The 288358-nt window shown below is 41.3% G+C and overlaps 3 protein-coding genes, 1 long non-coding RNA gene and 1 pseudogene across 11 annotated transcripts; 1 reads left to right on the top strand and 4 right to left on the bottom strand.

The window, feature by feature from the left end:
* Nucleotides 1–32718: 32718 nt before the first annotated feature.
* Nucleotides 32719–62992, bottom strand: ARMC1 (armadillo repeat containing 1). The gene is made up of 7 exons (XM_059673024.1): nt 62800–62992; nt 55276–55496; nt 53488–53579; nt 41621–41810; nt 36963–37079; nt 36803–36877; nt 32719–34846 (listed from the first exon to the last, which is right to left on the bottom strand). The coding sequence occupies exons 2-7, from the start codon at nt 55456–55458 to the stop codon at nt 34655–34657; spliced, it is 849 nt and encodes a 282-aa protein (XP_059529007.1). The 5' UTR covers nt 55459–55496; nt 62800–62992; the 3' UTR covers nt 32719–34654.
* An 8982-nt stretch (nt 62993–71974) lies between these two features.
* MTFR1 (mitochondrial fission regulator 1) lies at nt 71975–138352 on the top strand. Of its 5 annotated transcripts, none has more exons than XM_059673031.1 (9): nt 71984–72074; nt 96556–96668; nt 104418–104560; nt 111935–112033; nt 120828–120943; nt 133396–133628; nt 135182–135422; nt 135925–136093; nt 136906–138352. In XM_059673031.1, the coding sequence occupies exons 3-9, from the start codon at nt 104495–104497 to the stop codon at nt 136972–136974; spliced, it is 993 nt and encodes a 330-aa protein (XP_059529014.1). In that variant the 5' UTR covers nt 71984–72074; nt 96556–96668; nt 104418–104494; the 3' UTR covers nt 136975–138352. The 5 variants fall into 5 exon arrangements, with proteins under 5 accessions (XP_059529013.1, XP_059529014.1, XP_059529012.1 ...); XM_059673029.1 differs by having other exon boundaries at nt 71994–72074; nt 96553–96668; XM_059673030.1 differs by lacking the exon at nt 96556–96668 and having other exon boundaries at nt 71975–72074.
* On the bottom strand, nt 93560–94138 carry LOC132220122 (galectin-10-like; annotated as a pseudogene).
* Nucleotides 137385–140491, bottom strand: LOC132220069 (uncharacterized). Its single transcript, XR_009449683.1, has 2 exons — nt 139170–140491; nt 137385–139083 (listed from the first exon to the last, which is right to left on the bottom strand). It is a non-coding gene; the product is annotated as an uncharacterized LOC132220069 (long non-coding RNA).
* A 5260-nt stretch (nt 140492–145751) lies between these two features.
* Nucleotides 145752–242281, bottom strand: PDE7A (phosphodiesterase 7A). 4 transcript variants are annotated; one of them, XM_059673025.1, is made up of 13 exons: nt 241477–242278; nt 192635–192695; nt 189318–189401; nt 172169–172320; nt 170291–170354; nt 162450–162545; nt 160075–160175; nt 156932–157063; nt 156639–156730; nt 153276–153420; nt 152648–152744; nt 151964–152044; nt 145752–147503 (listed from the first exon to the last, which is right to left on the bottom strand). In XM_059673025.1, the coding sequence occupies exons 1-13, from the start codon at nt 241612–241614 to the stop codon at nt 147325–147327; spliced, it is 1422 nt and encodes a 473-aa protein (XP_059529008.1). In that variant the 5' UTR covers nt 241615–242278; the 3' UTR covers nt 145752–147324. The 4 variants fall into 4 exon arrangements, with proteins under 4 accessions (XP_059529008.1, XP_059529009.1, XP_059529010.1 ...); XM_059673026.1 differs by lacking the exon at nt 241477–242278 and adding an exon at nt 201998–202194; XM_059673027.1 differs by lacking the exon at nt 189318–189401 and having other exon boundaries at nt 241477–242281.
* Nucleotides 242282–288358: the final 46077 nt, after the last annotated feature.

The raw sequence follows: 288358 nt of genomic DNA, 5'->3' as shown, positions 1-288358 counted from the left end.
ATACACTTTGAAGTATTTTAAGAGGCAAACCAGAATTGCAATATGTAAACCAGAGATTTTTTATTGCTCTTTATGTGGTCTGAGTCGAATCACAGACTTATCAAAGTAGGAAATCATGTTATTACAAAGAATGACTCAGATTCTTTCAGGATGTGATTCTTCCTGAATATTAGTTCCTATAATATTGGGTCTTTAAAGGAGAGAGAGAGAGAGAGAGAGAGAGAGAGAGAGAGAGAGAGAGAGAGAGAGAGAGAGAGAACATTGATTTGTTGTTCCACTTACTTATGCATTCATTGGTTGCTTCCTGTATGTGCCCTGATTGGGATCAAACCTGCAACCTTAGTGTACTTGGACAACACTCTAACCAACTGAGCTACCTGTCCAGGACCATGATCAGTTTTAAACAGGAATGTTCCTCAGAATGGATATATGATCAGGAAGTTCCAAGGTCATGAGTACAAAGTATGGCCAAAGTCCAAGTATCAATTTCTCTTTGAGTCAAAATGTCTCCATTACCAAATTGGCATGGTGAGTTCTAGTGACCAAACCCAGCACAGCCTTGACATCCTGAAGAGATGTGTCCTGTGACCTTCCAGACCTTAAGAACATTCAGGAACAGTTAAACAGAACTGGCAATGGACTGTGTTTTGAAGGATACTTTCACAAAGAAATAACACTCATCACTCCAAGAGATTTATTCCTTGGGAAATGAGGCCAATTCATTCACATAGCAAATATTTGTTGAGGTATTTTCTTTCATAGCTCATTCACCTTCAAATTACAGTTTCATATTGTCCTTGACGCTCATTCACACTTCAGCAAATGTACAAGTTGAGTTGGCCACATAATTCACATAAAAATGTTAAATCTGACAATGTAAATAGTATACTTTATCTTATACACACACATCTATAGAAGATTTTTTTAAAGAGGTGATGATATACTCTAAACTTTCCTGAATCTATTTTCTTATCTGGGAAAATATGACAAATATATTGCCCTGGGGTCAATCAAGACCTAGTTTCAGACAGTGTACCTGACCTTAAACAACTCCTTTTCTTACCAGGACAGCTCCTTTATTACTTTGTTAAAATAAATAACCTTTGTTTCTCCTCTTTATGTAGACGTGCTTATCCTTGTGTCTTGGGGGCCCAATAATAAATTTGTTCTCACACAGAAACCTTATTGTTTTTAATCTGGCCTTTTATTTTTATTTTTCCCTTTGACTCAAATTGGCCCAACCTAGTGCCATGATTTGCCCACCTCCCTCTCCCTTGGTCAATCATCAATCCCTCAGGACAATGAGATTCTGGTCATCATCCAGCAGTCTTAGAAACAAGGTCCTGAGTTTACTGACTATTGAGACAGTTTTCAATCAAACTAAGCACAATACCTTGGCCTTAGTTGTGTTTTAGCTCCAGACCTAGGAAAGCAGAACACTCCCACAGAACAAATCCTTGTGAAATTGGACAGAACAACTCCATGGCTGACATCAGGACCAAATGCAATGATCAAGTATCCCCTACCTATCAATCAAGCACCAATCAATCAGTAGCAACCACAACTCTAACTCTATTAGTCACCATAATTAATAATTTTTCCCTGTATAACCCATCCTCTAGAAGACAGTTAGGAAGATGAAGGTGGTCATAGTGGAGGTATAAAGAGGTAAAAGTGAAGGTACCTGAAAACAGGGCTCCTGAATGGACTGAATATGGGGGTAAGAATAATGGTGGAATCATGGATAACTGCTATTTTTCCCACTTAAGTAATCAGGGGCATGTGATTCCTTTTACTCTGATATGGATGTTTAAAAAGAAAACAAAGCTATTAAGGAAACCTTCTCATAAAGGTATTATTGACAGGATATGTAAATAAGAAAAGGTATGTCAAGTGTCAAATATTAGAGCTGCACCAGTCTCCAGATGGATGCATATAAACATTTGGGGCTTAATCTATTGGCTTTTTGAGCATTCAAGTGCAAGTATTAGGGGTTTAATGGGCAGGGAGAGAGTGAAGCTCACAGATTGAAGCTGAGTAGATTCTTTGATATGCAAGACAGAAAAAAAATTTGCAAAATATTTACCTATCACCACGTAGCTTATTAGCACTGACACACCACATACCTCTGACAGTGAAGAGTCTAGGCAGGGATGTTCTTTACCATCTTAGTGCCACAGGCAAGACTCAAAGGCAAATAGAAATGGGGGACGGAATTGAATGACTTCCTGTAATAAGTGAGGCTGAATGGCAGTCAAATCTTGTTCCACAAACTCATTAAACAGAAAATCTTTATTTACAATAACGGTCTCTGTTATTATTGCATGAATTGCAATAATATACCTTAATCCTTACTTAGAAACATTCAGTTGTGAACTATATTGATGGTGCCCAGAAGCAGCTAATCTACAGTGCAGGGATTCTTTCTGACGTGGAAAATCAGAACTTGGCAGATAAATGGACTTTCTGTCTTGGCTCTCAAATCAATAGGTCAATTGGTTCTAGCTCCAAGTATTCAATATCTATTTAACCTAAAAATAACAGATTCCTTTTACCCTGATCTATAAATCTCTCTCTATTAGGAAGCTATCTATAAGTTATTAGGAAAAGACTAAAAACTAATTGACAGGATAATTCAAGAGTGAAAAGGCAGGGAATCACTTTCATACAGAATCTAGAGACATCTCTGTTCATTTTTTTCTGTAAGTCTTAGGGATTCTGCCCCTTTAATAGCTCTGATATCTTTCCCCTTCTCTCTTACCCATACCCACTGTCATTCTCTGACCCTTTAATGTAACAGTCCCAAACTTCCAATGCTCTTTCATTAATTCATTTACCACGTATTAATTGAACAGATATTTATGCAGCAGACACTATTCCAGGTACTTGGGAACTAAACACAGAAGCCTCTGTCCTTAAGGAGGTTACATTCTACTGGGAAACTATACAAACAAAAAACACAATTAAGTCAACTATATAGTATGGTAGCAGATGATAAGTTACACATACACACACACAGGGGAAAAAAAAACAGAAAGAAAAACTAAAGTAAGTTAAGGAGGATGGATACGGTACAGTGGAAAGGTATGTCACAGTATTGGATAACCTGGTCAGGAATCCTCATGGAGAAGGTAAAATCCGAACAGAGACTTGGTGGATGGAAAGGAGTTGACAGAGCAGATACCTGTGGGGAAAGCATTCCAGGTAGAAGAAACAGCCAGAGCAAGAACCCAATGCCAGGAATGCAAGGATGACCTTGGTGGCTAAATGAGTGAGTGAGGGGTAGAGTAGAAATGAGGTCAGTTCTTGTCCTTGTCCCACAACAGGACTGAAGTCAGAAATGAAGGAGTGACCACAGACTTCTCCCACCACCACCCATTCTATCTGTATATCCTGTTGACGTTCCCTCATCAATACCCTGCTAACATCTTTTCTGACTTATTTCATACTCTGATCATTTCTTATAGAGATTGCTGAAGTAGATCTTATCTAGACCCCAATCCATTGGTTTTCAAACTGTGTTCCTATGAATTTCTGGAATTCTTCAGAAGTGACCCAGGAGTTAGTGACCATGAGAATTGAGGAAGACCCATTTATCACACTGATGATAAATATATATCAAAGAGCCCTGACCGGTTTGGCTCAGTGGATAGAGCGTCGGCCTGCGGACTGAAGGGTCCCAGGTTCGATTCCGGTCAAGGGCATGTACCTTGGTTGCAGGCACAACCCCAGTGGGAGGTGTGCAGAGGCAGCTGATCGATGTTTCTCTCTCATCGATGTTTCTAACTCTCTATCCCTCTCCCTTCCTCTCTGTAAAAAAATTAATAAAATATATTTTAAAAAAATATATATATATCTCAAAGAATGTTTTTCAAAATGCTAATTGGGGTTGTCTATGAGTGACAGGATTTCACATGATCTTTTCTTCCTTTCAGAACTTCTTGCTTACTTTTGCTTCGGAAAAGTGTATGTTACATTTATAATAAATAATATGATAATTTTATAATAAAAAGTTAATAATGAGCTCTTTCATTTGCAAGGGGAGCCTTCTACTACTTAGTTATTGACATTGGGGAATACATTGTTGAGTAAAAATCGATCTATAAAATGATACCGTGTCTCTGTCTTTACAGAAGAGAGACTACAAGATACACACCAACATGTTAGTGATGGTTTTCTCTGGACACAGTGATATGTGAATTTCCCTTTGTGTGTCTCTATACTGTCACATGTTTTATGCATTGAATAAATATATACACATATATTATTTTTATAATAAATATATACACATATATTACTTCTATAATAAATATATACATATATTACTTTTATAATAAATGTATACATATATTACTTTTATAATAAATATATACATATATATTACTTTGATAATTTTTTAAGGAGAGCAATGTTGTTTTTATATGTCCCATTCATTTTAGAAAAACTAGTACTAAAAAACTTAAAAGTATTACATATTTACATAAACTGCTTTCGTTAATACTAATTAAATCTCCCATTCTCACCTCTTGATATTTACTAATACTGACTTACTGGCCACATCCGGAAAACCCAGGAAAAGAAAACATTCCTGCAATCGTTTATTTTTGTGCAGCCCTTCAAATTAGCAAAAGTGACTGACAAAACGTCATTGGAGAGACTGCACAGGAAGAGCCTGCCATTCTTCCACATATAACCTTCTGTGGAGAAGGACTATAAACATCCAGTTGAAATTCTCATCGCATTTTTGTTCAGATTCCCAGTAACAATAATATTGTCTATTTGTCTCAGCCATTTAATACTTGCCCTTTAATTTCTATTTCTCAGACCGGTAAGCCTGTTACATTGAAATACCTGCATTAGCATTTCATTCTCTCCCCTTCGGAGCTGCATTCCCTTGCTCACATCCTAATCCTAAAGGGTTAAACCGTGAACCTTACCTTCCACTGTTCCTAGAAATCCTGACTAGAAAAGCTCTCCTCAGTGAGCCCTTGGTGTCTTTATTTTAAATCTAAGCCATCTTCCCAGTCAATGAACCTCCCTAAAAGATTAATGTAGTTTGAACTTTTATAGAGGAATATCATTTGTGCGCTGTCATATTTAGCACAAATGGTGTTTCAGTCACAGCTCAGTAATATTCCAGCATATTATTTCCAAGGCATTTGAGAGTTTAAAGAATTATTGAAGGGCACGCTGTACTCATTTGGTAATAAGGCAGAGAGCACTGCCGTCTACATATGATTTCAACAAATGGAATCACCACTAATTTCATTGCACGTAGCAAAATAGTTGTGATAATAACCCAGGTAAAATATCCCACTGGAGGAAATAGATGACAAAGAGTCTTTTATAAGACCTCCAGGAAGTATTGAAGAGGAAGTCCTAGAAGCTGAGGGCAAGATGCTGAGAAATCATCTTCCCGCATTGAATACATACCCTTGACACCGTGATTTTGCCAGCTCTGTGTGTAAGACCACAGCCCTCACTTGGCCATTATTTTTCTACAGAAGCTGCCAAGCTGCACAGGCAACATGTAGCATGAGGGGCATGTGAAAGCCACTGAAGAGGAGTGACGGAGTTAATGGCATTTAGGGGGAAACTGAGGCCACACCAAAACTCAGGTATTTGGTGAGAAGATCCCAGACTATCACAGCTTTGTAGAGCATAGATGAGACTAATTTGACCTTTTTTAAAAAAAAAAAAAATTTTTGAGTTGACAAATATTTTAGAGCACTGGTTCTCAACCTTGGCTGCACATTAGAATCATCTGGGAATCTTTTTTTTTTTTTTCTGGGAATCTTTTTAAAATCCTGATTTCTGGGCCTCATCCTCCGGAAATTCTGTTTCTTTGTTACTAATGTTGTGGCCTCACCCCATAACAAAGAAACAGAATTTCTGGAGGATGAGGCCCAGAAATCAGGATTTTAAAAAGATTCCCAGGTGATTCTAATGTGCAGCCAAGGTTGAGAACCACTGTTTTAGAGGAAGGAAAGGTCTTGCTCATTGTCAGGTGTCACCAAACAGTAGTTAAAAGTTTCTGGATATAGGCTAATCAGAAAGACAGAGAGACACCTGCTGTCATGACCAGTCCTTTTCAAGTATATGGCTCCCACTCTATTTCAGATATTGACTTTTTTTATTGAATTATCCATTCTCAGCAATGATAGTATTTAAGCTTCAAGTTAGGAGAATCCTGAAAGCAGAGATGGGTCTCATCTTTTGTTTCTAGATTAAGAAAGGCATGATTTTCCCACTTGGGGAACTAGCTTATTCAAAACACATGACAGTTTCTTCTGGCTGCTCACAGTTATTCTCTGCTATTGAACTGACTTAGGGAGAGATTTTGGGAATACGGCTATTTGTATTAGTTGGAAAAAACCCAACCCTTAATTTAGACAAAAATGGCTCCACCTCCAGTTTTCTCCCATTTCTTCCCAACACTCTACCTGCTATATTTCTGTTTATAGTGACGAGAGGAGTTCCAGCCTTTTAGGAGAATGCTCCTGGAGTACGCTGTGGGCAGTGTTTACGTGTTGCCTATGAAGGAAATGTAAAATTATTTCAGCAATATTTGGTACTTCTCCACTCAGAAAAAAATAGTCAAAGTATAGGTAGCACATAATACTCCTTAAAATTTTAGACTAGATATAAAGTTGATAAAAACCATGAAAAGTATACAAATGTCAATAAATGGTTCATTCAAATACAGCTAAAGAGATTATATGCCAAAATCCTTAAAAGTACAAAAAGATTCTCTTATAGCTTTTCTTTTTTATTGATTTCAGAAAGTAAGGAACAGGGAGACATAGAAACATCAATGATGAGGGAGAATCAGTGATAGGCTGCCTCCTGCATGCCCCACACTGGGGATAGAGCCCGCAACCCAGGCATGTGCCCTGCCCAGGAATCAAACCGTGATCTGCAGGTTCATAGGTCGATGCTCAACCATTGAGCCATGCCAGCCAGGCTATAGGCTTTCTTAAAATACAAAAATTGTATCGTATGGTACTTGGTATCTTGTATACACGTAATACCAAGATTTATTTTCTGATATTGCTCCTTCCCAGGTATCCCACATTGACTTCAACCCACTAACACATTGTTTCCCAGGCTACAATATTGTTCATGTGTGGCCATGGTCCTTAACAACATCCAGTAAACACGAAATTCAGAATATTGGTCTAGGCATGTTCTTTCTCCCACTAAATATAAATGATCACCCCACAGGGCACTGAGAATTATTGGAAGTCACCTTGGAACCACGAAGGGGAGTCAAACTTGGGATAAAGTTGACACCTTAGAAGGCAAAGTGGGGGGAGAGGGAAACAAAATGAACAAAATAGGGCCCTTAACAGCATAATTGAGCTCTAAATCAAGCCCCAAAGCTTGGCTTAGCTTTGTGTTTTTCAGTGACATAAAAAATGTAAGTACCGCTTTTAATTTGAAGTCAGTTTGACATAGGTTTTCGGTTATTTGCAACAGTACAAAAGTACTGTTAGATGAGGGAGGGAGGATTGAATTATATCTATTTTTAAATCTAAATCAAGAAGGACCATGTCAAAGACTAAATAAGCACTTCTAACATACACTTGTATACAATGCTCAGCAGCAGGCCACCGGGTGCTGCGACCAATGAGCAGGTGTGATGTTAGAACAGGATGCTATACCACTCCTCAGGTTCTGCCTGCCAAAGACCTTTGCTGTTTTTTATGCTTTTTTATTTTTTGTCTCTGAACAAAACTGGAACTGAGGATTAGATACCATTTTCTTTTTCATTCAAGGTCCAGATGGCAGGCGGCAAAAAGTTAATTTCTGGTCTCTCGGTAGAAACTGGAGGACTGTCAGCTCTTAAGATTTTAAGTAATTCAGTCGAGTGACTATAGGCTCTGTAGATTTGGGAATTGTCTGTCTTCAGTTTTGTTGTTGTTTTGTTTTGTCCTCAATAATTGTAACATCTTAATATTCATCGTCAGACTCAGAGAAAATCAGCAGGGTGTCCCCCTGCGTCTGACAACATGGATTGTTTACAGGCCAAGGATCCCCAAGGATTGAGCTCTGAGCAGCTGGAGCTTCTGAGGACTGGTGTGATGGAACTCAGTCAGCATTTGGGCATGTTTGGGATTACTCCATGAGATGCTGCCTTGGGGGAAGGTTGACAATTGGAGAACAATGACACGTGAGAGGCAGGCTGGGATGAAAAGGAATCTGGGTTGTCCACGGTATTCTACAAAAGGCGTTTAAAGCTCACAAATTTGACTCATTCTACAGTTTCAGGGAGGGGTGCAATGTAGGCAGGACTCTAAGATGGTCCCCAATATGTCCCACCTCCTCCCCTCACTCCCACACGCGCCCAGCATAGTCCTCCCTACTGTGAATCTGCTGGTTTTTCTCCCCTGATTAGATTGTTACATGGCAAGGTGACTTTCAGAAAGAAAGATTACTGAGATGTAGGTACATCCGCTAATGGCCTGACACCGTTCGAAGCTGGCAGTTATCTCTGGCTGGTGGCAAATGAGGAAACCAGAGACTGGAGTAGGAGAAGATTCAACTCACCGTCGCTGGCCTGAGGTTGGAGAGGCCCCGTGGCAGGGCACGCGGGGGGCATCTAGTTGCTGAGAGCAGGCCCAGGTGACAAGCAGTAAGGAGGCGCAAATCTTGGTCCTGCGGCTGCAAATACAGTCACGCTGCATATAACAATGTTTCGGTAGCCAACCGCATGTACCACGGTGGCCCCATAAGATTACAGTGGATTAAAAGCAGAAAGTTTGTCTGCGATGTTGAAAGAAAAGGCTGGGCCTGACTACGAGGTCAAATGCACAGCAAGCTCCAGGGAGTTTAAATATTAGGTGCGGAGGCTCAGCACTCGGTCTACCTGCTGCGGGGCTGGGGCCTCCATTGGTGAGCAGAGGAGCAGGCTGGCGCCAGGGGAGCCTGCCCACGCCCTGCACGCACACGCGCACGCACACATCACACGCGCACGCACACATGCACACGCGCACGCACACATCACACGCACACGGGCGCGCGCACACACATTCATGCACACACACTTCCCTCCCTCTTCCCTCTTCCCTCTCCCTCCTCCTCCCCTCTCCTTCTTTCCTCCCCCTTTCTCTTTTCCTTCCCTTCTTTCTCTCTCTTCCTTCTTCCCTCCTGACATCTGTGCTTCCTCCCAGGGCACTTCCCTCCACGGCCCTCCCCCTGCTCCTGCAATGCACATGCCCGCACACATCCACTTTATCTTTTATACCATATTTTTTTAATATATATATATTTTAGAGAGAGAGAGGAAGGGAGAGGAATAGAGAAATAGAAACATCAATGATGAAAGAAAAACATTATCAATCAGCTGCCTCCTGCACACCCCCTACTGGGGATGGACCCTGCAATCCGGGCATGTGCCTTGAGCAGGAATGGACCCAGGGACATCTTGGTTCATGAGTCAACGCTCAACTGCTGAGCCACACCGGCTGGGCTAAAATGGTGATGATAATATGTGGAGTAGCTCTAAAATGGAAGATAAAGACAGCCTGCAGAGTATGTGGGAAGCAGTGAGCACTCAGTGAATGAACACCCATCCTCCCACCCATGATCAATATGGAGATGACCATCTGGATAGAAGTTTTGTGATTCTGTCGCTCTTAAAGCATACACTTTTAATGGGCATACACTCTCTGGGTTATAAAATACTGTAACCTTTGTTTTTCCTGTGAATTTATGATAATTGCAGAGCTCTCCACTCTTCATCTGGTACCTTCTAAATAAGGCAAATACCATCACTACCTCCATTTTTCCAGTTCCGTGTTTTCTCAGTGTGCCCTGGGGAGCCCTCATTGCACTGCATATTTAATTAGTGTTACATGAGGAGGCAGTTCAATGATCAAAAACGTTTGGAGACTATGGGTTAAGCAGTAATAAACAGACTCTTTTAATCTAGAATACCTCCGAGCTTTTAACGTGTAAATGGGCATCATCAACCTCCAAAAATGTACTAGGGATTGTTTTCCAAAGTTCGTGCAACTGATGTTGGCGTGTTACCCTAGGTTCTAAAGAATGCATGCTTGGAAATGCTGTTCACAGTATGAACACTAGCAAACCGTGTTATCAGTTTAGGACAAAGTAGTCTTAATTACCAACAGGTAGCAGGTTTGACACTTTGGGACACCATAGGTCCAAGACTCTTTCAAACATAGTATTCTGTCTGACTGGTGTGGCTCAGTGGTTGAGCGTCAACCTGTGAACCAGGAGGTCATGGTTCGATTCTGTGGCCAGGGCATATGCCCAGGTTGCAGGCTCAATCCCCAGTGTGGGGTGTGCAGGAGGCAGCCGATCAATTATTCTCGTTCATCATTGATGTTTCTATCTCTCTCCCCCTCTCCCTTCTTCTCTGAAATCAATACCATATATATATATATATATATATATATATATATATATATATCACATAGATTCCCAGGCCCTATCCCAGACAAACCAAGTCAAAATCTTCAAGGGTGAGGCACTAGCATCGGTATTTTCAAAAAACTCCATGAAAGGGTTTGAGGCCAAGCCAAAATTGAGAACAGTTGTGTAGAAAGTTCACATGGATCCTGAAGACACATGGTTTGACATACCAACTCCCACTTCACAGTAAATCAAGCCACATTCAGTCCCCATGAGGCCCTACACACTTACTAGTTCATAGATGACTATAAGATCCAGTTCCCTCTAAGCAACAGGAAATCGCCATTGAGACCCATGAGGTCTGCCATGGGGGCTGAATGACCCAGCATCTGGCATACTGCCTAGCATTTATTTGACAGTCAATGTAAGTCTTTTGAATGAATGGCATTTTTAAACTTAGTGGATTAGTAGACAACTCCAATCCATCGTATATATTACTGGAATTCTGACAGCAAGGACATTATAATTAACAAGATAATCTCTATGCTTCCTTCCCACTTAATCATTTTGTACTACTAGAAGTAGTATTGTCTGGAATCTAACTGATAAATACCTCTGATTAGATAAGCACTTAACAACTCCACTGGATGGTCTTTGAAACTTATTAAAAAGGGGCTACCCAACTCCATTAGTTTTCTATTGCTATCGTAGCAAATGACCGAAAACTAAGCTGCTTAAAACAACACCAATTTATTATTCTCTTTCGGTTTTGGAGGTCAGGAGCCTAAAATCAAGGTGGAGCCCTAACCGGTTTGGCTCAATGGATAGAGTGTCAGCCTGCAGACTGGAAGGTCCCAGGTTCGATTCCGGTCAAGGGCATGTACCTTGGTTGCAGGCACATCCCCAGTAGGAGGTGTGCAGGAGGCAGCTGATTGATGTTTCTCTCTCATCGATGTTTCTAACTCTCTATCTCTCCCCCTTCCTCTCTGTAAAAAATCAACAAAATATATTTTAAAAAATAAATAAAATAAAATCAAGGTGGAGACAGAGCTGCATTCCTTCAGGGAAATTTTTATTGACTTTTACAACTTCTGGAAACTCCTAAATTCCTTGGCTTGTGGCCCCTTCTTCATGTCACTCCAACATCTTTCTTCCATCATCATATCTCCTACTACTGGCTCTGATCCTCTTGCCTCCCTCTTACAAAACACCTCTAGATGACATCAGCCCACCCAGGCAATGCAGGGTAAGCTCCCTCTCTCAAAATCCCGAATTTAACCACTTCTGCAAAGTCCCCTTTACTATCTGAGCCAAATGCAGGAAATTAAGTAGGACACTAAATTATTCAGAAAGTGCCAAAACTTAAGGTTGTCATGGTAACATGAATGCAGCAACCTAACAAAACCTGTTCCTCAAAAGGATACACTAACCAGCTTTGCACAGTTACGATCTGCTGAAAGAACAGCTTCCATTCAATGATCCAGAGCCCTTTACAACTACAGATTACCCCTTGTTCTGTGCCTATAAGACAAGAAATGGCTTGCCTAACCAAATTCAACTTCACAAGTACTTTTTGTATATATTTCATTGATTTTGTTACAGAGAGGAAGGGAGAGGGATAGAGAGCTAGAAACATCGATGAGAGAGAAACATTGATCAGCTGCCTCCTGCACGCCCCCCACTGGGGATGTGCCCACAACCAAGGTACATGCCCTTGACCAGAATTGAACCTGGGACCTGTCAGTCCTCAGGCCAACGCTCCATCCACTGAGCCAAACCGGTCAGGGCAACTTCACAAATATTAAGGTGTCATCTACTACATGTAAGATGTGTAAGATGTGGAGCTAAGTTCTCAGAGAATACAAATATGAATAAGAGCTAAGTCCTGATCCCAAAGAACTTTTCTTCGAGAGCTAAGCCTGCAAATGGTGAGAAAGAAACTTCACGAAGCAGAAAGAGTGCTAAGGGAAGTCAAAGAGATGAGAAGGTTCAGACTTCTGGAAGTGACAAAAGTCTCCTGGTTCAGGTGGCATTTGAAATGGATGTGATATTTGCAAGAAGGTGGGAACACCCCAATAACGTTCAAAGCAAGAAAGAGCTGAGTGTCAGTGTGACTGATATAAAGATTACATGAGCCCTGGTCGGTTTGGCTCAGTGGATAGAGCGTTGGCCTGTTAAGTAAGGGGTTTCAGGTTCGATTCCCATCAAGGGCACATGCCCAGGTTGCGGCTCCATCCCCAGTAGAGGGTGTGCAGGAGACGGCCAATCAATGATTCTCTCTCATCATTGATGTTTCTATCTCTTTCTCCCTCTCTCTTCCTCTCTGAAATCGTTAAGGATATATTTTTTTAAAAAAGATTACATGAGCCCTAACCAGTTTGGCTCAGTGGATAGAGCGCCTGCGGATTCAAGGGTCCCAGGTTCGATTCCGGTCAAGGGCATGTACCTTGGTTGCGGGCACATCCCCAGTAGGGAGTGTGCAGGAGGCAGCTGATCGATGTTTCTCTCTCATCGATGTTTCTAACTCTCTATCCCTCTCCCTTCCTCTCTGTAAAAAATCAATAAAATATTAAAAAAAATAAAATAAAATAAAAAAATAAAAAGATTACATGAAAGGGTCTTATAAAGTCAGAACCCAAAATCATAGGCAATAATGTAATTAGCAGATGTCAGTGTTTTACATAAGGATATTATACAAATTTAAAAGGTCAAAGGTCTCTTCCTATCTCTACCTTACCTGACTCTCCTACTGTAAAAATGTCCTTTCAGAAAAGCCCTTATCTGATTTTTTCAAATTCATTAGGTGAGCTCATTAGGAAGTCTCCCCCTCCCTAATGAGCTCACCCATTCTGCACTTTAAGCCTCTCTTCTGCTTCTCCATTTATTTATTTAGTTATTTAGTTATTTAGTTAGTTAGTTAATCCTCATCCGAGGATATTTTTCCGTTGATTTTTAGAGACCGTGAGAGGGAGGGATGGAGAGGAGGAGAGGGGGGAGAGAGAGAGACTGAGACAGAGAGAGAGAGAGAGAGAGAGAGAGAGAGAGATCAATTGGTTGCCTCCCACACGTGCCCCAATAGGGGCCATAGATCAAACCCAGGTACATGCCCTTGACCAGGAATCAGACCTGGAACCCTTCAGTGCATGGGCCGGTGCTCTAACCACTGAACAACACAGGCCAGGGCAGCTTCTCCATTTAAATCATTCAGAAATCCTCTCCTTCCATGGAGTCTTATTAATTAGGTAGATCCCATACTATCTGGAAACCCTGTCAGCATGACCCTCAAAATGCATGCAGCATCTCCATGCCCACTGCTTCTGCCCGGGTGGGCCACCATCCCAAGGTTGCAGCAACCACCTCTGCAAGTCTCCGTGCCTGCCACACTCCATCTGTTCTCAACACAGCAGCTCCATCGGTCCTTTAAAAATCTAACCAACTCACTTCCCTTCTCTGCTTAAAATCCTAAATGGCTCCCAATTACTCCTACAAAGGCCCATGAAGTCCCACCTCTGTCCTCTCCGGCCTCCCATCACTCTCTCCCTCGCCCAGTGCTCTCCAACCACACCCTGGCAAGGAAATGTGCTCTCTCGGGGTCCTGGCATTTGCTATCCCTCCCACTTGGAGGGATAAATCTCCCCATTTATCTACTCCTTCAAGTCACTGTTCAAAGGTCATCTTATTCACCTTAGGGGCATGGCCTACCCCGAGTGCCCCACTTAGAAATGCAACACATTCCCTTTCTCGGCTCTTCTTGCTTGGCATTGATCCCCATCTAAAGGGCTAAGATTGATTTATTTTTTGCTTATTATTTGTCTCTACCCAGTGAAAATCCAATATCCCGAGGTCAAGAATTTGTGTCTATGTTCCCTCCCCCCTCCCCCCCCCCCCCCCCCCCCCGCACAAAACAGTGACAAGAAGAGTGCCTGGCACAATGCAAATTGGTAGAATGAATAAAAAACCAAGGTATGAATGGACTGCAAGTTTATATTTTGCTCTTGTTACTATTAAAACTTCATTGAGCCTGGCGGGTGTGGCTTAGTGGTTGAGGTCAACCCATGAACCAAGAGGTCACCGGTTTGATTCCTGGCCAGGGCAAATGCCCGGGTTATGGGCTCACTCCCCAGTAGTGGTTGTACAGGAGGCAGCCAACAGATGGTCCTCTCTCATCAATGTTTCTACCTCTCTATCCCTCTCCCTTCCTCTCTCTCTAAAATCAATAAAAACATTTTCTAAAAAACTTCATAGAGATACAGAACACATAAAATGCAGTTTGTACTGTATAGAAGTACACATTCGATAGTTTTACCTTTTGATATGTTTTATTCATAAGCGATTCATATTCTGCTTGTAAAGTCACAAATAACAAAGCATTCAGTGCTTTCAGAACCCAAAAGGGGCCTCTGAGACACAAGGCATGCAGCTAGGAGTCCCAACTAGGACATAAGACACAGCTCAAAGGTGGAACAAGAAGGTAAGTTACTGTGTAAGAATAATGAAAAGATACATACAGTACTCAGAAAAGGTTGTTTCTAATGGTCTCACTTACAAATCTTAGGACTTTATAAGGTGTCAGATCTTTTTCTCCAGTTCATACAATGTGTGTGTGGCAGGAGTGGCGGGGGGGGGGGGGGGGGGGGGGGAGGAATCGGAGGTGGGAGGCACCAGATTCTCAGCTTATATAACCAGTGAGATGTAAGATTCAATAAATAACAAAATAATCATGGGCTTGAAAAAGATTTCTTTTTTTTTTTTCCTTAAATATATTTTTTTTCTGATTTTTTTTTTATTGCTTAAAGTATTACAAAGAGTATTACATATGTATCCATTTTATCCCCCCGCCCTAGACAGTCCCCTAGCCTCCCCTATCCCCCAGTGTCTTATGTCCATTGGTTATGCTTATATGCATGCTTATATGCATGCATACAAGTCCTTTAGTTGATCTCTTACCCCCCTACCTCCTGCCCCCCAACCCTCCCCGGCCTTCCCGCTGCAGTTTGACAATCTGTTTGATGAAAAAGATTTCTGAAACACTTTGCTGTCTTGGATTTTAATTTCTGCCATTTGTATAAAATGTTTATCATCCGTCACAAGGAATAAATAAGAGCCTGAGTCCTTTGGCTGGCGAGCCCTATTATAAAACCAGTCTTTGCCAGCATCAGCCCCTCCGTGTGAAGCGGCAAAGATGCTAAGAGGATGCTGCTGCTACCCCGGCTCAGGCTCGTGGGTGAGGGGAGCCGCCATAAGGCGGCCACTCAGAAACATGCTCCAGTAAACAGATGGGTCTGCACAGCGCCCTGAAGGCAAACAGGGCTCCGCAGGACCACGGGAGGGAGCGCATTCCAGGGCCCCGTGTCCCTCCTTGAGAAGACCCTGCCCCTGAGTTCCCAGACTTCAAACCTCCAGCGCCCTGATCTGCCCCCCACCGTGGAAGTAAAGGCCGGCACCGGAACCCGCTGGGCCAGGTGCGCCTGAGCCTGCGCTGCCAGCGCCACCCAGGTGTCAAGACGCGGCCAGGAAAGAGGGGGGCTTTTCCATCACCGCTCTGCTATTCTGTGCCCCACTTGAGAAAGCATGTCTCCTGCCCTTTGCTGCCGTGGTTCAAGGTCAGGCTTCCCCCTAATACTTTAAAAAGAGGCTGTGTCAATATGTTCTTATGCTTAATGTACAGGCTCTGCTTACTCTGGCTACCAGGCAATTGTAGGACTTTATTACTAATTTCAACGGTAGGCGTTCCAGTTTTGAAATGTTCTTCGGTGGAAAGTTTGGATTTTAAGTACACAGGGATAAACAAACGAAATTGTTTGGAGCCGCGTTGTTGTTATAGCAACAAAAATTAACCTGGAAAACAGCATCCATCAATAGAAGTAGTTAAAGAAATTGTGGCACATATAGAGGAATAACACACAGCTTATAAAAATTAGACAGGGGAAGATGTCCATGATAGAGTAAATGTAAGCCTTATGTATGATCTCATTTCATTAAAAACGTAAACGTTTGTCTTGACATAGAGAAATAGTTAGCTGGATATTAACAAACTGCTTCAGGGAAGTATGGGGGACTTCTTTATTATTTCATATATTCCTGTAAGATTTAAAAGGTTGTGATAAGCATCTACAATTCCTATAAACAAAAACCATGTCCATATGTGTGTGTGCAAGCATCCATTCTCCAGCTTAGGGCAAAATGCAATCTAAAATAATAAATGGCACAGAGTAACAATAATTAATTTTTCATTAATTATATCTATAGAACAAACTTATGCCTTTTATCACTTCATAAGGAATATGGAATCCTAAAATTAGAAAACTGAGGTGGTTCACAGAAACACAATTTCTTTTCTTTTGACTCAAAAGCACCTGCAGCCCTGGCTGGAGTGGGGCAGCTGGTCGGAGCTTCATACTGTGCACCAAAGGGTATCAGGTTCAGTACATGGTCAGGGCACATGCCGGGGGTTGTGGCTTTGATCCCCGGTCACAGTGCGTATGGAAGGCAATCAACCCATGTCTTTCTCTCTCTGTCTTCCTTCTCTTCCTCTCTCTCTTCCTCTCTCTCTCTCTCCTCTCTCTCTCTCTCTCTCTCTCTCTCTCTCTCTCTCTCTCTCTCCCTTTCTCTTTCCTTTCTTCTCTCTCTACAATCAATAAAAAATATATCCTCCAGTGAGGGTTTACTAGTAAAAAAATAAAAGCAGCATCTGCAACTATCTATTGTTAAATCTAATAACAAATAAGTGAACACGAAGCCAATACTTTTAATATGATACAAGTTTAAGTGAAAACTGCAGTCTCCATGGAAATATCCTTCTTGCCCTGCATCCCCTCTCTTCTGACCCTACCCACCGTCACTCCCCCAGATAAGCTCTGGCCTCCAGACCTGAGGACACTTTCACTTTCTTGCTTATTCCTAGTGATGGCAAATCACCACACAGAACACACTCAGTAAGATTCCAAAGTGTATTGTTCCCAGATTTGCTAAGATCACTTACGAGAATGCTGACTGTGACAGAAACACATAGACTGGCCTGCACATTGCATCACAGTTAGTCCTGACTCTCATTGCAAAATGTGGTCAGCAAGGAAAACAACTTGAAGATGGATAAAGACAATAAAATCCTCACTACCTCTCTCATAAAAGAACCGAGAAATCATTTGAAAGCTCTCGCTGACTACTCGATGCTTATAAAGGACCAAATTACAAAGATGATACTATTTTTTGTTAAAGTGTGCTTCTAACAACCTCTCTGTGGATGATAAATTTAAATGAACATTTCTCTGCTGCCATCTCGTGGATTATTTAGGTAACGTAGTCAAAGCTCGGGAGCAGGCAAATCTAGACCTCCCCCCAAAATTAAGCAGGATATGAAAAGACCAGTGGATTCCTTAAAGCCATTTATTTGACAAAACAAAATATAGCTTAATGTATATGACATTCTACTTCTAACATTAAACCTCTTACTAAGAATCAGGTTTATTTTTAAGTTTAAGGTCTTAACTTTTAACTATTACCTTGATAAAATACTTTTGCCACTGCTTAGGCAATAATTACATAAAAGATGTTATAAAATCCTATATTAAAGCAATGGTAACTTACACAAAAAACCTAGCTTTTCATGCACACTGTTGGCGTTATCTCTGCCACCAAATACTAACATTTAGAAAAGACAATTAAAATGCCCTACCTAAACGATAATATATATGGCATTTCAACCTAACTCCAGGCCCAGTCCCTCCAAACCCACATCCCTCTGGGAAATGACTCCAAAATACATAGCAAGAATTAATTTGTGGTCTTAGACAAGAGGAGGTCAGGGGGAAGATGGGCACCACCACCCCCTCCATAGCCTGGGCTCTGCCCAAGCACCCTTCCCCAACATCTGTGAACACCAGTCATCCCCAAAGCATGACCCCCTGGGGAGGACATGTGAACTCACCTGGTGATATGGCTGCAGTTGGGATCGGAACACCCACCAAAAGTATCGTGGGCAGCCTGGTTTCTGCTGGGTGAACTAAAAGTGTGATATCTTCAGACCCGTCCCCCTCCGTAAAGATTGGGAAGGGTGGGGGCAGGGAAAGGGGAGCCAGTATTGTGATGGTGTGATTTATAAAAGGCACTATCTATTTAAATCCTTGGAGTTTCCTAATGGAGAGAGCATAAAGCTGTCTTTTGTTATATTAATGAGGCGATTTTTTTGGAAAACACCTAGGGCGGTGGGGTAGTTGCTGAAGCGGCCAATTGTGGAATTGAAGGGTTGGAACTCTCTGTGAGAGGGGCTGGCGGTTGAATCAATCTCCAACAACCAATGATTGAATCAGTCATGCCTAGGTAATGAAGCCTCCTTAAAACCCCAAAAGGACAGGGGTCAGAGAGCTCCCGGGTGGGTCAATGAGTGGAGGTGCTGGGAGAATGGGGGTCCTGGCGAGGGTTGGAACCTCTGCACCCTCCCCGCCATGTTGTCCTGGGCATCTCTTCCCCCTGACTCTTCCTGAGTTACATATCCTTTTATAGAAAACGGGTAAGCTAGGAAGTAAACTGTTTCTCTGAGCTCTGTGAGCAGCTCTACCAAATTAATCAGACCCAATAAAGTGGTCCTTAAAACCGCCAGGCTATAGCTGGCTAGTAGTCAGAAGCGCAAGTGACAACCTGGCTTGCACTGGCATCTGAAGGCGGGGTGGGCAGTCTTTTGGGACTGAATCCTTAACCTGTGGAGCCTGATGCTAGCTCCAGATGGTATTGGAATTGAGTTGAATTGTAGGACAGCCAGCTGGTGTCAGAGAATTGCTTGGTGGTGTTGGAAAACACATCGGAATTGGTGTCAGAATCCTAAGTATCCTCATCCCTGCTCAGATGCTGAATGTGGTCCTAGTAGGCGAATGCTACTGTGAAATGCGGGGATCTGTTTAATATATGGCTGCCAAACCCACTGTCAAGTGCAATGACTAACTCATCCTCACTTCCTATACCATTTCTGGACTTACAGGCATTCTGTGCAATACCCAAGTTTTAGGGTCAGTAATAAACTCAGAAAGGGACGCAGGGGAAAAAAATAGAAATTCTTATTAGTCATAATGTATGTATTGGAGAACTGAAGAAGAAACTGGGGGGAGGGGGGTCTGCTTCCTACTCCCCTCCTTATGTCCCCAGTAAATATGAGAAAGTAGAGAGTTTTCCCACTTGAGAAGGACTTCAAAGGATGGATTAGGAGAATCTTTATGAGACCCTATATTTGTTCTTCAGAATCCCATGAACAAGACTCGCATTTCCACAGTCATGGCCAGACCGGCATCTTTCAGCAGCTCGTATTCTATACAGTTAATCAGTTTTAAAGAAAGGTGGGGAAGCAGGCTACTAATACGTGATCTCAGTTGGATATATTTTGGCCTCTGGTTGTAATTTAGTTGGTTCTATGGGAAGAGAGGGGCACTGACCTCATAGATCATATCTTCTGAGTCAGATCCTGGCCTGGAAAATGCCACCTCTCCATTAGGTTCTGTAGAACCTAAGTTTGGGGCTTTTGAGATAGATTGACCAGGAGGCAGGGAAGAAAGGTGGGAGTCATCTTTTATATTAGAAAATTGACTAATATTGTCTAAATTTGATACATCAAGAAACAGATAAATAAGAATATTATTTGGTCTGGAGGTAGCCACCTTTAGAATTAAAACTAAAATAGTCAAGAAGTGACTAACCGTGGAGAGGTACTAAGGATAGAGTGGGAGATTTTTACTTTTTATTTAAAACCATCTTATATCAGTTCATTTTTAACAAAGTGTAAATATTACTTTAATAATAACTTTAAAAGTATAATTTTATCTTCAGGACAAGCATGGTTTCTAAATGACATATGCTGGGATTAACCCAAGAAGCAATATACCGAAGTCCAAAAAGCTGTTATTATACTCACACTGCCCCATAGCTAAGTGGTCATCTAGTAACACTCAGAGGTGCTTAACACAGCTTGAATTGTTCAAAACAAACCATTGTTCCAACAGCAAACTTGCCTGGACTTCTTTATGTTCTAACTAGGGGCCCGGTGCACGAAATTCGTGCACTGGGTGTGGGGGGGGGGGGGAGTGTCCCTCAGCCCAGCCTGCCCCCTCTCACATACTGGGAGCCCTCAGGCGTTGACCCCCATCACCCTCCAATCGCAGGATCAGCCCCTTGCCCAGGCCTGACGCCTCTGCCAGAGGTGTCAGGATTGGACAGGGGGCCCCCATCCCCCCCTGATCACTGGCTCTGGCCCCCACCCAGGCCTGAGGCCTCTGGCCCAGGAATCATGCCTGGGCAGGGGACCCCCATCTCCCTCTGATTGCTTGCTCCACCCCCTGCCCAAGCCTGACGCCTCTGACCCAGGCTTCAGGCCTGGGCAAGGGGACCATCATATCCCCCCAATCCCCGGCTCCGCCCCCCGCCCAGGCCTGATGCCTCGGCCAGAGGAGTTGACCCTCATCACCCTCCGATCACCAATCACCGGATTGGCCCCTTCACCAGGCCTGAGGCCTCTGGCAGAGGTGTCAGGCCTGGGCAGGGGACCCCCAGCTCCCCGTGGTTGCAGGCTCCGCCCCTTCCCCTGCAGGGCGCCTCTGGTTGAGGCGTCCGGCCCAGGCAGTGGGGACCCTCAGCTGCAGCGGCCCCACGATCGTGGGCTTCGCTTTAGGCCCAGGCAAGGGACCCCTAGCTCCCGGGACTGCCAGCTTCGACCGTGTCCAGCTTCCATCGCTGGCTCCACCCCTACTTCCTGCTATCACTGGCCAGGGCGGCAAAGGCGCCTGATTCTCCGATCATGGCTGGGGGGCAGGGCAAAGGCGGCCCCAGGGCCGCCTTTGCCCTGCCCCCCAGCTCTTAGCTCCCCCCTGGGTTTCTGATCACAGTCAGTGGCAGGGGGCTTCTTCCTGCTTTCCCTTTCGCCTCCCTGCATTGTGCCTACATATGCAAATTAACCGCCATCTTATTGGTAGTTAACTGCCAATCTTAGTTGGCAGTTAACTGCCAATCTTAGTTGGCAGTTAATTTGCATATAGCCCTGATTAGCCAATGAAAAGGGTATCGTCGTACGCCAATTACCATTTTTCTCTTTTATTAGATAGGATAATACAACTCTTACAATAAGGATTTATTTCAGAAGTTAAGAATTTCCTTAACTTCCTACAAATTCACACTCCCTTTCTTTGAAGAATTGTTTTTTGTGTTTCACAAGCATCATCAAATGCAATTGAAAATAAAAACTTTACGCCGAAACCGGTTTGGCTCGGTGGATAGAGCGTCGGCCTGCGGACTGAAAGGTCCCAGGTTCGATTCCGGTCAAGGGCATGTACCTGGGTTGCGGGCACATCCCCGGTGGGAGATGTGCAGGAGGCAGCTGATCGATATTTCTCTCTCATCGATGTTTCTAACTTTCTATCTCTCTCCCTTCCTCTCTGTGAAAAATCAATAAAATATATTAAAAAAAAAAAAAAAAGAAAATAAAAACTTTTAGGGAAAGATTATATTCTTAAATTTGTGGAGCTAGGGGCTATTGACCATTTTAGGACCCTAATAAGAAGCTTCCAGAAATAGAAACTAGTTTCTTGCAGAAAACCAATGAAAGTGTATCACCCCACAGACATTTCCTTGTCTGATGTGTCTTTAAAATTCACCTGGAGGGAAGATGACTGGGTGGGAGTAGACAGGATCCTTACATAGAGCAGCCTGCTTGCTGGGCCTTGTCCTGAGAGAACCGAATTAGCGCCAACAAGAAAGCAGAAGCCAGAGCAACAAGAATGCTTTCTAATAATCAGAGCTGTCTGAAAACCAAAAAGGCTGCCTCAAAAGGGCTAAGGTGATGGCCATTATAGCAATCGGGTGACAAAGCAGAACTGAATTACTACCATTCCTTTCAACTCCATTTTTATAAATGTTTCCCATTGAGTGGCTGTTGCCTCCAAGATTTATGCTGGAAAAGTAAACACTTGGGAAATATTTTTGATACAATATTTGAGCCTTGATGAATGGTAGAAATTACCCACATACTGTCAGACAAAGCAGAGGAGAACCGAGTTTCCTAGCAAGTGCTTTAGGACCCTGGGTTCAAGCCGCCATTAAGTCCCAAGTAGATTTAACCATCTAGAGCAGTGGTTCTCAACCTTCCTAATGCCGCGACCCTTTAATAACAGTTCCTCATGTTGTGGTGACCCCCAATTTCATTGTTACAAATTGAACATAATTAAAGCATAGTGATTAATCACAAAAACAATATGTAATTATATATGTGTGTTTTCCGATGGTCTTAGGCGACCCCTGTGAAAGGGTCGTTCGACCCCCAAAGGGGCCGCGACCCACAGGTTGAGAACCGCTGCTCTAGAGAATAGTTGCTTTTACTTGGGCTTTTATGGATTGTGAGCCTGTCACATGTCACTTGTAGATGAGCATCATCTACAAGGCACACTAAAAATTAATTAGCAAGACGGAAGCATTCCTGTGATTACAGGACACAGAGAGTTGAGAATCAGGAATGCAATGCTTGCCACAGGACTACCTGGCTAGGCCAGAAAGACAGGAGCGCCTGACCATCGGGAGGATTCATGAAAGTTCCCCAGCCACTCTTCTGTGGTCAGCCCACAGTACAGGAAGTATCACACCTTAAAGCGCAGCTCCAAACAACCCGATAAAATTGTAGAAACGTGGGTAGGGAGGCCAATCTGATACATCCATCAGAAAGAGAGCAGCTAATTTGAAACCCATGACGATTTTATAGGCTAAGGAGCTTCATCTGCAGACATGGACAGGACCTAAAAATCCCAGGTGATTCCCAACTAAAGGACACTGGGGTAGCTTTTCCAGCTCAGGCCCTGCATAATGGCTCCCATAAAGAAGGGTAGTGAGAAGAGAGGCTGGTCTGCCATCAACGAGGTAGTGACCAGAGAATACACTATCAACAATCACTAGGGCATCCATGGAGTGGGTTTCAAGAAGGGTGCCCCCCAAGCACTCAGAGACCCGGAAATTTGCCAGGAAGAAGATGGGAACTCCAGATGTGTGCACTGACACCAGGCTCGACAAACCTGTCTGGGTCAAAGGAATAAGGAATGTCCCATACCGTCCCCAGTGTGGCTGTCCCGAAGACATAATGAGGATGAAGGTTCACCAAACAAGCTCTATGTGTTGGTCACCCATGTGCCTGTCACCACTTTCAAAAATCTGTAAGCAGTCCATGTGGATGAGGACAGGCTGCTGATTGTCAAGTAGTTATGAAAGTGCCAAAAGAGAAAGAAAGAAAAAGGAGACCAAGGTAGACACAACAGGGCAGCTGCCAATGATCACCCAAGGTCTTGGTTGTACTACTTGCTTTTCACTGCGTTAGGGTAACAGATCTTGCCTCTTCCTGGGCCCAGAGATGGCACATCGCTGGGTAAATCAGATGAATATCTGCCTAAGTATTTCTCTATGCACCTCTTTCACTAAATATACCATTTGGCAAAAATTTACAATAGCCCTGACTTTGTATGGGTTATTTATAAATATACGTGAACTTTTAAAATATTTGCTCAAAACCTTGCTTTATATTCAGATCATTATTTTAACTCCTTTAATGAAAAGGTTAAAAAAAAAAAAGATCTCCATACACCTTGGGAGATAAAGAACTGTTGCAGACATCTATGTTATCTGGTAACAAAAGAAAATTGGAAGGATATAGCATTTATTTCAGTGGAGTTGCATTTCATACAGAGATGTATACACAAGAAAAAAAACACCTCATAGAGTCAAAATTATGCTTGGAAATCTAAGTCACCTTTAAAATACAGTATACAACATTTACAGACCATGTTGGAAGCAGACTCTCAATACGCCCAACACAGCCAATTTTTCCTGAGTGTTCAAACAGATGGCTCATTCTTTGGGTGAGCACCAGATGAAGTAGTTGGCTTGCATTTGAGGCCATCTTGTATATATATATATTTAAAAGTACTTATCTTTAAACACTAGAATCACACTCCGCACAGTGAGAAGCTCACACTACACGGCACAAAGAATCTAGGATAAGTTGAAGGATTAATGTCTCCCATTTAACACCTCATCGGGGGAATACTCAAGAGAAATGGTAGGCAGACTTAAGTTCTCTCTCTCTCCCCCAGCGCACAGTGTTGGAGTCATAAAAGAATGTGCCTCTGATGGGACTTCCCTATGTTCATGAAGATACTGACATTGAAATAAAGGTCCTAAAATAGTGGTCCTATCTCATTCCTGGTACCAATTTCTGTTATTGCTCTGCTCAGGTTACAAATAAAAAGCATGTCCAGGTAAACAAACGTAGAGGAAAAAGATTTAAAGATACATCAGATTCACTAATGGCACTAGTACTTTGACATTATCTCTGTTTATGCCATGGTTTTCTTTTTAAAAATATTTTTTATTGATTTCAGAGAGAAAGGGAGAGGAGGAGAGATAGAAACATCAATGATGAGAGAGTATCATTGATCAGCTGTCTCCCGCATGCCCCTACTGGGGATTGAGCCCGCAGCCTGGGCATGTACCCTGACCAGGAATCAAACCATGACCTCCTGATTCAGAGGCCCACACTCAACCACTGAGCAGCACTGGCCAGGCTTTCGGGGCTTTTTAACTCCAAATAATCCAAGCTGAAAGCTGGCTGGGTCATTTCATCACCACCTGCCTCTGATCCCTGAAGTTATGGCCATGGCTGAGTCCACACCAGGGCAAAATGCAAACACTCCTATTCCACACAGACAACGTTGCAGTGGGCTACTTTCCTCTGACAAAGGCAACTTCATGGGATCATCCTTATTTAGTACAGACACCTTCCAAATAATCACAAGGACAAGGTAAAACAGTCTGTGATCTGAGTAGCAGCCAGAATATACACATTTTACACCTTTAGCAACAGGCATTATAGGGTTAGTGAAAACTGGGAATGCCATCTATCCCTATCCTGCTAAAGGAAGATGGTGAAGCTTAAAGGGTTTTGTTCCTAGTAAAACTGACTTTCCCTTAGCATATTACTTCTCTAACTAAAGCAAAAAGGTCAAGTAAACAATCTGAATTTTACTTTTCCTATTCGTGCATTTAAAAAAATCAGAACCATAAGGAAGGAAACTTAAGGTTATTAAAAGAGCCCTAGTTGGTTTGGCTCAGTGGATAGAGTGTCAGCCTGCAGAATGGAGGGTCCTAGGTTTGATTCCAGTCAAGGGCACATGCCTGGCCTGTGGTCGTGCAGGAGGCAGCTGATCAATGATTCTCTCTCATCAGTGATGTTTCTATCTCTCTCTCCCTCTACCTTCCTCTCTGAAATCAATAAAAATATTTTTTTAAAAAAAAATTGTTGAGAGAAATGGATAGTTTAAAATTTTCAAAATTTAAGGAATTGGTTATATTTACTCAAATCATTATTTTTTAACTCAGTTTAATAAAATGTAATTGTTCCTTACATTTAGTGCTTGTGGGGATTTTTAGACTGACCAAGCCACCTTGCATTAGAGCATCTGCAATGATTCAAGAAGCATCTCCCCATTAGTGATTTAGGACTTCATGGTTTCCTAATGACTACCATTCTTTTCCTTTGAGATTTAATGAATATATAACACAAATACCTTCTGTCCCAATTTGTTTAAAACCTGAGCCCAGCCCTAGCCAGTTTGGCTCAGTGGATAGTGTCAGCCTGAGGACTGAAGGGTCCCAGGTTTGATTCTGGTCAAAGGGAATGTACCTCGGTTGCAGGCAAACAATCAATGTGTCTCTCTCACATCAATGTTTCTCTCTGTCTCTCCCTCTCCCTTGCACTCTCTCTAAAAAAAAAAAAAAAAAAAATCAATGGGAAAATATCCTCATGTGAAGATTAAGAAAAAAAAAAAAATCTGAGCCAAATTCAGCTCCAGACCATGGTTTTGCCCAAAGAACTTCTAGATAATTCTTCCATAGTCTCTGAGGGCTGTGGCAACCTAGAACAGGTGGCAGTTACCAAACCCTCTATCTAGGCATTCCACGCCAAGGTCCCTTCAAACTCTGCAGGCACAGGCTACTCTGTAGATTTATCACCTTTATTCATTTAAATAAGGGTTCTGACGCTAGCTGGTTTGGCTCAGTGGATAGAGTATTGGCCTACGGACTGAAGGGTCCCAGGTATGATTCCGAATTGCAGGCTCAATCCCCGGTGTGTAGGAGGCAGCCAATCAATGATTCTCTCTCATCATTGTTGTTTCTTTCTCTCCCTCTCCCTTTCTCTCTTAAATTAATAAAAATACGTTTAAAAAGAAACCACAAATGTGAATCTGAAATTTAAAGTGTACAGAATCACTCTCCTTTAATACTTTTTCTTCAATGGTTCATTTGCCAGAAAAAGGGGGGGAGGTAGTTTCATAAAAACAACAACTTTCAAATCTTCCGTTGAAATCAAAATGACTCCTTAGAGAGCACACAGGTACAGAATCTGCTTTATAGTGTCTATTGAAAATAAACCAAATATTCATTACATTTGTGTATTTTATAGTTACAAATTGTAATATACACGATAGATCCCTGCATCTGCATATACACATAAACTGGCAATATTTAGCTTAATAATGAGATTGCCTCTGTAAACGGTACAATAAATGTTCAGCTATTTTGAATGGCTTCTATTTCTATTTTATGGTCAGTGATATGTCTTCATTGTTTTGAAAATGTAGACAACTGAAATTAAATAGTCAATACCATTCCTCTACAACAAGCACTAATAGGTATGTTAGACATAAACATAAACACTTATAAAATATCCTAGGCATTCCTTTGAAACAGGTGAATAAAAATAACAGTCATAGCGACAAAGTTGTGTAAAATAGTGCTTTTCTACCGATGGCATTTTGACTTCTAGACTTTTGGATTAATATTTTTAATTTGGAGAATTTATTAATATACAGGAAATGTGTGACATCCATTAAACAAGACCCAGAGACCAACATAATTCCATGTTTATGTAATTGCAGAAGCTGTAATTTATAAGACACCCAATAGAAGTGCAAGCTTATTACAGCTATCAAAGGCTGCTTCATTCTAAAACATTTATGCTTACATAGGGTTTAGCTCTAAAATTTTTATAATAATTTTAATTATTCAATTGCTTACATTTAAGCTTTCTGCCCACAGTGCCTTCAGAAAGTTTTGAACTATATTCTTGCCCTTTTGGTATCTTTTTCCTTTGATCATGGTCTATAATCTTTTTTAAAATTTTGATTGATTTTGAGAGAAACATAGATTTGTTGTTCCACTTATTTATGCAATCATTGGTGGATTCTTGTATGTGCTGTGATGGAGGATCAAACCCACAGCCTTGGCATATCGGGACAATGTTCTAACCAAATGAACTACCCGACTAAGGAGATCATGGTCTATATTCTTGATACCTGGAGAATCCAAACATTCTGGGGTATACATGTTATCAAAGTATTTTAGAATAGGTATACAGTGGGGCCTTGACTTACGAGTTTAATTCGTTCTGAGACCGAGCTCATTAAGGAGCTCATTAACTCAAATTACTCTATCAACTTAATGCAAAAAATCGGCCGAGAGACAGCTGGTATCTCAAAAAACTCGTTAGTCGGGACACTCGTAAGTCAAGGCCCCACTGTATTATTGGGAGCTAAAATAAAGGAGAATTTCAAGGTTAATAAAGAATATTGGCCATCAAATAGGTGGCACCATGCTCAATGGTATTTAGTTGAGACCCACTGAATTAGATGCCAAGGATCACATGAAAAATTAGAGAAAGTAGAGGGTAATCTTGGAATCTGATAGTCACTCATGAAAATAAACTCATCTGTGGGGAAGCACAGGACTTGGTTGGAAAGTCTGTAAGGAGGATTCTCTGAAAGTTTGGGGGCCTCTGAGGGGACCTTGCCGAAGGTGGCAGCCCTTACTTTGACTTTTCCAAACAAGTCTGATCCCCGTGGTGTTTTGCTAGAATCTCTGTTTAGTCTTTAAAGACTCAACCTTGTAGAACAGGGGTCCTCAAACTATGGCCCGCGGGCAACATGCAAATACAAATATTGTGTTTGTTCCCGTTTTGGTTTTTTACTTCAAAATAAGGTATGTGCAGTGTGCATAGGAATTTGTTCATAGTTTTTTTTTTAAACTATAGTCCGGCCCTCCAATGGTCTGAGGGACAGTGAACTGGCCCCCTGTTTAAAAAGTTTGAGGACCCCTGTTGTAGAAGCATATACTTTCTCAAGGACACTTACTCTCCTGATTGTATCTAGAGGTTAATTTTAGTTCAAGCTGTTGTAAGAATAAAAGCCTATGAAGGCAGGCAAACAGGACTGCTTTTTATTTCTAAAGTAAAACAGTCCCTTAGCCCTCTCTTTCACAGAAACGTGTATCAGAGCAATCTGTTCATCTGTCACTCAGGGTCTGCCGGCCAGCCCTGGCACTCATCCATGCTAATATAAAAAATGTGAGTGGATAACTAATTAAGACTGTGCAAAAAAAAAAAAAAGACTGCACATTCTCTGTTTAATTTTAAATAGCCTTAACATAAAACTTATTCAACTTGCCTTCTTAATCCACTAGACTTAAAGAACAGTAATATAAGAAATTCTGTAACTGGTCAATCTAGCAAGTCTTCATTCAGCCTTAAGGAAGGACCCAGAATAATTCATCTATCAAAGGTTAGTCCTTCCAACCCTATTCTGGATTCCACTTACTTCTGAACCTCATTCTATATTAAATGTTTGTTATCTCTCACCTGGATCCATCTACTAACATTAAAACATTTCTGTCTCCTCGATCTTTTTTTTTTTTTTGGCATTAATTTGCATTTATTGGCTCTCTAGCCAGGATACACATTTTCTGTGTTACAAAAGACTCTTACTAGATATTTGTTATGTGCCGGCACCTGTGCTAGGTGCTGCAGGGGCTATATGACAAACTCCCTGTCCTCAGGAAGCTCATAGTCCATATGCTGGGCTCCAACCCCAGCAGGTCCAGGGGTCCCCAAAGGTGTGGACGGAGTCGGCAAAGAAGGAATGACACGTAGATAGCGTTCAGTTGATCAGCAGCCTAGCCAGGATCTCTAGCCAAGTTCTGGTTAGGATCTCCAGCCAAGTTCTGTCTAGGATCTCCAGCAAAGTTCTGGTTAGGATCTCCAGCCAGGTTCTGTGTCCATGTTCTCTTGCTAAGTTCTCCAGCCAGGTTCTCCAGCTAGGTTCTCCAGCCAGGTTCTGTCCAGGTTCTCCAGCCAGGTTCAGTCACCAGGTTCTAGTCAGGTTCTCTTGCCATATTCTATCCAGGTTCTGTAGCGAGGTTCTGTCTCTAGGTTCTGTGGCCAGTTTCTGTCCAAGATCTTTTGCCATGTTCTCTCACTAGGCTCTGTCTCTAGGTTCTGTCTCCAATTTCTGTCCAGGATCTTTTGCCATGTTCTCTCCAGCGAAGTTCTTCTGTCTCTAGGTTCTGTGTCTAGGTTCTCTCCTCCATCTTAAAACACCCATCTATGGACCCCACATCAACATCCTTGCCCACAATCCTATTTTCCAATGTCCCCTAGCTCAGTGTCCAACAAGCCCTTCAGTGCAGCTGCTAAGAATCCTGGGAGTCTCCCCACAGAACGAATCACCAAGTTCTTCTGTGATACTGCCTAAAAAACTGTCTCTAACATGTCACCTCTCTCCATGCCTAATGCTACTTACCCAAGTCCAAGCCACACTGCCCCTGTATTACAAGCATGGTTAAGAGCCTAGCACAGTGATGGTGAACCTTTTGAGCTCGGCGTGTCAGCATTTTGAAAAACCCTAACTTAACTCTGGTGCCGTGTCACATATAGTAATTTTTTGATCTTTGCAACCATAGTAAAACAAAGATTTATATTTTTGATATTTATTTTATATATTTAAATGCCATTTAACAAAGAAAAATCAACCAAAAAAATGAGTTCGCGTGTCACCTCTGACACGCGTGTCATAGGTTCGCCATCACTGGCCTAGCATGTAACCTGGCATCCTCAGATCCACTTTCCTCCTCTCAAGTCCACTCTTCACATTGTAGCCTATATAATAGCACCTTAAGCAAATTACTAAACCCATGCTTCAGTTTTTTATATGTAAAGTCTGCTTTTTCTTTACATATTGTTGTAAAAAATGAATACTTGACAAAAGTAATTAGCAGCTGCGAAGCATAACAAATGGTTGCTATCATCAGTTTATTAATGTACAGGTACTTAATAGCAATTGAACTACTTACATTAGGAGAGGAAATACGATTCAGGGACTAAATCAATGGACCTAGAGCAGGGGTGGGCAAACTTTTTGACTAGAGGGCCACAATGGGTTCTTAAACTGGACGGAGGGCCGGAACAAAAGCATGGATGGAGTGTTTGTGTGAACTAATATAAATTCAAAGTAAACATCATTACATAAAAGGGTACGGTCTTTTTTTTTTTTAGTTTTATTCATTTCAAACGGGCCGTATCCGGCCCGCGGGCCATAGTTTGCCCACGGCTGACCTAGAGTTTTATCTGGCCTCCGCCAACTTTCCAGTCTTCTCTTAGACTCAACACACCAGCCTCACTCTTACATGAGTTTGTCCCCCTTGAGTTTCATCAGAAATGGTATAACATAAAGAGTAAGGAAAGCCCTAACCGGTTAGGCTCAGTGGATAGAGGTCGGCCTACAGACTGAACGGTCCCGGGTTTGATTCCGGTCAAGGGCATGTAACTAGGTTGCGGGCACATCCCCAGTTGGGGGTGTGCAGGAAGCAGCTGATTGATGTTTCTGACTCTCTATCCCTCTTCCTTCCTCTCTGTAAAAAATCAATAAAAAAATATTTTTAAAAGAGAGTAAGGAAAATATCTTCATTTTTTAAATTTCTAATATAACTTTTCTAATATAAAAGTCCTATGCCTAGCATAACTTTTGTGCAGGTGACAAAATATCTGCCTGGTGTAGTGTGCTGCTATATCACTAAATCATATACTGAAGGAAGGAGGATGCTCTGCTTTCCCATCCTGGATTATAACCAACTAGAGGACCGATGCACAAAATTCATGCAAGAGCAGGCCCTTGCAGCCCCAGCTTTGTCCAGAAGGTTGTCTGGACGATCGTTCTGTTGTTCAGTCAATTTGCATATTACGCTTTCATTATTATAGATAGCTCAGTGACTGGGACCTTAATTTTCCCCCCATAGCTCCCCTCCACCCAGCTCCCACCCCACCCTTTCCCTTTACCGCCCCCCTCCCTCCCCACTGTCCCCATCCATAGGTGTACGCTTTTTGTTGCCGGGTCATACACATGGAAAATGTAGCTATTTCCATCCGTGACGTGTCCCTGTGTTCGGCCACACAGAGACTGTCTCAGCCTCACAGGGGCCGTCTCAGCCTCACAGGGACCGTCACAGCCTCACAGGGACAGTCTCAGCTTCACAGGGACCGTCTCAGCAGAAGTGTCTTTATACATTGTTCATCATCCTTATGCTAGTTTTTTACTGAATTTAATTATTTAAACTAATCTCCCCATTTCAGTAGGTCCAAAAACACTTCGTTTTGTTCCCATTGGGTTCGTCTTGCTTTACTTCCTTAAGCATCATGTGACTCTAATTTAAAAAAAAAAAAAACAGACCTTATATTGCATGGAAGAACTTGATCCATTAAAAAAAAAAAAATATCAAAGCTAAAAGTATAAATGCCAATGTAAATAAAGCTTGTTTTACAAAGCTTTATTTATAAATATAAATTGTCTTAAAGCAGGATACTTTTTCTCTGAATTTCTGCCTTGAAGTAATGATTCCCTATATATATACTATTTTATCACAATTCTATTATAAAAATCAGGATAGTGTAAGTTAATCTTAACTTCATCCAATAGAGCAAGTATTATAACTCTGCCACTTTAAAAAAAAATAAAAACCAAATGACAAAATAAATGAAAAGGCAATAAACTGAATAAATCAGAAATAAACACTCCTGGAAAAAATATTACAATCTGGCATTTTCTCCATGTGCCTGTTTTAATAATTAGTACCTTCTACTTATTTTCAGTAATTAAAAACAAATTCTTCACTCATTCTCCTAAAAATATATCTGAGTGCTTGCTACTAGCCAGGCACAGTTACAGACTCTCTCGGTTCTCAAAGAGCTAAGAAGGGGAGAGACACTGGAAAATATAAATTCAATCTAATGTGATAAATGCTATGATGAATATAGGTAAAGAGGCAACTGATCCAAAGCCAGGGGAAGGCAGGTGTGGTGCTGGGAAGAAGACAAATAGAAGATGCATGGGGATTAGTCGGGTAATGCACCTGCAGGGAGCTAGGAGAAGGTGCCAGGCAGTGTGGATACAAACAAGCTAAAGAGTAATAAATAATGCTTATATCACAAAAATGCAATATCCATTCAATTTTAATTGTTACCTTTTATTATTTTACAATATATTTCAAAAAAATGCTGTTACAGTTGCCTTAACTGCTCTATAAGACCTGGAAACAAAAGAACACTTAGAATTAGAACACGGGAACACCAAGCTATCACCACTGTATTGAACCATTGCTACCAAAGGGATGTAGTTTTTTAAATAAGTGGATGTGTGGCAATGCAAAATAAAACACAAGCTTGTTAAAACAGAACAGTAAACTTTGTTTTAATGGCTATTGAAAGGAGGTGATTTTTTCAACACGTCTGGTTCTGGCAGCAAGTTGTATTATGCATTTAAAGCAATGCATGTCCTGAAAGCTTATATTTTCATTTGTGCGTGTCACCTGACTCAGAGCCCAGACATCTGAAAACTATCTTTCTCAGCACCCTCAATACCCCTCCCTCCAGAAGGTCACAATGTTCAAGATTCTTGTTGGTGAATCATTTTACAATAATTTTTCTCTAATGACACTGGATGCTTTTAATTTTCTCTAAAAGAGAAGCGATGAAAATGCAAGAAACCCCTCCAGGGTCCAATTTTCACTTCACATTCTCCACGCAATAAAATAGCAGCTCTACATGTAGATGAAGAAGAATTTCACTTTCTCCCTATTAGTTTTTAATCGTATTGGCATTAAAATTTATCTGGATTTAGTTAGATTTCCAAAAGGAAAATTTTAGTTGCCAAATATTTCAGAAATGCAATAAAGCATTACATATATGTAATTAGCTCTTATCTAGAAAAAATATATATGTATACATATTTATATTTATTTTTCTTACCTTCACTTAAGTTCTTTTTTTCTGGCTGGACATAAGAAACAAAATCAAGTGGACCAATGCTGGCTTTATTTCTTTATAAGCATTAATTTTTGAGGTTTTTTTTCATTCAATATGACTGCAAGTTCATAATAAATTCACAAAAGGCAATACAAGGAAATACCTACTGAATAGGCACCTACCAAGCATCTCACGTGTTAAGGTTAGACCCTACCAAATGGCACTGCGGCATTATAGGCATCCAATTTTTGTTTTCTTTTTCAAGTTGTCAGTTCTTTACTATTTTATTTTTCTAGCAGGAAATAGTGTGTAATCACAAAATAAGGCCCAGAGACCATTGACAGTTGCTCCCAATATTATGATGGATGTTAACTCTCAAGAGCTGATATAAACCAAACAGAATAGCAGTCAAACGACATTTGGTCACTTTCAATCTCAATAGCACTTTGCTGATATACACGTTTCCCTCTTCTTGAATGATTGTATATTAATCATATTAAAATGATAACAAGATTGCAAAGTTTTTGTAGAATTGTATTTTTAGGGGACTGCTACATTCAAATGAATACATTTTAATTCACAAAATGTCATTAGTAATGACCTTTCTATAAACATGGTTGGCAAAATTTTAAAAAGGCACAAAAGGGGGGCAATGAGAAACATTTTCAACTCTTATAGAGTACCAAAACAAGTACCTTTCATGAAGAAAAACAGAGGGAAATGTTCAGTAATTCATGCACAACTTGAGCTTAATAATTTCTCTTCAGATAGGTCCTGAGACCTGAGGAGAAAATGAGTTTTCCTAATCAGGTGTTTCGTGTAAAATAAAATGTAAAGCTGCACATATAATATGTTGGTTTAATTGTGGACCCATGTTTTTTAAAATGTGAGGCAATTAAACAAAGGAAAACAAAACCAAAATACCTTCATAAACAAAGCAACTCCCCTTGTAGCCTCTGTCCTTTTTACCACTTAGTGGGGCAAAATGTCCAATAAAATGTAAAACGCAGCATACGCAATTATGTAATCTAAAAATTTTCCATGATAACTTACTGCAAATTGCACTTGAAAGTTCACCACAACAATGGAAAACTGGCCCCTTGTTCATTCACACAGTCCTTGCACCCCAAATTGAAGTCACCAGTAAAATGATCTGGATAGAAAGTTTGCAGCTGTGCTCAGCCAGCTAGCCCCACCCTCCGGGTGGGAGCCGACCCGGGACACTGCTTTGTCCTGCTCCTTCGTGGGGCTCTCATCCTCGGGCAGGTAGTCGGGCAGTTCTGTGTTCTGTTCTACTTCCACAACCATATCCTGGAATGGGACCAGCATCTGACACAGAGAACATGTGAAGTTATTGCAAAATCAACTTAATGGATAGACATGTATCAGAAGTGAAAGGTCAACTTTCTCCTCATTCTAATCACCACAGTATTTATTTTCAGGGGCTACAGTCCTTTGAAAGTGTTCCTCTTACATGAAGGTAGACCCATTTGCTGAGCACTGTGTAAAAACAGAAAGGCTTATTCCTACACAGGAATAAATGTGTAACCTTTGTCTACTTCAAGATGACAGGGCCAGGAGGAAAAGGGGAAGGGAAAGAAGTATAAACTTCCAGTTACAAAATAAGTCACTGGGAGATAATGCATAGCATAGGGAATAGGGTCAATAATTTCATAATAACTATGTATGGTAACAGTTATAAGACTTATTGTGAGGATCACTTTGTAAAGTATATAAATGTGTTGTTTTTTTTTAAGTATATAAATGTTGAATCACTGTGCTATACATCTAACACTAATATAATATTGTATGTCAACTATAATTTTAAAAAATTTAAAAATAAATAAACAAGACAAAAGCAGACTGGCAGATGTGGCTCAGTGGTTGAGCATCGACCTATGAACCGGAAGATCACAGTTCAATTCCCAGGGCACATGCTCTGGTTGTGGGCTTGATCCCCAGCAGGAGGTGTGCAGGAGGCAGCTGAACAATAATTCTCTCTCATCATTGATGTTTCTATCTCTCTCTCCCTCTCCCTTCTTCTCTGAAATCAATAATAATATATTTTTAAAAAAGACAAAAGCAAGCAGCTGGCCCCTTCCAGTTTTGCTCAGTGGTTAAGAGCGTTGGCCCACAGACTAAAGGATCTCAGGTTCAATTTCTGGTCAAGGGCATGTAACTGGGTTGCAGCTTTGATCCACGCCCCGGTCAGGGCTCGTGCAGGAGGCAACCACTTGATGTGTCTCTCTCTCACATAGATGTTTCTCTTTCTCTCCCCCCCTCACCCCTCTTCCTCTAAAAATCAATGAAAAATATCCTTAGTTGGGGATTAACAACAACAACAAAAAGCAAGCCATCTGGGTACTGTGTGGGCCTCTGGAGAGCCACGGAACCTCCTTTCTATGGCACTTCAAATGAGCTGAAGCCATATAGATTCATTTCCCTACCACACAGCTAGCGGAAAGTGCAAGAGGCAAAGCTTTTCACTATGTATATTTGCCTAAGGATGGAACTGGAGTTTTATTTTTGGGACTGTCAAAACTAATTAAGGTTAGAAAGGTATTTAAAAACCAATGCCTATCAGCATAACCAATGGACACAGACACTGGAGCGGTGGGGGCTCGCCCAGGGTGGGAATGGCTGGGAGGGGGCGGGGAGGGGGGTAGGGGGTCTACTGGGGAAAAAGAAGACACATGCAAAACTTTAGACAATAAACACACACACACACACACACACAAAACAGACCAATGCAGCCCCTAGCCAGTTTGGCTCAGTGGATAGATCGTCGGCCTGCAAACTGAAGGGTCCCGGGTTGATTCTGGTCAGGAGCACATGCCCGGGTTACAGGCTCGATCCCCAGTAGGGGGTGTGCAGGAGGCAGCCAATCAGTGATTCTCTCTCTTCATTGATGTTTCTATCTCTCTCCCTTTCTCTTCCTCTCTGAAATCAATAAAAATATATTTTTAAAAAAATAATAAATAAAATAAATAAAGACCAATGCAAGGAAACCACATCTCCTTTATTTCCATATAATATCAGCAAGGCATCTCTACTGAAATAAAGAAGAGTCTGAAACTCACAAAATATAAGATATAAAAACAGGCTGAAATCCACAAAAGATCTTTCTATACCTCTAAAAGAGTTGTTAACCAAGAAACACTGAGATAGTCTGGCCCAATCACATTGCTATAGCCTTGGCAACTATTAGTTTGAAAACCACCTGCTAGCCATGGAGAGCAAGCGGGCGTCAGAGTTAGGTATAAAGAAAGCCTGTAAAGCCTTTACCTCTTCTCCACTTTCACTTTTCACCACTTGCTGAGCCTTCATAACCTTGGTTGATGCTATCGCTGATGCCAAAGCCTAGGCCAAGATAAAAAAAGGGACAAATTTGAACACTGATTTGTTTCCTAGGATCTTGAGCATATTCAGCATTTAAAATACTAACCTCTGCTTTCAAATCTGACCGGATTCGCACCACACATCTTTGAACAGCCATTTGAAAAGTAAAGCTAATGACACCTTTAATTTTTAACAAAGCTTCTTCACATAGATTTCTCCGAGACTGAAAAAGCAAAAGCAAATTGTTATCAAAATTGGCAAAATAATAAATGGGAATAAATCAACTGAAACCACACTAAACTAGTCATTAGATTTGGGGCGGGGGGGGGGGGGGGGAAGGAGTAGCACCATGGGGAACAAATGTCCTTATTTCAGTTCCACCATCTCCTATGTGAGGGCATGGGGAGATTGGTGCTTAGTCAAGTTTATTACATATTATAAGATCAACAGAATAGTATTCTCTGCTAGATTTTTTCAAGCTCATTACTAATATTTAGTTTTGATAACTTTAACAAGAAATCAGCCAATGTCAATTTAAATCTTAAAGCAAAAAGAAAAAGTGCTGAAAAGTAGACATACCTTTTGCTCAAGGATGGGCAAACTCTAGTCCACCAGTTGTTTTTGTAAATAAAGGTTCAGCCCTAGCCGGTTTGGCTCAGTGAATAGAGCATTGGCCTGCGGACTGAAGGGGCCCCAGTTTGATTCTAGTCAAGGGCACATGCCTGGGTTGTGGGCTCAGTCCCCACTGGGGGGCATGCAGGAGGCAGCTGATCAATCATTGATGTTTCTATCTCTCTCTCCCTTCCCCTTTCTCTCTGAAATCAATAAAAAATTTTTAAAATAAATAAAGTTTTACTGGAACACACCTGCACCTATGTGTTTACAGAATGCCTGAAGCTAGTTTCATTCTACAACATAGTTAGTACTTGGAGAACATATGCCCTGAAAAACCTTAAATATTTACTATGTGGCCCTTTAAAGAAAAGGTTTGCTGACCTCTGCTGTAGCTTAAATATCTCTAGGGATAAATTATAATAAAGTTGCCGAAACCGGTTTGGCTCAGTGGATAGAGCGTCGGCCTGCGGACTGAAAGGTCCCAGGTTCGATTCCGGTCAAGGGCATGTACCTGGGTTGCGGGCATATCCCCAGTAGGAGATGTGCAGGAGGCAGCTGATCGATGTTTCTCTCTCATCGATGTTTCTAACTCTCTATCTCTCTCCCTTCCTCTCTGTAAAAAATCAATAAAATATATTTTAAAAAAAAATTATAATAAAGTTAGAATTAGTGAGCATTCATTGTTTGACTATTTTTTAAAGCACTTGTTATTTATAGCCATCACTACATCCTTCATAAATGGCATTCTCAATAGATACCCATTTCATTTTCCAGGGTTATCAATACCCTCTTTTTGGTTCTCATTTTGCTCTTAAAGTACAGTATCACCTCTCAATGCTTCTTCAACTTCTAATACACTACCCTGGTCTTCCACTTACACCACAATTATTCCATCTCTGTGTCACCTTATCTCCAAGGTCCAGTGTCTAAAACTAAGGGATTTTCTTTTTACTTCACCCCTCAGTAGACTATTATCATTTCCATGTAAAAACACATATTCCAGTATTTTATTTTCATTTGCCTTCAGATATATCCACTTGATATCAAGTAAGTAGTTATCTCAATCACAAGATCCAAAGAGAAAATGAATTAAAAAGTAGTTTCTCCTCATCCCATCTTCGCCCCCAAGCCCATACATCTAAATTTTCCCGTTTCTGTACTGACTGTGCTGAGACTCGGTTCTAATTCCATACTTTTTTTTTTAAGGTAGGATTTCCACCACTGCCTTATTTTTTTTATATATTTTTATCGGAGTAGGGGCACGTGCTGGGGGGTGGGAGTGGGCGGGGAGAGGTCAATGGTGGAAAAAGGAAGTATGTAAAACTTTCAACAGTAAAGAATTTTAAAAATATACATATCTATATCTATCTATCTATCTATCTATCTACCTAGATATAGATATATATTTATTGATTTCAGAGAGAGGGAGAGAGAAATAAAATATCAATGATGAGAGAGAATCATTGATCAGCTATCTCCTGCCCACCTCTTACCGGGGATTGAGCCCACAACCCAGGCATGTGCCCTTGACTGGAATCGAACCTGGGACCCTTCAGTCTGCAGGCTAATGCTCTATCCACTGAGCCAAACCGGCTAGGGCTGATTTGGTACTTCTGAGGGGACAGGAATCTGCAACTGACTCCAAGTCTCTGGATCACACCCTGAGAAGCACTGCCTTCAAATTACCCAATTCATTCTTCTCTTCTATGAAATAAAATCAGCCTTCACATTTATTCCCACATCCTTCCAAACAACTCACATTCTTGCTATCTCCCTATTTAAACCAATTTTTCACTACTCCCTACTCCCGATTACATTTCAATACTCCCCAGGCAAGGATCTGGGATAGTGGGCGTGGCGGTGCAGACCCACAGGGGCTCATCGAGTGCACTGCCTGTGGACTCTGCTCTGCTGAGTCCTGAGTTCTGTCAGTCTCATTAGAAGAGACTAACTTTTTAAAAATCATAGATACAGAAAATAGAGTAGTGGTGGGCTGCAGGGAAGGAAGACAAGGAAGTTATTGTTTAATGGGTACAGAATTCCAGTTTTACAAGATAAAAAATTGTACATACATAGATGTATGGTGGGGATGATGGCACAACATTATGAATGTATTTAATACCACTGAAAGCTACACTGAAAAATGGTAAAAGTGGTAAATTTTATGCTATATATATTTCACAATAAAAAACTGAAGAGAATTTTGCCCAGGAAGCTTAGTTGGTTAGAGCATAGTCCCAACATGCTAAGGTTACAGGTTCAATCTCTAGTCAGGGCACATGCAAAGATCAACCAGTGAATGCATAAGTACATGGAACAACAAATCAATGTTTTTTTCTCTCTCTCAAATCACTAAATTTAAAAAAATTTTGAAAATTTTTAAAAAAATATTTAATGCCGAAACTGGTTTGGCTCAGTGGATAGAGCGTCGGCCTGCGGACTGAAGGTTCCCAGGTTCGATTCCGGTCAAGGGCATGTGCCTGGGTTGCGGGCATATCCCCAGTGGGAGATGTGCAGGAGGCAGCTGATCGATGTTTCTCTCTCATTGATGTTTCTAACTCTCTATCTCTCTCCCTTCCTCTCTATAAAAAATCAATAAAATATATTTTTAAAAAAATATTTACTGTAATAGCAATGTATTTGGGGGCTTATAACATATGCAGAAATAAAACATATGATAACAATAGCACAAAGGCAGAGATAAAGGAAATGGAAGCACAGTGTTATGTCTTACACTGCATAAAGTGACAGAGTAGCCCCCACTTTTCCACAATTTTGCTTTCTGTGGTTTCAGTTACCTGCAGTCAACTGTAGTCCAAAAATATTAAATGGAAAACCCCAGAAATAAACAATCCGTAAGTTTTAAATTGCACACCATTCTGGGTAATGTGATGCAATTTCATGCAATCCCTCTTCCACACTCACAAATAATTCATCCCTTTGTCCAGCGTTTCCATGCTGTAAACACTACCTGCCTCTTAGTTCCTTAGCAGTCCTCCTGGTTATCAGATCAACTGTTATGGTATCATAGCGCTTGTGTTCAAGTAACTCAATAATGGCCCAAAGCACAAGAGCAACAAGGCTGGCAAAATATGCCAACAATAAGCCATAAAGTGCTTCCTTCCTTTAAGTGAAAAGGCATGTATGTACAGGAAAAAACACAGCATATATAGAACTGGGTATTATCTGTGGTTTCAGACATCCACTGGGGTTCTTGGAACTTATACCCGTGGATAAGGAAGAACTACTGTAATAGTAAGTGAAGCTACACTGTGACAGTTAAAGATATATAAAATAAACCCTAGCCGGGAGGAGGGCGGGCCAATAGGGGGATAAGGACACATATGTAATACCTTAATCAATAAAGAAGAAAATTAAATAAATAAAAAATAAAAATAAATAGCCGAAACCGGTTTGGCTCAGTGGATAGAGCGTCGGCCTGCGGACTGAAGGGTCCCAGGTTCGATTCCGGTCAAGGGCATGTACCTGGGTTGCAGGCACATCCCCTGTGGGGGATGTGCAGGAGGCAGCTGATCTATGTTTCTCTCTCATCGATGTTTCTGACTCTCTACCTCTCTCCCTTCCTCTCTGTAAAAAATCAATAAAAATATATTTAAAAAAAAAATAAAAATTAAAAAAATAAATAAATAAATAAAATAAAAATAAATAAACCCTAAATCAACAAATAAGAAGGAAGGAAAAAGGGAGGTGATCTTGGCAAATGTTCCACGTGCACTTGAAAAGAATAAATATTATCTTGCTGTTGGGTGGGGTATTCCATAACTATCAATTAGGTTAAGTTGGTTATTAGAGTTGAGTCTTCCATACCCTTACTGATTTTCTGTAGAGTTGTTCTATTAACTAAGAAAGTGGTATTCAAACCTCTAGCTCTAACTGTCGATTTATCTATTTCTCTTTGCATCTGTCAGTTTTTGCTTCATGTATTTTGAAGTTCTAGTATTAGGGTATAAATGCTTACAACTGTGATGTCCTGTGATTAACTAGCTTCTTGGGCACAAAATGCTCCCCTTTATCAGTATAAAATAATAACATTGGGACTTACTCTTCAAGACTGACACTGAGGAAACTATTTAGTTAACGTGATTTCTCTTTCCCATCTTATGAACCAAGTGTTTATAAAAGACTTACCGTATCATCAAGACCATCTATATGTAAAACCACTGTTTTGGCACGTTTGTTTGTAGTTCCCAAAAAAAATTGCGCTTTCCTTCGACGTGAATTCATTTCATTGAAACTATCACCATCTGCCATATTGGAAGATTGAAGAATGTCATAGATTTCAGAGGCCAGCAGTTTTGTTTCTCCCGGAGTTGTAGTCCTTGAAAAGAAATATATAAATTAGTATTGTCACTTCTATTTATTCTATAATTTTATTCCTCAAGTTTGCAAAGTCTTGCTTTCTTCATTCTGGTTTGTTCAATTTAAAATACCGCCGAAACCGGTTTGGCTCAGTGAATAGAGCGTCGGCCTGCGGACTGAGGGGTCCCAGGTTCGATTCCGGTCAAGGGCATGTACGTGGGTTGCAGGCACATCCCCAGTAGGGGATGTACAGGAGGCGGCTGATCGATGTTTCTCTCCCATCGATGTTTCTAACTCTCTCTCTCCCTTCCTCTCTGTAAAAAATCAATAAAATATATAAAAAAATAAAAATAAATAAAAATAAAATATCAGTGAATCCTAAAATAATCAGTAATGTAGAAAAAGCATCTAGTCCTGTGGTCGGCAAACTGCGGCTCGCGAGCCACATGCGGCTCTTTGGCCCCTTGAGTGTGGCTCTTCCTAAGCCTTAGGAGTACCCTAATTAAGTTAATAATAATGTGACTACCTATATAGTTTAAGTTTAAAAAATTTGGCTCTCAAAAGAAATTTCAATCGTTGTACTATTGATATTTGGCTCTGTTGACTAATGAATTTGCTGACCACTGATCTAGTCTATAATAAAGTCTTTGTATTTCATTTTAAGCCCATGGTTCATTGAGATTCAAAACTCATCATCACTACAATGCTATAAAAGCACATTTAATTGAAATCATTAATTAAGTAGGACATCAACTAAAAAGATCAGGATATAACAAGTCCCTGGATTAACACTAACATTCAGCTCCCAATTTGAAAGTAACCTGACCTTCAAGAAAATACAACATAAAAATCCAAAAGGAGAAAATACATTAGAAGATCATTCATATTAGAGTTATTTCAAAAGAAATTTCTTAGTAAATTCAAACTAATTTTGTTTCTTAATTTGCATTTTACATATTTTTCACAAAGCATGTATCATAAAACCACAATTCAGACAAAAGTTTTCATTCTTACACTTTAAATCCTGCTATAGCTCCCCACATAAACATCTGTGCCATTCTACCCAACAAACTTTCTACACTGAAGAAATGTTCTATACCTGATCTGTCCACTCACATGTGGCTATTGAGCACTTGATATGTGTCTGTCTGTCAAGTGCAACTAAAGAAATGAATTTTGTTTACTTATAATTAAATGTAAATAGGCACATGTGTCCAGCCTGTGTGGCTCAGTAGTTGAGCATCGACCCATACACCAAGAGGTCCCAGGTTCCATTCCTGGTCCAGGCACATACCCAGGTTGCAGGCTTGATCCCCAGTAGGGCGATGCAAGAGGTAGGCACATTTCACCTCTAAAGTCCAAATCCTTTAACATACATTCAAGGTCTTTAAAATCTAATCTCTACCAACTGAACTCTACCAAAACCAGCTCATTGTGACCTTTTATAAATGCCTTTCCCTCAGCTTTCAAACTCTTATTTCTCCCTTGAAGGCTCAGCTCAACCGCCATTCAAAGTACTATGCTTGTACTTTTACTATTGATTTTAATTTTCTATTTCTATCTCTTCAAGAATAGGGGTGTATTCTCTCTGTGCCTTCCACAAAGCCTAATACATATTTTTGCAATCCATTTGCTTATTGAATGAGCAGGAATACTACAATGTCTAATATTCAGGCTGTATATTCTAGCCACAAAGACCTTCAATTCCAAACAACTTTCAAGAAGGGCCCTCAATTTATTATACCAAGTGCTTTTTTGAGTCACTGTTGACCACAGAGGTCAATTACTTCAAATGACTTTGGCTCTGTATTGCACAAGGCTATGAAAAAGACTACTTTTTAGGCGATGTCTCAGCACTTTTCTGATAGCTGTTTTAGTTTATTGAAAAGGCCACTGTAGTTATGAGATATTTTAAATACTACCAATCATAAGTTGTAAAGAGTACGAGGATACTGGCATATTGCTGACCAACAAATCAATTAAAAACAATTATTTCCTTCTTTTAAAAATATGCTTTAGAAGAAGAAAAAAATCCAAGAGCATTTACAGAATAAAAAAGCTTAGTCTTTACTTTTAATAAACCAAAATTATTGTTCAAATACTATGATACAAAACATTCAAGTAGAAAAAGTCTACAGTTATATAGTACATTTGGCCATAAATGTTATAGAGAATGATTAATTAAACAAGTATTAATTGCCCTAATTTTCCTAGGCAGTTGAAAATGGAGAGCTGATTAATGTCCTGGATTTAGTTCAGTCTTTAAAATCTGACATCAGAAAATAAAGACTACCTTGAAAGGCTCCTTCACAGAGTAATTGGAATTTTTCTTTCAGTAATTTAGTATTCCATAATGAAGTATACTGACTCCTCGCCACTTTTTCTAATTACTTATCTATATTGAAAAGGTTCAAAACATTATTCATAAAACGCAACTAAAACGTGAACTATGATCTTTATTATACAGCAAAAATAATTTTCATTCTGAATCCAAGTATAATATTTCCTCATTGGTCATATACAGCAAGTCACTCTAATTCTAGATGCTGCTAATAACATTTTATATTGCCCATAAAGGCCAGTTAAGAATTCCATATATTTTATTGTGAAGCAGGATAGTAAGAAGCTAGGAAAATTCCTTGACAAGTGGAATGTGGAAACTGAGACAGGTAGCTGAACAAACTGGGCAAGCAATTTACAGCCAGATACAGGTCACCAGGATGGGAAGTCATGGGTGCCTAGCAGCAGGCAAAACTGGTGCCACCTCACCCCCAGGGTGGCCTTTCCTCCCCTAGCACATTGCTGGTCATAGGACCCTTCCCTGACCTTTCCTCCCTAGAGATAACATCTATGCCTCAGTTGTATTCCAGGCCCAGAAAAGCAGTAAAACTAGACAGGCAAGACCAGGACCAGCTGCAATGACTAATGACCCCTACCCTGGTTCTGACCAATCAGTGGAGACCACGACCCTAAAAGGATGCTCTACTGAGATCTCCCCTGAGGACACCCCTAAGATCCCCACCTTTGGAAAGTAAATAAAACTCAAGACAAAGAAGCCAGTGTGTGCCCACCTTGGGGCACCCCCACTCGAATCTCCTTCAAATAAAAATATGTTTTTATTGCCCTAGCCAGATGCTCAGTGGATAGAGCATCAGCCCACTGACTGAAGGGTCCCGGGTTTGATTCTGGTCAAAGGCTCAATCCCGAGCTCTGGTCAGGGCGCCTGCAGGAGACAACCAATGGATGTGTTTCTCTCACATCAATGTTTCTGTCTCTCCCCCTGCCTCCCACCCTCTCTTAAAAAAAAAACAAACCAATGGGAAAATGTCCTTGGGTGAAGATTAACAAAAATAAAAATAAGTAAATATGTTTTGTTTCTTTTAAAACATATTTTTATTGATTTCAGAGAGGAAGGGACAGGGAGAGATAGAAACATCAATAATGAGAGAGAATTATTGATTGGCTGCCTCCTGCACACCCCCCATTGGGGATCAAGCCCACAACCCACGCATGTGCCCCTGGCTGGAAATGAACCCAGGACCTTTCAATCCGCAGGCTGACGCTCTATCCACTGTGCCAAATCAGTCAGGGCAATAAATATGTTTTTATTGACTTGAGAGAGAGAGAGAGAGAGAGAGAGAGAGAGAGAGAGAGAGAGAGAGGCGCGCAAAGGGAGAGAAAGATAGAAACATCAATGAGAAAATTCGTCCTGCACGCTCCCTATTTTATCAAGTATTACTCTCTGCTTTCCATGTGAAGAATAACCTCCATTTCCTCTCCATACCTCTGCTTTTTGGCTTCCCCTTCAATTACTGTTAAATGGAAAGTTTCTCTTCAAAGTAGCAACCCTTCACAACAGATTTTCTTGGTTCTGTGGCTCTTTCTGGGATATGGGAAGAATTCTCGAATAAACCCAGGGGTGGAGAACCAAGATGGCGGCATAGGTTAACGCCGGAGTTTGCTGCTTTGAACAACTACTTCAAAAGTGAAACCAAAAAACGGAAGGGACATCACCCAGAACCACAGGAACGCTGGCTGAGTGGAAGTCCTACAACTAGGAGGAAAGAGAAACGCATACGGACACTCAGAGGAGGCGCAGTGCTGAAGTCAAATTCTGAGGTGCGGAGTGCGCAGAGCGGGCTGGCGGCGGAGGGCGCGGTTGTTGTTTTCAATCGGGAGGGAGTCGCAGACTCTGAGCACCAGATCCGGGCGAGTCTTTAGGGACCCAGACTCAAACAGGAGAAGCGGGACTGTCTGGCTTCGGTCAGAGCGAGTGCAGCTTTCTCTCCGAGCTTTGCAGCGGGTGCTGGGACTCAGAGAGGCAGAGCCCCTTGGGACAGGACTGAGAGCCGCCATAACTGCTCTCTCCGGCCCACCCTGTTGATCCTGTGCGACCCGCCCCGCCCAAGCCCTGCACAGAGCCATTTGCCGCATAGCCTCAGGCAAAGGCTAGATTAGCACCTCCCTAGAGGACAGAAGTTCTCTCACTGCTGACACAGCTAATTCTCATAGCCACTTGGCCTGGAGGTCAAACCCTCCCTGGAATTAGCTACAACAATCAAGATTTAACTATAAGACTGCGAACAAAGACCACTAGGGGGTGCACCAAGGAAGCATAACAAAATGCGGAGACAAAGAAACAGGACAAAACTGTCAATGGAGGATACTGAGTTCAGAACCACACTTTTAAGGTCTCTCAAGAACTGTTTAGAAGCTGCCGATAAATTTAATGAGATCTACACGAAAACTAATAAGACCCTCGATCTTATATTGGGGAACCAACTAGAAATTAAGCATACACGGACTGAAATAACGAATATTATACAGACGCCCGACAGCAGACCAGAGGAGCGCAAGAATCAAGTCAATGATTTGAAATGCGAGGAAGCAAAAAACATCCAACCGGAAAAGCAAAATGAAAAAAGAATCCAAAAATGCGAGGATAGTGTAGGGGGCCTCTGGGACAGCTTCAAGCGTACCAACATCAGAATTATAGGGGTGCCAGAAGATGAGAGAGAGCAAGATATTGAAAACCTATTTGAAGAAATAATGACAGAAAACTTCCCCCACCTGGTGAAAGAAATAGACTTACAGGTCCAAGAAGCGCAGAGAACCCCAAACAAAAGGAATCCAAAGAGGACCACACCAAGACACATCATAATTAAAATGCCAAGAGCAAAAGATAAAGAGAGAATCTTAAAAACAGCAAGAGAAAGAAACTCAGTTACCTACAAGGGAATACCCATACGACTGTCAGCTGATTTCTCAACAGAAACTTTGCAGGCCAGAAGGGAGTGGCAAGAAATATTCAAAGTGATGAATACCAAGAACCTACAACCAAGATTACTTTATCCAGCAAAGCTATCATTCAGAATTGAAGGTCAGATAAAGAGCTTCACAGATAAGGAAAAGCTAAAGGAGTTCATCACCACCAAACCAGGATTATATGAAATGCTGAAAGGTATCCTTTAAGAAGAGGAAGAGGAAGAAAAAGGTAAAGATACAAATTATGAACAACAAATATGCATCTATCAACAAGTGAATCTAAGAATCTAGTGAATAAATAATCTGATGAACAGAATGAACTGGTGATTATAATAGAATCAGGGACATAGAAAGGGAATGGACTGACTATCCTTGGGGGGGAAAGGGGGGTGGGAGATGTGGGAAGAGACTGGACAAAAATCGTGCACCTATGGATGAGGACAGTGGGTGGGGAGTGAGGGCGGAGGGTGGGGTGGGAACTGGGAGGAGGGGAGTTATGGGGGGAAAAAAAAGGAACAAATGTAATAATCTGAACAATAAAGATTTAATTAAAAAAAAAAAAAGAATTCTCTTTTACTTCCTTAGTTGCATAAGTCCATGGAATCACAGCTAAATCTGCCCTAATTCAGTATGCTTACAGAGATACTATAGGAATCCCATCCTGATTGGCTAGACATCAAGAAAAAAAAAAGTATAGAACATAGATCTCTTGGCTACAGCTTGTTATATGAAAACTAGAGGCCCAGTGAACGAATTCATGCATCGGTGGGGTCCCTCAGCCTGGCCTCAGGGATTGGGCTGAAATCAGCTCTCCGACATCCCCTGAGGGATCCCAGGTTGTGAGAGGGTTGTTCTCGAGTAACATACCCCGGAATCGCGCTCCCCCCTATCTGGTTCCTGGTGCATCACCCAAGAACCACAGCTGCCAAGCCACTGCAGTTCGGCAGCTCCTGCATTCAGCATCTGCCCCCTAGAGGTCATCATAACTACAGGTCTGACGGTCGCTTAGGCTTTTATATATATCAGCGGTTCTCAACCTGTGAGTCGCGACCCCTTTGGGGGTCGAACGACCCTTTCACAGGGGTCGCCTAAGACCATCGGAAAACATATATATAATTACATATTGTTTTTGTGATGAATCACTATACTTTAATTATGTTCAATTTGTAACAATGAAAATACATCCTGCATATCAGATATTTACATTATGATTCATAACAGTAGCAAAATTACAGTTATGAGTAGCAACAAAAATAATTTTATGGTTGGGGGTCACCACAACATGAGAAACTGTATTAAAGGGTCCCAGTATTAGGAAGTTTGAGAACCACTGATATATGTAGATGGGATGCCAAAGCCCGATTCTAATACAAAGTCTTAATGTTTACAAGCCCAGCCAGCACAAGCAAAAACACATACTTTTAACATTCAAACATACAAACTTCTAAGATGGTTACTATGGTAAACAGGTGATGTCTTAAAAGTTTGAAAGGCAACCTTCAAATCTGAGATCTCCAACAGCCAAATGAGTTGCAAAATGTATATAAGAATCATTACATCACATCTTCTCTTTTGAGAGGGCTATAGGACCAAATTAAAATGATGGAGTATGCAACAGATGTACATCTGTTTTACTACTGGAGGAGCCAGCAACAATTGTTCAAAAAAAAATACTGTATTTATTTATTTTTAAAAAATATATTTTATTGATTTTTTACAGAGAGGAAGGGAGAGAGATAGAGAGTTAGAAACATCGATGAGAGAGAAACATCCATCAGCTGCCTCCTGCACATCTCCTACTGGGGATATGCCCGCAACCCAGGTACATGCCCTTGACCGGAATCGAACCTGGGACCTTTCAGTCCGCAGGCCGACACTCTATCCACTGAGCCAAACCGGTTTCGGCAAATACTGTATTTAAATTAAAAAGACAGGCCACTGTGGCAGCCATGGAGATACAATGCTTGGATCTTCCCTTAACAAAGACATAAGCCTTTCAGCTGCAGGAAGTCTAGAAATAGAGCCACCAACAGCGGTGGCTTTGAGATTCATCATATGCACCTTTCATTCATTCATTCCAAGGCCTGGCTCTTCCAGGGCAGGCCCCAGCCAATGACTGAATAGTGGGGGCCTGGCCATTCCTGCCTAATGAAAACTCATCTACAGGGTAATCCTTGCTTTGGAGCTCCCCGCTGTTTTGGCTGTCCAACTTGTAGTGCAACCTGAGACTCTCCTTGTCCATTTAGTTTCCTCTCCACCTTCCTTATACAGATGTGAATCTGTGTTGTAGTCTAGTCTGTAGTCCAAAATTGCTTCATTCTCCATTATCCTATAGACCTTACCCCACAACAAACCTCTTCCATTTCTTACTCCGTATCAGCATCTCCTTCCCACATAATATGCTGAGATAATGTCCTGAACTAATACACCACTTCTCTTACAAATATACAAGTAGTTTCCCTATTTTATAGATATACTTCTCACGTACATATACACACACTCACACATACACACATACCACAACCATAGCCAAACAAGCTAAGAAATTATTTTTTAAAAAATATTTGTGATTTTAGAGAGGAAGGGAGAGGGAGAGATAGAAACATCAATGATGAGAGAGAATCATTGATTGGCTACCTCCTGCATGCCCCATACTGGGGATCAAGCCCTGAGCATGTATCAACCGTGACCTCCTGGTTCATAGGTCAATGCTCAACCACTGAACCACACCAGCTGGGCAAGCTAAGAAATTATTTTATAGGCTAAATCTTTAAAGTTCAAATATGAAGTATATTTTAATATATCAACATTAATTTTTCACCTAATTTCTTAACATTTTAAAAATTTTACCACATATTTTCAACTTCAATAACTATACCTATTAAAGCAGTGGTTCTCAACCTTCCTCATGCCGCCACCCTTTAATACAGTTCCTCATATTGTGGTGACCCTCAACCATAAAATTATTTTTGTTGCTACTTCATAACTGTAATTTTGCTACTGTTAGGAATCGTAACGTAAATATCTGATATGCAGGATGTATTTTCATTGTTAGCGACCCACAGGTTGAGAACCGCTGTAAAGGAATCCATAATCGTCCAAGTTCATCATATGAATAAAATAGGCCTACAGAAGCATCCTTATTATGCTTAAACCTTTCACTGTATCCAATAGCACTAAATATGTCAGTTAAAAATTGTTAACTATAGTGCCCTGGCCAGTGTGGGTCATTTGGTTGGAGCGTAGTCCCGTATACCAAAAGGTGGCAGGTTCAATTCCCAATCAGGGAACATACCCAGTTTGTGGGTTCAATCCCCAGTTGGGGCACATGCAGAAGGCAACCAATTGATGTCTCTCTCTCACATCAATGTTTCTCTCTCTATCTCTCCCTTTCTCTCATTAAAATCAATGTAAAAAAATAGTTAACTATAAGGCACTAAAACATACTAGGAACAAAAATAAGATTACCTTGTATTTTACACACTTTAGAATTTATAAAGCATTTCTACAGATATTATCTTGTTGGATTATCAATTACTTTGCAGGGATTACTTCAGATTTACAGATAAAGAAACTGATGGGCAAATAAATTATTTGTCTCAAGTCAGAACTAGATTTCCAAATTTTTTACTAATGGAATTGAACTCAAACCACAGGCAATAGTTAATACAATTGATGGCAGTCCATATTTTGTTACTAATTCCTAGCTGAACACCTGAATAAAAATAAGAAAACTTCAGTCTCTATCTTGTCATTATCAAAGATCTAAGCACAAAGAACTAGTCTGTCAGGTAGCTGACCCCATGAAAACAAAATATTTAAGTAATGTCTAAAAAACGAGATTAATAGCCCAGACTGGTTTGGCTCAGTGGATAGAGCATTGGCCTGCGGACTGGAGGGCCCCGGGTTCGATTCTGGTCAGGGGCACGTGCCGGGGTTGCCGGCTTGATCCCCAGTCAGGGGCTTGCAGGAGGCAGCCTATCAATGATTCTCTCCCATCATTGATGTTTCAATCTCTCTCTCTCCCTTCCTCTTTATAAAAAAAAATGTATTTAAAAAAATGAGATTAATAAAATTTATCCAGGAGCCAAGAACACTAATCAAAAAAACACTGTCTTATAGGTGAGTTTAGATGATTCTGCACTGATATAATTTAACTTGTAGTATTTGACAATTACAAAAGAACTTTTGTGACCACTCAAACCAAAGAAACCACAATATAAGTTTTAAAAAGTCAAATTAAATTAAGTGATTATTTATTAGTTTTAAAGGCAGTCATCTCCTATCTACACTAATAAAAGAGAAACATGGTAATTGGCGTATGACCGCTACCATTGGCTAATCAGCGAGATATGCAAATTAACTGTCAGCCAAGATGGCAGCCGGCAGCCAGGCAGCTTGAAACTAACATGAGGCTTGCTTGCCTCAGTGACGGAGGAAACCAACGTTCCCCGCCTGCCGCTGCAGGCCTCTGAGCGGGCAGTTTAAGAAACATTGTAACGAATACCGCCGGACTTCAGCCAGCAGATTCGCAACATTGTAAGCAAAGGCCAGAAACCTACTTTCAGCCGTGGAGGCCTAAGAGCTGGAGCCAAGCCTCAAAGCTAAAGCTGGCCCAGAAAAAAGAAAAAAAAAAGAAGAAAAGGAGCAGTTGGGAGCTTCAGTCACCCCCAGCCTGAAAACAGCCCTCAGCCCCTCACCCAGACTGGCCAGGCACCCCAGTGGGGACCCCCACCCTGATCCAGGACACCCTTTAGGGCAAACCAGCCGGCCCCACCCATGCACCAGGCCTCTATGCTATATAGTAAAAGGGTAATATGCCTCCCAGCACCAGGATCAGCGGAGCCGAGAGGCCTCCCAGCACCGGGATCAGCGTGACAGGGGCAGGCGCCCCAACCCCCTGATCAGCCCTGCTCTGTGCCTGATAGGGGGGAGCTCCCCAACCCCTCCCCCCCCCGGGCCCTGCTCTGTGTGTGACAGGGGCAGCACCCCAACCCCCTGATTGGCCCTGCTCTGTGTGTGACAGGGTACAGAGCCCCAACCCCCCTGATGGGCCCTGCTCTGTGCATGACAGGGGGTGGCGCCGCAACCTCCCCATCAACCCTGCCTTGAGTGTGACAGGGGGTGGTGCCCCTACCGCCCAATCAGCCCTACCCTGAGCGTGACTGAGGGTGGCATCGCAACCTCCCAATCCGCCCTGCTCTGTGCATGACAGGGGAAGGCGCCCCAACTCCCCAACTGGCCCTGCTCTGAGCCCGACCAGGGGCTGCACCTAGGGATTGGGCCTGCCTTCTGCCACCCGGGAGCAGGCCTAAGCCAGCAGGGTGTTATCTCCCGAGGGGTCCCAGACTGCGAGAGGGCACAGGCCGGGCTGAGGGACCTCCCCCCCGAGTGCACAAATTTTTGTGCACCAGGCCCCTAGTATAAGATAAAAAATGAACTAAGATAAAGCCTCAGAAAGCTTACCTTTTCCTTCCAGACACAGTAGAAATATCAAAACACTGAATCTTCAATTTCTAGCCTCTACAAAGATAACAGCAAGGCCTAAGAAAGGAGCAAACCAGACATCCCCAGAGGCAACACAGCTGAAGGACCAGAGATAAATTAACAGCCTCAGTATTTTCCTCACCCACAAAACTGTTATCTATCAAACCTACTTCAAAATGTTGTAAGTAACAAGATGAACCGTACAATTACAAACCACCCATTAGCTAAAATGCTAATTAAATAGCACTAGTCCCTGAAAGCCTTCTCAATGATACTCAGGAAAATATCACCAAAAGCCCTTTTTGTCATAATACTGATTAAGGTTCTTTTCAGTTAAGACTAGGATGAAGTAACAAAAGAATTTTGTGCTGTACTGTAACATTGCATATTTTCAAATGTGATTAGTCACCTGTATTGCTCTGCTAGCAATTCAATTTACTTTACAAAACTTCACACAAGGCAAGATTTTCTTTTTAAAAAATATCCATAAACATGTTTATGAACATTTTAAAATAAAATTTGAACGTTTACATAAGGACTAGTATTAAAAACAAATATTTAAGTCCTAGTCGGGTTGGCTCAGTAGATAGAGTGTTGGCCTATGGACTGAAGGGTCCCGGGTTCAATTCCAGTCAAGGGCACATGCCTAGGTTGCGGGCTCGATCCCCAATGGGGCGTGTGCAGGAGGCAGCTGATCAATGATTCTCTCATCATTGATGTTTCTATCTCTCTCTCCCTCTCCCTTCCTCTGAAATCAATAAAAAATTTAAAAATATATATATGTACATATATAAGAAACATAAGAATATTGACCATCAGAACTTTTTTGTACATATAACCCATATTAGAATTAAAATTTCAGTAAAATGATATATTAACAATGAGTACACATATAACAAGAAGATCCACGTTTCTACTGCATTGGGAGACACTATTGTACTTACTTCTGTATAACGTTTTGCAAGCTTAACATCATACCCAGTTCTCCCTTCATCTTTTCTCGGTTAGCGCGGCATTCTGCCAAGTATCGAAGAGCCTACAGGAGAAACAGTAATACATTAATTCATGTGTCCAGACTATTCAAAATTAAACCCACTACTAACTTACTGCAAGAGGAAAACAGCTTTTTGTTTTTACAATCAATTGGTTTTGAAGTGTTTAGAAACCCTTCTTTAAATGTGATCATCAGAGCAGTCCCCTTGGCGTAAAATGATCCTCTGAGCTAAAGTAGCTGATTCTGCTCTTTGAAATGAAGGCTCCTAACTTATTTGCAAGGTCAAAATTAGATTGTTCCCGGTTTTATTTTCATCACTTCATCTTGTCAAGGATACAAGAAACTATATTCCATTTATTAATTTCAGGGAGTAGTCCCTAGAGCCATCATTTTCCTAGATGCTTTTCACTTAAGAATCAAAATAAACTGCTGAGGGGGCAAAACATACAACCACCTTCATGGAATCAACTGCTTCTAGTTTTACAATTCACCTTCAATATGTCTTTTTGTACTGAGAAGCAAAAGATGAGCTCACCTCACCAATTTCTACTTTCTGAGTTCATTTTTTCTAGGGTGCTTTTTTCTTAAAATTTAAAGTACATTTTGTAAGTATATCCTTCATATTCCAATTCTCTAGAGATCTCATTAGCTGTTTTACAGACCCCATAATCTCTCATCATTCACCAGACTTTGGTACATGATTCTCAGGAGAATACCTCTGTGAACCACCCATCCAAAACTCTGCCATCTCAGTCCAGTGACGTTCACATTTTCTACTGGTCCTCTACACCATTTTCAAAGGGCCTGATCTTTACCAAAAACAATGCCATCTATGTAACCCCAAATTCAACCTCTCTCTGTCTACAATCTCCTATTCTTTCTGCAACTTGACTTTCATTTCAGTCCATAAAGGATTAACAGCCATGGGTACTGCCATCCTTCCATAAAAAAATAATAACCAGGACAAGAGGCAGCATAGCATTGTAATCCCTGAGAAGAGAAATGACAAAGTGGGCCCTACAATTGCCCCATCTTACAGTGTTGGAAGCAGTTTCCAGACTGTAGCACAGTGAGGAGGAGCCCAGATGGAGCTCACTGTTCTTGCTGAGTTAGGGGATCAGAGATCAGAGTTGGGGAGGTTGGGGTGGTGCAGTATAATAAATATTTGATCTCTGGTTCCTGGCACAAAGCTCTTAAAACCCTTGGAACTTTCTGGGTGGCGAGATTGAGCTCTACAAAAACTCTTGGACAAGGAGATTCAGAATTTCTCAGTTGTGAGTACGTCCCCCGCCAGGAGGGAGGTGCACTCCAACTCCACAGGAATAGAAGTTCCTGTGCTCAGGACCCTTCCAGACCTTGCCCTATGTACCTGTTCACACGCTTCCTTTATAATAAACTAGGAAACGTAAATAAAAAGTGGCTTCCTGAGTTATGTGAGCCATTCTAGTAAATTATCAAACCTGAGGAGGGGGTCAGTGTAACCCCCAATTTATAGCTGCTCAGTTAGAAATATAGGTGACCTGATATTTGCAACTGGCTTTTGAAGAGAGGGCAGTCTTGTGGGACTTGGAGTTTAATAGCTCCAGCTGGTTAGTGTCAGAATTGAACTGGACTGTTGAACACACAGCTGGTACCCACAGAGGATCAGAGAATTGATTGGTGTCAGAAAACACTTTTTCAAATTCTCCTTAATCGTAAAATTACAACACGGAGACTGAAACTACTAAAGGCAACTTACGAGCAAAGCTGAGTGGACAACTGGGGGGTTGGGATGGTCCATAAATAAAATAAGGCCAGGCAGACATCCCTGATCCTGGACAATGGCTCTTCTATTTAATGGATCTGCCGCCAGATCGCGCAGCTGGTTCACTACCGATAGAGCATCGGGTTCTTCATTCATGGTGGAGGAGGAAGAATTCATCTTCTATGCCATACACATGAACAAAATCTTCTTCAGTTCTGTAGAAATAGTTTGCAAAATTAGTTCTAGGCTGCTGAAGGACATATATGCATTTGTTAAACAATCAGGATTACAACACCTTTAGAAAGAAACAGAGGAGTCTAAATCACGAAAAAGAATTGGCAATTCCACAGTTTAGGTAAAATGAACATAGGCAGCTGACTAAAAATATTAAAAAAAAAAACAAGTTATTTATGTGTATACAATGTTCAAAGAATATACGTCATCTTCAATATTACAATAAATTCCTTTTAGTAACACATATTTTAACACTAAAGTACCACAAGGAACAAGATCTTTACAGTTCAAGATTGTAACACACAAAGGATTGTAACCCTCACTACACTTCTCAAACTGTAACATTACCAGTGCTTTTTTCTCTAGAACATTTCTGGAGCCTAAGTCCCATCTCGGGGAAAATGGCTAGCTGACAGCTTTTTTCTTATTCATCTATGAACAAAACCCAGCAAACTGAGTCTACAAAAGATAAAATCCATCAGGAAAAAGGGAGGAGTCAAAGAAGGATGTGAACAAAGAAACCAAGAAGAGTACCTCACCCTGGGCCTGAGGCCAGTGGAGTTTGGGAGGTCACAGTGAATCTGATCTAAATCTAGGCACACCTGTCCATCTCTGAGTGTGCCACATTCAGAAGAATGAAACAGAATTTGGTTGATTCATTTGACAGATAAGTCAACAGTCATAGAGAAGTTAAATTCCCCCCGGGGGAAAAAAGTTAGTATGGTATAGAACTTGGCTAAAATCTTATTTACTAGCTCCTAAACGGTCAGCAGTCTTTCCACTTCCCATACAATTCTTTTACATTCCTATACAATTCCATAAAAGTGAACATATTTTTTAAAAAAATGTAACATGGTAAACATACAAAAGCCAAGATTATACAAAATAATCTTCATATAAACAGAAAGTTAAAAATATAACTTCAAATCAAGTTACACAATGTACTGGTATACTCCTTACACCTAGAATATAAAGGTACAAATACTTTCCACAAATTACTAAGTTTAATGTTAATTTCAATAACACTGCCAACTGGGGAAAGATGTTGGAGACAAAATTATAACTATAGAAAAGCTATTACAGTTATTTTGGCCCGGCTGGTGTGGCTCAGTGGTTCATGGCTGACTACGAACCAGGTCACGGGTTATGGGCTCGATCCCCAATAGGAAACGTGCAGGAGGCAGCTAATCAATGATTCTCAATGATGTTTCTATCTCTCCTTTCCTCTCTGAAATCAATAAAATAAAAATATAAATTTATTTTTTTATTTTTTTGAACTTGGACTAAGACTGTTGGCAATAAATTTGGGACTTGTTGGGCCCACATCCCCAGGGGTCTGCCCACCAGGGAAAGCACCAAAGCCTATACCCCTGGAGATCCACCGACACAGGGCAGTCCCAGAGAAGTAAAGCAGCGGGGCTGGGAGGACATAACCTTTACTGGGTAGGACAATCTCCTTCAGTCACTTCCTTGTAGCTTATCAGTAGAGCAGCGACCTTGGAATAGCCCTTATAATGGAACACAGAGATTAACCCAGACAAGAGTAAAATCAACAGAACTAGATAGAGACAGGATTTTTGGTAAAGGTCAGATAAGAAACTATGGAAATGAAACAAGGAACTGTAGGTTACCCAAAACATACCATGATGTGATTATAGAGGCATACTTATAGGATCAAATGGTATAAATACAGATGTAACAGGACAATAAAAAAAGAACCTGGCTATGCTGATCAACTGAATGCAGTCTCCATGTCATTCCTTCTTCCCCGACTCTGTCCACACCTTTGGGAACCCCTGGACCTGCTGGGGTTGGACCCCAACACAACCCTGGAGTCTTTGACAACCGGTCCTCTACCAAACTGTGGCCACCCTGGATGCTGGAGACAGGCGAGTGGTCAGAACAGCTGCCTCCAAGACCCCTATATTCAAGTCTGCCTTCCCAACTATATCCAAGCACCAAGCACTAACTGCCACCGTGTCAGGGGCTAGCCCAGCTCTGGGAGACTGCCTTGGAGAATCCCCAAGCGCTCCTGCCAGCGGCGCCCGGCCCGGCCCTGGCCCCCCCTCGGAGCCAGGATGCAGCCTCCTGCCGCTGCCTCCTTAATTAATCCTGGAGAATGGGGCCGCGGCGGGGGTTCTCGGCCGGCTGGGGGACTGGCGCTCTGCGGCCCCCACGGCCCCCACCCCCCGCGCGGGGGTGCGGCGGAGGGTGGGGCGCGGAGCCCTATAAACTTATTTTGTTGCCAGTGTGGCTCGGTTGGTTGATGTTCACCTGCATGCACCCGAGGGGTTGCCAGTTCAAACTCTTGTCAGGGCACATGCTTGGGTTTCAGGATTCACTCCTAGTAGGGGGCGTGCAGGAGGCAGCCAATTTATGTATCACTCTCACAGATGTTTCTGCTTCTCTCTCTCTCCCTCTCTCTCTGAAAATCAATAACAAAAATTTTTAAGTTATTGGAGGGGGGGCGGTAAAAAAGTAGAACTGGCTCTACCATATATTTAAATTTACAAAGTTATTAAGAGTAAAGCAGCAGGACTGGGGTGGAGGTAGAAAGAGATAAAAATATTACTCCCAGTAAAGCTGTTTATATACTCAATAAAGTGAGTCAGACTCAGGGCCCACTACTTGGTAACCATGATTTTAGGCAAATCACTTATACCCTTTATCTGTTTCTTAATCTGTAAAATGGGGTTAGTTGTAGCAGCTACCAAATGGTGCAATGTCCAAATTAAAGAACATGTTAGATTGGTGCCTAGCACATAGCAAATGCTCAATAAATAATAGTTAAAAATTACAAGGAGTCAAAAATCAATGAAAAATTATTCAATAAATTGGAATAACTTCTAAGCCATTTTTAAAACCACTGCTAAGGATCTTTAACTCATACCACGTACCAAAAAAAATCATATTCTGGATAAAATACATACAATGTATAAAGGTTTTAAGTCTGCATGCAAATGAAAAGTAAAGGATTCAGCGAAAACAAGGCTTTATCAAGATAGTATTTGGGAGGCAATTTTCTGAAAATGGAAAAAATTACAGTTACTGGAGCAATTTTAAAAAAAGACTTAAAGAAAAGAAGTAGACTGAATACACAGGCATAAGGCGGGGTTTGGGGGCATGGTGTATCTTAAGTGCTTCTATTATCAACAGCCTGAATATCCCTGCTTATAAACCAGCTTACCCATGAGCTTTATGTGCTGTCACCAACACAGACCCTAATCCACAATGGAATCAGCAGAACCAATTACTGGCTCAGAGGCCCAAGTAGGCAAGTCACAGTTAAGAACCAAATACTCAGGGTGATAGCATTTTACATAAAACATTGGCCTTGAAACGGAAGAGCTCTATTCTCACCGAGGGAGTCCTTGGAGAACTAACTACTCAGTGGGAAGGATTCTGGAAAGTGTACAGCCTTCTTGTTCCTTTGAAATGAACCAAAGTCAAAACAGTTAAAACTTCCAATCCTCAAAGCTCAGTGATGGGGAGAGGGCTCAAATAAGGATCTGCATAGGAAAAGCAACAAATACCCAAACATAAGAAGCAGAGGCTGAAGCTGTGGTCAAGTACTGCATTTCCTATGGACTTAAACAAAGGCAAAGAAAGGCAGGCAGAAGCTGTGATTTGCCCCCCTAAATTAGATGAGTTTTTTTAAGATATATTTTTATATTTCAGAAAGGAAAGGAGAGGGAGAGAGAGATAGAAACATCAATGATGAAAGAATCATTGATGGTCTGCCTCCTGCATGCCCCCTACTGGGGATGGAGCCCCAAACCCGGGCATGTACCCTGACCAGGAATCCAACAGTAACCTCTTGGTTCATAGGTCCAGTCTCAACCACTGAGCAACACCAGCTGGGCCTGTTTTTCTACTTTTTTTAAGATATATTTTTATCAATTTCAGAGAGGAAGGGAGAGGAAGAGAGAGCGAGAAACATCAATGATGAGAGAGAATCATTGATCGGATGCCTCCTGCACGCCCCCAACGGGGGATCAAGCTCACAACCTGGGCATGTGCCCTTGACCATGTGCCCTTGCCGAAATCGAACCTGGGACCCTTCAGTTCACAGTCTGACAAACCAGCCAGGGCTGCTTTTTTACTTTTAAGACCAGCACCTGATGTCTTACAAATTAGTTTTGAGACCACCCTAGAGATCCAGCACAGAAGCTCTCCCACTGCAGACACAGCGGACTCTCATAGCCAGTTAGCCTGGAGGTCAAATCACCCCCACTATTGCCGACAACAATCAAGGCTTAACTACAACAAGACTGCGCACAAAGACCACTAGGGGGTGCACCAAGAAAGCATAAAAAATGCGGAGACAAAGAAACAGGACAAAACTGTCAATGGAGGATACTGAGTTCAGAACCACACTTTTAAGGTCTCTTAAGAACTGTCTAGAAGCCGCTGATAAATGTAGTGAGATCCTCAAGAAAACTAATGAGACCCTCGGTGTTATGATAAAGAACCAACTAGAAATTAAGCATACGCGGACTGAAATAACGAATACTATACAGACTCCCAACAGCAGACCAGAGGAGCTCAAGAATCAAGGCAAAGATTTGAAATGCGAAGAAGCAAAAAACACCCAACCAGAAAAGCAAAATGAAAAAAGAATCCGATGCCAAAACCGGTTTGGCTCAGTGGATAGAGCGTCGGCCTGCGGACTGAAAGGTCCCAGGTTCGATTCCGGTCAAGGGCATGTACCTGGGTTGCGGGCACATCCCCAGTGGGAGATGTGCAGGAGGCAGCTGATCGATGTTTCTCGCTCATAGATGTTTCTAACTCTCTATCTCTCTCCCTTCCTCTCTGTAAAAAATCAATAAAATATATTTAAAAAAAAAAAAAAAAGAATCCGAAAATACAAAGATAGTGTAAGGAGCCTCTGGGACAGCTTCAAGTGTACCAACATCTGAATTATAGGGGTGCCAGAAGATGAGAGAGAGCAAGATATTGAAAACCTATTTGAAGAAATAATGACAGAAAACTTCCCCCACCTGGTGAAAGAAATAGACTTACAGGTCCAAGAAGCGCAGAGAACCCCAAACAAAAGGAATCCAAAGAGGACCACACCAAGACACATCATAATTAAAATGCCAAGAGCAAAAGACAAAGAGAGAATCTTAAAAGCAGCAAGAGAAAGAAACTCAGTTACCTACAAGGGAATACCCATACGACTGTCAGCTGATTTCTCAACAGAAACTTTGCAGGCCAGAAGGGAATGGCAAGAAATATTCAAAGTGATGAATTCCAAGAACCTACAACCAAGATTACTTTATCCAGCAAAGCTATCATTCAGAACTGAAGGTCAGATAAAGAGCTTCACAGATAAGGAAAAGCTAAAGGAGTTCATCACCACCAAACCAGTATTATATGAAATGCTGAAAGGTATCCTTTAAGAAGAGGAAGAAGAAGAAAAAGGTAAAGATACAAATTATGAACAACAAACATACATCTATCAACAAGTGAATCTAAGAATCAAGTGAACAAATAATCTGGTGATCATAATAGAATCAGGGACATAGAATGGGAATGGACTGACTATTCTTGGGGGGGAAGGGGTGTGGGAGATGCGGGAAGGTACTGGACAAAAATCGTGCACCTATGGATGAGGACAGTGGGTGGGGAGTGAGGGCGGAGGGTGGGGCGGGAACTGGGAGGAGGGGGGTTATGGGGGGAAAAAAGAGGAACAAATGTAATAATCTGAACAATAAAGATTTAATTAAAAAAAAACAAATTAGTTTTGAATTACTATTTAAATATTCATGTATATTTTAAGATTTTGGATGCATAGCTAAAATTGCCAAAACATAGTTAATATTTTTTAAAAAATATCCTCACCAGCAAATGAGAAAAATGTATAAACAAACAAAACAAAAAAAACTTTCTGTCTTTATAATTCGTCTTATTGCAACACGTACGTACATACTGCATACCTTTTATTTTCTCTCTTTTTTGGGGGGGGGGGGGGAAGGCGGGGTTCAATTTGGACAAATCAGTACAAGACAGTGGATACTCCCCAAACGTGAACAAGCACTCTGGTCACCTACGAGATCTTGTTAAAAAGCAGATTCTGATTTATTAGGTAGGGTGAGGACTGAAATTCTGCATTTCCAACAAACTTCCAGGGGAAGGCTATGGTGGTCAGGGCAACCACACTTACAAGGAACTAGGAGTGAGGTGATTGATGTGAGACACCTATAAGGGTAGATGTCTGAAAGATTTTTCTTTCAGCCAAGATTTATGATTCGACTAAAAGAATTATTAAGCTCGCAAATACTAAGAGCAACAGCGGGCGCACACACCTGATCAGTGAGGAGAGTTTCATTTATTTATTTTTAAAATATATTTCTTTATTGATTTCAGAGAGGAAGGGAGAGGGGGGAGAGAGAGAAACATCAATGATGAGAGAGAATCATTGATCGGCTGCCTCCTGCACGCCCCCCACGGGGGATCGATCCCACAACCCGGGCATGTGCCCTTGGCCAGAATCGAACCCAGGACCCTTCAGTCCGCAGGGCGACGCTCCATCCACTGAGCCAAACCAGCTAGGGCGAGGCGAGTTTTTAAAAGACAACCGTAAGTATTGAGATCACACCTGGCTTTCCCCTTACTAGCAACTCACAGCAACTCTTTGAAAAGTTGGTTCACCCCCTTCGAGCCTCAATTTCCTCACATCATACTCCTGAGTAGCTGTCCAGATCAAACAAAATGAAAACTTTAGATGATAGAGTACCGGCAGCTACCAAACAAGAACCATCCTTGATCCTGTGGGGACTCACTTCTATTCCCCCAGATTTGGGGGGGGCATGTCCTGCACCGCCCTAACATATCAGCACGCCACCTCGAAAGGGGCTGCTAACAGCCCCAATGCATCCCAAGAAGGGTTTTTAAAATACAAGGATGTGAAGACTGGTCCCTCCTGAATGAAGTCAAACACAACCATGTGATTGTGCGCTTAGTGCAGACATGAAGGTGCAGAAAAACTAATAGAAAGTTACCGAAGAAGCGCCCGGAGAGATGAAGCGAGATGACACCCATTAGTAAATACTAGGGTTCCTACAAATCGGGCGTGCGGGGCACGGAGAGGCAGCGGATAAACCTGACATTTGCACAGGGCACATGGGAGCAGGGCGCCTTCACGAGCCCGGCGGGGTCCTGATAAGAAGGCGGGCGGAGCGAGCGCCCTGCCCAGGCCGATCCGCCGACTCGGAGCAGGGTCCGCTCTCCGCGGCCTTCCCGTCCCCGCCGCTCGGGCTCCCGCCCCCGGACCCTACGTACCGCTCCCGGGGGTTCAGGAGTCCGGGGCCTGCTGCACCATCGGGGCCGCACCAACGGAGGAGGCAGAGGGCCCCGGAGGCGTGGAGCGGGCCCCCCCGTCCGCAGCCGCGGCCTCGGAGACGGCGGACCGACTCCCAAAGCCAAACAGCGAGGGCGCCAGCGGAAAAAGGTTCTACAGACTCTCCCCCATGACCCTGAACCTGCCGGCGGTGCTGCCCTCTGATTGGCTGATGCCATTGCAACGTGAAGAGAAGACACCCAATCCGCGAAGGCGTTCTTGCACGGAAGCGTTCATTGGTGACCCGGGGAAATGCACTGAGTGTTGAACGGAAGGGGCCAATGAGAACCCAAGAACCCGGGTTGGACTGAACGCCGCTCCGTCCGCTGAACGGGATTCCGGCTGAGAAATCTTCGCCCTTTTCCGGCTCCGAGTCCCTGCGCCCCAGCGGCGAGGGGATTCCCCCGCTCCTGCGTTCAGAAATTCAAACGGACCGTGTGTGTGTGTGTGTGTGTGTGTGTGTGTGTGTGTGTGTGTGTGTTTTCTCTAGAAACTCTTGTAGTTCTAATAACGCAGTTTCATTCGCTTCTGTGAGTCTTATTTGAATTTTTCCAAGAACACTGGCACCATCTGAGGCTTTCTATTTCGTTCATTCCTTGCTAATGTAGAGTCTTCCTAGCAGCTCGAAGTTCGAGTACTTTGATTCGTCCGTGAGTTGAAAAGCCAAACGTTTACTTTTGCCCAAATTTACTTACCTCCCCTGATTCTTGATTACCCTCCTCCTCCTCCTAATAAACTCAAACAGCAAATAGGAGCAAAGTGGAGTAGAAAAGGTCTCTTTTGCACTATTTGACCTATTGCAAAAAAGGTTGGGCATGGTTTCTGTTTCCCCAAGTCACAAGAGGGAGTGGTTATAAGTGAACACAGAGTCTAAAATACAAAGAAAAAAGAGATGATACATGCCTAGGGCTGGAAACACCAGCCTCACTTGTTAACAATCAACCACACCAATCAATTTCTGGAATTGGGGGGAGGAAGGGAGAGAGGAGGAAATTGTAGTGTAGAAAACGATATAAAATCTAAGTGCAGCCCAGCTGATGTGTCTCAGTAATTGAACTTGGTCAGGGTTCGATTCCTGGCCAGGGCACATGCCCGGGTTTCGGGCTCGATCCCCAGTGAGGGGCATGCGGGAGGCAACCTATCCATGATTCTCCCTCATCACTGATGTTTCTATCTCTCCCACTCACTTCCTCTGAAATAAATAAAAATATATTTTTTAAAATTAAATGTAATCACCTGACATTAAAGTATAGACACATTTTTCCTAGTAAATTGCCATATAGAGGGTAGATGACTGGCATTAAAAAGCAGGGGCTGTATTTGCAAAAAAAATAATTACCAGTTTCATAAGCATCTATGAATTATTAGTCATAGGGAAGTCTTTAAGGCTTTAAGAATTTATATTCTTGCCCTAGCCAGTTTGGCTCAATGAATAAAGTGAGCGTTGGCCTGCAGACTGAAGGGTCCCGGCTTCGATTCTGGTCAAGGGCATATACCTAGGTTGCAGGCTCAATCCCTGGCCCTGGTCAGGGCTTGTGCCTGCAGGAGGCAACCAATCTCACATAGATGTTTCTCTCTCTCTCCTCCCTCCCTTCCACACTTTCTAAAAATCAATGGGAAAATATCTTTGGGTGAGGAATGAATGAATGAATGAATGAATGGATGAATAGTTTATATTCTCATATTGAAAGTATATGAACTTGACACGAGTGAAGTTATACTATTTGCCATTATGAGTCATTGCTTGTTCTTAGCCTCAGAGAGCTTGCCACAAGACACAGCTGGAATATCCAGTTTCTCAATGGCTGTGTTGCTTAAGACACATGAATAAGACAATGGCAGTCTCATTCACTCATTTTTTTTAAACAACCATTTATGAAACACATATAAGAGACAGTCTTAGCAATGAATTAAAAGATAAGGAAAACCATAATTACTGCCCTCAAGGAGCTCATGGCCTAGTTACAGCTGTGGGCAAACTACGGCCCGCGGGCCGGATCCGCCCGTTTGAAATGAATAAAACTAAAAAAAAAAAAAGACCATACCCTTTTATGTAATGATGTTTACTTTGAATTTATATTAGTTCACACAAACACTCCATCCATGCTTTTGTTCCGGCCCTCCGGTCCAGTTTAAGAACCCATTGTGGCCCTCGAGTCAAAAAGTTTGCCCACCCCTGGTAGTACAATGGTTTCCAAAAGATTTTTTGCTTAAAACATTTTTTGAGCCTATAGCTTTGATATATGTATTTATTTATTCATAAATTCTATACATAGACTATCATGTTAATACTTAAAAACATGTCAAGATAGAAATTTTTAAAGGATGAGAAAAAATGTTAAGTAGAAGCCCTGACTATCCACCTGGATGAAAATAAAATTGTATCCATATCCATCATTTAGCAAAATAAATAAATTCCAGATGGATTAAAAACTCAATTGTAGCCGAAACCGGTTTGGCTCAGTGGATAGAGCGTCGGCCTGTGGACTGAAAGGTCCCGGGTTCGATTCCGGTTAAGGGCATGTACCTGGGTTGCGGGCACATCCCCAGTAGGAGATGTGCAGGAGGCAGCTGATCGATGTTTCTCTCTCATCGATGTTTCTAACTCTCTATCTCTCTCCCTTCCTCTCTGTAAAAAATCAATAAAATATATTAAAAAAAAATAAAAATAAAAACTCAATTGTAAAAAAAATATTTTAAAAATCCTTTCAGAAAAATCTTGGTTACTACATGCAACAAGAAGTAGGGGAGACCTTAAATAAGACTGGAAACCCAGAAGTTAAAAAAGAAAGAAATGCACATATTTGACTTGTTTTAAAGAAAATTTTTTTGTATGGCAAAAAGATGTATAAGCAATGTCAATAGAAAGTAGGTTTGAGGTAAATCTGCAACTCATTGGGCAGATAGAAGGTCAGGAAAAGAGTGAGGAATACAATGGAGTCACTATGGTTAACCTGCTAAATTACTAAAACCAAGTTAGCTGAGGCATGAGGAAATTATTCTAATTGAAGATTATATAGGGTGTCCCAAAATTCACGCAAGAAGTAATTTTGATAGAAAACACAGGTTTATAATTAAAAATTGTAAATTCTTTATTGATTCATAAAGTATACAGTATAGGGTTATGTATGGAATAGCACATTGGGTAAATGGCCTCCATGGTTTTGCTGGCACATATGCAAAGCCATGGTCTTCATTGTCCCTGCTCCTGGGCCATAATTGGTACTTGGTAGTGCTTATCAAATTGAAGGGATTGAAATCAAAGGGCAACAGATATTAGAATCTGATTCAATAAACCAAGGAAAATTAGGCTTTTATTTGTTGTTGTTGTTAATGCTCACACAAAATTCAAATCTTGCGTGAATTTTGGGACACCCTATATATACATCTCCTTTAGATAACTCTCTGAAGAATATAGGAAAGAATGTTTACACATCTAGAGCACCTGATATCCATTCTCCAGACCACTGGTCTTCTGGAAGGTTATCATCTCAGGACAATCCAGAGGCTAAGGATGCAGGACTGTCTTCTCAAGAATGTACTTTTTACTATAAGAACTCTCAGCTTTTCTTTCTTCTTCACAACATTCTGGGTATTGCCTAGTTGTGTTTATGATTTGAAAATCCTAAGACACTTGACTAAATCTTTATCATTTAGTTCTAGCCAAAGTCTCCTTATTCTTTGTGCTCTGTTGAAAAGTGTAACATTCAAAAATCAATTACAAATTGTCAAGAAGGGGATAAATAACCCCATAGAAATTGGGTAAAGAATATAAATTGGGCCCAGCTAGTGTGGCTCAATGTTTTTTTGTGTTGATGTATGAACATGGAGGTCACGTTTTGATTCCCGATCAGGACACATGCCTGGATTGCAGGCCTGATCCCCAGTGTGGGGTGTGCAGGATGCATCTGATCAGTGATTCTCTCTTATCATTGATGTTTCTATCTCTCCCTCTCCCATTCTCTCTGAAATCAATAAAAAAATATTTTTAAAAAACAGAGACCAAGATACCTGCCTTCCAAGACTGCTATGGGAATTAAATAACATAGTGTGAGAGCACATAGCTCAGTGCTAGAAAAGATGCCTAGAAGATATTCCATAAATGTACATTAAGCCCCACCTCTCTCTGTATAAGAATCTGCTATCCAGAAAAGACCTGATAAAAGCTAATTTATAATGATAAAATTCATAAGTGCTTACTGATCCTGGGGGTGGGGGATAAAGAAAAGAAACATCTTTAGAGAATTTGAAGGAACCAACTCATTTCCCTGAAAATTGGTAAATAAAGAGAATCAAACCAAGCATTATACTTATCTTTCTTATCTGTAATATACTTCAGAGTAACAAAATAGGTGATGTGGGATAATTATTCTTATTCTGAAATGGAAAATATTAAGAAACAAGCATTCAAAATGCTTTTCTTTACATTCCTCAAGGTAACCAAATAACTCAGGGGTCCTCAAACTTTTTAAACAGGGGGCCAGTTCACTGTCCTCAGACCGTTGGAAGGCCAGACTATAGTTTAAAAACAAACTATGAACAAATTCCTATGCATACTGCACATATCTTATTTTGAAGTAAAAAAACAAAACGGAAACAAATACAATATTTGTATTTGCATGTGGCCCGCGGGCCATAGTTTGAGGACCCCTGAAATAACTAATAGGAACGATAGAATATCACCATTTTGCAAACGCTTAATGAGATCATGGATGTAGGCAATGATCACTAATAGCCATTAATGTTACAAAAAGAGAAACACATGAACATTATGTAGCTTTTGATGGAAGTATACACCACTACCTATGAAAGTATTCTAGCAAAAAATTTAACCTGGATCAAATCAAGCCTTTATAGCTAACTACCAGTTTACAGAAAATAAGAGATGAAGGAATTTGTTAAATGGCACCATAGGAATGTAATCAGCAAAATCCTGAATGTGGGAAATTTCTGTAGGACAAAAATCTGTTTCTTTTTCAAAACAAAACAAAAAAGGGTGGAGAAGGGGGTTATGTAAATAAAATATATTTCAGAGATATTCACCAAATGTGATGTGTAGCTCTTTTTAATATTCTGATTCAAAGAAACCAAGCGTAAAAAAAGTAAAATATAAAAGGAGAAGGAGTGGGGACATCAGTAATAGTGTCAACAATAAAAATAAAGCAAAAAAATAAATGAGACACCCAAGTAAATTTGAATACTGAATTGATATTAAGGAACATTATGATCAATGTTTTAGGCCTGATAATAGCACTATAGTTATGTTTTTAAAAAAGACTCCTTAAAAAAAAAAACACCTCCTTAACTTCAAGTGATACATACTGAAATATTTATGGTTGAAATGACATGCCTGAGATTCACTTCAAAAGAATCAAAAGGTTTGACTGTATGAGGCCCCTGGGGTTTATTCTCCAGCATCTCCAAAGCAAACAAACAAAATGAATGAGAGAGGCCTGGAAAGGGTATGGATAGAACCAGTAGCTATGTGTTGCTGATTGTTGAAGCTGTGTGATGGACACATAAGGATTCATTGCATAGGCTTTTTACTTTTGTGTATGTTTGACATTTCCCGTAATTATAATTTCAAAAAATAAAACCTAATTTAAAAACATTAAAACGAAAGAGTTCTGCAGGTCAGGGTATATCCCAAGAACTGGTTTATAGAAAGAAATGTCACAGTCTCTGGAAGGCAGAGATCTTTTCACCTATTTGCATATACATATTTTTGGATATACATCAGATCACTTTGTACACTGATCTGAGAAGAAAAAAAAATAGTTTCAAGGCTTAGAACAACCAGGCATACTCAGCACTGCATGATTAAATCAAGTAGCTCAACAATGTTTCGCTGGGCACCATGGTAAACACATTCATCTGCACTGAGATTTACATGACTTAAGTGGATTTAAAAGTTCTCTCTCACGGAACTGGTTTGGTTCAGTGGATAGAGCGTCGGCCTGCGGACTCAAGGGTCCCAGGTTCGATTCCGGTTGGGGGCATGTTCCTTGGTTGCAGGCACATCCTCACTGGGGGGCGTGCAGGGGGTGGCTGATCGGTGTTTCTCTCTCTTCGATGTTTCTGACTCTCTGTCCCTCTCCCTTCTTCTCTGTGAAAAATCAGTAAATATATTTTTTTAAAAAAAGTTCTCTCTCTCTCTCTCTCTCTCTCTCTCTCTCTCTCTCTAATATCTGCCTTTAATAGTGATCAGAGCTTGAAGCCAATAGACTGAACTATTAGGCATTTAGCTGCATGTTTGAACTTTCACCTCATGTGAGATGATATTGGCCCATCAATTAGTCCTGTAGCTGAAATCCTCTCCCAGACACATCCAGCCCCACCTTGTCTTAAAGCACCCCTCACATGGGCACTTGACTGCTCTCCCCAATGGTCTTTTACTAGCTAGGTTTTCCTGAATTTTAACTCAGGACCATTTGAGGCCCATTCCAGTGTGTTATCTTTTCTACAGACAGGCAATCAGAGCTGGAGAAAAAGCAGAACTAGAGAGAAAGGGTCTGGATTTCTAAGGAAGACACTGTGTACGATTCGCAGATTATTACCTACCTCACCAAGTGGGATTGTCATTAAACCTAATATGAGAAGCAGGCTCATGGACACAGGTGGGCATTTGTCTGTCCTCTACTTTACCACTGGATCACAGTGACGTGAGCTGATTGTATGTCCTTCACAGCTATTATTTATAGGACTCCTGTGCTAAATCAGGCATTGCCTTTAGTTCTGTACATCAGTCCTCAGGGCCACCTTTGAGGTGGCTATTTTCCCCACTGAGCACATCAGAAAATTGAGACCAAGGAAGGCTGATTGGTTTGCCCAAGGCCACACAGCTGGTATGTGGCAGAGGCATAACTGAACATGGGTCTGACTTGGAAACAGAATTTCTACAATAGAATTAAGCTTCACTGTCTACCAACATGAACAAATGGGAACCTGACCTTTTGTTAAATCTCTACAAGGAAGCTGGCCCACAATGGGCCTTGATCACCTAATATACTAGCCTAATGTACACTTACTAATGGATAAATCTCTTGCTTAAATAATGGCATTATAATCCTTTAATTTCCAGTTAGCAATCTGGAAGCATAGAAAGGTCAAGGGACTTTTTCAAGGCCACAAAGTGAATGAAAGCTCTGATTCTTTTCCTCTATTCAATAAATACTCCAGCTAGCAGATGAAGTTACAGTCATTCTGGATTCTGCCAAGAAAGCTGAGCCATTAATTTGGGTAAAGAACTTCAGGATCAGATACACTAAAAAGCATAATAAAGTCTATTTTTTTCTAAAATCTGCAAATGGGTTGCTTTTAATCTTCTATATTTGTTTCCAAAAGTTAGCTATGCATAACAATCACCTTAGAAGATTCTAGGAAGAGGCCTGGATTTATGTATTTTTTCAAACATTTTTATTGATTTTTAGAGTGAGAGGGAGATGCGGAGAGAGAAATATCCATGTGAGAGCGAAGCATCCATCATCTGCCTCCTGCACACCGTTCACCCGGGACTGAGCCTGCAACCCGGGCATGTGCCCCAATCAGGAATCAAACCAACAACCAACTGGGCCACACCAGGCAGGGCTGGGCTTATGTATTTTCCAACAAGCTTCAAAGTATATTTAAGAACCACGGATCTTGTGTCAGAGACGGAAATCATATCAGCTGTCCTTTGTTTCCTAAAAAATTACTAAAAAAAGGTAGCAGCTTGCCACAACAGTCATTTATTATCTCAAATCTCCTGTGTATGAGGAATCCACGTGCAGCTTAGCTGGATATCTCTGGCTCAGGGTCGTCCACAAGGCTGCAATCAAGGTGTCAGTTGGGCTGCAGTCCTCTGAAGACACACGTGGGGGAGGATCTTTGTCCAAATTCACTCACATGGCTGTGAGCAGGATTCAGTTTCTCACAGGCTGCTGGACATGGGATCTTGTGAATACCAGAAGGAAGCGGCCATTGGTGGCCCTCTCAGATGCTGCCTATCACAGGAATATAAACAGAGAATGGAAACACAAACTGGTAATATATTTCCCAGCTCTGCGTACTGACAGGCTAGCTTCAACAAGCACACCCCATGCCTGGACCTCCCACTCACCCCTTTCTGATGTGTTCCCCGAGCCCCTGGGCAGGCAGGGTTAGCTTCCAGGCTCCCTCTCGGCATACCTTCATGATAACGTTTGGTTATATACGTTAAATTTGTATTTCTATCTCCCTGTTAGCCTGTAGGTTCACGGAGGGTGTGGTTCACGGCTTTAAAAAAAAAAAAATCTTTGTACTGTCATAGTGGGCCCCCCCAAAGCCCTTGTTGAGTAAATGAATCGGTGTTTTTGCTGAAAGAGGAAAGCCCTCGCCAGGGGGAGACTTGGGAGCCAGTATCAGAAGGAGAGCGCGGATGCTTGCCCGGTGACCTCTGGTATCAGTTACAATGGGAGGGTGAGTGACACAGCCAATCAGCAACAGCTTTTGAAGGGCCTTACCTAGGGCTGGTCGGTTTCTGCCTCTACACAGGGCTCTTTTATCAGGCCTTCACACACCTTACTATATGTTCAGGACAAAATATTTTAAATCCAGCGTGTCCTAGACGATTATTAAAAAGCAGGTGTCCCAATGAGTCAGCGTAAGCAGATGCTGGAACTGAAGATGGTCAACTGAAATCCTCACCCACCAGGCACTTTGTAGGACCCCGCACCCTCACGCTCCCTAAACACAAACGCACCGCAGACGCGAGGTCCCTAGAGGCCAAAGATCTCCCGCGTGCACGCCAGTCTACAGCGGGGGACGAAAGGGCTCAACATACGTTAGGACAACAAGGGCGTACATCTCACAGCTTCTTTCAAGGCATGCCACGCTCTTGGCTGCATTCAGAATGTGGGTCGCCCCGCACACCTGGAGCCTGAGGTTTACAAACAAAGTACTTCCCGGGGCGGAGCAGGGAGGCCACAAAGCGAGGTCCAAGAGAGAGAAAAGCGCCCCCACGCCGCCGAACCACGCGCGCATGCGTAAAATGGCCACGAGCGGCGGCCGCCGGCGCGTGGGGCGGCACCCAAGCCTTCCGCTCTGAGCCCAGGGCCCGCCTCCGGGCCGGGGAAGCCGCTGATTGGTCAGTCCGGCCGTGGCTTGGGGAGGAGATTGGGTGATTGGCAGCAACGTCCCGGGACCGCCAAGCTGGGAGCCGGAGGAGCAGAGGAAGACGCCTGGCTGCCTCGCGGCCGAGGTAAGGGGGACTGGGGACTTGGGGGGGACGGTTAGCGTCGGGGCGAGGAGGCGCCCCCGGGCCTCGCGGCGGTGGGAAGCCCTGGTAACAGTCAGGGCAGCAGCGGAAGGCGCGGGGTTCGGGTTGGCGGGGAGGCTGGCGGGCTTCGGGGGCCGGTTGGGTGGCTGCGCGGCGGCTGAAGGAAAGCGGAGAGGTTGCCGGCAGCCGGGGCAGCGGAGGGCCGGGAGGGGTTGGAGCTTTGGCGGGGCGGAGGGAAGTCAGCAGACTCGCCCCGAAGGCTGGGACTCGCCCACCCGTGTACCCCATGTCTGCCCCCTCCCCCGGCCTCGGAGCCCGTCGTTCGCTCGCTCACCGCCAGGCGGCGGTCCTGTCGGGGGTCGCGCCCTTTTCCCGGGACCGGTCGGGGCGGGCGGCGTCGGCGGCTGCAGCGCCGGGCGGGCCTCGGGATCCCGGGAGGAGGAGCGCGCCGGAGCGCTGGTCCCGGCAGGCGTCGGCGGCCTCACCTGGCGGGGGCGGTGGTTTGACGTGTCTCCGCCCAGAACTTCCCCGCGAATCTTCCTGTGACCGGGACTTCCATTAAACCGGAAAGAAAGGGCCGACCTTTGGGCGCGTCAAAACACATTTTCTGATGGGCATCTTCCCACGAAGCCGAGAGGATGGTGTGAAGCGCTGGGCGTGCCCGTCACCCCGCTCCATCCGTGGCCCGTCGGCGGCCGGACTTGGCCCTCCTCCCCGGGTTAAGTGGAAGCGTGTCCCCCCAGACAAATCATTCCATCTCCGTTACATCTTCCCACGGCTTCGCGGGGGTCCGGGATGACGCCTCCCGAGGGTTGTGCGAAACCGGGCACACGTGAAGGTGCGGACAGCGCCAGTTTAGTTGGTGCGACAGGAATGTGGGCGAGTTCTCCCACTGGGCAGACTTGAACTGTCCTCTGCTCAGATTTTGCAAAATCACGGAAAACAAAGGTACCCAATAATCTAGTCTCGACAGTCGCATTATTGGTTTTGGGCGCCATAACCGTACTAATAGCCCTAACCCGTTTGGCTCAGTGGCTAGAGCGTCGCCTGCGGGCTGAAGGGTCCCAGGTTCAATTCCAGTCAAGGGCATGTACCTTGATGGCGGGCACATCCCCAGTGGGGAGTGTGCAGGAGGCAGCTGATTGATGTTTCTCTCTCATCGATGTTTTTAACTCTCTATCCCTCTCCCTTCCTCTCTGTAAAAAATCAATAAGATACATATTTTAAAAAAAGAATAGTACTAATAATTTGCATTTAAGGAGCTCTTGATAGGTATGAAGCACTCTGAAATGGTTTCCACCTGTTGGTTTAATTTTTACCACAGCCGCGTGAAGTACGCATTTCATTTTACAGAGAAGGGGAAAGAAAAGGCTTAGAGTGGTGAAGTAGTTTGCTTAAGGTCATTCCTGATGTAAGGGGGTGGGGCACACACCTGGGATGTAGGATGCTAAGCCTGGTCACGGCAACGTCCTTGCTCTTTTAACCATAATTGAATGACTTAAGAATTGTGGAGCAATGTAACTGTGGAAAATTATTTTCATTGAGTTACAAATCCATAATGGGGGATGTGTGTGTGGGGGGGAAACCCTGGATATTTACATGAGTACAATAGCAGTACAGTGGGGCCTTGACTTACGAGTTTAATTTGTTCTGAGACCGAGCTCGTTAAGGAGCTCGTTAACTCAAATTACTCTATCAACTCAATGCAAAAAATCGGCCGAGAGACAGCTGGTATCTCAAAACACTCGTTAGTCGGGACACTCGTAAGTCAAGGCCCCACTGCATAGGCATTTTGGTTTCTTTGAAACTGTAAAATGTTAATACAATTGAATTTAAAGTTATGAGCAACATATATAGGTGTAGTTCAGCTAGTACAAGTGTTTGTTTTTCCCCCTTTATTGTATATGCCAGGAAAAGGGGCATGGGAAAGGGGTAAAAATATGTACATCAGTGAATAGTCTCTACTTTCTTTTGGCACTTAGCATGTATTGGCTATTTATCCTGAATACTTTCATCTGTATGCCTCATCTTTCCAATCTTCTAAGACAGAATCTTCACCCAAACGGTGTTAGAGGAGTAAGGAATTAGATACAGCTGGCCTTATTCAGAGGGCGGCAGAGAAGACCTGTGGAATTGGAATTTAGGGTTCCTACTGTAGGGGAGTAATTCAGAAGTCTAGAAGTCAGATTAGGAACTTGAGCAAAGAAGTGACCCGATAACAGCAATCTCCCCTGAGAAGTGAGTTTGACCTGGTGCATATAAAAGAAATTGATGTGGGTAACTGGTGAACTTATGGATATAAGCAAAGGAATGGAGGGGGGAAAAAAACCAGTATGAAAAAGAGAAGAAAAGACAGCAATGATACTGTGCAGGAATTTCTGAAATACTGGTAAACTTTATTTTCCATAGGTTTGCTTTCTTGGGCAGTCTTGGTGATGACTATTATTACCGTATCACTGCTCTTTGAAATGCTAACTACTGCTTTGCTATTTAAGTATTCTTTTATATGTTTATTGTGTGCTATTGATACAAAAATGATACTTTAATCCAATCCCATCATTTAAGGATAAACCACTAACCATGCTCCCCGCAGGCCAGATCCAGCCCGTTTGAAATGAATAAAACTAATAAAAAACAAACCGTACCCTTTTATGTAATGATGTTTACTTTGAATTTATATTAGTTCACACAAACACTCCATCCATGCTTTTGTTCCGGCCCTCCGGTCCAGTTTAAGAACCCATTGTGGCCCTCGAGTCAAAAAGTTTGCCCACCCTGCTCTAGTCACTAGGCTAGTGTATGCTCTAGACTAGGGTTTGGCAAACTGATCTGAGGCCTAAACTGACCAGAGGCCTGTTTTTGTATGAACTGTGAGGTGAGAGTGGGTTTTACATTTGTAAGGGGTGGAGAAAAAATTTTAAAGACTGTTTTGTGACATGTGAAAATTATATGAAATCAAATTTTAGTATCCATAAATGATTTTTAAAAATACAGCCACACTCATTTATATATGGCCTTTGGCTACTTTTTTTAGGAGGGCAGAGTTGAGTAGGTTGTGATAGAGACCCAAAAACCTAAAATGTTTATTATTTGGCCCTTTACAGAAAATGTGCCAGCTCCTGTTCTGGACCTTTTTAATGAATGTGCCTATATACTTTTTTTTTTTTTTTAAAGAATAAAAAAGATTATAATCTGGATTATATATTGACTTTTTTTTAGACTTAAAACTTAGGTTTTTAAGTTTGCTAAGTCTTTCATTTGCATCCCTCATCTTTCCAATTTTATGCTACTTATAAGACAGAAACTTCATCCAACAGTGTTAGATTAAAAAATATAATCAGCTGGGTTTATTCAGAGGGCAGTAGAGAAGACCTGTTAAATTGGGATTTAGGATTTCTAGTGTAGAAGAATGATTCAAAAGCCTAGAAGTAACGTTAGATTCATTGGTATGCATGAGGTGTATTTAAACAATCCTCTTTTGTTAGATATTTTTGTTTCTTTTCTAATTTGAAATAATTATTCATAATATTTGAGAGGACAGCTTTTTTTCTTTTTTAAAAATATATTTGTATTGATTTCAGAGAGGAAGGGAGAGGGAGAGATAAAATGAAACATCAATGATGAGAGAGAATCATTGATTGGCTGCCTCCTGCAGGCCCCACACTGAGGATCGAGCCCACAACCTGAGCATGTGCCCTTGACTCGACTCGAACATGGGACCTCTCACTCTGTCCGCTGAGCCAAACCAGCTAGGGCAAGAGGACAGGTTTTTCTATTTAGATTTTTGTGTGTCAGGTTATTTACGACAAATTTCTAGAAGTGAAATTGCTTTTATGTACATACTAGAGTCCTGGTGCACGAAATTCTTGCATGGGTGGGGTACCTAGGCCTGGCCGGAGGGCCTTCCGGCTGCTGGCTGGAGCCTTCCTTTGTTTTGTGCCACCCCCTGGTGGTTACATGTCATAGCGAGCGATTGAACTCCCAGTTTCCCAGTCAGACTCTCGAGGGGACACTTTGCATATTAGCCTTTTATATATACAGTAGGTCCTCAGGTTACGTCGGAGATCCGTTCCTACAGCGCGATGTAACGTGATTTTCACTGTAAGTTGGAACCCAACTACATAAGCACCTACGTCACTCACATGGAACATATACACAGCAGTAATGAAGTGAAACAGTAAAAAAATTTTAAAAGAAAGATAACAATTCCTGACCTTCACTTGTGGTAAATAAATGATAAAAACATAAAGCACATATGTACATACGTCAAAATGTCGGAAAATTTTGGAGATGGCAACGTAACCACGAAATGAACGTACATCGAGTCCGACGTAACCCGAGGACTGTCTTTATAGATTGTTAGGTTGCCCACCAGAAAGGTTGTACTTTGCCCATGCCTTTACCAATATTGAGGTGTCTCCCTTATCATCTTTGCCAATTTGATGGGGAAAAAAGAGATACATTTTAATTAACATTTCTTTGGTTAGTAGTGAGATCACTAAACATATTTATTGTCTATTTGTGTTTCCACTTATAAAACGCCTGCTCATGTCTTTTTCCTTTTCCCATTGGGTTTCTGGTCTTTTATTTTTTGAGTTGCAAGTACTTTATAAACATTAGGGTTAATAATTATTTGTTATGTGGAAGTGGCAAGTGGGTTTCTCCATTGCTCACCTATTTTCTCTTAAGTGCTGCATAATGGCTAATAAAATTTGTGTATCAGCTAGGAGAGCACTCAGGGCTGCAGTTTTTGGGACCAGCATATGCCATCTCTGAAACAGTTCCTTCATTTATGATACTGAAGTTGTTGCCATGCAGTCAATCTGCTAGTCACTATTACCAAACAAGTTGTATTATATAAATTGACATTGTTTAATTAATTTCTACAACTGGATGTGACTATTATAAGTTGGTTGTACATTAAGATATTAGAAGTCAGACAACTTAAATAGGAAGTTATATCAAATTAAATCTCCATTACTGCAAAAAATAAAAATTGTAAATCTTTAATATATATCTATACTAATAAAGGGGTAATATGCTAATTAGATCGGACATCTTCTGGACGTCCTTCCGGTCAAAGCCATGGTGGTGGGGGCTGAGGCAGAGGCAGTTAGGGGCGATCAGGCTGGCTGGGGAGGTCAGTTAGGGGCAATCAGGCCGGCAGGGGAAGGCAGTTAGGTGGCGATCAGGCCAGCAGGCAGAGGTGGTTAGGAGTGATCAGGCCGGCAGGGGAGCAGTTAGGGGCATCAGGCCAGGCAGGCAGAGGATGTTAGGGCGATAGGCAGGCGAGTAGTTAGGAGCCAGAGGCCCCAGATTGTGAGAGGGATGTCACTGAAGGGTCCCAAATTGGAGAGGGTGAAGGCCTGGCTGAGACACCCCCCCCCTCTGGTGCACGAATTTTGTGCACTGGGCTCTAGTCTCTCTTTGTTTCCTCTCTCTCTCTCTCTCTCTCTCTCTCTCTCTCTCTATATATATATATATATATATATAAACAGGGAATATGCTAATTAGCCGAGCATCAGGACTGCTCAGGAGAAGCTGCGTACACAGATGGGCGGGAGGGGACTGCGTGCCACCCCCACCCCAGTGGCTGTGGGGAGGCTGGGGCTGGGGGCGGACCAGAGTGGAGACACAACACGTAGGAGTGCCTGCCCCCACCCCACGACACAGCGCGGCGGCTGGGGGAGTGCTCAGAGCACGCCCCTACCCTAGCAGATACAACGCTGGGGCTGGCCGGCGCTAAGCGGGTCAGGCGCCGGTCCTGATCCCCCACAGGGTGCCTCCTCCCACGGCAGGAGGCGGGGCGCCTCCTTGCGTGATTTCAATCGCGTGCTGGGCCTCTAGTTAATATATAAAACACTATAACAATTTTTTTCTTTAAGAAATTTTATTAATGACTTTTTGAAATAGAATTATTGTATATGAGATATAATGTGTACTTTCAATAGAGTGGGCTAGTATCCTAGACTAGAGAGATGATTTTACATGGAATGGGAATCATTTTGTGTTTGTGTTAGCCAAGATATCTCTTTTTATCCTAATCTGTTTGGGCTTAGGTAGATAGGGAGTGCAACCTATAATTAAATTTTTTAAAAAAGTATATTGAGAAAAATATCCTGAAATAGCAAGATTTGATTACATAGATATTATTGCTTTGGTGTGAGGTTAAATTTATTTAACTTTTTTAGAAAATTAGTTAATCTAACTAAACTAAAGCATTAAGATATGACAAAAATCATAAATCATAAAAAATCATAACTCATGATGTCTGAAGTTGGGAAATAATGTCTCCCCAAAGTTTATATATGTTTATATATCGTTAATTTTGTTATTTACTTCTATGGTCCAAAGTTTGAAAAAAAAAAAATATATATATATATATATATATATATATATATATATATATATTATATATTATTTTTTTCTTTTTTTTTTCTCACCTGAGGATATTTTTTCCATTGATTTTTATTTTTTTAATTTTTTAATTTTTATTTTTTAAATATATTTTTTATTGATTTTTTTACAGAGAGGAAGGGAGAGAGATAGAGAGTCAGAAACATCGATGAGAGAGAAACATCGATCAGCTGCCTCCTGCACATCTCCCGCTGGGGATGTGCCCACAACCCAGGTACATGCCCCTGACCGGAATCGAACCTGGGACCCTTCAGTCTGCAGGCCGACGCTCTATCCACTGAACCAAACCGGTTTCGGCTCCATTGATTTTTAGAGAGAGTGGAAGGGATGGGGAGAGATAGTAATATTGGTATGAGAGAGATATATCGATTGGTTGCCTCCTGCACATGGCTCGGCGAGTTGGGGATCTAGCCTCCAACTGAGGTACATGCCCCTAGACCAGAATCGAACCAGGGACCCTTCAGTCCGAGGGCCAACACTCTATCCACTGAGCCAAACTGGCTAGGGCTGAATAATTTTTAGGTCTCCACTGTATAGATTTCACTTACTTTGTTAAAAAAATGTAATTGGTTTCTTTTTTTTTTTTTTAATATATTTTATTGATTTTTTACAGAGAGGAAGGGAGAGAGCTAGAGAGTTAGAAACATCGATGAGAGAGAAACATCCATCAGTTGCCTCCTGCACACTCCCCACTGGGGATGTGCCCGCAACCCAGGTACATGCCCCTGACCGGAATCGAACCTGGGACCCTTCAGTCTGCAGGCCGACGCTCTATCCACTGAACCAAACCGGTTTCGGCTCCATTGATTTTTAGAGAGAGTGGAAGGGATGGGGAGAGATAGTAATATTGGTATGAGAGAGATATATCGATTGGTTGCCTCCTGCACATGGCTCGGCGAGTTGGGGATCTAGCCTCCAACTGAGGTACATGCCCCTAGACCAGAATCGAACCAGGGACCCTTCAGTCCGAGGGCCAACACTCTATCCACTGAGCCAAACTGGCTAGGGCTGAATAATTTTTAGGTCTCCACTGTATAGATTTCACTTACTTTGTTAAAAAAATGTAATTGGTTTCTTTTTTTTTTTTTTAATATATTTTATTGATTTTTTACAGAGAGGAAGGGAGAGAGCTAGAGAGTTAGAAACATCGATGAGAGAGAAACATCCATCAGTTGCCTCCTGCACACTCCCCACTGGGGATGTGCCCGCAACCCAGGTACATGCCCTTGACCGGAATCGAACCTGGGACCTTTCAGTCCGCAAGCCGACGCTCTATTCACTGAGCCAAACCGGTTTCGGCGAAAAAATGTAATTGGTTTCTAAATATTACGTAAGTAGTATATTATTTTTTTAAAAACATATAAACAGCCGAAACCAGTTTGGCTCAGTGGATAGAGCGTCGGCCTGCGGACTGAAAGGTCCCAGGTTCGATTCCGGTCAAGGGCATATACCTGGGTTGCAGGCATATCCCCAGTAGGAGATGTGCAGGAGGCAGCTGATCGATGTTTCTCTCTCATCGATGTTTCTAACTCTCTATTTCTCTCCCTTCCTCTCTGTAAAAATCAATAAAATATATTTAAAAAAACAAAAAAACATATAAACAATACAGAAGTGCATAAGTGTAAAAAAAGAAAAAGGGGAGGATTTCATTATCAATCCTCAGAGCTAATGTTAAGCTTTAGTGTCTTCGCATCTTTTTGTATATGTATACATAAAATGTCTATTTTACCATTCTTTCTATGCTTTGTGGGTTTTTTTTTGAAAAAATAGAATCACATGTATGTTAGCTCTCAACATTTTCATTTAGCATTTTATTATTTATAGCTCTTTTTGTTTTAATAGCCATAAACTTGAATGGGTAGGTATATTGAATTTAACTATTTTCTTATTGATGGACAGTTTGCCTCTAGATTTTGTTTTACAACTAATGCTTTAGTAATGATAAATACCTTTATCAGCTTTTAAAAACTAAACATCTTGCCCTGGCTGGTGTGGCTCAGTTGGTTGAGTGTTGTCCCATGCACCGAGAGGTCACCAGTTTGATTCCCAATCAGGGCACATGTCCAAGTATGACTTCATCCCTAGTGTTCAGGAAGGAAGCAGCTGATTGATGTTTCTTTCTCTCTCTCTCTCTCTCTCTCTCTCTCTCTCTCTCTCTCTCTCTCTTTTTCTTGTTCTCTCCTTCTCCCCCCCCTCTAAAATTAATAAAACATATTACAAAAAACTAACATCTTAATTTACAAAGGTATAATTTAGTGAGTCTTGCCAGTAAGCAGTTTTACACATTGAATATTCAAGGAACAGTAATTGTTACGTAATTTATCAAAATCATGTTTGAGGTGAATTTTCATTACTTTGCTGGGGCCAAGGACAGCACTCTTATTTTTATTTATTTTTATTTTTAAATTCTTTATTGTTTAAAGTATTACATATGTCTCCTTTTTCTCCCATTGATATCTCCCTGGCCACGCCCACCCCCCCAGCACATGCCCTCACCCTCATACTGTCTGTGTCCATTGTTTATGCTTATATGCATGCATACAAGTCCTTTGGTTGATCTTTTAACCCCCACCCTTGCCCCCAGCCTTCCCACTGAGGTTTGATGGTCTGTTTGATGTTTCTGTGTCTCTGGATCTATTTTTTTTTTAGATATATATTTTATTGATTTTTTACAGAGAGGAAGGGAGAGGGATAGAGAGTTTGAAATATCGATGAGAGAGAAACATCAATCAGCTGCCTCATGCACACCCCAAACTAGGGATGTGCCCACAACCAAGGTACATGCCCTTGACTGGAATTGAACCTGGGACCTTTCAGTCCGCAGGCCAATGCTCTATCCACTGAGCCAAACCGGTCAGGGCTGGATCTATTTTTGTTCATCAGTTTATATTGTTCATTGTATTCCACAAATGAGTGAGATCATGTGATATTTATCTTTCTCAGGCTTATTTTGCTTAGCATAATGCTCTCCAGGTCCATCCATGCTGTTGTGAATGGTAAGAGTTCCTTCTTTTTTACAGCAACGTAGCATTCCATTGTGTAGTTGTACCACAGTTTTATAGATGTATGGCAGTTTTTTAATCCACTCATCTGCTGATGGGCACTTAGGCTGTTTCCAAATGCTAGCTATTATAAATTGTGCTACTGTGAACATAGGGGTGCATATATCCTTTTTGATTGGTGTTTCTGATTTCTTGGCATATAGTCCTAGAAGTAGAATTACTGGGTCAAATGAGAGTTCCATTTTAATTTTTTGAGGAAAATCCATACTGCTTTCCACAGTGGCTGCATCAGTCTGCATTCCCACCAGTAGTGCGCAAGGGTTCCATTTTCTCCACATCCTCGCCAGCACTTGTTTGTTGGTTTGTTGATGATAGCCATTTTGATAGGCATGAGATGATACCACATTGTCGTTTTTGATTTGCATCTCTCGGATGATTAATGACTTTGAGCATGTTTTCATATGTCTCTTGGCCTTCCGTATGTCCTCTTTCGAAAAGTGTCTACTTAGGTCCTTTGCCCATTTTGATTGGATTGTTTATCTTCCTTTTGTTACGTTGTATGAGTTCCCTATAAATTTTGGAGATTAGACCCTTATCGGATATAACATTGGCAAATATGTTCTCCCATGCAGTGGGCTCGTCTTGTTGTTTTGTTGGTGGTTTCTTTTGCTGTGCAGAAGCTTTTTATTTTGATGTAGTCCCATTTGTTTATTTTCTCCGTAGTTTCCATTGTCCTAGAGATGTATCTGTAAAGGTATTGCTTCAAGAGATGTCTGAGATTTTGCTGCCTGTGGTTTCTGCTAGGATGTTTATGGTTTCCCGTCTTATGTTTAAGTCCTTTATCTATTTAAAGAAAAATATATATTTTTATTGATTTCAGAGAGGAAGGGAGAGGGAGAGAGAGAAACATCCATGATGAGAGAGAATCATGGATTGGCTGCCTCCTGCATGCCCCCCACCGGGGATACAGCCCACAAACTGGGCATGTACTCTTTTTTTTTTTTAATATATATTTTATTGATTTTTTGCAGAGAGGAAGGGAGAGAGATAGAGAGTCAGAAACATCGATGAGAGAGAAACATCGATCAGCTGCCTCTTGCACATCTCCTACTGGGGATGTGCCCGCAACCCAAGTACATGCCCTTGACCGGAATCGAACCCGGGACCCTTCAGTCCGCAGGCCGACGCTCTATCCACTGAGCCAAACCGGTTTCGGCCGGGCATGTACTCTTGACTAGAATCGAACCCACGATCCTTCAGTCCATAGGCCTACACTCTACCCACTGAGCCAAATCAGCTAGGGCCCGTTATTCATTTTGAGTTTATTTTGTATATGGTGTAAGTTGGTGGTCTAATTTAATTTTTTTGCATGTTTCTGTCCAATTTTCCCAACACCATTTATTGAAGAGACTGTCTTGACTCCATTGTATGCTCTTGCCTCCTTTGTCAAATATTATAATGATTGGGTGGATTTCTGGGTTCTCTGTTCTGTTCCATTGGTCTATATGTCTGTTCTTGTGCCAGTACCAGGCAGTTTTGAGAACAGTGCTTTGTAATATAGCTTGATATCTGGTATTGTGAACCCTCCAACTTTGTTATTCTTTCCCATGATTGCTGTGGCTATTAGTGACTTTGAGCATGTTTTCATGTCTCTTGGCCTTCTGTATGTCCACTTTTGAAAAGTGTCTATTTAGAGACACAAGTGTCTTTTTTTTATTCCGTATGAATTTTTGGAGAGAGTGTTCTAGGTCTGTAAAATATGCCATTGGCATTTTAATGGGGATTGCATTGAATCTATAGATTGCTTTTGGTAGTAAGGACATTTTAATGATTTTCATTCTACCAATCCTTGAACATGGCATATTCTTCCATTTGTTTATGTCTTCCTCTATCTCTTTTTTCAATGTCCTTTAGCAGGGGTGGGCAACCTTTTTGTGAGTGCGTGCCAAAACCAGCAAAATCTCTGACTCAAAATTCTTCTGTGTGCCAACCCTAATTTTTTGAGAACATGTTATGCCTACTTGATATCTCTTAAGGTGTATGTATGTGAAGAACCTTGAAGGAATAATAAAATTCATTCAAGCGACAAAAACACAGTATATGATGATGAAAAATACATTTATTTTTTAATGTATACATGTACACTGATAGTCCTACAGAAAACTTTATGACTCCGTTTGATATTATCAGTGGTACTTTTGCTGCCGAGAGAAACAGAAATTTATTCCCCTTTCGTTAGTACCGGTGGGCAAAGCAAGAGAGAAGGTTTCATTTTTATAGAGTGAAATTTTGAATAGGTAGGTGAGGTGGTTGTCTTGTCAACGAAAACCCGTTGTGTCTGAGGCTGAAACCAAAACACTGGTCGGATCTAGGAAGGCAGGGAGAGTTAAGTCAGAGGCATAGAAATTGCTCTTCCCCTCTCTCGTCAATCCATGTCTATGGTCTTTAAGATAACTTGTTATGTAAAATTATTTATTTATCTAAGATGCACCTACACTGAATTTATCTGAAAAATTAAAAAGTCGATATTAAGAAAAAAATTGTAAATGGAAGATTATAAGAGGGTTTCGCGTGCCAGCAAAAGTTACTGGTGTGCCATGTTTGGCACGCGTGCCAGGGGTTGCCCAACCCTGTCCTATAATTTTCTGAGTACAGGTCTTTTACATCCTTAGTTAAGTTTATGCCTAGGTATCTTAATTGTTTTGTTGCAATGGTAAATGGGATTTTTTAAAGTTTCTCTTTCTCTGAGTTCATTATAGGTGTGTAAAAAAGCCATAGATTTCTGAATGTTAATTTTGTATCCTGCTATATTGCCAAATTATTAAGTCTAGTAGTTTTTTGATGGAGTCTTTAGGGTTTCTATGTACAGTGTCATGTCATTTGCGAAGAATGACAGTTTTACTTTTCCAATTTGGATGCCTTTTATTTCTTCTTCTTGTCTGATCACTATGGTAAGCACTTCCAGTGCTGTGTCAAACAGGAATGGCGAAAATGGACATCCCTGTCTTGTTCCTGTTCTTAGGGGAAATGAGTTTAGTTTTTGCCCATTGAGTATGATGTTGGCTGTAGGTTTGTCATATAAGGCTTTTATTATGTTGAAGTATACTCGCTCTATTCCCACTTTGCTGAGAGTTTTTATGAAGAAGGGGTGTTGGATTTAGTCAAAAGCTTTTTCTGCATCAATTGATATGATTATGTGATTTTTGTGTCTAATTTGTTTATGTAATGTGTCATGTTTATTGATTTGACAATATTATACCACCCTTTCATCCCTGAAATAAATCCCACTTGGCCGTGGTGTATGATCTTTTTAATATATTCCTGGATCCGATTTGCTAATATTTTGTTGAGAATTTTAGCATCTATGTTCGTCAGGGATATTGGCCTATAATTCTCTTTCTTTGTAGTGTGTTTATCTGGTTTTGTGGTTGGGGTAATGCTGGCTTCATAGAAAGAGCTTGGAAGTGTTCCATCCTCTTCAGTTTTTTGGAATAGTCTGAGGAGGGTAAGTTTTAGTTTTTCTTTGAATGTTGGGTAAAACTGCCGTGAAGCTGTCTTGCCCAGGACTTTAGTTTGCTGGAAGTTTTTTTTTTTTTTTTTTTTTTTTTTTTTTTTTTTTTTATAAGCCATTTTTTTTTTTTATTGCTTAAAGTATTACAAAGGGTATTACATATGTATCCATTTTATCCCCCCGCCCTAGACAGTCCCCTAGCCTCCCCTATCACCCAGTGTCTTATGTCCATTGGTTATGCTTATATGCGTGCATACAAGTCCTTTAGTTGATCTCTTACCCCCCTACCTCCTGCCCCCCAACCCTCCCCGGCCTTCCCGCTGCAGCTCGACAATCTGTTTGAGGCAGCTCTGCCTCTGTATCTATTATTGTTCAAAAGTTTATAATGGTCTCTATTGTCCACGAATGAGTGAGATCATGTGGTATTTTTCCTTTATTGACTGGCTTATTTCACTTAGCATAATGCTCTCCAGTTCCATCCATGACGTTGCAAATGGTAAGAGTTACTTCCTTTTTACAGCAGCATAGTATTCCATCGTGTAGATGTACCACAGTTTTCTAATCCATTCATCTACTGATGGGCACTTAGGCTGTTTCCAGATCTTAGCTATGGTGAATTGTGCTGCTATGAACATAGGGGTGCATATATCCTTTCTGATTGGTGTTTCTGGTTTCTTGGGATATATTCCTAGAAGTGGGATCACAGGGTCAAATGGGAGTTCCATTTTCAGTTTTTTAAGGAAACTCCATACTGTCTTCCATAGTGGCTGCACCAGTCTGCATTCCCACCAGCAGTGCACAAGTGTTCCTTTTTCTCCACATCCTCTCCAGCACTTGTCGTTTGTTGATTTGTTGATGATAGCCAGTCTGACAGGTGTGAGATGGTACCTCATTGCTGTTTTGATTTGCATCTCTCGGATGATTAGTGACTTTGAGCATGTTTTCATATGTCTCTTGGCTTTCTGGATGTCCTCTTTTGAAAGGTGTCTATTTAGGTCCTTTGCCCATTTTTTGATTGGATTGTTTATCTTTCTTTTGTTAAGTTGTATGAGTTCCCTATAAATTTTGGAGATTAGGCCCTTATCAGATATGTCATTGGCAAATATGTTTTCCCACACAGTGGGTTTTCTCGTTGTTTTGTTGATGGTTTCTTTTGCTGTGCAGAAGCTTTTTATTTTGATGTAGTCCCATTTGTTCATTTTTTCTTTAGTTTCAAGTGCCCTAGGAGCTGTATCAGTGAAGAAATTGCTTCGGCATATGTCTGAGATTTTCTTGCCTTTGGATTCTTCTAGAATTTTTATGGTATCCTGTCGTACATTTAAGTCCTTTATCCATTTTGAGTTTATTTTTGTGTATGGTGTAAGTTGGTGGTCTAGTTTCATTTTCTTGCATATATCTGTCCAATTTTCCCAACACCATTTATTGAAGAGACTATCTTGGCTCCATTGTATGTTCTTGCCTCCTTTGTCAAATATTAATTGAGCATATTGGTTCGGGCCGATTTCTGGGCTCTCTATTCTATTCCATTGATCTATATGCCTATTCTTGTGCCAGTACCAGGCAGTTTTGAGAACAGTGGCTTTGTAATACAACTTGATATCTGGTATTGAGATCCCACCTACTTTGTTCTTTTTCAGGATTGCTGCAGCTATTCGGGGTCTTTTTTTATTCCAGATGAATTTTTGGAAAGTTCGTTCTAGATCTCTGAAGTATGCTGTTGGTACTTTAATGGGAAGTGCGTTGAATTTATAGATTGTTTTGGGTAGTATGGACATTTTGATGATGTTGATTCTACCAATCCATGAACACGGTATGTTCTTCCATCTGTTTATGTCTTCCTCTATGTCTTTTTTCAACGTCCTGTAGTTTTCTGAGTAGAGGTCTTTTACCTCTTTAGTTAAGTTTATTCCTAGGTAGCTTAGTTTTTTCGGTGCAATGGTAAACGGGATTGTTTTTATAATCTCTCTTTCTGAAAGTTCACTATTGGTGTATAGAAATGCCTCAGATTTCTTGGGGTTAATTTTGTATCCTGCTACATTGCCAAATTCATGTATTAAGTCTAGTAGCTTTTTGATGGAATCTCTAGGGTTTTGTATGTATAATATCATGTCGTCTGCAAATAAGGACAGTTTTACTTCCTCTTTTCCAATTTGGATGCCTTTTATTTCTTCTTCTTGCCGAATTGCAATGGCTAACACTTCCAGTACTATGTTGAACAGGAGTGGTGAGAGGGGGCATCCCTGTCTTGTTCCTGTTCTTAGGGGAAATGGTGTTAGTTTTTGTCCATTGAGTATGATGTTGGCTGTGGGCCTGTCATATATGGCTTTTATTATGTTGAGGTATGATCCTTCTACTCCCACCTTGCTGAGAGCTTTTATCAAAAATGGGTGTTGAATTTTGTCAAATGCTTTCTCTGCATCAATTGATATGACCATGTGGTTTTTTTCTTTCAATTTGTTTATGTGATGTATCACGTTTATTGATTTGCGGATATTGTACCATCCTTGCATCCCTGGGATAAATCCTACTTGGTCATGGTGTATGATCTTTCTGATGTACTGCTGGATCCGATTTGCTAAGATTTTGTTGAGGATTTTGGCATCTATGTTCATGAGGGATATTGGCCTGTAATTCTCTTTCATTGTGTTGTCTTTACCTGGTTTTGGTATTAGGGTGATGCTGGCTTCATAGAATGAGCTTGGAAGTGTTCCTTCCTCTTGAATTTTTTGTAGTAGTCTGAGGAGGATAGGTTTTAGTTCTTCCTTGAATGTTTGGTAAAACTCCCCTGTGAAGCCGTCTGGTCCTGGGCTTTTGTTTGATGGAAGCTTTTTGATGACTGCTTCAATTTCTTCCATAGTTATTGGCCTGTTGAGATTTTTAGATTCTTCCTGATTGAGTTTTGGAATGCTGTATTTTTCTAGGAATTTGTCCATTTCCTCCAGGTTGTCTAGTTTGTTGGAGTAAAGCTGTCCATAGTATTTTTTAACAATCATTTGTATTTCTGTGGGGTCTGTTGTTATTTCGCCTCTATCGTTTCTGATTTTATTTATTTGGGTCCTCTCTCTCTGCTTCTTGGTGAGTCTGGCTAGAGGTTTATCAATCTTGTTTATTCTTTCAAAGAACCAGCTCTTGGTTTCATTGATTTTCTGTATTGTTTTTTTGGTCTCTATGTCATTTATTTCTGCTCTAATCTTTATTATCTCCTTCCTTCTGCTCACTCTGGGGTTTTCTTGTTGCTCTCTTTCTAATTCTTTGAGTTGTAGAGTTAGATGATTTACTACCATTTTTTCTTGTTTTTTGAGATAGGCCTGTAGAGCTATAAACTTCCCTCTCAGGACTGCTTTCAATGTGTCCCATAGGTTTTGGATTGTTGTGTTTTCATTGTCATTAGTTTCCAGGATGTTTTTAATTTCTTCTTTGATCTCATTGGTAACCCAATCAATATTTAGTAGCATGCTATTCAGCTTCCAGGTGTTTGAGTATTTTGGGTTGTTTTTATTGTAGTTTATTTCTAATATTATGCCATCGTGGTCTGCGAAGACGCTTTTTATGATTTCAATCTTCTTGAATTTGGGGATACTTTGCTTGTGACCCAATATGTGGTCTATTTTTGAATATGTCCCATGAGCACCTGAGAAGAACGTATATTCTCTGGCTTTGGGGTGAAGTGTTCTGAAGATGTCTATTAAGTCCATCTGATCTAGTGAGTCATTTAGGATTGCTGTATCTTTGCTGATTGTTTGTCTATAGGACTTATCCAGTGCTGTCAATGGTGTATTAAAGTCCCCTACTATGATTGTATTGTTGTCGATCTCTCCTTTGATATCTTCCAGGAGTTTTTTTATGAATTTGGGTGCTCCTACATTGGGTGCATATATGTTTACCAGGGTTATATCTTCTTGTTGTATTGATCCCTTTAGTATTATGAAGTGGCCTTCCTTATCTCTTGTTAAGGCCTTCACTTTGAGGTCTATTTTGTCCGATATAAGTATTGCTACCCCAGCTTTCTTTTCCTTTCCATTTGCCTGAAAGATATTTTTCCATCCTTTCACTTTCAGTCTGTGTGAGTCCCTTCTAATGAGGTGGGTTTCTTGTAGACAGCAGATGTATGGGTCATGTTTTTTTATCCATTCAGCCACTCGATGTCTTTTGGTTGGAGCATTTAGTCCGTTTACGTTTAAAGTTATTATTGAAAGGTACTTGTTTGTAGCCATTTCTTTTTTTGTGTGTGTGTGGCTGTTTTCTTTCTGAGCTTTTTATTTCTTCTTTTTATACCAGTCCCTTTAGCATTCCTTGCATTGCTGGCTTGGTGGTGACAAACTCCCTTAGTCTTTTTTTGTCTGTGAAGCTTCTTATTTCCCCTTCAAGTTTGAATGATAGCCTTGCTGGATAGAGTATTCTTGGATTCAGTCCTTTGCTTTGCATCACTTTGTAAATTTCAGTCCATTCTTTTCTGGCCTGATGTGTTTCTGTTGAGAAGTCATTTGACAATCTAATGGGAGATCCCTTGTATGTAACTTTCCGTCTCTCTCTTGCAGCCTGTAAGATTCTCTCTTTGTCCTGAACATTTGCCATGGTGATTATGATGTGTCTTGGTGTGGGTCTTTTCGGGTTCACCTTGTTTGGGACTCTCTGGGCTTGTGTGACTTTTTTCTTCCCCACCTCAGGAAAGTTTTCTGATATTATTTCTTCGAGTAGGTTTTCTAATCCTTGTTCATCTTTCTGTTGTTCTGGTACTCCTATTATTCGTATGTTGTTTCGTTTCATGTTGTCCCAAAGCTCCCTTAGGCTCTCCTCCTGTCTTTTAATTTTTTTCTCCAATTGCAGTACATTTTGGGTGTGTTTTGCTTCCTTGTCTTCTAATTCACTTATTCGGTCCTCCGCTTCTCCTAGTCTACTGTTGATACTTTCAATGGAGTTTTTCATTGCAGCTATATCACTCTTCATTTCTTCTTGGGTCTTACTTAGGTTGTTGATTTTTTCATCTGTTTCTTCTAGCTTCTTCCATATGTTATCGATTTTTTCATCTGTTTCTTCTAGCTTCTTCCATATGTTATCGATTTTTTCATCTGTTTCTTCTTGCTTCTTGCAGAGGTTGTCGATTTTTTCCTCCATCCGGTTTATGCACTCTAGGATCCTTATTCTGAATTCTTTATCTGTCATGTTGCATGCCTCTGTATTACTTAGCTGCTTTTCTGGAGAGTCCTCCTTCTCTTTCCTTTGGGGGTTTCTTTGTCTACCCATGTTTGATCTCACTGACATATCTAGACGTTGAGTTGTTCAGTGGTTGCTCCCTTGGTGGCAGTGACTCCTTGGTCTGTGGTTGCTCTTCGGGCGGTTGCGGTAGCAGCTGCTCTTCAGTTGGCAGCAGCTCCTCTGGTGGGTGCTGTTCACAGCTGTGGTGGCTCTTCCGGCTGGTGGGGCGAGGTTTCACGTACAGCTGCTGTTCCTCAGCAGAGGATGAGGTGCTCAGGAGGTTGCTGTTGCTTGGATCTGCTGCGTTGATTTAAAGGCACAAAATACAACACAACAAGGCACCACGTACCAGGCACTATACACAAATATATTCACGATATTAATAACCCCAATTAAAGGTGACCACCTGAATTAAGAGAATTAGGGGATAAGGAAGAAGGAAGAGAAAAAGATCAAAGAGAAAAAGGAAAAGAAAAGTAGGGACCAAAAAAAGGGAGTGCAAAAATGAAATTGGGAAAAAGGAAGGGGGAAAATAAAAGCGAGAAAAGAAAAGAAAAAAAAAAAAAAAAAGAGAGAGAATGAAGTGGAAGAGGGAAGAGACTTTTTATATGAGGAGAATACTCCTATAGAACAGCCATTAATCCCAACAAATTCCAGCAACAGCTCCCTGGATATGAATGCAAACTAGAAACAACCAATAATATAACGATGAAAATAGAATGGTGAACACTAATCCCAAAATAAAATAAAGAGAAAATAAAATGGCACTTTAAAAAATGGTAAAATGGTAGCAGTAATAATACTGGTTAAAAATAAGAAGGTAGTAATTAAAAGGGTAAAATCAGGTGATGGAAAAAGAAGAAAAGAAAGAAAAAAAAGAAAAAAAAAAAGAACAGAAAAAAAAAGAATGAAAAAAAAAATTGGTTTCTTAGTTAAAAAGTGAAAAAAGAAAAAAAATTGCAGTAGTGAAGGTCCTTCGTTTCTTCTATTCTTCAGTGTGGCTCGCCTTAGACCTTCCAGGTATTCAGGAGAGTGTTGAGTTTCCCTGCGATATACTGTTCCTCTGTGTTGTAAACCACAGTCCTTATTTTAAAGCATGCCGCATTTATTTCCCAGACTGCCTTATTTTGTGTTTAGCAAAGAGTCAGTTTGTGGGTCAGCCTCTGGGTGGCAGTGTTCTGGGGTTGGCCTCTGAGGCTATAGGGCCTCTCTGTCCAGTGGAAGTTCACTGCCCAGAGCTGACTGCGTAATAGTTAGTTACCGGTGCTATGTTGTTGCTGGGATTGAAAATCCCCCTATAGGCCAGACCCTGTTAACTCCCAGGGACTGATCAGGTTATCTTAATCCTTGATCTCGTACAGGGTGGAATCTGGGTGTGGCTGTGCTCCTTGCCTGGGGGCTGGGGGGAGGAGACTCCCTCTCAGGAGCGGGCAGCTGCCCCAGTCCGGGGCTCTGGGGTGTCTCAGCACTCAATTCACTACCACCTCTCCCAGCTCCCGCTCTTTCCCCAGTCTCTCCCCAGATTCCACTCCCCAGCACACTCTCCCTCTCTTCAGCACAGGTGAGTGTCTGTATCCGAAATGTCCCATGAACAGGATTCAGTGAAAACAAACAAACAAATGCCGGCCGCGGAAACGGGGAAGGCTTGGTTTCTGTAAGCTTCTTCTCTTACCGGGACTGCATGGTCAGGTCAGCTCTTCAGGCTGCCCCCTTTAGGCTCAGTCCTCCGTGATCACAGAACCCAGCTCTCAATTTCCCTGGCGGCGCCAGGAATCCCGCGGTTCTCCTTTCCCCCGTCAGGGGCTGTGCCTGTCCCAAGGGACGCGGCTGTCTGCCACGCGGTCTCCCTCCGACTCTCTGGGCTCAGAGGTCTGGCAAACTTTCCTGCCCAAATCCCTGGTTTTTTTTTTTACCTTACCAGGGGAGTTCTGCTCTTCCCGGCTGTAAACCCTCTCACCAGCTGAGCAATTTCGCCAATTCGGTGTGAGTGTTACTAGCTTCAGCTGCTCGTTCCATTTGCTCCGGGACACGACCTGGGACACGTCTGCCTATATCGCCGCCATCTTGGTTCTCTCTGCTGGAAGTTTTTTGATTGCTGTTTCAATTTCCTCCATAGTTATTGGCCTATTCAGATTTTTTTATTCTTCCTGATTGGGTTTTGGAAGATTCTATTTTTCTAAGAACATGTCCATGTTGTCTAGGTTGTCCAGTTTGTTGGAATAGAGTTGTTCATAGTATTTTTTTTTTTTTTTTTTTTTACAATCCTTTGTATTTCTGTGGGGTCAGTTGTTACTTCACCTCTTTCATTTCTGGTTTTGTTTATATTGGATCCTCTCGCTTTGCTTCTTGATGAGGTTGGCTACAGGTTCATCAATCTTGTTCATCCTTTCAAAGAACTTGGTTTTATTGATCTTTTGTATTGTGGTTTTTTTGGTTTTTTTTTTTCGGTCTCTATGAAAGGCAGCACTTTTAGTCAGTGAAAAATATTATTGACTTCCAAGTTGTGTGTCCTTGTTTCTACTGATATTCAGGTTCACTTAAGGTATTTGAATAGTCTTTTCAAAAGATTATTTTAAAATTGATGCCAGAGTACTGAATTTATTTGCATGGGAATGCTTAAATAAAAATAAGAAGAAGATACTGATGTCATTTACTGTAAGATTATATTTCAGAGATCCTTACATGAAAATGGCAGATCTTTAGTTCAAGTGGAAGTATAGCTACCTCTGACCTCTTTTATGTCACGATGAGAAAGCTGACCTCTAAAAATGTTACAGAAAATGTTCTTCAGTTTAGTTTCATATCTAAAACACATTAACTTGAAAGATTTTTCATCAAATTTTAATTAGCTTGTGTTGTTAGACTTATCTAAACAGATTTTTGTTGAGAGATGTAGCATAGGTCATGACATTTATTAATTTGTGTACTGAAAAAAAGAAAAAGGACACATTATATGTCAGATTCTATGCTAGGTGGCAGGAGACTACTCCAGTGTACTTAATTGTTGCCAGTAAATTTTATTCATAGGTTCGATATTGTTTCGTAGTATGGTAAAGTGTTCTGACTTAAAGTCTCAACTAGACTGATGTAAAGTGTAGCAGTGGCCACTAGATTTAAACTTCAAGATTAATTTCCAGAAAGTAGCTTAGGTTATTTACATATATTTGATAACTTTTCATTATATCAAGTAAGGACTTCTTAAAAAAAAAATTAGGAATTTTAATGACCAAGTGTAAGGGAAGGGTGAGGAGAACCCATGCTATTATAGTTAGCTCTGGGAATCACTTGGTCACTTAGATGGGGGATCTCTTTGACAATGGGGAGTCTGGTCACATCCTTCTCTAGCAGACACACATTGAGTTCAGGGAGACATCTCTCCACACCTGGGTCATCTTCACAGATCCTGGCTGGAGCCGATGGGGAAAAGTGTAACAGTGGCAGCCTTTGACCATTACCTGGTACTTATTTTGCAGCACTAAGAAATGAAGATCGAATGGTTGGCCAACCCAGTCAGTGTGGCTCAGTGGTTGAGCGTTGACCTGTGAGCCAGGATGATACAGTTCCATTCCTGGTCCGGGCACATTCGCGGGTTGTGGACTCGATCCCCAATATGGTGCACGCAGGAGGCAGCCTATCAATCATTCTCTCTTGTAATTAATGTTACTCTCTTCTTTTCCCTTCCTCTCTGAAAGCAATAAAAATGTATTTTTAAAAAATGGTAGGCCATTCACAAAGGGCATATCAGAGTATTTCACCTCTGATTTCTAGTTCCCAACCTGATGGCTGTTCACCACATAGCTGCCAAAGTACACTTAGAAATGGAAGGCACTGTCTGAGTTATCTTCAGTTCCAGTGTGGAAATCCATCTGCAGTTCTGAGTTTTTGCTGAAAAACAGGGCAGGTTCCCCTTTGATTGCCATTAAGGAACAGGACAAGTTTTTGTTTTGTTTTGTTTTGTTTTTGTATGGACAAGGACAAGTAAAGGACAAATGTGTTTTTTGTGGGGGTTTTTTTGGTACGGGACCTTTACTTTACCTCTGCCATTGTTGTGTCTTCTACTGGGCAGCTCTTTCAAATTGTGTCTAGTTGTGTGTGATCTTTACAAGTGGCAGATTATCAGTCAGGACTTTTTTTAAAAAAAAATCAAGTAACACTAATTTGCTGTTCCCATATCCTAAAAGGAAAGGCATTTTTACATCAAAAAAGTAGGAAGGACATATTCTCAAATTAAACAGTAACTTTAAATTGAATAAATTTTTGTTTTTTACTTCATGGTCCTTATTTTTCTTTTTTGTTGTTTGACACCAGACTGTATACTGTCATTTGGGATGCACTGATAACAGTGTACCTAATCTTTTACTATTCTGAGAAGAGGAAACTTTATTCTAATAATTTAGCCAACTGAATAAGAATGTTATATTAATCTTCTTGGACTCTCCTATATAATGGTCATATTTCTCTCTCATTGTGAAGATAATTAGATGACCATTTCCTTGAATAGTTCCCAAATACCTCCTAAAAATAAGCTCCAATGTAGTGTAGATTTCAAAGGTTTTGGCACTCTTACTTTATTGATTTTAGAGAGAGTGAGAGAGAGAAACATCGATCTGTTGCCTCCTATACACATGTCTTGACTGGGGATCGAACCCACAACCTGGGTATATACCCTGACTGGGAATGGAACCTGTGACCCTTTGGTGTATGGAATGACACTTAACCAACTGAGCCACACCAGCCAGGGCAAATTTTTTGGCATTTTAAATTTAAGGACAATTGTATTACTGCTAACAGAGTTATTGTGAAACTATACTGATTTAAATTATAATTACCTCAAAAAATGTTGCTTTACATGTAAGTAGTATTGCAACTTAACCCCTTACCCTTATCTAGAATAATCTTAATATATAAAAATCCTGGGTCTTAACTACTGGTCACCACCGAGGCTCAATGAACTGGGAGTCAGTCCTGCAGGAGTGAACTGCTCTGCTGGAGGCACCGTACCCCAGCACTGACTGCTGAGGGGTCTGGGAATCAAGGGCCAGAGAGAGGTCTGAAGAGAGAAGCAGGGACTGATCTGTTGCCTTTGTGGCAGCTTTTGATCAGCACTTGCCTCTTTCTCTCCCAGTCGGGCCAGCAGCTGTACCTCCATTTTTCTCCAGGCCTCCACCAGGGCTGCTGATCAGCCCTGCCTTTCTGATCAGGCCCCATTGATAGGCCCAGAGACGCTGACTGGCATAGGAACTGACCAATCAGAACCAAATTGGCCAGCAGAGTAGGGCAGTTGGGGGTGAGATCAGGCCTGTAGGAGAGGGCAGTTGGGGGTGAGATCAGGCCGGCAGGGGAGGGCAATTGGGGGCAGCCAGGCTGGGAGGGGAGGGCAGTTCGGGGTGAGATCAGGTTGGCAGAGGAGAACCATTGGGGGCGAGATCAGGTTGGTAGGGGAGGGTAGTTGGGGGTGATCAGGCTGGCAGGCAGGTGAGCAGTTAGGAGCCAGCGGTCCCAGATTGTGAGAGGGATGTCCAACTGCCGGTTTAGGCTCCATCCCACAGGAACGAGCCTAAACCAGCAGTTGGACACCCCCCAAGGGGTCCCCAATTGGAGATGGTGCAGGCTGGGCTGAGGGAACCCCCCTCCATGCATGAATTTCATGCACCAGGCCTCTAGTAAAAGCATAATATGCTAATTAGATCAGACAGCCGAAAGACCTTCTGAATGAAGCCGGGTCTGCAAGGGCTGAGCTCCTTGCACGAATTTTGTGCATCGGGCCTCTAGTTTTCTTATACTGCTTTGTATTTCTGTGGTGCCAGTGTTACTTCTCTTTCATTTCTGATTTTATTTGACTCCTCTCTTTTGTCCTGTATGAGTCAATCTTGTTTATCTTTTTAAAGAGTCAGCTCTTGGTTGCATTGATCTTTTGTATTTTTTTTTTTTTTTTTAGATTCTGTTTTGTTTATTTCTGTTCTGATCTTTATTATTTCATTTCTTCTCACTTTGGACTTTGTTGTTCTTTTTCTAGTCCTTTAAGTTTATGGTTAGATGGTTTGAGATTTTATTTTGTTTCTTGAGGTAGGCCTGTAATGCTATGAATTTCCTTCTCATGATTGCTTTCACTGAGTCCCACAGATTTTGGGTTGTGTTTTCATTTTCATTTTTGTCAAGTTACCTTAAATTTTTTTTTAACTTTTGTTATTTTTTGTTAATCCTCACCCAAGGATATTTTTCCACTGATTTTTAGAGAGAGTAGGAGGGACAGTGGTAAGGGGGGGAAGAGAGACACACACAGATAGGCTTGAAAGAGACACATCAATTGATTGCCTTCTGCATGCGCTCTCAGCAGGCTGCGGATTGAACCTGCAACCAAGGCACATGCCCTTGACCTGGAATCAAACCCGCTATCCTTTGGTGAGTGGGCTGATGCTGTAACCACTGAGCTACCGGCCAGGGCGCAAGGTATCTTTTGATTTCTTCCTTGATCTTATTGTTAACCCATTCATTGTTTAGTGACGTGTTATTTAGCCTCCATGTGGCCTTAATGACACACTAGATCATTATGTGTTTGTGTCTTTTTTAGTTTTTTTCTTGTAGTTGATTTCTAGTTTCATGCCATGTGGTCAGAGAAGATGCTTGATATGATTTCAGTCTTCTTAAATTTATTGAGACTTGTTTTGTGTCCTAACCATGTGGTCTACGCTAGAAAATGTTTCATGTGAACTTGAAAAGAATGTATGTTCTGTTGCTTTGGGGTAAAATGGTCTGAAAATAATAAGTTAAAGCCATCTGATCGAGTGTGTCATTTAAGGCCATGTTTTCCTTGTTGATTTTCTGTCTGGAAGATCTATCCATTGATGTTGATGGCTGTTAAAATCCCTTACGACTGTATTACTGTTGATCTCTCCCTTTCTGTCAGTGAAGATTTGCTTTCTATATTTAGGTGCTCCTATGTTGGGTGCATAAATGTTTACAAGGGTTATATCCTTTTGTTGGGTTACTCCTTTTATCATTTTACTAGAGGCCTGGTGCACGAAATTCCTGCACCAGTAGGGTCCCTAGGCCTTCCTGGAGATCAGGGCCAATCTGTGGGGTGATTGGGGCTCCCGCTTGCACCCACCTTGGCCGGGCACCGCCCGTCCGCCAATTGCCCCACTGGTCACCCCACGATGGTTAGCACACGTCTAACTCCCAGTTGGTCGAACTCCCGCCCGTGGGGACAATTTGCATATTAGCCTTTTATTATATAGGATAGTATCTTTGTCTCTTATTGTAGCTGTTGTTTTAAAGTCTATTTTTCCAATATAAGTATTGCTACCCCAACTTTTTTTCATTTCCATTTGCATGAAATATCTTTTTCCATCCCTTTACTTTTAGTCTGTGGTTGTCCTTCATTCTGAGGTGATCTCTTATAGACAGCCTATGTAGAGGTCTTGTTTTCTTATCTATTCAGTTACCCTATGTCTTTTGATTAGAGATTTTATTTATATACTTATCATTTATTTTTCAATTACATTCACCTTTTTCACCCATTTTCCTCCAACTTCCTTCTCATCTGGCAGCCATCAAAATGTTCTCTATATCTATGGGCCCGTTTCTGTTCTGCTTGTTTTTTAGATTCAATTGTTGATATGTATTGCCATTTTATTCGTATTTTTTTATAAATGTCTTTTTGTTTTATTGATTTTTGAGAGAGCAAGGGAGAGGGGGAGAGAGAGAAACATTAATAATGAAAGAGAATCATCAATTGGCTGCCTCCTGCATGCCCCCTACTGGGGATTGAACTGTGGCCTTCTGGTTCATGGGTTGACGCTCAACCACTGAGCCATACCAGTCAGGCTATTACTCATAATTTTGATAGTTTTTTCTTATTCTTAAAGAAGACCCTTTAACATTTTATGTAATACTGGTTTGGTGATGATGAACTCCTTTACATTTAAAGTAGTAATGAATATTATGTAGTTACTACCATTTTATTAACTGTTTTCTGGTTGTTTTGTTATTCTTCTGTTTCTTCTTTTGCTCTCTGCACATTGATGACTTTCTATAATGCTTTGTTTGGATTCCTTTCTCTCTATTTTTTGCATATCTGTTATAGGCTTCTGTTTTGTGGTTACTGTGAGATTCAGATATACAAGCTATATTTTGGCAGTCTATTTTAAATTGATGGTTGCTTAAGTTTGAACGCATTCTTAAAGCACTACATTTATTTATTACCCTCTTGTTTGTTTTTGTCATTATATTTTACATCTTTTGTGTGTGGGTGTCTGTCCCTTAATTTATTATTGTATTTACACATGATTATACTACTATTGCCTTTTATTTTATTTATTTTATTAAAAAATATATTTTATTGATTTTTTACAGAGAGGAAGGCAGAGGGATAGAGAGTTAGAAACATCAATGAGAGAGAAACATTGATCAGCTGCCTCCCTCACACCCCCTACTGCAGATGTGCCTGCAACCAAGGTACATGCCCTTGACTGGAATTGAACCTGGGACCTTTCAGTCCGCAGGCCGACGCTCTATCCACTGAGCCAAACCGGGTAGGGCTACTATTGCCTTTTAACTGTCTTACTAGCTTTATGATTGGTTGATCTACTTTTACTAAGTGTTTGCTTTTATCAGTGAGATTTTTTTCTTTCCGATATTTTTTTTTTAAAGTTTTGACCTTTTCTTTTTCCCTTAAAGGAGTCCCTTTAACATGCTGGTTTAGTAGTAATAAACTCCTTTAACCTTTGCTTGTCTGGGAAACGATCCTTCTTGGCTGGTGTGGTTCAGTGGTTGAGTGTTGACCTATGAACCAGGAGGTCATGGTTCAATTTCAGGTCAGGGTACATGCCTGGGTTGTGGGCTTAATCCCCAGTGGGGGCATGCAGGAGGTAGCCGATCAATGATTCTCTCTCATCATTGATGTTTCTATCTCTCCCTCTCCCTTCATCTCTGAAGTCAATAAAAGTAAACTTCAAAAAATTCTGAATGATAATCTTGCTGAGGAGAGTATTATTGGGTGTAGGTACTTTCATTTCATCACTTTGAATATATCTTGCCATTTACTTCTGGTCTGCAAAGTTTCTGTTGATAAATCTGATTTTCTTATGGGGGTCTCCCTTGTTTGTAGCTAGTTGCATTTCTCTTGCTACTTTTAACATTCTTCCTTTAATTTTTGGCATTTTAATTATGATGTTGGTGTGGATCTTTGAGTTCATCTTGTTTGGGACTATTTCCTAGACTTGTGTCAATTTTTTTATTTTTTTTGCCAGATTAGGGACATTTTTTTTTCCTTGAAATAGTGCTTTTTTCCCCCCCCTACTATCCCTCTTCTGCTTCTGTGACTCCCCTATGATGCTAATGTTGGTGCATTTGATGTTCCAGATGGTCCTTTAACTATCCTCATTTTTTTGGATCCTTTTCTCTCTTTTCTGTTTCCATTGGGTGATTTCCACTACCATGTCTTCCAGATTGCTGATTTGATCTCTGCATCATTCAATATGCTCTTAATTCCCACTAGTGTATTTTTTACTTCAGTTATTATATTCAGTTTTTATGTTTTCTGTTTCTGTTGAAGTTCTCACTTAATTCACCTATTCTCCGGAATTTGTTGAGCATCTTTATAACCGTTGTTTCAACTCTCTTAGCTGGTAAATGGCTTGTCTCCATTTTGTCCTGTCTTTTGTGGGAATTTTGTCCTGTTATTTCATTTGGAAGATATTTCTATGTCTCCTCATTTTGGTTGTGTCCCTGTTTGTTTCTGTGTATTAAGTAGATCTGCTGTGTCTCTCAGTATTGAGAGAGTACCCTTATGTAGAAGGTGTCTGGTGGTGTCCATGGGTGCAGTCCCCCTGTTCACCAGAGCTCCAGGATGTCCTCATGTGGGTTGCATGTACTCTCCTATTGTAGTTGTGCTGAGATTGCTGCAGGCACATCTTTCAGTGGAGTTTACCCTCAGGCAAATTAGTTATGAATATGGGCCATGACTACAGTGGACAAGCTGTTGTGTTGGTACTATTGGGAATGGGACTTGCTTTAGCAGGATTCTGTTGCCAGCTGGGGTAGACTGTCAGGTTTGTAGGTTGTAGAGTTTTTAGGTGGGCTCCAGTATGGTTCCAGACCACATGTGTCTGGTCTGGAGCCTCTTAGGAAGGGCTTGGTGTGGCTGAGGCTGTCCCAGAACCTTCTACAGCTGTGCTGGGCATGGGAGGGGTTGTGCAAGCTAAGGCCAGCTGAGATCCGTCACAGTTGTATAGATCTTGGAGCCACTTGGTAGGAGGAATGATGCAAGCTGTGGCTGATCACTGCTTGTGTAGGGTGTGGAGGTGCTTGGGAGAGGTTATAATGCAAGCTAAGGCTAACTACCACTAGTGCCAGGCTTGAGGCTACCTGATAGCTACAATGCAAGCAGAAGCTGGTTATTGCTTATGCTGGCCTTAAGGGCATTTGGGAAAGACTGCAGTATGCACCCAAGACTGGCTGCTGCTTGTGTGGAGTGCCTGGAGCTTCTGGAAGAGGTTCAACCCAGCAATTGGAATGGGTTGGGGATGGGTCTCAGGCAACAGGTGTTAGCCAGGTCAGTGGAGAGTGACAGATTTTGTGCTTGTGCTTGGTCAAGTAGGTGAAAAGGGAGCTCAACAAGGGGAAGATGGTGTCTGCCAGCACCAATTCTGTACCCTGAGAAAATTCCCACTGATCCCTGACTCTCCAGCCCTTGCCCTGAAGTTAGTTTAATTCCTTATAAGACCCAGGTGCTTCTTCTTCTTCCTTTTTTAAAAAAATATATCTTTATTGATTTCAGAGAGGGAGAGGAAAGAGAGAGAAACATCAATGATGAGAGGGAACCACACCGATTGGCTGCCTCCTGCACGTTGGACTGAGCCTGAAACCCAGGCATGTGCCCCCGACCAGAATCGGACCCAGGACCCTTCAGTCTGCAGGCTGACGCTCTATCCACTGAGCCAAACCGGCTAGGGCGACACAGGAGCTTCTTAATCTGCTGCCTCTGTGCAAGCGCTTGCAGCGAATGGGTTTGTGTGTAAACCCTTTAAGATCTGATGATTTTTCTTATTTAGGTAATTAAAAAGTTTTATTCTAATATTTTTGTGCCAGATTAAGAACTTCCCCTATTTTTTAAAAAATTTGTTTTTATTGATTTTTAGAGAGGGGAAGGGAGAGCGATACAAACATCCTTGAGAGAGGAACATCATCAATTGGCTGCCTCCGGCACGCACCCTAGTGGGGACCAAGTCCTCAACCAGGACATGTGCCCTGACTGTGAATTCAACCAGCAAACTGTTAATTCCTGGGTCTATGCTCATCTGCTGAGCCACACCTGCTGGGCCCTATTTCTAATTTATAGTTTACCAGCCCCTACAACAGAATCTAATATATGCTTGTAAAGTTACAATAGTGGTTAGATAGATGAGGCATGAATGTTCACTGGGAAGAGGCCCCAGGGAGCTTATCTTTTTTTTTTTTTAATTTTTCTTTTATTTCCAGGGAGCTTATATCCTAACTAAATTTAATTTAATTTTTTAAAAAAAATATATTTTATTGATTTTTTACAGAGAGGAAGGTAGTGGGAGAGAGAGTTAGAAACATCGATGAGAGAGAAACATCAATCAGCTGCCTCCTGCACACCTCCTACTGGGGATGTGCCCACAACCAAGGTATATGCTCTTAACTGGAATCAAACCTGGGACCTTTCAGTCCGCAGGCCGACGCTCTATCCACTGAGCCAAACCGATTAGGGCTACAACTTTAATTTTAACATCATATGCTCTTCGGACTTGATAGAAAGCAACATATAACTGACCATGTCCGAAAACAGGTTCAGGTAGGAATATTTCTACTCTGTCTAGAGTTTGTCCTTTGGTTTATTAATAGTCATCACAAATGCTGGTATCACAGGAAACTCTTTGAATTAATTTAAATGGGAGGCCAGTGTCAGACGGGGACAAATCAGTTTTTGGAATCAGAACAACCTCTCCTTCCGCAGATCCTGTTAATACTTCAGCTTCAATTATGTTAGGTCAGAATCTTTTGATAATAAATCTAGTACCATTACAAAGACCCCATTTACTATTAAGATTTCTCATCATGGTAAGTGCACATACTTTCAATTTTAATTTATGATTCAGCATTCCCGAAGGAGTAATACTATTAAGAAATTGGATGGGAAAATTTTCCTTTTCAGAATCATCTGTTGAATTGATGGAATCATCACTCAAATAGGTGTGAAAATCTCCATCGAGTATATCCAAAATTTCTTCATTTAATTTATGAACGTGCTCATTTTCAGGACAAAGAATCGCACGTTTCGATATATTTTTAATATTATCATTAGATATACTATTTCCAAAGGTAGCTTCAATAATCTGTTACAATTCATTTTATGGGACATTTCAATAATATCCGTTCCTAAATGAAAACTGCTATCAAAGTTTGCCATCTCCAAGTTTTACTAACCATTCACTATAAGCAGAATCCTCTGATTTCATATTTGTTTTAACAGACAACTGTCTGAAACATCCCCAAATACTAGAGTACTTAGCAGGCTTCAGAGGTATGTTGTGCCAATAGTTGGTCTTCAGACATATTCTGTCGATGCCACTGCTTTCTTTCAGCTTCAGAATGTCAACAAAAACAACCAAATTCACGATCAACAACGACAAATCGAAAAACGCATGCAATTGGCGCCAGCGAGAGCTTTTTATGTATCGCACATGCACAAGTCAAGCTAATGTGCGTCATATGTACCGGCTGGCCCTGCCCCCTGGTCGAACTCCCCGAAGAACTCCCGGTCAAGGGGATAATTTGCATATTGTGCTTTTATTATATAGGATGTGGGTGGTGGCTATACAGGTTTATAAAACATATATAAAAAGTCATCAAGCTGGACATTTAAAATTTGTGCACTTTAAGTTATATCTCAACTCTTTTACACTTGATCTTAGCCAAAAAGCCAAGAATTGATATATCTCAATTTTTTTAAAAAATTGAAGGGGTAGCTTTTCATATTCTACATAAAGACATTCTTTTTCTCTGACCATTTTGTGAGTCATTTTCAGCTTTGACATTTTTAACCCTTTACTCTTTTTATTCCCTTTAATTCTGAGAAATATTCATTCTTATAGGCAATAATAGATGTTTGTAATATTAAAATATATGTGTCATCAAAATTCTAGTAATGACTGTTTCATAATTGCCTATCAGTTATACATACCTGGCAGTGCTTAGAATCTATTGCATACTATCCCCTAACATTAGGGCCTGGCTCTTTTCAGTTTATTTTACCCAGTGTCTGGTGTACGGTGGCACCTTTGTTTTCCCCCTCCATCCTCTGTAATTGTTCATAAAGTTCTTCTCAAAGTGTAGACCACAAACTCTTTATATCACTATGTACACTGTTGTGTTCAGCTGTTTTTTTGTTTTGTTTTGTTCAGTTGAGCAAGACTGCCTTGATAGGGAAGCACTGCATTGATTTATAGTCTGGTGCAAACTTCTTGTCTCATTAGAGACCAACACTATTAGTAAAGTGGTTTATACCTTATGAGTTAACAATTTAATTCTATCAGATATACAGTAAATTGATGGGGAGGGGTGAGTGGCTGGGGTTACAGTGTGCGAATAAGTGTGAAAGGACTTTTGTTATTTTACCTCCTAGCATCTGAATTCCTTTTCCATATTTCTGAAAATTCTTTATGATTTTTGGTGGGTGGCAGAACCTGCTTATAACTATAGCTGGGTAGATTTAGCCAAGCAAATGCCACCTGTATGGACAGCAACTCAAGAGCTAGCGAGACAAAAGTGGGACCTGGTAGATTCTGTTCTGTCAGGGGTGGCAGTAGCAGTGGTATCTTCCCAGGACCAATTCTGCTGCAGTTTTGGATGTCTTTCCTGGCTGTGTAGCCTATAAGTCAGGTTCTGGTAAGATTGTAATCTACTAGATATATTTTTATAAATATATTTCCTACTTAAATTAGCCATAAGTAGGTTTTTGTTGTTTCTAACTAAGAACCCTGACTGAAAAAAAATACTTTAAAAAATTGTACCATTAGTTGACTCAAAGTTGATTATAAGCAGTATTGGTTTTCTCTTAGGTAAATTTAGACACAATTTAAAATGTTTTAAACTAGATTTATTTTGTGAAACGTTGCAAACAGTAAAGATTCTAAATAATTATTTCATTTTAATATTTGCATTTTAAAATTCTAGTGTTTTTTATGGACCATGTGCTGCTATGTACGCCTGAAGTACTTGAAATGCAAATTTGGGGACACTTTGCCATCTAAATGCTTGGCTGGATTAAGCGCCTAATTAGGATGGTTTTTCAACAGGTTGGAGTAAACATGCAGTCGGTGAGTGCTCAACATTCATTTTTAAAATTCAGACAATTTTTTCTGAGAAAGTGAAATGAATCTATATATGACCAACAATTCAATATGTTTACGTACTATTTAATTTGCTTGCTGTTTAAATGATAGAAGAAAATCTTCACCTAGCATCTGAAGTGATGGAGTAACTTTCTGGGTTACATTGAAAACTTACCAGTATTCATTTGATTGTTAAAAGCAATGTATTTGTTATTAGGGGAAAAAAGGGTTAAGTATATGTAGGAATTATTGAATGAAATATAGTCAAACGACTAACACATAACAACTCAGTGTTGTAGAATTATTAATATTTAATGCTATTATAATGTGTTTTATCACATAACTAAAGTAAAAGGTAAGTCATGTTTCCTATAATATTACATCTATAAACATAAAGAAAAAAACTAATATAATATGGTATTCTCTGCTAAAGATGGGTTCCCTTTTTTCAAGGTAAATCTCAACTTGCATGCTTTTTCTTTATTTATTTCAAAATACTCTGTTCATTCATCTATGTGTTTAAGTTAGCTAGAGAATTCTGTTCTGCTATTTGTATTTTTTGTTCCTTAATTTAGTTAATACTTTTATTTAAAAACTAGAGGGCTGGTGCACAAAATTTGTGCACTCGGCGGCAGGGTGGGGGGAGGGGGATCCCTCAGTCTGGCCTGCGCCGCTTGCAGTCCGGGAGCCCTTGGGGGAATGTCCGACTGCTGGCTTAGTCTCGTTCCCCAGGGAGCAGGCCTAAGCCAGCAGTCAGACATCCCTAGCGCTGCTGCTAAGGAGGGAGAGGCTCCCACTACCACTGCTGTGCTTGCCAGCTGTGAGCCCGGTTTCTGGCTGAGTGGTGCTCTCCCTGTGGGAGCGCACTGATCACCAGGGAGCAGCTCCCATGTTGAGTGTCTGCCCCTTTGTGGTCATTGCGTGTCATAGTGACCGATCGTTCTGCCAGTTGGTCAATTTGCATATTAGCCTTTTATTATATAGGATTATTATATAGGATCATGAGGTTTAAGGATTTAAAAAAATCTATTTTCAACTTTATAACAGTATATCTCTATATATCCATTCAAAATATTCCCAGATTTAGCACAAATTGGTCACTTGCTCTTGTCTCTGTACATTTTTTAAAATCGGATCTCTTCAGCAAAAATGATATTTAATTGCTGAAACCGGTTTGGCTCAGTGGATAGAGCGTCGGCCTGCGGACTGAAAGGTCCCGGGTTCGATTCCGGTCAGGGGCATGTGCCTGGGTTGTGGGCATATCCCCAGTAGGAGATGTGCAGGAGGCAGCTGATCGATGTTTCTCTCTCATCGATGTTTCTAGCTCTCTCTCTCCCTTCCTCTCTGTAAAAAATCAATAAAATATATTTTTTAAAAAAGAAAGCTATTTAATGCTTAAATTTGAAAATGTTCTTAATGTTTTAGGATGACCAGAGTTAGTATTATTATTTTTTAAATCATTTGACCTATAAAATAAAAATTGATCCCAGCTGGTGTGATTCAGTGGTTGAGCTTTGACCTATGAACCAGGAGGGCACAGTTCAATTCTCAGGCAGGGCACATTCCTGGATTTCGGGCTTGATCCTCAGTGGAGGGCTTGCGTATTCTCTCTCATCATTGGTGTTTCTCTCTTCCTCTCTCTTCCTCTCTCCTCCTCTTTAAAGTCAATAAAAATATATTAAAAATTTTTAAAAATTTATAATTCAGAGATTATCATACATTGTTAGATAACATATATAAATGATAGTCCCTTCCATGGGGACCTGTAATGGAAATGAAACTGCCTGTATGTTTGTAACACTAAAGCTGATGATTTTCATTTAGGTCATTAAAAAGTTACCTGACTAATAAGTGGCAGAGCTGTAATATGACCCTAATTCTGATTCTAAAATCCTTCCTCATTATAGTGTACTTTGTTACCTTGTATAATAGAAGGGGAAGAAGACTTAATATTTATTAAAGATATATAAATATCTTAAGTCATAGACTTAAGACTCATAGACTCATGAAGTGGATATTGTCACCATTTTATAGATGACAAAATGGAAGCATAGAGGGAACAATAATTTGGCCAACTTTATACCAGCAATAACTGATAGAGCCTATTTTTTAATTGAATTTATTGGGGTGACACCCCATATAATAAAGAGGTAATATGCAAATTGACCATCACTCCAACACACAAGATGGCCACCCCCATGTGGACACAAGATGGCCAGCAGGGGAGGGTAGTTGTGGGTGATCAGGCCTGCAGGGGAGAGCAGTTGGGGGGAACAGGCCTGCAGGGGAGGGTAGTTGTGGGGGACCAGGCCTGCAGGGGAGGGCAGTTGGGGGTGACCAGGCTGGCAGGGGAGGGCAGTTGGGGGCGACCAGGCTGGCAGGGGAGGACAGTTGGGGGCAGCCAGGCCTGCATGGGAGGGCAGTTAGGGGTGACCAGGCTGGCAGGGGAGGGCAGTTAGGGGTAACCGGGCCAGCAGAGGAGGGCTGTTGGGAGTGACCAGGTCTGTAAGGAAGGGCAGTTAGGGGTGACCAGGCTGGCAGGGGAGGGCAGTTATGGGTGACCAGGCTGGCAGGGGAGGGCAGTTAGGGGCAGTCGAGCCAGCAGAGGAGGGCAGTTGGGAGTGACCGGTCTGCAAGGGAGGGCAGTTAGGGGCAATCGGGCCAGCAGGGGAGCAGTTAGGCATCGATCAGGCTAGCAGGGGAGTGGTTAGGGGATCAGGCTGCAGGCAGAAGCGGTTAGGGGCAATCAGGCAGGCAGGCGAGCAATTGGGAGCCAGCAGTCCTGGATTGTGAGAGGGATGTCCGACTGCCTGTTTAGGGTGGGATCGAGCCTAAATGGGCAGTCGGACATCCCTCAAGGGGTCCCAGGTTGGAGAGGGTGCAGGCTGGGCTGAGGGACATACACACACACACACACTCTGCATAAATTTCATGCACCGGGCCTCTAGTTAGATAATAAAATTATATAGGTTTATTTTTCTAATAGAGCCTACTTTTAAAGACAGGCCTCTATGCTGCCAAGACCTCTTCACTGCCTTCCATTTGCCTCAACATTTTTTTGAATTTAAAATAATATATTCACATTGTTCCAAACTTTCTTCTCAGTCTATTATATTTATGTCCTTATCAAAAATATTTTTAAAGTAGAGACCTAAAGAATAATAAATTAATGTGATTCTGATTAATCTCAGTATTTTATGTTGAAAAGAGTTATAGCAAATATCTAATTTGTATTAGAAATATACTTCCAGTAATACTTAAAAATTGTACCCTTGTTTTCTTTTGTTCTTTGGAAGATGAATGTGAATGTAGCTAGGAGTTCAGAATAAGGAAGAAAACTGAAGGAACTGTTACCTTCATTTGAGAATTTTGAAATTGTTAGAAGAGTTTCATCTTTATCTCTACCCACCTTTCCTCAGTACACACTTTTAATTTTACCTTGGCTTCCTTATAATTAAGAATTTTCACTTGTTTGGTCCTAGACTCCCTAAAAATTTTATAATGGCATTGACATTCTTCCCAGTAAAATGTTGTATATACACACTATTTTGCATGTAATTTCAGGGATATGTGAGCCCCAGTAGTAAGAACCCTTGTATTAATATTATATATAAATGGTATATATTGAACCCCACCGGTGTGGCTCAGTGGTTGAGCATAGACCTAGGAACCAGGAGGTCACAGTTCGATTCCCGGTCAGGGCACATGCTTGGGTTATGGGATCAATCCCGATCGGGGGGCATGCAGGAGGCAACTGGTCAGTGATTTCTTTCTCTCTCCCTCTCCCTTCCTCTGTGAAATCAATAAAAATATATTTTTAAAATGGTGTATATTGAGAAAAATCTTTGTTTAGAATTAAATTTATACTTTTTCCTGCTAAATGGTGCATCTCAAATAATAGTGGAGATTAAACCAGTTTATAACAAATAAATTACCACATAAAACTTGAGTGCAGTCATTATGATGAGACACATGACAGCTTCAGATTCCAGCTTCACACTTCAACACTTCTACAATAGCATTTCCCAATGTTAAAAAAACACTAAACTGCTTTCCTGTGTCATCCTTCTCCTTTCTGTCATCACTTTCAACACTGTTGCTAAATGTTATGGACTGCCATTACTATACAAGGACATGCAAACACACACACAGAGATTCATTATTAGATTATTTATCAGTAGTTCTTATAAATTATTAATTAATTGCTTAATGGGATTGAATTCTTAATGACATTGACTTGTCTAGTAGTGACAGTTTTCTCCTTGCCCTTTCTCTTACATCTGAAAAAATAGTAATGACAGTTTATCTTTAGAGAAACTCTTTCCTTCTCCAAACAAGTGTAATGACAAGACAGTTCAGCCAACGTTAGGGTAGGAGATGCACTCCCATGCAGCCTCCCAGGGTACAGATGGTGACTTTTCAATACCATCTGTTCGTTATTTCTTCATAGCCATTTATACTTTCTCCCCCTCCATGAAAAGGAAAAGGAAAAGGCCTAGTTTTAGAGTTCCTGGAAGTTAGCTGCTCACTTTTTTCCCTATAATCCAGGAAAGGTTATGGCTCTTCTCCTTTCTAAATATCCCAGTCACTAGCTTACATAGTCATTTCATATTTCTTGGTGCTAACTGCTATGCAATTCACAAGTAACAGGAGAACAACCTTTTGTTAGTCTACTTTGTATACTTGAAAAAATAATCACATAAAGCAATCTGTTGTTTTTTTTTTGAACATATATTTTATTGATTTTTACAGAGAGGAAGGGAGAGGGATAGAGAGTTAGAAACATCAATCAATGAGAGAGGAACATCGATCAGCTGCCTCCTGCACACCCCCTACTGGGGATGTGCCCGCCACCAAGGTACATGCCCTTGACCAGAATCGAACCTGGGACTCTTCAGTCTGCAGGCCGGTGCTCTATCCACTGAGCCAAACCGGTCAGGGCGCAATCTGTTCTTTTACTTCCTTTAACTTTGTATAAACCTAAATAGTCTACTTATTCCTTATAAGTAGAAGCTCAGTCTTTGTTCACCTTCTCTTGTAGAAGCTGCTGGTATTTTTTTCCTTCTGATATTAAGCAGATGGGAAGGTAATACCTAGTAGTTGAAACAGTCCTGAAGCATGCCATAGCAAGCAATGCTAAAAGCTGGCGGAAATATTAGTTCCTGACCTTGGGAAATACTTTCTAAATTTTTCTTTGTTAGCTTTTGTCCTCTTCATCTCCAGTTAAGATCTTTGCTTACTGGAGGGACAAGATTTGCTTTAGACTCTATGTAGTTATCATATTGTGATGCATAGTGTTCTACTACTCTTATATCATAGAATTTTGACTTGTGACTAAACAAAAGACTCGAGAAGAGAAATGACTGAAAGGTATAGATACTATTGCCCTATGGATTTATTTTTAAAAGATCAAGACCTATGAACAAGTATAAGGTAAAGAGTTTGCTTAAATACTATTTTAGAATTACTTGCTCATGTTTTCATTTTTTCTTGACCTTATAAAATTGTAGTGCTTCTCATTGTCCTTTAGTGAGATATTTTTCCTTCTCTTAGTACTTGTGTGTTATTGGTAGTATTCGTGTGATAATCCCCTATATGAACATTGGTTGGCATAAATTGAGTTCCTGAACTACAGGTAATTCCTTTCTAAGCATCAGGGTAACTTTGCTTCATATTCTTTGTTTAATATTCATATTTCAATATTGATGTCTTTCTACTGACCAACTTTTCAATCTGTACTATCTTTTAAATTTATATTTCCAAAGCAAGAGTTACAGTTTTTGTTGGTTATAGTAGCTAGTTGTAGATTACAGGACCTCTCCCAGGTAACAGTCAAGTGAAACTTTGAACATCATGAGGAGAATCACATAAAGGCTGAGGCAGATGCCAGAAGTATCATATATATTCCCCCTTGATCCTCACTTTAACTCATACTGTTATCCCTAAATTAGACTTGGTTGTTAAAATCTAAGAAATCTGATTTCTTCTATGCTCGTTTTGATTTGTACATACTTTTAGAATGCTGTAAAGGTCTACTTTGGGTTATGTATTGGAGGTACCACTGTTTACAATAACATTTATTGCTTGGTCATACTGTTTATATTAGAGTCATTTCATTCTTTTAATTAGAATTTCCATGGAGTGACTTTTTTTGTGTGGTTGATTTTTTAAAATTTCTTTATTGATTAAGGTATTATATATCTCCCCCATTGCCCCCCCACTTCCCCCACTCATGCCCTCACCCCCTTGTTTTCTGTGTCCATTGGTTAGGCATGCATACAGGTCCTTTGGTTGATCTCCCTCTTACCCCCACCCTCCCCTATCTTCCCTCTGAGGTTTGACGGTCTGATTGATGCTTCTCTGTCTCTGGATCTGTTTTTGTTCATCAGTTTATGTTGTTCATTATACATGGAGTGACTTTAAAAGGGGATTGGTGTCCATTGCTTAGAATACATTTCAGCTGATTTGGTACTATTTATTTAATTTTAGGATATAATTGAATGTTAAAGTTTAATGAATGAAATATAATCATATCAATCTCATTCTTTTCTTTTTAAATTGCTTTTAATAGCATACTACCTCTCTTTACCTCCTCTTCTGTCTAGGCTTTCAAGTGTAGCACTCAAAACGGATAGCTTTTTTCTTTAAGGAAAGATCATATACGTGGGGAGAAGTTTCAAGGTACAATTTGTAATTAACATTCTACATGTGTATGTTTTTTGTTTGCTTTTTGCTTTGGGGGTTTGTTTTTGTTCTTACTTTAAGGACAGCACAATGTCCTTTGTCTATTATGATTTCGTCTGGGAAAATTTTGCTCATTAGGATTACCACTAGCCCATTTAGTACCTTTTTGTACATTAGGAAAAGGGGCCTTTCCCTGGGAACAAGACCTCACAAGAAAATGTATTGCAACTGGATTTTGGCCCCTGCTCACCCTTGGCCAAGTGTTCTTGTGTAGCAAACAAAATGCATTACCTTGCATGGTACAAATTCAGATTCTGAACTTTGTACTGCTTTGGATTTGTTTTGAAAATTCCATTATAGTTAAAGTAGCTCATAGTTTTAAAAAATGTAAGTGTATGTAAAATTATATAACTAAAAGTATAGCAGAAGAGGTAAAATAGTGTTTCCTTTGCAGAACAGTATGAAAATAGATGACGTTTTACTTCAAATGTAGTATTATTTTACAGTTTTTTAAATTGAGAAGTATTAGTTTATTTCCCATAACATTTAGACATTCTGATTCCGTAATTAATGCGTCAGCATGTTATGCAATTAATTGTTTAGTGCTTTGTGTTAATAGTATTATAAGTCATGTAATGAAACGTTTGTGTTTTTTTCTTTTTTCTGTTTACTCAGGTACTTTGGTCTGGGAAGCCATATGGTTCATCTCGGAGTATTGTACGGAAAATTGGTACTAATTTATCTCTGATCCAGTGTCCCAGAGTTCAGTTTCAGGTACTATATATTTAAAATTTTTTGTATTAGTATTTGTATTAGGAATATAAATAGGCAAAATAGCTTTACTAGTATTTGTTAAACTTTTCCTCCTATTAATGCTACTATCAGTAAAATAAAAGAATTTTTATCAATCATAGTAAAAAGTCTTTCTAATCTTAGTTCCTCTTGGAAGTGATAATTCAAGATCTTTAAGACATTTACCCTTCTTAAGAATACATATGTGAGGATTTAGAAACACATAAGAAGCCAAGCAGTTGTTTCTTCCCAGGTGGTCTTGAAGGTAGGCTTTATATTACTTCAGAAGATTCAGGTACCACCATTATTTTCTTTAGTTATTACACCTTCCTCTTTGGATAGCCACTCTGTTTCTCTTGTTTATTTTTAGATGTCTCTGTGCATGCCTTATAAGTTGATTTCCCCATCCTTTGTTTAAAGTTTAGCATTAATTTTGGGAACTATTGCCTTGGCAACAACTGTGTTAAGACAGAGGTAATTGTAGTTCTCGGAATGAGGCGATAGTCAAACACTGAATTAGGATTACTTTTGAATGCTCAGGTCTTAGCCTCTTTAGCACCAAATCAGGGGCAACTCTACTCTTTGCTTGGAGGTAAATTGCTATTTTCTTGATTTGGGCTTTTGTCCCTTATTGCTGGTATAGTGTTAGACATGCTTTGTTCTTGTTTTTCATTAATTTAGCACAAGAGCTATACACAAAACCTTTTAGTTCAACATTTAAGAATATCAAGTTCAGCAGATATCTATACCAATTTAAAATAGTAGATTGGCATATAAAATGCAGAAGATAAATTTAAGTCATCGTTCAAAAGTTCAAAAGTGTCCCTATGAGCTTATTTGATATTTTGTCATACTCATAAATCACTCTTCCTGGTAGGTAGAAGTAAAAAAACCCAAACCTGTTCCTAAGTAAGTGGTAGCAATTAGTGTTTGTTCAGTTTGACTAACAGGTTGCTCATTGTTGTGCTATCGTCCTGCTTACAAATTGACTGGCAAAACTTTTGTGTATCAATCTAGAAACTGAAAACTTAGAAAGTTCTAATAAGTAATTTTGATCTAACAATAGGCTTTAAAAAATAATAATCAAAATGAAGAAATCTGTGGTAGTGAATCTCTCCAGCATAATTTCTGAGAATTCAGTTCATTTAACTTCCTTCAAATAACTATTGTTTTAACTAAGGCTTGTTAATTTTTTTTTTCTGATTTGCTCAGTTCCATTCAATTTTTCTTTTTACATATTTGTCTACTTAAACTAATGGCAGAAGATCTTGCTTCAACATTTGTGTTCATGTAGCTAGAGACATGTAACAGGACATGGGGATAATCTAGCATTTTCTGAGAGCAAGCAACCCAAATCTGCCTTGACAGTCAGTGGGCTGAAGTACTAGAACCAAGTACATTTCCTGGGAAGGAAGTAACAGTTTCTCAGTCACTGAAAAGAGTATGAATAGAATAAAACTGTTAGATTTAGTACAGGAGCTGCATTTGAAAAGAGATGAATTAACATAAGGAGAGGAGTAAAGTAAGAGAAATATTGGTCACTTACTTGAGAATGTAGTGGAAGACATTTGTTTATACTGAGACTTTTACTTCCAGGCAGTTTTGTTGTATACTGAGTCTTTTCAAATTAAACATCAATATTAAAGTGGGTATTTTATCTGCTACTTATTATAAATAGGCTGTTTTTACTCTGTATTTTCTATTTTTTAAATACATCTATCAGAAATATTAAAAATGTAGAGTCTTCAAAAAACATAAAGGATGCAATTTAGAATAATACAATTGAAAATGCATTTTTGCTATTTTTCTGGCTCATTCAGGGGGCTTGATTGATGTGGAATGTATTTGAACTGTGTAGGAGTCCAACATGAGTAAATACTACTATAGAAAGTGTGGAATTGGGGAGTCACAGTTGGACCCAGGCATACTTTTTCTTACTTCCTAGGTTATTTTGAGAGACACACACATGTTCCTCTCTCTTGTTGTTGTTCTCCTTTTCCTGTTCACCCCAGAACCTCTCACTCCCATTCTTGGTGTGTCATGAATAGAAAGCATCAATATCCAAACATTAAGCTGAGTCTCGTCTAGAATATTTGAGTGCTACATACTTCCGATTAGTGCTCTTTATACAGGTACACCTCTTGGCCTAACTGGTGTCGCTATATGTCATCATTTTAAAATACAGAATTTCTGTTTTCAGTTTTTCTTACTATGGTAGGAATTGGTAAAAAAGAAAAAGGAATAACTCTGTAAGAAAAAAGCTAGAGATTATTATTTTACTGTGTTCATTTTAAGAATACATATTTTATATTTAGCTATAAACAAATGGTGGTAAAATAGACTGAAGCTGTTTACTAGTACATTCTTTTTGGCAAGAAACTGAGAGCATCCTCATACCAGTGTGTTATTTTATGAAGAGTCTCATGCAGACAGAATGAATTTTTAAAATATTTCATTCTAAGTATTTCAATTTTTGAACATGCTTTGGGTATTTCTTTTTTCATTTTAAATGAATCCATTTCCTTAGTGTAGTTTTACATTGTCAGAATATTTTAAATTATCTGAAATTACTTCAGTAAAATATTTCAAATATAATTGGATTTTAGATTATTTAAATGGTATAAAATGTTCAGTTGAATTGCTTAGAATAGTAAAAATACAATACTGTTGCTGAGTTTTTGCTCTGAATGAAGTGCTTTTCCACACTTTTTGAAAGGAATTTGGATACTTATAAATCAATAAGCACTAATTTAAAATTTTATAATGCCCTCGATTTAAAAATAAATTCTATTCCTTTCACTGTTGTTTTTCCTCCCCTACTAACAATAGCCATGGTAGCACAGGACCTTGCTGGAGCCTTCAGTAAGTGGCCTTTTCTTTTTCAAACTTCCCATCAGTCATCCATGCATGTCAGTAGTGGCATCTAAATCATATTTCAAAAATTCCATATTGTCAGTCCCCTTGCCTGCACTGACTTCATCTTAACTGGTCTTTGACTAATTGAGTTGTCCTTACCATTCCATGCTTATGTTACTCAGTGCACATTTCAGCAACAACTGAAATGGCTTTTTTTTTTTTGTCTTTGCAAGTTAATCTGTTTGAATAGAAGCCATAACCATATACTACAGGAACCAACCAGTGGATGATGGGGTTTATCAGCTCAGTAGGCTTCTGAAGTATATATATGTTTAATGACATATTTTAACACAAACTCTAAACATTGTGTGTGACAGTATTTGTAATTATTGTTTTGGTCAGGTTATATCCATTACTAAACGTATTAAAGCAAGCCATCAGTCCTAGCTGATGTGGCTCAGTTGGTTGGAGTGTCATCCCATACACCAAAAGGTCACAGGTTCGATACCCGGTCAGGGCACTTAACCTAGGTTGTACGTTCAGTCCTCAGTTGGGGCACATGCGAGAGGCAACCAATTGATATTTCTCTCCCTCCCTCTTGGCTTTTTGCCCCCTTCTTCCCTTCCTTCCTTCCTCTCTCTAAAATGAATAAACATGCCCTAACCGGTTTGGCTCAGTGGATAGAGCGTCGGCCTGTGGACTGAAAGGTCCCGGATTCGATTCCGGTCAAGGGCATGTAGTTTGGTTGTGGGCACATCCCCAGTGGAGGGTGTGCAGGAGGCAGCTGATGGATGTTTCTCTCTCATCGATGTTTCTAACTCTCTGTTCCTCTCCCTTCCTCTCTGTAAAAAAAATCAATAAAATATTAAAAAAAAAAATTAATAAACATATCCTCAGATGAGGATTAAAAAAACAAACAAAGAAACCCCCAAACCCAACCATCAGTGTATTTTAAAGTAATTATATTTTATATTAGATCTCTAACAATTTCACGTTACTGCTATAATTTCATGTTACCGCTCATAATATAACTATATGAGGAAATAACCATTTCCAACAGTCTGTACACTCTCGTGTGGTACCCTGATCATTTCATTAATGGAACAATGACACACTTTTCACAGTGTGAATGACCACAGAGATAGGTAATTTTGTATGATCACTTGCACTGTGACACCCGTAACATTGTTCCATTCATGAAAAACTCACATCTAACAGAATATTATTTTAATAAAGTGGTTTAAAAGAAATACTTTGTTTATAAGCAATTACTTTATTATTGAGATATATCAGTAGAAAATCCTCTCAAATTGGAAAATCATACAACTGAGTGTCAGATTGACATTTAAAAAAAGCAAAAACTACTTTTATCATTTCCATGGTTCATTTTGTGAAATAGGTTTCATTATTTTAAAAAAAATCAAAACCTGTTTCAATAACTATTTCAATTTAAAAAATTAAACTATTGTACATCCATATATAATTAAACTATTGGACTAAAATTATAATCTATATATATAAAAGCCTAAGCGACCGTTATGACCAGAATGACTGGTCAACCAGTCACTATGACGCACACTGACTACCAGGGGGCAGACGCTCAATGCCGGATCTGCCCCCTGGTGGTCAGTGCGCTCCCACAGCCAACCTCCCGCGGTCCCTCCCCCTGGCTGGCCAACCTCCCCCGGCCCCTACCCCTGGGCCCCAATGTGGGGGCTGGCTAGCTAGCCTCCTGTGGTCCCTCCCCCAGGTCAGCCGGGCCACTGATAGACCTCAATCACTGGCCAGGCTGAGGGTCCCCACCTGTACATGAATTTGTGCACCCGCCCTCTAGTTTGATAATAATAGAGAATTATTCTTCTCCTTTTTGGTAATTTTTAAAAAGGTATGAAAAATCCTTTAATAAAAAGACTAGAGGCCCCGTGCACGAAAATTCATGCATGGGGCGGGGCTGGATGGTCCCTCAGTCCGGCCTGCCCCCTCTCATAGTTCAGGAGCCCTCAGGGGATGTCCTAATGATGGCAGGGAGCAGGCCTAAGCTGCAGTCTGGCCTCCCTCTGTGGGAGGCGACTGGGCCGATTACGGGAAGGCGCCACCCCCATCACCTCGCTGCTGCTGCCGCTGCGGCACCATGGCTGCGTACCCTCAGCTCTCGCAGCTGCCGTGGCTTTGTCCAGAAGAATGTCCAAAAGGACGTTCGGCTGTCTGATCTAATTAGCATATTATGCTTTTAGTATTATAGATTAGTATAATTACTTTTTAGTTTTATTTTTTCTTTTGAATGATTATGGTTTCCCCACACACTTCGTTAGGCTTCTCCTTTTTTAAAAAAAATCTTTATTGTTGAAAGTATTACATATGCTGCTTTTCCCCCCCATTGACCCCTTTCAGCTGTCCTCACCCCCCCCCCCTTTTTTTTGGTGGCATAAATCACTGTTAGAAATGACATCGATTTTACCAGTTCTGGAGTTGATTTTTTTTAAAAAAGTATCTTGACAGTATCACTAACTTTTTCATTTAATTGAGCACACAGTATAGACATGGTTTTATTTCAGTGATTAAATATAATCAGTGCTTAGTATGATTATAAACTAAGATCATGGAATAATTTGGCTTATTTTTTAAAGTTTGTGCAAAAACAACTTCTCATGTCTAATATATGAAGTATTACAGATATCAGTTTGGGAAACATTCAGTCTTTATGCTATAAAAGACTAAAACGCTGCCACAAAACGGGTTAACTTTTATATTTTTGAGTGCTTATTTTTAAATTTAAATTTCATTTTTCTTTTTTCTTTTTTAATTGTTTTATTGAAATTTCATTTTTCAATTAGGGCTTACATTTAATATTATTTTGCATTAGTTTCAGGTGTACAGCATAGTGGTTATTATTTTATTTTATTTATTTTTTAAGTATATTTTATTGATTTTTTTATAGAGAGGAAGGGAGAGGGATAGTTAGAAACATCAATGAGAGAGAAACATCGATCAGCTGCCTCCTGCACACTTCCTGCAACCAAGGTACATGCCCTTGACCAGAATCGAACCCAGGATCCCTCAGTCCTCAGGCTGATGCCCCATCCACTGAGCCAAACTGGCCAGGGCATATTTTAAAAGTGTCATTTTGCTTCCTTTTATAAACAAATATCTGGGAAGAAAACGGCAATTTTTGTAACTTAAGGGAAAGTAAGAAATCTTGAGGTCAAACTACAAAATAGTAGCTATATTGGAACAAATTTTTATTTTCTAATTAAAGAATTATAATCAGATAGGTCTTCATGAATTAACACCTTAGGAAGGCATCATCCAGATTTTAATTTCATGATCTCTTGTTTGTACAAAATAGCCCATTAATACTCTGTCTTCTAGGAACCTCTACAGGGCCTGGGGGAACTTTATGTTCAAAGATCTCCACATAACCCATGTAGTGTCTTCCTATTATAATATTACTAGAGGCCCGGTGCACAAAAATTTGTGCACTGGGGTGGGGGTCCCTCAGCCCAGCCTGTGCCCTCTCGCAGTCTGGGACCCCTTGGGAGATAACCACCTGCTGGCTTATCCACGGGAGGCCCCGATGGCGGCAGGGCGGGCGGTGGCTCGCGCTGTTCCACCCCGCCGCCTTGGGTCACACACGGGAGGCCCGGATGGCGGCTTGCACTGTCCCGCCCCACCTGCAGTATGCAAATTTAACGGCCATCTTTGTTGGGTTAATTTGCATACTCTTCTGATTGGCTGATGGGTGTAGTGGAGGTATGGTCAATTAGCATCTTTGTTTTTTACTGGTGTAGATAGGAATATTATTATACCAGTAGAGGCCTGATGCACGAAATTCGTGCAAGGGGCTCGGCCCTCACAGCCCTGGCTTCATCCAGAAGGTTTTCCGGAAGGATGTCCGGAAGGTTGTTTGGCTGTCTGGTCTAATTAGCATATTATGCTTTTATTATTATAGATTCTGCTTTCAGTAATGGTTAGGAACAGAATATTACCAGTTTTCTCAGACTATTGAGATCAGATGTGATGCTACTTCTAGTAAAGTTATTTCAGTTGTATAACATACCCATTTTATTGAGTATATATTTCTTTACTGACACATGGATAAATTTCTGAAACACATAAAGGAGAAGTACATTAATCTCATTTTTTATTTTTCTTTGATCATCTCCCTTGACAATGTACTTACTGATGCTGATACTGTTTTTCTCTTTTGACCACAATTATTCCACTGCATGCAAAACATTAGTAATTTGAAAGCCTTTTCATCTTAATTCCATGATTCCATTGTTTTTTGCTCAGTATTAAGTTCTTAAATGTCTACTCTTATTAAATTTTGTTTTCTCTATTGCCTGTACCCCCGTCCTCTCCAAAGGACAATTTAAGGCATTTTAATTACTTGATGTTCTTAGTATGTTATTGTTAAAATACCAGTTTTTTAATGCTACTTTATTAGGTTAATAATGTTAGGTAATTACGATACATAATGGATACACATACATACCAGCAGCTAATATGTTTAGTCAACATTGTATTCATAATATTAAAGAAATTTTAAACTTAAAACTAATTAGTATTATGTATTTGTATGGTACGTTATACATTTGAGAAAGAAGCATTATTTAAGTGTAGCTTCCAAAATCTTGATCTGGCAATGATAGCATTAAGGTTCAAAGTACGGGATTATGGTACAACCTTTTTGATAAATACATTAATAAGTAAATTTCTCTGGCCTTTTAAATTATATTTTTTAATATTTTTAAAATTTATTTTAGAGAGGAAGGAAGAGGGAGAGAGAGGTAGAAGCATCAATGATGAGAGAGAATCATTGATTGGCTGCTTTCTGGACGCAACCTGGGCATATGTCCTGGCCGGGAAACAAACCATGACCTCTTGGTTCATAGGTCGACTCTCAATCACTGAGTCATTTTTTAAATCACTTCATTTTCTTTTTCACTTAAACCTCATTCAACTTGTTGGAAGTGTTATATTAATCTGATAAGTTTATTTTTAAGTTATTATCCATTGATCATGTGGCTCTGAGGCATTATAATAAAACTTTAATTCAATTAAATTATATTTCCAATTTTTCAAGGTAAATCTCAGAACTTGCATGCTTTTTTTTTGTTGTATCTATTTAAAAATACTCAGTTCCTTCCTCTGTGTGTTTAAGATTAGCTAGAGAATTCTGTTCTACTGCTACTTGTATTTTTTGTTCCTTAATATAGTTAATACTTTTATTTAAAAATCATGAGCTTTAAGGATTTAAAAAAATCTATTTTCGACATTATAACAGTATATCTATAAATATCCATTTAAACGATTCCCAGATTTAGCACAAATTGGTTACTTGTTCTTGTTCCTATACTTTTTTTTAAGCCAGATCTCTTCAGAAAAAATGATATTTAATGCTTAAATTTGAAAAATGTTCTTAATGTTTTAGGATGACCAGAGTTTGTGTTCGTTGTTGTTGTTTTTTAAATCATTTGACCTATAAAATAAAAATTGATCCCGGCTGGCGTGGCTCAGTGGTTGAGTGTTACCTATGAACCAGGAGGTCATGGTTCAATTCCTGGCCAGGGCACATGCATAGGTTGCAAGCTCAATCCTTAGTGAAAGGTGTTCAGGAGGCAGCCGATCAATGATTCTCTCTTATATTGCTGTTTCTCTCTCTCTGTCTCCCTCTCTGAAGTCAATAAAAAATATATTTAAAAAAAAATGAAAAGTAAATTATAATTCAAAGATTATCATACATTATTAGGCAACATACGATGTAACTAATGGTCCCTTTCATGGGGACATTTAATAGAAATGAAACTGCCCGTATGTTTGAAACACTAAAACTGATGATTTTCATTTAGGTCATTAAAAAGTTTTATTCTAATATTTTGGTGCCAGATGACAATCTTTCCTTATTTATAATTTACAGCTTACCAGCCCCACAACAGAATGGAGCCCCAGTCACCCAGGAGAGGATGCAGTGGCATCTTTAGCTGATGTTGGATGGGTAGCTGAAGAAGAAGGAGAGTGCTCAACAAGACGAAGGTCAGTCTGGAAACCTATGAGAACTGAGATAGGATATTTATTATTTTAAAAGATGTTAACTTTGCGGTATTTACTTTTTATAGCTGAATTTGGTCTCTAGTAATTAACCCAGGTTTTCTTTTTAGCAGTCATCTGTTCTTTTTATTTTAAAGACTCAGTATTTATAAATTTCCTAAAGACATGTAACTATTGTGTCCTTAAGAATTACAGAATTCCCTGCCTGTTAGAAGTTCTAATATGAGACAACTGTCATAAATATGTTTATATAAGTATAGTACTAAAATGGTATTATTGGTGTAGAAAAATCAGTGTGGGTTGTATTAGAGAATTTGTGTAATCATTGGAGAATAAGTCCTAAAAATTCTGAATCTGAGTTATGATTCAAAGGAAACTATATGTAAGAGTTAGACAGGGACTTTCATTTATTTGAAAGAGCCGGAATAAAGTATTACTATGGCTCAATCTAATAAACAATTATTCCACATATTCAACTCTTCATTCTTAGGCATTGAGGATACAGAGATTAAAATAAGACATAGTCCTAGTTTTCTAGGAATACTTGGTGTGCTAGAGGAGATTAAAGAAGAAATCAATAATATTAACACTGTCAAGTCGACTAAATACAGAAGGCCACTGTGGGATGAGAGAGGTTTGTCCAGGCTTCTCAAAGAAGGGGATGTTAGAGCTAAGGGGGTCAGTAGGAGCCAAAAAGATTGAGTTCCTGGGTCTGTTGCTTCTTGCTATGGTCTGGGAGTGGTAGCTCTTTAAGAATTCTTTTTCCCTTGCTTATACTCCTTTGCGACCCATGAGTGTAAGTAGTATCACTGGCCACCAGAGTCCGGTGATCTAGAAGTGTCCCCTGGTGCAGCTTAAAAATCAGGGTGCCTTACAAGGGTGTACGCATCTTTTGGGGGAGATACTAAGTAACTGGGCGAGGCAGAGGAAGAGTGCAAAGATTGCATCTACTGGCCTCTGTTCCCTGAGAGAGACTGTAGGCCTCTAGATGTGTGCCAAACCTGAAGTCTGTCCTTCAGGCCAGAGATCCTGAAGGAGCATATAGGCCTTCTCAGAAAGACTGGGGATGTTTCAGTCTGCTGTCTGTGCAGTGCCCTGAGGATGGTAGTTGGCCAAGACCTATCTCAGATTTTTACAGTCCTATGGGAACCAGGAATGCAAGACTTCCTTGCCTTCAGAGCCAGGTGATCAAGGGTTGTCCCTTGGTGGCAGCCACAAAATATGGGGCATTAGACATAAAAAATCTGGGCATAGACTCTATGAAAGAGCCCCTCTGGAAGATACTGGTTCTCTGGAGCAGGGCAGAAGGGAAGGTTAAAGATGGTACCTATGGGGTACCCTCTGAAGCTATGAGCAGAAGGCCTAGGGTATTTTTTTGGGGGGGGAGGGGAGAGGAGGGATGGCACTTACAGTTGGTGCCTGCCAGCTTCCATCCCCAGAATATATCCTAGCAGACCCCTAGGTGTGTAGGCTAGATCAGCGGTCGCCAACTGGTGGTCCATGAGGTCCGAAAGGTTGGCGACTGCTGGGTTAGATGACTGCCCCGCAGGCCCATACTTTAAGATTAACAGATGAGCCCTCACCAGTTTGGCTCAGTGGATAGTGTGTCAACCTGCGGACTGAAAGGTCCCAGGTTCGATTCTGGTCAAGGGCATGTACCCTGGTTGCTGGCACATCCCTGGTGGGGAGTGTGCAGGAGGCGGCTGATCGATGTAGTAATATATTTTATTGATTTTTTACAGAGAGGAAGGGAGAGGGATAGAGAGTTAGAAACATCGATGAAAGAGAAACATCGATCAGCCGCCTCCTGCACACTCCCCACCAGGGATGTGCCAGCAACCAGGGTACATGCCCTTGACCGGAATCGAACCTGGGACCTTTCAGTCCACAGGCTGACGCTCTATCCACTGAGCCAAACCAGCTAGGGCTAAAATATATTTTTTTAAAAAAGAAAATGGGAAAAAAAGATTTGTAAATGAGACTTTTACATAAAGTCCAGGCAGGATCAGCAGCTTCTGTGTTAGACCCTGGGGTGAGTCCCAGCATGAGAGCAAATTTAAGGGCCATTTCTCAGATCACTACAGCCTTGTGGGTCTCTTGAATACTATTGGGTAGGCGTTTTGGGTGCTCATCTCTGAGATGCCGGTCTTAAAAGTTGGGGTACCCAATGTGGTGTTCAGACTCTTTGCTCCACAGGAAGAAGCTGTGGGTTTTGAGTTCCCTTCCCAGTGTGGGTCACTGCTCCTGGGGTGGGGTTTATTAAGAGATTGTGTCTCAGCCTCTCCAGCTTTAGTGCTATTTTTGTTTAGTGCTGTTTTTGTTGTTCAGCTAGATTTTACTTTTCAGAGTAAACTGTTCCATACATAGCTGTAGATCTGGTATATTCACTGGAGGAGGTGAGTTTAGGATTTTCCTATTCTTCCTGTGTTGCCATCTTGAACCAGAACTCAGTATTCCTGAGTATGGATGGACCAGTTTATTTCATCATGCATTAGTTGATGGACATTTGGCTTGTGTACAGGAATTTTTAATTAGCATAAATTTTCATTTCTCTAGATTAAATGCAATTTCTGGGTCATATAAGTCATAAGGTAGTTGCATGTTTATTTATTATTTTTAATAATTCTTTATTGTTGAAAGTATTACATATGTTCCCCCTTTACCCCCATTGACCCCTCCAGCCTGCCCCTGCCCCCCACCCCGGGCCTTCAGCACCCTATTGCCTGTGTCCATGGGTTATGCATATATGCATACAAGGTCTTTGGTTGATTACTTCCCACCTACCTCCCCTCCCCTGCCTTCCCTCTGAGATTCCACACTCTGTTCCATGCTTCCATGTCTCTGGATCCACTCTGTTCATCAGTTTATTTTGTTACTTAGATTCCACATATGAGTGTGATCATGTGATATTTGTCTTTCTCTGACTGACTTATTTCACTTAGCATGATATTCTCCAGGTTCCTCCATGCTGTCTCAAAGGGTAAGAGATTCTTCTGTTTTACTGCTGCATAGTATTCTATGGTATCAATGTACCACAGTTTTTTTATCCACTCATTTACTGATGGGCACTTAGGCTGTTTTCAGATCTTAGCTATTGTAAATTGCTATGAACATAGGGGTGCATACATTCTTTCTGATTGGTATTTCGGGTTTCTTAGGATATATTCCTAAAAGTGGGATCACTGAGTCAAATGGCAGTTCCATATTTAATTTTTTGAGGAAACTCCATACTGTTTTTCATAATGGCTGCACCAGTCTGCATTCCCACCAGCAGTGTACGAGGGTTTCCTTTTCTCCACATCCTCGCTAGCACTTGTCATTTGTTGATTTGTTGATGGTAGCCGTTCTTACAGGTGTGAGGTGATAACTCATTGTTTGAATTTGCATCTCTCTGTTGATCAGTGACTTTGAGCATTTTTTCATATGTCTCTTGGCCATCTGTATGTCCTCTTTGGAAAAGTGTTTATTTAGGTCCATTGCTCATTTTAAAAATTAGATTGTTTGTCTTCCTTTTGTTAAGTTGTATGAGTTCCTTATATATTTTGGATATTAACCCTTTATCAAATGTACCATTGCCAAATATGTTCTCCCATGCATTGGGCTCCCTTTTTGTTTTGTTGATAGTTTCTTTTGCTGTGCAGAAGCTTTTTATTTTTATGTAGTCCCATTTGTTTATTTTCTCCTTAGTTCTCCATTGTTGTAGGAGATGTATCTGTAACATATTGCTGTGAGAGATGTCTGAGATTTTGCTGCCTTTGGTTTCTTCTAGGATTTTTATGGCTTCACAACTTACATTTAAGTCTTTCATCCACTTTGACTTTATTCTTGTGTATGGTGCAAGTTGGTGGTCTAGTTTCATTTTTTACATGTATCTGTCCAATTTTCCTAACACCATTTATTGAAGAGACTGTCTTGACTCCATTGTATGCTCTTGCCTTCTTTCTCAAATATTAATTGAACATAATGGTTTATATCGATTTCTGGGGTCGGTTATGGTGGCTTTGTAGTATAACTTGAAATCTGGTATTGTGATTCCTCCAACTTTGTTTTTCTTTCTCAAGATTGCTGCAGCTGTTCAGAATCTTTTTTGATCTCATATAAATGTTTTGAGTATTTGTTCTAGATCTGTGAAATATGCAGGTGGTATTTTAATAGCGATTTCATTGAGTCTGTAGATTGCCTTGGGCAGTATGGACATTTTAATGATGTTGATTCTACCAATCCATGAACATGGTATATTCTTCCACTTGTTTATATCTTCTCTTTTTTTCAACATCCTGTAGTTTTCCAAGTACAGGTCTTTTGCCTCCTTGGTTAAGTTTATTCCTAAGTATCTTATCTTTTTGGTTAAAGTGCAATGGTAAATGGGATTGTTTGTTTAGTTTCTCTTTCTGATACTTATACTATATAATAAAAGGTTAATATGCAAATCGACCAAACGGCAGAACGGTCGCTATGACACACTCTGACCACCATGGGGCAGATGCTCATTGCGGGAACTGTCCCCTGGTGGTCAGTGCGCTCCCACAGGGGGAGCGCTGCTCAGCTACAAACTTGGCTGACTAAGGATGTCTGATTGACAGCTTAGGCCCATTTCCTGGCCTAAGCCATCAGTCGGATATCCCCCAAAGGCTCCCGGACTGCTAAAGGGCGCAGGCCAGGCTGAGGGGGACACCCCCTCCAGTACATGAATGTCGTGCACTGGGTCTTTAGTTGGTGTATAAAAAAGCCATAGATTTTTGGGTGTTGACTTTGTATCCTACTACATTGCCAAATTCATTTATTAAATTTAGTAGTTTTTTGGTGGAGTCTTTAGGGTTTTCTGTGTACAATATCATGTCATCTGTGAATAATGAGAGTTTTACTTCCTCCTTTCCAATTTGGATGCCTTTTATTTCTTGTTTGATCGCTATGGCCAGGACTTCCAGTACTAGCCTATATAATAAAAGGCTAATACGCAAATCGACCAAATGGCGGAATGACCGGTTGCTATGATGTGCACTGACCTCCAGGGAGCAGATGCTCAACATAGGAGCTGCCCTCTGGTGGTCCGTGTGCTCCCACAGGGGGAGCACCACTCAGCCAGAAGCCGGGCTCATGGCTGGGGAGTGCAGCTGTGGGGTGGGAGCCTCTCCCGCCTCCGCAGCAGCTCTAAGGATGTCCAACTGCCTGACTGTGAGAGGGCACAGGCTGGGCTGAGGGGAGCCCCCAACTTGAAGTGCACAAATTTTGTGCACCAGGACTCTAGTGTTGAATAAGAGTGGTAAAAGGGGACATCCCTCTCTTGTTCCTATTCTTAGGCGAAATGGTTTTAGTTTTTGCCCATTGAGTATGATGTTCACTGTAGGTTTGTCATATATGGCCTTTATCATGTTGAGGTATGCTCTCTCTATTCCTACTTTGCTGAGAGTTTTTATCAAGAAAGGGTGTTGGATCTTGTCAAATGCTTTTTCTGCATCTATTGATATGATCATGTGATTTTTGTCCTTCGGCTTGTTTATGTGATGTATCACGTTTATTGATTTGCAAATACTGTACCAGCATTTCGTCCCTGGGATAAATCCCACCTGGCCATGTTGTATGATCTTTTTAATATACTGCTGGTTGCGATTTGCTAATATTTTGTTGAGGATATTAGCATCTATGTTTATCAGGGATATTGGACTGGAATTCTCTTTTTTTGTAGTGTCTTTATCAGGTTTTGGAATTAGGGTAACGCTGGCCTCATAAAAAGAACTTGGAAGTGTTCCTTCCTCTTAGATTTTTTGGAATAGTTTGAAGAGTATAGCTGTTCTTCTTTGATGTTTGGTAAAACTCCCCCTGTGAAGCTGTCCGGACCTGTGCTTTTGTTTGTTGGGAGTTTTTTGTTTTTTTTTTTTTTTAATATATTTTATTGATTTTTTACAGAGAGGAAGGGAGAGAGATAGAGAGTCAGAAACATCGATGAGAGAGAAACATCAATCAGCTGCCTCCTGCACATCTCCTACTGGGGATGTGCCCGCAACCCAGCTACATGCCCTTGACCGGAATCGAACCTGGGACCTTTCAGTCTGCAGGCTGACGCTCTATCCACTGAGCCAAACCGGTTTCGGCGGGAGTTTTTTTTTTTTTTATCGCTGCTTCCATTTTATCAGTTGAATACTAGTACTCTTACCACGCAATTTGAGTCTTTATCTGTCACTGATTAATGTCATAGTATTGTGTCTCTGGGGAAATAGCACACGTAAGAGTCTTTCATAATTGACTAATTGTATAAATGATTGTTTTGAAATGCACTGAAGTTCAGTTTGTTAAAAATTTCTAAATTGTATTAATCCCTACCTTCTATGAAGAATTGTTAAAGATAACATGAGAAAACCCTTAGCAAAGTGGCATGCACACAGTAAGGCCTCTTTTTCCCCCCTTTTCTATGCACATTTTGATTTCCTTTTAAATTCATAGAATGGCCTCAGAATTAGAAATCTCATTTTTATAAGAAGCACAGAGATTCTTTGAAAGAATCTATAACTGATTATCTTGTCTAAGATAATTGATTTGTTCTCTTTAGTAATAAAACCCTAAGGGGAATGTGTAGTCTTTTGATAAATACACAGCATAATACTTGCACTATCATATAAACTCTTTAGCTTCTAGTAGACATCATAGCTATTGTCATGGATTGGAGTAACTTTTGGAGTAGAAGATCATTATTTAAGGAATATTGAAATATTTCAGGTTGAACTCTGGTTTGGTCATTCTATGTTAATACCTTAATTTTTAATTTTATCTAATTCTTGAATCTGAGTGCCTCATACATATCAAACTGAATATTTCTTAAAAGTTTATAGGTTCACAGGATTGAAGTCATTACAGGTAAGCCCTTTTCTTACACCAGAATGTTTGTAATCTAATTGCCAAGATGAATATATTTACAAAAATTGGTAATATAAGAGTAGTAACTAAAGTGAGACTGAGGGCTTTGATTAAAGATATCCAGCTTTTAATTTTTCAGATTTGAATATTAAGTGTAAAATGGAATGTGCTATTTTTTAAGGAGTGTTGGAGAGCCCCAATCTCATAAAGCATGACTATGAGTAACTAGACTCCAAAGGAAATGACTCAGCAAGCAGCCAGGCCACAGTTCAGTAGGTGCGAGTGAGTGTAGACCAGGAGACTGACCCCTCCCCGCCCTCCTCATGGGTTGGAGCAGGACTTTTCCACTCACAACAAACAGCAGGTGTTATTCGTTCCCATTTTAATCTTAATTACTTGACACTAGACATTAACTGATAATGTACATCAGTAAAATACTAGATTCAAGGGAGAAACATTTCTATTAAGTATCATTTTTAGTAAGATATGACTTATAAAATACAAGAGACTTGTGTGAGCAGAACCTACAACAGCTAATGCCACGAATCCCAGTAGTGCTCTGGGTCTGTGGCCTTGCCAACTCCCCACTATAAATCCTTTCAGGGATTACCCCCTCAATCAAAATAATTTCCCCAGTCCAGTTGTCTTTACTCAACTACTTGCTCATTTAAAAAAAACTGTTAGGCCCTAGCCTATTTGACTCAGTGGATAGAGCGTCAGCCTGTGGACTAAAGGGTCCTGGGTTCCATTCTGGTCAAGGGCACATGCCTGGGTTGTGGGCTCAATTCCCCAGGAGGGGGTGTGCAGAAGGCAGCCGATAATGATTCTCTCTCATCATTGATGTTTCTATCTCTCCCTCTCCCTTCCTCTCTGAAATCAATAAGAATATATTTTTTAAAAAAGATGGTTGGTTTTATGCCCAATTTCATGTTTCCAGGGAACTAAACTGGATCCTGTTGACAATGTGGTGTGTTTTTATATCTTTCTAAGCTATTCTCCAAACTAAAATTCATTTTGGGAATACCACCTTTCCTAGGACACTGGACTAATTTAAAACAACCTCAGTTTTTGAGTTTTCATTAACTGTGAGTTAAGGGGAAAGAACCCCAGAGGTGCATTCCATTTAATTTAGATTTTTTTAAAAAATGGCCTGTGGAGCTTAAAAAGCATTTTATATTTATGTAAGTTGTACTCCAAAAGAGGCTGTCCTTGATACTAACGTTGAAAAGATAAGAGCGGTAGATAAGTTGTGTGTAATGTTACTCTAGATAGGAGCCAGTACTTTTGCCATAAGGCATGTTGGAGCCAAAAGCAAATAATAGGGGGGGAAGAGAGTGGGGTAGAAATCTCATCAGCAGAAGTTGGTGTGAAGAAATTGTGTTAATCCTCACCAGAGGATATTTTTCCCATTGATTTTTAGAAAGAGTGGAAGGGTGGGGGGTAGGGAGTAGAGACACATCGATTAGCTGCCTCCTGCATGCACCCTGACCGGGAATTGAACCCATGACCCTTTGGTGTGTGGGCCAAAGCTCTAGCCACTTAACAACACTAGCTAGGGCAAGAAAATGGTTTTTAAAAAGATCTTATTTTGGCTGTTAGTCTTCTGCTTTGGGGGCATCAGTACTTGATACTGCTTTTATATTTGTTTTTGTTTCTTAAAAATCCTCTGAATTGTACACACAAAATCTGAACAGCATTTCTCTTAGTTTAGATTAATTGTGGCCTCTGTATTCTGGTTCTTAATAGCCCCCTATTCTGAAGGATGACAAAACAGATTAGTTCTGAGAATGATTTATATGTTGACTCTTTACAGATTAGATGTCTGTGGGAAGGCTGTGTGTATATTTTAAAAAAATATATATTTTATTGATTTTTTACAGAGAGGAAGGGAGAGGGACAGAGTTAGAAACATCGATGAGAGAGACATCGATCAGCCACCTCCTGCACACCCGCCACTGGGGATGTGCCCGCAACCAAGGTACACGCCCCTGACCGGAATCGAACCTGGGACCCTTCAGTCCTCAGGCCAACGCTCTATCCACTGAGCCAAACCGGTCAGGGCAGGCTGTGTGTATTTTTTTATTTTATTTTTTTAAAAATATATTTTATTGATTTTTTACAGAGAGGAAGGGAGAGAGATGAGAGAGAAACATCGATCAGCCGCCTCCTGCACACCCCCTACTGGGGATGTGCCCGCAACCCAGGCACATGCCCTTGACCAGAATCGAACCGGGGACCCTTCAGTCCGCAGGCCGACGTTCTACCCACTGAGCCAAACCGGTTTCGGCAGGCTGTGTGTATTTTTAAAGCAAGGAGTCTGTAAAATTTTCATAAAATTTAAAGTTTTTCATATACAAGGAAGAATATTACAGAACAATTCTTATTTGTTTGTTTTGGGCTCCAGTAGATGTCGATCTCTTGTCTTTTGAAGATATGATCGTTTCAGGATTACTTTAATTTTTTTAAAAATATATTTTATTGATTTTTTACAGAGAGGAAGGGAGAGAGATAGAGAGCTAGAAACATCGATGAGAGATACATCGATCAGCTGCCTCCTGCACATCTCCTACTGGGGATGTGCCCGCAACCCAGGTACATGCCCTTGACTGGAATCGAACCTGGGACCTTTCAGTCCGCAGGCTGACGCTCTATCCACTGAGCCAAACCGGTTTCGGCTTAATTTTTGACTTCTAAAAATCCACATTTAAACTTACACATTTTCTATAATTGCTTTGTTTGAACTATAACCATCAACAGTAGCTCACATAGACAAATGCAGAATCTACATAATCAAAGTTAGAAAAATAGCATAGATATAAAGTATAGGTGATCTGACACTGTTGCTCAAATCATTTTGCTAACGGCTTTCTCTTACTTGGGCATATTGATATTCCAGATTGATGAGTGCTTTGTCCTTAATTCCCAGTAGATCGAAAAGCAAAAGGATAAAATTCACCTGTAAGAGGGGAGATGTAGAAGATTCTTTTTTTCTTTAATCTTTAATTTCTTTATTGGTTAAGGTATAACAAATGTGTCCTCATCCCCCCACTCATGCTCTCATCCCCCTGTTGTCTGTGTCCATTGGTTTGGCTTATATGCATGCACACAAGTCCTTTAGTTGATCTTTTCCCCTTACCCCCACCCTCCCCTACTTTCCCTCTGGGGATTGATGTTTTTTTAACATTGCAGTTGTTGTTCAATACTCAGTAATTTTCTCTTGCAATTAATTTTGGGTAGAAGATAGTTTGAAGAGAATAAGATGGTTAAACATGCCTTATAATTGATCTTAATTCATACTGTCTTGTAACCCTGTCCCAGTTTTTAGTATTTTAGAGTAAATATTCATGGGATTTGAAGATTACCTTACTTGAATGATAGCAGTTAAAAATATATTTCTAAGTATTTAATACTTTTGGCCCCTCTGATGTATAGAATTTTAGGTGGGGAAATGTTCTCTACTAAAGTAACCACTAGTTCTTGAGTAAACAATATTATAACTTTTGTTTAGTAGCACGAAAGATTCTAGTATCCAAAATTTTATTTTCTGTTTAAAACAAACCATCACCCTCACAGGTGAATATGTTATCTTAGGTATGTTACTATGAAAGACGGGGCAGAGACGAGTCTTTCTGCGCAGGTTCTGTGTTTCTCTCCTCTCTGTTCCACTTCATCCAGCTGTCATCCTCCAGGAGCCCTCACCTCTGGTGCCCGTGGTGGCGTGTCCATCCTCTGTCCTGAAAACACTGGTTCCTTCCTCTGAATTCAGTCTCAGTTACCACTAGTCTTCCGTCTTTCTCGACACTGTTTTGAACAGGAATATTTTAATTCTACATTTGATATTTCTGTATTCTACCCAAGACTAGAGTTCCGTTACTACCACAATCTGCAGTTTCCTTAGTTTTTTCAAGAAGTTGTTTTTAAGAAATTATGTTGTTTATTAAAAACAAAAAGTTATTAAGAATATAGTTGAGGCCGAAACCGGTTTGGCTCAGTGGATAGAGCGTCAGCCTGTGGACTGAAAGGTCCCAGGTTCGATTCCGGTCAAGGGCATGTACCTGGGTTGTGGGCACATCCCCAGTGGGAGGTGTGCAGGAGGTGGCTGATCGATGTTTCTCTCTCATTGATGTTTCTAACTATCTCTCTCCCTTCCTCTCTGTAAAAAATCAATAAAATATATTAAAAAAAATATATAGTTGAGGAAGCATATTAAATAAATATTTGACATACTGATTACTCTGTAAATATTTCCCAAAATTTCAATAGATGGATTAATTTCTATCTACTTATAATTTAATCTATTTGTTGTATAGAGCTGTTCAACAGAATTTCTTGACCTACTCTATGAAAGATAGGTAGAAATCAGAATTAAATTAGCCTATTGCATCAACAAAGAGCCACAGTGATTTTTTTCAAAATTTAATCTTAATCCTTTATTGTAGGTTGATGAGAGCAAATGCATGTAACCGCTAACTTTTTTATATAATCTTTCAAAGAATATATATTTAATCAGAGCATTGATACTATTCCTTATAGATGTTTTTACCTTTGTTTAATCTCATGTACTTTTTAGAAATTTCATCACCCATTCCTCCCCTTGTAGGTATAAGAAAGTGGTAATTGAAGCGTTGCAAGCCAAACATATTTCCCTATTCACTCATATTCTAAATAAAACTAATAAAGCTTTATTTTCCCCTCTCTAAAATCAATATGCATAAACTTGGGCGAGAATTTTCAAAATGCAAAAGGCTTAGAGGCCAGGAAGACCTAATTGTATAAAATGGGAAGAAATTGACAGTTCAAAAGAAATCTGAATTTTATTCTCAGCCCTAAAAGACTCCCATTTGGAGCTGCAGAGCAGTGCACATTAAATTTTTTATACCCAAGTGATTACTTAGTTACCATGTAGTTACTGAATAGGTTCAATTATATTGACTTTTTTTTGTTTCAGTTTCTTTTGCTGCATTTTGCCCATATTGTTACAATATGTCTAGTAATTTGGTGTATTCTATCATACACAGAAATACTGACATTGAATTGCACAAGCCAAGATCCTGGGGAAGGGCTAATGTATTACTGATGTGATTTTGTTGTCAAATACAACTAGTAATTAATTTATCATTTTTAAGAGTATTAAAATGTTTCCTAGTTTAAATAAAACCAAACATGAATTAGCGAAAGCATTGTTGGAATATGTAATGCTTGTGCATATTATCTAGCTCAGTGGTTCTCAACCTTCTGGCCCTTTAAATAGTTCATGTTGTGACCCAACCATAAAATTATTTTCGTTGCTACTTCATAACTGTAATGTTGCTACTGTTATGAATCGTAATGTAAATATCTGATATACAGGATGGTCTTAGGCGACCCCTGTGAAAGGGTCATTCAACCACCAGAGGGGTCGCGACCCACAGGTTGAGAACTGCTGATCTAGAGATGCAGAAGAATGAATGGCAACAAGAAACACCTGAGAACCACTTTCAGGCTGACCTTACATAACCCTCCTCTATGGACATTCTGTGACTAATGGGCAGTTCCTTTACTTCCTTACCAAGCCTGTGACAGCCGCCCTTCTCTCCTCCTTGCAGGACAGAGGTCAGGTCAAGGCAGCCCCTTCAGGATGACCTTCCTTTCCTTGAGAAACCCCCAAGCAGGCAGCTTTCCCTACCAAACCTGTCTCCAGAAGAACCTCCACTGAAGACGCCCCTGGCCAATGAGGAAGCGCTGCAGAAGATCTGTGCTCTTGAAAATGAGCTCGCTGCTCTCCGAGCGCAGATTGCCAAAATTGTGACCCTGCAAGAACAGCAAAGTCTCCCTGCAGGTCTGTAGGTCCTACATTTGTTTTAAACAGCGAGCTGGGAATCAGAAGCACGTCACTATAATTTTAGAATTTATTGGCAAATAACAGCTATAAGTGGGAGTTATTCCTCTGCATAGTCCAGGCCCCAATCAGGCTTAAGTGGTTTTGTTTGTTTTGAACAATCTTGATGCTATCAGAGAGGATAAGTGGGTGTATTTGGAAAATACTGAAATTCCTGCACTTGAATTACTACCTAGGTGAATGCTATGGGGAACTTCATGGCACTAATCCTCTCAGACATGAGGCCATCTCAGCCCCAACAGGGCTGAGTGCTATTTACTTACCTAGAAGTCCCGAGGCAAGGACTTTGCCTTTCTACTTCCCCTTCCTGCTCTACAATGGGACCGACAGTAGCTACGTTAGAGTTATCATGGGAGAAAACATGGAAATGATTATAAAATGCCTTTAGCACATAGTAGCTACTTAATAGTCATTTTCTCTTGCCCAGAGTAGAAACTGAATTCAGGTCCTCTGACTCCTAGTCTAATACTGTTGCTTTATTTGTGTGGCATTATCACTTTGAATAAGAAACCATAAACTTGAAATCCTAGTCCATTAACCTGTTGGCAAATAGTGGTTGTTTTCCCCAGTGTTGTCCCAAGTCCTGGCTAGATTGAGGATTAAGCAACTCTGTCTAAAGGATAAGGACAGTACAGTTACTCTACCTCTGAGCCACTTGGCTTGTGCTCCTGGAGTTTAATGTAATCCAACCTTGTAAGGCCAAGGTGGACAGAGGGCAAATGCACTCAGAGGAGTAATGGTGTTAAAGGGAAAACCAAACATCCTGCCCCTTTCTTCCAGCTTTAAGTTGCAGCTCTCTTTTGCTTTACCTCCCTCTCCTGGCAGACTAGGTAAAGTGCCATAAGTAGTGAAATAATTTGGGGATTTAGGTTTGGTGGTCTGTGAGTGAAACTTTTTTACATCCCCTAATCAATGTAGTTCACCCCAAAGAAAACTCTCTAACCTCTAATTGTGCAGAAAGATGAGTTTTTAGGTCATTGTTATATAACCACTTTAACTCTTAGTAATTAAGTGTAACACTTTCTTTTAGTTAATCTAAATCCTTTCAAACACATTCTAGTCAATGGAGGTGTATAATGCTTAGAATACTGTATATGTGAATAATATATTTAAAATGAACCACACATTTATCCAATAGTTTTTTAAAAGTTGTTATAGTCCTAAATTATCTAACTGAATATAATGAAGATAATTATTTATCTCAAAGGAGTTACAGCCTGTGCCAGTCAGGCTTGACCATTTGATATCACAAAAACACTCCTGTTAAGTTAAATGGAACTTTTCCATCTGGAGAGTTTGGGATTAAATGATACAGTGACTGATTTAGATTTTAACCAAGTAACTGAAACTTCCTTTTTACTCCCATAACTAAGATTCTTTTAATGGATATTGTTTTCAGGCATATAAAAGTCCTTAACATGATTTAAAAATTTTATTTGCTTGTTACCATTAGGATTAAAATTAATATTTCCTTATTTCTGTGGGTGATTTAGATTCTAGCACATCTGTTACCACAGCACCACCTTCTGTCCCACCACCTCCCCCTCCGCCACCCCTCCCTCCGCCAGCGCCCCAGCAGAACACATCCGCTGTCGATCTGATCAGAGAGCGGAGAGAGAAAAAAGCTGGTGCTGGAAAGACATTGGATAAGCACAGCCCAAAGAAACCTGCTATGCCAAACATGCTAGAGATCCTTAAAGACATGAACAGTGTAAAACTTCGGTCAGTAAAAAGGTGAGGACACCTTTACCTTCTTTCTCGCTTCCTTCACTTTAATGTCTCGTTCCAGTACTGGGCTTCTTGAGAATTTTGCTTTATGATTACTATGAATAGTTCAAATTTTTATTTTACAAAAGATGGGCCCTTGTGGCTCCTATGCACAGTTAACTAAGAAATTAGCAAAATGAACATTTCCAGGTGACTTTTTCATTTTTCCCCCATTGCATTTAAAACCCTTTCATTTAGTAAAGTCTTCATTGTCAGCCATTCACTCAGTAAAGCCATGTTGTGTACCCACTGTGGTAGTCACTAGGCTTCTGGAATAGGATGGAACCATACCTTGTGCCCTGAAAGAACATAATCAGTGCTCTTGAGATGAATTGAGTGGCTATTAATTGGGCCTGAAATCTCAGGTTACACCTCACTGCTAGCAGTGTCTTCACTGAGTGTCTTCGGTGCTAGAGAAGTGCTGTCAGCATACTGACATGTCCCCTTGGTTTCTGCTCACTTCTCCAAGGTCAGAACAAGATACAAAGCCCAAACCTGTGGATGCTACTGACCCTGCTGCCCTTATAGCAGAGGCTCTGAAAAAGAAATTTGCTTACCGGTACCGAAGTGATAGCCAAGATGAGGCTGAAAAAGGAGTTCCAAAGTCTGCGTCAGAGGCCACTTCAGAAACAGTGCTGGTGAGTATCAGGTCAGGCTTCTTTCCTGGTACAACGTAGGTAGTAGTTCGAGCCATGTCCTCTGCACGATTCAGATGGACTTAATCTTTACATACAAGCAGATTACTTACAGAAAAGCATAAAGGAGGAATAAAAGTTACCCCCTGGTTTCACTGCTAACATCTCCAATGGTAAATTTCTCATGCTGCGTTTAATTCCACTTAAGCATAATGAAGTCAAATTTATTAAATAAAATTGATATCTTTGGACTATGTGTTGTGATATATAGAAATTCAAAGTAAAGAAAGATCATTTTCTCTTAGGGCGGGTGCCCTGTGAAAGTCTGCTGAAGAGGCTGAGTTGACCTGAGCCTTGCAGGATGTGTCATAGGTGGAGAAAAGCTCCCGTAAAATCTGCTCAATTCTTACTCTGTACACTCCTTTCATTCAAGTTACTGTCCTGGGGGACACCTGCTTATCTGGTCCAGAGAGACAGGTATCTTAGAAATTCTAGCATCTTTGAAAGTCTTCACAGACATTGAAAAGAAAACATTGTGGTACTTTCTTCTTTTACTCACAGAAGTAGAATTGGACTGAGCTAGAGCTTGCTACGATGATTGTACTTTTCTAGGAAGCAATTTGGTCAGCTCTTTGCCTTTCATTCTGTTGATGTTTTTAACAACCTGTCAATTCATAAAAGTTTTAATATCTGACTGCTTGGCTTTTTTTTTTTTTTTTTCATTTAGAACATACTAGCCCTTTATCTTTGGGAAGGGGTATATCATTATTGTTATATGAACCAATATATTTATTTATACTTTGTTTGTTTTCCAGTTTGGGCCACACATGTTGAAGTCTACAGGAAAAATGAAGGCTTTAATTGAAAATGTTTCAAATTCCTGAGAAACCTGGTTCAGCTGTTGGTTTGTTAGGCCCATTTGGCTAATAGAAATCAACACTGTTTAGTAAATACCTGAATTTAACATTCAGTAGTCTCCTTTTAACTCTACCTAGAGGATTAAGCACTAGCAAAGGCACACACTCTATCAGGCCAGTTCTGAAGTTTTCCAGAACATACTTATATTCTGATGTAATATGTTTTTAGTGTATAGTCAGGATGTTTAGGCTTCCAGTTTTGAAAACATTATATGGATTTCAGAATGAAGAAAGGACATTTGTAGATGGACGTTTTCAACTCTTAACACTAATTTATCTGTACAAATGTCCCATATGCATATATTTGGATATAGGCAGTCTATGTAAAATTATATAATGAGGGTGCTGCTATTTGTTTTCATTGACCATTTTACTAGTCATTGATGGAAGAGCTGGCGTGACAGTTTGTTGGAATGAAATATTGTTAGAACGAGATTGGAATCTTCTTACCTCAAACAGAACTTTAATCTTAGATTTCCTCTCACATTTTCTTGGAGATGGGGTTTGAGTAGGAACTCTAGATAATGCTCACTGCCATCCATTCTGAGGAAGAAAAAGTAGTTTGCAAATAGGGAGGAATCAAAGCATTGAATTAAAATAAATCTCTTTTCAAATAAAACCCAGAATATTCCATCTTTTTCTTTCAGTTTAATAAATGGCATCATAAAAACGACTAGTTAATACTTCTGGAAATTGTTGGCATAATGGAATTTAAAACTTTTAACATTGGTAAAATAAGTAGCTTTAAAATGGAACACTGAATAGGCAAAAACATGTCTTACAAGGTGTTCATCAGTCAGAATGCTGTTCTGTTGAATTACATTATGTGTCATAAACCTTAGCTATTAGAAAGTGGAGGAACTGTCTTTCTTACCTAGTGCTTCTAATGAATTGCTACAAGTGATCATTTTTAAATACTTGATAAATCTTCATGATTATTTCTGTTAAACTCAGCTATAGTTAATGCTGGAATCTCCTACCATGAGTAAATAGTATTTAAAATTGTATTTCCTCTACGGGGTGGGAGATGAAAAGAGCAGATAAGACCCTAACTTTTAAGTTATTGAAAATATGTGCAATGTTTTAGATGTTAGCAAATATTAGTTGAGATAATTTACATGGTTTGGTTATTCAGCTTAAATTTGAACTGCTGTTGATGTACATTGTTTCTAATTGTTTCATATGCTTTAAAAATTCTGCCCTTAAACGAAATTCATAAAGTTCATCTGACACACATATTTTGACCTAAGAAATTTACATTTGTATCAGTATTGAATTTTGGCCAGTGCTCCAATAGAAGGAAGTTATTGTTTTGAAATAAAGAAAACTTTGTCCATGGACTATATATATTTTTTTCTTTTTTATGATAGGTAAGATTCTTTTATATTACACAGGAGCTTATGAGTCATTTGCTTTCTACGTTTTTCAAGTGGTAATGTATTTCTTCGAATAAATTATGTTGTCCCTCATTCACTTTTCTCTCAAAGCGATTTCAGCATTAAAACAGGGCAGTCACTTGGGGTGACTTTCCTCAGCATTCCACCCATCACCTCTGGGGTTGCTGTAATCTCTTTTTTGCCTGCGCCCTCCGCCTTCAGTTTCTGGTCTCTCTTCCAACACAATACAGAAGTGAATGATCTTAAAAATAGTTTAATTCTGTATCTTATAGCTGAGGTTTTAAAGTTAAGTAACTGATAGAATGTTTTGTTTATTATAATTCTGACTAGTCCAGGGCTCACTACACACACACAGTCTGAATCAGAGAAGACTGGACTTGGAGTATGCATGATCCGTGGTATGTGATCCCAGCCAAGTCACACCTCTGTTTTTAAAATGGGAATAATGCTTAGTTCAAAAAATTGAGATTAAATGAAATAATGATTTTGAACACACTCTAGTAGAATGCTAAATAAGTTGTAAGTTGTAACTTACATCATTTTATACGAGGTCACTGGTTTCCAGTAGACTGAATTCTGGCACCTGCACAGGCTTAGGGTGGAGGACTTAGTCTTTAGTTCTAGTTGTCTCCCAGGTCATAGGCTCTTCTGTAGAGAAAGCCTGTCCTCTTGTGAATTCCTGTGAGTAAGTGGTAAATAAAACATCAAAAGGTAACAAATACCAAGAACAAGTACTTTGAAAGAACCATCCTCCTGGTAACTTACCTAAAAATAGACAATCTCTGGGTTAGAATCTGGCTGATGGAAGTTTAAACTTTCAGGCTTTAACCCAATAAAGTCAGCTCCGGCATGGCCAGGCAGAGCAAGATGCTTGGTTTAATGACTGTTGTCACAATTATTTCTTATGGGCTTTCAGCCATTCCTAAGTCCTTTCCCCTTCTCGTCTTAGAGATTCAACATTCTGAGCTCCTCCACTAAACCTCTTTTTTAAAATTCTTTTGAGTTCTTCCTTGTCAATCTTGTAAGCATTCTAGTTCTTTATTGGTACCAGTGCAATCACTTGAGAACAGATAATAAAAATAGCATCACCAAAGAAGGATCCAGAAATGGTGTGTTTCCCTGTGAGACTGTCGTCCTTAACCCACTTCCTGTGTGCTAGATGCCTGAATGTTCCCACAGTGGGAACTTCCCAGACCTCTCCTCTGGCAGGTGCTCCGGCCCCTTCTGAAGCCACAGAAGGTTGGAGGAGAACATGAGTGTCATGTAGACATTCTCAGGAAGGTAAACAACAAGGAAACCAAATGGTGCCTCCCATTCCACACCAAGCAGCTCCCACAGGGAGTCCCTCATAACCGCTCTCTTCCTAACGGGAGAAGCCTTACTCGGAGCAAGGCCAGACTCTTCCTAACAGGATTTTACTGGAGCTGTGGAAAGTCTGCTGTTATTGTTGCCTAAGGACCAGGTTTGCTTTTTATTAAAGGGTGAGAACTACTCTGGTTGGGAAGTCATCTGAAATGTTGGTGTTAGCAACATGGATAGGGGAACACATGAGACTGATCTTGGGGGTCAGGTTATCTGAATACTCCTTAACCCACTCGAATGCAAACTGCCCAGCATCCGAACCTCTGCCTTCCCTTCCCTTCCCTTCTGGAAAGGAATACCTGGTAACCTTCAGACTGGTCGGTGACCAGGAACACAGCTTTGATAAGCTGGTCTAATCAGAGTCTCTTTAGGCATTTGAACAGGAAACTTGGACAGAGTGCTTGTTGGTACCTGGAGCTCAAATTAGGATGTCATGTAGGACAGGTATGTCCCTGAGCCATTTTTACAAAACATTACGAGGAAATGAATTAGGCATTCGTTTGGCACTTAACTATGTATCAATACATTACAATACAACAAATTTTACTGGTTAGGAAGCCACTTAAAAGATGAGGTAACTTGCCTAAGGAGCTCCAGCTAATAAATGACAAAAACCCAAACCCAGGTCTGTTTAGCTATAAAAACTTTTCAAAACTACTTTATGCTGCCTTTTTAAGCAGAAATCAAGGTGAAGAGTCAAAAGCCAGATGAGTGGGAGGAATGGCCAGACCATAAGGCTGGCTCCCAGCAGCCCTCACAGGTTTGTCTCCATTCCCACGAACACGGATCCTTAGGACAAAGTCCCGGGAAGCCTGAAGAAATCTGAGGACGTCTCTGTTCCCCACAATGGAAAACTAACCCCCTTATCTTGTGATGATTCTTAGGTGGAAATTCAAATGTTTGACTAGGAACTTTAAACATTCCTTTAAGGGCACTTCCTTCGGAAAGTTAGATAAATAAGTTTCAGCTAAAATAAAGAACTTGGGATATCATGCAGCCTCCTGATTCTTTATAGGATATGGCTCAATAGCAAACACTTAGCCCAACCAGTGTCGCTCAGTGGTTGAGCACTGACATGAACCAGGAGGTCAGAGTTTGAACCCAGGTCAGGGCACATGCCCAGGTTGTGGGCTCAATCTCCAGCAGGAGGCAGCCAATCAATAATTCTCGTCATCAATATTTCTCTCGCACTCCCTCTCTGAAATCAAAAATATATTAAAAAAAAACAACAATAAATGTAAAATTTATGTTCAAGAATCTCAGCCGTGGCCAGGTGGCTAGGTTGGTAGGAATGTTGTCCTGTGCACCAAAGGTTGTGGGAACAATTCCCAGTCAGTACACATACCTAGATTGAAGGTTCAATCTCCAGTTGGGGCTGGAGGCAACCAATTGGTGTTTCTCACACTGGTGTTTCTCTTTAAAAAAAAAAATCAATAAAAACATATCCTCATCCTCAGATAAAGATTTTTAAGAAATCATAGTGCCCTAGCCGGTTTGGCTTAGTGGCTCGAGTGACAGCCTGCGGACTGAAGGGTCCGGGTTTGGTTCCAGTCAGAGGCACATACCTTGGCTGCAGGCTCCTCCTGGCTCAGGCCCTGGTCGGGGCGCTTGCAGGAGGCAACCAATCGATGTGTTCCTCTCATGGATATTTCTGTCTTTCCCTCTCTCTTACACTCTCTAAAAATTAATGGGAAAATATCCTCGGGTGAGAATTAAAAAAAAAAAATACAGCCAGCACCACAGTGGAGAAGACTCCTTTGTATTTCCTCTGAAATCTGCACCTGTTTGGACATCTGTAACCCAACAAAGGTTTCTTTGCTCCACACACCAGCACACCCACGAGACCCACACATCAGTTTAGAGGGGAGGTAGGGTGGGGGGAAGGGCAGGGACAGTGCCTGTAGACTTGGTTCACCTGCCACTGGGGCTAAGCCAGCAGCTCCAGCTAATGTAGAGGTGGAGGAGTTGGGGTCCAGCCCCCAGGGAGGATAAGAGGCAGAAGCAGCATTGGTGCCCGAAAACCTGGCTCCCTCCCTTGATTGTAGCAGCAGCAGAGATGCATCCATGGCTTCTGACCATAGGGAACCAGAGAACAGTGCCATGGTTCTCAAATCTGCCCCCCCCACCCCAAGCCATGTCATCCTCCATAGGTGACCCAGACACAGCAGGGACACCCCATCACCGCCACCACCACTGCAGGGGTGTAAGTAGTACAGGTAAGAGACAAAGTTGCCGCCGAAACCGGTTTGGCTCAGTGGATAGAGCGTCGGCCTGCGGACTGAAAGGTCCCAGGTTCGATTCCGGTCAAGGGCATGTACCTGGGTTGCGGGCATATCTCCAGTAGGAGATGTGCAGGAGGCAGCTGATCGATGTTTCTCTCTCATCGATGTTTCTAACTATCTCTCTCCCTTCCTCTCTGTAAAAAATCAATAAAATATATTTAAAAAAAAAAAAAAAAGAGACAAAGTTGCCCTACAGCCATCTCCTGAAACGAAAGAAAGACCTCTTAAGTATCATCCTGAAATAAGGAAGGTGCTCACTACTTCAGATGCACCACACATTAATACATGAACAACCAGGTAACACAGTAACATAAAGAAAATGACAATTCTTCAGCAATCAAACTCAAAGTCATGGAAGACTGTGATCTAAATGCCAGAGGATTCAAAATCGCAGTCATGACAAAAACCAAGAAGATCCAAGAAAACTCAGAAAGGCAGTTTAAGGAACTCAGGAATAAAATTAGTGAACAGAAGTACTTTACCAAAGTGATCGAGACAATAACCAAATTCTGGAGCTGAAGAATTCAATGAATGAGATGGAAAATGATTAGAAAGCATTGGAAACAAAGCAGACAATATGGAAGAAAATTAATGAACTAAACCATTCATTCTAAACACTGACACCTTGCATTCATTTGTACAATGTGGAAACCTGCCATATTGAATAACAAACACTTCACACACCAGTTTGTCACCCAAAACACTTTGATAACAGAGACCATGTTCTGGAACTTTTAATACCTTTATTTCATCCAGCGCAGTACTCTGCACACAACAGGAACTTGGGTATTGCTTACCACATAACTTCAGCATAAACAGACTAGTTTTCAGTATAATTTCTCTTGATAGCTAAAAAGTTAACATAATTAAACCACCAAGTTATTTATCCAACAACCACTTACTGATGGCCCAATTTACGTGAGCCCTATGCTGAGCACCAGACAAGATGGAGAAGAACTTGTCTCCCGCCCCCTGCCCCAGATACTCCAGTCAGCTCACCCCCGTCATTCCACTGTGGACCTCTGGGGCCTTCCAGAAGACAGGCTGTCTGCAGATCCACAGCAAGCAAGGAGTGGCTCAGACTCCATTTTGCACATACCTGTACAAACTTTTGCTTCCAATGTCTGCTGATCCAATGGTGTTTAATATGCACATTTATTTAAAAACATTACTAAATGCACAGTAGCTATCAGTCATTATATATTTTCCCAAGCAAAGAGGTACTGATTAGGAGGGGATTTAAACAAAATATCCATACATTTAAAAAAGTGCACATGAAAACATTGTAAATCTCTGATGTGAAAGTTTTAAAGTTTTAAGAAAAGTGAAAGCTTTAAGAGACAAGAAAGCATTTTGGAAAAAGAGACTGTTACAGGAATCTTCAAAGAACTATTAGCACCTCTAAACCTGTATGTTAGGTACAAATATATTTCCCAGGTTTGCAAAGGACTTAAAAGTTTTTTTATACAGAGAATCGTTATGAACCATCACATTTACAGAGTATAAATACTGACAGGAACCAGATCTTTGCTCATTCAGCTGAGGCTCACCAAAATTCTCTCTCCAAGGGCCTTTACCCCCAAGCATAGCAGATGCCCCCACAAATGGAGAACTGGGCCTGGAGCCCCAATGGGTGGCTACATTATGCTCAACAATTCTTTGAAGTCTCCTGTTTTATCTTTAACATTTTGCATTCCATCCCATAATATAGCTAATTATTTCAAATGTGATCTTCTAAATTATTGAACTGTTTTCTCAAATTTTTTCTAGAAAATTAATGCTCAAAGTGTTAAAAAGCAGTATAGATAGTGAGTCCCACATATACGTAACGTAACAAAAAAAGTTTATTGTGTGTTAGGCAGGAAATGAGAGCAATACTGAGAAGTCTCCCCCTGAGAGTGGAAATAAAACAATCCTTTGAATATCAGTAAGAAACAGTGGATCAGAGCAAAAGCAATTGACCAGACACAGGCAGATGGAGCCCAGGCCAGTTCCAAGGAGACAGGGCTGAAGGTACTGACATATCTACTCAAAGTGCCAATCAGACGCTGATGTGAAGCAGCCAATGGCAGAGAACCTCTAGCATCGTCCACAGGAAGAGGGAGCCCTGTTCCATAAACACGGCATCAGCAGGGATGGCCCCACAGGGACGGATGCCTGAGGCAGCTTGCTTCCCTTGCTCAGAATCCATGCTCACCAAGTCACCGGCTGATCACAATCTGGCTTCCCAAGAAGATCTTCTGCCTAAAGGGAGAGAATGATTGACAGTTACATATCCCATTGTAAATTTAAAAATCAACACTTTTTAAACACATCAGTTACTGTGAGCTTTGTCCATGTGAGTTTGCTATGAGATAGCTCCACTTTCCATGTGCTGACACACCAGGAATATGAAGCTTTAAAGATCTTGGATGCAGCCCTAGCCTGTTTGGCCCAACGGATAGAGCGTGGGACTGCGAACAGAAGGGTCCTGGGCTCGATTCCGGTCAAGGGCACGTGCCCGGGTTGTGGGCTCGATCCTCAGGGCTGTGCAGGAGGCAGCTGATCAGTGATTCTCTCTCATCATTGATGTTTCTCTCTCTCTCTCTCCCTCCCTTCTTTTCTGAAATCAATAATAATAAAAAATCTTGGATGCATCCAATTTACCAAGGTGATGCCATCTCATGACTGGCCAGTTGACTTTTCTTAGAAACATCCAGCTTTGCCACCATCAGATTTCTGTGCCCACACTGTCCAATATGGTAGCCACTGCCCCACATGGATATTGGGCATTTGAAATGTGGCTAGTAGGAACTGAGATGCACTGTAAGTGTAAAATACCACATTTCAAACACTGCACCAAAAAAAAAAAAAAAATTTAAACCTCCAATTGCTTTTGATAATTACATATTGAAATAATTACATATATATATCATATTGGAATAAATGATATTTTTTCTTTTTTAGATGTGGCTACTAGTAAGTTGAAAATTAGCCGAACCGGTTTGGCTCAGTGGATAGAGCTTCGGCCTGCGGACTGAAGGGTCCCAGGTTCGATTCCAGTCAAGGGCATGTACCTTGGTTGCGGGCACATCCCCAGTAGGGGGTGTGCAGGAAGCAGCTGATCGATCTCTCTCATCGATGTTTCTAACTCTCTATCCCTCTCCCTTCTTCTCTGTAAAAAAAATCAATAAAATATTTTTAAAAAAAGAAAGAAAATCACTTATGTGGCTCACATTATATTTCTATTGGGTGTCACTCTTCTATGCCAATAACGACAATGGGGTTTTAGAATCAGCACTGCATCCCTTCTATGGAACTGGACTTGTACAGAAGAGGCCCAGTGGAACCCTTCTTACGTTGATATCAAGCAAGTAAAATTAAGTGGCCATTTCTTATTACTATAAAAAGGCCAATACAAGTAAGTAGTACTGCAGTACTTGCAAGAGGTGCTGAGTCTTATGCAATTTCCAACTGTGGGAACAAAAGGCTGTGTGGGGTCGAGAGGTCTGGGCTCAAAAGCTGGCCTCTGAGCAGACGTGGTAACCAGGGCCTCAGCCTGCTCAGCGGTGAGGTGCAGATCACCCCAGAAGATTGTGCCTGCACCCAGCTCTGCCTGAATACACATCTGATGTGTGAATGCTACAGCCAAGAAGCTACAGCTTTGATTTCCTAGAAATTTAGCATTATGATTTCCAAAGGATTATAAGGTAAATATCAAAGATAAAATGTGAAAAGGTAGCTTTTTATTTATCAAAAGTTAACAGCAACAGGCACATATTAAAATGAGTATGGCAAAGCCTTTTACAAATGGCTTCACACTCAAGCTTTCTCCCAAGAAAATGGCTGTTGCAACAAACTGTAAACATAATTGATAAACAGTCTTTTACAGTAACAAGGGAAATACAATTGAACTAAAAGAAAGCACTGGTTTTTCTTAAAACTAGATTACAGTTGTGCTTACTATACATAAAACAATTTAAAACAAATTACAAAAGTGGAATGTTTTAAGTTTAAAATTAGTCCTTAGGTTTTTGTCCTAGAAAACATCTGTTCACATCAAAAGGCCCATCAAAGGGTCACGTTTCATCAAAAAAGGGAGAGGGGGGAGACAAGAAAACAATGCACTTTTTTCAAATCACAACAAGAAGTTTGGTCACTTAGCTTTGTGCATAGTTTAAGGCAACTGGAGCAATCTGTTACAGCTCCCGCCCCCCGCCCCCAGGTGTGGCCGCTCACGTCACATTCTAAAATAAATAAAAGCGTCCATGTCCAATCCTCTCCCACAAGGATAAATAGAACACATGCACAGTCACACATGCACAACATGCACACAGACACATCCGCCCATCCACACACAACATACCTCTCACTGCAGCGAAAGGGGCTTTAGGACCCTTGCTCTGAAGGACACACTTCCCCATCCCACTTTATTTCAGATTGGCAATACCCTGAGCTGATTATGGTGTTTTACACATTCCACCTTTTCTTGCATGTGCAGGTCAAGTGTACAGGAGTGAAAACAACATGCAATGTCTCCACTGCGGAATCATAACACAGCTAGGACACTGGCGCTCGGCCCCTCCCGCCCCAAATTAAAACTAAGCGTTAAAAAGAGTGCACTGCCAAACAGCACTGGCGGGAAAGCGTGGCGCACGCTGTGGTAGTGCACAGTTTTCAGTGCACAAATAAAACCAGGGCAAACGGGAGGCTTGGTGGCATCCAGAGGAGAAGAAAGGCAAACCAGGGGGAAGGAGCTGCAGTTGAAAGTTTGATCTTTAAAATTCTTAGTGGTTCCTTAGCAATTATGCTCCAAGGCAAATGTAGAACCAGTATTTCAGAGTGGATTTGTAAACATCAAGTCTGGCCAGAGGCAGCAGAGCTGGGCACTTCACATTTCCATTTTTCAGAGACCTTAGAGGGAGGTACAGACACACGAGGCTGCATGAGACTGGTTAGATTCCAAGAGATTTCTGCTGAAAGGTTCAGTTCAAGTTTCATGTTCCCAGAGTAGATGCTCTGAGCAACACCTGGCACTTTGCAGAACTTCCTTTGGAGTCACGCCTGCAGGCTTTGCAGATCAGGTTTCACACGCGGCTGCATCCATATTGCTGTGTTCAGGCCTCATAATTAAAAAGTGGGTTCAAGTGGCCGGCAGAGGAAATCCTGGCATCATCCACCTGGAAACCTGCAGCCGAGTCAGTTCCCTCACCTCCAGCCCCCGTGCCACCTTCTAACCTCCAGGAGACAGCCTGTCCCCGGTTCTGGGTTATGACAACCGGTTTCCTGAGGTAATACTATGAGTTCAGCTCCTCGAGTGCAGCTTCGCTGTCCTCACTGCTGGGCTGTTCTCTCTGCAGTCCCTTCCAACTGGCTTTGTTCAGCCCCACGTGTCCGAGCATCGTCTGGGACAGCCTGGTATTGGAAAACCTGGCCCATTCCGTGAATAAAGGCTCCACTAGGTATGTCATAAAACCTTAAGAAAAAAAGAGAAAAAGGTATCAACGCATGTTCTGAAATTTTATTTTTTAAAAATATACTCTTATTGATTTCAGAGAGGAAAGGAGGGAGAGATAGGAACGTCAATGATGAGAGAGAATCACTGACGAGCTGTCTCCTGCATGCCCCACAATGGGGATGGAGCCGGCCAACCCGGGCATGTGCCCTGACTGGGAATCGAACTGTGACCTCCTGGGTCATAGGTCGATGCTCAATCACTGAGCTACGCTGGCTGGGCTGAACTTTATCTTTAAAACGTCTCTACAGTGTTTACTCTCAAGTCCTGGCCCAATGTTACCTAAACCTTATTTTTCAAAAGGTTTTCTGGGTATAAATTTACAAGTCTTCTCTGAAGAATCTATTTCTTAAGCAAATTAAGGGTGAACTGACAAATATATCAAATCGTTCTGGTGGCTCCTCTCAGCTGCACAACCGCGTCCTTTTATGGAAGCAAACGGAGGCCATGCTGGCTGAGTACGGGAAGCGCCATGCAGGGGCGTCGCCAGGAGGCGGCTGGAGGCCAAGAGGGGGCTACGCCAGCACTGCGGGACGAGGCTAGAACTGCAGGGGAGCTGGGGTGACCCTCTTTACACCGGCAGGGATGGTAATCTTCACACCTAGTCTGATTACAATAAGCCATTTTTTTTTATTTATTTATTTTTAATCCTCACCCAAGGACATTTTCCCATTGATTTTTAGAGAGAATGGAAGAGAGAGGGAAAGATAGAGAGAAACATCGATGTGAGAGAAACACGTCGATTGGTTGCCTCCCGCATGCACCCCAACCAGGGCCCATTCTGGGGAGGAGCCTGAAACCAAGGTACATGCCCTTGACCGGAATCGAACCTGGGACCCTTCAGTCCCCAGGCCGATGCTCTATCCACTGAGCCAAACTGGTTAGGACTATAAGCCCTTTTATTTAACTTAGAATTCACATAAGCCCAAATTTCTGACAAAAATTATGAGTCTAAAAAGAACAGAGGAGATTAAAGCAATTATTAAAGTGGACATCAAAAGTGTACCAGGGTCCTACTTTATAAATACCTCCTATACTGACCTCCTTAATTCATAGTCAGAAAAGGAGTGATTTCAGGACTGTGCATCTCCAGTGTACTTTATGTCTGATTTGATGTTACAGAGTATCTTACACCGGGAGGTGGGGGTGGGCGGAGGGGAAGCCTCCCAGAAAATGCCTCATCAATGAAATAATGTATATTAGGAGAAACAAATAACATTATCTTCCTAACATTTTTTAAAAAATATATTTTATTTTTTACAGAGAGGAAGGGAGAGGGATAGAGAGTTAGAAACATTGATGAGAGAGAAACATCGATCAGCTGCCTCCTGCACACACCCCCACTGGGGATGTGCCCGCAACCAAGGTACATGCCCTTGACCGGAATCGAACCTGGGACCCTTCAGTCCGCAGGCCGACGCTCTATCCACTGAGCCAAATTGGTTAGGGCTATCTTCCTAACTGTTGATCTGTTAAGGACAGGGAAAATGTACATCCAAATTCTATCACTGCTTGTGTAAGGCAGCTTTTAATTTTTCTTCTCTAAAACCTTGTCTTTGCAGCAAAAGACCATGTTGACCATAGAAAACACAGGTTCCATTCAGCCAACAAATCTCACTAGAGCAGGCAGCACCCAATACTGTTAATTTAAAAGTCAGGTATGGTCTGATGGTTGACTTTCCTTAAGTGTACAAGTGCTGGAATCTGAAACAGCAGCCGGGTCAGCAAGAAGGCTTTCCTCCACTTCTTCTGTTTCCCTCACACACAGCAGCTGAGAACCTGCTATGTGCCAGCACTGTCTTGGGTGGCCGGGGTAGAGCAGGGAATAAGGCCACAGATCTGCCCTCAAGGAGCTGCGTTCTGTGAGAAGGGGGCAAACACAAAAAGCTGCCTCCACAGCCCCGAACGGCAGCTTCGGGTGCCGTCCTCACGGCAGGGCCGGGCAGGGCCAGCCGCCCAGCGCCGTCTCTTCCAGGGGCCACGCTCAGGCACCAGCAGCTGGAGTTTCGCACCAAACGCAGGGCCTCATGGTCACTGGCTTCCCGCGACTCCTCCTCCCAATGGCTGCCTCTAATATCAAACACATTAACCACCACTTCTGGCTCTGTGCTAACCTAAAATGTACTTTAGGTCTTAAGTAGCTGATAAAAATGAACAGGCTGGGGCCGTGGACACGGCCATGCAGCACCTGCGCGGAGGGCAGGACTCCGCCAGCTGCTCAGCCGCCCGTGAATCCGCTGACCTGCACTAGCCACGCGCTCGAGCATCCGCACAGCCCTATGGACGCCTGGCCAAATGCCTTGCTCTTACCAGTACGTGATATTCTCGGTCAAGGAAACTAGTATTCCCATCACAGAAGGAAACACTATAAATGAAACATGACTTCTACGTACTGACTGTGCTGGCTCCCAGTATCACTGCTTAGCACAGAATCTGTTCTAACAGTCACATGACTTACCGCAGAAATAGAATCTTCCTAAGCCCCCTTTACCTGGGCAAACAAACTATCTGAACGAGAGAATACCAGCATCACTTGTCCTGTGGTGGTTGTGGAGTCAGGAGATGTGAACTATTACTATCATTTACCTATCCCTGCCCCTCTGATAATCCATTCCAGAATTTTCCAACACTGACAAGACCTACGGAACAGTTTAAGGCAGTGGTTCTCAACCTGTGGGTCATGATCCCTTTGGGGGTCGAACGACCCTTTCACAGGGGTTGCCTAAGACCATCGGAAAACACATATATAATTACATATTGTTTTTGTGATTAATCACTATGATTTAATTATGTTCAATTTGTAACAATGAAATTTGGGGTCACCACAACATGAGGAACTGTATTAAAGGGTCGCGGCATTAGGAAGGTTGAGAACCACTGGTTTAAGGTATCTGGCTCCTTTTCCCTTTTAAATACTGCATCTTTTAGAAACCTCATTTGCAAGTTTTCCCATTAGGCAAAGCCATTCAAAGCAGCTAGAGTGAGCTGGCGACCCGTTCCCCTGGCCTCCGTTCTCTCCGCCTGCATGCCACCTATTCTTTCACATTTGAAGACAAGTCTCCTTGAGAGCCAGAGCAGATCTACGTCCTGTCTTACCCTCTGAAAACCTCAGCTTTCCTGGCTGAGCCGCGTTCCCGCCTCCCCCATCCCTGTCCGTGCCACACCCCCTTCCCACAGACACATCTCCACCATCCCTCCGCAGGCAAGTCAGGTACTACCCACTGTCTTCCACACGGGACCCCTGCCGTGACACAGGAATTACATTTCTGAATCTGAGCCTAACGCAGTCCTCTTTTCAGAGTCTTATGCCACAGTATTATGCTATCTTCTGACTTTCTAGAAACTTTATCTTTCTAAAATCTGTGTACACATTTCACTATGTTCAGTCCAATTCTCAAAGGCCCTACTGCATACCAGCGACCAAAATTAGTCATTCCTCGAAACCTTGCTGGGTTACCCCACACGCCCGGCCCACGCCTGTCTTTCCTGCCACCACTGCACAGCGCCCATCACAGCAGCCTCCTAATGCTTCTTCCTCCAGCTACGGTCCCTCATGGCTCTCAGCGCCTCAGCCCTGCTGCAGTGCTGGCTCAGGGGCACATCACAAAGGCCAGGAGGGCCCTGAGAGCCTGGGAGAGGACGCTGCCTGCCCGGAGGACAGGACAAGGAAAAGGAGCCCATGAGGCTGAAGGCGCAGCGTGGACTTGGGGGCCCCTGGAGGGTCCTAGGCTACTCTGGGTAAATGAGGGCAAGTTGCTGGGGTGAAGACTGAAGGGACAAATCGAGGCAAGATCTCAAGAGGCCCGTGCGAGAGGTGGAGGAGGTACTGTGACCACCCGGCCATGCTAACCAAGAGGAGGAGGCAGTGCCAACTGCTCTCACATCACACTCAGCACAGGAGTCCCCTTTTCATGCCCCAGAATTATGCAAAAAGCTTCCATGAGGCAAAAGTGTATTTCCACTTTATTTTATTTTATTTTTTTAAAAATATATTTTATTGATTTTTTACAGAGAGGAAGGGAGAGAGATAGTTAGAAACATCGATGAGAGAGAAACATCGATCAGCTGCCTCCTGCACATCTCCTACTGGGGATATGCCCGCAACCCAGGTACATGCCCTTGACCGGAATCGAACCTGGGACCTTTCAGTCCGCAGGCTGACGCTCTATCCACTGAGCCAAACCGGTTTCGGCCGTATTTCCACTTTAGAACGCTCAAAAAAGGAGCTGTTAGATGTTCTGCAAAAATTATGTTTTACAACCTATAGTCAAATGAGAGTAATTATAAGAGCAAAATAAGAGTAAAATTTTAGATTGTTTAAATGAGCATAATCGTAATATCCTGTATTTCAAGTCTCTTTTTCTTGACAAAGTTACAATCAGTGGCCCTTTTCTAACCGGCCCGTGTCTACGTATAGTTACCAATCTGGATGTTGGCAATGGATTCAGTCTGACGGTCACAGAAGGGACTCACACCCAGCTGGTACTTCTTTTCGATGTCGCCTAGGAATTAACGAGAGACAGACCGTTACTGTGGAGCACACCTACCGCCTGGAACAGCCCACAGCTCGCCTGTCCGTTCCTTAGAAAAAGGCAACGCATTTACTCCCCGGGAGGACAGCCTCCCAGGTGGTCCTCCGCGTCACTCACACGTGGCAAAGCCAATCTCCAGTGGAGGGGGAAGACGTCTACCAGGTGTGTTACCCCAACATGTGGTTCTGCCAGCATTTTAATTTAAATCCTAGGTTTCTAAAAGGAAGGTGCATGAAATGAAGATCCTTGGTTCCTGGGTTTAAATCACAAAAACGTCTTATATGGCCATGCCCTCCACACAGGACAGGAGGGGTCAGGTCAGCAACATCTCCAACCTGATGGATGCCGATTCATAAAAGCAGGCACACACATCTGACGATTTGAAGAGAACTGCTAATTTACAAAACATGCTCAGTCTGTTCGTTATTGGTTATCTGTGCATCTACTGTAAATTGTCACTAAAAATATCAAATATCTACCACTAGCCTCCTATAAATGTCCGAGTTATTTTATTCATATGATGCTAAGAAAATGAGCTGAGTAGATTAATTAGCATTCAATACTGTAACTTGCCTTGATGGAAGAATTCCTCTGTTACTTTTTCACTCCACTGCTTGCTTAATTCCCAGGTCCGACACGGGTTACAAATATCAGCACATTTCAAAGCCATCTAGCAAGCAAAACAGTAATGTTGTTTTAAGAAAAAAGTAAAATTCCAAAGCTAATAAGTTTAAATCTACTCTAATAGTGGCAAAACAACACCTTTAAAAAAAGAGAAAATACTGCCACAGAAAATTCATTTTTTATGTTACTTTTATGACCCTATTAGGTCTACCAACTATTTCTCCAGAAATGCTGCAAGACTGCAAACCTAACTGTACAGCCGAGCATATGGCCTGGAGTAACCAGAAAGTTACAAATAATTACCCAATTCCTGTCAATTTTTTTTCTTAAACTTTAATAAGTGAGAACTTATTAAAACAAAATGCTCTTGCAAAACCTGTTTTTGTTAGGAATCCCAAGTGTGAACAATGCCAATCGACGGTGCTCTCCCGGGGAGGGGGCTCTCCCTCCGGGAAGGAAACCCCACAGCAATCTCTCAGACGTAACCACTCTGAACACGACACTAGAATATTTCATCTTTAGTCTAATAGTCACATGATTTACCCCAGAAACAGAATCTTTCCAAGCCCCGTTTTACCTGTAAAACCAAATGCCTATGTCTGGCATCTTCCAGGCATAAGTCACCTCTATCCAAATGGGACCTGAACAACGACAGATACTCGTTTTGGCGACTGATGTCTGTGGCCAATATCAGAGCACCTATCTGAGTCTCCATTTGTTTCCTGGAATTAGAAAAATATAAAAAGAAAATACAAGACTTTCAATTAAATAGTTACTTATTAATTTCTTCCTTAAACTTAATATTCAGAAACTTTATAGAGCCCTGATATATTCTATTTGCCACACAACTTTTAACCTATCACAAAAAATGAATTTTAAATAATGCATAAAAAAACTACTAAAATAATCAAAACTAAAACCAAGAGTTTGTAGAAATACTAATATGCAAACATCCTCAAAAGAGTGCCTTTTATTTTTCCAGCCAAGGTGGAATTATTTTCCTATAAAAAACAATAAGATTGGTATATTTTCTGTGAAAATTCTTTGCTGGGATGTGCTGAGGGTAAACAACTCTGGGTTTCTTTCCTGGTGCCTGAGATCTGGAAAGCGGAAGGAAGTTTCAAAAGGAGGGAAAAGAGTCCATCCAACAACTGACTCGTATAGATATTTTGACTAAAATGTCCAATTAAATCCTGATGAAATCCCACCAAAATGTTTGAGAAAGTTTAGATTCAATTATATGTATAGTTCAGCAGTTGTATATAGCTGTATATGTATACTCAAGAGTCAATCATCTAAATGACTACCCAAATTTTCTGGAAGGTAAAAGGTAACATGTTAATATAAATTAAAAAAAAATATATATATATATATATATACACACACATATATACATATGCCGAACCAGTTTGGCTCAGTGGACAGAGCATCAGCCTGCGGACTCAGGGGTCCCGGGTTCGATTCCGGTCAAGGGCATGTACCTTGGTTGCGGGCACATCCCCACTGAGGGGAGTGCAGGAGGCAGCTGATCGATCTCTTTCATCTATGTTTCTGGCTCTCTATCCCTCTCCCTTCTTCTCTGTAAAAAATCAATAAAATATATTTTTTAAAAAAAGATATTTTAGCCCTGGCAGGTGTGGGTCAGTGGTTAGAGTACTGGCCTGAGTACTGAAGGGTCCCAGGTTTGATTACCTGGTAAAGGGCTCGTTGGGTTGCAGGTTCAATCCCTGGCCCTGGTTGGGGCTCACATGGGAGGCAACCAATCGATGCGCCTTTCTCACATCGATGTCAGTCTGTCTGTCTCTCTCCCCTTCCCTTCCACTGTCTAAAAATCAATGGAAAAAAATATCTTTCATGAGGAATAACAACAACAAAACAAACAAAAAAACCATGATATTAAAAAAAAAAAAACTGTCTCGAATCAAATAACAGGAGAAATAAACTTAAAAAAAAAAAAAATCCTGCTTTTTGTCTGGCTGGGTGGCTCAGTTGGTTGGAGAGTCATCTTGTAAACAAAAAAGGTTATGGGTCCATCCCCACTTGGGGCATGTGCCACAGCAACCTATCAGTGTTTCACATAGATCTTTCTTTCTTTCTTTCTTTCTTTCTTTCTTTCTTTCTTTCTTTCTTTCTTTCTTTCTTTTCTTTCTTTCTTTCTTTCTTTCTTTCTTTCTTTCTTTCTTTCTTTCTTTCTTTCTTCTCTCTCTCTCTCTCTCTCTCTCTCTCTCTCTCTCTCTCTCTCTCTTTCTTTCTTTTCTTTCTCCTTCCTTCCTTCCTTTCCTTCCTTCCTTCTTTCTTTCTCTATCTCTTCCTTTCTTTCTTTCCCTCCCTCCCTCTCTCTCACTCCCCCCCCCCTTTCCTTCTGCTCTCTCTAAAATCAATAAACATATCCTTGGGTGAGGATTAAAATAAAATAAAATAAATAAAATAAAATAAAATAAAATAAAAACCTGCCTTTTATTTCAATGGGCCATAGCAAACATTATCTTTGTATAATGATCAGAGCTGTCAATAAATTAAAAGGCTCACAATATTGAAATACAGAAAAAAAAAAAAAACATCCAAAGAATGCTGTTGTGTAGAGTTCCTGTTTCAGTTTTTACTTGTATTAAATCTAAGAATTTAACAGGGGGTTCATTATCAAATGCAAAACATGATTAAAAGGCATAACAAAGCACACATTTTAATCTACCTTAGTCAAGGAAAAGATACTTTCTGTATACAAAGATTGTATGGTTAAGCAACTTTTATATTTGTACTCAGCAAGAAATAATTTTACTTACCGGAAATACTGTCATAACTCCAAATGGTATCCATGAATAAAGAGTTTAAAAAAATAAAAAATAAAGTCCAGCTTTTTTCTTATGGTCATTACACAAAACACTCAAGTTTTTAAATCATGAAAGGGAAAAAGGAAAGAATTGTGATAGTAACTTAAATTTTAATACCCAGTTTCATGCCTCACCTTTTTGCTAGAATTACTTGGTTTACATAACCATTGACATGGTTTTCCTAAGGCATCTTCTCTGTGAGGCAGTCACTATTAAACCTTTGCTTATGGACAATGACATGAGAGTTTGTTAGCAACCTCCGTCATGTTGGGCTCATTCACATTAATGCTCTTTATTAGGCTTTCAAATGGCCTGCTTAACATTAAATGATCTATTTTAAAAAATTAGTATTTTCTGTTCTTTCCTGTCATTATTTTATCCTATAGCTCCAGAAGTGACCTATAGCTGCAGGATTTTTACTTCTTATCAGTTTTGAAGCTTTATTTTTAATAAATCTATTTATTATACAGAATGTTTACTTTCTATTTATTTCTAGAACTTAAGGTTTTGTTTAAATTAGCACAAAATGGAAATGTTATACTATTTATATAAATAAGCAGTAAACTGTGATTGAGCCATTGTGCGTTTGGAGTGAGTTTTATATAGTACTCAAATCCATGGGATGATCTTTCATAATAATTCACTAAAAATATCCTATTAACTGTACTGTAGAACAGGTTTAAATTATTAAAATTTTTATATAAATTTTTAAAATAAAATAATTTACCCATTAAATTTAACAACCCCTCCCCCCCAAACCTGAAAATTATGGAACACTTGAACATAATAATGTAATTTTTTTTTTTTAAATATATTTTATTGATTTTTTACAGAGAGGAAGGGAGAGAGATAGAGAGTTAGAAACATCGATGAGAGAGAATCATCGATCAGCTGCCTCCTGCACATCTCCTACTGGGGATGTGCCCACAACCCAGGTACATGCCCCTGACCGGAATCGAACCTGGGACCTCTCAGTCCGCAGGCCGACGCTCTATCCACTGAGCCAAACCGGTTTCGGCTAATAATGTAATTTTAAACCGTATAAAATTGTTTTGCCAGGTTAATTTTCATAGCTCACAGCAAATTAAATTTGTCTGAATCCAGCCTACCTGCTCTCTAACGGCATATGTGAGAATAAACCGGATTCTCTCAATAACCCCACGGCAGATCTCCAGTGGTGGTTTTCCAGGACTGAGGTATTCTACAGGGAAAAAAAAAAAAAAAAAAGCATATCTGAGTTATTTAATGGTAGTAAATCTCTTTCTGAACATAAAGAATTATTTGGGAGTAATATTAATCTGGTTAAAATCCTAACATTTGTTAACAACTTTCACTTCTTGAAAACATGAAACATTTTCAGGAATGCAAGAATATTAAATGTTGATGATAAAACGGCACTAACCTTGTATAAAGTTGCCAAGTAATGGTTAGTTTTAATAAGGAAAGGTTGATTAACACCTGGATGATCCAGATCATGCGTGGCAGCTGCAATTAAGCTCAGCAAGACATCCCAAGGAGTTACAGAGTTGGCAAGCTGAAGTTGACAAAAGAAGATTAATTACAGTCATATTTGAAATCAACTCTGTCCCATTGCAACAGGTTTCAATTAGCCCCAAAATGGCAATGTTGCCAGTGCCCTCCCGTCCTGGTTTTCAGACTGTTCGCTAAAGCCGCCAGGGCCTGCTGGCTGGCCTCCTCAGACACTGAGGGGGCAGATCGGACAGCTCGTCCTTCCACAGCTTCATTTTAAACAAGCTTAATCACAATGGCAAAGTACAAGCCATCTCAAAAAAGATGGCTTTTTCAAATATTTGAAAAAAAAGAATAGTTCTGAAGCAATAAACACAGGTTTGTATGTTTTTATTACCACAGCCATTACAGCAAACAGAAAAGACCTATGAGGTTAAATATTTTTTATTATAAGAACACTTAACATGAGATCTACCCTCTTAACAGATTTTGATCAACCAACTAGAGGCCCCATGCACCAAATTCGTGCAAGAGTAGGCCTTCCTCCCCCGGCTGCCGGCTCCGGCTTCCCTCTGGTACCCAGGACCCGGGCTTCTCTCGCAGTCCCGGCTTTATCTGGAAGGTTGTCCGGAAGGATGTCTGGTCTAATTAGCATATTATGCTTTTATTATTATAGAAGACTGTGGGGAAGCACAAAACTTGGTCGGAATGTCTGTAAGGAGGATTCTCCGAAAGGTCTCTGAGGGGAGCCGGACTTTTCCAAACAAGTCCCATCCCCGGGGTGTTTTGCTAAAATCTCTGTTTAGTCTTTTACACCCGACCGTGTAGAAGCATATACTTTCTCAAGGACATTTACCCTGCTCATTGTAGCTAGAGGTTAATTTTAGATCAAGCTGTTACGACAATAAAAGCCAAAGGAGGCAGGTGAACAGGGCTACTTGGCGGCGATAGCCAAGCAGTACCTTAGCCCTCTCTTTCACAGAAACGTGTATTAGAGTAATTATTCATCCGTCGTTCAGGGTCTGCCGGTCCGCCCTGGCGAAGTGGTGCCCTGTGTGAGGCTGACCAGCAATTGTTTACTGGATCGCAATTAAGAATCTAAAAATGAGGTTATTTCTGAGGCCCCACTGTCTACAGAGGCTACTGGGTCATCAGAGAGCAGAGTCCTCGTCCAGTCTGAACTCAAGCCTCTCCCAGTGGATGGCACACTCAGAACAGCGAACACGATGTGCACACATCAGAAAAGGCAATCTTGCAAGCTAACAATTACACTGCTGCTCCGAATCATCATTATTAACCTTACTCGATACAATAAAATAACCACAGAAAAAAGTTTGTTACCTGACTGAAAATTTCAGTGATAAAAAACAACCACCTTGCTACATGTATCGTCTGCTTTTCATGAATCCCTTCTCATTACTGGGCCACTGCTCCTCATCTCAGGCCCAACTCCCCTGACCACCCCATCACCCCTCTTCTCTGCCTGCAGCCCCTCCCTGGCCATGGCTGATTTGTGTTCCTACAGCACTTCACATGTCCGGCCATGATAACACTCAGTAGGACATGCTTTTCCTGAGGTAACGTTAGGTCAATGCTCTCTAAACTTGCATGACCTCGCGCCCTGGCAGTAAAACAATGTGATCACACACCACCAATATGGGTACACTTACTTATAGATCATGATACTGAACTAACATACATTACACATGATAAAGATGAAAATGGAAAAATTTTAATTTAGATAAATTTTGATTCCAATTTTAATATTCTCTTTCTATGCCAGAATGAATCTTTTTCCATCCCTTGTGTCAAGTTCATCTCAATCTGAAAAAGAAAACTAAAACTCAACATCTAAGGGCTTGAATCCCCTGGAAAACTGTAAGCTGTCAGAAGGCCAAGAATATTTATTATTTATTTTTGTATTGCTTATAATTGGTATGTGGAGAAGTTCAAAGAATGGGGAGAAGTTGTTGAAGAAAATTATTTCCTCTTCAGGATTTGTGACAGCATTTAAAAAATAGATTTTTAAAGCCTGACTCACTAATCAAGAGGAACAAAGGCACACTCTCCGAGCACCCTGCACACAGAGCAACCTCCCCTCCCAACCCAGAACATGTGGGCAAGGCTGTGGATATCTTATCAACAAACAATTAAGCAACATGCAAATGTTATATTCTTATGGTAACTACAACAGAGGGAAGTGGCAGAAGAATAGATATGTACTATCCTGGGAGAATCTAGTAATCCAGAATTAAACTAAAAAAAAATTCATGTATGATTACACACGACATCAAACAATCTCAGGTAGATTAAAGAGTGAATCATTAACATGAGAAACATGAAAAGAAAAAAATCTTTAAAAGTTCTGTTTGATTTCTCTCCTATATGTCAGACTCTTACCCACCTGTCTATCAGGCACCCATTTGGATATCGCACAAATATGTGCCTTCGTTCCTCTTGATTAGTGATCCGTGCTTTAAAAATCTGTATTTTTTAAATTTGTCTCCAGATTCAAACCGGAAGTTCCCATCTCTACCCTCCCCGCCCCAAACAAGCTCCTTCTTCTCACAAGCCTCCAGCTCTACCGCCTGCCCAGCCTGCCCACGCAGCCTCCATCGCTCCCCTCCATGGCTCCTCTCCCTGCGCAGCTTCCTAAACGCACTGGACACCAGACCCCAGTCCTTCTAATTCTAAGCGGCCCTCGCAGCCCCACCCGTCCCACCCAGGACTGTGTGCCCGCCCCCTCGAGGAGCCCTGAATCAGCGCCAGGCGTTCATGTTCACACAGCAGCCAGCTCCCTACTCCCTCAGGGGCAGGCGTCATTGCCGGTGTCGGACAGGGATCTGGCCCTCGCTGGGCCTCCTGCAGCTGCTCCATCAGCATCCCCCCGCCCCCCCAATTCTCCAGTAGCTGCGCCTACAGATACAGCCTGTTTTGGAAACTTGATCCCGCTAGATCTCAGTCCTGTGAAGGAAACTTCTGATTCTGAGTCAAGTCACTAACTTAGGGAAAAGTATTTGAAATAAAGCAGAGACGCTCTGAGGATCGTCACCTGCTGTCATGTCAGCGCCTCACCTTGGGTTCTCGTAGGTAACAGTGCATGGCCTGAGTGACGTCCGCAGCGTGGACGGCGTTGTGGTACGGGTTCTGACTGTGGTAATCTTCTTGAATCATAACTGCAACGAAGGAAAGCCCCCCCCCCCCGCTTAATTGTAAATGGGCGGCATGGACAAGTAAACTGATAATCACAGTTCCCACTGACACTGTCCATGTGGCTATCAGTTAACTGCTCAGGCTCAGAGAGATGATAATCACCCACACTCACATGGATACCTAAAGAATCAATACCATTTTGACTCATAACTTGTTTGAAACTTTTTAAAAATGTATGTTTTTATTGATTTTTAGAGAGAGAAAGGGAGAGGGAGATAGAAGCATCAATGATAAGAGACAATCATCCATCAACTGGCTGCCTCCTGCATGCCGCCTACTGGGAATCGAGCCTTGACCTGGGATCAAACTGGTGACCTCTTGGTTCATGGGCTGATGCTCAACCACTGAGCCACACTGGCCAAGCTTGTTTGAAACTTAAATGAGGAAGTATTCATGTCAAAATTATAAAATATTTTCTCTTTTAAAATGTGAATGAGAGACCAAAAGAATCTCAGTTTGGTAAAAAAGTACCATTCAACAAATATTTATTGTGCCAGATACTTTTCTAAGTGGTACTAGAAATTCATCAGTGAACAAAAATCTTTATGACACTGAAACAGTGCAAATACTGGGTCTATGAAAGTGACCCGTGGGCACTTCATCACGCGGTGGGTTTTGGACCTGGAATTTGTTTTTCAGTTTGTAGGGATGGACCTGATGCTAATCTTCTTTCTCCCTCTGTGTCTGTTATGCTATCACAAAAAGGTGGGCCAGAATTAGCAGGAGAGCTACCCGTGGTGCCAGCGAACCTGCATGGGGATGGAGGGTGGGGGGCCAACAGCAAGACATGCTAAAACCTAGAGGTCTCTGAGGAACATGCCTGCCCCAAGGTGGTGACTGCAATCCATCCCTGAGCGGGAAAAAGACTTGGGATTCTGTATTTACTTTAAACCCATCATTATAATAGCCTTTTAAGTACATTTGTACCATCCGATCAAGGGCACATTGCCCGTGTTTCCAGCTCAATCCCCAGTAGAGGGTGTGCAGGAGGCAGCCGATCAATGATTCTCTCTCATCATTGATTATTTCTCTTTCTCTCCCCCTCTCCCTTCTTCTCTGAAATCAGTAAAAATGTATTTTTAAAAAGTTTCTAGGTAATAAATTTATCTTAGTTTAGAACTTAAGAGGAAAGAAAACATTGTCTTCTTCCTTTAAAAAAAAAAAAGAAAGACTCCACATGCTATGCTACCAATTTTTTCCTAACATGTTTCTTTATTCGGTGAAAAGCTTCAACTTTCCCCTAAGCAGAGCAGTCTTAGGTAAATGCCACCCTGCACGTTTAAATATGTTCCAAATAATCTTTCAAGTTTACTGTCCAATTAAGAGACCTAAGTGCAATGTACCCCATCTTTAAAGTTTTACCCTTCAAACACTTAGAAAAGGGCAGAGACGTGGCATCTTTGTCAGGAAATCGTGGCTGATGTAGACCTGACTGCAGAGTCATCCCAATTCCTCCCCAGGCCCCAACCTGGGCTCCGAGGCTCCGTAGCGCTCACCCCAGGTGCAGTCCATTTCCACCTGCCCTGCCCGGTGAAGGGGGCCAGGGTCACCAGCTCTCTCTGGAAACTGAACACCACTTTGAACAAGCTCAGCTTATCCTATCCTATATAATAAAACCCTAAGATGTAAATCGACTGAATGGCAGGACGACCAGTCGCTAGGACACACACTGACCCAGGAGCAGACACTCAACACAGGAGCTGCCCCCTGGTGGTCAGTGCACTCCCACAGGGGAAGCGTCGTGCAGCCAGGAGCCAGGCTCACGGCTGGCAAGCACAGAGGCGGTGGTGGGAGCCTCTCCTGCCTCTGCGGGGAGTGGGCCTAAGACGGCAGTCAGACCTCCCCAGAGGGGCCCTGCACTGTGAGAGGGAGCAGGCCAGGCTGAGGGACTCCCCCCACCTAGTTTTAAAATAAAGATTACTTTCTTTTTTGTTCTTAATGTGAATCTATTATGGTGCCAAAGTCCTCTGCATTCTTTTAACCTAACAGGAGACCACTCAGAGCTGCGCCAGGTCAGCCCCAGTTCTTGGGCTGCTAGCTGCAGACGCACAGAGAGCAGCAGGACAGGAAGCAGCATGCACAGCCCACAGACCCAGGAGCTCAATAATGCATGTTGTTTTAAGCCACTAAATATGGAGTGGTTTGTTTTACATCAATAGTTAATTAATACCAAATTTTTAAAAGTTCTTGTATACATACATCTTATTACTACTGCTAAATGAATTAGAATTACTTACCTAAAAATCTACGAAGTTTCACCATATCTAAATGGAAGTACTCAATTAATCCATGAAGACTAAATAAATGACAGGTTAAACTTACTAGACTATTTCCTAAAAAAAGAAAAGACAGAGAAAGGAGATATTAGTAGCTAACATAATTGCATATAGGTTTTGAATACATAACATGAAGTACTACTTCCTTTTTGTCTGTCTAAAATTTACAAATTCTTAGACCAGTTATGAACTTCAAATTTCACATCTTTTTTTCCATTCTAAGAAAAAACTTTTTTGTTGTTTCATTTTGCACAACCAGGTAAACTGGAAGATAAACTTTTAATAGACTGATTTAAAAAAAATACACCAAAATAATCAGAATCAATAGAAACTTTGAAAATTGTCCCACGCTAAGTTTAAGTCAACTTCCCAAAGCACCTAAAAATGGCTGCACTTAACCACTTCCTACACGTCCCCTCAACCACCTGCTTTAGCTGAACAGAGATGTCCCAAAGCAAGCGATCTTGGCTGCACCTGGTTAGGTGGAGGCTGTGTTTATTCTAACAAAACGGGACAGAATTCTATACCTATACATTCATAGACAATATGATATCTAGCAATCTTATGTTTTTCTAGTGAAATGGTTCTTTGACTTTTCAAAATGCCTATTTTCAAGCTTTCTCTACTTTCCTCAAACTACTGACATAACCACATCCTATTCACCCCCTCATCCTCAACAGCCTCATACTTCACAGAAAAAACACACAAGCCCTCAAATTTCCCTTTCTTTCAAAAGCCAGTAACACCTCTACCTCTCCACAGCTTCTCAGGAACGTTCCTTGGTCCATCACATACATCTACCGTGTCCCCGCTCCCCCATCCCCAGTTCCACTGAATCAATACACTCCTCCCTCCTCCCCCTTCTCATATTGCTCAGTGTGATGGGCACTCAGATGCTCTAGATTCTCTTATCTTTGAAACAATGAGGAATCCCCGGCTCTCTTGGCCCTTCTAGTTGTCACCCTCTCTGCTCCCCCCCAGAGAGTTTTCTGGGAGTGTTGTCACATGCAACGGGGTTATCTTCATCCTCAACTCACTCCTTTGTCACTGACAACTGGAGCCACACCACGTGTATAAATTAAATTTGGAAAAACTACCATTTTTTATAATGTTTAGTTTTTCATTCCAAGATTCAACTCTCTCTCCATTTCTTTTTAAAAAATATATTTTATTGATTTTTTACAGAGAGGAAGGGAGAGAGATAGTTAGAAACATCGATGAGAGAGAAACATTGATCAGCTGCCTCCTGCACATCTCCCACTGGGGATATGCCCGCAACCCAGGTACATGCCCTTGACCGGAATCGAACCTGGGACCTTTCAGTCCGCAGGCCGACGCTCTATCCACCGAGCCAAACCGGTTTCGGCTCTCTCTCCATTTCTTATACCTTCCATTATATTTCTCAATCTTTTGAAGATTTTCTCTATAGGACTGATATGCTGTATTAACAATTAAATAGACTGTGTTTTAAAAGGAGTTTAAGCTCATAGTTACTGCCAACATTTGGACAAGAACAATAACATAGACACTATTCTAGTATTCTCTAAAAAAATTGATGATTCTTACAAAAAATGAGTAAAAGACATAACTAGCTCCACATTGAAAATTTCTGGTAATATTTATGAAGGATTATAAAGAACTACTGGGCTAAATTCATTATCTAAAACTGCCTAAACAATTGTCAACAGAAGCTCATGGCTGAGGAAAAAAAGTTAATTAATTGGAATAATATTTGCATGGGCAACATTGTAAATAATGTGGCAGCCCAAAAGAGATTCTTTTTCAAAACTACCTGGCATATCATCTTCAAAAGGGGGAAAAAACCATTTCAAATCTTTTATTTTTATGAAATTAAAAGTTAAAATGCATTCAAATCCTGATAATACTCTACTGGTACAAACATGAGCCTATGTGGTTTGGAAGTATTTGAGAAAAAGTGAGCTATATTTCTGCTACTGCTGTTGTAACAACCAATTTTTGGGGGGAGGTATATTCATAGATATTTTAGAATGCATGTTCAAACAAACTATCCAACTAAAACATGACCAGAGGATTTGAACATTTTTCCACCTGACATACAGATGGTCAACAGACACATGAAAAGATGCTTCACATCACTTATCATCAACTAAGTGCAAATCAAAACGACAATGTCACCTCACACAGGTAAAAATGGGGATTATAAAATCGGCAAGAAGTAAGTGTTGATGAGAATGTGGAAAAAGGTGAACCCTTGAGCACTCTTTGTGGGAATGTAAATTGGTGCAGATACCATGAAAAACTGTACAGAGGTGTCCCAAAATAATTAAAAATAGAACTACCATATGATTTAGCAACCCCACTTCTGATTATTTATATGAAGAAATCCAAAATACTAAATTCCAAAAGATATAGGCACCTCAGTGTTCACTGTGGCATTATTTGCAATGGCCAATACTTAGGAAGCAACCTAGGTATCTGTAGCTAGAAGAATGGATAGAGAAAATGTGACATATGTGTGTATAGAATTTTATTTAAGTAACATAAAAGAAGGAATGTTATTTAGCCATAAAAAAAAGAAGGAAATCTTGATTTAATGTTGACAGCCATTGTGACAGGTGTGAGGTGGTATCTCATTGTGGCTTTCATTTGCATTTCTCTGATGATTAGTGACACTGAGCATCTTTCCATGTCTGTTGGCCATCTGTATGTTCTCTTTGGAGAAGTGTCTATTCAGGTCCTTTGCCCATTTTTTAGAATTAGATTTTTTTGTGTGTGATTAGTTTTCAAGTACTTAATAAATTTTGGATATTAAGCCCTTTTCAGGTGTATCATTGGTGAATATGTTCTCCCATTCAGTGGATTGTCTTTTCATTTTGTTGATGATCTCCTTTGCTATGCAAAAACTTTTTAGTTTGATGTAGTCCCTTTTATTTATTTTTCTTTTGTTTCCCTTACCCAAGGAGATACAAAAAGATATTGCTAAGAGAGATGTCTGAGATTTTACTGTTTTCTTTTATGATTTTTTTTAGTTTAGAGTCTAACATTTAAGTCTTTAATCCATTTATTCTTGTGCATTGTGTAAGAAGGTGGTCTGGTTTCATTTTTTTGCACATTATCTATCCAATTTTCCCAACACTATTTATTGAACAGACCAGTGATGGCGAACCTATGACACACGTGCCAGAGGTGACAACACGAACTCATTTTTTTGGTTACTTTTTCTTTGTTAAATGGCATTTAAATATATAAAATAAATATCAAAAATATAAGTCTTTGTTTTACTATGGTTGCAAATATCAAAAAATTTCTATATGTGACACGGCACCAGAGTTAAGTTAGGGTTTTTCAAAATGCTGACATGCCGAGCTCAAAAGGTTCGCCATCACTGGAATAGACTGTCTTTACCCCACTGTATGTTCTTGCTTCCTCTGTCAAATATTAATTGACCATAAGGTATGGGTTTATTTCTGGGTCTCTATTCTGTTGCATTGATTTGTATGCCAACAGCAACAAGTGTTGAAGAGGATGTGGAGAAAAGGGAATGCTCCTGCACTGTTGGTGGGAATGCAGATCCTGCAGCCACTGTGGAAAGTAGTATAGAGAAAAAAAATTAAAAATGGAACTGCCTTATGACCCAATTCTACTTTCTGACAATATATCTGAAGAAACCCAAAATATGGATTCAAAAAGATATATGTACCCTTATAGTCACTGCTGTGTATTAACAATAGCCAAGATTTGGAAGCAGCCTTACTGCCCATCAGTAGGTGAGTAGATAAAAGAGCTGTGGTACATTAATAAAATGAAATACTACTTGGTTGTTAAAAAAAAAGGAAATCTTACCTTTTGCGATAGCATGGATGGACCTGGAAAGTATTATGCTAAGTGAAATAAGCCAGTCAAAGACAAGTACCATATGATTTCACTCATATGTGGAATCTAATGAACAAAATAAACTAACAAAGAAAATAGAAATGCTCACAGAAACAGAGGACAGACAGATAGCTGTCAGAGGGGAGAGGGGTTGGGTGAAAAAGGTAAAGGAATTAAGCAAAAACAAAACAAAATACCCCCAAAACAACCTCACAGACACAGAGAACATTGTGTGGTGATTACCAGAGGGCAAGGGGGGTGGAGGGAAGTAGAAGAGGATAAAGGGTGGATAAATGTGATGGAAGGAGACTTGACTTGGGGTGGTGCACACACAATAAAATATACAGATGCTATATTATAAAATTGTACACCTGAAACCTATATAATTTTATTAACCAATGCCCCCCCCCAATAAATTCAATCAATCAATATATATATAAAAGCCTAATATGCTAATTGTCCCTCCAACTGTTCGACCAGTTGCTATGACACACACTGACCACCGGGGGAAGATGCTCCGACTGGTAGGTTAGCTTGCTGCTGGGGTCCAGCCGATTGGGACTGGGCGAGATAGGCTGGACACACCCTGGAGCCCTCCTGCAGCCCTCCCTGGCCGATTATGCACCGGTGGGGTCCCTCGGCCTGGCTTGCACCCTCTCACAATCCGGGACCCCTCAGGGGATGTCAGAGAGCCAGTTTTTGCCTGATCCCCACAGGCCAGGCTGAGGGACCCCACCAGTGCACCAGGCCTCAAGTAAATAAACAAAATTTTGCCATTTGCAACAACATGGATGGACTTTGAGAGCATGCTAAGTGAAATAAGTCAGAGAAAGACAAATGCGGTATAACCCCACCTATATGTGGAATCTCAAACCAAAACCAAAAGCTGAGCGCACAGATAGAACAGATTGTGCATGTCAGAGGCAGGGCTGGGGGTGGACAAAATGGGGGAAAGGGTCAAAAGGTAAAAATTTCCAATTGTAAAATAAAATATAAATAAGTCTTGGCATGTAATACACAGCGTGGTAACTATAGTTAATGATTCTGTACTGCACATCTGAAAGTTGCTTAGAGAATAGATCTTAAAAGTTCTTGTCACAAGAAAAAAATTGTAACAATGGGGTGACAGATGTTAACTAGACTTACTGTGGTGATTATTTTGAGATATATATATCTTGCATATCATTATACTGTGCACCTAAAGCTAACATGTTATATGTCAATTAATACCTCAATATAAAAAATGTATATACAATCTGTATATTTAGGTTTTGATAGGGTTCTCCCAAAATCATTTTCCTAACCTAATGAAACAAATGACCAATTTCTAGGGTCTACTAGACTCTAGAGTAAGTTTCAGGAAAGCTGCAATCTATTGGTAAATACCCTCATCTGCAATCTAAACACACTGTAGAGAGCAACACATGTAATGACTTGCACCAAGAACTTTCCAGGAATCTGACAAGAATCAGTCAGATCAGAGCATGCCACCCACATTGAATGGAAAAGCTGCATGAGCATTTTTTCCCCATTTTCAGTTTATAAGACACTAATGGACTATTTAATACCAGTGGATAAGAACACAAGTCAATGAAACATTTCAAAACAAGCGATGTGTTAAACAAGAAACAGGCACAAAAGGACTTATATGAAAATGGAAACAAACAAGTTGTTGGAAAAAATTGTACTGCTAAAAAAGCTCCCCTCATAAACATATATCAAAGGACAGAATTGCCAAAGGTACAGTGGCCCTGACAGCTTTCAGAATGTGACTCAGATGGGAGCCAACAGGGTTAGGCAACCTCCAGGACACAGGCCTGGTGACCAGGGTCCTCACGCGCCAGGTAGCCTTCAGGGGTGACAGGCATATCTTGTCATCTCCTATCACCTCACACTCATTCCCATGGAAGGAACGTCAGATGTATCCGACCAGCAATAACTGCTTTCCTCCTGCCGCGGACAGGCCGGGGCCATGTGTCCTGGCGAATCACTGAGCTTGCCTCCTCCCTGCCTTCCTTACAACAGCATTTGGAAATTACCAGAGTAAGACATACAGCAAGCATGGGATCAAACGCAGGAAGGGAAAACTATACACTTGGAAACCATGTACATATATCATCCAGAATTCAGGTCAGGATGAGCAGTTTTGAAAGGAAAGCAGTGCTAATTAAGTAATGCAAGTAAAGGAATTTCCTCTGATTTGTTTCCCAAGTATCTCTCTTCACGTATAGAATTCCTGTAACATTTGGGTAGCTATGGTTTATGGAATGAATGAATACATATATATATATATACATTTATACCACCACCTGTAAAATCACAGATGGGTAGCTAACCATGGGCGGCTTCTACTAAACCCTAATAACCAACCCTACGAAGAAACCATTCCGCCCTCTTCTCCACAAAGGATTTGAGGAGGTTACACAGAGCACAGCGCTAACTGGCTACTGTGGCCCCGTGGGCTTTCACTTCTGCCGCCTGCACTTGCTCATCACCCAGCCCCGACTAGCGCTGTGAGCAAATGCATTTAGAGACATTTCCATGAGTGACAAATGTCCAGTAGACTAATCATAGGCTCTCAACTGTTAGACATACAGGGCTTTATAAGGCTAAACCGTGAAGGTCTTAAGTGTGCACTGTTTTCCATATTATCCTGAGATAAGTAAGACTCGTGCTGAGTTAGGAAAGGGCGTTCTCCGGACCTAGAAGCGGACACCTGTTACCTCACTATCTGTATTTTCACAGAGGCTGGAAGGGAGGGTCGCTGTGCAAAGGATGTGAGCCTTTCCTGTGTGGGCAGCCCACCGCGGGGCCAGGGAGAAGGACACCACACTTAGTCACCAAAGGGCCAAGGAGAGGTGGGAGAGAAACAGAAGAGGCAAAACAAAAGGGCAGCGGAGGGAGGCTTTGAAGATGAGGCAAACTTCACTGTTTACCATTTTGCCTATTTCCTAGCATTAGTCACTAGACAAACAGTGAACACAAAGGTATTTTCACTCAGTGGGAACGATGTAGCGTCCTAAAAAGCTAGACCACTGCCCCTCAAGATGACAAAAGCTGTATTTGCTTGTCCTTTTCCCATATTTGGCTTCCTTACGAAAGGAGCTTCATTCCAAAGGGAAATAAAAAAGGGGGGTGCTTTCAGAGCACATCATTTCCTTCTGAGCAGCCAGGACTGGCCTCCTCAGTGTGCTCTCCACGCTGATGTATGTATGTATGTATGTATTAAAGACAGACATAAGGGACAAAGTCTAGTTGAACTACATGTAGCACCCATTTTTTTTTTATGCCAAAAATTTTCCCTAAGTAAAACTGATCCCCAAAGAGAATAAGGAAACGTGAACCCTCCCAGGCAACAAAAAAAAAATTGGGGGGGGGGGGGTGTGAACAGAGCAGAATCACCTGTTTTTTTTAAACCACACACACTGCAGATTCTGACACGCCCCCTAGGAAGCTGCAGCTCTTCCCCAGCCGGCCAAGGAGGGGAGCGCAGCACCCGGTCTTTCCAGTGTGAAAAGCCGAGAAAGAAGAGCCGAGGGCCACAGACCTGGAGGGAAGGATGTCTCTCGGAAGGCCGGCATCTACCCAAGCTGGAACACAGGTCATAAGGTGTCATTGTAAATGGCCACAACCCAAAAGAAACCAAAAAAGAAAGTTCAAGAACACGAGATAACATTCACTGGGGGTTATTAGTAACAGCAGCCTTAAGGAGGGATGGCCAAGTGATGGTGGCTGGTTTTTTGATTACTGCTAAGAGTAATAATCAAAACCTCAATGTACGAGACTGGCTCTAGGCTTATCAATCAGTCAGACAGAAGAGACAACATGACGCCCCCCCTGCCAGCAGAGGCTCCTAAGTCAGAGGAAGCAACGACCCGCCAGAGGCTGTACCAGCGACGCAGCAGCCAGAGAACACAGTGATTCAATAAGTCAAATTCTTCACTTACCATTTGTTAGTCTATCAAATAGAAAGATATCAAAATTCCAATTTCCAACTTTTCCCAGCATACACTGAAATGAAAACCAAACATTCCTACTGTAATTTAATTTCAATAACACTATCTTTAGTAGATGGTTCACAGAAAAGTTAATGAAAATGGAAAGTGATTGATTTACTCTAAGAAATGCTATATATCATTATCCTTTAAATCATTACCTTTCCAACTGGTTCCAAAAAATGTATAAAAAGATAAACTCAATTTGAAAAACCAAATATTATTGTTTTCCAATGAATAAATGTATAAGTAAGGTTAGTGTTTTTTAAAACTTACTCTATTCTGCTACAAACTTTTAAGTATTCTACCATAATTTACATCACAGAAGTATGGTTCTTACGTTGCATGGTCTAGAAACTAGATTTTAAAAGTTTAGTAAAACTAAATTATAATAACTGAGTACTTACTATAGCAGGTACTGTTAAAGTACTTTATACTCTTACTATTCACACCAACACTATCGAGTAGGCACTGTTTTCAATCCTCATTTATAGATGGGGAAACAAGCAAAAAGTAACTAACTTGCTCAGCTAAAAATAATAGAGCTGGGGTCTTAAATCAGGTGGCCTGATTCTGGAACCTGGGCACCTGACATCTATACTATGTTATGCTTAAATTGTTACTCATTTTTTTAGAAAACACTCCCAATTATGGGTATTTATTTATATTCTTTAAATATCCATATAAAACAATAGCATTTACTACATTAGTTTTCGGATTGATGTGTATTTCAGCCAAACAAATAAATACCACAATGACTTTAAAAACCAAGTAGATTCTATTTTTACACGATATATTTGTAACATGAAAGTTCTGCAAACTTTATTTTTAAGAAAAAAATATGATTTTGTTTCCAAAAGTTCATTGTTGTATACATTTATAAATAGATTAACATAAGCAATACTAAGACACCACTAGTAGAGATTATAATAGTACCAACAACCAATCATACACAAATCAACATTCTCATTCCAAAAAGACGACCTTGCAAACTTTTTAAAGTTTAAAGAAAGCATGAACACTTTCCACTGATTTCTTTTATCAAAGAGAGAAGCAAGTTTTTTCACGTTAATGTTATCATAAAGGTACTCCAGCCCTATCTACACAAACTTACAAAATCTTGTGTGTGTGTGTATATGTATGTATGTATGTGTGTGTGTGTGTATATATATATATATATATATATATATATATATATATATATATATAATTCTAAAAATATAGAAACAAGATTAAAAATCCTCATTTGTTAAAAAAAAAAGTTCATCTAACTTCCACCTTCATTAAGACATTTCTTTTAAAACATATAAAGGAAATAATGCTCAAAATCACTGAGTTTAATTAAGAAACATCTAAGTCCTCAAAATAATCCACTGATTCAAGAGACTATGTATGAAAATCATTTGACTGAAAGTCACGAGACTAACTTTCTGTGCTGATTTACCTCTAATCAGAGCTCAAATAAGTCCCTTTTGCTCCTTAGGCCATAGTTCACTTATCTATTGAATACAGGAATTAGGTCAGATAATGCATAATATTCTTCCCAGCGATAAGAATATTGTGATCTTATAGTTTAATGTTCTACTGCTCTACTTGTTAATGTTATAATAAATAAAAAGCATTTTCATTTATTTAATTCAGAAATTTCCCTTGCTCTGTAATACCTAATCATAAAATGAATGAACAACTGCTCTAAAGGAAAAACCTGAAAAATGGACTCAACTGATTTTCACATACAAAAAAAGGCTCTATAAATCAGTATCAGATGAGAAAAGAAGGCTTCATTAAACTTATCAAAAGGGTAATGTTTCTTGAAAAAGCCATACACACCTTGGCTTGTCCATTATAATCATCATCTAAAATGTTTAGAGAGTTTGAAACAGTTGTACCACGAAAAAAACGTGATGATCTAAGATACCGCTGGAAACTTAGTAACCTTCTGATATTCCTTGCAGACACTGAAACTTCAATTTCAGATTGAGCTGAAATAAAAAAAGTAAAAGGTGAGTACAGCAAGTCAAAACTGTGCATGTACTATCTTGTAATACCTCTTTTCTAGCTATATACAAATAAAGATTTAAAATGTTAGCCATTATACCACACTTCTAGGAGAAAAGAGGTACTTTACTTGTATTCCTATTAAAGAACTAAAAATGAAGGGGTAAATGGCCAATTTTGACAGCATTTAGAAAGTTAATAATGAGGAGTGAGGCTCCATTAATAATCAGCTTTTTTTTTTAACTTCCAAGAATTATCATTTCTCACTCTATTGCCTCAATATACTAAATACACATGGAACAGAAACACAAAATCTAGTTTGAAACTATGCTTCATACTAAGAAGCCGGGTCCCAAGTTATATCAGAGACTTTAACAATTAAAACATCTCAAATCCCAAGGAGGTATCATTCTAAATATTTCCTCAAGGTAATTTTATTCAGAGGAAAAGGAAATGGAATGGAGAATAAAGCAGTTTACGTCCTGTGAGAGAGAGTTCTAAAACATAGGGATAAAAATTCTGTATGATGAAAACCCAAAAGAGACGTGGTTCCACACTGGAGACTGACGTGTTCTCTGTTAGTGAGTCTAGCAGCCATTTTAGAATAAACCAAACTTTGAGTAATAGATTAAACAACAGACTTGTGTTAAAAGCTCTATTTTTTTTACATTAAAAAAAACTATTCAGAGAGAGAGAGAGAGAGAGAGAGAGAGAGAGAGAGAAGAGAAGAGATGGATTTGTTGTCCCACTTATTTATGCATTCATTGGTTGATTCTTGTATGTGCCCTGACCAGTGATCAAATTCACAACCTTGGCTTATCGTGACAACACTCGAACCAAATGAGCTACCCAGCCAGGGCCTAAAAGCCATCTTGTAGGGGATATATGTTATTTTTAAATTCTAAATTGAGTGAAATGTTCACAATATAAAACACATGAAAATGAAGAGTAAGGATAAGCAAATCATAATCTCTCATCTTAACTTCCATGAACTTAGAATCACCAGGTGGAAAGGCAGGTAATCAAATATATCCTCTTCTTGTGGGTCCAGTCACTAACTCCTCTATTACCCTGCATTTTCTTTTCTACAAAATATGGCGATAATATCGAACTCAAAGGGTGCTGGATTAAATGAGATAACGTGTACACAAGTCACCTACAGGAAGTACTAAATAAATAGTGGCAATGTAGATGATGATAAAATCGATGCTGATGTCACTACTTACAGTTATGCTTCTAGGTATTATCCTAAGCTCCAAATCTGTTCATGTTGCTCTAAATAAAAGTATTCACTGGCTCCCAATTATCTTAAAATGAACTCCATCTCTTAGCCTGGAAGAAAAGGGCCCAGGGCCCAGGTCTGGCTTGCTCCAGATGTGACTCGGGTGTCACCTTCCCTGGGAAGCACACCTGAACTCCCACCTCCACACGCACTCCCTCCTGAGAGCGAGGGGAAGCACCTCCTCTGGGGTGTCCAAGTTTCCTGCACACACACACCTGTCAGACACTCCTGATCTCGTATTGTAATTGCTTACTGACCTGTCTCCTTTGACAAACCATGACCTCCAATACAGGCACAAACTATTTTTTTCATCTCTGTATTCCAAAGCTACATAATAGTGCCAAGTAGGTATAGGTGAAATATATTGAATAAATGTGGAATAAATGCATACTGTGTTTGAAACATTCCGTCCACTCACATAAGCCAGAAATAAAATAATGCACACTGTTCTGTGGTTCATTTCCCTTATTTTTTATTTCAGTGAGTCTAAAATCCAAAAAATCTAGAACAGTAGTAGAGTTAAATTTTGATCTTTAACAATGTAACATATTAAAAGGACTGGAACCAAAATGTAAAACTATTACTATCAAGTGATTATGTTTGAACTAGAAGTAGCACCTTTGAGGAAATGAGGGCAGACCAAGTTCAGTGAAAGCAATGATCCAAGGGCTTTACAACCAGTATCTCATTTAGCTCTCAACAATCTCAAAATATTACTATCTTCCACTTTACACATGAGAACACTAACTCTGAGAGAGATTGAGTAATCTGCCCAAGGTCACACAGCCAATTCAGGATGACAACTGGATTTATTTTTTTGGACAACTGGATTTTAAAATACAGATCTGTCTGTTTAAAAAGACTGTGTCCACAGTAGTACTCATACGTTTTTTAAATCTTGAAAAGTATTGTTTGTTAACTGTTTATTATAAAAATCCTATGGACACCATCATTCAAAATTGTCCTTATTTAGATGACAGTATGTGCAAAAAAAGAAGCAGAGAGGAAAAAGATGATGTGTGAAATGCACGTCTTTAATGTGACCCTACCTGGAAGGGTCAGAGAGAAAGGAAATGAGTATGTGGGGAGCAGACTAGATCTAATTTATACAATACCAGCACCATCATCCCTGAATTATAAGGTACTTCACAGTTTTACAAAATGTTGCAGAAGACACGTATTCTATTCATTATGGAAAAGTAACCTAAAAAAGTTCAAGGTCATGAGCGTCCCTTCAATTTATCTTACACACAAAAGATAACAATTTTATCATTAGCAATTTATCACATCATGTGCGCATGCAAATATACACTAATAGTAGAATCACTGCTTTCAAATGATTGGTCCAAACTAATACATCTTCAAGTAAATTTGAGAATCTCTTTGAGAGGACCATTGCATAAGATCCAAAACCATGAATGAGCCTCATTTGAGGGGAAAACCCCAGCCACTCAACCCACCATGGTAAGTCCCCGTAGCAACATGGCAGGATTCACACGTCCGAGGTGAAGACAGCTGGCATTGTCTGGAAGTTGGAACTCTTCCCACACGATCATAGTTGTATCCTCCCCCTGCCTTACTCCTATTTTCAGGGTGACTTCTGACAAGTCACAACTTCCAGATGTTTCATTTTCCTTAACTGAAAAAAACTAACCATAACTCATGTCCTTTTCCTGTTTCACAGAGCCCTGAGGTTGGCACTAATTATCAAGAGTTCTGTTTTGACCATATTAAGTTGAGAATGAATATTAGACATTAATTTAAGGGGAAGTGCTCCCTCATCACAGGAGCCCAATGCCTTTCAGCAAGACTAACTCAAAAAACAGCCTACACAAGAGGATAAACAGATGTTCACTTAATGATAGAAGCGCCCGAACAATTAGTGGTTACTTCAGAGACAATCTAAGGAAGGGCAGAGAACTGTCCAGATGAAACAGCAAATCATCCGGGGAAGTGTTTTCTTCACCTGGGGCCTGAGGAGCCTGTCCCTGAAAATATCACATTCTGCAAAGAACCGAAAATCCCACGGGACCGGCTTAACACGGGACCGGAACCCGGGGGAGAGAGAAGAGTGTTTGATTTTTTTCACCAATCTAATTTTTGAACATATAATTCACATGTTTCAAGAAATAAGCAAGAAAGGAAGAGGGAGGAAGAAAAGAACACAGTAAAAAACCTCACTCTTATCAGGTCCCCCATCCAACTGACTGTAAGCCCTCCTGTAAAATGATAATCTTTCCCCCCCCCCCCAAAGCTTTTTGTGTATCCTGAGTTTTTTGATCAAACATATGGAAACATCATTATATAATACTAGTGGCCCGGTGCACAAAATTCATGCACATTAAAAGGGAATTAATTAGAGGAAATATTTTAATATTGCTATGTGCCCTTTCTCTATAATAGAAGTGTTAGAGATGAAAGAAAATTAATAAAATGTATATGAAAATCTCCCTCCTGTCAGAGTCTGAGGCGCACCGTGGGACCCAGAGTTAAGTCCCCGCCCACCCACAAGCATCTCGAAATCTCGTGAGACCCAGACCCGGCCGGCCCCACCCGTCAAGCCCCACCAGGTGGTGGTGGTGGTGGGGGGGGCGTGGCCTCAGGTCCCCCAGCCCCGGCAGAAGGGCGTGATGACCATTTGCATATTAGCTCTTTATTATATAGGATTTTTCTACTACTTTTACATAAATGATAGCATAGTATACAACCTATTCTGCGCCTTGCTTTTTAATTTATCTTGAAGCTATTTCCTGGAATGCCTTCTTCTTCTTCTTCTTTTTTTTTTTTTTTTTTAAATATATTTTATTGAGTTTTTACAGAGAGGAAAGGAGAGAGCCAGAGAGTCAGAAACATCGATGAGAGAGAAACAAGGCACACGCCCCTGACCAGAATGGAACCCGGGACCCTTCAGTCCGCAGGCCGACGCTCTATCCACTGAGCCAAATCAGTTTCAGCGCCGCCTTCTTTTTTTAAGACTATAAAGTATTCCATCAAATGAATGAACCATAATCTAATCAACCAGTCCTCTACTGAAGGGCACTGGTACAACATTACAATTTGCAAAAATACCTTCATTTTGTTAAATAAGCGTACAGTTCTACTACTTGTTTAACAGCTTTAGATATCATTCTTTAATGTGAGGGAATCACCTTATCATCTTCTTTCCTTTTTCCTCTTCCAATGTTTGTTAGTTATCAGAGCACTTTTGTTTTCTTCCACTCTAAAGCCCACTTTAATTTTAGGTTCAGCTCTAGAACTAAATACATTCAATATTCAGATCCTTTTGCCGTGGCTTCCCCAGTTATCTTTTGTTTGGTTAAGTTCATCCTTTAGTAGTTTCTTCAAGAAGGGCTCATGAAAACAACATATCTCATAAACAATATATTCTTGAATGCTCAAAGCTTTCCTTGGTAGCCTTTGTACTGGAAGAACAGACTGAATATAAATATTCAATATAAAATTCATGGTTCTCATTTTTCTCCTCTGAGTTTATTTGAAGGTATTGGCTCACTGTCTTCTTGTATTGAGATGCAAAGTCGGAGGCAGGCCCATCACCTTCCCCTCATAAGTGACTTGGTCTTTTTGCAGGGCCACCCACAGCATCTCTCTGCCTCTTTCACGTCCAGTGGCTTTGCTGGGCTGGACCTCACGTTAACTGTTCTTGGTCATTATCCCACGGTGCACAGTGTGCTTTTTCAAAGTGCAAATGTAAGTGTTATTTCTAAAACGTTTTCTTGAATTATATCTCTAAATATTTATTTAGTTCCACTATTTTAGCTTATTATTCAGAGACTCTAAACTGTTATCTTGAAACCCATTTGCCTGTCTGCTATCTCATGGGTGTTCTCTCCAAATCTTTTAAAACCATTTGTTCCTTTTGTTTTCCCATTTCTATCTGCTCTGCTCATTATCTTATTTAGTGCTTATTTCACCTGGTAGTCCTACCAAATACCCTCATATCTGAGCTTTACTGAAACAATTGCTCCTTTTATTTCCCAATTCTGAATGTACATGTTTCAATTATTTTTGTTGTCTTATTATCTTTTTCTCTGAATTCTTGAAGTTGTTCATTACAACGAAGTTATTGCTTCCTTTAGTTTTTTAAGTGAGCGGTAGAAAATTTGGTCACAATGGTCATCAGTTTGATGGCAACCTTTTTCTGTGAAGTGCTTTTCAATCACTGTTAAGTTCTGCTGCTCTCTTGCACCGTGTTGCTTAATTATCTATCTGGTGTGCCAGTGTCTTCGTTTTAAAGTCATTATTGAATGGGCTGAATTTCCCTGAACTCACCCTTTACACGAAGTTCTAAACGCAAATGGAAGTGAAGTCTTAGGAGAGCAGAGATGTCCGCCAAGCTTCACTACCCGAAGGGCTGTCTTCTCTGCCAAAGGGACAGGCTGCTTCTTACAAACATGCCTCTGATATTTCTCCAAATGGGGCCTAGGGGGACTGCACCTGCCTTTCCCCTCAGCCCAGATCCTAGGCCGAGTGTGGCACATAAAATAGTTAACTTTGTACTTAAGGGTGGGTCCCCTTTACATAATTCTTGTGTGTGTGTGTGTGTGTGTTTTTAATACTTTATTGATTTTTTACAGAGAGGAAGGGAGAGAGAGAGGGATAGAGAGTTAGAAACATCGATGTGAGAGAAACATCGATCAGCTGCCTCCTGCACACTCCCTACTGGGGATGTGCTCGCAACCCAGGTATGTGCCCCTGACCGGAATCAAGCCTGGGACCCTTCAGTCTGCAGGCCGACGCTCTGTCCACTGAGCCAAACCGGTTAAGGATACATAATTCTTGCGGTTAGGCTGTTTCTAATCTTCATTCTCCTTACAAACAATTCTGCAATAGACATTCTGATAACTAAATCTTTGAGCACATTCTGATTGATTCCCTTAAAATAAACCCTCAGCAGAACAAGCACATAGGAGCATATGTCAATGACTGCTAAAACACAATGCCAAACTGGAGACTAAGTTTTGTAAAAGAAACTCAGAGAGAACTGTTCTAGATGAGCTTCCAAAATATGATCTAAGGAAAGAATCAACTATAAATCAAAGATGAAGTGTGATAAGCTCATTTAAGATGGAAATTTTGTTTCTTCAGGTTTGGTCTTTTCTGCCCCAAATTCTTTCCCTCTACACACACTCACACATACCCACACACTCCTTATGATGATTAAAAATAAAATTCTTATATTGAAACAAGGAGAGGCCACTACAGAGAAAGTATCAAGTTGAGTAATTAGGAATATATAAAAGAGGGAACTGGGAACAGAAAATGGTAACTATACCATTAACTAGTGCTTTCATTTAATTACTAAAAACCTCACCCTGTGACCATAATACACAAAATCTGACCCTATTACCAATATTCTCATGAGCTCACGCTGTAACATGCAATGCGCCATTATTTATTTCATAGCATAATACACCAGTAGATAAAAGTTGCCTAAAGTCCAGCTTTTGCCAGGCTAGGACTATTTAAATCCCAGGCTTGTTCTAGTTTGCACGGTTACCCACATTCCAATCCAGCTTAGAAACCCAACAGGCTCCGTGAATTAATCAAGTTACTTTTAAAGAGCTGTTGGCTCTGCTGGTTCTCGTCTAAAATATCACATTACCTACCTATGTGGCCGTGAACAAACTCATCAGCAGCAGCCTCCACCAATACTAAATGAGCGGTGTTACTTAATGATCATGGGAATTACTTCCAGCCACCCAGTCTTAGCTTCTCTAAGCCATAAATACATACATACATACATACATACATATGAAAGAAATGAAATGAAATGTGGGATAGCAGACACAGTCAGAAGCAATATTTCTCTCTTGCATTCCCTTACAAGAAATACAGGTTAAGGAAACATAAGGGCTGGGGAATCAACACATCTTGGCAGTATTCCTCCCAACTCTCTCCCAGAGGCTCTTTTCTCTACCACCCAAATGGCATGGCAGGAAATGTCACTGATATTTACTTATTAGACAAAAGAGGGTTTTAACAAGAAAAACCTTTGGTTCTTGAGACTCTACTACTACTTGCTTTAATGGTCCACAAGAGGGAGCCACGGAGTCACTGTATCTGCCACCTTAAAGCCATAAAAATCATTTAGATGCATATAATCATGAATTACCCTTGGAGGTTGTTTAAAATGTTTTTTAAAAATTCAGTGCTGTTAAGGTTTTAACTCTAGTCTAGGGCAAGGTCATGCTGAATAATAATTGAATAAAAAAAAATTCAAGACCTTCTATATTCTAACTTTCCCTTTCTTTAATTTTCCTCAAAAAGAGTAGGAGCCATATCTGAAAGCCTATTGTTAAAACGGAGTAAGTACATTCACCTCTACCTATGAGATAAGTTTTCTTGGGAGAGTTTTCACATTTATTTATTTATTTTTAAATATATTTTATTGATTTTTTGCAGAGAGAAAGGGAGAAGGATAGAGAGTTAGAAACATCGATGAGAGAGAAACACTGATCAGCTGCCTCCTGCACACTCCCTACGGGGGATGTGCCCGCAACCAAGGTACATGCCCTTGACCGGAATCAAACCTGGGACCCTTGAGTCCGCAGACTGACGCTCTATCCACTGAGCCAAACCGGTTAGGGCGAGTTTTCACATTTAGCATGTGCGAGTGGGTGGGGATGGGGGTGAGGGAAGCTAGGTGCTTGGAGCAATGGCTTGCACTAGAGTAGCACATGCTGAAATGGACAGGCAGCCCAGCAGAGTGGATAGAGACATGAGCTTTGGAGTCACACACCTGAGTTTGAATCCCAGCTCTGCCTTTTTTACTTGTGATGTGACACTGGGAAACTTATTTAAAGTTTCTGATCCTCAGTGTCCTCACTATAAGCCTCACAGGACTGCTGTAAAAATTAAATGAGATAATATATGTAATATGTCCTTGGGGTCAAAAAATAAACACTTAACTTTAATGCTATAGTTATTATAGATATCAAATATTTTTATTGAGGTATAACTGACATATTAATTTCAGGTTCAAATATTTTTAAACACATAACTTCACACTATTTAACAAAACCAGATTTATTCTTCATGACAGCATAATTCCAACCCAAAGACCACTGCATATTTTACATACTACAGAAATAAATGCACACATTTGGAGATTTCAAATATGCATAATCTTATTTCTTTAAAATGAATATATAGACAATCCAAGCTTTATTACAAATCAAAGAAATGACTTATTCACAATCTAAAATTAAATCAATGTTAACATGAGAATAAGCCCTATAACCAATATTCTTTCCCTTAAGCAATTCTAATAACCTTAGTTTGCAGGATTCAATGTCCATTTTGACAGGATTTGATAAAACAGTCAATATAAAACATTTTTTTAAAATATAAAACCCTTTAAAAAGATTAGTCTTATTATGGTATGGATTGGGCATTTCCACTCTTCAGTTATGGGTTATGCGTTATGTTGGGTCCGTTTTATGCTTAAACTCAGGTATTGAACATAGCCCCTTATTAGTGAGCTGAGAAAGAAAGGAGAAAAAGCAAGTACACAAGGCCTTAATGGGTAACATACAAAATAAAGCCTAAAGTTAAATCTCCAATTTCCCCAATTCTCCAAAATAGGATTAAACTGCCATTAAATTGCATTACAATTAAGGTACAGTCCATATCCTTTTCTAATTTGTGCTAGGAAGTTAAAGAAGATATCCAGAGATAAAAAATCGGTGATTTTCGATACAGGCACCTCGCAGTCACCTGGAAACTAGGCAAGTTTTTAAAAATACACACACGGGGCACAATGCTCTGTTTCTTAGTTCCATTCGATACAGCAGTGCTCGTCTCGTCTCTACAAGCACCGCTTGGTGAGGAAAGTGCTACAGGAAGGAGGTAGGAACACTTGTGGTGAAAAGGCAGAGGAAGAGGACGTAGATGATTGCTTCCTGTTATATCTCCACAAACTTTCTCAGAAATCTTGTTTTTGAAAACAACCAGATGTGATTTAAAGACAAATGAATGATTGGGAACAAACTAACATTTTAAAATATGACCTTAGTCTACAATGCCACAGCTATAAGAAGAGGCTGGCATGCTCACATTTGAAGGGGAGACTAAATTACAAATGATAGACAAGCCACTTAATATGCTTGTAAACAGGGAAGCAAGGACCAGGCAGTACAGCAGGAAAGATAAGAAAACACTGTAAGAAAGAAAGTCAAGGCAAAGGGAAATGCCAAGCAACAAGTTTTATGCTCAAAGTGAGAAGCTGTAAAAGTTTCTGAATAGAATAGGATGTACCCTTGTGTGAGAATTACTATATATTAAAGACTGAGATAATAATCTAAGACAATAAAATCAGCATGGCATAAGCTTTTAAGCCCAAAATACACATAGAAACAGATGTTCTTTCTGATCATATAAACAAACATGAAATGAGTATCCACATCTAACACAGCTCTGTTAGGAAGACAGGAAACAACCCAAAAGCAAACACACATGAAGATCAAGAGAAAATTTAGGGAGAGTTCTATATGTTTTCATAGTGGGCAGCAACAGACAGGCAGCAACCAGACTGAATTTGGTTAAGTTAATACAGATTACACTTAGAGAAATACAAATGGGGTCGTATAAAATCTGATAGAAGATAAGCAGTTTTGGTCAATTTGATGCAGCAAGAATGTTAAATCTCTATGAGCCAGAGAACAGGACAAAAAGATGAATAAGAAAAAAATTTAAAGTTTAGATTTTTTAGGCCGCCGTGTAAATATCCTGAAAAATTCTCTTGCTGCCCTAGTATGGGGTGGAATAAAGTGCTAAAATGAATAAAAAGCTCAAGATAACGGGCAAAATACATTTACATGAAATGGAACATTACCATGTGCCAGGAGAAATAGAAAATGGAAAATAAATGCACTTGTGTGGAATGAAAAAAGAACTGTAAAGAAATATATTCCATGTATTGTTTGACATTGGCAGAGAGACCAGGCCTTCCAGTCTATGACGTCAATGAGCTTGGGTGAATTCCATGAACAGAAGTAACTGTCAGGCTAGTAGCTGCCATTACTATTTAATAAATCATGCCAGAATCTTTCAAAACAACACACCAGATCTTTTAGTGTACACATGGACTAGAATTATAATAATTCTCTTATATTTAACTAGAGGCCCAGTGCATGAAATTCGTTTTGTGTGTGTGTGTGTGTGTGTGTGTGTGTGTGTGTGTGTGTGTGTGTCCCTCAGCCCAGCCTGCGCCCTCTCTCAGTCTGGGACCCCTTGGGGGCTGTCCATCTACCAGCAGTTGGACATCTCTCTCACAGTCCAGGACCCCTCGCTCCTTACCGCCTGCCTGTTTGCCCCTTATTGCTTGGCGTGCTGCTGCTGGCTTCTGGCTGGGTGGTGCTTCCCCTGTAGGAGTGCACTGACCACAAGGGGGAAGCTCCTACATTGAGCGTCTGCACCCTGGTGGTCAGTACGCATCATAGTGACTGGTCGCTCTGCTGTAACGGTTGCTTAGGCTTTTATTTTACAGACTATTTTCGATGCACAAAATTCGTGCAATAGTAGGCCTTCCTTCCCCCGGATGCTGGCACTGGCTTCCCTCTGGCACCTGGGACCCGGGCTTCCCTTGCAGCCCCGGCTTCGTCCGGAAGGATGTCCGGTCTAATTAGCATATTACGCTTTTATTATTATAGATGGAACTACCTGACAGTCAATGTGCCCCCCTGAGGGGTCCCAGATTGAGAGAGGGCGCAGGCCAGGCTGAGGGACCCCACCAGTGCACGATCAGGTCCAGGGAGGGACGCGGGAGGTTGGCCAGCCAGGGAGGGGCCACGGTAGGGCTCCAGGGCATGTCCGGCCTATTTCGCTCAGTCCCGATTAGCTGGACCCCAGCAGCAAGTTAACCTACTGGTCGGAGCATCTGCACCCTGGTGGACAGTGCACATCATAGCGACTGGTCAACTGTCTGCTCCCTGGTGGTCAGTGCACATCATAGCAAGCAGTTGAGCAGGCTTAGCATATCATTAGCATATTATATTTAATTGGTTGAATAGAAAACCAGATGACTGGACACTTAGCATATTAGGCTTTTATTATATAGGAAGCTATTAGCACTTATCTATCTATACAGTGGGGCCTTGACTTACGAGTGTCCTAACGAGTTTTTCAAGATACGAGCCGTCTCTCGGCCGATTTTTTGCTTTGAGTTGTGAGCTAAAATTCAGGTTACGAGCCAGCTTCAGATACCCCACCGCTAGTTGGCACAGCGAACATCACAGTGAACGCCACAACATCAGCCCAGCATCACGTGTCTCGCTTGTTCGCTTTATGATTTGACATACGAGTAATTTGAGTTACGAGCTCCGTCACGGAACAAATTAAACTTGTAAGTCAAGGCCCCACTGTATATATAAAAGCCTAAGAGACCGGAATGACCGGCTGGTAGCTATGATGCGCACTGACCCAGACCTTGCTGCTGGGGCCCTGACAGCCCCAAATCTGGTTCACCTGCACACCGGACACAGACAGGATGGAGGAGGGAGCCCAATTCCTCACAGAATTGGCCATTGGCTAGCTTGCTGCTGGGGACCTGACAGCCCCGAATCTGGTTCACCCGTACCCCGTGCTCAGACAGGAGGGAGGAGGGAGCCTGATTCCTTGTGGAATCAGACATTGGTTAGCTTGCTGCTGGGGACCTGACAGCTCTGAATCTGGTTCACCTGCATTTTGGACCCAGACAGGAGGGAGGAGGGAGCCCGATTCCTCACGGAATTGGCTGTTGGTTAGCTTGTTGCTGGGGCCAACCTTCCGTTTGTCCCCCTCCCCGCTGCAGGGCGCTCCTCCCCCTTCCCCCCAACCCCCTGATCGAACCCAATCGCCGGACAGGCTGAGGGACCCCACCCATGCACAAATTTGTGCACCGGGCCTCTAGTTATTATATAAGTAAACTCAAAATAATGTGTAACTAAAAGAATGACATAAATTTAGGGACCTATAAATTTAGAGCAAACAAGGTAAGTTTTGACAAAAAGTCAACATGGAATTCATTTCATCAAGTCTAACAGATTTAAGACTCAAATATTATGTTTCAAGATGCCAGGTATATGGCCAATTGAACATAGGAAAATATGTGCAGGAATTTTGGGAGCCCTTAATCCAATCCTGCCCACTTACTTAGTCAGCCGATTTATTCAAAAGGAGGAAAGGAAAATGAGGAAGTTGCCTGGTTACCTCTTATAGGGTTGAGCGAAAGCAGACATTTGAGAAAGGCTGTAGGTCCTGTAAAAAAAACCCTTTTCAGATTAAATCAGTTTTTCTGCATTCCTAGTTTGCTCAAAACTTTGTCAAGAAGTGCCTGTTGAATTTTATCAAATGCTTTTGTGGTATATATAGTCTATCCATGACATTTCTCCTTTATTCTATTAATGTGATGAATTACATTGACTGATTTTTTAATGTTAAAACAATCTTACTTTTTTGGAAAAATATAAATTGAGTCAAAATATATTAGTCTTCCTATGAATTGCAGACTTAATTTAATAACATGTTATCTAGGATGTTTCTTCTATATCTGTGAGTGATAATGGCTGTAATTTTCTGTTCTTGTCTTATCCTTGTCAGGTTTTAGTATCAAGATTCTGTTACTCTTACATAAGTGGTGAAGTGTACTCTTTTTCTCTTATCCTCAAGAGTTTGCGGATAAAATTTTAGTTTTATGGTTATTTATTTTTTTCCCATCACTTCGAAGTAATCTTCTCGTTTCTTGATTTCTGCTGAAAATGAAATAACCTGTTTCTGGCAATGTCATAGTTGCTTCTTTTAAGGTAATAATTTTTTCTCTCTATCTTTTGAATATTTTCTGATTTTGGTTGTAAGTTATTCTTTGCTACATCTAGGTGTGGTCATCTTGTAATGTTTCTGTACTTGAGATTCATAATGCTTTTTTTTTTCATAATGCTTCTTGAATCTGTACATTAATGTCTTTTATCAAGCCATAGAGATTTCTCAGGCATTATCCTTCCAAAGACTGCTTCTGCTATCTTCTACCCTTCCTTTCCTGGGACCCTAATCATCTTTCAATACATTTTGTATCAGATTAGAGATAGAAGACTGAAACTTTTTTAAACCATACTCCATTGACAAGCAGGGTCTATGTCCTCTCTGCATGAATCTGAAAAGTGGTGTGATAAGCTGATCGAGAGAATATAAAAACATGATGTTGTACTAGTGTCCAGGCCCAGACCAGCAAAGACTAGAAACCCCCACACTTCCTCTCTCTTGGAATGCTTTATCTGGGGGAAGGCAACTGTCAAGACTAACTACTCTGGACTGCCATTAACCGAAAGAGAATTCCTGGCCAGCCCCAGAAATTCCAGTCATCCCAGCCCTGGTAGCAGATATGAATGTGCAGAAGCCATTGTGGATGTTCTAGCCCCAGGAGACAGCATGTAGAGAAGGACCAAGGCCCCAGACACATGGACCTAGTGGAGCCACCACAGCCATCTCTAGCTGTTTGAACCACCCCAGCTGAAGATGAAGACATTATGAAGCATAAACCTAACCCAGACTGAATTTTTAACCCTCGGATTCGTGATCATAAATAAAAGCTGTTTTATGCCAGTACATTTTGGGGTCATTTGTTACTACTGGGAGAGGTAATCCTCCACAAAGGCCCCAGGGTCAGTTCTCTTTCTTATTGCACCAGCCAAGAATGCCTAGCCCTGACCAATCATTGCCTGGGCCATTTCTCAGGGCCGTGTTTGCAGCTAGCATCCTTAAGGGATAAGTAAGATCTTTCCCTGGGACAAAGAGTATTCTTACTATAAAAGGTAAATTCCCCAAGCTCATTATTCCTTAGAGGTGATGCAGACTCATTGTTGGTAAAATATTCACATAACCCCCTCCAGGTTGCCACTGTAGGATATAGGGGAGGCTGGGTACTGGAGGAACTGACACAATATGATATTCATATTGCTGGGTCATGAATAATAAAGTCCTTTGTCTCTGACCCAGAAGTTTTGTGCCTTCTGCCAACATCCATGAAGCAGTAATAGGCAAACTTGTTAGCTTAGAAGGTAAAATCCCAGATTCTTCACAAATTCTTGACAGGTATAGAGCAATATGTAACTGGAACATATTCCATATCTTTTCTGCACTTTCTACCCTTTGCCTCATTGTGTTTCATTTTAAATATTTTCTTCTGGCTTATATTCCAATTCACTGATTATCTCTTCATTTTGGTCATATTTGCTGTTAAAACCATCTCAAATTAGTTCATATTTAAGGTATAGTATTTTTCAGTCTCACAATTTCCAGCTGGTTCTTCTATAATTTCCAGTTCTCCAATGAAGTTCTCAATCCTGTCTCTTTATTTTTATCAATGTAATTGCATTTAGTTACTTTAAAAATGTTTTTACTGATATTAGAGAGAGAGGAAGGAGAGGGATAGAGAGACAGAAACATCAATGAGAGTGAGAAACATCAATTGGCTGCCTCCTGTGTGCCCCCTACTGGGGATCAAGCTGGCAACACAGGCATGTTGCTTGACAGGGAATTGATCTGGTGACCTCTTGTTCATGGGTTGATGCTCAGTGAGCCCATGAACAATATGTACAATAATTAGTTATTTTAAAGCCCATCAACACTAATAAAAGAGAAAAATGGTAATTGGCGTACGAGCTACCCTTTTCATTGGCTAATCAAGGCTATATGCAAATTAACTGCCAACTAAGATTGGCAGTTAACTGCCAACAAGATGGCGGCTAATTTGCATATGTAGGCACAATGCAGGGAGGGGAAAGGGAAAGCAGGAAGAAGCCCCCTGCCACTGACAGTGATCGGAAACCCAGGGGGGAGCTAAGAGCTGGGGGGCAGGGCAAAGGCGGCCCTGCCCCCCAGCCATGATCAGAGAATCAGGCGCCTTTTCTGCCCTGGCCAGTGATAGCAGGAAGTAGGGGTGGAGCCAGCGATGGGAGCTGGGCACGGTCGAAGCTGGCAGTCCCAGGAGCTAGGGGTCCCTTGCCTGGGCCTAAAGCGGAGCCCACGATCGTGGGGCCGCTGCAGCTGCGGGTCCCCGCTGCCCGGGCCGGACGCCTAGGCCAGAGGCGTCAGGCCTGGGCAAGGGGCCGATCCTGCGATTGGAGGGTGATGGGGGTCAACGCCTGAGGGCTCCCAGTATGAGAGGGGGGGCAGGCTGGGCTGAGGGACACTCCCCCCCCCACACACCCAGTGCACGAATTTCGTGCACCAGGCCCCTAGTGTATAATAATTCCATATAGATATTTCTATTGTCTGTTGTTTCCTCTTCACTTTGGTCATACTGTCTTGTCTCATTATGCCTTTTTATTTTTAAGTCAGTGTTTCATATTGCATATGAACAATGTACAGGTAAATTGAGACTAATAGGATTAATATTTATTCCTAGCAGATGACTAGAGACATTAAAGCCACAGATAATCTAATCACTGGGTATGTTTCAAAGCTGGGATTTATTTCTATGGTTTACTTCAGAGTTTCTAATTTAAACATCGAGGTTTTACCAAAACCAATCTCCAAGTGTTGGTGAGCTCTAAACACCTGTTTTTGTTTTTCTACCCTTAAGTGTCCACCAAAGTCTCTGCTGAGCTTACCCACCTTTTTCAGAATCAGCAGATGCTACTAAGGGGAAAAGTAGCCTGAATAAGGAGCTCATGTCTCTGCCTTAGTAGCATTCTGATATACTCAAATACATCTTCTATGTTTTGCCAATCTTTCTAATATTCTTAACTAGAGTATTAATCCAAATGATTTAACCAACATTACCAAAAGTGGAACTTCTCCAAAAATAGATTTAATGTGTTTAATACTTAGAGGTTTTAGAAGTTTTGTTTTTTCCCTTTTCTCCATTGTGGGCCAGACCCACACAATGTTTATTTCAAAATATGCATTTTACCAAACATTTTAAAGGTGATGTGTATTTTCAAATAAACCAAAAGAACATACCTTGTTAATTATGCAATACCTTTACAAAATGTCATTTGCACAGAAACATCTGGAGTAGTGAAGACAAAACATGTGGAGCAAAAAATTTTTTAAAGAAAATATATTTTTAGAAATAGACTCATAAATATAGAGAACAGACAGATGGTTGCCAGAGGGGAGGGAAGTCAGGAGGTTGGATGAAAAAAGTGAGGGGTTTAAGTACAAACTGATAGCCACAAAACAGTCACAGGAGGGTAAAGTACAGCATAGGAAATATAGTCAATAACACTGTAATAACTCTGTGCGGTGCCAGGTAGAGTAAATATTGAGAGTATCACTTTGTAAAGTATATGACTGTCTAACCACTATGCTATACACTTGAAACTAATACAAATAATATTAAATGTTAACTGTAATTGAAAAATAAAATTTAAAAATCAAGGAAAAACAATTTTTTGAAAGAAAAAACGTACCAAAATAATTTCACATTTCAATTAAAAAGAAGGAAAAGTACATCAGCTTTCATACTTTTAATTATCTCTAAACATTTTACTAACATCATCTAGGAATAAAGTGTCATTTACCATAACCCAGTGTTTTTTTTTTTTGGTTTTTTTTTTTTGACCCAGTGTTTTTAAAACATTCCAAACATAATACAGTTTTCTCTTATATTCCTTTTTTCCCTTGGAAAATTATGTAATTTTATAAAGATCTGAAGTTTGCTCAATGTCCGAGATAAATATTGTGTTTGCCAACACTTACCGTGAAAAATACGAAAATCAATATACGGATGAGAACCTCTTCTTTCTGATTCAAATCCTGCTCGACTCCTTACGCGCACATCTCCTGGTGGGTCAAGGATGAAACACAGCTGAGAAGGCTGCCGTCTGGGAAGAAGCTCCCATATGCAACAAAGGCCTATGTGTGTGACAGTCATACACAGTGTGTGGCCCACTAGTAATACATATGGAACAAGTAGTTAAGAGCTGCTTTATATAAATTTTCAGTACTGAGTTGTAAGGCTAAATGGACATGTTTTTTAAATCTACTCCTACAATAATTATTATAATAATCTATATTTTAAAGTTAGCTTTCTGAAAGATGACTCAAGTGTATGATAATTCAACCTAATACCTTATTACTCACAAGTAGTTAAAAAAAATCCTCAGCACAAAATGTTAAAAAGCCACACGGAGAAATAAGTATTTATGAACCGTTTACTTGATACCTAGCACTAAACTAGAGGTTATAGGGGATATGAAGAAATAGAAAACATATTACCTATTCTCAAGCAGCCTACAATTTTTTTGAATGTACAGAAAAGTAAAATGTCAAAGATTCTGCCTTGTTTAATCTGATCAATCTCTCTATTCTCATTGACAGTGAGTATACCCAAGGCCTTTAGCTGGTTCTTACATTTTGTTCTTACAAGCTCACACTGTTTCTACATGTATCCATATGATAATCAGATGTTCTTTTCCATATAGCACCATTGCAAACCATGGACCAGACACTCTTTTTTTGTGCTGTATAAGCATTATTTTATTTAATTCTCTAGCCAATTCTGACAGAGAGGACCTTTATCCCATTTTATAGATGTGGAAACTGAGATTTTGAGAAGTAGCATGCCCATGCCACAAAGCTAGTGTAAAGGGTGAGAGGATTTAAACCTCACTCAGCAGGCTCCACTATACTTCCACAGTTCCCACCCAGTTCATAAACTTCAAGTCTCCAGTCCCTATCCCTGTGTTCTTGCTTATTACTCTTTGTTTCTCTAAGTAAGGCCATCATTTCTACCCTGAGTCCATCCCACAAAGGCTAACCACTTCTCTCAAGTGCTGATTCCTTCACCCTGTAGGAAATGTTTACTGTGCACCCAACCACACTTCAGACTCAGGAAATATAGCAGCAAGCAAAATACAAGTTCCTATCTTCATGAAGCTTATCCTTTCATGGATTGAGGCAAATAGTAAAATGAATAGTTTCGTTCTATAGATGATGGCAGCTGGTAACATGGAGAAAATGAAAGCAAGGTAGAGGAGGAGCGACTCATTAGTGTGGTCAGAGAAGGCCTCGCTGAAAAGGAGGCATCCGAGCAGAGACCTGAAGGAAGTGAGGCTGGGAGCCATATGGTATCTGGTGGAAAAGGTTTCCTGGCATAAGAAAGAGCAAGTATAATAAGTAAATACTCTTAGATGGGAGTATGCTTGGCATGTTCAAGGTCAAGCAAAGAGGGCAGCATGGCTGGAGTGAGGTGAGTGAAGGGAACTGGTGGGAGGTAGTAGGGCCAGATCATATTGGACCTTCATGGGACATTAGCTTTGGCTGTTACTCTATGATAGAAAACTATTAAAGAATTCTGAACATGCGAGTAAGAGCAATTTAACTTATGTCTGCAAAGACTGGCTCTGGTTGGGCACACTAGAGTTGCGTAGAGTCATATAGGTAAACTAGTTAAGAAGCACAATAAACACAGAAATAACTATGGCTTGTAGGGAAGGGACATGGGGAGATGTTGGTCAAGGGGTACAACACTTCAGTTATGCAAGATGAGCTCTGGAGCTCTAATGTACAACAATGCGACTAAAGTTAAAAATCTGCTATGGCTGAGAACAGATGGTAACAGCATGGGGGTGGGGGGGGGGCAGAATTCTGGTTATATTTTGCAGGTACCAGCCAAGAAGATTTGCTGATAAAGTAGACATAGAGTACAGAAGAAATAAGAGTCAAGAATGACTCCAGAAGAATGGAGTTACATTTTCTCGGATGGCAAGACTGCAAAATGAACAACCTTGAGAACACAAATCTTTTGTCTAATAGACATTTTACATGTGAAGTACCCATTATATGCCCATGTGGAGAAGTTCAACAGAGTTTTAAAAAATATGAGTCTAAAAAGCTGTTTCAAGGAGAGCAAAATCCTGAATAGGTTTGGAGAGAGATGGAGACAGTGAAGAGGAAAGGGCTGAACATTTGTGGGGAGACAGTATGTACCAGAGTAGAATGAAACTGAGGCAGATAAGATACACAAGCTAAATTAAAGAGGGGGAAAAATGAAAAAGAGCAAAAACAGGACACTGGAGAACATTTAGGCTTAAGAGTATCTAAAGGAATTAGTGAAAAAGGAAAAACAACAACAAGCAGGTGAAGAGTAAGAAATGCTCATGTCATAGAGTTGAGAGAAGAATTCAGAGCATGAGGAGAGTTGTCATGGAAGATGCCTTTAAGATAAGATGAGCAAATTTGCCTATTGGAATCTTAATAGTAAAATTTTAACAGTATGAATTAAAGTACAAGGAATGTAGTGTGGGGGTAAAGAGTGAAATCTGGTAAAGAGAAAGAGAGAAAGAAAATTATGGACATACATGTGAAAATTCATGTTACTTTGTGGACTTAAGCAATACATTAAAAACTTAAGAACTAAGATTAGAAGACACATGGTCCTCTCCTCGCCAGCCAACTGAGAACAAAATACACCCAGTGACAGGACTCTGGTCAGGAATTTCATGGCTGCATCTTTGTCTATGCTAGCATGGACATCAGTTTAGTACTTAGCAACTCTACAAATCTAAGATTCTTTTTATAAAGAACTAGAGGCCCAATGCATGAAATTCGTGCAAGAGTAGGCCTTCCTCCCCCCGGCTGCTGGCACCGGCTTCCCTCTGGCACCCAGGACCCAGGCTTCCCTCGCAGGAGGAGGCCCAGCCCACCCACCGGTGGCAGCCATGGCAGCTTGCCTCGGCCCTCGCAGCCCCGGCTTGTCCGAAGTCATCTGGAAGGACATCTGGTCTAATTAGCATATTATACTTTATTATTATAGATACTCAGGATGCAATTTAAAATTGGGCATGAGTGACAGAGTCCCAGTTATTACGCCAGATTTCTCAACTACCTAAAACTTAAATGCCACTTTATTCACATCACATTCAATATTGGTTTCTAGACTCAGTTTCAAAGTAATAGATTATTTCTGCTGTAAATAGGGATGAAAAGCTACTTAATTAAATATATCTCAATTTCAAATAATAGTAGGTGATAATAAAATTAACTGATATTGGTACAAAATAAAAAATGCTTACCTAGCATACGAATATACAATGCAGTCTGGTCAGAGCTGTCATAGGAAATAGCTCCACGCCTCTAAAAACAAAACAAACCATACACACATTTTAAATGCCTGACAATTAAATATGATATACAATTCAATTCAACAAACATGTATTTATTATTTATGAAGCACGATGAAAGAAAAGTTGGATATACAAAATGAAATTAGTTACGTATGGCATCTGCTCTTGAAATCTAGAGTTATAAGGAAGACAAACAGTCATAACCCAATAAGGTTAAGCACTACCACAAACAAGGATTCAGAGTGAGGAGCATGCAGTCCGTGGAATTCAATGTTGGAGTATGTCAGACAAGCCCACTGGGGAAGACCTTCTGTAGAGGTAAACAGAACTATTATTCTCTTACTATAAACATGAACGAGGAAGCAGACAAACAAGAATCATCAGACACCTGAAGAAACCCACTAGCTAAAAATAAATGGAATGAAATAAAAAACTAAATGGCCCACAGGCTAGCAAGAAATAAGAGGGGGGGAAAGGGAAGGAGTGTACTTCAAGAGATCTGAGAAGACACTGAATTTATGAAACAACAAACAAACAAACTAACAAAAACCCACAGGCTGCCACTGAAAGAGCGGGGATTTGAAAATATATTTTATGTTTAAAAATAAACAGATATAAAAATGTATCTTGCAACATTATTCACACTACCCCCAAATTAGAAAAATGGATAAAATGTAGTATAGCCATACAATGGAGTATTATCCAGACAAAAAAAAGGAAGAAAGTACAGATACAGGATACAACATTGACGAACCTTGAGAACAGTATGTTGAGTAAAAGGAGCCAGTCACAAAGTACCACACAGTATATGATTCCATTTACATGTAATGTCCAAAACAGGCAAATCCATAGAGACAGAAAGTAGACTGGTGGTTGTCTAGAGTTAGGCGAGTTGGCAGGAAATGGGGAGTGAATGTTAATGGGTGCAGGTTTCTATCTGCAGTGATGAAAATGTTCTCAAATTAATTGTAGTCATGATGGCACAACTCTGAATATACTCAGAAACACTGAATTGAACACTTTAGATGGGTGAATTATATGGTATGTGAATTATATATATTAATGAAGCTATTATATAAAAGCAAATGTTGCAGCCTTTAAAATATAATTACTAAAACAAAAAAATAAAAAGAGTTGACACACCCTCAGCAAGTTCTGCCCACTCTACCTTCACAGTCATCTCCTTCCCTCTAGCTTCACTTCTTCATTCTGTCTCAGGCAATAGCATCTCTCACCTGGACACGTACAATGGGCTTGTTTACCTGATGCATATCTTGGCCCCTAGTCCACTCTTCCCACAGAAGCAAGAGTGAACACTTCAACTTACTGCTCAAAACCCTCCAAATGGCTCCCGCTACACTTTAAATAAAGTCCAAAACCAAGCTCTGATTTCCAAAGGCACCCGAAGTCTGCCTACCCCTTTCTGTCTCCTCACCACGATGACCCAGGCAACGTAGCCTCCGTTCTCTTCCTCAATCCCACCAAACATACAGCCTGTATACTTGTTTCCCTGTCAGGGTCACTGCATCACTGTTCCCTCCCATCTCTCAGGTTCAACATATGAAATGTCATCTCTTCCGAGAGGCATTCCCAGACTCCCAAATCTGAAATCACCTAAAATCACCCTCTTCCATAGCTCCCTGCCTTTGTGCTCTGAACAGCATTAGCAGATGTTACTTTGTTTGCTTGTTCTACAATAAAAGCTCCACAAGAGCGGGAACTGTACTCCTGGCCCCCAAAACAATAGCTATTATTTAGTAGATTCTAAATAAATATTTGGTAAATAAATTATTAAATGATCTATTGCAAATAAGCTAATGAATAGCACTGATATAAACACAGCTTAAAAATCTAGAAGATAAAATTAACAGAATCTAAGCTCTGTGGAGGCAGAGACTTTGTTCACTGCTCTATCTTCAGATCTAGAATAAACCCCAACATTTAGAATACTGTCTAGCACATCAAAAGTGATCAATAACATTGGTTGAATAAACAGGTAAGCAAATTGTTTTTATTTTTTTAACTAGAGGCCCGATGCACGAAATTCGTGCAAGAGTAGGCCTTCCTCCCTGCCCCCCCGCCCCCCCCCCCCCCCCCCCCCCCGGCTGCCAGCACCGGCTTCCCTCTGGCACCCGGGATCCGGGCTTCCCTCACAGCCCCGGCTTCGTCCGGAAGGTAGTCTGGTCTAATTAGCATATTACTCTTTTATTATTATAGATCCTCACTCAAGGATATGTTTACTGATTTTAGAGAGAGGGAGAAACATTTATGTGAGAGAGAAACATGGATCTGTATATGGCTCCACCAAGGATTGAATCCACAACCTAGGTGTATACCCTGACCAGAAATCGAACCCTCAACCGTTTGAAGTATGGGACAACACTCCAAATTTAAAAAAAAAAAAACATTAAAAAAGAAAATATGACCACATTAAAGTATTTTTAAATAGGAAAGGTCTTTCTACCTGTCCAATAAAATCCAAAAGTCATAAAAATGGATCATTTTGGGCACTAAAGTTATATTTTATATGGTAAAATATATTATAAACAAAAGCAAAAGACAAATCTCAAATCAAGAAAAATGAGTTCAACAGATACAACAAAAGGCTAATTTCCCTAGTTCAGTATAGCCTAAAAATGAAAGGGAAAAAAAGTGTCTCACAAATCAATTAGAAAATGATGAATGATGTAGAAAACAGGTAGAACATAAGCATGACTCACAAGAAAAGAAATAAACCAATAAACACAAGAAAAAATGTTCAACTTAATTAACAAAAGTTAATTAAGAGTGAGATTGCATTTTACCTATCAGATTAATGATGTTCTTCCCTCACAAAACTCTCAAGGAAAAATCTTTTTTTTTTTTACTATGATTATAAAGAAAGCTTATTTAAAGCTTTCGTTTGAATTTAGTATGCAAAACAACTCCCAAATCATTGTTATCTCTTTAATGCTTATCAATTAAGAGAAAATTATCAATTAAATTCTTGCATGATTTTATACATCCTTAAGAAATGACAAAAAACAGTTCATGAAATGTGAAAGAAACAAAGATTCAAAAAAAAAATTCTAATTTTCAACATTGGTTGTCTCCAAGGAGGCAGAGGGACACACAGGTAGAGGAGGATTTTTCAATGTATAGCTTTTGAATTTTGTAGCATATATAGCTATATATTCACTAAATAAATAAAATTTAAAAGTATAATAAGAACCTACTATTAAAAAAAAAAGACTACGAAGAAAAGCATACAGAACACACTCCTGTCAGCATCCTGCTTAGAGAGTCTTCCCCAACACAATATCCTAAGGAAGCCACCTGCACTGTTTCATGGTGAACTATTTATTCTAGAGCAAACAGCCACTTTAATCATACTGATGAGACTACAGATAACATTAAGTAATACCTTGTCATGGTCAACACCTATCAACTTGCTAGAGTCCAATAATAACTTGGATAATAGTTTGTTAAAACAAATTTTAACCTATCTCTAACAGTTCCTGCTTAAAAGTGGTTGGTTTTTTTTTTAAATGTAGGAAGTGTATTTACTAAAACAGCCACTAATTACAAAGGTAAAATCTCATTTATCACTTCACATATTAAAGATTGAGAAAGACTAATATCAACTCTGTTAAATAAAATAGTTTAAGTAAAAAAAATTAGTAATGAACATAATCTAGATTATAACTGACAACTATATTATCACTTTAGACTTACTTATAGAGGCACTTTAGATATTAAAATGACAGGGTTTGTAGTAATCATAATAAAAACTTGGCAAAAAGAGTAGAATTTAATTTTAAATATATATTAACAAGTTAATAGGGATGTGCAATATGTTCAAATTATTCTACTCTTTACTAATTTAAGTAATTCTGGTCCACAAACTTAGCCTAAATGCTATAGTAAACCAAGACATAACTCTTATAAAATAAATCCAAATGAGACAAAAATATTTTTAAGAATAGACTTTAAATGTATGTATCTGAACACATCAGTGATATTCAATTCATTCATTCATCACCTCAAGATTAAAGTGTATTAAATTCTTTTGCTAAGCAATTTAGGTGGAATAAGATAACTCATTTTGGAAAAATACACTATCTCTATATATAAAAGCCTAAGCGACCGTTATGACTGGACGACCAGATGACCCTCCTGTAGCTATGACATGCACTGACCATCATGGGGCAGATGCTCAACGCAGGAGCTGTCCCCTGGTGGTCAGTGCGCTCCCACAGCCAACCTCCCACAGTCCCTACCCCTGGTTGGCCAGCCAGCCCCGATCAGCCCTGATCGTCGGCCAGGCCAAGGGATTCCACCTGTGCACAAATTTGTGCACCGGGCCTCTAGTCCTATCTAATAATAGAGAAACATGGTAATTAACTGTAACTTCGCTACCTTTCCCATTGGCTAATCAGGGCGATATGCAAATTAACTGCCAACCAAGATGGCGGCCGGCAGCCATGCAACTGAAGCAAGCAGGAGGCTTGCTTGCTCCAGTGACGAAGGAAGCCAAGGTTCCCCGCCTGCCGCAGCCCAGCTCTGAGCTCCAGATGCAACAATGTTGCAATTATAGAAGCTAAACAAACCCAGATACCTGCTTTCAGCCTCCAGCGGGCTCAGAGCTAGAGCTGGCGCTCAGCTCCAGTGACAGCTATAGAAGGTAAATAAATCCCAGAATTAAAAAAAAGAAAGAAAAAGAGGCTGGGAGCTTCAGTCGCCCGCCAGCCTGAAAACGGCCCTCAGCCCCTCATCCAGACTGGCCAGGCACACCAGTGGGGACCCCCACCCTGAAGGGGGTGTGACCAGCCTGCAAACAGCCATCAGCCCGTCATCCAGGCTGGCCAGGCACCCAAGCGGGACCCCCACCCTGATCCAGATCACCTTTCAGGGCAAACCAGCCAGCCCCCACCCGTGCACCAGGCCTCTATCCTATATAGTAAAAGGCTAATATGCAAACTGACCCTAACAGCAGAAAGACTGGGAATGACTGGTCACTATGACACACACTGACCACCAGGGGGCAGACACTCAATGCAGGAGCTGCCCTCTGGTGGTCAGTCGCTCTCACAGCAGGGAGCTCTGCTCAGCCACAGGCCAGGCTGATGGCTGCCAGTACAGCGGTGGTGGTGGGAGCCTCTCCTGCCTCCTCAGCAGCGCTAAGGATGTCCGACTGCAGCTTAGGTCTGCTCCCTGCTGGCAAGTGGGCATCCCCCGAGGGCTGTCGAGCTGCCAGAGGGATGTCTGATTGCCAGCTTAGGCCCAATCCCCCCCCTGGGGAGCAGGCCTAAGCCAGCAAGTGGTCACCCCCGAGGGGTCCCAGACTGCGAGAGGGCACAGGCCGGGCTGAGGGACCCCCTACCCCCGAGTGCACAAATTTTTGTGCACCGGGCCTCTAGTCCTATATAATAAAAGTCTAATATGCTAAGTGTCTGATCATCTGTTCAACCAATCAAAGTGTAATATGCTAATGATATGCTAAGGCCACTCGACCACTTGCTATGACATGCACTGACCACCAGGGGGTAGACGCTCTGACCAGTAGGTTAGCTTGCTGCTGGAGTCCGGCAGATCAGGACTGAGCGAGATGGGCGCTGGAGCCCTCTCACGGTCCCTCCCTAGCCCCAGATGTGCACCAGTGGGGTTCCTCGGCCTGGCCTGTGCCCTCTCACAATTCAGGACCCCTAGAGGAATGTTGGAGAACCCATTTTGGCTTGATCCCACAGGCCAGGCCGAGGGACCCCACTGGTGCACGAATTCATGCACTGGGCCTCTAGTAAGTTATAAAATTATAACAATAAGTTTGACTTCCATATTAGAATCATGGTATTTTATTCTTTTATTATTATTACTAGGGGCCCGGTGCACGAAATTCGTGCACTGGGTGTGTGTGTGGGGGAGTGTCCCTCAGCCCAGCCTGCCCCCTCTCACATACTGGGAGCCCTCAGGCATTGACCCCCATCACCCTCCAATCGCAGGATTGGCCCCTTGCCCAGGCCTGACGCCTCTGCCAGAGGCGTAGACCCCCATCACCCTCCGATCGCAGGATCGGCCCCTTGCCCAGGCCTGACGCCTCCGCCAGAGGTGTCAGGCTTGGACAGGGGACCCTCATCTCCCCGTGATGACTGGCTCTGGCCCCCGCTCAGGCCTGAGGCCTCTGGCCCAGGAATCATGCCTGGGCAGGGGACCCCCATCTCCCTCTGATCGCTTGCTCCACCCCCCGCCCAAGCCTGATGCCTCTGACCCAGGCTTCAGGCCTGGGCAAGGGGACCATCATATCCCCCCAATCCCCGGCTCCGCCCCCCACCCAGGCCTGATGCCTCGGCCAGAGGAGTTGACCCTCATCACCCTCCGATCACCAATCACCGGATCGGCCCCTTGACCAGGCCTGAGGCCTCCGGCAGAGGTGTCAGGCCTGGGCAGGGGACCCCCAGCTCCCCGCGGTTGCAGGCTCCGCCCGGCTGAGGCGTTCGGCCCGGGCAGCGGGGACCCGCAGCTGCAGCGGCCCCGCGATCGTGGGCTCCGCTTTAGGCCCAGGCAAGGGACCCCTAGCTCCCGGGACTGCCAGCTTCGACCGTGCCCAGCTCCCATCGCTGGCTCCACCCCTACTTCCTGCTATCACTGGCCAGGGCGGCAAAGGCACCTGATTCTCCGATCATGGCTGGGGGGCAGGGCAAAGGCGGCCCCAGGGTCGCCTTTGCCCTGCCCCCCAGCTCTTAGCTCCCCCCTGGGTTTCCGATCACTGTCAGTGGCAGGGGGCTTCTTCCTGCTTTCCCTTTCGCCTCCCTGCATTGTGCCTACATATGCAAATTAGCCGCCATCTTGTTGGCAGTTAACTGCCAATCTTAGTTGGCAGTTAACTGCCAATCATAGTTGGCAGTTAATTTGCATATAGCCCTGATTAGCCAATGAAAAGGGTATCGTCGTACACCAATTACCATTTTTCTCTTTTATTAGATAGGATTATAATTATTTTTAATCCTCATCCATATGTTTATTGACTTTTAGAGAGAGAGGAAGGGGAGTGAAAGAAAGAGAAATATTGAAGTGACAAACATCAATTGTTGTCTCCTTTATGCACCCTGACTGTGGATCCAACCTGCAACCTAGGTAGGTGCCCTGACTGGAAATAGAACCCACAACCTTTTGGTGCACAGGATGATGCTCCAACAAACTAAGACACCAGGCCAGATTGGAATCATGGTACTTAAAAAATTCTTTATATGTGCTTTATACACCAACACTGCAGCACAGGCTTAACATATGTATTTTTAATGTTACCATTTTAAAAGCCATATACCAGTAAAACTCTATTTTTAATAAAAATAGTAAAACAAATTTAACCAAATTCCTGTGTCACACATCAGTCAAAAAAACCTCAGCTATCATTCACATTCCCACTTCACCTCACCACTGAATGGAAACAGCACAGAAATTTCTGCTCATGACTTTTCTAATTTAGCCATCCTGGGAACAACTTGTAAAGCACAGTATAGGTCAAAACATGGGTGAGGCTGAGCTAATCAGAAACTGACAGCCACAGCACAAACAAGTTAAATTGTAAGGTTCCAAAGGATCTGCTGCCACTAACAGGAGCATGGAGTGGCTCTGGTAAGACACTCACTACCTTAAATCAGGGTTGATCACTCTTCCTCAAAACCTGACTTACAAGATAAATGACAAAAGTCATAAAAGTTGTTCCTGAGGTTAATACATAACTTTTAAAGACAAACATGTTTCAAAACTGACCAAAGATATTTTAAGTGCTGTTGTTTTTTATCTTGTTCAAGTTTCCACTGAAATGACCTATTGTGAAAAAGCATGTGTATTTCTCTTACTTGGTAAAAGTAATGACACATTAACTAACACTTGCTGAGCTCCTTCCTACTCTGTGCCAGAAAATATGCCAGGTGCTTCCATGCAAAATCTCACAACCCACACAGCAAACTGATGGTCAAAGGGCTTAGACACAGTAGCACTAAATTAATTTTTTGTAGTATTACCAAAAAACAATAACACAGTATAACAGATGAAGCTCAGGCAAAGTTCTGAAAGCAATTTTCTCTGATATAGTAAAATATATTCTTAAATATGCAAGAAAAACATGCTTGTGTTTGTGAGCCTAGTTAAAAACTGCATTGGTCCACTGAATAGTATCCTTCCTATTCTTACTTCCTAAACAAACAACATAATTTTAAAAATCACAAACAAAATATTAGCATCCTTTTTGCTTAAGAACTTAAATTTTTGGTGGATATATAAAAAGTAGTCTCTGAAAAATCCACAATTCAACTAATGATTGATATTAACTTGACCTTCATTCAATAACTTGCACGCTAATCCTTTAAAAACAATGAGTAAATAAGGCTGTCAATGAAACAAAATTAATTCTTAACTTACAAAATATAAGGACTTAAAAAATTTGAGTACACTGTTCTTTGAGAGTTCTTCATATCACTAAGAAAACAAAACTGTTTCAAGTAAGAGAAAATTATGCTTAAAACATTATGCTGAAATGTGAGAAAATTACACATCAGGGATTAAAACCTTGCTTGAAAATGAAATGTAAGTATATAGGAAGACGCCTTGCAAATTTTAAGTGAATACTCTTTAATTTCTTAATACAAGAAGACAGAAGCTGCATGGTGGATGGAAGATATAATTATTTTTACATGAGTATAGAAAAGTAATTTTAAATACCATAATCTTAAATATATCCTACTTTAGACTCATCCAGATGGTATCTGGCTAGCGTTCTAACAAGCATTTCTCAAGCCTGATATTTAGAATTCTAATAAAAACATAATGGATATATAATAATTTTAAATATTTTCAATATACTATAAGTAAGGCATGCATTTTAGTAGCAGGAAGATCTTAAGAGAGACCATGATAGAGGGTGGTAGTTTTTAAAAAGTTTATACACTATGATTTTATTTGTGTACTATACTTTACATTTATATTAGTAAATTCTTTATCTCCAGAAGAAAATGTTTATAATATGTACACCAAAAGTCTAAATTGTTTAATAATTTTATAATCTTAAAAGTTGAACTGCTTTCATCATAAAAACTTCTTTAAAGGAATGATACTGAGGAATGACACCATAAAAAGTCCTTGGCAAGGAATAAGGTGGGAGAAGGATAAACACTACACACAGTACATTTAAGCTTTTCAGCTGACAGGTAAAACTCATAGCTCTCTTAATCAGAGAAATAAAAACAGAAGAAGAAACTTGTCTAGTAATTTCATTCCTATCAAGTATAAAAACTAATAATTAAGGTCACAATCCTAACAATAAAGATGGCCTACCTTAGAGGCAATCCACTTGATAACAACCAAAGCCAGACACCAGATCAATGTAATTCCCATTGGATCAATCAAAAGCCGGCGACATAATCTCCCTTCTCCCCCAGCGAGCAATGAGCAAGAAAGGCTGGTTAGGAGTTTGAGAGGAACCAGCTGTCCCTAGAGAAGGGACACTGACTGCCTTGAACCTTAAGCAGCTGCCCTCAAACAAGGATCACCTGACTCCTCCGAGAATGTGCTGCCAGCCAGCCTTCTTACCAGTACGTGCTTAATGCCACCACCCAGGGTTGGGGTAGAACAGCGTCAGTAACGTTGGAAGAGGAAAGGGAAAAACCTTGGCGAGGACTGACCTAACAGTCTCACAAAACAGACCAGGGGGGGTCTCAGGCTCGTCCCAAACCCTTCTACAATGTTCATAGTTACAGAGGGCTTTGAAATAACTTTCAAAGTGTGGCAGTACTAAAAACTCCCTCCTTTCTTACACATAGACCAGCTTCACAGGTTTAATGGCCAGGCATTTAAAGATAGTAATGCATTTTATTCTATCTTTTCAACTTTTAATACTGACTTTGTTCAACTTTTTATTTCCTTTCTTTTAGTTTAAAAGAAAAGGATTGATCAGAAGAGGGAAAGAATCAGAATTGAGACATGGAGGGGAAAATAGTAGGAAAGGCCATCCGAAAAGTTCTCTCTTAAATGAATTTCTGTTGAGATTATTTCCCCGTCAAGAGCCTGGGTCTATTTCCTAGCTTTCCTGCCCAGAGCTGAGTGACCCTGGGCAAGTCACCACCTCTCTGGGCCTTATCTCCTTCCCCTTCACCGGAGTTAAATGACAATTATAAAAGAATCCTTTGCTCCTGGTAGGCTCTCAATCAAGAGTAAGTGATTCAGAATTAAATATTGAAGACCTACGGATAATGGCCTAATTCACTCTAGCTCAGTGGTTCTCAACCTTGGCTGCACATTAGAACCACCTGGGAATCTTTTTAAAATCCTGATTTCTGGGCCTCATCTCCGGAAATTATTTCTTATGGGGTGAGGCCACAACATTAGTAACAAAGAAACAGAATTTCCTGAGGATGAGGCCCAGAAATTAGGATTTTAAAAAGATTCCCAGGTGATCCTAATGTGCAGCCAAGGTTGAGAACCACTGCTCTAGCTCCACCCCAGCACAAGGCTTACTTAGAACTACAATGGTCCAGGGCCCTGACAAACCTTTCTGCAGCCCTGGTAGGGTGAGGGTCTTGGTTTCCATTTTTCACACTGGGGAACAGGTTGGCTCCCTAAAAATGGTTCCCTCAGCATCCTCTTCATAAGTTTCTACTACATTTCTAACACTGAAATACAGAGATAATTAAGACAAAATCCTTCCAGATCATAAAATTTCCTATTTGAATGGAAATAGTTATTGAGTTTATACCTAAAATCAGAGATCCTTTGCTGCTAATGGCACATTTACATCACTCAAGTTTTATAAAAATTTCAGGCAATACAATATACTTAACTTTCTTAATGACAACCTAGTTGCTTTAAAATTTTTTCTTATTTTGAGATATGAAATATTACTAATTTATCTTGATAAGTTACAAGGCTTCTTTGAATAACAAAAAAATTTCATGAAGATGAAATAAAAACAAAAGCTTTTTAATTAGTATGAACACTCCTTTACAATATTATGTATATTAAAAAATTCTCCTAAAAATTAATCTTTCTAAATTGAATCATGTAATTTATTATTCCATAAAAAATAGTTGACTCTTTTATACCAATAACAAATGTATTCTTTTACATTAACTTTTCTCATCTCTCAAAAGCCTTACTGACAGGGTAAAAACAACAAAAAAGCACTTAACTACACCAAAAAAATTAATGTACATGATACAGCTAAACTTTCCAAAAAAGAATCTGATACTGTAAGAAGAACATATAAAATGTTTACCTTTCTGGGGCTTATAAAACTAATACATAAAAAATTAAGGCATTAAAAGCAGACCTCACTATTTTAGGAGTGTGTGTGATCAATAAAAAGAAAAGATATGACTTTGATCATTATGTCTTAGAGAAGTCATCCAAGTGCAAATTTTATCCCTGGGGCTTTCTGTTATCCACAGGACACCTGTCAATCTTGGCAATAGCCCTTCGCTGTCCATATAGAGACACGGCATGCCCCTCTCTTGACCAAATTAGGCCATGCTCATCTGCATTGACATCAGTGTCTATAATTTTGGAATCTTGTTGACGGAAATAGCCTATCCCAGAGTTCTTTATACAAAGTAGTGTCTGTAGAAAACTATAATCAAATTTATAATAGAAAAAAGTGAACACTATATAGTCAACCCCCTCCAACTGAGCTTTTATCATTTTAAATTCCACTAATTTTAACAACAAATAATAAACCAGGGTGGCTTTGTTTCTTTTATTAAAAATCACGTGTAAGGGCTTTTTATTTTTCATATGGTATGAATTTCAAGATATATAAAACTGACAAAAAACTGTGGTAACTAACTTTGATAATAAAAATTATTTTAAAACTAAAGTAACATGGGATTTTTACAAGTTAATTAAGACTTTTGTGTCATACTGATTTTGAGTCTTGAATTAAGTTTTCTGTTATACAGTATCCCAGTATTTGATGGCAACAGATATGTGATTAGTCCTAGTATAAAGTAATTTTAAAAAAAACAAACACCCTTAACATTTTACAAACATTCAAGTCTTCTGGTCCAGAAAACTACATCTGATAATAAAACAGACTTAGAGGCTTGCTATCAAACCACTGTTCATAATATTTTTTAAATTATGGAAAAGTGGAGATGGTCACAATTTTCAGAAGAAAAAAAAAAGCAGTATAGATTCCACAACTGTAGAATTTGGAGTTAGAAAAGGGGCGTATAATGTATATAATGCAAGCGTAAGGCCTCTAGTATATTAAGCCAGGAGAATGCCCCAGAAATGGGGTGCCTTAATTTCAGCAAGGCTGTACACAGTCTCTGGTGACATCCTTAAGAACAAAACAGAGCAAAGTGAGACCCACACTACAGTTAGGCAGACTCCTAGCTGACTGAACAAACATATTCAGAAATTAAGTACTTGATATCAAACTAGTGGAAGAATTCTAGCAGTAAATCAGAGAATTTTGCATTTGACCTTGTCTTATTCCACAATTTACTGGGGTGTAGATGCTTATCAAGTCTGCACATCAAACACAAAGGGTAAACCAGCATGCTTAATTACAAAATAACTTAAACACACACACACACACACACACACACACACACACACACACACACACACTGAGGTAAAAGGCCAGAATGGTTATACTTTAAGTTAGTAAGAGACAATGAGTAAAGGCAATCTTAGGAGGCACTGAGTCAGAGAAGTATCAGATCACTATTTTCAATACAGGCAGTATTTATAAAACTGGGTTCATTTCTGAATATTACACTGGAAGATTCATATAAACATAACATTTTAAAATGCAGATAAAGACAATATATAAGAAATAGTTTTATGAACTGAGATGCTTTAGGCAAAGATATAAAAAGAGGGACAGAATAGATATTAAAATGCTGTCAGATTTTAAAAAAACAAAACCTGAGGAGTTTAGCTTTATTCTGTGAAATTACAGGTTGAAAGTAGGACCAATGGGAATAAGTCTGTGAAAAACAGGATTCGACACAATATTATTTTCTAAGGACTTTCTACAATCAAAACCATGTAAATTAAAAGGAGCTGCCCCAAACTAGTCTCTGTCTAGGAGGTTGTGGGGCAAGCTAGAACAAATTACCTTTAAGGTCTCTACCGATTCTAATAACCAATACTATAACTTAATATTCAAAGAAGCCTTTCTAAGAAAGCTATTGTCATTAAAGGCTTTCAATGGGAAATGCTTCCACCACCACTCCCCACAGACCTAGCATATCAACTTCCTCAAATCTACTAGAACAACGAAGTGGTTACTGACATTTACCTTAAAAGGCACTTAAAATTTTTTTTTAAAATTAAATTCAGTGGGGGTGACATTGGTAAAGGGTACTTTTTAAATGAGAACTATTTATAGGTGAGGAAAACAAACTTCACCTCTAACATGAACAGACCACTACTTGTGGGTAAAATATGTAAACATATTTATAACATAGATACTAAAGAGGAAAAATACTATCTACAGAGATTCAACAAACTTAGGAAGAAAATTATGAATAAGCATGGCAAGAGTCAGTAACTGCTTCCCCCTCAAACCAATCAGAGTAGAAGCACAATATAATTCTGAAGTGTATTGGAGGCACACTGATTGAACAGTACTATTTCATCTCCACATATAGTATTGTAAGAGAGACAGACAGATTTTGGCATCTCTAGTGTGTTAGGCAAAAGGGATATAATGTAAATAAGACATAGTCCTTGCCCTCACATATCTCAAGTTTTTGTGAGGATTACAAAAAATTTTAATTGCAAGCAAATGTAAGATGCTATGAGCACCAAGTATGACACCTAACCCAGGATTTGGTAGCATCAAGAAGACATACATGGTCAATTGATGTTTGACAAAGGTACCAAAGTAATCCAAGGGGAAGTATAGTCTTTTCAACAAATGGCACTAGAAAAACTATATAAACATATGGGGGGGAAAGGAACCTCAACATGAAATCTGTTGCTATACAAAAAAAAATGAACACAGATCATATATCTAAACATAAAACTAAAATATTACAATTTCTAAGAAAGTATATGAGAATATACTCGTGATCTTGGGTTAAAGATTTCTAAATACAAAAACACTAATCATAACAGAAAAATGTTAATTGAACTACATTAAAATTCAAGACTTGTGCTTTATCAAAGACAGCACTAAAATGAAAAATAAAAACTACAGACACAAAGAAAATATTTGCAATACATAAATCTGACAAAGGACTTGTATCCAGAATCTATTATACATATATTAAAAACATATAACTTAATAAGATAAATAATTCAATTAAAATACAGGCTAAAGAGTTGAATAGACAAGTCACAATAGAAGGTATATAAACAGCTAATATATATGAAAAGATGTTCATAACCACAAGATACCAGTACTCACCCACAGGAATGGCTAAAATTTAAAAGACTAGCAATATAGTGTTAACAAGGATGTGGAGCAATCAGAACTCTCTGTAAACGAAACAGTTCCAAAAAGTGACCTGAACTTGAATTCAAATAGCAACTTTATTCATAATAATCAAAACTGGTAAGAACACAAGTATCCATCAACTGATAAATTGTGCTATATCCATACAATGGAATACTACTCAGCAATAAAAACAAACTACTGACAAATGCAACAACATGGATAATCTCAAGAAACACTGTGCTAAGTGAAAAAAATCAGAAAAAAACACACACAATACTTTCTGTATGATTCCATTTCTAGGAAGCTCTAAAAGAGACAAAACTAATTAACCGTGGTTGTCTGGGCAGGCTGGGGGAAACGACCACAAAGGGGTACAAGAGAACTTTCTGGGGTAACTTCGGAGTGAAATATCTTGATTGGGGTATCAGTTACATGGTGTACACATTTGTTAAAAGTCATCAAACTGTGTATAAATTACAGCTCAATTAAATTGGATTATAGATTAACTCCATAAAAGAAACCATAGGCATCAGAGCTGTTGAGGACAGGCTATGATGGACATCACTCATTCATAGGCTGCCAGGAGCTGGAGCTGACTCAACAACATAACACGCTCACAAAGTTGAATTTCAAAAAGAGGAGCAATATCTATCCTCTTACATCCACAAAGGAACTTTAACATAGTTAGAGTGTAAAGTGAAGTTGGGAGTGGTGAGGGGGTTGAGACTTGAGATGTAATCAAGACTTTATCAATAGTTTTAAGGAGTCTGAATTGTACACAAAGAACGAAAGGAAACCACTGAAAAGTTTTATTTAGAAAAGTGATTCATAAATTATATTTGGGAAGAAATACTTTGAGCCCCTGTGTGTGAAATAGATAAATACAGTGGAGACTGAAACTTCAGTCTACAGATCTGGCCTAGATTGGGGTAGTGGTCACAGATGGAATTCAAGAGATGATTTTCTTTAATATTACAGGAGAGGGTTAAGTGCTTCAAGGATGGCTATACAGAAGTGTTTATTCAGTAGATGGGCTTGTGCTCTAAAGGCCATGAAAGATAGGTGGCTGGAGAGAGGGATTTGGGAGTAGTAATCCTCTACTTATCAAGATTCTTGATCTGAGTAAGATTACCCAAAGACAGAAGATGTTAAAACTAAAATCTTTAGGCTCACAAAGAGGAAAAGATTGGGAGGTCAAAAGGCCAAAACTCACAATTGTTAACTATTCAAATTAAATACACACCTTCCATACTATCTTTTTCTCTCTCACATACATATATACAAATAACATTCCTTTTCCTCTTAGACCAATAGAAATCTTAAAGCCAGTGAAAAACAGCTTTGAATACAATGCAAAAAGCAAGTGATTAAAAAAAAGGTCATTGCTCAACAACTCTCAAACTGACTCTCCCTTTAGGCCTAAAGTTCCTAGACCTAGGCTAGAAAAGTTTTGGTTCAACCTCTCCTCCCCATCCCTCCCTCTAATGCAGTGGTTCTCAACCTTCCTAATGCCGTGACCCTTTAATACAGTTCCTCATGTTGTGGTGACCCCCAACCATAAAATTATTTTCGTTGCTACTTCATAACTGGAATTTTGCTACTGTTATGAATCGTAATGTAAATATCTGACATGCAGGATGTATTTCCATTGTTACAAATTGAACATAATTAAAGCATAGTGATTAATCACAAAAACAATATGTAATTATATGTGTTTTCCGATGGTCTTAGGCGACCCCTGTGAAAGGGTCGTTCGACGCCCAAAGGGGTCGCAACCCACAGGTTGAGAACCGCTGCTCTAATGTAAGCTCCTTTAGAAGATGAAAGCAAGATATAGCAGGTAATATTAAAATTTCTTTCATCCAGTACTGTAACAGACACTGACTTGGAAGAAGCTAAGAATAAATTGTAACTCACAAAACCCATGTTCCTGTTCCTATTATTATTATTACTAGAGGCTCAGCACACACGAAATCGTGCGCAAGTAGCTTGCTTCTGCATGCCACAGCTGGCCACCCCGCCCTCCGCCACTCCTAGCTCTCTGCTGCTAGCTGCTAGTAGCTCATGCCCCACCCTGCCCACCGCTGCTCATTTGATTGTGATGGTGTGAGGAACACGGGCCTTTTATGATATAGACTAGTGGACTGGTGCATGAAATTCATGCTCATTAAAAGGGAATTAGAGGAAATATTTTAATATTGCTATCTCCCCTTTCTCTGTAATAGAAGTGTCAGAGATGAAAGAAAATTAGTAAAATGTATATGAAAATCTCCCTCCGGTCAGAGTCTGGGGCGCACTGCAGGACCCAGAGTCAAGTCCCCGCCTGCACGTGCTTCAAAATTGCAGGAGACCTAGACCTGGCTGGCCCCACCCCTGTCAAGCCCTGCCGGGTGGGGGCGCAGCCTCAGGTCCTCTGGCCTGGTGCTGGGTGGGGGGTGCAGCCTCAGGTCCCCCGTCAAACTCCGCCGGACCGGGGGGGGGGGGGCAGCCTGAGGTCTCCTGTCAAGCCCCGCCGGGCAGGGGGTGCGGCCTGAGGTCCCCTGCCCCAGCCAGGTGCCATGCAGCCTCAGGTCCCTGCTGATCAGTCGTTACCCATCATAGCGTGATGAGTATTTGCATATTAGCCTTTTATTATGATTACTAGAGGCCCAGTACACAAAAATTTGTGCACTCGGGGGGGTCCCTCAGCCCGTCCTGTGCCCTCTCCCAGTCTGGGACCACTCGGGGGATGTCCACCTGCTGGCTTAGGCCTGCTCCCCAGGGGATTGGGCCTAAGCTGGCAGTCAGACATCCCTTTGGCAGCCTGGGATGTCCACTTGCCAGCAGGGAGCAGGCTTAGGCTGCCGTCGGACATCCTTAGCACTGCTGAGGAGGTGAGAGAAACTCCTGCCACCACCGTTGTGCTGGTAGCCGTCAGCCTGGCTTGTGGCTGAGCAGAGGTCCCCCTGTGGGAGCGCACTGACCACCAGGGGGCAGCTCCTGCATTGAGTGTCTGCCCCCTGGTGGTCAGTGTGTGTCATAGTGACCAGTCATTCCCAGTCATTCTGCTATTAAGGTCAATTTGCATATTACCCTTTTATTATATAGGATAGAGGCCTGGTGCATGGGTGGGGGCCAGCTAGTTTGCCCTGAAGGGTGTCCCCAATCAGGGTGGGGGTCCCACTGGGGTGCCTGGCCAGGCTGGGTGTGGGGCTGGTGGCTATTTTCAGGCTGGCAAAGCCCCCCAGCGGGGACCCTCACCCCATGGGGGTGTGGCCAGCCTGGGGGAGGGGCTGATGGCTATTTGCAGGCTGGCCTCAACCCCTTCAGGGTGGGGGGGGGGTGCCACTGGGGTGCCTGGCCAGTCTGGGTGAGGGGCTGAGGGCCATTTTCAGGCTGGCCATGCCCCCCGGTGACCCAAGTTCCCAGACTCTCCTTTTTTTCTTTTTCTTTTTTTCCCTGGGATTTATTTATCTTCTGTAATTGAAACTTTGTAGCATTGAGCGGAGCCCAGTGCCGGCCAGGGCAGGTGGAAAGCTTGGCTTCCTCCATCGCCAGGGCAACCCAAGCCTCCTGCTTGCTCCAGCTCCGTGGCTGCCGCCATCTTTGTGACAGAGTGATGGTTAATTTGCATATTACTCTTTTATTAGATAGGATTATTTGCTAGGTTGTATGAAGGATTCTGTTTGGTTAAGTTAAGACCACTTGCATTTCCAACAGTGGACTAGTGTAGGGAACTAACCCTACCAGAAAACAACCAAAATGCTGGAAAGTCTCTACTGAAATGACTCCATGAGCTGGTAAGAAAATAAGGAACACCCAGGCAAAAACTAAGTCAAGGCAGGAATGCACAAAGAAGCAGAGTGCTGAACCTGGCTTTCACTTCAAGGTCAAAGTAAAGTGAGCTTTGAGCTTTTCACAACCTCATGGTTATACGGAATAAAAAAAGACCAAAGCCAGGGTCTGGCCAAAGTGTAGAGCACCTCCCAGTAATTATGACTAATGGAATAGAATGAGCAATAATAATTACATTCCATGCTCATTTAAAAAAATAGCTTGAATCTGGCTGGAGTGGCTCAGTGGTTGAGCATCGACCTATGAACTAGGAGGACTGGGTTCGATTCCCAATCAGGGCACATGCCGGGGGTTTTGGGCTCGATCCCCAGTAGGAGGCATGCAGGAGGCAGCTGATCAATGATTCCCTCTCATCACTGATGTTTCTATCTTTCACTCCTTCTCCCTTCTGCTCTGAAATCGATAAAAATATATTTTAAAAAATACCTTGAATCATATTGTGTGCAATTTGACAACCATCAGCTAGAATAGCGGTTCTCAACCTGTGGGTCGCAACCCCTTTGGCGGTTGAACGACCCTTTCACAGGGGTCACCTAAGACCATCTTGCATTTCAGATATTTACATTACGATTCAAAACAGTAGCAACATTACAGTTATGAAGTAGCAACGAAAATAATTTTATGGTTGGGTCACAACATGAGGAACTGTATTTAAAAGGCCAGAAGGTTGAGAACCACTGAGCTAGAAGAACATGATACAAATTTACGCAGGCTGGCAAAAAGATGGTCATCTTTTGGGTTTGCTAGCATTTTGATTGACTGCAAAGGCAATTAAGACTAATGCTACTCTAAGGAGCTCTAAGACAGTGTATAAAAAGCAGTTTAGGAAAAAACCAAGATGGCGGCATAGGTAAACACCAGAGATTGCTGCTTAGCACAACCACTTCAAGAATACAACTAAAAGATGGAACGGACATCATCCAGAACCACAGGAAGGCTGGCTGAGTGGAAATTCTACAACTAGAAGGAAAGAGAAAAGCATACCAAGACTCAGAGGGGCTGTGGTGCAGAAGTAAAGTACAGAGGTACGGAGGCGCATGCGGAGAGGGCTGGCAGCTGAGGACACGGTTGTCTTTTTCAATCGGTAGAGAGTCTCAAGCTCTGAGCTCCAGTTCCGGGCGAGTCTCTGGGGACCCAGACTCATACGGGAGAAACTGGACTGTCTGGCATCGGTCGGAACTTGAGGGCAGCTTTCTCTCGGAGGTGCTTGCAGCAATTGCCGGGACACTGAGGGCAGCCATAGCTGCTTGATCTGCCCTGTTGATCCCCTGGGACCCCCACCCAAGCTGTGAGCCGGCTTTTGCATATGAAAGGCCTGGCCCTTTACAATCTGAAAATTACCTAATGAACTTGCAGCTGGCCCAAGGCCCCAGGGCAACTTGCATTGCTTCACAGCTGAGCTCCTGCTGGGTAGCCTCAGGCAGCGGCTAAATTAGCACCTTCTTAGAGATCCAGGAGCCAGTGTGCCCGGTGGTCAGAGTGGGACCATCCAGATTGCAGCTCCTCGGATCCATAAAGGACACATTCAGGGGGCAGACTCAGTGAGCACTAAAGCCCCACTGAAGCAAGTCTTGCCCCGGAGGGGTGTTTCCAGCACAAAAGTTCTCCCACTGCAGACACAGCTGATTCTCACAGCCAATTGGCCTGGAGGTCAATTCCTCCCAGTGATACCTACAACAATCAAAGCTTAACTACAACAAGACTGCACAAAGCCCACAAGGGGTGCACCAAGAGTGTCCACCTCAGGTATTTGGGGAGGCTGAGCCACTGGGCCCTATAGGACAACTAGTACAAAAAGCCACTCTATCAACACAGGGAAGCATAAAAAATGTGGAGACAAAGAAACAGGACACAAATGACAGAAATGGAGGAAAGCAAACTACTGGATATAGAGTTCAAAACCACACTTTTAAGGTTTTTCAAGAACTTTCTAGAAACTGCCGATAAATTTAGTAAGACCCTCAAGAAATCTAGTGAGACCCTCGAGGTTACGAAAAAGGACCAACTAGAAATTAGGCATACACTGACTGAGATAAAGAATATTATACAGACTCCTAACAGCAGGCTAGAGGATCACAAGAATCAAGTCAATGATTTGAAATACGAAGAAGCAAAAAACACCCAACTGGAAAAGCAAAATGAAAAAAGAATCCAAAAATACGAAGATAGTGTAAGGAGCCTCTGGGACAGCTTCAAGCGTACCAACATCCGAATTATAGGGGTGCCAGAAGAAGAGAGAGACTAAGATATTGAAAACCTGTTTGAAGAAATAATGACAGAAAACTTCTCCTACCTGGTGAAAGAAATAGACTTACAAGTTCAGGAAGCGCAGAGAACCCCAAACAAAAGGAATCCAAAGAGGACCACACCAAGACACATCATAGTTAAAATGCCAAGAGCAAAAGACAAAGAGAGAATCTTAAAAGCAGCAAGAGAAAGAAACTCAGTTACCTACAAGGGAATACCCATACGACTGTCAGCTGATTTCTCAACAGAAACTTTGCAGGCCAGAAGGGAGTGGCAAGAAATATTCAAAGTGATAAATGCCAAGAACCTACAACCAAGATTACTTTATCCAGCAAAGCTATCATTCAGAATTGAAGGTCAGATAAAGAGCTTCACAGATAAGGAAAAGCTAAAGGAGTTCATCACCACCAAACCAGCATTATATGAAATGCTGAAAGGTATCCTTTAAGAAGAGGAAGAAGAAGAAAAAGGTAAAGATACAAATTGTGAACAACAAATACACATCTATCAACATGTGAATCTGAAAATTGAGTGAATAATCTGATGAACAGAATGAACTGGTGATTATAATAGAATCAGGGGAATAGAAAGGGAGTGGACTGACTATTCTTGCGGGGGGGGGGGGGGAGAAGTGAGGGAGGTGTGGGAAGAGACTGGACAAAAATCATGCACCTATGGATGAGGACAGTGGGTGGGGAGTGAGGGAGGAGGGTGGGGTGGGAACTGGGTGGAGGGGAGTTATGGGGGGTAAAAAGAGGAACAAATGTAATAATCGAACAATAAAGATTTAATTAATCAAAAAAAAAAAAAGATCAATGATGTTTCTATCATTGACTGGCTGCATCCTGCATGTCCCGTCCTTGGAATTGAGCCCGCAACCCAGGCACATGCCCTGACCAAGATCAAACTGTGACCTCCCGGTTCATGGGATGATGCTCAACCAACTGAGCTACACCAGCTGGGCTTACTCATCCATTTTTATGACAGGCTTCCTGACCTTGGCTCTCACACACTAACTCCTGCTCCTGTTCAAAGCCCTTGGAATACTTAATGGTATCTTTCTGTAGTAAAATGGGCTAACTCAACTACTCACTAATATATTTTTTTAAATCCTCACTGGAGGGTACTTTTCCCATTGGCCTGTAGAGAGGATGTGGAAAGGGGAGAGTAGATGGGGAGGGGGGGGGGGAGAGAGAGAGAGAGAGAGAGAGAGAGAGAGAGAGAGAGAGAGAGAGAGAAACATCCATGTGAGAGTGACACATCCACTGGTTGCTCCTTGCATGAATCCCAACTGGGGCCCGGGATCTAACCGGCAACCGAGGCACGTGCCCTTGACCAGGAATCAAACCTGTGCCCCTTCGTTCTGTGGGTCAGCACTCTATCTACTAAGCCAAATCCGACCAGGGCTAACTAATAATTCTTATATATCTAACTTAACTTCTTATATAAGGATAAGTTTGAAAATAATGGAAGTACCTACCTCTGCCAAAATGGCTAGGGCTCTACCTCTTTTCGATGCCAAAACACTCTCAACATCAAGAATTATTCCTGTTCAGCCCTGATTTTGCTCCGTGGACAGAGCATAGGCCTGTGGACTAAAAGGTCCCAGGTTTGATTTGGGTTGAGGGCACGTGCCTGGGTTGCAGGCTCTATTTCCAGTGGGGGGAGTGTAGGAGCAGCCAATCAATAATTCTTTCTCATTACTGATGTTTCTATCTCTCTCTTTCCCTCTCCCTTCCTCTATGAAATCAGTAAAAATATATATTAAAAAAGAAAAAAGCGAGAGAGAGAGAGAGAGAGAGAGAGCGAGCAAGTGAGCGCTCAAGTATATGACAACAGTGTGGTGACTACAGGGGTGAGGAGGATGGGTGTAGATGGTAGAGGGCATGGAGGGGCTAAAAAGTGATGGAAACCATAAAATAAAATTTAAAAATTGGAAAACAAAATAATGCATATATGTCAATAGACAGAGATGAAACTAGATGACTAGTTTTAGGGGCTGGGGGATGAGGGAGTGGAGTGTGACTGCTAATTAGTAAAGTAGAGTTTCTAGGTGATGAGAGTATCCTAAAATTAGTAGTGAAGGTGTGCCAATACTGGACTTTATAAATATACTAAAAATCACACTATACATTTAAAAAGGGTGAATTTTATGGTGTGTACATCATTTCTTAGAAAAAGGCACATACTCACACATTTAAAAAATATAACTTTTGGGAACTCCTCCCAAAATATTAATTTACACTGCTAGTTTAACATTTTTTACTCAAATCATATATTAATCCATCCTCTAGCATCTCTGTGCATGTTATCTGAATGATTTATATATGTGAATTGATTTCCAAAGTTTGGGCTCTAAAATGAGCTACTTTTTCATTTGGATCTGTGCACAACACAAGCTCCATAAACAAATGCAAGGCAAAGCTTAGAGGCATCTGTTCAGCATATATTTTAATTTAAGCTGTTTTATACTAACAAATGAACATCTAAGAATGCATTGGGATATTATAATTTTAACCAGCGGCCCGGTGCACGACATTTGTGCCCTGGAAGCAGGCCTAAGCCAGCAGGTGGACATCCCCCAAGGGGTCCTTAGCACTGCTGCAGAGATGGGAGAGGCTCCCACCACTGCCACTGTGCTTCCCAGCCATGAGCCCAGCTTCTGGTTGAGCAGCGCTCCCCCTGTAGGAGCACACTGACCACCAGGGGGCAGTTCCTGCGTTGAGCATCTGCCCTCCAGGTGGTCAGTAAGCATCATAGTGACTGGTTGTTCTGCTGTTCAGTCAATTTGCATATTAGGGTTTTATTATATAGGACTAGAGGCCCGGTGCACAAAAATTTGTGCACTCGGGGGGAGAGGGGTCCCTCAGCCTGGCCTGTGCCCTCTCGCAGTCTGGGACCCCTTGGGAGATAACGACCTCCTGGCTTAGGCCTGCTCCCGGGTGGCAGAGGGCAGGCCCAATCCCTAGGTGCAGCCCCTGGTCGGGCTCAGAGCAGGGCCAATTGGGGAGTTGGGGCGCCTTCCCCTGTCATGCACAGAGCAAGGCAGATTGGGAGGTTGCGATGCCACCCTCAGTCACGCTCAGGGTAGGGCCGATTGGGGGGTTGAGGCACCGCCCACTGTCACACTCAAGGCAGGGTCGATGGGGAGGTTGCGGCGCCACCCCGTCATGCACAGAGCAGGGCCAATCAGGGGGTTGGGGTGCTGCCCCTGTCACGCACAGAGCAGGGCCCATCAGGGGGGTTGGGGCTCCATACCCTGTCATGCACAGAGCAGGGTCAATCAGGGGGTTGGGGAGCTCCCCCCTGTCATGCACAGAGCAGGGCCAATCAGGGGGTTGAGGAGCTCCCCCCTGTCACTCACAGAGTAGGGCCGATAGGGGAGTTGAGGCACCGCCCCGTCACACTCAGGGCAGGGCAGATCAGGGGGTTGGGGCGCCGCCCTCTATCACCCACAGAGCAGGGCCAATCAGGGGGTTGAGGAGTCGCACCCTGTCACACACAGAGCCGCAGGCGATCGGGGGGTTAGGGAGCTCCCCCCTATCAGGCACAGAGAAGGGCTGATCAGGGGATTGGGGCGCCTTCCCCTGTCATGAACAGAGCAGGGCAGATAGGGAGGTTGTGGCCCTGCCCCCTGTCACACACAGAGCCTCAGGGCGATCTGGGGGTTTGGGCGTTGCCCCCGTCACGCTGATCCCAGTGCCGGGAGGCCTCTCAGCTCCGCTGATCCCGGTGCTGGGAGGCATATTACCCTTTTACTATATAGGATAGAGGCCTGGTGCATGGGTGGGTGCCGGCTGGTTTGCCCTGAAGGGTGTCCTGGATCAGGGTGGGGGTCCCCACTGGGGTGCCTGGCCAGCCTGGGTGAGGTGATGAGGGCTGTTTTCAGGCTGACTGACGCTCCCAACTGCTCCTTTTTTTCTTTTTTTTTTAATTCTGGGCCAGCTTTAGCTCTGGCTCCAGCTCTGAGGCCTCTGCTGCTGAAAGAAGGTATCTGGTTTGTTTTGGTCCTATAATCGAAACAATGTGTAACTCCAGCTCTGAGATCCCAGCTCGCTGAAAGCAGGTTTCTGGGGGTTTTTTAGCTTCTATATTTGTTACAATGTTTCTTAAACTGCAAGCTCAGAGGCTGGCAAGGCAGGCGGGGAACATTGGAGTCCTCCGTCACTGAAGCAAGCAAGCCTCATGTTAGTTTCAAGCTGCCTGGTTGCCGGCCGCCATCTTGGCTGGCAGTTAATTTGCATATATTGCTGATTAGCCAATGGGAAGGGTAGTGGTCATACGCCAATTACCATGTTTCTCTTTTATTAGATAGGATGCTTAGTAACTTTGGAGTACTTTTCTGACTTTCATATTTATGACAAACGACATATACAGAATTTCAGATATTATTACTGACTGTACATTGAAAGAAACACTTTTGACTGTGTGTCCTTCTAACTTATGGCTCACTAATTTTAAAGTATTATGAAATTTCAAGGAAAGGCTTAATTACTGATAACATTTTTTAAACAGCTTTCTTTTAAAAATATTTTTATTGATTTTAGAGAGGAAGTGAGAGAGGGAGAGAGAGAAACATCAATCAGTTGCCTCTAGTATGTGCCCTGACTGGAATCAACCAGGGACCTTTTGGTCAGGGCTAAATAGCTTTCTTAAGATACAGTTCACAAACCATACAATTCACCCATTTAAATAATCATACAATTTTTTTAGTATATTCACAGATATATGGGGTTCAACCATCATCACTCTTAATTTTATATTTCTATCACCGCCAAGTAAACTCCATACCCATAGCAGTTACTCCCCATTCTTCTCTCCCACAATCTCTAGCAGCCACCAATCTGCTTTTTGTTCTTTTGGAAATACATTTTCTGGATAGTTCATAAAAACGGAATCATACACAATGTGACCTTTTGTGTCTAGCTTATTTCACGTAATATATTTCAAGGTTCATCCAAGTTGTAGCATGTATCAGGATAGTACTGGCCTTTTATTTTATTTATTTATTTTTATATTTTATTTTTTACAGAGAGGAAGGGAGAGGGACAGAGAGTTAGAAACATTGATGAGAGAGAAACATCGATCAGCTGTCTCCTGCAAACCCCCTACTGGGGATGTGCCCGCAACCAAGGTACATGCCCTTGACCGGAATCGAACCTGGGACCTTTCAGTCTGCAGGCCGACGCTCTATCCACTGAGCCAAACCGGTTACGGCAGTACTGGCCTTTTAGAATGAGTTCAGAGAATACTGTTAACACTTGCAATTTTTCCGGATTTATGATGAATTTTACCAATCAAAATAAAAATAAATTAAATTAAATATTGAAGCTGATAATATGATTGGAAGTGCCATCTACAACCCGTGTGTGGTGGACACTACTAGTTAGATTAGTTGCATAATCAGCATCCACCCCTCCTTCTCTTCTTCCTAAAAGAAACAAAATTTTGTTTACATGCCTGGGCAGCTATGTGCTTCATGGATGTGTGGTTGCAGTCTCACACCTGAAGAGTAGGCCCTGACAGTCCAAACCAATCATAATAGTTCCATCTTTCTTGTTAGAGACTGGTTTAGAAATGATCACATGAAACAATCAGGTGTGGTGGGAAGTCCACTGGAAGAGCCTCATGGGATGGGTTTACTTAAACATAAAATGACACAGAAGGAAGAGACAGCTCCTCTTCCACTGGAAGTTGTTATGTTTGGATACACAGAATTATTAAAGCCACTCTGCAACCATGATGGAAGCTAGTGTGAGGACAACTCTAACACACTGAAGACAGCAAAAAAGAAAGGGAGAACATTGGTTAGTGATGATGGATAACACTGAGCTGCCAAATTAACCAAATCTACGGCCACCCAACCTTAAGTCCTTTTGGTAAATCTTTTGTTTGAGGAAATCAGCGTAAAATTTTTTTAAAAATATATTTTATTGATTTTTTACAGAGAGGAAGGGAGAGGGATAGAGAGTTAGAAACATCAATGAGAGAGAATCCGATCAGCTGCCTCCTGCACGCCCTCTACTGGGTATGTGCCCGCAACCAAGGTACATGCCCTTGACCAGAATCGAACCCGGGACCCTTCAGTCCGCAGGCCGACGCTCTATCCACTGAGCCAAACCGGTTAGGGCAGTGTAAAATTTTTGCTACCTACAACTAAAAAGTCCAGTTGTATAACCAGTGGTGTGCTAGAGCCTGCTAACACTGGCTCAGGACAGACAATTCTGCACAGTTCTTCCCAACAACTCCTTCAGTGACAGTGCATTGACAGTTTCACAGCAAGAGTAAGTATATTACAGAAACTGGCAATCACCACAAATCTGGGATATTTTTCCTTCAGGAATCCAGCTGCTATAAGCATTTACCAGCACCCTACTGGATACCCTATTTCAATTTTTTTCTGTTCATCAAACCAATCTTTTAATTCCATAATAAAGTTATAAATTAGTAATATAAAATTTTTACCAATAAAACATTGCATATGTTTGGGTTTCTGATAAGACTTTATAAAGTCTCTAGTATCTGAAATACAGCTATAAAATATTTCCTAATATGGAAACCACTAATAAATTGTAAATTTAAAAAATGATTATAAAACATTATGCACAGGAAGAGAAAGAGAGAATGTATTTCGATAGATACTAGAATTGTTGAGCTACACACCAATATGTTCACATTGTTATCTCTAGGTGGTAGGATTACGGATGATTCTTATATTTTTTCTATAAATTTTCCATCATGAATATGTATCACCTTAGTAATAAAAAATACAATTCATGTTTTTAAAAGAAAGACATTTAGTTTTTTTTTTGTTCATGAGCATAAGGTGACAGTGTTTCTTGCATTTGTGTCTAGGAAGAGCCTATACACTCCTTGCAGGTAGGAAGATAGCTCTAGTTTTGAAACCGTGCTACTATTTAGAACACAAAGTTATAACCCTGTTCTCTCTGACTACCTCAAAATGTTTAGGCATTAAATGAATTATAATATGCGTTACATGAAGAGTGCTGAATTCTTCACACATGATCACTTTGAGGGAAAAAGTATTGAGCCTATTTTAAAATACCCATGTGACCAGATTCGTAAAACTGCATTAACTCTATTGTAAAGATAATGAAGTAAAGGACCATTGACTATCAGTCCGAAGATCTGGGTTAGCCATGTGACCTCTGGCAAGCAGCAATCCCTCTGAACCTAAACCTTTTCATTTGTTAAATGGGGATAATACCTACTCATTTCTCTTCACAGGATGAGATCAAGTAGATGAAAGGACTATCAAATGAAAGATAGTATTATATGTCCCACTTCCTAGCTTACATATACATCTTGATTACATACGTATCTTAAATCTTGTAATAACTGTACTTTGTTAAACTTTGATATAAAACACAGCCTTATAAAACCAGCAATGTATGATGTCAGTTTCCCAGGTAATACGTTAACTTCCTCACTATTTTAAAGATCTTTGTATTATTTTTTTAAAAACCTATTTTCTTTGCTGCTTTACTGTTTTAAATACAAGGATGATATCAAGAGAATATTATCTAATAAAAGACAAAAGGGTAATTAACCATACCTCTGCAACACTTCCCATTGGCTAATCAGCGAGATATGCAAATTAACTGCCAACCAAGATGGCGGCCGGCAGCCACGCAGTTGAAGCGAGCAGGAGGTTTGCTTGCTCCAGTGATGGAGGAAGCCACGGTTCCCCACCTGCCGTGGCCCGGCTCTGAGCTCCGAAAGCAACAGCTCCAAAAGCAACAAAGTTTCAATTATAGAAGCTAAACAAACCCCAGATGCCTGCTTTCAGCCAGCCGCGGCCTCAGAGCTGGGAGAGCCAGTGAAGGCAACAGAGTGTCAATTATAGAAGGTAAATAAATCCCAAAATAAAAAAAATAAAAATAAAAAAAAGGAGAGGCTGGGAACTTCAGTCGCAGGCCAGCCTGAAAACAGCCCTCAGTCCCTCACCCAGACTGGCCAGGCACCCCAGTGGGGACCCCCACCCTTGAAGGGGGTGTGACCAGCTGCAAACAGCCATCAGCCCCTCACCCAGGCTGGCCAGGCACCCAAGCGGGACCCCCACCCTGATCCGGGACACCCTTCAGGACAAAACAGCTGGCCCCCACCTGTGCACCAGGCCTCTATCCTATATAGTAAAAGGGTAATATGCAAACTGACCCTAACAGCAGAAAGACTGGGAATGACTGGTCACTATGACACACACTGACCACCAGGGGGCAGACGCTAAATGCAGGAGCTGCCCTCTGGTGGTCAGTTGCTCTCACAGCAGGGAGCTCTGCTCAGCCACAAGCCAGGCTGCCAGTACAGCGGTGGTGGTGGGAGCCTCTCCTGCCTCCTCAGCAGCACTAAGGATGTCCGACTGCAGCTTAGGTCTGCTCCCCGCTGGCAAGTGGACATCCCCCGAGGGCTGCTGGGCTGTCAGAGGGATGTCTGATTGCCAGCTTAGGCCCAATCCCCCGGGGAGCAGGCCTAAGCCATCAGGTGGTCATCCCCTGAGGGGTCCCAGACTGCGAGAGGGCACAGGCCGGGCTGAGGGACACCCCCCCCCCCCGCACAAATTTTTGTGCACCGGGCCTCTAGTATAATATAACACTTGATGGAGGAGAGAAAGCTACAGATCATTTTCAGGAAGGAATATTACTTCCGAAGTCCTCAACAAAAGACCAGTGGATAGAATCATTAAAAGAACAATGTATCTACTAAGGTCTGGGCAGGGTGAAGCTCCCAGGGGCTAGTAACAGCAGGAAGCTATTATTACCATTACTACTAGATCAGCGGTTCTCAACCTATCAGTTGAGACCCCTTTGGGGGTCGAACGACCCTTTCACAGGGGTCGCCTAAGACCATCAGAAAACACATATATAATTACATATTGTTTTTGTGATTAATCACTATGCTTTAATCATGTTCAATTTGTAACAATGAAATTGGGGGTCACCACAACATGAGGAACTGTATTAAAGGGTCGCAGCATCAGGAAGGTTGAGAACCACTATACTAGATGCTAGTGAAGACTCTCACTATGGGAGAACCACCTGGCAGAAGGTATGGCCTTGAGAAACACAGCCTTAAAGGGCTACAGGCTGGGAAATATGCCCCAACCTCTCATTACTCCCACTTTTCTATCCCCTACCAGATCTCCAACAAGAAGGCAGAGGCAAAATGGTGGAGGCTAAGTCCAGCTGGTCATAATAAATTCGAGAAGTCCTCAAAAGGCTGAATGGACTCTTTCAGCAGGGCTGAAAATCTCCATGTTATTATTACCTGCTGCTGGAAAGGCTGAAGGCAGTTCCTCCAACCTAATGGTCCTTTATTGTTTACCAGGCCTTACCTTTGATATGTATATCTGCTTTGCTAGAGGGCCAATGTGTTTTCCAGCAAATAAAAAGCCATGGGTGGGTCCGGACATTCAGAGAGCCCACTTCACTAGAAAGTGGAGCCTCCCCTGGCTCCCCCACGCCTCCCACATTTATATTTCTTGTCTAGTGTCTAGTTATTCATTTATGTTGCAGCCTCTTCCCCAGATTCCTGAACCCTTAATGCAGAAAGACTCTAGCAGCAAGAGAGACCAGATGATACCCTCCACAAAGAGTAAGACAGAGAGAGTGAAGAATATATTTGATGGGGCAAAAAGAACATCCAGCTAGTCTCTTCTGACTGTTTGCTCTGTGCCAGGTACTGCTCTAACTACTTTATTTGGATTCATTCTAATAACTCCAATTTGCCCAAACTACAAATTCAAACAATTCCAGTATAAATAATAGTAAGATATTTTATGGGCAATGAGAGGGAAGAGGGGAGTCTTTGACAATAAATTCTTCTAGAATAATAAACATGCATGCAAGATCAGGTAGCAGGGAAAGCATCTAGTAGTCATCACCCTTGATAATTTTCTCTTCTTCAATTGTCAGTCCAACTGTCAACAGTTTTGAGTTCTCTAATATTACACCCATGAGCTTCACCAAACCCAGCATACTTGGCAATATTTAATTTTGGTTTGCAATTGATTTTATTGTATTTGACCAATACGAGTGTTAACAAAGGATCAGGAGCAATATTTCAGGGGAAACTAATTTAAAAGTGGGACTTTGTTACTAAACTAGAGGTCTGGTGCACAGATTCATGCACTGGTGGGGCATGGCCTGCAGGGATTGGCCTGCTGTGGGAGTGCCGCTCATCTCGGTCAGCCAAGTGGTGCTCCCACTGTGGGAGTACAATGACCACCAGGGGGCAGAGTTGAGCGCCTGCCCCCTGGTGGTCAGTTAGCATCATAGCGAATGGTTGTTCTGGTCATTAGGTCACTGGGCTTTTACATATATATAGATTTTTTTTCCTCTGATAAGCAAACTAGTTAACATAAAGAATTAAAAGAGAATGACATGTCTACTATACGATAATGTTCAAAATGTATGTATTTACAGAATATGTATGATCCCATTTGCTTAGAAAACATTATCATATGTTGACATACTATATCCAGATATCTATCTGTGAACAAATTTTCAGGAAAAGCATTTAAAGAACTATAAACATTGCTTATCTATAAGGAATTAATAAGGAGAGGTTGCCTTTAATTATTCAATTTATATCCTGAATTATTTTATTTCATCATGTGGAGGTATGACTTTTATAATAATAACTAGGGGCCTGGTGCACGAAATTCGTGCACTGGGTGTTGGGGGGGGGGGGGGGGTCCCTTAGCCCAGCCTGCCCCCTCTCACATACTGGGAGCCCTCAGGCGTTGACCCCCATCACCCTCCAATCGCAGGATCGGCCCCTTGCCCAGGCCTGACGCCTCTGACAGAGGCGTCAGGCCTGGGCAGGGGACCCTCATTTCCCCCCATCACTGGCTCTGGCCCCCACCCAGGCCTGAGGCCTCTGGCCCAGGAATCATGCCTGGGCAGGGGACCCCCATCTCCCTCTGATCGCTTGCTCCACCCCCCGCCCAAGACTGACGCCTCTGACCCAGGCTTCAGGCCTGGGCAAGGGGACCATCATATCCCCCCAATCCCCGGCTCCGCCCCCAACTCAGGCCTGATGCCTCGGCCAGAGGAGTTGACCCTCATCACCCTCCGATCACCAGTCACCGGATCGGCCCCTTGACCAGGCCTGAGGCTTCCGGCAGAGGTGTCAGGCCTGGGCAGGGGACCCCCAGCTCCCCATGGTTGCAGGCTCCGCCCCTTCCCAGGCCTAACGCCTCTGGCCTAGGCAGCGGGGACCCACAGCTGCAGTGGCCCCGCGATCGTGGGCTTCGCTTTAGGCCCAGGCAAGGGACCCCTAGCTCCTGGGACTGCCAGCTTCGACCTTGCCCAGCTCCCATCCCTGGCTCCACCCCTACTTCCTGCTATCACTGGCCAGGGCGGCAAAGGCACCTGATTCTCCGATCATGGCTGGGGGGCAGGGCAAAGGCGGCCCCAGGGTCGCCTTTGCCCTGCCCCCCAGCTCTTAGCTCCCCCCTGGGTTTCCGATCACTGTCAGTGGCAGGGGGCTTCTTCCTGCTTTCCCTTTCACCTCCCTGCATTGTGCCTACATATGCAAATTAACCGCCATCTTGTTGGCAGTTAACTGCCAATCTTAGTTGGCAGTTAATTTGCATATAGCCCTGATTAGCCAATGAAAAGGGTAGCGTCGTACGCCAATTACCATTTTTCTCTTTTATTAGTGTTGATGATAATGATATCATTTAGTTTTAAATTAAGTACATACTAATGGTAGATAATCTGTGATTCTAGCTTCCAGGAGTTTAAACTAAGCCTAATTTATAGAAGGCATTAAATTTAGAAATCTCAAATACTAATAATTAAAAACCACTTCAAAAGACATTTTTATACAACACTCAATCACTGTTTTTGTCAAATGTAATTACTTCAGACAGAACATTTCTGTTTATCCCACTATTCTGTAGAAATAAGCAGAAACAATAGGTATTAATGTAAGAAAGTACACTGCTTAACATAACAATGAATTTAAAAATGTATTGATATGTTTCAGATTCCACATTGACACTAACCCATTATGAAACTATCACTTCTTGATTTTTGCATCAAAGAAAAATAGTCATATTATAAGAAAAGGCTACTAAAATACCCTTCCTTTTTCCAGCTAAATCTGAGTGGGGTCTGACTTTCTTCATATACTTTAGCCACAACAACATTTGGCAACAAGTTCAAGGTGGAAGCCTATATGAGAATCCAGCTGTCCTACTAAGCGAGACACTAATGAGATTTGAAAAGGGCAAACTAAACCAAGCCACTCTCTTTGTTACTTTTTTGTTTTGGAAAATATACTTACTTTTTCACTAAACAAAAATAAAACATTATTTATGTTAACATGTACTTGGTATTATTTTGAATGAATAGCATTTGAATTTTTCTGTTTTACTTTCTAATACAAAATAAAAATATCAATACATAAAACCCATATAAGCAAAAGTTCTTTGGAGTCTTCAATAAATTTTGAGTGGAAGATTCTTAAAACCAAAAATTTTGAGATGCTACCAACCTAGAAGCCAAACAGCCGGAACAATTTGTTTCCAACTAGGATGAACTGTGACATGGTGAGGGTGGGGAGGGGATGAAATGCTACAGATACTAAAATTGTTTTTAGATTGAATTCCATGCTTTTAATTTGCATATAGCCCTGATTAGCCAATGAAAAGGGTAGCGTCGTACGCCAATTACCATTTTTCTCTTTTATTAGTGTAGATTGTTTTTCTAATTGAAATTAAAAAGCAGTCATAATGACTTCCTTGGGCAATCTAGTGTTAATCACATTGATGCTCCCCTGTATGTAAGAAGTTATGCTTCTCTTGCTACCTTCACGATTTTCTCTTTGTCTTTCAACAGACTGACTATGCTGCATCTAGGCATGGCTTTCTTTGTATTTATCCTACTGAGGTTCACCGAGTTTTTGGATGTGTAAAGTTTTTTTTTATCAAATTTAGTTACGATTCCCAAAGGCTATTTTCTGCACTCTTCTCTTTGGCATTCCCATTACATATATGTGTATTCCTGATGTTTTTCACAGATGTCTGGGGTTCTTCAATAATTTTTCTATATTTTTCAAATGGAATCACATCGATTGGTCTGTCTTTAAATTTACTGATTCTTTTTATTAGCATCTCAGAACTGCTGTTGAGTCCTTCTAGTGAATTTTTCTTTTTAAAAAAAGTTTTTACTGATTTCACAAAGGAAGGGAGAGAGAGATAGAAACATCAATGATGAGAGAGAATCACTGATTGGCTGCCTCCTGCATGCCTCACACCAGGGATCAAGCCCGCAACCCAAGCATGTTCCCTGACTGGGAATTGAACTGTGACTTCTTTGTTCATAGGTCGATGCTCAATCACTGATCCACGCCAGCCGGGCCTTCTAGTGAATTTTTCATTTCAGGTATCGTATTCAAGTCCAGAATTTCCATTTGATGTTTTTGTAAACATTTTTACTTTAAAATAAATTTAGATTTACAGAAAAGTTGCAAAAAAAAAGTACAGACAGTTGCTGTATATGTTTCACCCAGTTTCTCCTAATGTTAATATCTTAGATAACCATGGTACATTTGTCAAAAGTAAGAAATTAACACTGGTACAAAATTAAAAACTAGTGATTTTATTCAAATTTCATCAGTTTCTCCACAAATGTCCTTTCTCTGTCCCAGGGTCCAATTTAGGATACCACTTGGTTATCACTTCTCTTTGTTCTTCTCTGATCTGTAATAATCTCAGTTTTTCCTTGTTTTACATGACCTTGAAATTTTCAAAAGTACTGGCCAGGTGCTCTTGTAGAATAAGTCTGGGTTTCACTTTGTTGTTTTCTCATGATCAGACTCTGGTTGTAAGTCTTGGGAAAGAATACTAAGAAAGTGAAGGACCCTCTCTTAACCTCAAGGGTGGCTCTTTTTTATTGTTACTGTTTTTAATAATTTCTATACCCTTGAGAATTCCCATTTGTTGACTTACTATTATAATACTTTCCTTTAGTTATTTAAACATGCTTTCCTTTAGCACTTTTAACATTTATAATAGGTGATTTGAAGTCTTTACCAAATCCAACATTTGGATACATTCAGAGACAACTTTTTTGACTGCTTTTTCCCCCCTGTGCACACATCACACTTTCCTAATTCCTTACTGGCTTGTAATTTTGTTGTTAAATCTAGAGATTTTATATAATCCTATCTAATAAAGAGGGGATATGCTAATTGACCCTCACACCATTGTAAAAGATGGCAGTGTCCACAGCCAATAAGGAGGGAATATGCTAATTGACTGCCCCACCCTCAAAAATGGCAGTGCCCACAGCCAATAAGGAGGGAATATGTTAATTGACTGCCATGGCCTCAAAGATGGCAGCGCCCACAGCCACAAGATGGCAGTGCCCAGTCCCCCCAACCGCCCAAGGCCGCCCGAGGCTCAGGTAACCAGGGGCTGCCGAGGCTTGTGCTGCCGGCAGTGGCAGCAGCAGAGGTGTGATGGGGGCATCGCCTTCCCCTGAATGTCGGGTCACCTCCTGCCCTTGAGGGCTCCCGGACTGTGTGAGGGGGCAGGTTGGGCTGAGGAACCCCCTCTCCAGTGCATGAATTTTCATGCACCGGGCTTCTAGTATTTATATAAATATTGAAGCAACTCTGGATTCTTACCCTTTGCCCCTTTAAAGGCATTGTTGCTGTTTTGTTTATTTCTGTTTTTGTTTTATTCTACTGTTTAAAATGTGGCCACACACAAAAAAATCTAAGTTAATATGTGGTTTCACAATATTTCAATTGGGTATCATTAGTGTTATACCTGAACAAGCCAGCCCAGTTTCTAACAAACAAAATTGTATAATCATTTTCTTTTGGTTGAGTACTCTTTAGTTTCACACTTTCATGTTGAGAGAGAGAGCGAGAGCGAGAGCGAGAGAGAGAGAGAGAGAGAGAGAATGTTGACCTAGGAATACGTCCCATGGAGTACTGAAGATAAGGGCTGTCTACAGTCATCTGGTTCCTCAACATCAGGGTCTAAACCTATCATGACAACCATGGCCTCCGGAGAAATCCCGAGACCTGTTATAAAGTCCTTCAAAGTTGGAAACCTGTCTTCATTCTGACCATGTTATTTACCAGCTTCACATGAGAGGATCTGAATGCAAATACCACTTGGGAGAGGCTCTCCAGAAACCCTTCAGTCATCAAGGAATTAACAGTGGCCATCCTGAGATGGCCAAAGATCCTCTAAGACAGAAGGGCCTGGATGCCATGCAGAGCACGAGGTGGCACTGTGGAAGGAGGGAGAGGCTGGACTGTGAGTAGAGCAGAAAGCTGGATGGAGGACTGGGTCACAGACAGGACTTCATAAAGGTCTGATGCATTTTTTATACTTGCTGATTATCTACTTTGTGTGAAGCACTGGGCTGAAGAGAGCTAAATAAAATGTCCACTTTTTAAAAAGCTCATACTCTTATTAAACTGAAGTCAGGACAGATCAGTGTACAAGGTGAGCTGTTCTAAGAGTTAGTCCTGGGCTGTAACTTTAAGGACTAATACCATAGTTAAAAAAGTCAAATCAGTAGACAAAATGCTGCAGCTAAGTGGACTCAGGAGGCAAGAAAGGTTAAATGGGATGCCAGGTATCCTAATGATACTGATATTCTAATCATATTCATCAGTATGATGAATGTACTCCAAGAACTTTTTGAAATGTATCAGTTCTGCATGGTGTGTGTGAAAAGAATTCATAGTGATCAATATATTTTGAGGCAGTGGTCTCAACACTTGTAATGCATTTATTTATTAAAGAGGCCCAGTGCACAAATTTCATGCACGGGGGGAGGGGTCCTCAGCCCGGCCTACACCCTCTCCAATCCAGGACCCCTTGGGGGATGTCAGACTGCTGGTTTAGGCCCGATCCCACATCAGCAGTCAGACATCCCTCTCACAATTCAGGACCAATGGCTCCTAACCACTCACCTGCCTGCCTGATCACCCCTAACCACTCTGCCTGCCAGCCTGATTGCCCCCAATTTCCCCCACCCCCTGCCAGCCTGACTGCCCCCAAATGCCACCCTTGCAGGCCTGATTGGGGTTGGGGGACCGATTGGGGGTGGGGCTGGCCATGGGGAGGGGCTGTGGTCAGTGGGCTGGCCGGCCATGCCCCTGAATGGGGTGGGGGGTGCCAATCAGGGGCCAGCAGCTTGGGGAAGGAGCCATGGGTGGTTGGCTGGCCAGCCCTGCCCCTGATAGGGGTAGGGGGGCCGACCTGGGGTGGGGCCAGGCAGGAGGAAGGGCTACAGGAGATTGGCTGACCAGCCCTGCCCCCTATTGAGATGAGGGGATCAGGGGCAGGGCAAGCCTGGGGAGGGGCTGCAGGAGGTTGGCTGCCCAGCCCTGCCTCCTATTGGGGTGGAGGGAGTGCGATCAGGGGCAGGCAGCCGCAGGGAGGGGCTCCAGGCCTGTTGTGGTGGGGCAGGCTGATCAAGGGAAAGGCTGGTGGGGGGGAAGGGAAGGGGTGTTTGGCTGGTCATCCCGCCTTTTTTTTTTTTTTTTTTTTTGCAACTTCACGAACTTTTATTTGTGGTGCCTGTGCTATGTCTCAAAAATACCTTCTCCCCCTGCCCAGGACAGTGTTGGGGAGGGGGCAGCAAAAAATAAAAGACGTCCCTCCCTATTGCACATGGACCCTATATACAAGCCCACCTGGCCCAGGACGGTGGGATGCTTGGCACATTCTCAGATCCCTGCTCAGGGGCTGGAGGGGTGACTGGTGGCAGCACATGTTAAAGGGGACCTCTGGGTGGCCACTCTGGTCCTGGGTATTGGTCCTGGCACTTCCTAGTCCTCGGTTCCTTCCTGGTCCTGCCTGCAGCCCTGGTCCCCCTACCTGGCTCAGCCTCCTGTCTCCATCCTGGCCTCAGATGGCATCCATGGCTCCTGGAGGCTCTGTCCTCCCCTCCCAGCCTGTATGTCCCAAGGGGAGGCTATGGCTTCTCAGAGACTCCCCCGCAGCCCTGTCACTCGTGTTCACATAGGGGAAGGGGTGCGTGTGACAGAAGCAGCTGTATAAATGCGGGTGTAGGGGCAAGTCCTCCGGGGTCACTTGGACAGTTTGCTGATGAAGACGCGGATCAGGGCCGTGCTCACCTCCTTGAGGTGCTGGTTATCAGCCGGGAGGTTGGACAGGCCCTTCAGCTCCTCTTCCAGCCTTGCACTCCAGGGCCCTGAGCTCAAATCTCGCCAGCTCCAGGAGGGCCGGCCTTTCTGCAAAGCGCTCCTGCCTCTGCATGGTGCGCTCCAGCTCCACCTTTAGCTGCTCCAGCCGCAGCGTGGTCTGGGCCAGGGCCTCGCGAAGTCTCTCATTCTCAATGTGCAGCTTTGTGTAGAGCTTCCTGAAGCCTCCCTAGGGCTCTTCCGATTCGGGCTGGGGTTCTGGGTTTAGGTCCTGCTGCCTCTGGAGGGGAAGGGCTGGATTCTGGGCTGATGTCAGCTGGCTTCGCCTCCTCCCCCTTCGCAGGCCCTCTCCTCTCCTCGCCAATTCTGCAGTGCTCCCTGGAGGCCTGCGGTCCCTGCCCCTGCCCCTCAGGCCCCTCTGCTCTCTGGGCAGGGCCATCAGAATTCTCACCCCCAGGGACTTGGGGCTGCCAGGAAGGGTCCAGGCTCTGTGCACCCTGCTCTTGATCGGAATGGGAGAGTCCAATCAGGGGCAGGCCGGCAGGGGGCAGGGGCTGCGAGGTTGGTCGCAGGCCCCAACCCCTGATCAGCGGGTTTGCTGGCTACAGTGGGCATTATAGGGACCGGCCCAATCAGGGCCATCCTCTGTGGGTTTGTGTCTCCACTGGTTCCAGCCTCAGCAGCCCAGCACTGCGGGGCTGGAGTTGGGGTCTGGACCCCCCGTGGGCTTGTGTCTCCGCTGGCTCCGGCCCCAGCAGCCCAGCATCACGGCCGCAGGGCTAGGGCCTGGATCCCCCTGCGGGGTTGTTCTCTCCAGCTCTGGGCTGTGCCTGCATGTTGTTCTCTCAGGCTCGGGGCCGAGCCTAGCCTCTCCTTCTGAGCTGGTCATGACCATTACAGCATCCTGACCTAATTTGCATATTATTTCTGTATATATAGGCTAGAGGCCCGGTGCACAAAAATTTGTGCACTCAGGAGGGAGGGGGGTCCTCTGCCCGGCCTGTGCCCTCTCACAGTCTGGGACCCCTTGGGAGATAATGACCTGCTGGCTTAGGCCTGCTCCCGGGTGGCAGAGGGCAGGCCCAATCCCTAGGTGCAGCCCCTGGTCGGGCTCAGAGCAGGGCCGATTAGGGAGTTGGGGCACCACCCCCTGTCATGCACAGAGCAGGGCGGATCGGGAGGTTGCGATGCCACCCTCAGTCACGCTCAGGGTAGGGCCGATTGGGGGGTTGAGGCACCGCCCCCTGTCACACTCAAGGCAGGGTCGATGGGGAGGTTTGGGCGCCGCCCCCTGTCACCAACAGAGCAGGGCCGATCAGGGGGTTGGGGCACCTTCCCCTGTCACTCACAGAGCAAGGCCAATCAGGGGGTTGGGGCACTGCCCCCCGTCATTCACAGAGCAGGACCCATCAGGGGGGTTGGGGCTCTGTACCCTGTCATGCACAGAGCAGGGCCAATCAGGGGGTTGGGGCGCTGCCCCCTGTCACACACAGAGCAGGGCCGATCAGGGGGTTGGGGCACCGCCCTCTATCACCCACAGAGCAGGGCCGATCAGGGGGTTGGGGCACCGCCACTCTCACACTCAGGGCAAGGCGGATGGGGAGGTTATGGCTCTACCCTGTCACACACACAGCAGGGCCCGTGGAGGGTGGGGTTGGGGCGCCGCACCCTGTCACACACAGAGCAGGGCCGATCAGGGGGTTGGGGCGCTGCACCCTGTCACACACAGAGCCGCAGGGCGATCAGGGGGTTGGGGCGCCTTCCCCTGTCACGAACAGAGCAGGGTGGATAGGGAGGTTGTGGCCCCGCCCCTGTCACACAAAGAGCCGCAGGGCGATCAGGGGGTTGGGGCGCCTTCCCCTGTCACGAACAGAGCAGGGTGGATAGGGAGGTTGTAGCCCTGCCCCCTGTCACACAAAGAGCCGCAGGGCGATCAGGGGGTTTGGGCGCTGCCCCCGTCACGCTGATCCCGGTGCTGGGAGGCATATTACCCTTTTACTATATAGGGTAGAGGCCTGGTGCACGGGTGGGTGCCGGCTGGTTTGCCCTGAAGGGTGTCCTGGATCAGGGTGGGGGTCCCCACTGGGGTGCCTGGCCAGCCTGGGTGAGGGGATGATGGCTGTTTGCAGCTGGTCACACATCCTTCAGGGTGGGGGTCCCCACTGGGGTGCCTGGCCAGCCTGGGTGAGGGGATGATGGCTGTTTGCAGCTGGTCACACACCCTTCAGGGTGGGGGTCCCACTGGGGTGCCTGGCCAGTCTGGGTGAGGGGCTGAGGGCTGTTTTCAGGCTTGGGGTGACTGAAGCTCCCAACCGCTCCTTTTTTTCTTTTTTCTTTTTTTTTATTCTGGGCCAGCTTTAGCTTTGAGGCTTGGCTCCAGCTCTTAGGCCTCCGCTGCTGAAAGTAGGTTTCTGGCCTTTGCTTACAATGTTGCGATCCTGCTGGCTGAAGCCCGGCGGACTAAAGCAGGTTTCTGGGGTTTTGTTTAGCTTCTATATTTGTTACATAGTTGCTTAGAGTTGCAGCTCAGAGGCCTGCAGCAGCAGGCGGGGAACGTTGGAGTCCTCCGTCACTGAAGCAAGCAAGCCTCATGTTAGTTTCAAGCTGCCTGGCTGCCGGCTGCCATCTTGTCTGGCAGTCAATTTGCATATTGCCCTGATTAGCCAGTGGGAAGGGTAGCGGTCGTATGCCAATTACCGTGTTCCTCTTTTATTAGATAGGATTATAACAGATCATCAAAAAATGTCTTTTCATTGTAACATTAATGCGATGTTGTATTTTATCTCAATAAGCCTACAGTAAAACTGGTTTCATTATGTGATGTTTCACCACAGTTCCAAGAACCCATCAACATAACATAGATAAAATTAGGATTTAAGACAAGGTTAAAATAAAATATAAATAAAAATCTAAAATTTTATTTTCATATCTTCAATGGCTTTTCTGAATTGGCCCACTTGAATCCTGCTCTAACATATCCTAACAATTAAAAAGACAATAAGAACACTGGTTTTGGGAAAATGAAAATGGAAAGCCTTGTCAAAGTTATTAAAACTGCGCCTCAAATGGAAATGAGCTGAGGCCAACCACAAAATTCCTTGGTCACTTCCAGAAAGTTTTTCTGAAAATAGATTTGGAGTATTCTCAGTGTGAATAAAATAAAAGTGCAAGTGTTGGTTCTATGCAGTTCAGGTAAACTACCTCTTTTATCTTCAAATTGACCTCTTTATGTTAATATGAGTGACCTGGTGCACAAATTCATGCACACTGAAAGGAAATTAATTAGAAGGTGGCTGGCGGGTCGGGACTGGGTGAGATGGGCTGGACATGTCCTGGAGCCAATCTCCTGCGGCCCCTCCCCGGCCAGCCGTACCTGGGGTGGCGCCGTGGCTGTAAGGCATCTGCAGAGTGAGTGGGATCCCTCTGGCAGGTGGGGTCCCTAGGCCTGGCCTGCAGGGATCGGGCAAAAACCGGCTCTCTGACATCCCCTGAGAGGTCCTGGAGTGCAAGAGGGCACCCTGCAAAGTTGCTGTCATACAAGGTATGGAACACAAACGCAAGTATGCAGTAAACCAGATTCAGGGCCAAAAGTGCCCCAGCAACAACATAGCCCATGGCTGAAGGTGGAATCGTGCAGCCCTGTGAGAAATTGGGCTCCCTCCTCTCTGGTTTCGGGATGAGTCACTGCAGCTCGGCAGCTCCTGCGTTGAGTGTCTGCCCCCTGGTGGTCAGTGTGTGTCATAGCTACCCGTCGGATGGACACTTAGCATATTAGCCATGTATAGAGGCCCGGTGCACGAAATTTGTGCACTGGGGGGTGGTGTCTCTCAGCCCAGCCAGCACCGTCTCCAATCTGGGACCCCTCAGGGGATGTCCTACTGCCAGTTTAGGCCCAATCCCAACCGGCAGTCAGACATCCCTCTCACAATCTAGGAGTGCTGGCTCCCAACCACTCACCTGCCTGATTACCCCTACCCACTTCTGCCTGCCAGCCTGATCACCCCCTAACCCAGTGATGGCGAACCTTTTGAGCTTGGCGTGTCAGCATTTTGAAAAACCCTAACTTAACTCTGGTGCCGTGTCACATATAGTAATTTTTTGATATTTGCAACCATAGTAAAACAAAGATTTATATTTTTGATATTTATTTTATATATGTAAATGCCATTTAACAAAGAAAAATCAACCAAAAAAATGAGTTTGCGTGTCACCTCTGACACACGTGTCATAGGTTCGCCATCACTGCCCTAACCACTCCCCTGCCAGCCTGATTGACACCTAACTGCTCCCCTGCCGGCCCGATCACCCCCAACTGCCCTCCCCTGCCAGCCCAATAGTCCCCAACTACCTTCCTCTGCCAACCCGATCGCCCCCAACTGCCCTCCTCTGCCAGCCCGGTCGCCCCATCTGCCCTCCCCTGCTGGCCTGGTCACCCCTAACTGCCCTCTCTGCCAACCTGGTCGCCCCTAACTGTCCTCCCCTGCCGGCCTGGTCACCCCTAACTGCCCTCCCCTGCTGGCCTGATTGCCCACAACTGCCCTCCCCTGCCAGCCATCTTGTGGCTGTGGGCACTGCCATCTTTGAGGGTGTGGCATCAATTAGCATATTCCCTTCTTATTGGCTGTGGGTGCAGCCATCTTTGCGACTGCGTGAGGATCAATTAGCATATTCCCTCTTTATTGGATAGGATAAAGATTATAAACCACCAAAAAAAAATCCTTTAAAATCTTTGTAAGATATAAATTATCTTCAACAATGTAAAGATTTTAGAAAAGCTACCTAAAATGGGTCCTATTTTCCATTGTTCTTACTATAAAATTTGAGGTATTATTACATAATTAAAAATATTTTAAATAATTTGCGTGGGGAGAGAGACTGTGCCAATTGCTTTCTCGGTGACAGTACTTTTGCCAAGTACTTTATATGGTCCTGAGCTAGAGTTTGGTCGACTCAAAACTTCAAGGAATAGAGTAGGCTTTGCTGAAACTTAGTTATCCAGATAATTTCTTTTTACCCAAATGCTACCCTGTACTACTTTTGTCCTCTCCTCCCTCTAGCTACCATTTTCCAAAAACACAGCCATCCCTACCAGCAGGTGGAGGCATGGAGCAGTAATTCAAACTTCCTACTCAAAATTATAAGCAGGAAACGCTTCTAATGTCAACCACAAGATCAGTGACCTTAGAAAGGGTATACCTGCCAGCAGCCAAATGAAGCCCTGGGAGCTTTGAAGGCTCATCCACAAGTGTGGCTTCTGTTCCTGTCCTCGTATGTGATCCTATACACGCATTAACACACTGAACGCAAACGTATCGTTTATCTGTGAGTAACTTTCAGAAAGGCACATTTGGTAGCAATATAAAAATCAACAGTCTATGTTACCTTTAGGCAAAAACAGGTCATTTAAATGTGAAAAAGCACACTCAATTTTCTACCAATTCAAATTAATCATAAAATTGAACAATATATAGGCAGAGTAAAAGTTTTGAGTTTTTATATTGGAAGTTAATTGTTGCAGTTTTCTGGAGTGGCCAAAAGGACTGTAAGAATCTCCACCTATGAAAAGAAAGGAAATCACTTCTCCTCTGATCCTTTTTGAAAAGTAAAAGGGCGGGGAGGAGGGGCGATATTTACACTAAAATATTAACAGAAGTCTTATCAAATTGCCTCAAAGAGAATGGGTGGTACCTCTCCCGCTTTCTACCCAAAGTGAGCCCCTTAATCCTCTAACTCCTGCATGAAAGGGCTTAATATCTTACCTCCTGCAGGACCATTATGTTTACAAAAGAATTCTCGTGTAAACAGTATGTGCAACTGATGGAACTCTAGACACAGCAACAAGGCAGCAAAATCTGGGCAAATTACATCCTGTAGACTGTATTCATGATAACTTACAAACTAGCAATCTGAGTACCCTACTCCTCAAATAGGACTACACCCCAAATACATTTACATTTTTTGTTTGAGCATATAATTTGTAACATAAACATATATTAGTTCAGAAATAAAAGCCAAAATACAGTAGTATTAAGTTTAAATCAAAGTATGAAGTGTTTCTGAAAACGGAAAAATGAAAGCAAGGTCCCAAAAGAACAAGTCTTTGGGGAGGAAGGTCTCTGAACAGAATCACTCCCCTGGCAGTCTCCCACCACTCCCAGACTGTATTCCACCCTGGCTCTGAATGCAGACTTGTGAAGAGGCAACTCCTCGGGTAACAGTAATTTGGAATAGCGCACATTTACACACTGATATCAGATATATAAGAGCCCTTATAAGTGAGCTCAGGATATGCAAATGATATTTCACAAAGAGGAAATGCAAATGCACAAAAACACTTCAGGACGTGTATGGGCTTGCTGACTGCAAGTTAAAACTAACTCCGTGTATCACAGTGCAACTATTAACACAGTAAAACATTTATATAAATGCTCATAAAATACAAAATAATGTTTGTTAAATAATTATATAGTATTATAATCTAATAACATATTGGAGATGAAAGAGAGATGATCATTTATCTTGGTACTGTAGAAGGATAAAGCATTCCAGAAAGCCAAAAAATATTACTAGGTATTGACCCAACCTAGTGATTCCATTCTAAAGACTTTGTCATACATGTTTTGTGTACAACAGCAAGAGCCTGAAAGTAACTAATGGTCAACCTTCAGAGCATGTTTTACTGATAGATCAACATTAGGTCACTCGTAAAGATCATTAAGTAACATTATACATCTGCTCTGCCAATAGAATAGCCACTATTCATGTGCAGCTAGTTGAGTAAAATTGAATTTAAAATTCAGTTCCTCTGTCAAACTAGCCACATTTCACGTGCTCACCTAGCTATACGGGGTGGGCAAAAGGTTTACAGGTGTTTGTATGGAAAATAACTAATATAAGAGTAAACTTTGTCTCTTGAACTCATAACTGTAAAAAACCTACTTTTGCCCACCCTGTATATGGCTAATGACTATTATATTGGGTACTACAGCAAACATTTCCATTATCCCCAAAAGTTCTGTTGGATAGTGCTGAACTGCATATCCTCCTGCCACATACACCCATTTATCTAGAAACACCTCCTTAACCCTCAGGCCGTGGCCTGAGCCTCGGCTAGTATTTGAAGCTTCCTCTGATTTACCCAGGAAATTTAGGTATATTTTCCCAGCGTTTCATCAACACCTTGATAACGCCAATACAAAAACTGCATCACATATAATCATACCCTTTTCCCCATTACAATCCTGTAAGCTTTTTGAAAGAGGAACCAATTTTTATCCGGGTTTTGAACTGTTCTGGAACATACGTATAGGACCTTCATAACCTGTCATATACTAAGAACATTGCTAAAGACAACACAGATGTACACTATGACGACATGTGGAAAGAAAAACTTGGGTAGGTTGGCAGGCTCACAAGTGATTTTTAAAAAAAACCTACTAATTCTTTACCTCTCTCAGTACTTAACACAAGGAGCCTCCTTCACAGAAGGTGTTCAGTAAATATTTGTAGAATAGTTTCTGTATTTTAAAAAAAGACACCAAGAGTGAACCTAATGTACACTATGGACTCTGGGTGATAATGATGTGTTAATGTAGGTTCAGCAATTGTAACAAATGTATCGCTCTGGTGGGGGATGCTGATAACAGGGGAGGTTATATATGTTTGGGGTCAGGGGGTACATGAAAAACCTTTGTGCCTTTCACTCAATTGTGCCGTGAACTTTGAACTGCTCTAAAAAAAAGCCCAGCCTATGAAAAAGAAAAAAGATAAATTAGAAATCAAATTTAGCTTATTATATTAAAAGCATGTTTACATGTTAGACCCAAATATTTTATTCAATAATAATACATATATAGATTTATAGTAAATTTTGAAAATGAAATCTCAAATTTCTAACCCAAATAAGACTTGTTTCCAGTGCATAGAAATTTTGGCTGAAATAATCCCAGGTGCAGTGCTTTGGTTGCCATCAATATACTAATCCAACTTCCATACTTTACTAATTAAGCACTTACCTATGCAAAGCACTGTGGCCACAATGGTAAACAAGACAGTTTCTGCCCTAGCAATATTTTTTTCCAAATAAGAACTTTATCTGCAAGGTAAGTCTTCAAATCCATCTATCAACAATAGATTTCCCAAAATGCCAAAAACAAGCTTCTTTCATTATCTCTATTTTCCAAATAATTTTTAAAAAATCTTATTAACCATTTGAGAAAGTAGTACATGACCTGGTTTAAAACAAAACGTTAATGCCTCATTTACTTGGCATCCTAGGGAAAGCTGGTGTTCCACATAAATGAATTTTCCAGATAACTGACACTTGTCCATTTAATATCAACACTTAAATTGTTTGGCATGGAGAGCATTTTTAAAAAACAGCACAAATCTTTAAACTTTAAAAAACAGGCTCTATCTATTTATATTGTTCTAATAACTGTGCTGTACAACAGGCAAGCCCCTACACTATATGTCCCCAGGGTGCCTTTGTAAAAAGTGAGGCTATGAAGAGTTTTTCTTCAGATCCCACTGCCTTCTGGTGTGTCAGCTGCCAACTCTGTCCTATCAGTGTGAACCTGACTCAGCCTCCCAGCCCCCTTTCAAATGTGCTGCTACTTAGAAAACAAGTTTGTCAAAATGTTGCCTAAAACACAGCCTTTGAGAAGTTCGACAAATTTATTTTGGTTGCTCAGTCTTTTATGTCCTGAATCTGCTAAAATCTAGTTACAAGTTCCAAACCAAGTTTTGGATAAATAAGTCACTCCTATATCTTGATTACAGTCCTTATATTGTTTTTATATTTAAAATTGATGTCAGAAACAACTTCATTACCTATTCACTCATTCAACAAATATTTAAGTATCACTATGAGCTAGGCTCCAATATTATGGTGAAGAATTGAAAAGATTATTAGTTTTGAAAATATTTTAAGATAGAAAAAACCTACTACAAAAAAACCCCTAGTTAATCCTAAACACACACACACAACACAGATTTTTTTTAAGTCTTTTAAGGGAAACTACACACCACCTAAATTTTTAAAATATCTGTGGGTTCTTTAGACTTAGAAACTGAAGATTCCAGGGTAAAGAAAGCTTTTAATTTAACTAAATATTTATTTTATAGAGCTCTGAATAAGATCCCAACATTTTCTTTTTTTTCTATTACAAATTCCATCTAGCTAAAGACATCACCACCAATATATGCTTTTAGTATTAAGTGATAGCCTCAGTCTTGGTAATGATAAGCATACCCATTTCAGCATCATAGTAGGTTTACCATCATCATTTTAATGTTGAGCAACATTAGGAAAGTGTTAATTCAGGAAAATTTCTGTCCAAATTTTCATAAGTTCCAAGGGTATAGCAATTTTTCTTCAAGTTTTAAGAGTGGGTAAAATATGGTGTGACTCTACATAATCTGCTTTATCTGCCACAATCGTATTTTTTACATTCCATTACCCATTAAAACCTAAGGCTGGGAAATGAATCAAGGAGTGCAACTTAAAACTGGTCTCTACGGATTAATTAAGACATCAGGTAAAACCCCTGGCATCAGCCTTACTTGTTTTAATTCCCATGAAATCTCTCTTCTCATTCACATTCTCCTCAGGGAGCATAAGTTAACTACTCATATTTTAGATTTTATAATTGATTAATTATTGCCTTTATTATTTAGACTGAACCAGAAATGGGTATTTGTCATGTGCCTGCTGATCCGAGAAAGTAAAATATTTAGAAGTGAAAAAAGTTAGTAACATTTAAAATCTTCAATTACTGCCATTAAAAACCTTTTTCAACAGTGCATTAACACCTCTTCAACTTTCATTTTGCAACCTAAAAATGCTTTAAACAGTACTATAAAGGGAAATCCTGACCCAACTCTCAAAATAACAATGTGGTGGTATCTAAAATGTCACTTAATATCATCGTAGTTTTTACAAGTTGGCTCTGACCTCATGAGTATATCACCTTGAACTATGAAATAAAAACAATTCAGAGAAAAACCCAAATATAGGCTCTTGCTCTCTCTAAAAGCCATTTAGGCAAAGAAACGAATGACAAATATTTACTGAGCACACCTGTTATAAGCAATATCTCTACCAGGTGCTCCACACTACCAGTTTAAACACACACACACACACATATCCCGCTCGAAATATATACAATATAATTAGAGGGAGAAAAGGTATTAAAATATATTAATATGAACCAATAGAAAAGGAAATACATTTTTTTATTAAAAAGTGATCATGAACATGTAACGTTCTGGCAGCAGAAATGCAGGGCACTAAAATCAAATTTCAATAAAATTCTTTTGGCTTCCCTCTTTGAAATCTGGCAATCAAAATTAAAAATCAGCAAGAACTAAGAAGTGGGCCAACAGCATCACCACAGCAAAAAAACAACAACCCGAAATCCTCAGGAGCAACTGGTTTTGGACCATTGAAAACAAAGTTTTTCCGTGAGTGCTCATCAATAGCTTCTCTCCTAAAATCTTATTAAATTAAAAACAACGCCGATCCCTGGCTCTCAACTTTGCGGTAACCGAAGCTTCTTGGAAACGCTCTCGCTTCTCCGATCCCGCTTAGGGGTCCAGCTACACGCGCGGGAGCCTGGAGAGCAGAACCGGGAGCCGGTCTATTGTTCTGAGCACCGCAGGTTCATCTGCGCACCACGGGGCGCGCGGGAGCTGGGCAGGCGAGGCGCGAACCCGGCACAGGTGTGTGCGTTTGCGTGTGAAAGGGGGGCACAGGTGTGCAGGGCCACAACTAAGGAAGACAGGCCCAACTTCCAGACCGAGACCTCGAGCAAGGGAGGGACACAAAGTCATTTCTTTAACCCTCTGCTCAGGGGTGTGGAAGTGGGGACCGGGGAGGGGCTAAAGGGCTCCCAGAGCCCACCTGCCTGGAGGCCGGGCACTGAGAGTGGACAGTCCCGAGGATCAAAGAAAGGGCTCCCCCATCGAAGGGCCAGCCTGGAAAGCTTCAAACAATGAGCAACGCTGGGTCTGGGTGAACCGCGAGGGCTGCGAGTGTCGCGGAGGTGAAGCCGGGTGGGAAGAGAGAAACAAAGAGAGGAAGAAGCCCCCCAAGAGTGCGCCCCCCACAGCGACGGCAGTTTACCTGGGAGAGCTGCCGCGGATTGGGGCAGCCGAAGAGCGCGGAGCTGGAGCTGAAGCTGATGGCTCCTCGGCGGCTGAGGACGTGCTGGGGGACCGGCCTGTCCAGGGGCAGCACCGGCAGCTGGTAACATACTTCCATTGAATACGCCCGCCCTGCCCCGGCCGCCGGCCCCTGCGCTCGGATGGGGCCGCGGCTGCGGGGCACCGGGCCGAGGCGGGGGAGGGCGGGCGGTGGCGGACCCCGGGCCGGGAAGCCGCGCTCACGCCTCCGCCAGCCGAACGCTGCGCCCGGGCCACCAGCGGAAAAGCGCCTCGGCGGCCGCGGCGACAGTTACCAGGACCCGCGCGCGCCCGGCTCCGCGGTGCCGGCGGGGGCAGCCCGGGCAAAGTCGGAGGGGGAACCCCGCCGCCCCGGGGGTCTGACGCCCGCAGGAGCGGAGCAGCGGCGGCGCCAGGGCAGAGCCAGGCGAAGCCAGAAGGGACGGCTGGAGCCAGCGTCGGGACCCGGGTGCGCCGGGCTCGGGAGCAGCACCAGCTCCGGCCCCGCCGCCAGCCCCTCCCCGCCCCTCCCCCGGAGCCTGACTTCACTCCTCCCGCGGCGCGAGCCGGCGTAATTCACACTTTGCAGCCGCGGCCCCTGCGCCAACCACGGCCGCCGCCTCCGTGACGTCACGACGCCGCGCCGCGGGCCCGCGCCGCCGCAGCGCCGGGAGACGGGCTAGCGGCCGCGGGTGCGAGCCGCCTGCCTCCTGCTCGGCGCCCCGCGCTCGGCCCCTGCCCCTCGCGGCGCGCACCGCCGTCCTCCCCTGCCGACCTCCGTCCGCAGCCCCCTCGGCCTCTCCCCCGGCTGCTCCCCACCCCAGGCGCGTGCGCACGAGGCCCCGCCGCGCGGGGACATTCCCTGATTGCTCAGCTCCGGCGATCGAGGGCGAAGGTGCGGGGCGGGTTCAGCCTGCGCGAGAGGCGCAACTCGGGCCTGGCGACCCCAGAAACCCGAAGCCCGTGGCGCCGCCGCAGCGCTCAGCCCTGGCCGCGGGGTCACTGCCGTGTTTCCCTCCTTGAATTCCCATTCTTGGGCTTTGCTGGGACCGCTGCGGCAGTGACGTCAGCGTCCCGCGCGGGCACCGTGCTCCCGGCTACGTCACTGCCAGTCCCGGGGGGGGGGGGGGGGCCGGGGGGCAGGCTGGGGCTCCCGCGCTTCCCTGGCAGGTGCGGGTGCCGGCCACGCGGAGAACTGGGAGCCGATAATGCGGGGGTGAGGAGGGGGCGTAGGGGTGGAGGGAAAACAGCGAGACTGAGAAAAGAGTGCCCGGGAAGATGAGAAAGGGTGCTATTGAGAAGACAAAGGAGAAGAGGAGGTAGCTTGCCCTTTGACCAACTGTTTGTTGGCGTTGGTTTGTAGAAAGCATGAGAATGTAAAGAACTCTTGGCCTGGTTTGTAAGCTGGATATGTAAGTTGCAGGTTCGTTTCTTCACGTTTCTCCTAGAACTGTCAAAGCTTTTCAGCTGCAACACATTGTTCCAAATGCGTTCCAGCCTCAGGACGTCAGCAGGAACCAGCTCTCCCCTGCTGGCAAAATTGTTAATTTGGCTCTGCGCTCAGGGCACCCACCCTTCCACTTATCTGCTGTGACTAGCCACTGGCAAGGTGGGAAGTACTGCATAGCTATTACCATGCGAGCGGTACTAAATGCTCATGGTCCCATAAATCAACAAATGTCTGCAAGGCGTTTTATCATCTTTCCGTGGCATCTGTTTCCTTTATATCACTTTAAACTTTCCATCTCCGCCGTGGGTATTTTTCTACTTTGTTTGCTCTCTACTGTTAAAAGAAATATAACTTACACTGTAGTTTCATGGATTTGACTTCACTAAATGCTAAGCTCCCAACTCATCTTTGACACCCTAATTAATACTCACACAATATTTAGTAGATGTACTGAGCATATACTGTATGCTTAATATTAAGCTAAACACTTTCTCCTATTATAACAAAAAGGAGGAGGAAGAGAAAATAAGAAAAACAATCCTGAGGTAGTAGTATTTAAATTGAAATTAGGAGCTGCAGGCCCTGCTCCTGCCTCTTGCAATGAGGTGAATCAGCAGATCATGTCTCAGGGAAACATAACTTACCCTAGATTTTACACAGATAAATGGCAGAACTGACCTCAAATACAATTAACCATCCAGAAGCTGGTATTGGTGTGATACCAGACAGTATATGCCAAATAACTACATCACATTTAATATCGAAGAGACTCAGTTCAATTAAATCGTTTAATAAGACTCAGGGCCCTAACTAAACACATCTCCCCTCAGCAGAGTGGGAAGCTAACATTTGCTATCCACCTACTGTGAGCCATAATAGGTATTGTACATACAATGTTGAACTTAACCCTACATAACCACATATGTAAACATTTGATCTCAATTCCACAGATGAGGAATCAGGTTCCAAGACCATAAATCATTTATGCCACCGAACTCTGTTCTGTGTGATCTCAGAGCCATGGATTTCCACTGCACCATGGGTATCTCAAGACCAGAACTTCAATTGTGTTCAGCATTCTTTTACTGTATAGGGGAGTGTACTAGCATTCACCAGAAAAACAGAACCAATAGGATATATCGCTATCCATCTAGTCCCCCAAAAAATGTATACATACACTTCGAATAATTATAAAGGCAGTGTTTATTAAAATACATTTCAATTTCAAAATTAAGCTAGCAGCTGTTAAAGTGTGTATACATTTTGGGGAGATATATATATATATATATGTATATATATATATATATATATAGAGAGAGAGAGAGAGAGAGAGAGAGAGAGAGAGAGAGATTGAGATTTGCTACACATGTGCCTCATCCAGGACATGAGCTGGAGGAGCTGCAGGCCCTGCTGCTGCCTCTTGCAATGAGGTGAGTCAGCAGATCATGTGCAAAATTGCAATGGTGCCTGGGACCCTGCATGGACCTTCCAAGTATAATGGCTGGTGCTTTACTTCCACTTAAATCTGCAAATTTCTATCATGGCCAAGCAAAACCAAAATCATAAAAGAGAATTATGGGAAATGTAGTTCCTGCTTAGGAACAAAATCACTCCAGTCCAACTCTTGTCAACTTGACATCCATGCACACTTTTAAAAAAATCTTCACCCGCCCTGACTGGTTTGGCTCAGTGGATAGAGCATTGGCCTGCGGACTGAAGGGTCCCAGGTTCAATTCCGGTCAAGGACATGTACCTTTTGTTGCGGGCACATCCCCAGTAGGGAGTGTGCAGGAGGCAGCTGATCAATGTTTCTATCTCATCGATGTTTCTGGCTCTCTTTCCCTCTCCCTTCCTCTCTGTAAAAAAAAAAAAAAAAAAAAAAAAAAAATCTTCACCCGAAAATATTTTTCTATTGATTTTTAGAGAGAGTGGAAGGGAGGGAGAGAGACACAGTGAGAGAAACATCAATGTAAGAGAAACACATCGATTGGTTGCCTCCAGGTCGAGACTGCAGCTGAGGTACATGCCCTTGATCAGATTTGAACCCGGGACCCTTCATTCCGTGGGCCAACGCCCTATTCATTGAGCCAAACTGGGTAGGGCACCCCTGAACTTCTTTAGATTAGAAACTGGTAGGAATATTTGAATAAATCAGTTAATATCCATTTGAACATTGTATTCACAGCCCAAAACCTTAACTCTAAAGTTGAAGGGTAAATATAAAATTACTATTGAAAAATCCAAGATTAAATTTTTAGGTAAACCACTTTTATATAATTAAATTTTTACCAAGTGCAGCAAAATAACATTATATATATATATATATATATATATATATATATATATATATATATACACACACACATATACATATATATACATATATATGTATATATATATACATATATATGCAGTAACAAATCAATTTTTTAAATGCAACTAAAATGATTATTCTATTTATAGTATTTAATTAGTAAAAATTTACAATTCTTAGAGTGGAAGAAGTCAATACTAAAAATTCAGTTAAATTTAATGTGAAATTTGTTCATTTGGGAATAAATGAATATAATTAGTAATAATGGTCACCAACTTTAGAAATGATCAAATATCCAAGATTGAAGCTTTTCAAAAATTTCGAGGACAAACAACTCAGTTCAAAAATGGGTAAAACAGACCTAGCCGGTTTTGCTCAGTGGATAGAGTGTCGGCCTGTGGACCGAAGGGGCATGGGCTCGATTCCAGTCAAGGGCACATAGCTCAGTTGCAAGCTCCTCCCTGGCCTGGGCCCTGGTCCGGGCTTGTGAAGGAGGCAACTAATCAATGTGTTTCTCTCACATCGTTGTTTCTGTCTTTCCGTCTCTCTTCCACTCTCCCTAAAAAATCAATCGAAAAATATCCTCGAGTGAGGATTTAAAAAAAAAAAAAAAAAGGGTAAAATAGCCAGACTGGTGTGGCTGAGGTCACAGTTTGATTCCCAGTCAGGGCTCATGCCCAGGTTGCGGGTTTGATCCCCAATGTGAGATGTGCAGGAGGCAGCCAATTAATGATTCTCATCACTTATGTCTCTCTCTCTCTCTCTCCCCCTCTTCCTTTCTCTCTGAAATCAATAAAAATATATTTTAAAAAATAGGTAAAACACTTGAATAGACATTTCTCCAGAGAAGATATACAGGTGGCCAATAAGCACCTAAAAAGATGCTCCACATCATTAGTCATTAGGGCAATGCAAATCAAAACTGCAATAAGATATCACTTCATACCCATTAGGACGGCTATCATCAAAGAAATGGAAAATAACAAGTGTTGGTGAGGATGTGGAGACATTGGAACCCTTGTACACTGTTGATGGGAATGTAAAATGGTACAGTGATGTAGAAAACACTTTGATGTTTTCTCAAAAAATTAAACATAGAATTACTATATGACCCAGAAATTTCACTCCATGGTGTATTCCCAAAATAACAAGAGGGATCAATATTCATAGCAGCAGCATTCACAATAGCCAATAGGTGGAAACAACCTAAATGCCCACTGATGGATGAATGAATACAAAAATGTAGTATCTATACTAATAAAAGGGTCATATGCTAATTAGACCAGATAGACTGGATGTCTTCCAGACATCCTTCCGGACAAAGCCACAGTGGCGGAGGCCGAGGTAGAGGCAGTCAGGGGTGATCAGGCCGGCAGGGGAGAGCAGTTAGGGGCGATCAGGAAGGCAGGCAGAGGTGGTTAAGGGTGATCAGGCAGGCAGGGGAGCAGTTAGGGGCGATCAGGCTGGCAGGGGAGAGAAGTTAGGGGTGATCAGGAAGGCAGGCAGAGGCAGTTAGGGGTGATTAGGCAGCTAGGCAGAGGTGGTTAGGGGCAATCAGGTAGGCAGGCAGGGGAGCAGTTAGGGGCCAGTGGTCCCGGATTGCGAGATGGATGTCTGACTGCAGGCCGGGCTGAGGGACCCCCCTCCCCACACCCCCATGCACAAATTTCATGCACCGGGCCTCTAGTATAACATATAACAGAATTTATTCAGCTTCAAAAAAGAATGAAGTTCTGAAAATAGTACAATGTAGATAAACCTGATGACATTATTCTAAATGAAATAAGCCAGACACAAAAGGACAAACATTATATGATTCCACTTATCTGAGGTACCTAGAATAGTCAAATTCATAGAGTCAGAAACTGTAATAAGATACCACTTCCTCCCCATACCCAAAATAGAGGTTATCAGGGGCTAGGGGAAGGGAGGATTGGGGAGTTATTATTTAATGGGTATGGGTATACATTTTCTATTTGATGATGATGGTGTTCTAGAAATAGTGGTGATGTTATACAGCACTGTGACTGTACTTAATGCCACTGAATTGTAGGTGTAAAAATTGTTAAAGTACTAAATGTTATGTTAGGCATATTTCACCCACAATAGAAAGGGACAAGGTATGTGCTATGATAGTTCGCTGCTCTAGCCAAACTCTCTGAATTCTAGAATAAAACTCCTGTGGAGGTCACCACCCTTGCTCGGAAGGCAAACCCACCCGCTTTAATGCTCACAGTGGTTCTCCATCCAGAAACGGATTGATAGAGCCTGACTGTGGCCTCCTTTCACTGCAGGTACCACAGCCTGTGATATGTCTCACTAGAGTTCCTATTACATGTTTTACATGTTTTTTTTCTTCTACTGTTTTTCTGGAAAGCCTTGAAAAAACTTCAGAGATTGCTTTCTCTTTTCATTTCAAATATTCTCACAGTTAACAGAATAAGATGGAGTCATTTACCAAGTTGAGGTTTGCACATTTATTATTTACCATAAAACTTTTCATATGTTGATTTCTAAATTCAGATTGGGCCTATTGTAGGCGATATGAAGGTTGTCAACAGGACCTAAATACTTCGTGGGCAACAGTATGCCTTGACAGGTTAGCTCTTATGTACGTTTTCTTGGTTTGAGCAATCTATCCATCCCCAACAGGCAAAATACTCTAATTGCAGTGTATCTGCTAGCAATTATGCTAAACTATACAGCCTACAAGTCAGAACTACAGGCAAAACTGTAGCACACACACGGGAAGACAAAGGAACAGATAAGCTGTAAGGCAAACAACAATATTAATAAAAGACTGAAACCAAAGGAGTGCCTTATAAAAATTAAAGAAAGAAAGAAAGAAAGCCCTACAAACCAAACAAAACCAAACAAATGTTTCAAAAAACAAACCTGGAACAAAGCCACAAGAAACAAGTTGGTTTTATTTTAGACAAAGTTTGGTCACATGAAAGAGATAACTGGAAGAAATGTTCTTCTTAATCTCCCCAATAATCTCAGAGGACACAACCCTCTCTCAAGCCATCACGTTCTAGTCAACTCCCAAACACTGTTCAGATTTCTAATAAATGCAGCAATGTTGAAAGTTCACAAAGAAGTAGATATAAAAATTTTTGCACGAGCCTGAATAAAAGCTACCAATGAGAAAACATGCCAATCATTCTGGAAAATAAGTGACCGGAGTGGCAGTGAGGGGGAGAGAATGCTCTGTCTCCTGCGTAGCTCACTTAACAGTCTCCAAAGTCACTCGTATCCACAAAGCCCTTACTATAGACTTTGAAATTCTATTCCCACACGTACCTTGCCTTATCCCCGTGTCTTTGCTCATTCCACTCCTCTGAATTGAGTACCCACTTCTTCCCGCCAAGGCCCCAGGTCCCCCAAGTCCAAATCCCACACATCACATGACCCAGTTTAAAGGTCCCCAATGAAACATTTCCTGAACTCCTCAGTGGGAAGCAATCTCTCTCTCATAAAGTCCTCAAGGCATACCCCTTTCTGCAAGGCACTCTATATCTATCTATCTATCATCTATCTATCCTATCTAATAATAGACAAGCATGGTAATTGACCGTACCTTCGCTAGGCTTCCCATTGGTTAATCAGGGCGATATGCAAATTAACTGCCAACAAAGATGGAGGGCCGCCTTTGCCCTCCCCCTGGGCCAGTGATCAGAGAAGCCAGGTGGGGCAGGGAAGAGGCAGCCGCCAGCAGCCGCCTCTCCTCTACCTCCTCCCCCCCCCCCCCCAACAGCCGGTGTTCGGAGAAGTACCTGTATTTTTTTTTTTCAAAGTATCTGTATTTTTAATAATTTCTTGACATGGTAAAAGAATTTTACATTACGATCCAAGGGTGGTGGGGTGAGGAGAAGGAGCAGCAGAACAATCCAACAAAAAGGGAAATAGAAATGCATGGTGGAAGGGATTTGAAGGGTGGGTAGGGGCATTGCCCAACTAAAATGCAATTGGTTTGTTACTGAGTACTATTCATGGGAAGACAGCATCCTGACTCCTTCTCTATACAGCATATTTGGAGTAAAAATGATGCATCCAGGTGGAAATATGATTAGGGGTTGGAAGACAGACAGGGAAAGAAGTCAGAAATAGACAATGAGAGAGCCACTGGCTGGCTGGCTGCAAATACTGATTCTCCAGTAGTGATAGAATAAAAAAGTGGGGGATATCTCTGGAAGATTCAAGAGATAGGGGGCAACTCTTCTATGGTTTTGACTTGCCCAGCAGATTTCCACATACACACGTGTACACGCCTATGTTTGCATGCACACACATATACACATAACTGACTGCCCTCTCTGGAAGCACAGAAGAATAAGAAACCGCCAGAAGAAGAAGCCACCCACCTTTGGTCCAGGTGCCAGCGCCTGTGGCTGGCTGCAGCCCAGGAGACAGACAAGCCACCTGCCCGAGGTCCCAGGCTGCAGCCACCCAGAGAAGCTGCCAGCCCTGTGGTCCAGGGCGCCAGTTCCTGTGGCCAGGGAAATAGGTTCCCTCTTCTCATACTGCAGTCATTACTTCAATATCCCCCTTCTGAATTTCTCTCCTGTGCTGCAACCCAACTCCACTTTTCATCGGAAGGGTACGAAACAGAGAGCCGTGTTAAAAGCTGACATTTTTAAGCCGGTAAGGTTGGTACTTAAACATATAAATGGAAAACTAGAGTCCTTACGGTAACAAAGGCTACAAAGGACAGGGACAGCGCATGACCTATTATATCCAGCAATCCATATGGGGACTGAAAACTGCAATGATGACAATTACTGAAGATATGAATCAACTAAAAGAGTTGACAGGGACAATTCTTCCATCTTTGAAAATATCTACATCAAATCTGTTTAAATAGATTTTCATCTGAATAATATAACACACTCTGACAAGACCACAACCACCACCACCAATGTGGTCGGTGTTGTGCCGATAAATGTTTAATAACTGAGGGATTCCCCCCCTGACAAGTGCACAAATTTTTGTGCACCAGGCATTTTTGTGCACCAGGCTACTAGGATATATATATATATATATATATATATATATATATATATATATATATTTATATATTTATATATTTATATATTTATATATTTATATATTTATATATGTATATGTATAGTCTCTCTGGACCTCTAAATACCAATGTTCTTCAAAGATCTCTGCTGGACCCCTTCTCTTGTCAGTCTACACCACATCCACGCAAACACAGGTAGACACGTGTCCCTCTACCCAGCTCCCCACTGCTTCACAATCTCTTACTTCGAACTCCAAAACCTCTTTCCAATTTTCAGTCCTATGGTTCTCTCAAGTTTCAGTCCCCCATTTTTGACTGCCTGCTGGAATTCTGCACCAAGTTGCCCCTTTAAACCTTAAACTCACTAAGACTACAATAGAAATGATCATCTCCCCTGCCCAATTTACTTCCTCTGTTTCCCTTGTGTTAATGACTGCCTTTCCTGTTAACTTGGGTGCAAAACCCCTTTGCCCATCAGCACTGCCCACATCCAGTCAGTTACAAACCTAACCAATTTCAGTTTGGTAATATTACTGTCATTTCAACCCTTTCCCATCACCCTTTTTCCTTTCCCCCAATCTCCAACTACTATTTTATCTTGCCCACCCTTGTATACACAGCATGTAGAAATGCACATTGAAAGAATGAATGAGTAAATCTCCCACACAATGCCTTTGCTCATTTATGCAATTTTATTCTTTTGAAATGTTCTTGTATCACATTGCCAATATTCTTCATGATACAACTGAAGTGCTCCATCCCCCATGAAGTTTTCCCCAAAATATAATTTTCAGATTTCTGAGTCAGTCAGGATCCTTGGTTGCAAACACAGTAGCCAATTTTGGTTATTTTAATTTTTTTTTTTTATTTCAGAGAGGAAGGGAGAAGGAGAGAAAGATAGAAACATCAATGATGAGAGAGAATCATTCATCAGCTGCCTCCTGCATACCCCCCCCCCACTGGGGATCAAGCCTTCAACCCAGGCATGTGCCCTTGGCCAGAATCGAACTCAGGACCCTTTTTTGGCTTATTTTAATTTTTTTTTTTTATTTCAGAGAGGAAGGGAGAAGGAGAGAAAGATAGAAACATCAATGATGAGAGAGAATCATTCATCGGCTGCCTCCTGCATACCCCCCCACTGGGGATCAAGCCTTCAACCCAGGCATGTGCCCTTGGCCAGAATCGAACTCAGGACCCCTCAGTCCGCAGGCTGATGCCCTATCCACTGAACCAAGTCAGCTAGGGCCAACTTTGGTTATTTTAAAGAAAAAGAACAATAAGAACAATTTATTGAATGGCAGAGTCTCTGTATTTATGAGGATTCAGATACTGAGCAGCAAAATAAAGTGGTAAATGCCCACTACCCTGTCCAGTGGCCATGTCTTAACTCTTCTACAGACTGTACTAGTAAGTCCCATGAAGGCAGAATTAATGTCTGGTTCCTTTTTGTACTCGCTGTAGCTCCTAGAAAGAGCCCCTTGCAGTACTCTGGTTGAGAGAGCATCTTTCTAATTACTTTATCATATCTATCTTGATTTAAAGTTTTTTATTTAAGTTACTTCATACCACTGTGTCCCCCCAGGAGTTCGACTGGGAGACTGGGAGTTCGCTCACTCGCTATGATGTGCACTGACCACCAGGGGGGCGGCACAGAACGAAAAAAGGCCTGGGCCGGCAGGCGGAAGGCCCTGTTTGGCCCTGATGGTGGGCCAGGACTAGGGACCCTACACGTGCATGAATTTCATGCATTGGGTCTCTCGTATGTCCATAAAGGACTATATAAATATTTACAGTCCTTCATGGGACTTAGAGTCTTGTCGAAGATCTTTTGCTTTCCCAGCAATATCCTGGGTCTGCTCTCTTGAATTCCTTTCATGACTTAGAGCAGTCATCTGCTCAAAAAATATTCTCAGAGAGCAGCCTCTGCAAAACAGGTTCAGTCAAGTTTGATTATCCACGTAATATAGTTACCCATTTATTCAAGTCATTTCTATGTGCTGAGTACTTTGTTAAGTGCTTTGTAAACATCTCATTTATTTCTCACAACCTCCGAAAGAGTTAGATATTTTTATTCACGTTTTACAGATGAGAAAACAAGCCTCAAACAGACTTAGTAAATTGCCAAGACCATAGAGGACTATTTTCTTTAACATTAATTATTTAAATTAGACTTAAAAGACTCTAACATAATTGACCGTCTTTCTAAGCTAGGCTGCTTAGAAACACATGTCTGGCTGGCTACCATATTTTGACCTTCCACTGTCCAATTCTGACCAGAAGATAATCATAAGACCCACATTACAAACCAAATTGGCTTCCTTTTTGCTTCAAGAAAAGAGCTGCAGTATTGCTGATAATAGTCATTAAGATTACAATGGCAGATAGGAGCTGTTCTTATCATACTGCCTTTAACTCTAAATTCCAGTAAAGCAATAAAGATTGGTATACTTTGTCTTTCAAAATGGAACTGTCTAGAAATGAGACAGACAACTTCTCAAAAGTAATCTCCAAAAATGAATTCTTGGGAATTCATTCCAAGTGCTGATTTTCCACACCCATGTTTTGGAGGCCTTAAACATAAAGTTTCTTTCAAAAAGAATTTTGTTTTGGATGGTAAAGGACATTGTTTCTATTCTTTACTTCCACATGTACCTTTTGTGTGTGTGTGTGAGTTTTATTTCTTGATTTAATTTATATTTTGGCCAGTTAAGATATTTTTTTTTTCCATTAAATCCAAATTTATTCTGAAATGATGTAATAGTAATATAAACAACGTATAGAAGAACCTGAACTCTAATTCATATTTTGATAGTAAACTCTGGATATAACTTTTTTTAATAGCAAAAACAGTATGAAAAATGAAAACCTATAGAGTTTCAAAATGTTATTTTTAAAGAAGTAGATCATTCATTATGCTTTTGAGTCTACAGAGGCTAAACTTTAAACGAAAAGCTTGTTGAAAGTATTGCTGTAGATTATGCATCATTTCTGTAAATAAAAAATTTTGAGACTTGCCTAAGCAAGAGTCATAGTTCCTTTTACAAAACAAGTTATTGAATAATATTTTTTTCTGAAAAATTTTTTTGCAGTGCTCATTTTATTGAAGGTGAGCACCTATTGCAATTGTGAAGTATGATTCCTGAAATATCAATCAAATTGCTGACAATACAATTTCACTATATTTTTCATGTCAAACTTCTAAAATCTGATTACCAAAACTGTAATAAAATAATTACATTTAAGAAACAAAATTTCAGATTTACTTTTGTGACACAATTATACTCATCTAAAATGTGTATTTGGTGTACTTCTAATGGTCTCATTTCATCATTAACCTAATTTCCCATGTACTTATCTTATTCTTTTCCCCTAATTTCCCAACATCAGTCTCATTCTTTTCTACATTTTCCTTATACTCAAATATTTTGTTGCAAGTTTTCTAGAGACCTACTTCCTGAAAACCCCATCCTACTTCTTATTTTATTTTATTGTAAACACTATTACAAATGTCCCCCATTCCCACCTTTTACCCACCACCCATACTACTTTTTTGACACAGTAGTCATCCTGGGACTCTCCTTCATTGCATTGCTTTGTGAGATCTTGCTTTCAGGATCCCATCCTCCTGACTTAGATTACTCCTTTGTTTTGGTGAAGCATATCCTCCTAAGAAAGCATACATGGTAAGGTAAAATTTTTAGACCTTGAAAGTGTACACTTTATTTTAGCCCTATATTTGGTTGGATTGTCTGAATACAGAATTCTAGATTAGAATTAATTTTTCCCCTTAAATTTGAAGACGTTGCTTTCATAGTCTTCTAACATCTAGTGTTGCTACCAAGAAGTCTAAATGCCATTCTGAAAATATGCTTTTATGTAAATCTTGTTTTGCCCCTTTGGAAACCTTTAGAATCTTCTTTAACCTTGGCATCCTGAAATATCATGATATGCTTTTGTGTTTAAAAACGTTTTTAAAATATATTTTTATTGATTTCTGAGAGGGAAGGAGAGGGAGAGAGAGCAATAGAAAAATCACTAAGGAGAAACAATCATTGATCAGCTTCTGCATGCCCTCTATTGGGGATCAGCACACAACCTGGGCATGTGCCCTGACCGGGAACCAAACCTGGTTCATAGGTTGATGCACAACCACGGAGCCACACCAGCTGGGCTACTTTTGTGTTTAATTCATTGTGCTGGGCACTCAGTGGATCCTTTTAATTTAGGAGGCTCATGTCCTACATTTTTGGGAAATATTAAGATATTTTTGACAGAAGCTCTATTTTTTAAAAGAATTATTATGCATTGGAAGTGGCTTGCAAAGTTTCTGCTGGAAAATCAGTTTATGGTCTTATGGGGGTTCTCTCATAAGTAATTTGTTGCTTTCCTCTTGATGCTTTTTAAAAAAATATATATTTTATTGATTTTTTACAGAGAGGAAGGGAGAGGGATAGAGAGTTAGAAACATCGATGAGAGAGAAACATAGATCAGCTGCCTCCTGCACATCTCCTACTGGGGATGTGCCCGCAACCCAGGTACATGCCCTTGACCGGAATCGAACCTGGGACCTTTCAGTCTGCAGGCCGATGCTCTATCCACTGAGCCAAACCAGTTAGGCCTCTTGATGCTTTTAAGATTCTCTGTTTATCTTTAATTTTTGACAATTTCGTAATATGTCTTGGTATGGATCTTCTTGGGTCCATCTTCTTTGGGACTCTGTGCTTCCTGGACTCGAGGTCTCTAGTCTTCCCGAGATTAGGAAAGTCTGCAGCTATTATTTACTCAAATAAGTTTTCTTTCCTTTTATCTTTCTCTCCTCCTTCTGGGACATCTATAATGAGAATTCAGTACACCTGATGTCCCAAAGGTCCTTTAAACTATCCTGTTTTTTTGTGTGTGTTTTTTTTAAATATTTTTATTGATTTTTTACAGAGAGGAAGGGAAAGAGATAGAGAGTTAGAAACATCGATGAGAGAGAAACACCGATCAGCTGCCTCCAGCACATCTCCCACTAGGGATGTGCCCGCAACCAAGGCACATGACCCTGACCGGAATCGAACCCGGGACCTTTCAGTCCGCAGTCCGACGCTCTATCCACTGAGCCAAACCGGTTTTGGCAAAACTATCCTGTTTTTAAAATTATTTTTTTGCCTGGCCCGCATGGTTCAGTGGTTGATAGTCGACCTATGAACCAGGAGGTCACGGTTCAATCCCTGTCAGGACCTGCCCGGCTTGTGGGCTCAATCCCCAGTGTGGGGGTATGCAGGAGGCAGCCAATCAATAATTATCTCTCATCATTGATGTTTATATCTCGTTCTCCCTCTCCCTTACTCTCTGAAATCAATAAAAACATATTTTAAAAAATAAAATAAAATTTTTTCTTTTTGCTGTTCAGCTTCCACTACTCAAACTTCCAGGTTGTCAAATCATTCTTCTCTATTATCTAATCTCCCTTTGATTCCCTCTACATATCTTTTCTTTTTGCTTATTGTATTCTTCAACTGTGACTAGTACTTTTTCATATTCTCTATATCTTCATTGAAGTTCTTACTGTGTTCATCCATTCTTCTCCCGAGTTCAGTGAGCATCTTTAGGACCATTACTTTAAAGTCCTTATCAGTTAGATTGCTTATATCTCCATTTTACTGAGTTCTTTTTCTAAGGTTTCATCTTGTTCTTTCATTTGAAACATGTCCCTTTATCTAATTCTCTGGGTTTGTTTCTCTGTTAGGGAAATCAGCTACGTCTGGTCTTGAGGAAGTGGCCTTATGTAGGAGACGTCCTGTGGAGCCCAGCAGCACAATCCTCTCTGGCCACCAGAGCCAGGTGCTCCAGGTTTTTCCCTCAGCGGCATGCACCCTGCTGTTGTGGTGGGACCATGGTTGTTGCAGACATGCCGCTGCATGGGACTGACCCCCAGTACGGCTGCTGAGAGGCCCGGCCTGTGGCTGCTGTGAGTGGGCTCCTGGGCTGATGCCTCCATTTTCAAATCAGTGTTATTAAAATCAATTTTGGGGGGGAAAAAAATTTACTCTCTCACCTTTGAAGCACTCATTTTTAATTTATGCATGTTGCTTTCCAGTCCTGTTGATAGGTAAATATTTCCATATAGTTGCAATTTCAGATTCTTTTTCTTAAAATAATGACAGTATTTGAAAGGCTCTTTTTCAAAAGCCGTTGTTGCCATTTACCTCTGTAGGTGACTTTTAACTAAGTCCTGTTCCCAAACATCAAGTGCAAAGTGCTGAAAAGGAGAGCGCTGTCATTACATAATCTTGGCTCTGATTACTCAAGTCTCTAGTCGTTATTTGACCTTCCTGGTTTGACCTAAATTTCATGTTATGCTCATGTTTTAAAATATCCCACCCCCAATATTTTATTCATTTTTGTGGGGAAGTAGATAAAATATCTGATGTTTTAAGGAACTATGTAACAATTTTTTTTTTAAAGCAACCAGGACTTGTTTAGCTTATGTATAATAGACTGGCTACGTGTTGTTGCCATGAAAGATGAAACATCACCAGGACAAGGAACATGAGAAAATTATCGGGGGCATCACCTTTACAAAGGAGAAATAAAAAGAAAAGGAAAGCTTTACCTTGCCAAGAGGTCAAATCTCCTAGGAAAGAAAGTATTAGATGCAATTGAACTTCCATGATTTTTCTAATTCAGTATTTTAAGGATCATTAAAGCTGTAATTTTTGTCTAGAGAGACTGCTGCAAAAGAAGTGTTGGTTTTCTTAGTTTAACTGCCTGTTAAGAATTCAGATTTCATATATTACTTAGACGTATTTGCAAAATTCTGTTATATTCTGATTCAAATAGAAATAGGAAAATTAAGCAGAACCCTAAGAAAAGATATTTGAGAATAATATTTGGGTGATTTTTCTATGGCTTTTCAAAGCATGTTTAAAATGGTCTTACTGCTTCTTTTCTGTTTTCTTCAGTGAGAAAACTATAACATCTTAAATACTGAAAGGCTTTAAATAGCCTAGATGATTTATAGAAAGAGCTAAAAGAATAGTCCTCAGATCTACAATATACGTCATTCATCTTTCTCCGAGAATAACTTCTCATTCATATATCATAGATGGAGGATGAATGACTTAAGAAGTCATATAATCACTCCTGCCTTCAGATGCAAATAAATCTTGATCTAATTTGAAGGATAAATTTTATGTAGGCAGCTAAAACACTTTTCTAATGCCGCCTGTTTTCCTGCTGGTTGTGTAAATCCAGCCTGCTGGGCTGACCTCAGAGTCTACGTCTAGCTTTATTTTAGGGCACCTGGTAAGCTCAGTCCCAGGCATTAACTGTCAAGATAGCATCGTTCATTTTTTATGTCTTCCATCTCCCCTTCTGGGGCCTCTTTTCTTTCAGGCCACACCTGCTGCCTTGCCTGCCACACACCTGTGACAACAGCCCTGGGCGAGCGTTCAAGGTGGGCTGGCACTCAGAACATTCTCACTGATTGAACCGAAGTTTCATTTCCACGGTATTCTTCCTTGATTTTCTCAACTAGGCTATTTCCCTGCATTTACCCCAGACAATTCTATTAGAGATTTCTGAACACTCAGAGGTATATGGCTCCAACTGTAAAGTTTATTCACTATAATAGTGAAAGTTTTATTTTCTGCTGGAGAAGCAGACTGACTACTTTTACAACACGTGATTTATTTCTGCGTGGCCATGTCTACGCTTCACCCGGTGTTGCTCACAGAATGAGCATTCAATAACGGAGACAAAATGAGAGCAGGAGCAGACTGAAGTTGGGGATGCTGAAGCTCTACATCCCCTTTTTTTGTGCAGGCATTTTTGAGGCTTTGGAAAAGGCCTTAGCAATGTGTTCACATGTCATATGTTTTTGCAAAATTTGCAAAATAAAGACATTCACCCTCAGTTAACAGTAGTCTCTTGCCCCTTTGATGTCCTTTCTGTAGCACCTGCTCTCATGTTAGGTATGTTACAGTGGCTGTAGGCATTAAGAATCCTGGTAAGGGAAGTTCAATTGGTGATACATTCACTTTAGGTTTCACAAAATATATTTATGTGGTTTGCAGTCATTTCTGAAAGTAGTTAAATTTTAGCTATGTGACCTGGGAAGGAATAGCTTCTGGGAATACTTCTACCTCCCACTCTGCTGACCCACGAGCATCATGACATAAAGGTGCAAAGCCAAGGTTTATATCACACAAATGGATCCTATCACACCTCTTCCCAGGACTATGTAGGTAAGTGGTGGAGAAAGGTGTCTTAAATATTCTAAGCTAATCTCTGGCAAATTCTTCCAATCATCAGATGTATAAACTTGTAAGCAGAAGATTCAGTTTGCATTGAAGCTTAGGCATAACTGTAGCTTTCCAGTTGGAATATATGTGATGATACAACATCTACAATGATCAAGACAGCATATATGTCTTTCTTTTTGATAGGAATTGTGTGAAATTGAATTGATCAAAATTGTTTTGATTTTAGGGCACAAACCTATAGCAGTACTCAAAACAGCAAGTATGCCTATGCATGAGGTTGGGATGATTTATACACCCTAAACTTCAATATCTAAAACAAATTTTGCCCTGGCTGGGTTGCTCAGTTGGTTGGAGCATTGTCCTGTACACCAAAAGGTTGTGGGTTTAATTCCTGGTCAGGGCACATAACTAGGTTGCAGGTTCGATTCCCATTTGGGGCCGGTATAGGAGGCAACTGATCAATGTTTCTCTCTCTTTCTCCCTTCCTCTCTCTCTAAAATCAATAAAAAACATATCCTGGTTGAGAATAAAACAAACAAACAAATAAACAAATTTTGATGAACTATGCTGGAGGAAAAACTGAATTGCTTTTCCATTATCTTTATAGAAGACGATATTACAAAATAGCTTTTGTCTAAAGAAGCTACTAAAGAGTATTAAATCAAAAAAATCTAGAAGTATTATAATGGTATGTCAGGCAGTTACTTAATAAAAACGTGATTTTCCTCGAGTTTGTATTATTTTTGGTATTTCTCAGCATTTAGAAATTTTAAAACTTATTGTGATTTCTATTATTCTAATTCTTACCTAATTTTGCATTTGTAATTTTGTACTGTTTTCTTTTAAGAGGGCCCCCAAATTACGTAAACTTCTGTCTGTACAAAATCTGGACCTGCCTCTGAATGAGACGAGATGAACTAAGTCAAGGTGAGCCCTGGCATCTGACACAATGTGCTAATCAAATAAGAAATGAAGTTAGTAAGAAAAGGTAAAAAGTCAAGGTACTATAAGCTAGGCAAGGAGCAGAATGAATATTTAAAAAAAATACATTTTCTGTTGGTGAATGTAATGGGAACAGGTTTAGATGATATTACTTAGGGGAGAGTATGTGACTTGAATATATAATTAAATTTTTACTGAATTTATTGAGCTCCACTACCTTTCTTCAATTCTAAAATATCTTATTAGTTGCTTAGCACTGAAGGAATATTAATGTTAAATATTTCTTAAAGCCTAGTTTGTTTGCTTTTTTGCCACCTAGATTTTTTAAATGGATTCTTCCATTTATCTTAGGGGAATTTTATCTAAACTACACAACCCAAAACATAGAGTAAGATACTTAATTGATTATTGAATTGAATTGTCTTCGTTACCTACTCCTCTAAGGCTCTGACCAGGGGAATCCACTTTTCATCGTAAGTATATTTTCAAATTCAGCTCCTTAGAAATTGTAACTAATGTCAGAGACATGTAAAGCGATAGATTACTATGTATTCTAGAACCAGTTTTCTTGGTTCTACCTCTATAAATCCTTGTTATGATGATTAGTTAATTCTTACTCTTCATTCCAAAGGTCTGAAGTTCTGGGGCAAGCAAAGGCACATTGTTGGTGGTAGATTCTTGTCTTTGGAATTTGCATTCTTTGTTATCCTTTTAAAATTGGGTCATTTCTGATCCTATCTACCCCAAGCACATACCTAGAGCCTCATAAAGCCTCATAAAGTGCTATTCACTCTTATGGTTTCCTATGGAATGACTTTCATAATGAAGGGTAATGGTATTGCAGGAAAAGCAGAGTAACTCTTTTATTTCCAATATTGTTTGAATTTTTATCTTTTTATTCTTAAGTTAGACCCCCCCTTTTTTGAGAGTATTTATTATCAGGCTTTCATTCTCCAATATAAATTTTACAGGTAATATATATAGTTGATTAATAGTAAGTAATTAATAGTAAGTAATGTTAAGATCCTGCCCAGTCTGCTTCTCTCTCTCTCTCTCTCTCTCTCTCTCTCTCTCTCTCTCTCTCTCCTAAAAAAGTATTAGACAGTTTTGTTCAAACTGAAAAGGAGTACAATATACTACTTTAAAAAATAAAATTATGTTTTCTGCATATCCTGATGCAACATGGATGTATAAAAATATTATATCAAAAAAGCTTTGAGAAGATCCACTGGGCTTCATGTTTAAAAAATCATAAATTTTATCCACTTAAGCTCTATTTAATCCACATGGTTTTACTGCCATTAAGCACTGGAAATTACTTAAATTTATTGTGTGTTTTAATGTTGGAATAATGTATGAATGATTTTCTATAGGTTATGTGTCACTCTAGATTGGAAAAAACAGTCCTCAGACACAGAGCAGCAAATCGTCCAAATGGCACAACCTGGAGCTTACTTGAGCTTATCAAGTCATAAGCCTTTCTATTTATTAAACTATGTTCAAGGATAGCAAGGAGAATATGACCTATCTTATCTCTATTGCATTTTAATCATAAGAAAAAATTTCTTCCAGCCAACTGCTACGTAACCTGAAAACACTGAAAGTGTAACACTTTTATTCAAACATTCCAGCAAATCATTAGCCATGTGTAACTCTTGCCACAGAACACTCAGATTCTACTTGGCCAAGTTTGACCTTACTAGTATCCTATCTAATAAAAGAGAAACATAGTAATTAGCCGTACCTCCGCTACCCTTCCCATTGGCTAATCAGGGCGATATGCAAATTAACTGCCAGCCAAGATGGCGGCCGGCAGCCAGGCAGCTTGAAACTAACATGAGGCTTGCTTGCTTCAGTGACGGAGGACTCCAACATTCCCCGCCCGCTGCTGCTGGCCTCTGAGCTTGCAGTTTGAAACATTGTTACAAATATAGAAGCTAAAAAAAACCCCAGAAACCTGCTTTCAGCCAGCTGGGATCTCAGAGCTGGAGTTGAAACAGTGTTTCGATTATAGAACCCAAACAAACCAGATACCTGCTTTCAGCAGCCAAGGCCTAAGAGCTGGAGCCAAGCCTCAGAGCTAAAGCTGGCTCAGAATAAAAAAGAAAAAGAAAAAAAGGAGCGGTTGGGAGCTTCAGTCACCCACCAGCCTGAAAACAGCCCTCAGCCCCTCACCCAGACTGGCCAGGCTCCCCAGTGGGGACCCCCACCCTGAAGGGTGTGTGACCAGCTGCAAACAGCCATCATCCCCTCACCCGGGCTGGCCAGGCACCCCCGTGGGGACCCCCACCCTGATCCAGGACACTCTTCAGGGCAAACCAGCCGGCCCCCACCCATGCACCAGGCCTCTATCCTATATAGTAAAAGGGTAATATGCCTCCCAGCACCGGGATCAGCAGAGCCGAGAGGCCTCCCGGCACCAGGATCAGCGTGACAGGAGGCAGAGCCCAAACCCCCTGATCGCCCTGCTGCTCTGTGTGTGACAGGGGGTGGGGCCACAACCTCCCTATCTGCCCTGCTCTGTTTGTGACAGGGGAAGGCGCCCAACCCCCTGATCAGCCCTGCTCTTTGCCTGATAGGGGGGAGCTCTCCAACCCCCTGATCGCCCTGCGGCTCTGTGTGTGATGGGGTGCGGTGCCCCAATCACCCCCCATGGGCCCTGCTCTGTGTGTGACAGGGTAGAGCCATAACCTCCCCATTGGCCCTGCCCTGAGTGTGAGAGTGGCGGTGCCCCAACCCCCTGATCGGCCCTGCTCTGTGGGTGATAGAGGGTGGTGCCCCAACCCCCTCCCCCATGGGTCCTGCTCTGTGTATGACGGGGTAGAGCCTTAACCTCCCCATCGGCCCTGCCCTGAGCGTGACAGGGTGCGGCGCCCCAACCCCCTGATCTGCCCTGCTCTGTGTGTGACAGGGGGCGGTGCCCCAACTCCCCTATTGGCCCTACTCTGTGAGTGACAGGGGGGAGCTCCTCAACCCCCTGATCGGCCCTGTTCTGTGCATGATGGAGGGAGCTCCCCAACCCCCTGATGGGCCCTGCTCTGTGCGTGACAGGGGGGAGCTTCCCAACCCCCTGATCGACCCTGCTGTGTGTGTGACAGGGGGCGGCACCCCGACTCCCCAATCGGCCCTGCTCTGAGCCTGACCAGGGGCTGCACCTAGGGATTGGGCCTGCCCTCTGCCACCCGGGAGCAGGCCTAAACCAGCAGGTCGTTATCTCCCGAGGGGTCCCAGACTGCGAGAGGGCACAGGCTGGGCTGAGGAACCCCCCCTTCCCCCCAAGTGCACAAATTTTTGTGCACCGGGCCTCTAGTATATATGAAATAAATACATATGTTCACCTTAAAACAAATGCTCTTAAGAGCATTAGTAATTATTGCCAAGAAGTAGAAACAACCAAAATATTTATCAACTGATGAATGGATAAACTGAATGAGGCATAGCCACACAATGAAGTATCATGCAGCCATAAAAAGGAATGAGGTACTGCTATATGCTACAATATGGATGAGAATTGAAAACATTATGCTAAATGAAAGAATCCAGGCACAAAAGAACCACATATTTTATGATTCCATGTATGTAAAATGTCCAGAATAGGCAAATCAGATACTGAAAGTAGATTATAATTGCTAGGGGCCATGTTTTCAGATTTTTTTTTTTTTAGCCCAAAAATGTTTTATAAAAAGATTTTGATAATGTTTACCCAGGTCTGTGAATATACTAAAACACACTGAACTATAATCTTTAAATGGGTAGATTTTATGGAATGTGAAATCTATCCAATAAAACTGTAAAAGAATAATAAGGATGTTTAACTTAGTTGTTCTCCAATTTCTCTTTAGATTATAGAATTTCTCTCTCTTACACAATGTGAAGACACTTCCACATTCTTTCCTTACTTTTGTTGACAAATTCGTTTCAATGTCAAGTTCCTAACCTGCTTATTAGAACCACAATATTTCACCCATACTCTTAAAATGATTCTTCATCTTAATGCTAAAGTTAAATATTTATTCTATGACATGAACATCAACTTTTAGTTAGGACAATATAGAATCCAAAATATCTTGGTAAAGACAAAATAAGTGAGTTAACAGTTGTCATACCCAGTGTCTTTCTGGCTTCTTATACACTGTAGGGCCTGTCATTCATCCTAATAATTGAAAAGAGAGTCAAGAAAGCAAAATATTGGATCAATCCTATACCCATGGGATATCAAATTTAGGGTTCTATATTTTCAGTATAAATATCATATTTTGTAGCCTCATAAATATTCAAATAAACAAACTTAAATCAGTTGTCATTTTGGCCATAGCAAATATCCAATAAGTGTGCTATCCTGTATAGACCTTGAGGGGCTGCTGGGAGAGTAGGGGTTGGTGAGGAAGTGGGGAGGATATGGTCAGCAGCCTATCTGGATGGAGGAGGAGACTAGAGGTTATATTTGCACAAGATTGAAGAAACTTCAAATGTCCATGTGCATTAAAGAAAGATGGAGGTTAATTAGGGTAGGTCGGGGAAAGGAGGCTGCAGCCTCTTCGCCACCCTTTTCTTGGTGCTAGCACCTACTTAGTATTTTCTTTGTACTAGAAATAGTTTTCTTCTTGCCTGTATTGCGTATGTAGAAAACTCCTCTCTCCGTACTCAGAAAAGACAAACCTGAACATGAGCATGACTCCTAGATGGTGGCCAACTGGACAGAGTTGGTCCTTTGATTCAAAATGAGTTTATAACACTCTCTCTTCTTGGAACGCTCACTTCTTGGAACTTGGACAAGAGATTGAGTCAGTATATTTGACTAAAGTAAGTTACAACTTAAAGTAAAAAAGGCTTAGAACATAAGTCTGGAAAAGCAAGTTGAAGTCCGATTGTGGAAGACTAGACATGCCAGATTAAGGATTGTGAATTGTATTTTAGAGGTAGAAGGGAGGAATGACAGGTTTTTAATAGGAGATTGACAACGTTAAAGTAATGGTACACAAAAAAAGCTGAAAGAAGACAGACACAGGAGACAAAGGCTACTGCATAGTCCTGCTAAAGGGCCTCGATTAGAATGTTAGAGAAGTGAAGTAGGAGGAAGAGACTTCAGAGGCCCTAAAGCAGTGGTTCTCAACCTTCCTAATGCTGTGACCCTTTAATACAGTTCCTCATGTTGTGGTGACCCCCAACCATAAAATTATTTTCGTTGCTACTTCATACCTGTAATTTTGCTCCTGATATGCAGAATGTATTTTCATTGTTACAAATTGAACATAATTAAAGCATAGTGATTAATCACAAAAACAATATGTAATTATATATGTGTTTTCCGATGGTCTTAGGCGATCCCTGTGAAAGGGTCATTTGACCCCCAAAGGGGTTGCGACCCACAGGTTGAGAACCACTGCCCTAGGGTGAAAGAATCAATAGCAATTTGTGATTAATCAGATGTGGGGATAGAGAGATGAGAACAAGGGATTAGACAAGCCTGAGGGCATCTCAGTACAAATTTCAGTACAGATGCCATAACATAAACAGGAAGTCTGGAGGGGGAGGTATTTTGGACTAGGTTAATGATTTCAATTATCGGTATCACTGAATGCCAAATGAAATGAAATGTCCAGCCGGCGACTGAAGCCATGGGACTAGGGCTCAGGAGAGGTACTTGTTTCTTCACAGCGTGACAGCTGATGTGAGGCTGGACAAGATTTCTGAGGAAGGGATAGAGGGGAAAGGAGCAGATGGCTCAGAACTGATCTTTGAACACCCAGCACTGTCCTGGGAGGAGTCAAGGAGGAAACAGCTGCCATCGAAGGAGGAGCTATGCAGCAATTTCTCCGAACACCAGGAAGAAAAGGGTTTTGAGGAAGAAAGCGGGGAGTAAACATTTTCAAAAGCTGCTGAGAGAATGGGAATGGAATTTAGTGAGTTGATTTTAAGTGCATAGTTGCAATGGAGTCCCTGGGTCAGGATTCAGGTAATGAGAGACTAAAAGGAGAGCAGTGGGAAGAAAATAGAAGCAGAGGGTGGGGCTGCTTCTTATAGGAATTTAGCAGTGAAATAAAGAAAAAAAGTAAATTGTCTTTGAGGCCGGAGGGGTTTAGAGAAGAATTGCCTTGTTTCCACTTTCTACTCCATTAGAAAGATCTCTATGTATGACGCAAGGGAGCAAAAAAAGGTTGGAAATACAGAGAAAGAAATGAGAGAGGAAGCGGGGTCCATATATTTCAGCGGTTTTCAATTTCTGCTAGCCATTGAGCTGTTTCTTCAAACCAATCTTACAGGGAAACCTAATATGTAAAACAAATAAAAGCGGTATTGATCTATTAAAGGTGGCTGTGTGTGTGTGTTGGTGGTGTGTGGGAGATGTTGCCTTGGGGTTTCAGTTTCCTCTATGAAAATCACTGACATGCCTTATCTCATTTGGTCTCCATATCAGTGGGGAAGGCATTTCTGCTATTCCTAGTTTACACTTGAAGAAACTGATTTAGAGTGGTTTAGTGGCTTATTCCAAGTCATACAACTGTTGTAACGTACCCCGCGAATCACAGAAGGACGCCTCAAGAGGTTGAATTAAAGAGTCACATTTATTGCAATCCGGGACTATGAGGGGTCATTCCCAAATCTCATAGTAACAAGATGGTCGAAAAACCAGGTTTATATAGGCAAAAATCACAAAGGTATTGATTACATCCCACGGTTTGGAATGAGGAACCTGGTTCGCAAAAAAGCAGTTTACAGAAGCAGAATTAAGCATGTTAATTACAGTTTTGGGTCTCCGGATCACTGAGTTGATAGAAACACATTATCTGGGACCGCTGGGTTGACAGGAACACATTATCTAGAACCCTCTTTATCTAGAGCCATTGAGGCAATTTAGAGTAATTGCGCTGTCCTGGTCTTGGGACCACTGAGTCAACTGGAATGCATTATCTGTGTCCACTAAGACAATTTAGGATAATTGTGTTGTCCTGTTTCCCAGATACAGAAGAATGTGCTTTCTAAAACTAGTAAGATAACAATCAATGGGATAGTCATTCAATCGAATGGGATGATGTATACAATTCAGAAAATCAAAATAACTTTTCTATTGTTAAGCCAAACAGCAGGGTTAGAGTTAAACTACAGTTTCTACCTGAGATGGTTGCTACCATACTTCACAACTAGTATGAGCCGAGTCAGGACTGGAACCCAGATCTTATGAACTCAAATCCCTGTTCTTTCTGATATACCACCCAAACGCTTTGTTCTTTCTGCTATAGCGCACTAATATTTTCCTTGTCTGAAGAAGTTTCTTAACAGGCCTAGCCTTTTTCTGGGGTAATCAGCAACCCCCGAGGCAGCAGAGGACAGTAGCCCAGATCTGACTAGTGATCACAAGGTCTGGACTTCCACAGGCTAAAGACAACATCTTGACATAAGTTATGTTTCAGCTCCTGAGCCCTAAGATGGAATGACCCCCTGGCTACTTTCCCTTGAGACCAGGCAGATGGACACTGGAACAGACCCCAGAACTGTCCACAAGACCTAAAGAAATGATTTATTACCCTTACCTCACCTGTGACCAATCAGCTCCCTGCACAACCTGGAACCCTCACCCACAGTGTCTTGTGATTTTGCCCTATATCATCTGTAACCTACACGCCATTGAGAAGTTCAGGCTTCTGAGCAATGGCTTTCCGTTCTTCTGGATGGTGCCACTGATCAATAAAATAGCCAATATTCTTGCTGTTTCTGTTTAGCTTTGCTAGTGCCGGGTGGGTGAACTCTTTCTGTTCTATAACTGAACCAGCAGCAGCAAAAAGAAAATAATGTTTTTTTGGGAAAATATGTGATCAGAAAATATTTATCTGATCAGAGGCTCCAAAAGGAGTTGCAATCCCATTGCGTCTTTTAAAATGTGATTCCTACCCAGCCAGCATGGCTCAGTGGTTCAGGGTCAACCTAAGAACCAGGAAGTCACGGTTTGATTCCTGGTCAGGACACATGCCTGGGTTGTGGACTCAATCCTCAGTGTGGGGCATGCAGGAGGCAGCCAATCAGTAATTCTCTCATCACTGATATTTCTATCTCTCTGCCCCTCTCCCTTCCGTTCTGAAATCAATAAAAATATATTTGAAACCAAACCAAAACATGATTTCTTGTTGAGAAACATTATTTTTCTTCTTTTCACAGAGCCAGGTATTCCTGGTTGGAATGTAAAATGGTGCAGCTAGTATGGAAAAGGTGATTCCCAAAAAACAAAAAAAATTAAACACAGAATTATATGATCCAGCAATTTCATTATGGGTAGATAATAGGCTAATGGTATTTGTAAACTACCAGATCATCTAGACCAGTGGTTCTCAACCTTCCTAATGCCGAGACCCTTTAATACAGTTTCTCATGTTGTGGTGACCCCCAATTTCATTGTTACAAATTGAACATAATTAAAGCATAGTGATTAATCACAAAAACAATATGTGATTATATATGTGTTTTCCGATGGTCTTAGGCAACCCCTGTGAAAGGGTGGTTCGACCCACAGGTTGAGAACCGCTGATCTAGACCCTTGCTACTTATAGTGTGGTCTTCAGACTAGCGAGGAGAGTATGAATGGGGAGCTTTTAAGAAATGCTTAATCTTGGGGTGTTATCCCAGACCTACCGAAATAGACTCTGCATTTTAAATTAAATCCTCAAATGTTTCCCATGCAGGTTTGAAATCTGTGAACCACTGGTTTACACTATTTTCTTAAATGCAACACAGAAATATTTTTCTCCTTGGATAAAGAGCTAAAAGTAGGGAACATTTACTGCTGATCTATTACATAATAGTTTGAGTCTCACCAATGTTATATCATTTAATACTTAAAATAACAACTGGGGTGTAATTTATTGCCCCCAATTAGCAGATGAAAAATCTGAGGCTCAGTGAATTCCACTGTCACCCAGCTAGGAAATACCAGGACTAACATTTGACCTCAGGTGTGTCCAACTCCAAAGCTTTTTCTATTACACCAAGGTACTTAAAATTTTTATTTTAATTTTTATTGATTGGTTTTATTTTTTAAAATTCTTTATTGTTTAAAGTATTATATATAGTATTACATGATTGATTTTAGAGAGAGACAGAGAAAGAGAGAGAAAAACATCAATTTGTTGTTCCACTTATTTATGTATTCATTGGTTGATTCTTGTATGTGCCCTGACCAGGGGATCAAATCCACAACTTTGGCCTATAGGGACAACCCTCTACATAACTAAGCTACCTGGTCAGGGCCTCACCAAGCTACCTTTTAATCATATACAAGAAGGCATTCCAAAACCTTTTAGAACGTAAGAATTTCACTAAAGAGAACATTGCATGACTCAGAATCATAAAACTATCAACACTGAGCATTTATTGTCTCATTGCAAAGTGCTTTTCTTTTTTAATCCTCACAATAACCAGGTAAGGCAAAAATTATCTTCATTTTGTAAATAAAAATGCTGAAGCTCAGAGCCGCTAAAGATTTTCTCACAGTCATGAAGAAATTAGAATTAGAATTAGGCTCAGAATTAGAATTAAGGTAAGAAATCCTGACTGTGAACTACCAATACCCCGACAGTCTAGTCTTTGAAGTCATTTCGATGCCTAGAGAGCCAAGGTAGCTCTTTTACAGTTGTTGGTTGTTGTAGTTTGACACTAGCTGGCTTGATATTCAACTTTCTTTAATGTGACTAAATGAAACCATGCATTATTGCTGGTGTTGCCCTTCACTATCCACCAATATGTACTAATTCATAAAGTCCTATGATTCAGTCCTTAAAAGATTATAGTTTTCAAGGCTCAGCAAGATGTGACCCTTGGTCTCCCTGCCTATTCTCTCTAATCTCATGTGAGTTGTCTCTTGGCTCTGGAGGCCCAGCCACCCTGGTGTTCTCTCATCACTTCCTGGAAGAGTCTGACCTTCCCACCTCTGGGCCTCTTGCACAGGCTATTTCCTTGTTTTCAAATACTGACTCTCTTCTTTGCTTGGCTAACATTTATCCACTTACTCCTCAGGTCCCAACCTTCGTTTCACTTCCTCAGGGAAGCTTTCCCTAGCCTTCCGGTCTAGGTCAGGCTCCCCTATTGGGCACTCTTATAATCCCCTGTATTTCTTCATCATGGCACTTATCACGTGTTATTTATTAATTATTTGATTAATAATTTCTTCAAGGTATAACTTCCTCCACTAAACTGTGAGACTGAGAAGGCAAGAATAATACTATATTTTATACTATTCTCTACTGGCGTATAGCACATAATCAATGTCCAATAAATATCTGTTGAATTAATGAATCAAATTCAATAATGTCTGTAGAAATATTTTTGTAAACTAAATACATGGTATTGCTATTTTCATTATTAGTACTCTGATTACTTGAAATTTATCTTATGGTTTAATGATAATGATGGCAAATAATACTTTGTACACGTTAAATTAATTGCAATACAATTTCTTTTATTTTAATAGCTGAGCCTAACTTTGGCTGACCTTATAGTTTTATGTGATGCACATAGGAAGGGCACAAGTTAACCAGGCAAAGGCAGGCAGGTTCTCATTTTGATGGGGGCAGAAATCCTAACTAGATGGGAAGGCTCTACATTCCTCACCTGACTTCTTGTCCATAAGACAATGAGTCAATCCTAAGAGATTCATACTTTAATCAGAGGAGTTTGGGCAATGTTTCGGGTACTACTTGTTCACAGGAGAAAGTATGTATTTGCAGACAATGTTTGCTTTTTTTTGTTTTTTTGTCAGAAAATATAGACCATGTTATGCAAAATGCTTCCAACTTCTGCCATAGTTGCCAAGGTATTAAAATAAATCCAGTGCCCACCTTTCACTCTTTGAAGTCTGATATTCTCTACTTCTCTGTTCTTTTTAAATGGTTTCTGTTCTGTATTTATTCCCAGCTGCCCTGTTTTATATTTTATTAAGAAGTCCCGAAGCCTCTGGGGCAGTAGGTATTACATATATCTTTAAAAAAATATTGCATGCCTTTAGCTTGAGCTGTCAGCAGTTAGAGAGGTAATCACATTTTAAAGGAAGAGCTGGCAAAAATAAAGCTATTATCTTTACAACAGTATTAGAAGTCAGACACTGTGGCATCTGCGTTGGAGAAATCTATTATGTATTAAGTTTTTTGTAGTGTTCCTCCAATTAAAATCATCTATAACTCCCCTTTTGACTAAGATGAGTTATCGTTACCACAGAATCTCTAAGACTAGCCACTATTTTTTAGTTCATTGTATAAATTCAATAACATGTGAGAAAGCACTTTGTAAACATGTTAAGATTCTACCCAAGTATAATTGCTATGGTTATAATTATTCTTACTCTAATTACATAAAAAAATCTTGGATTTTAAATATATTGAACTTGGCATTTTGAGCATCTTAAATAGCTATGCATGGACTTCTTTCATTTTAAGCAAATTAATAACAGCTAACATTAAGAGTTTATTAGATGCCAAGCACTGTGTTAAGAACCTTATGCAAATGATTTTTTTTTTTATATTTTATTGATTCTCTACAGAGAGGAAGGGAGAGAGATAGAGAGTCAGAAACATCGATGAGAGAGAAACATCGATCAGCCGCCTCCTGCACATCCCCCACTGGGGATGTGCCTGCAACCCAGGTACATGCCCTTGACCGGAATCGAACCCGGGACCTTTCAGTCCCCAAGCCGACGCTCCATCCGCCGAGCCAAACCAGTTTTGGCCTTATGCAAATGATTTAATATAATCAACAAGTCCTATAAATAGAACCATTATTATTCTTGCCCTCATTTTTTTTTAAATTGGTGCCATATGTCTGAAGGGCCCCTTGGCAATAAGTATCATCTTAAACATGCATGTACTTCTTTTTTTATATATATTTTTATTGATTTCAGAGAGGAATGGAGAGGGAGAGAGAGAGACTGGAATATCAATAATGAGAGAGAATCATTGACTGGCTGCGTCAAGCACAGCCCCTCCTGGGGATCAAGCCCATAACCAAGGTACATGCCCTTGACTGGAATTGAACCCAGGACCCTTCAGTCTGCAGGCCCATGCTCTATACACTGAGCCAAACCGGCTAGGGCCTGCATGTACTTCTTCTTCTTCTTCTTCTTCTTTTTTAAATATATATTTTATTGATTTTTTACAGAGAGGAAGGGAGAGGGATAGAGAGTCAGAAACATCGATCAGCCTCCTCCTGCACACCTCCTATGGGGGATGTGCCCGCAACCAAGGTACATGCCCTTGACCGGAATCGAACTTGGGACCTTTCAGTCTGCAGGCCAACGCTCTATCCACTGAGCCAAACCAATTACGGCGTACTTCTTCTTTTTTTTTGTTAAATATGTTTTTATTGATTTCAGAGGAGGAAGGGTGAGGGATAGAGTGATAGAAACACCAATGATGAGAGAGAATCATTGATTGGCTGCCTCCTGCACACCCCCTACTGGGGATCGAACCCGTAACCTGGGCATGTGCTCTGGTAGGGAATCGAACTGAGATCTCCTGGTTCATAGGTCGACACTCAACCAGTGTGCCACACTGGCTAAGCTCACCCTCATTTTGCGATGAAAGGAGAGGTAACTTAAAGTCAAGTCTGAAGTTTGTAAGATAAAAATCAGGGTGATGTTCACTGCCTTTAGCAGTAACTATGGCAAGAACACCAGACAATCAGAATGGACATGGACCACAGACCTATAGCAGGACCAGGAGGCCAGTAAATTCCCTTTAGTTCCTGGTTTATGGCTGGTCCAGAGGTTGTGCGAGTTGAAATCAGATAGACTGGGAATTTAGCTGGGTATCAGCTTTGAACATAAAGCAAGACATTTGCAAGAGCATGATGAGTAGCTAGAGTATTAGACTGATCATTCAAGTCAGCAGACTCCTTACTCTGTGCCCTCAGGGTATAACAGAATTGAGGAACATGTGATCTCTCATCTTAAGGATCTTGGAATTGGGAGGTGTGAGATTTGTTCTTAGTTCTGATTTCAGGAGCTAGGTGACCTTGAAAAAGTCACTAGCTTCTTGGATTTTCTTGGAATAATTTTCTAACCAGTAAAACTCAGGGGAGGCAGCAGGGTGATTGATTTTTATAGAGCCTAAAATCATTAGTGACCACTTTTAAAAAATGCACGACTTCCTTCATACACATCATATTGTGTTTAGCTGATGTTTTCTTTTTAGTGCAACTGTGATAGTCTGAATTTAAAACTCTGTAAAGCAGTAATATTGATTCAAACTGTTAAATAATTTAGACCAAGAAAGCCCTTTACACAAATATGTAATTATGTGAATTGCTGATATTGATGTTGGAATGTAACTGTTTACCCAAATAAAAGATAAAGGTGTCCTCTAATTAAAGTCTTTTAAATTCATGCTGATATTTATACATTTGAGGTGCCATAATTATATTAAAATGAATCCTTGGTGCTTCAGGGAACATGTGGCTCTAGAAAATAATGTTGCTGTAATTATTTTTAGTGTTTATTTAATGATGTAATGGTTTATGCAATGTTAATGTTCAGATGCCACGGGTTGCTAATAGTGTGATTATTGAAAACAGTAAACTATGTTATCATTAGAAATATCTTCTGTGACTGAATAATCTACTTTTTGTTATATATGCTAAAAAGCAGTATTTTTTTCCCCACATGTTGGATGATAAATATCATGTGTTGCTTTCCATCATCTATGTAAATATGCTGGGGCAGGACTTTCCAAGGTTTACATATAGTGCATACTTGGAAAGCAAACACTCCGGTATTTATCCATCCTCACAGGCAACACATATTTCTGAACATTGTCAGCAACTGACATTCTGGTAAGTGGAATAACAGAAACTAGGGAGCTGGGTAAGTAGAAGCAAAAGATAGATGCTGACATTTCATCTCTGAGGACCAATTCCTTTACTACCTGTAGCTCTGAGAGAGCGTGGCCCTCCACACATTTGGGTTTGTTTTAGTATTATTATTACTCTAAGGCCTAGTGAACTGTGTTCAATGAAAAGGTCCATGAAATTACTACACCTGCTTCAACTACTGAACAAGACTGCTTTGTCTAAATCATTAAAGCATTTGGAGCTGGACGTTGGCATCTTCAGAATAAAGAGACTAAAGCAGTCCTCATTTCATTGTGTCTGAGTACATCAACAGAGGGGGACACTCAGTTTTGCCTGTCACAGGACAATTCATAGTATAGTGCTGCATGTGGCAAAGTTGGAAAGGGCCTATGATCCAAAGTCAGGTGGTCCTGAGTTCAGATCATAGCTTTGAGACTTAGTAGCTATGAGGGTAGTCAAGATACTTATCCTCTCCAAGTCTCAATTTCTTTAGAGCAGGGTTTTTCAAAATTGGCACTATTGAGAGTTTGATGGTTCTCTGTTGTAGGGGAATGTCCTGTGCATTGTAGGATGCTTGGTATCTCCCCCCACTAGATGCTGGTAGCCCTTCCCCCGAGTTGTGACAACCAAAACTGTCTCCAGATGTTGCACATTTTCCTGGAGTAAATCCCCCATAGTTGGGAACTACTGCTTCAAACGTCAACTTATAGATTTTAGAACCCACTTCCTAGGTGTGGTAGGCAGCATAACAGCTCTTGAAATGTCCACATTCTAATGCTTAACCTATAAACATTACAAGGTTAAGGGGGATTAAGGATCCAAATGAAACTAAGGTCGATAATCAGCTGACCTTAAAATGGGGAGGTTATTATGGATTATCAGGGTGGACTCAATGTAATCACACAGTCCTTAAAAGTAAAAAGATGAGGCAAAAAAGGTCAGAGTAATGTGATGTGAGAAAGACTTGAGTTGCCTTTGCTAACTACAAAGATAAAGGGGTCCAGAAGCCAAGGAATGTGGACAGCTAGAAGCTGGAAAAGGCCAAGAAACAAATCCTATCAAGAATGTACAGGAGGGGCCCTAGCCGGTTTGGCTCAGTGGATAGAGCGTCGGCCTGTGGACTGCAGGGTCCCGGGTTTGATTCCGGTCAAGGGCACATGCCCGGGTGGTGGGCTCGATCCCCAATGGGGGCATGCAGAAGGCAGCCAATCAATGATTCTCTCTCAAAATTGATGTTTCTATCTCCCCCTCTTCCTTCCTCTCTGAAACCAATAAAGACATATTAAAAAATAAACAACAAAAAAGAATGTACCGGAAGGAACACAGACCTGCAATGCCTGAAGTTTATTTCAGTGAGACTCATGTAAGACTTCTGACTTATAAAATTGTAACATAATAAATCTGTGATGTTGTTAGCCACCAAGGTTATGTCAACTTGCTACAGCAGCAACAGAAAGCTAATATAATAGGGCTATTGTGAAAATGATTAGATAATGCATATATGTTGCTATTGTCTGACAAATAGGAAGTGCTCAATATTTGTACTTTTTTATTATTTTTGGAAAGAGTTATGCATTCAGCTGCAAGTTTTAATGATATTGTAGGTCTTTAAAAAAGATCCCTGGATTTCACACAACATGGTATCTGGACATGCCACTTGTTCCACTGTAGCAAGAAACCCCTCACTCTGCAGTGGTATTCCTGCTGCTGTTTGTTTCATGCTACAGTTCTGTGCTCTATAGGCCCAGCTCTGAGTCCTTGACTGCATTCTCCTCTAAGGTCTTCCTTCCTATGGCCAATCCTGTAGACATGTGCATTTGGCTTTGGTCCTTGGAGCTCTCTCTTGAGTGTGAGATTTTTCCTGTCTTTTGGCTCCCTGCTCAGCAGCTGTGCAAGGCATGTAAGCATTTGTCCCAGATCCATTGTCTCTACACAAGTTGTCCTACCTAGCCCATCAGCCAGCCCCTTTGCTGGGGTGGGGATGGCACAACTGTTTGGTGTATTCTGATGCTCTGTTGTTTGGTGCCATTACATTTAGATCCCTTTATGTAGTTTTCTTAGTACTTGTTCTAGATGTGACAACATACACAGGCAACTGATCACAATCGACTGGTATCACTTTGAATGAACTTACTTCTATTTAGACCTTTTGCCCTCTCTACTTTTTCTCAATCCTCACCTAAGGATATGTTTTATTATTATAACTTCCCCCCAAACTCTATACCAGTGGTTCTCAACCTTCCTAATTCTGCGACCCTTTAATACAGTTCCTCATGTTATTGGTGACCGCCAATTTCATTGTTACAAATTGAACATAATTAAAGCATAGTGACTAATCACAAAACAATATATAATCATATATGTGTTTTCTGATGGTCTTAGGTGACCCTGTGAAAGGGTCGTTCAACCCCCAAAGGGGTCGCGACCCACAAGTTGAGAACCGCTGCCTTATACCTATTAGGAGTCACTCCCAATTTCCCTACTACTTCCCCAGCACTGGGCAAATATTATTCCTCCCCCCAAACCCTGTACCTATTAGGAGTCACTCCCAATTTCCCTACCACTTCCTCAGTGCTGGGCAAACCACTAATTTATTTTTTTGTCTCTATTCTGAACATTTCATGTGTTTGGAATCATACAATATGTGGCCCTTTGCAACTGGCTTCTTTCACTGAACATTACATTTTCTGGTTTTATCCATCTTGTACCAAGTATCAGTATTTCATTTCTTTTTATTGCTGAATAATACTTCATTGTATGGATATGCCAGATTTTTAAAATTCAATTCATTAATTGATGAACATTTGGGTTATTTTCACTTTTGGCTATTGTGAACAATGCTGCTGTAAACATCTGTGTACTAGTTTTGGGTACTAGCAGTGCACATGGTTCCAGTTTCTCCACATCCTTACCAACACCTATTATTATCTGTCTTTTTTATTGTTGTAGTCATCCTTTTTGATTATAGGGTGTGAAGTGGTAGCTCATTGTGGTTTGGACTGCATTCCCCTATAGTTAATGATGTTGAGCATCTTTTCCTATGCTTTGTTGGCCATGTGACTATCTTCTGTGGAAAGATGTCTATTCAGATCCTTTCCCATTTTTCACTGAGTTGCTTGTCTTTGCATTATTGAATTGTAAGCGTTCTTAATATATTCCTGATACATGTCCTTATCAAACATGATTTGCAAGTTTTTTCTCCCATTTTGAGGGTTGTCTTTTCACTTTCTTCATGGTGTCTTTTGAACCACAAAAATTTTAATGTGAATGATGTCCAGTTTATCTATTATTTATATTGTTACTTATGCTGGTGTCATCATCTTTTAACTGAAATTCTGAACATTAACATTTCACAACACCCTCACTGGCAGTTGAATCACTTAAAAACAAAACAAAACTTGCAGTTTTCATAAAATTGGTATATTAGTAGGAAGAAAGGAATAGAGAGGCTATGGTACAGTTGAGGGGGATACCCTCAACTACCCCATCATAGCTACACTTAGGTCAGATGAACTGAGCCACCATAAATATGTTACAGTCTAACCCTTATACCACTGATAACTGGTGTGCTTTACTGATAACTGACTCTTCAAGTTGGGGGATATATATCTATATGTATCTATATATATATATATAAAATTTCTAAAATAAACCAGCCATAGTCCATATTCCTACAGCTGTTCCCAAGACCATAACTGATATTCTTTTTTTTAAAATATATTTTATTGATTTTTTACAGAGAGGAAGGGAGAGAGATAGAGAGTCAGAAACATCGATGAGAGAGAAACATCGACCAGCCACCTCCTGCACATCCCCCACCGGGGATGTGCCCGCAACCCAGGTACATGCCCTTGACCGGAATCGAACCTGGGACCCTTCAGTCCGCAGGCCGACGCTCCATCCACTAAGCCAAACCGGTTTCGGCCATAACTGATATTCTTCATTCCCCACCTCCACAACCAATTTTATATTTTCTTCATCCTTGGCTAGTATTTCAACCTCTCAGGATTCCTTGCCTGGTGGAATGACCTAGACTTTCATATCTCAGGGACTGGGGCCTTACTGTGTCAGACCATAGTTATTGCATTTGCCTGTTCATTGTTATTCACTGGGAATGGAAGCACCTAAGGATGTTCTGAGTCCTTACAGTTGCAAGCTCTTCCCTGATCCACAATATGTCAGCAACCTTATCTCTTCATCATAATCAAAGTCAGTTATCCCTGCCAGTAGAGTAACTCCTTCCTTTGCCCGTTGGCTCATGAACATGAGAAGTCCAAAGTGATCAGGCATTTGTTGTATGTAGTTCTGATTTCAGTGTAACATTGCTATGTACCTGGCGAAAGTATTCCCTCCTCCCTAGGAAACAGGGCCTCTAATCCAGCAGAGCCCAGAGTTGTAGGGATGGGAAGCATAAATTCTGCAAGTGGGTCCAAGAGAGTAGTGCTGAGAGGAGCCAGTTCCTAAGCTCCTGGATCTGTGTAGCACACGTGTGAGGAACAGGCATCATACATCATGAAGGACTGTGAGGCAACCCCATTGTACACTGTCTTCATGTTGGCACCATAGCCAAACCTTTCCAAAGGTCTATCAGGCTGTATATAACAGGATCAGTGCACCCCATGGTCATGTGCTCACGGTCTCATGCTCTTTCGCTGTAAATGGCTCCTTTTTGGTTTGTGGCAGTGGACCTGGGGCCCCATGTTGGTGAAGTACATTCTGTAAGCACTTCAAGAGTGTTGCTGTCAAAAGTTCTGCAGGCAGAGAAGTCAGACCCTTATTCAAAGTAAGCGTCAAAGACTAATTAGTGCTCGGCCAGGATTAAAAGGATCTGAAAGAATCAATTTTTCCAAGAAGCTAGTTGGTCTTTTCAAGGGTTCCTATAGTGAGAGCATAGCTTTGTCTCTGCTGCTTCCCAGGTCAGTTTCGGCAATAGTAAGGTCAGCCACAGCGAGAGAGAACCTGTGATGTTGGGCCCGTGCATAACTTCCACCCTGCCAACATGACTACTCGGTATGTGAGCACACTGTGTAAGCACTGGGTCATCTAAGAGGAGTTATTCGTTCCACCTGGTTGTTGAGTATTTCCTCGGTGGTGGGTATTTTCTGGTAGGTATTAGAGCAAAACGCAAACACCCACACTCTCTGTGCCCACTCCCAGAAATCCATCCACATGCATCTTCCCCAGACCTCCTTTTCCCTGATTTTACATTTTTGCTGCCCTCAGGACATGATTAATCAGTCAAGCCATTTAACCCTGCCCATTCTCCTATTGGGGCTGGAAGCAACCATGTAGAAAACATTTGGAGGGATTCTCTGTAAAGGGGAGCAGAGACTTGGGGTGACAGCTGGAGAGAGAAAAGAGATCAAATAACTTTATTAAGAAAAGAGGAAATCAGAGTGTATCAGTATGATGATGGAGATAATCCAATAGACACAAAAAAACGATGATGCAGTATGCAGAGAATTACTGGAGATAGATTCCAGAAGCCTTAAAATTCACTGCAAATGGCAGTTATTATTGGAAAATAAATTATGATATAGTCAATCATTTCTATTTCAATTCAATGGGATGGTACAAATTAGTTATTTCAGAAACATGTATTAAACATCTACTAGGAGCTAAGAACATGCTCTTTCTAAGGACATGGAGATAACTTATTAAGATTCTCAAGAGAGATGATTGTGGGAAAAGTTCATTGCAATTGAATATAAGAAATGCTATAATAGAAGCATGGCCCAGCCGACATGGCTCAGTGTTTGAGTGTCGACCTATGAACCAGGAGGTCACGGTTCAGTTCCCCATCAGGGCATATGCCTGGGTTGCAGGCTTGATCCCCAGTATGGGGCATGCAGGAGGCAGCCGATCAATGATTTTCTCTCATCATTGATGTTTCTCTCTCTCCCTCTCCCTTCCTCTCTGAAATAAATAAAAATATATTTAAAAAAATTAAAAGAAATATAGATAGAAGGATTTTCATTTTGATATCATAGGCCCCAAATACTCAAATGACTGCTTAGACATGGGTCTAACTTAGTGTAAAAGGTATGCAACTAACTCAGGACTTTAAAATATCTTTATCGGCTGTTCTTGTACTTATAAGGGAGAATAAAAAGAGAAACTAATTCTTTTTCATTTGTCCTCTTTTTCTCACTGAAAAATGAATAGAGAGGTGACGTAAATGTAAATGTGGTTATAAAAAGTTACAATTATGAGTAATTGGTACTGTGAATTACAGATCCTGGTAAATTGCTGGTATGTAGAATCATTAAGATAATTGGCAGACAAATGTTATAAAATCAGATACTGCTTCCCTAGGAGATTATTAAGAGGAAATAGTACCAGAACAGAGAAAATGAAGCTGACTTTATTCGGGCTTTACTGTCTTTCACTGAGCATGCATTATGCATAAAGCAGCATAGTATGGGCCAATTTCTAGAAGGTTTACTTTGAGGGGGGAAGAAGAGCATAGCTCTGGGAAGAAGAAACTAAGTCCAAAGCCAGAAAACAGTTTCACATTTTAAAGAGTTGTTTTGTAGTTCTGAGAGCTATACCACTGTCAAATGTCTTCAGAGAACAGGATGAGGGCCAAATGGAGCTGACGCTGGGCAGTACAAGGGGCATCTGGGGGTAACCAGAGCTCAGAGAGAAACCAAGGCCCATCTTCTTCCCTGTACCCAATCCACCTCATTAAACTGCCCCCATGTTCCACACGAAGCATCCTCTCTTAAAGTTTTGAAAAACGGCAGTAATTTCTATAGTCTCCTCAAATTATGAAGTGTAAAATATTCTTTTTGTTCTCCTGATATAAATTGTATTACATTTATATTATAATTATATGATCATTGAAAGAAGTTAGACTTGTCCAGTTGACGTATTATATTTTATGAACATTTAATTAAATGTTTTAAATTTTTCTTTTTATGTCTATAATGTATCAGAAGCAATTAAAAATGCCATAATTCTAGGTAATTTGCCAATGATGCCTAGTGGATAAAATTTAGATGTTGCATGGCAAAACACATGGATTCTTCCCCCCTCCCCACCCCTCAATCAAGAATGCTTCTCCCATCTCAGGATTATAAACTTATTCTATATGACCATTTAATTAATCTGGAATTTATTTGTGTATGGTCTAGGAATGAAACCTCATTTTTGTGTGTATGTACATTAAATTGCTTCATCTGTTTGATTGTTAGTGGAATATTTGTTACTTACACTGTTTGTGTCTAAAACGGCAATTGGCTATCAGGAGCTTTGAACTGAAGGTATCCATCCAAAATTCATATGTTTGAAACAATAATCTCCAGTGCAATGATATTTGAAAATGGGATCTGTGGGAGGTAATTAGGTCATGTGGTGGAGCCCTCATGATGGGATTAGTGCCATCATAAGAAGAGACTTGAGAAAGCTTGCTTCTTCCCTACGGACTCTCCTCCATTTGAGGACACAGCAAGATGGCCATCTGCAAACCAGGTAGATCTCCCTCTCCTCTCCCCCACAACGAATTATCTGGGCCCTGGCTGGGTGGCTCAGATGATTGGAGCATCATCCATACACCAAATAGGTTGTGGGGTTGATTCCCAGTTAGGGCACATACATAGGTTGCAGGTTCCATCCCTGGACGGGGCAAGTATGGGAGGCAACTGATTGATTTTTCTCTCTCACATGGATGTTTCTCTCCCTTCCTCTCTCTCTAAAAATCAATAAAAACATATCTTTGGATGAGGATTTTTAAAAAAGATCCCTTCCCTGACCAGTTTGACTCAGTGGCTAGAGCGTCAGCCTGTGGACTGAAGAGTCCCAGGTTCGAATCCGGTCAAGGGCATGTACCTTGGTTTCGGGCACATCCCCTGTGGGGGTTCTGCAGGGGGCAGCTGATGGATGTTTATCTCTCATGGATGTAAACTCTCTATCCCTCTCCCTTCCTCTCTGTAAAAAATCAATAAAATATATATATATTTTTTTAAAAAAAAAAAAAAAGAGCCCTGGCCGCTGTGGCTCAGTTCAGTTGGTTGGGCATGGTCCCAGGTACCAAACGGTTGCCGGCACATTCCTAGCCAGGGAACATTCCCGGGTTGTGGGTTTGATCCTGGTAGGGAGAGTGCAGGAGGCAGCTGATTGATGTTTCGCTCTCTCTTTCTTTCCCCTCTCTAAAAATCAATACAAGAAAAAAATTAAAAACAAAACAAACAAAAATGAATTATCTGGTCCAAAATGTCAACAGTACTTAAGTTAGGAAACCCTGGTGTAGGGGCCTGGCCAGCCTGCTCTCTGATTATGAACATCATATGTCAATAGCCAAAGGACTTTTTTCTACTGTGTGTGGTCGCTTTCTCCAGGCAAGTATCTTCCAGCCCCCTAGTGGAAGGTATAAACGGGATGCTTGAGTTCAGGGTGGCAAAGGAGGGGAGCTGGCAAGGCTCTTGAGTTTTAATATATAGACTTTTATTTAAAATCCTATTTTCTTTTCTTTTTTTTTAAAAATATATTTTATTGATCTTTCACAGAGAGGAAGGGAGAGAGACAGAGAGCCAGAAACATCGATGAGAGAGAAACATCGATCAGCTGCCCCCTGCACATCTCCCACTGGGGATATGCCCGCAACCCAGGCACACGCCCTTGACCGGAATCGAACCTGGGACCCCCCAGTCCGCAGGCCGACGCTCCATCCACTGAGCCAAACTGGCTTCGGCTAAAATCCTATTTTCATTCTTGCACTTCATGTTACTGTTCCCTTTGTTAGTATCCTCTCTGGTTCAAATTTCTCCAGAGGGATGGTCACCAGGCTGAGAAAGGTGGGAATGAAGATGTGAGGACCCAATTTTTCCTTTAAAGGCTTTCCAACAATCTTAACACTCATCCTTACCTTTCAAGGTACTGGTATCTCCACTTTTTGAACCATACTGAGATCCAGCGAGTCAAATTGGTTGCCTTCTGGCCAGTATCGCCTCTGCAGGCACTTAGATTTGACCTCCTTGTGTTCTGCTAACTCATTTATCACTCTTCCACCCATTTCCCCTCCTAGAATAATGTGGTTTGGGGTTACAGATGTTTCCTAGGTTAAAGGATGAAGTATAAGTTTCTGTTTCTTGTTCTCCATGTCAGATGAAGGGGTTGGAAATGTCTTTAAGAAGGAAGTAATCGGGACTTTTATGCCATGTTGCAGAACATTATTATTCCCTCCATCTATAGTTGCTTCAAGTTCACAATTTAAGAATATAGTGTGTGTTCCTTTGCAATATGCTGACAGAAGCTTTTTGAGCCTCTTTTCTGAACAATCATACCTCCATCATATCTACATTATCGGCATTCTTTTTTATGCAAAGAGGGCAAAAGTAATGAATAAATGCTTTGGAAGTCCAGAGAAGAAATGAATACTTGATAGAATGAAGAAGAAAGTTTGAAAGAGGTGAGTCCTTGGTTGAAATGTAAAGGCTGATTGGCATTTGGCTGTCAGAATGGAAATAGAGGGAGGAAACAAGGTAGAATAAATTCTAGACAGAGCAAACAAGTTTAAAAAGTGTGGAGACGTGAAAGCACTGTTAGGAAGAATACTAATGCCTAACTATTACTGGTGCTTAATTTGTAAACTCATCTAATTCTCATGCTAATCCTGTAAGGAGCATACAGTAATTATCATGCTCTTCATTACACAGATGAGGAGACTAAGACTTAAAAGAGGGTTAGCAACCTGCCCCGAGTTCCCTCAGGTAGCAAGTGACAGAGCAGGGATTCAGGCCAGACAAGACTGCACCTCTGTGAGAAACGTCACTACTGAGATTGATTGTAAAGTATACGAGTAAGTAATGATAGGGATAATCTATTGTATTTATTAAACTGTACTGCGGAAGAGAATCTAACAAGATTACCTGTGTGCTTTTAGCTTTATTGACTTCAGACTTGTAATTTTAAATTAATAATCATAAGAATTTAGCTAATTTTACAAATAGTTCTTATATTTTTGGTATAACTTGAGATTCACTCTAATTTTGCATTCAGTTTATTAGCTTATGGAATTATTTTGCTTGTAAAGATTTAGTTTACCTTGTCAAGCACTTGAAGTCTTAAGAGAGAAGAGAAAATATGTAAATATGTAGAATATGGATAAAATATTTAAGAAAGTGACTAAATAACTTGAGAAATTAACTAAGTTTATAAGTGGGAATTATATTAAGAAGAATTTAGCCTGTTTAGCTTGAGTTAATAAATATTAGTAAAAGAATAAGTAAAAAATGATTCATATTTTATTAGAATATTAAATAGAATAACATGACTGGCAAATTGCACTTAAAATGTAAGGAAATTAGGTTTTAAATTTTGTAATGTTAATAAGTAAATATTACTTTAAAACCAAGGTTATTGTAAATTGTTCTTTCTCTGCACAAAGGCCCCTCTTGGATCTTAAAACTCTGCACAGTTTTATTCTGAATGAATAGAGGCTTTATGCAGCACTCCACTGTTTACCCAGCCTATATAGCTTTGTCTGGACAAGGACAAAAAACTGGTTAATGCCAAATATGAAGGGAGGAACAGGTTCCAAGAACTTGCGGTGTACTCTGGTTACTGGAAGGGATCTTTCTAAGGTTCTCGCCACTCTGTTCCTTGTACAGCATTCTTATATTTTTTCTAACTATAATGAGAAATCTGTCCTTGGATTAAGGCAAACAAAGGATGTCCCATAGCACCGGTTTGGTTACTCCGACAAAGGAGCTGAGCTTGGCACAGCTTGGAAGAATCTTGGCCACATGGTGTTCTCCTGGTGAGAAGCTCCAAGACCCTCCAGAAAAGGGAGGGTTTTATATTTTCTGTAGAAAAAAATCATTTTAGGTGGTATGGACAAACTTACTTGTCCAATAGAACTTCAGTGTGTTCATTTTGGCTATGTCAAAATTGCTGGATTGAGAATTTATCTGCTGAAGTTTCATTCAAGTCACTGACCTCTGAAGTATTCCCTTTGTAGGTGTTACCAGTAGAATGATGCCCAGTTTTGTCGGGGCAGGCGGGGGCTTGCTTGTTTGTTCTTATTGACATCTTTCTTACATGGGGCTTCTGGAGAGGGCAGAAAAATTAATGGGTTTTCCTGAGTTTGAGGCTGTTGGTAGACGTGTCCCTCAGAGTAAATAAGCAGTGTCTTCATCTTCGATAATGCTTTGGTGACAACCTGCTTCCCAAGTAGTCAAGGGCCCTAGAATGCACTCCTTTCTAAATTCTCTTACTTCAGCAAAACTTCATTTGTCAACTGGCTTTATTTTAATTTAAAAAATGTTGTCTGATGCTTTCAGGAGGAATCTCAGTTCTAAAGCCCTACAGTGTGAGAGGGTCAAAATTCACAACAAAATAGCTCCTGCGAGAGCCAGACAGACACACCGGAACTGTATCCCTCAGCCCTTTGGCTTCCAGAGGTGATTTCTAACCCCACAGAATCCTCACAGTGGCAGGGATGTGGGGTTCATTTCCAGCCACGTTGGGGCACAAGCCCGGGTCCCATGGTCTTTGCCTTTCACATAGTACAGACAGGGTGCATCCTGTGCCCTGGGCACGGGCCTCCTGAGCTGGCACCTAGCCCGGACTGTCTCCTCTTTCTCTAGCTGGGGCACCAGATCCCAATGTGAAGGGGAGTGTGGCTGAGGCCCTGCCACTGTCTGGTCTGGCAGGGTTCTGGACCACAGTGCTGCTTGCTCTACAAACCATCTGGAGGATCTTATGAAAAAGCAGATTCTGATTTGTAAATTGGGGGGGGGGGGGAGGGGGGAGAGCCAAGAATCTGCATTTCCATCAAGTCCCCAGCTGAGGCTAACTTTGCAGCTCTTAAGCCACAATTTAAATAACAAGGACTGAAAAAAACATTAAAGTCTGTCCCTCTTTTTTCCTCTCCCTCTTCCTCTCCTTACCTTTCTCCCTTCCTCTTGTCTGTAAGAATCCTATGCCTAATTTAGGTTATATGATTTATGCTTTTTCTCCAAACTTGAATTACACTTCAAAATGTTCCCTTCTACTTTTATGCCAGGATCCAGGAAAAAAGACGTGGTATGGTGATGGTGGTGATAGTTAGCAGTGGTACTGAAAACTCATTTTGTCATTTCAATGGCAGCCCTTTTAAATGTCCTTCAATTCAAAAACTTCTGCCTAGATTCACTATGGATACTTGTTTATGGTGCATTAAATAAGACTCTCAAATAGTTTTCATTATATCACTTGTGTTTATTTCCTTAGAAAAAATAGTGCTCAGAATTTTTTTATTCACTCTTTAGAAAAAAAAAATTTCCTACTTAATTCTGATTAAATTACCGCTATTGCACCTCAGAATCCCCATCAGTAGTTGTCATTTTTAACAAAACAGGTTTGAAATAGCCAGCCTATTTTGCTGGGATGGGGAAAATTCATTTTTCATAATTAATAAAAACAATAAAATCAAAAGTATAATAAGTTCTAATCCTTAATTTTAGAACTGAAAGCACTGCAGTAATTATTTTGTGTGGTATGTGCTCTGTTTGATATACTGGCTTTTCTATTTTCTCTCTCTCTTTTCTTTTAAACTCTTGTAACAGCAGCTGGTCTCATATTCATAGCAGAGGCACCCGGCTTCCTCCCTGTGCTGTCATGTCAGATGTGGTCAGTGATATCCTGTTTCTGCAGGAAGAAGAACAACTTCCGTCATGCTGCAGGAGCAGAAACTGCCTCTGAGAATTAATACATGCCGTAAAGGAAAGCATTCTAAAAATTATCATTATAACTTTATAAGAAAGGAAGCCCTAATGACAGCTAAACATTATTACTATCACCCAGTGTTCTCTTCTAATTTCCCAACTGTTGCCGGGAGAGCTGTAAGCGGATCAAGAAGACGCTGATAATGTTGCTGGGGCTGGTGCCTCAGTCTACCCTTCAGGTGCTGTTTAGCCGAAGGGAGCACCTTACACCTGTTAGGTTGACTCTTACTCATTTCAAGGATGGGCAGGATGCTTGCTTGCGTTTGGTGGGCAGTAGAGGCAGTGAAATGGGTCTAGACCAGTGATGGGGAACCTTTTGAGCTCGGCATGTCAGCATTTTGAAAAACCCTAACTTAACTCTGGTGCTGTGTCACAGATAGAATTTTTTTGATATTTTCAACCATAGTAAAACAAAGACTTACATTTTTTATATTTATTTTATATATTTAAATGCCATTTAACAAAGAAAAATCAACCAAAAAAAATGAGTTCGCGTGTCACCTCTGACATGCATGTCATAGGTTCGCCATCACTGATCTAGAAGACCCTCATTGGAACTCATCTTCACCAAAGTGAAACTGTAGATCAAAACTGCACACTGCACTTTCTTCCCTAGTCACAATTCTCTCCTGATAAACGACCCACTTCTCATGCGCCAGTATCTAGTTCTGCCAACACTTTATCACTTTCCAGGCTTAATTAATGTCCTGGCACCTAAAATCATTTAACTATGAATACAACAATAGCCCTGCTAAGCAATTAAGTTATTTAATTCTTTCAAAAACTGCTTGAAGAAATTATCTTTATCTTGCAAATAAGGAAACTGAGACTCCAAGTAGTTAAGTAACTTGCCCGAAGTCCAGGAGAACACCAAGGAGTGGATGTGGGTATGCTCTGCCCCGAGTTCAGGCAATAAGAAGGTGCACTGTCTGCAGAGAATTTAAAAATAATAATAAAACCGACTAAAAGTCAAACTTCCTTGTTTGTCTTATTTTTAGCATTTAAAAAATTTGTGGTAAAATATACATAACAAGTTTACCATCTTAACCATTTTCAAGTGTACAGCTCAGTGACATTAAGCACATTCACACGGTTGTGCAACCATCACCACCATCCATCCACTCTTCATCTTCCAAAATTGAAAATTTGAATCCATTAAACAAAAACTCCTCATTCCCCCTTCCCTTCAGTCCCTGGCCACCACTATTCTATTCTGTGTAATTTGACTACTCTAAGTATCTCAGGTAAGTGGAATCATACAGTGTTTGTCCTTCTGTGACTAGCTAATTTCAGTTTGCATAATATCTTCTAGGTGTTTGCATGTTATAGCATATGTCAGAACTTCCTTCATTTTTCAAAGACTGAATAATACTCCATTGTACTTATGGAACACATTTTCTTTATATATTCATCTGTCAGTGGACACCTGGGCTGCTTCCACTTTTTGGCTACTATAAATATGTTCCTATGAAAGAGTGTGTGTGTGAGAGTGTGTGTGTGTGCGCACGCACACGCCTGGGGGACAGGGAGTGGAGGGTTCCCTACGTGTAAATGAAAGTACTAAGTTTGAGGGGTTGCTGTATGTGGTGGGGTATATACAGTGGGGTGAGTCTCTGCCTTATTGAGGAGTCAGTCTGGACTGGTCAGACCATGCTGAAGCTTTGAGTGGCTGTGAGGTCGGTGCCCTCCTGCAGCTGGTGGACAGGACTGCTGGGGTGGGGGCTGTCCTTGAGTCACCTGACAACCAGTACCCAGCAGGGCAGCAGGCACTGCAGCTTCATGCAGCTGGAGAAGCAGTGTTTTGCTATTACATGAACTCACAATTCTGGGGTCATCTCACAGGAGTGTGGGACGGGGAGGAAGCCCAAAGATAGAATTCTTATGATTCAAGAAGATGAGAATGAGGAGCACATTTTTTTTTTAAATTTTGGAAATAATGGAATGTGACATTTCTTGCATCTGAGTAGTGAAGAGCAAAATTCCTGTTTGTTACACACAAGCAAGTGTAACACAGAGGGGTGAGTAATGTTGGGCGAAGCATAGAGTGCACCGAGAGCTCTTAGGAGGGAGAGGGAAGGCCTCCAAGGAAGAGATGGCCAAGCCAGGAATGCGGAGCATTACATTCATGGTTCTGGAGGCTAAATGTCTGAGATTAAGGTTATGGCAGAGCCCTGCTCTCTCCAGGGCCTCAGCGGAGATTCTGTCCCTGCCTAGCTTCTGGTATTGCCAGCAATCTTGGCGTTCCTTGGTTTGTAGATGCATCACTCCAGCCTCTGCCTCTGCCTCTGTCACCATGCGGTGTTCTCCCTGTGTATCTGTATCTATGTC

The sequence above is a fragment of the Myotis daubentonii genome, chromosome 17, assembly GCF_963259705.1.
Source record: "Myotis daubentonii chromosome 17, mMyoDau2.1, whole genome shotgun sequence".
Lineage (NCBI taxonomy): Eukaryota > Metazoa > Chordata > Mammalia > Chiroptera > Vespertilionidae > Myotis > Myotis daubentonii.
The sequence above is the reverse complement of the archived record's forward strand: the minus strand, read 5'-3'. Positions and strand labels throughout refer to the sequence as shown.

Bases quoted from the DNA above. Each gene is read 5' to 3' on its own strand.
- ARMC1 (XM_059673024.1), bottom strand. From the start codon at position 55,458: ATGAATTCTTCCTCCTCCACCATGAATGAAGAACCCGATGCTCTATCG. The intron at 41,811-53,487 runs GTAAGTACAATA...TTTCTTTTCAAG, and splicing joins TTGCAAAACGTTATACAGAA to GACTACAACTCCGGGAGAAA. The intron at 36,878-36,962 runs GTTAGTATTTTA...ATCTTGGCCTAG, and splicing joins GGTCAGATTTGAAAGCAGAG to GCTTTGGCATCAGCGATAGC.
- MTFR1 (XM_059673030.1), top strand. From the start codon at position 104,495: ATGCTTGGCTGGATTAAGCGCCTAATTAGGATGGTTTTTCAACAGGTT. The intron at 112,034-120,827 runs GTACTATATATT...TATAATTTACAG, and splicing joins GTCCCAGAGTTCAGTTTCAG to CTTACCAGCCCCACAACAGA. The intron at 135,423-135,924 runs GTGAGGACACCT...CACTTCTCCAAG, and splicing joins AAACTTCGGTCAGTAAAAAG to GTCAGAACAAGATACAAAGC.
- PDE7A (XM_059673025.1), bottom strand. From the start codon at position 241,614: ATGGAAGTATGTTACCAGCTGCCGGTGCTGCCCCTGGACAGGCCGGTC. The intron at 189,402-192,634 runs GTAAGCATTTTT...TTGACCCACCAG, and splicing joins ATTGTATATTCGTATGCTAG to GAGATGTGCGCGTAAGGAGT. The intron at 172,321-189,317 runs GTAAGTGTTGGC...TTTTTATTTCAG, and splicing joins TGATTTTCGTATTTTTCACG to CTCAATCTGAAATTGAAGTT.